Source organism: Hyperolius riggenbachi, chromosome 9 (assembly GCF_040937935.1).
Source record: "Hyperolius riggenbachi isolate aHypRig1 chromosome 9, aHypRig1.pri, whole genome shotgun sequence".
In the NCBI taxonomy this organism is placed as follows: domain Eukaryota; kingdom Metazoa; phylum Chordata; class Amphibia; order Anura; family Hyperoliidae; genus Hyperolius; species Hyperolius riggenbachi.
Genome location: NC_090654.1, coordinates 162,029,158 through 162,317,515, shown reverse-complemented (window position 1 = coordinate 162,317,515; position 288,358 = coordinate 162,029,158). Strand labels below are relative to the sequence as shown.

The 288,358-nt window shown below is 44.5% G+C and overlaps 2 protein-coding genes across 5 annotated transcripts; one reads left to right on the top strand and one right to left on the bottom strand.

Annotated features, from left to right (window-relative positions):
• The first annotated feature begins 23,617 nt into the window (after positions 1-23,617).
• Positions 23,618-124,048, top strand: CARD19 (caspase recruitment domain family member 19). Of its 4 annotated transcripts, XM_068253636.1 has the most exons (8): positions 29,387-29,485; positions 64,878-65,020; positions 72,781-72,934; positions 80,584-80,643; positions 85,792-85,863; positions 99,406-99,434; positions 119,505-119,663; positions 123,226-124,048. In XM_068253636.1, exons 1-7 carry the CDS (start codon positions 29,431-29,433, stop codon positions 119,652-119,654), a joined length of 663 nt encoding a protein of 220 aa, XP_068109737.1. In that variant the 5' UTR covers positions 29,387-29,430; the 3' UTR covers positions 119,655-119,663; positions 123,226-124,048. The 4 variants fall into 4 exon arrangements, with proteins under 4 accessions (XP_068109738.1, XP_068109737.1, XP_068109736.1 ...); XM_068253637.1 differs by lacking the exons at positions 29,387-29,485; positions 123,226-124,048 and adding an exon at positions 23,618-23,700 and having other exon boundaries at positions 119,505-121,952; XM_068253635.1 differs by lacking the exon at positions 123,226-124,048 and having other exon boundaries at positions 119,505-121,952.
• Positions 124,049-150,527: 26,479 nt separating this feature from the next.
• NINJ1 (ninjurin 1) lies at positions 150,528-258,836 on the bottom strand. Its single transcript, XM_068251729.1, has 4 exons — positions 258,635-258,836; positions 166,748-166,973; positions 153,480-153,644; positions 150,528-151,415 (listed from the first exon to the last, which is right to left on the bottom strand). The coding sequence occupies exons 1-3, from the start codon at positions 258,704-258,706 to the stop codon at positions 153,496-153,498; spliced, it is 447 nt and encodes a 148-aa protein (XP_068107830.1). The 5' UTR covers positions 258,707-258,836; the 3' UTR covers positions 150,528-151,415; positions 153,480-153,495.
• Positions 258,837-288,358: the final 29,522 nt, after the last annotated feature.

Genomic DNA, 288,358 nt, shown 5'->3' with positions numbered 1-288,358 from the left:
ATTATAGCATGGTTATGATTAACTCCCCTGGTAAGCTTTTATCAGAATTAATATTACTAACCTGCAGCTAGTACTGCAAGGGACCCTTAGGCCCCATTTGCACTTGGGTGCATTCAGCCCTCGTTTTATGCTTTGCTGTTTACCCATGATCAGCAAAGCGCTGCAGCACAACTAATTCCAAGGGATTAGTCACACTGTGGAAACTGCGCCGTGATTGCGATTTCCGCCATTCGCAATTACGCTCCATACAGCATTTTCCTGGTGATTGCGTTGCGATTTACATTCACTGGAATGAAAATCGCAAAACATAATCATGGAAAAATTGTGAAAAATAGCAATGCAAAATTGCAAGTGCTAGCCAATTGCCATTTGTGATTTCCAAGTGTGAACGGAAGCCTTGCCATAAGAATAGTGTACTTATTCCCAGTGATGCTCCTATTACATGGGATGGGACGAAAAGATCAAATGTCATTTTTTTTAGGGTCAGTTTCCTCTATTAGTCCTTAAAATTAATCTTTGTTATGATGACCTCAGGATCCCTCTCCGATATTAATTAGTAGGTTTGTGCTGATAAGGTGACACAGCTAGGCGGAACAGGTAATGTATTGCACCGCTATCGACGCACTCCCGACCCGCCGGCGATCGAGCGAAATCTTCCACACGGACAGGAACGACGGGAACAATCGATTTCAGTAGGAAATCGATCGTTCGGTCAACGTTTGCGCAACAATTTCACAGCAGATTCGATCACAGTGATCAAATGTGCTGTATATCGTCCGGAAAATCGTTAGGTGTATGGGCCCCTTAGGTTTTACACAGATCCCTGACTACAGTAGAGCTCTATATATGTCAATCTAGTGATGTCCTTCTGACCCCAGACTGGAACACAAGTAACAGTGGCTACAATACTGGGGGAGTGGTTGTTAGGGGGCACATTTGGCTACTATATTGGGGGGGGGGGGGGGGTCGTTGGGACCAAATCTGGCTAGAGAGGGCCAGGTCTAAATTCCGCATCAGGGCCCCGAGGTCGCGGGCTACTGTGTGGGTGTGTCCGTGCTAGAGCCGGGACAAGGTCCTTCAGCACCCAAGGTTAAGACAGCAAAGTGCGCCCCTTCATCCCTCCCACCCGTCACACACTAATTGCTATTAGACTAAGAGGCGCCCCAGGGCCCCCAACCTCCCCAACACCTTAATCTATCTGGCTTGCAGTCACTGCTATGTATGCCCTTTTCTTATTTCTTTGTGCTTCAAATACAATTGGGAATGACAGCTGAATGAATTGTGCGCCCCCTCCTACACTGCGCCCTGAGGCTGGAGCCTCTTCAGCCTCTGCCTTGACCCGGCCCTGGGATTCCGTGCAGCTCTCTCAAGCTTGCTTCCATGGCCAGGAGCTTTTTGCTGTCGCACAGTTTATCTTTGTGACATGCACAAGCACAGAATGGTCATGAGACCGCAGTAGCCACGACCAGTGCCATGCCCTGGAGGGCAGCGAAACTACCTGCAAGGAACCTGATAGACTACTAGGGGCTGGAAGAAGCCGCAGGTAAGTAAATCCAATCTTCCCTCAACCTCAGATATCCTTTAAGATATTTCTTTGACAGCATAGCACTTTGAGGTTCCAATACAGGTATTGTAACTATACTGTGGAGCTATCTTATACTGGGGGGGGAGGGGGATCAAGGGGAGAACACCTCTGGCTACTTAAAATGTGTGTGTGTCGGGGGCAGGCATCCAAAATTTTACTCTAGGGCCCCATAATTTCTAGCTATGCCCCTTTTACCATGACATCAGTTTACACTTGTTGATCAGTTTTGTCCATTCTGCTGACAACTTTGTAATTACGGACAGTTCAAGCTAGTACTGCAGAGTGAAAGCTACATGTTCTGTTCCAGTGTTTTACATTTACTTGCAGAAACTGTGTCCCATATTTGATACCTCAGTAAAGGACAACAGTACTTTCAGAACCAGCCATAGATACCCAGTTATTCCCATTCATTCTGGTTTTTCACAAAGCATTACATTTATAATACAAATTATTTAGGTAATTATGTTAAAACAGAACAGCACCTGTTGTTATGTCATATGATAAAATGGCCATAATTAAGCAGATGTGCGATCAGCTTTTAAATGTAATTTTGCAAAATGAACAATAATCTTTTGTACAGGAATAGGAAATAGGAATATCTTGTTAAATAAAAGGAAAGTAATTTAAATGTTTCATAGATCATGGTCGCCATCTAGTGTTTAAATTGTAAAAGACACTTATACCCAGGTTTTATCAATTTCTCCTTCGATAGCCTGTTATTATTTATATAGCAACAACCCAATCACCGAATGGGTACCAGGGAATAATAAATACAAAAACCAAAGGTTACAAGGACCAACCCTATGGGTACCAAAAAAAGCTGATAACTTTATTGTCAAAGAAATATAAATGTATATAACTGCTCAGAGAAGTAGATGTCATACACCTCTGATATTAAAATTCATATACCATGTCATGTTGGTTCACACTGCACAATTGAAGCATATATTAAGGGGTGTCTTTGCTGATCCCCCACCACTCCGAATGTAGCTGGAGTAGGGTGTAGCGAGCCCCTGATGGTATGTGCTACCAGTGTCCTCCTGCAACCCTCCAAATAGACTTGGGCTATTTGGAGGGTTGCAGGGGGACACTCTGTCCATTTGTAGAGCTGGTGGGGGATGTGTATATGTATATATGTATATATGTATATATGTATATATTTTGTAAATAGCACTTTGCACTATGTTATTTCTGAAGAAGCCTTGTTGGTGAAACCGGTCAAATCTATAGGAGCACTGTAAATATGTGTACAGCACCCATCTAGTTGTTATAGCTGTCCACCTTGCCTACCCCCTTTTTTGTCTCATTGGCAAACGCTGTGAATAAAAGTGATCCGCTGCTGGTAGCACATACCATCAGAAATCACAGCATTTACTTTAATACATTATTGGGGATTATATAGGTGCTAGCTACACCCTACTCCAGATACATTCGGAGTGGTGGGGGATCAGCAAAGACACCCCGTAATATACGCTTCAATTGCGCAGTGTAAACCAACACGCCATGGTATATGAATTTTATTATCAGAGGTGTACGACATCTACTTCTATGAGCAGTTATATACATTTATATTTCTTTGATAATAAAGTTATCAGCTTTTTTTTAGTACCCATAGGGCTGGTCCTTGTGACCTTTGGTTTTCGTATTATTTAAATAGCGCCAACATCTTCTGTAGCAATGTACATAGTACAAAACAAATATTGGGGAGCATAAATACATGAGATATTCAAAACTCTGTGCAATGAGAACATTAAGCAATACAAGTACAATTACTTACTTAGTTGATGTTTGGTTTGAGACATCAGCAATATTGGTTCATGTTGTTCATATGGTAAATTACATCAAAATAAGAAACACAAGGAGTAGGTACCTGCCCATACAAGCCTGTGAAAGACTATAATATTATTCTTGCTGTGTAAAGTCAACATGAAAATCTATCTATCTATCGATCGATCGATCGATCTATCTATCTATCTTCTTTCTCTTGAGGAAAAAAAAAGAAACTTCATTCATGGATTTATCTATTGTACTTTTTGCTCCAAATTATAATTTATTGTTCATTATTTTTTCTTGCATTCATATTCCTATAGTGTCAAATAAATGTACAGGTCTTTACAGAGTACACAGAATAAATCATACTTTATATACAATATTTTAGCTTTCATTTTTTTACTAAATAATTTTTTTAAATAGAATTTTTGATGTGGTAATAAAATGTATATTCCAGAGGTAAAAGTTTAGTAACAACATACAGGCCAAATATGGTATTTAGGAAAGTGGACATATAAGTTCAGTTTCACATATTAATGTGGTAGTAGAGGCTGAAGACTAGCTGGTCATGCCACCCCTGCTACCACATTCCTAAATGAAATGAAAGGTCTCCTTGTAGTATAGAGGAGATAGTGTAATTTGATTTAGTCCATGCTAGATTCGGCACTGCAGGTCTGGACATTTACTATGCCTTTAAATTTGGTAACTAGCTTTACCCTACAGTCCAGTTAACTAGCAGGAGCTGATTGGTGGTGAGTAAGCATTGCCTTTGCTTGTGTTTTTTGCATATTGCATACAGGATCTGGATAGGATGGCTATATGGGCACATACAATGTTGAAAAATGTAAAGTCATGCATTTTGGTCGTACCAATGGTCTAGCACCATACAAAATAAATGGGATACAGTTGGGGATATCAAACTTGGAGAAGGACTTAGGAGTACTACGACAACAAGTTAAATAATCGTATTCAATGCCAAACTGCTGCAGCTAAAGCTAATACAATTTTGGGATGCATTAAAAGGGAAATAAAAACTCAAGATGCCAGAATAATATTGTCCCTGTTTAACTCTCTAGTAAGGCCACATCTGGAATATGGAATTCAGTTCTGGGCACCACATTACAGGAAAGATATTGCAGTTTTAGAGCAGGTGCAGAGACGAGCAACAAAATTAATATGAGAGATGGAAGGTCTCACTTACTAAGAAAGGTTACATAAACTGGGTTTATTTAGTCTAGAGAAAAGACGCCTTAGAGGGGATCTAATTAACATGTATAAATACATCAGAGGGCAATATAAAAACTTGGCAGATAAGCTTTTTGCCCCTAGGCCTTCTCAAAGGACTAGAGTACATGATCTGTGCATGGAGGAAAAACGTTTTAGCCATTGATGTAGGACAGTAAGAGTGATTAAGATGTGGAATGCATTGCCACAGGAAGTAGTTATGGCAAATTCTATATCTGCATTAAAAGGGGGCTTAGATGCTTTCCTTGCGTTGAAAGACATCCATGGCTTGGGCAGCACGGTGGCGTAGTGGTTAGCTCTCTCGCCTTGCAGCGCTGGGTCCCTGGTTCGAATCCCAGCCAGGGCACTATCTGCAAAGAGTTTGTATGTTCTCTCCGTGTCTGCGTGGGTTTCCTCCGGGCACTCCGGTTTCCTCCCACATTCCAAAAACATACAGATAAGTTAATTGGCTCCCCCTAAAAAAAAAAAAAAAAAAAAAATTGGCCCTAGACTACAGTACTTACACTACATAATATAGACATATGGCAATGGTAGGGATTAGATTGTGAGCTCCTTTGAGGGACAGTTAGTGACAAGATATATATATACACTGTACAGCGCTGCGTAATATGTCGGCGCTATATAAATACTAAAATAATAATAAATAATAATGGCTACAATTACTAGGTAATGCCCAGCGATGTTGATCCTGGGATTTTATCTGATTGCCATCTGGAGTCGTTGGAGCTAGTTGGAGCTAATTGGACCATGCCTTGTAAGGGTTTTTTGCCTTCCTCTGCATTACCAGGGATATGTGAGGGAGCAGGCTGGTGTTGTACTTTGTTCTCTGGTTGAACTCAATGGACGTATGTCTTTTTTCAACCCAAATAACTATGTAACTATGTAATTTGGGAAGTACAGTAGTGGTGGGTGGCCTTGTGCTGTAGCGTGCGGTTGGTGGTCATGGGTGTTGACCGCACCAAGAATCCCACCTGTATTGCTCACTTCTGTTTGAAGCTTATAGCATCCCACAGGCAGGGCTGATCGGAACAGCTGAATTCCGATTTCGACGAAATTCCGTGTACCGCATGTGAAACCGAATTTCGTGTTCCGAATTTTCATGTTCCGAGTGCATTTCTATTGAATTAAATAGTGCCAATTTCTGTGGTTAATTGTTAAGCCCCTGTACATGCTATCATCACCAAATTTGGCATGTATATTAAAGTGGACCCAAATTAAAAATACAAGATTTCAGAAATAAAATCTATTTTCTAAATTATAATAATAAATAGCAGCCTTTTTTCAGCTGCATGAAGACAAATATAAAATATTTTACATTTATTGGAGGAACCCCTCCCTTCCTTTCAAATTGCCGGGACAAAATCCGGCAAACTGGTGGAGTAGGTGGTGTCCAGCAATCAAGGAATTGCTAATGGCTGCCCCCAGTATAACCCTAGTTATAAAAAGAGAAGGGTGAAAAGCATGCACTGAAATGATCATAGGTTTATCTTTGTATGTGTCAGAGGGGTGCAACTAAATATTTTTATTAAAAAAATGTTTGGTTTGGGTCCGCTTTAAGCAGATGAGTAGGAACATGATAAAAAAAAAAAATTGTGTAAAGACCTTCTAGTTTTTGAGCAAATTGATTTCAAAGTTTCATAGGAAAAATAGTTTTTAAACTGTATAATGGTACAGGTTACTGCATTCCGAGTTCTGTATACATATTGTATACATTTCATGAAAACAGACAGCGTGGGGTGTCCCCTCCTGAGCCTCCTTAACCCCATCCCCCATGCAGGCTGGGATAGGCAGAATGCGGAGCCCCGGCTGACTGGGGCTTCGCACCCTGAGCTATACCAGCCCGCATGGTCCATGGTATGGGGGGGCTTTGGGAGGGAGGGGCGACCAAGCCTTCCCCTCCCCCCGGAGCCCTTGTCCAATCCATGGGCAAGGGGCTCTTCCCCACCTCTGGGGGCCCCAGGAGGAGGTGGGGGCCGCCGTCATCCTGGGGGGTTCATGGTGCCATCCGGGGTTCCCCTTTAACTAGCGGACCCCGGAAGCCGCCTACTTCCCAGGAGAAATGAGTATAGGGGTACACGGTACCCCTTACCCATTTCAGCAGAGCTAAAAAAAGAAATAAAAACACGACAACGAAAAAAGTCCTTTATTGTTCTAAATTAACCAGGAATAATTACCTTGCAATAATCCCACGCCAGTATCCTCAGGAGTGGTCCCACGCCAGTATCCTCTTATAACATCCCACCTCCCTCCCACACCGACGAACTCCCACCACTGAATGGACACAGTCAACCTCTGCATCGGTATAGCAGAGGCTATGAACACGAAAATGTTGCCCTTGAAACAAGAAATTTCGGCAACCAGTGATGCAATCAAAATGGCCACTGGGAAATCCCGGAATGCTGGAGGCCACACTAGAGTGGCGAAACCAGCCATTTTTCACATAGATGGTGGGTCCAGGTGACCAGAGCAGGAGGTGCCCTGGTCCCCTGGACCTACCTATTTATGTGAAATAATGCTCAATCTGACACTCTGAGGTGGCCTCCGGGGAACGGGAATTCCCCAGCACCCATTTTGCTTGACACTGTTTGCCGAAAATTCTTGTTTTAGCAAACAATTTTCGTGTTTCTAGCTTATGCAATACAGATTGGGGGATTTTAGCACTTTTGCACACCCGTAACTTTGGTTTGCAGAGATGTAGGGAACCCAAAATTAGAGTGCAAGTACAACAATATGCCTCTACCTGCATGAGGCATGTCGTGAGAGTCAGACTTTGCTAACGGCCATGGCTGCGATTTATGTTTGTCAGAATCGCTACCATTAACATTGGCAAAATAAACAGGTTTTTGTGACCCTAAGCTATGACCTCTTTGGCCAAGGGGCCCGAAACTCACCAGTCATGAGCCCCCTAAGAGTCCCTATAATGCTAGAAAATGTGCCACTGCTGAGCCATCGTCCTTTGAAAAGATTTGGGATTTCTGAAAGTGAAATAGGGAGCCCAATAAAAGCCAATGGCAGAATTCAGCACTTTTGCACCCCTATAACTCTGCTTGGTTATCACCCACCGATTTTAGCAGTTAATAGCAAAGGCCCCTTACATCCTAGCAACAAACCTGCGCTTTTGTACCCTCAAAACCTAGGCCCCAATGAAACCCTATGGGGGATTTTAGCACTTTTGCACCCCCGTTACTTTGGTTTGCAGAGATGTAGGGAATCCAACATTGGAGTGCAAGTACAACAATATGCCTTCTACCTGCATGAGACATGTCGTGAGAGTCAGACTTTGCTAACGGCCATGGCTGCGATTTATGTTTGTCAGAATCGCCACCATTAACATTGGCAAAATAAACAGGTTTTTGTGACCCTAAGCTATGATCTCTTTGGCTAAGGGGCCCGAAACTCACCAGTCATGATCCCCCTAAGAGTCCCTACAATGCTAGAAAATGTGCCACTGCTGAGCCATCGCCCTTTGAACAAATGTGAGATTTTGGAAAGTGAAATAGGAGGCCCGAAGAAACCCGATCGGGGATTTTAGCACTTTTGCACCCTCGTAACTCTGGTTTGCAGAGATGTAGGGAACCAAACATTGCAGTGCAAGTACAACAATATGCCTTCTACCTGCATGAGACATGTCATGAGATTCAGACTTTGCTAATGGCCATGGCTGCGATTTATGTTCATCAAAATTGCCACCATTAACATTGCCAAAATAAACAGGTTTTTGTGACCCAGAGCCAGAGCTTTGCGGAAAGAAATGATGACATTGGGAACCGAGAATTGTTGGCTATAAAACTGGCTCTGGAGGAATGGAGACATTGGTTGGAAGGTGCAAAAAATCCTGTAACAATTTACATGGATCATAAGAATCTCGAGTATATTGAAAACGCCAAGTGGTTGAATTCATGGCAAGCCCGTTGGGCATTATTTTTCTCTAGGTTTAATTTCCACGTTACCTATAAACCTGGGTAAAAAAAAACATTAAGGCCGATGCCATGTCCAGATGTTTTTTGAAAGAAAGTAACAATATGGATCCTGACTCCATAATTCCCAAGAAATGTATCATTTCCGCTTGTAAATTGTCTCCTGACCTTTCCAACCAGTTGCTCAGAGTCCAAGATCAGGCACCCAAGAATAAACCTCCTGAGAAACTGTTTGTTCCTGATAAATTGCGTGAACAAGTATTCAAATGACGTCATGCACATAAGTCTGTGGGTCATCCTGGGGTTAAAAAAAAAAAACTATTGAGCTCCTCAGGCGAGAGTTTTTGTGGCCTTCTCTTAGTAAAGATGTGGAAACTTTTGTGAAATCATGTTCTGTCTGTGACGAAGTAAAGTGGCATGTACAGCTCCCCAGGGTACACTATTGCCCTTGCCTGTTCCTGAAATGCCTTGGTCTCATATATCCATGGATTTTGTGGTAGTCTTCCTGTTTCTCAGGGTAAAACAGTTATTTGGGTAGTGGTAGACAGATTTAGCAAAATATCACATTTTGTGCCTCTTCCTAAGCTACCCTCAGCTAAAGAATTGGCTCAGATTTTTAAAGAGAATATTTTCAGAATACATGGTGTACCTGAAAACATTGTCTCTGACAGAGGGGTACAATTTGTTTTCCAGTTTTGGCGTGTTTTTTTGTGAAAAATGGGGGGTTGCCTTGCCATTTCCTTCTGGGTTTCATCCTGAATCTAATGGACAAACTGAGAGAATGAATCAGTCATTGAAACAGTATTTGAGATGTTTTTTTCAGATTGTCAGGAAGAATGGGTTCAGTTTTTACCATTTGCTGAATTCGCCATGAACAATCAGGTTAACAGTTCCAGCAAGATGTCTCCTTTTCAGGATATTTATGGGTATAATCCTAAATTCAATGCACTTTCTGGTATTTCCAATTTTCCTTTGGAAGGGTGGAAGGGTGGTCCACGAGGTGTGATTAAATTTGGAAACGTGGAGGAAAATATCAGGAATGCTGTAAATACCCGGAAATTATTCTCTGATATGCATTAAACTGTTGAACAGGAATTTAGCCCTGGAGATTTAGTTTGGGTTTTTCTACCCATCACACCCAGTCATAGAAAAAATTAACCAGGTAACTTACAGGGTCAAATTGCCCAGATCCATTAGAGGGGTTAAGGACCCACCCCCTCCACCCATGGAAGTTGAAGGTGAGCAAGAATTTCAGGTTAAGAAAATGATTCTCACATTGTAAGAAATTCTTTGCAATTTTTAATTGACTGTAAAGGGTATGGACCAGATGATCTTGGGTTCCTGCTAAGCAGGTCCATGCTGATTTGGCTATAAGAGAGTTTTATGAGAAAAATCCTGAAAAACCCAGGTTGGAGTGTCCGGAGTCCACTCCTAAGGGAAGGGGTACTGTAAAATCTCGCCGCATATTGCAAAGCTCTGATGTCAGTGGAGCACATGGCGCTCTCTTCCTATTGGCCAAGCAGCGGACGAGTCCTCAGTACTCGCTCCGCCGCTGTAAACAATAGCAGCATGCGTACCACCGTGTCAGCTGACTTGCTGACATGCCGCAGAATGATTGGTTGTTTTGGATTCTGTTGTTTTTGATTGGTTAGTGCTAGTATAAGAGAAAGGTGAGCGCCCTCAGTCTTCGCCCGTGATAGCCTATGCTGGGCTTGTAGCTGAGATTGCGCTCACACCAAGTGCCTTGTCTTGCTGCAGATTTCTGTCTGTCTCTTTACCAAGCTTCTTGCAGATTTGATACCTGGTTGCCGACCCAGATTGTACCTGACTACGTTTCTTCTGATCACCTGTTATTGACCCGACTTGTACCTGACCTTGCATCTTACTGAATCTCCTGTTGCCAACCTCGGATTGTTTAAGGACCTTGCAAGAACGCTGCCTGCCCTGAACCCGGCCTTCTTTGACTACGGATCTGTATTGTAATTACACTTTTGTCTGGATTGCCTCAGTCCATAGGCCTCAGGTGACTGTTCAAGTATACTGTGTCTGCATTACTTGCTGTGTTTGGTGAATGCTATGTGCCAGGTTGTATGCTACATCTACCTGCATGGTTGTGTAGTTTGTTGTTAGGCAGGAGTGTACGCAGGTGTTAGGGCTGGGTTATAGGTCAGTCATATGAGCATACAGTCTGACCTATAGCAAGTAGCCAGACAAGCCTGGCAGTAGTAATGGAATATGTTTGGATAAAAGAGAAACCCAGGTAAAAAAAAATCAAATATTTACCTAAGAAGAAAGAAGCCTTTGGATCCTCCAGAGGCATCTGGCGCCATCCTCTGGATCTCTGCCACTGCCTGGAACCCTCATTCATATCGTAACCACGCTCCACTTCATGCAACGAGTGGCTCTGGCTTACTGCGTGGGTCGTGCTTGTGCAGGGGTAGTACTTCTGTGTGTTGATGCTGGAAGGGGAATGCAGTAGTAAGCTTAGAATACGACAAGAGCTTTTTGCAGTGGTGTAGCAGTAGGGGCTGCAGAGGTTGTGACTGCATCTGGGCCCTTGGGCCAGAGGGGCCCTGTAAGATCCTCCCTCAACTGCAGTTTTAGCTCTTTATTGGTCCTGTGCTGGTAATAATCTCTTCTATAGATGCTGTAAATAGCAGTAATCATGAACACACTTTTCCCCATCCCCTTCTTGCACCTCTGACACTGTGGTTGTCCTTGCCTCCTTGGCAGGTTTTAGTGGGTCGTAATAATTGTTATGTATAGAGTGCTTGGGGGGACCCCATGTAAAACTTGCACTGGGGTGCAGAGCTCCTTAGCTAAGCCAGTGCCTTTTTGGATTTCTATGGGTGGGGTCTATGGGGGACAATGGTGGAATGGAAGACAGCGTGGGAAGCCTCTACACTACAGGATCCAAATTCTTCCCTCTTCTTAGGTTAGTACTTTTGATCCGAGGTTTATCTTAAGCAAAGAGAGTCAGATGACTTAAATAACGATAATACCTTGATGAGCAAGCAGCTATAGAAAAATCTTGGAAAATGTTCATGGAAATGTGAACAGATCAGCAATGCTACATTTACAGTGGGTTGCAAAAGTATTTGGCCCCCTTGAAGTTTTCCCCATTTTGTCACATTACTGCCACAAACATGCATCAATTTTATTGGAATTCCACGTGAAAGACCAATACAAAGTGGTGTACGTGTGAGAAGTGGATCGAAAATCATACATCATTCCAAACATTTTTTACAAATCAATAACTGCAAAGTGGGGTGTGCGTAATTATTCGGCCCCCTGGGTCAATACTTAGTAGCAGAACAGGGACAAGGTCCTCCAGCACCCAAGGCTGAGACACCAAAGTGCGCCCCTCCATCCCTGCCACCCCAGCCGTCACACACTGATTGCTATTAGACCCCAGGGCCCCCAACCACCCCAACACCTTAATCTCCAGTTATCTGGCTTGCAGTCACTGCCATGTATCCCCTTTTCTTATTTCTTTCTGCTTCAAACACAATTAGGAATGACAGCTGAATGAATTGTGCGCCCCCTCCTACACTGCGCCCTGAGGCTGGAGCCTCTTCAGCCTATGCCTCGGCCCGGCCCTGCTTTGTAGAACCACCTTTTGCTGCAATTACAGCTGCCAGTCTTTTAGGGTATGTCTCTACCAGCTTTGCACATCTAGAGACTGAAATCCTTGCCCATTCTTCTCTGCAAAACAGCTCCAGCTCAGTCAGATTAGATTGACAGCGTTTGTGAACAGCAGTTTTCAGATCTTGCCACAGATTCTCGATTGGATTCAGATCTGGACTTTGACTGGGCCATTCTAACACATGGATATGTTTTGTTTTAAACCATTCCATTGTTGCCCTGGCTTTATGTTTAGGGTCGTTGTCCTGCTGGAAGGTAAACCTCCGCCCCAGTCTCAAGTCTTTTGCAGTCTCCAAGAGGTTTTCTTCCAAGTTTGCCCTGTATTTGGCTCCATCCATCTTCCCATCAACTCTGACCAGCTTCCCTGTCCCTGCTGAAGAGATGAACCCCCCGAGCATGATGCTGCCACCACCATATTTGACAGTCGGGATGGTGTGTTCAGAGTGATGTGCAGTGTTACATAGCGTTTTGCATTTTGGGCAAAAAGTTCCATTTTGGTCTCATCTGACCAGAGCACCTTCTTCCACATGGTTGCTGTGTTCCCCACATGGCTTGTGGCAAACTGCAAATGGGACTTCTTATGCTTTCTGTTAACAATGCCTTTCTTCTTGCCACTCTTCCATAAGAGCCAACTTTGTACAGTGCATAACTAATAGTTGTCCTATGGACAGAGTCTCCCACCTCAGCTGTAGATCTCTGCAGCTCGTCCAGAGTCATCATGGGCCTCTTCACTGCATTTCTGATCAGCGCTCTCCTTGTTTGGCCTATGAGTTTAGGTGGATGGCCTTGTCTTGGTAGGTTTAGAGTTGTGCCATACACCTTCGATTTCTGAATGATCGCTTGAACAGTGCTCCGTGGGATGTTCAAGGCTTTGGAAATCTTTTTGTAGCCTAAGCCTGCTTTAAATTTCTCAATAACTTGATCCCTGACCTGTCTTGTGTGTTCTTTGGACTTCACGGTGTTGTTGCTCCCAATATTTTCTTAGACCACCTCTGAGGCCCTCACAGAGCAGCTGTATTTGTACTGACATTAGATTACACACAGGTGCACTTTATTTAGTCATTAGCACCCATCAGGCAATGTCTATAGGCAACTGACTGCACTCAGACCAAAGCGGGCCGAATATTTATGCACACACCACTTTGCAGTTATTTGTTTGTAAAAAATGTTTGGAATCCTGTATGATTTTCATTCCACTTCTCATGTGTACACCACTTTGTGTTGGTCTTTCATGTGGAATTCCAATAAAATTGATGCATGTTTGTGGCAGTAATATGACAAAATGTGGAAAACTTCAAGGGGGCCGAATACTTTTGCAAGCCACTGTATATAAAAATGCATATGCCTAGCACAGGACTGTACCTCAAAGTCCAAGAATGGCCTAAGATCCACAAACCTTGCTAATTGCAATCCTCTTTATTATTATTACAACAGCAGCAGAGAATTGGCTAACATGTTTTGAGTTCAAATGCCCTTACTCATAACCTTAGTTAACCTCTTCAGTACTAGCAGGTGGGCTGAGGCGACGGGTGTGTGGCGTGGACAGCGGTAGTGGTGATTCACCGGTATGTGCTGGTTTTTGGCAAGCGGTCTCTGGTCCTTACTGGGCCAGAGACCGCTTGCCAAAAGCCAGCACATACCGGTGAATCACTGCTACCGCTGTCCACGCCACACACCCGTCGCCTCAGGCCACCTGCTCTGCCGTCTCTATGACGGCAGAGCTCTGTGAGCCAGTCAGGAGCCCATTAGATTGGCTCCTGACCCTGTCATCAATGTGAGCCAATGAGATTGGCTCACATTGATGACAGGGTCAGGAGCCAATGACTGACTCATGAAGCTCTGCTGTCCTACCGACAGCAGGGCGAGTGAGCTGCGGCGGGGAAAGAGTGGTGCAATCAGCGGGAGTGAAATCTACAGAGGAAGAACAGCCTCCAAACAGGGCATAGATTTCAATAAGTGTCTTCCGAAACAGGTTAAATAAAGTATTTAAGACCCATTTGTCCTGAGTTGTATCTGCCCAGATCCTCACAAAATTTGAAAGCCTGTTTCTAACTACCAGGAACCACTGGTGTCACTAGGGGGAGTGCGGGGGTGTGGAGGGCACCAGGTGATGGCAGCAGAGGGGCAGTGACTACCTGTATCTGTATACTTCTACAGTATATACAGACAGCAAAGGCAGCCAGGATAATAATTCAAGAATATGCATTTTAGCTTCCAAGAGATCACCTCCTGCCAGCATGTCACCATCCTTGCAGGTGTGTGCTCTGCTCTGCAGCAGTAATTCATATGCTTCCTGCTTTCCATCATGTTGCACTGCTGAGGCTTCATGAACCAGGTACAGCCAAAAGAGCTGCTGCGCAAAAATGGAGCGGGGTGATGCCGATAATGGCATCTTACTACTAAAGTTATTTACCGTTTCAGAAATGCCCTGAAACATGCAATAACTTTAGTAATAAGATGTCATTAGCGGCATCTTTGATACTTTACCTTAGTTTGCAAGAGTCCTGCAGCCAGCCAATCACCATGTGGGGACTGAAGCAGCATGGTGATTGGCTGGCTGCTGGACACATTCAAACTAACAAGAAAGTGAAGAGACGCGATCATATGGGACTGGTTAATGTATACAAACCTCCTGCCCGCTCTGCTCTCACATTGAACCCTCCCTCCCTCTGCCTAAACCTAACCCCTCCAGCCCCGCTGCATAGTCCCCTCTCTGTCTAATGCTACGTACACACATGCGACAACGATCGTTCGTTGTCAACGACGAACGAACTTTTAATTGACGAAAGAACGACCTAAGTAAAGTTAGTTGTAAAAGGTGTGTAACCATCACATCGTTAGAACGAACGTTACACAACGTAAAAGCACCTATTGCGCCTGCGCATAAAAATGAAAAGTTCCATGGAGAAATAGTGAAATGCGCATGTCAAGCCTAGTACGAACGATCGTTTCCAACGATGTACTACTTTTGCAAACGATCGTCGTTGGGAAAAATCCGCCAAGCTAGATCGTTCGTTTTGAACGATCTAGCTCATCCGTTGTTCGACTTCATGGTCGTTGGCTGCTCTTTTTCAAACGATCGTCGTTTGAAATGATCGGGGAACGATCGTTTCAAACGACTATAGTCGCATGTGTGTACGCACCTTAACACTAACCCCCTGACTCTACCTACTCCCTGCTGCCATAGGCGGCAATAGTAGAAGCCGCAATTTGCAGCAAGGAGATTAAATTATGGAGCTCGAATAAATAGCGGGCACTAGACGCCCGCTATTTATTGCATCCGCTATTTATCGGGCGGCATAATTTAACCTTCTTGCCGCTAATTATAGCTTGTACTCTCAAGAGGACTTAGTAGGGTCCTGGCAGCAGATCTGTACGTTCCTGTCTTCATGAGTCCACTTCCATACAATTTGATAATATATATAATTTAACTCACAAAATATATAAGGTTGTCTGTTTAGTAAGTTTCTTTACTTTAAGGCCTGGTGCACACCAAAAAACGCTAGCAGATCCGCAAAATGCTAGCAGATTTTGAAACGCTTTTTCTTATTTTTCTGCAGCGTTTCAGCTAGCGTTTTGCGGTTTTGTGTAGCGGTTTTGGTGTAGTAGATTTCATGTATTGTTACAGTAAAGCTGTTACTGAACAGCTACTGTAACAAAAAACGCCTGGCAAACCGCTCTGAAGTGCCGTTTTTCAGAGCGGTTTGCGGTTTTCCTATACTTAACATTGAGGCAGAAACGCCTCCGCAATCCAAAATCTGCAGCAGCCCGGGAGTATGCGTTTCTGCAAAACGCCTCCCGCACTGGTGTGCACCAGCCCATTGAAATACATTACCCTAGCAGATCCGCACCCACAAGCGGATCGCAAACTGCAGCCGAACCGCTCTGGTGTGCACTAGGCCTTAAAGTGGATCCGAGATAAACTTTTACTCATTGCATAATTGTGTTCCTTTCATATAGTTTATAGGGCATTCCTCAAGCTAAATACTTTTTTTGTTTTGTTTTAATACTCTAATTCCCTATAAACTAAATAAACCTCGCCCACAGCTTTTCACAGTGCCTTGGCATTTTCAGACAGTAGCAAGAGCTAAGAGGGGCTCAGTCTAGGCAGGGGGAGGGGGAGGTGTTACTAGCCACTGATTTCAGAGGCAGAGGGGAGGAGGAGAGGGAATTGAATTTACTCACAGGTAAGCTGATAGCATCTCCAGCTCTCAGCCTGTGACAATGTGACTAACAGAACATGGCTGCCCTCATTGTATCACAGGAATAAATATTCATACACTGTTGAAGCGGTTTGCAGATAGATTTGCTGTTTAAACTATCTAAACTTTAGATAACATATATAGACAAGTTACTTGTTATAGTTAGTTTTTCATCTCGGACCCGCTTTAAAGGTGTCTGACTTACTTGAGGGATGCCTTTCATTACTCTGTCTATGGTGTTATCCATTTATTTAGTAAATAGTTAAGACTTCACAAAAAATATTTTACACCAGTTTGGTTTGGAAGATGGATGTAACAGAGTAGAGAAAACTGAAGTTTCCATTTAGCCTTAGTTTGTACAACCACACTTTCACACAGAATTACATCTGCCTCCGAATTGCGACAACTCGGAGGGGGAATAGTATTTAATACCACCCCCGAGTTTAGTGGCAGCAGGGAGAGCCGTCATTCTGCTCTCCCTGCGCCTAACTGACTGGCGCCGAGACGCCATGTACTCTTGTTGATGGGTTATCGGGCACTACAACAACACAACGTTTGTAAAGTGAATTTCTCTCGTAGGACCCAAAGCGCATAAGCTTGTCTCAGATCAGTATATAGTGATGTGTACAGGGGAAACATTTATGCGATCATAAATGCCAGACTAAACAGGTGGCTTTTCAGTTTTGATTTAAAAGTGTCCAGGGTTGAAGCTGTCTTGATTTGGCAAGGCATTCCAAAGGGTAGGGGCAGTATGACAGAAGGTTCTGGCTCCAAAGGTTTTTAGTTTGACTCCAGGAATGGCCAAGTTATTGGATCCTTATGATCTGAGGTTGTGGGAGGTATGACATAGTTGCAACAAATCGTTCAGGTACCCAGGGCCTGGGTTGTGTTGGGATTTGAATGTTAGCATGCCAATTTTGAAAAGAATTCTCTATTTTATGGGTAACCAGTGTAGTGAGCAAAAAATTGGTGTTATGTGGCAATGGCAGGTTTGCTTGAATCAGCAATGTATACTAGCTGCAGGCGGTATAAGTCTTTATTTGAAAGGCCTGCATAGAGGGCATTGCAATAGTCTAGCCAGAGGGATGGATTTAGCACTAGGCACGAGCCTACAGGTGCCCTGTGCTCAAAGGTGGGCATGCAGTACTGTGGTGCTGTTCTGTACTCCCCTGGCCTCCGCGTATATTATGTAGAGTGGCAGCCGCCACCCCCTCCCCCAAGGCCCCCACCCACAGCCGACTCTGTTCTGGTGTCCCCCCGCTTCCGTATGTACAATGCAGAGCAAGGGCGCAGCATTAGCAGCGCTGAGTTGACTCACCCGGGGGGACCACAGAACAGCGTCGGCTGCCGGTGGGGGCCTTTAGGGGGGGTTGACTGTCACTCTACCTTCTATACACGAAGGCTGGAGGAGCACAGAACAGTGCCGTGGGGGAAGGGGGGAGAGCACAGAACAGAGAGTAAAAGGGGATTGCCATATTATTGCCATAGCATACTTTACATTGTATACGACAGATGCATGGATGTGCTTAAATCACAGTATAAATCACAGTATACACCCTGTATAAGGACTGAGAGTGGGTGGGTAGTTATGTACTGCCTCTACTACTCTGTAGTTAGAGGAAAGTGTAAAACAAAAACCCTGACTTTTGGGGGTTATACATTTTAGGTACATGGCAGACTAGCCATGATGTGATGAAGGCAATAGGGAATTTATCACTTGTAGGTCTGTCACTTGGGTACCTCAGCCTGTCTACCTGCCCTTTGAGGTTTATCACTGACCACTGGAAAAGGGAGTATATTACTGAGGGATTTTTCAGTGTGTGCATATGTGTGTGTGCGCACACCTGTGAGCATTTGTCACAGAGCACTGGGTAATGTGTTAAAGAGAATCTGTACTCTAAAATTCTTACAATAAAAAGCATACCATTATATTCCTTATGTTCTCCTGTGCCCCTCTGTGCTGTTTCTGCCACTCCCTGCTGCAATCCTGGTTTGTAATTAACAGTTTTAGGCAGTGTTTCCAAACAAAAGACTGGCTTCTAACCAGAGTATCATAGGCTGAGAACTAGCTTAAGGGGCCCATACACCTAACGATTTTGCCACCGATATACAGTCGTTTCGATCACAGTGATCGAAACGGCTGTGAAATCGCTGCGCACTCCGCTAACAGAACGATCGTTCCCGTCGATTCCCGTCGACCCATCCGTGCGGAAGATTTTTCTCAGTCGCTGGAGGGTCGGGAGTGCGTCGATAGCGGCGTTCGAATGCCCGACGACCGACGCAATGTAATGTATGCGGGGGAGCGGCGGCAGCACCACCACCTCCACAGATTGTCAACAGTTTCAGGCTGAAATCGGTTCACAATCTGTTTGCAGTAAAGGTGGCCATACGATCCCTCTCTGATCAGATTCAATCAGAGAGGGATCTATCTGTTGGTCGAATCTGATGGCAAATCGACCAGTGTATGGCCACCTTTACTGTGTGACTCATGCAGAGCTTGGGGGGGGGGGGGGGGTGTAAAGCTTCTGCTAATGACAAGCAGTGCTGCACATTCCACACATTCCAGCCTCAGCCGGACAGACAGGACAGAGGAAAGAAGATAAGATTTATTACAGAAACAGTGCAAGTAGGAAAGGCTGCAGTAAGACAGACCACATTAGAACAGTAAATGGAACTTATAGGACAGAAGAAATAAGGCTCAAAAATTTGTTACAGAGTCTCTTTAAGGCTGGTGCACACCAGGGCGGTTCGTGAGCGTTTTCGAAAATGCTAGCAGTTTGAAAACTGCTTGAGTAATGTATTTCAATGGGCTGGTGCACACCAGAGAGATTCGTTTTTTCCACAAACGCAAACTCAGGGGCTGCAGCATTTTTGAGATTTCTGAGGCGTTTCTGCCTCAATGTTAAGTATAGGAAAGTGGAAAACCACTCTGAAAAACTCTAGATCAGAGCAGTTTTCCAGGCGTTTTTGTTACAGAAGCTGTTCAGTAACAGCTTTACTGTAACATTATATGAAATCTGCTACACAAAAACGCTCCAAAAACCGCTAAGCATGTGTAGAAAATCTCTCTAAACATGCCTAGAATCGCTTGGAAAATCTGCTTCAAAAACCTTTAGCGTTTTGCGGATCTGCTAGAGGTTTTTGGTGTGCAATGGCCCTTACTTGGAGATTTGTCACTGGAGGCTTGTCAGTGAGAGTTTCAATCACTGATCACTCAGGGCCCTTTTCCACTAGCAATCACTAGCGTTCACGCTGAACGCTAGCGATTGTGATTCAGCAAAAGGAAAAAAATTCCCGGCGATTTCTCAACGATTGCGATTTTGCTATGCTATGCACTGCATAGCAAAATCGCGGCAAAAATCGTTCCGCGGAGCAATCGCGATTAAGTAAAAAATGAATCGCGGTAGTGGAAATTACCTACCGCGATTCCTATGTTAAAAAGCAAACCGTAGCGCTTTTAAAATCACTAGCAGTTTGCGGTATTGCGATTAAGCAATCGCAAACGTTGTAGTGGAAAAGGTCCCTCAGGGACCTGTCAAAAGGGTTCTGTCACTGAAAACTGAGAGTCCATCACTAGAAGGTCAGCCTGTTGGGATATGTCACTGAGCACTAGGAGTCTGTCATTGAGGGATCTGTCACTGGAGGGATTTCCACATAGGGGAGAGAGGTATGTCCCAAGAGGTGAGGTAGGGGTGTCTGCTAACAATGGTCTGTCACTGATAACTTTGAGGGATCCATTGTTATTAGAAACTACTGTACTGTTTCTAATACTAGCCTAGCCCTATTGCATTACACTTTGGCAACAAGAATTCTATATGCTTTACTGACAAGTATGATGCAGTAAGTGGGGCAGAGGGTTTTGATTAGTGTTGTCCGGATCATGAACGATTCGGATCTGAATCTATTTTGTGAGTCGAATCATCCGAATCATCAAAATGAGTGATTCGGATTGTAAAAGGGGCGGGGCCAGGAGTGACACGCCCCCTCTCAGCGGGCAGCGGGGTCCTGGAAGCAGAGCAGAGATGGATCGCTCTGTTGAAGGGGAGGCAGCCTTGCAGGGACAGCAGGTAGATGATAGTGATGGGAATTCCGGCTCTTCTCAGAGAATCGGCTCTTCTGAATCGGCTCCCATTAAAGAGCCGGCTCTTATGGCTCTCAATCGGCTCTTCATTAAATATCACTAGACACCACTCAGAATCGGAGTAAAAGCCCCGCCCCCATCTCCTTGACAACTCCAGACTGCTCCTCTGACTGGTGCAATCCCTCCTGCTACTGCTCTGCACCGCCCCATACACTCCTACAAGCTGCGAGAGGAGGACTACATCTCCCAGCATGCCTCAGCGCCAGTGGCGGCTCCAGGAAATTTTTTTAGGGGGTGCTATGCAGGTGCTGGACCAATTTCTGGGGGAGCTGACGACCTGCAGCAAAAAATGGGTGTGGCTACAGCCGCGGCGAAAAAATGGGCGTGGTCATGACCGGATGAGGGCGGGGCTAACTGTAATTTAAAGTGAACCCAGGGTGAGAGTGATATGGCGGTTGCCATATTTATTTCCTTTTAAACAATTCTAGTTGCCTGGCAGCCCTGCTGATCTATTTGGCTGTAGTAGTGAACTGAATTACACCAGAAACAAGCATGCAGCTAATCTTGTCAGTTCTGACAATATTGTCAGAAACCCCTGACCTGCTGCATGCTTGTTCAGGGTCTATGGTTGAAAGAATTAGAGGCAGAGGACCAACATGGCAGCCAGGCAGCTGGTATTACTTAAAAGGAGATAAATATGGCAGCCTCAATATTATTCTCACCTCGGGTTCCCTTTAAAAGTGCAACGCAAAGACAGAGGGCCCAAGTTTTGGTGACCCTTTCCCCAGAAAATTCACATAATTGTGCAGGTTTTCTAAAGAAAATACACGTAATGTGAGCAGATTTTAACAAAAAACACATCCAATGACCCCAATATGCACAATCGGTAGCAGATATGGCCCCAATATGCACAATCGGTAGCAGATATGGCCCCAATATGCACAATCGGTAGCAGATATGGCCCCAATATGCACAATCGGTAGCAGATATGACCCCAATATGCACAATCGGTAGCAGATATGACCCCAATATGCACAATCGGTAGCAGAAATGACCCCAATATGCACAATCGGTAGCAGAAATGACCCCAATATGCACAATCGGTAGCAGAAATGACCCCAATATGCACAATCGGTAGCAGAAATGACCCCAATATGCACAATCGGTAGCAGATATGACCCCAATATGCACAATCGGTAGCAGATATGACCCCAATATGCACAATCGGTAGCAGATATGACCCCAATATGCACAATCGGTAGCAGATATGACCCCAATATGCACAATCGGTAGCAGATATGACCCCAATATGCACAATCCGTAGCAGATATGACCCCAATAAGCACCACCTGAAAAAGAAAAGAAAAACCCATTTACTCACCTACAGCCGAAGACCTTCTTTCCCGACCTCCTGTCCCGACCTCCTTGGGGCGCGCAGCGCCCGCGCGCCCACGATCCTCTTCCCGACGTCACGACGAGACTTCCTGCCTGCATGCAGAGAGCAGGGCTACGGGAAAATGGCCGCCCGAAGTCTGCAGAGCAGGGCTCTGGGCGGCCATCTTACCGTAGCCCTGCCTGCTGCTCCGTGCTGCCGCTGTGTGAACTGACTTGGCGTCTTTTAGACGCCTGAAGTCAGTTCACTCCAGGGGGTGCTTTGGGGGTGCATGGACAATTCTAGGGGGTGCTCGAGCACCCCCTTGCACCCCCCTGGCGCCGTCCCTGCTCAGCGCCCTTTATTACAGACCAAAGCAGGGCTGTGTGGGGCGGCTGAGGCATCGGCTCTTTTGAAACTGAGAACCGGCTCTTGTTGTTCGCAGCAAAGAGCCGGCTCTTAGAGCCGGCTCGTTCGCGAACGACCCATCACTAGTAGATGAGAGAGAGGGGACATGTGTGCCACTGCCAGATATGTGTAGAGCACACATACTGGCTGAAATGTGCTGCTCATTATAGGCTGTCTGTTCTGTAGTTGTGCACAGTGAACACATTGGAAGCTTTTGGCTCAGCTCTGCACAGCTCAGTAACTTTGCAGGCACTGTGATTGCAGGGCAATATGATCCTCCCAGACTCAGAGTCGGGACAAGGTCCTCCAGCACCCAAGGCTGAGACACCAAAGTGCGCCCCTCCATCCCTGCCACCCCAGCCATCACACACTGATTGCTATTAGACTAAGAGGCGCCCCAGGGCCCACAACCTCCCCAACACCTTAATATGTAGTTATCTGGCTTGCAGTCACTGTCATGTATCCCCTTTTCTTATTTCTTTCTGCTTCAAACACAATTAGGAATGACAGCTGAATGAATTCTGCGCCCCCTCTTACACTGCGCCCTGAGGCTGGAGCCTCTCCAGCCTATGCCTCGGCCCTAAACAGCTGCGCTTCACTTCTGGGAATGCTTTCTTTCACTGTGCGACGTTTGCATTCAAAGTATACAGATGAACATATAGGTGAAATATATGTAAAGCATATGATTGCAACATGTGGGTATTGTGTGCAAACAAACATTTCTGCTCTCTGCTCGTCCCTTCTCTGTCCACTCCCTGCCCTCTGTCCATCTTCTCCCTTTCTCTGCGTGTCCACCCCCCTCCCCTTCTCTGCCCACTGCAGCGAAAGACCTGTCCTGCTATTCATTTCACCCCCTAATGCTTCCGTAGTAAAATGATCCGAGATTCGGTTCAAAGATCCGGATCTTTTCAATGATCCGATTTGAATCATCCGGATCATTGAAAAGAACCGAACTTCGCATCAGTTTTGATTGTGAAAAGGGATTGACTATCCTAGAGACAATACTATGGGAAGCAATAACCAGTTCTATTTCTGTGACGTTGATACACTAACATACATTTGCTTTAGAAATAAATCTAGCTCTATCCTAAATACTTCTCGTATATACTGCTGGCATTGGCTGTACGACGCTGCGTTTCATTACTTCATAATCACTCTGCGCAAGAACACATAATAAGATGTTACTGTTACATGAAAACTTCTTGGAAAAAGTGATTTATGTAGCCACGTGGTCAGAGACTGTGAAAAGAAGCAGCCCCGGATTCCAATCCACACAGGATTCCATACATGCCTGGCGCTATCCCTCCTAAGAGCCCTCTGCTGGACACAGTATGTATTACACACATCTTACTCTGACCTACGGAGGATAAGGTTTCACTTTACTCCTTGGATCAAATTTGGATTTGGTAATCCGATTCCGTAAAATGAGCTGATGTATATAGAGAAGAGAAGCATGCTCTCCAGATACCGCACATGTGAGTACATTTTATAGGAGGGTCACTGCAGCTGGAACATGGGGAGAAGGCTGGAATGCTACGAGGTACTGCAACATCCGTTTCGGGGTATAGGAAAGTTTAAAGGTGTCAGCCTTGAGCCTGAGTACTGCTTTTATTACACAGACGTGTTTGAAGTGATGCACTCAGCTGTGTGCTGCTTTTATGAAGCAGGGACAGATAACACGCACTGTTGGTTACAACGTTGCATGATGTGACTCAATATCATTGGTTTAAACTGACATTCATGGATTTTGGTCATTTGTTTCTGCTCAGAAGAACTAGTCAACTGTGTGCCTTTTTCCACTAAAAGCATTTTGGGATCCAATTTCCATCGAAAACTGAAACAGCGTTGCAATGTTTCCATTAGCATAGCTCCCAACTGTTCCTCTTTCAGAGGGAAAGTCCCTCTTTGGGAGCCCTGTCCCTCTGTCCCTCTTTCCTCCTCATGTGCCCCTCTTTCAGGACTTTGTCCCTCTTTCTATGTAAATATATGTATATTTCTCTACTAAAATATGTGTTTGTTTGACTCTAAACTTTATTCCCATCCTTTAAATTGATATATTACTAATTTTAAAATGTTAATATGAAGGAAAATGAACCAGGATAGAAAGGACCAGTGTGGTTTGAATTATAAAACAACATATTTTTCTTATGGAATCTTTTTGGTATGCGTGACTAGGGGTGTGATGGGGCGTGGTCAGGGGTTTGGCAGGGGCGTGGCTTAAATGTCCCTCTTTATCATCTCAAAAAGTTGGGAGGTATGCATTAGTACAGTCGGTTTGTGGTGCCTTTTTGTATCAAGCGCAGGGGCCTAACTAGAAATCACTGGGCCCCCCTGCTAAACTTTGGATGGGGCCTCCTCAGCTGTAGTTGCTGGAGAGGGGAGCGCTGATGGTAGCCCGAGGTGAGAGGGGGGGGGAGGGGTCTGGGCTCCTCCCGCTGCTGTTTGTGCCTGCTGCTTCCCCTTCCTGCGCTGTGCGCCCTTCTGCCCCTAAAAATGGCCCTGGAGGGCCTCAGAGCCAGGGGCCCCCCTCAGGCTTCTCCCCTAAGGACCCCCTGCAATGCATCCCTTGCAGGGGCTATTGTTACGCCCCTGATTAAGCGCAGACGCAGTCCTGTTGCATTTCTCGTGATAAAATCGCATAGGAATCATACCGCTGTTCTGCAATTAAAAATATTTTCAAGCTTGTTTTCTTTTCTCAATTCAAAAAGCATACACACAGCAATTGTACCGTTCACCTGACGGATCACAGTGGAATTGTTTTAGTAGAAAATATAAACAAACACAATTGAATCACATTTCATAAGTGGAAAAGCGCCATAGGATGTGTGTATTCATCTAATGTTATGTAAAGTCACGAATAATACAATCTTGATTGTACAAACTTACCACTTCTATGTAATATGAGGGACTACTCAAGTATCCATTCAAGGTATATTCACTCACTTAACCCTTCACTACATAGATTTGGTAAGATTGTACAATTAAAATACCTTCATATAAAACAGTAGCAGTTATGTGGCCTTTTACCACCAATGCACCTTGTAGTCCTTCAGTGACAGGTTTTCATTGCAACCATTAATGCACACGTAATGCTGTACGGCGCTGCATGCATCGCGTAATGGCATTTGGTTCTGTCGCACCACACTAACGCATTAATGTGAACGTGCCAGTACAATATAATTGCATCACATTAGCAATACGATTACATTGTCTGATGCAACACACTGCAGCACCCCACTGTGAACTTAGCCAAAAAGCTAAAGCATACGGATAAGTGCCCAGGGCCTTTGAGTTGGCTATGCTATTATTTAAAATATTTACTTGCATTAAACTTGCAGGACCACTGTCGCAAAAATATTAAAAATTAGAATATATGTAAACCTATACAGATAAGAAGTATTTTTCTTCCAGAGTAAAATGAGCCATAAATTACTTTTCTTTGGTTTAATAGAAGAAAAAACGTGCACCTTCCGTCCTTTGATGTGCGTGTTTATTTTCAGCAGTGACATTCCATCACATCGGATCTCTTACATAAGTCTTCTAATCACATGACCCATGCATAGCGGTGGTGGTGGAGGAGGTGGGTGGCGGGTGAGGATGGCGGAGAGCGACGGCAGTTTCGTGTCACAAAGACACTTAGTCACGCTGGTACGCAGCGTGACCAAGTGTCTTTGTGACACGAAACGGCCGTCGCTCTCCGCCATCCTCACCCGCCACTTACCTCCTCCACCACCACCGCTATGCATGGGTCATGTGATTAGAAGACTTATGTAAGAGATCCGATGTGATGGAATGTCACTGCTGAAAATGAACACGCACATCAAAGGACGGAAGGTGCACGTTTTTTCTTGTACTAATCCAAAAATTTACTTTTCCTTTCTCTGTGACATGACTGAGCACACGTCCTCAATGTTATTGACAGCAAGGATCAAGACAGAGGTGGTGAGAGTTTTTTGCTTTTCATTCCTTCCACTGCATATTTTGAATAGGAGTGCCGCACTATACTTTTTCTTTTTCCTCTGTGAACCATAAATTACTTTTCTCCTATGTTTTTGTCACTTACAGTAAGTAGTTGGTATCTGACAGAACAGACAGGTTTTGGACTAGCCCATTTGCTCATGGGGAATTCTCAGGGTTTTCTCTCTGTCCAACTGCCAAAAAAGTGTGCAGCAAGCAGGGAGGCTGTGTAACGATTGGTGTCAGCACACAGAGAGAATTTGATTGATGATGATCTGCAGAATCATCAACAATACAGATGTATACTTGATTATGGATGATCTGCAGAATCACCAATAATACAAGTATGACTAACCTCTGGACACCAAATGAGTAAAGTACTAGATGAACTGAAGGCTATCTCCCGAGGAGCGGGAGATATAAACGTCTCGGCCAAGAGCCACCTGAGGGGCAGGTGGCCCTGGGCAATGCAGAAACTATCTCCTAGATAGCGAGGACCTAGTAACCAGGGATCAGATGGTAAACTGTACTGCAGCCAGAGGAAGAGACCGCTGGCTGCTAACAGGCTGGACTCTCTGAGGAGCAGGAGTCCTGGATGCAGCTGACACCTGGTGGAATGGTGTTACTGCTAGTACAGATAGACTGAGCACTCAGGGAGAGTGACAGCTTGAGTGGTCGGGCAGGCCAGGTTGGCAACACACGAGCAGATTAGGTACAGAGAGAGAGACTGATTCGGTAACCAGGTACAGGCAGGGTCTGGCAACAGGTAGGCAGATATGCAGAGGTACCGGATCAGAAGGCAAGAGAAAGGTCGATAGAGCAAATGGTCATAACATATAAGTATAACAAAATCCTAGACTGGGGTGTGAGTTCCTTGGTCTTGAAACCCTGGAACTAGTCTAGAGTATAACACAGTAATGGCACAGTGTTCCTAAACTTCAGTGTGTGGTCCTTGGTCACAACACCCTGGAACTGGACTAAATGATAACACAGCAATGATACAGAATCCCTTAGCTTGGGTGTGAGGTCCTTGGTCACAACACCCTGGAACTGGTATAAAATATAACACAGCAATGACACAGTATCCCTAAGCTTGGGTGTGAGGTCCTTGGTCACAACACCCTGGAACTGGTCTAACATATAACATAAACGTAATCTGGCTAAGTGTGAATTCCCAGGTCCTCCTGGTTCTAACACACTGTGGGATCTGACTGGTCTGAGTGCTCACACGTTAGTATTCGCAACGGCAGACAACCAGCAACTGACAGGCAAGAAGTATTTATAGTGCAGTGCTCCTCAGCGCCGCCCAGCCCCACTCAGCCAATCACCCACTGCGCTGGAATCAGCTGATCGTCCTGATTAGCTGATCCCTCTCTTATTGGCATGAAGGTCCTGCCTCCCAGCGCGCGCAGCTCTCCATCTGTGTGCACTACTAGGCTCAGACAAACCAGACGCATGCTGCTGTGCGGAAACCGCCAGTCAGAACGCGGAGACAGCCGCCCCGCTGCCAGACCGCGCGGCGGTGTCTCCACAATCCATTACAGTCTGTCCAGCATTTTGGTATAAATCTTTTTCAAGGAATGTCTTTATAAAGAATAAAGGCCATGCTGAGAATCCCTTATGGAGAGATGGACTAGCCCAAAACCTGTCGGTAATGTCAGATTTCTACTACTTACTGTAAGTGACAGCAACATAGGAGAAAAGTAATTTATGGCTCATTTTACTGTGGAAGAAACATGCTTCTAATTTGTATGTGTTTACATATATTTTAAATTTTAAGATTTTCCTGACAGTGGTCTTTTAATGAGACACTGAAGCAATAAACATGTTTATGATATAATGAATTGTATGTGTAGTACAGCTAAGAAATAAAACATTAGGAACAATGACATACTGGTAAGTCTAATATTGTTTCCAGTACAGGAAGAGATAAAGGGACACTGTAAGTAGTTCGGGGGAAAATGAGTTGAACTTACTCGGGGCTTCTAACGGTCCCCCGCAGACATCCTGTGCCAGCGCAGCCACTCACCGATGCTCCGGCCCTGCCTCCGGTTCACTTCTGGAATTTCAGACTTTAAAGTCTGAAAACCACTGCGCCTGCGTTGACATGTCCTCAATCCTGCTGATGTCACCAGGAGCGTACTGCGCAGACAAAGACCATACTGGGCCTGCGCAGTATGCTCCTGGTGACATCAGCGGGATCGAGGACACGGCAACGCAGGCGCAGTGGTTTTCAGACTTTAAAGTCTGAAATTCCAGAAGTGAACCGGAGGCGGTTCCGGGGAATCAGTGAGTGGCTGCACGGGCACAGGATGTCTGCGGGGAACCATTACAAGCCCCGGGTAAGTTCAACTCATTTTCCCCCAACCCCCCCCCCCCCCCCCCCCCCCCCCACCTACAGTGTTGTCTCCTTGATGCTCTTTTCACACTGCCTCCGTTACGTTTTATTGGAATGGACAATATATATGCATCCCAATCTGATGCAATTATATTTCTATGGTAAAAGAGCGTTTACATTGGCAGTCAAGCAGGGACGGATCTAGGGGGGGGGGGGGGGGGGGGAAGCGGGTATCTTGCCCCAGGCGCAGTTTGTTGAATTCTTAAAAAGGCGGCAAAATGAATGGCAGTTTAGGCGCCAAAACCTGACCTTTAGGCGCCAAAACTTGACCTTGCCCCAGGCGCAACTTGGTCTTGATCCGTCCCTGCAGTCAAGCATACTTTGAATTTACTGTATGCTTCACTGTATGTGTATCATTGTGATTTCACGGCACTGTTGCGTTGTAGTGTTCACAACGCAACATGAATAGTGTGAAAGGACCCTATAACCTCATACGTGACCCGCTAGAATAAACTTGGCAAGAGTTGAGTGTCTGTTGCTGTACATTGCGGGACATTACAGTGATTTTTCCAAGAACATTATGAGCAAAGGATACAAGTAGTAAAAAAATTTAATTGCTGATATAACTTTTTGGATAATCCTGGATAAGTCATCAGTGATATCTGTCTAGGCAGCGAAGGGGTTAAGGTCTTCTGAGTTTGGCAGTTGTGGAAGGAAGTGGTGGCTATATTGGGCTCGATCAGAGCTGTAGATGTAGATCCAGTTCCACCTTAAATCTTCTAGGAAAGAGGCGGTGTTGTGGGCGTCACCAGAAGCAGGGAGGCTGCAGGGTTTCGTATTGACATTCGTTTCAGGCATGGGAGGGACAGACAGACAGCCAAACAAGGAAGTTCTCTCTCTGGCTCTGCTGATGACTGCCTTATCACCCGGAGAGGCTGCAGCACTTTCTAAACCCAGCATGTCAGGTCAGTGATTACCGTGTACTATGTGTATGGAGGACATGTGGTGCATAGTGACACTGACTTGTCATTGTAGACAAAGAAAGTGACATTGGCTAACTTTCCTCTGACTGTGTGCTCTATGGCAGGAGTACAGTAAATAATACTGGGCATGTGTGTTCAGAAATATTTTACTCTGTGTAACGTTACTGTGCTATATAACATACATAAGTATGCAATGTGCAGTTTTATGCTTGGACATTACACTAACTCAATATAAAAACCATTAATGTACAATTCTGTACAGTGTTGTTTAATGCCTTTTTTAAGGATGTTTGTTATTCATCTAAAAAGTCAACTGAGGACTTGAGTTACCAGTTATTATACATGTGGCTCGGAATCTCAGCATTGAATAGGGTTGCCAGGTCGGCTGATGGAGAAAACCGGACGGGGGGTGGAGTTAGGGGCGGAGTCAGAAGCGCACTTTTATGTAGAGTGGGGCTAAGCAATGGGCTTTTTAAAAAATGTTTTTTACAGTATTTATATCGCACTGACATCTTCTGCAGCACATTACAGAGTACATAGCCATGTCACTAACTGTCCTCACCAGTACATGCACATAAGAGACCACTTTTCACCAGTAAATGCACATAATAAGAGACCACTTTTCACCAGTAAATGCACATAATAAGAGACAGCTTTTCACCAGTAAATGCACATAATAAGAGACAGCTTTTCACCAGTAAATGCACATAATAAGAGACAGCTTTTCACCAGTAAATGCACATAATAAGAGACAGCTTTTCACCAGTAACTGCACATAATGACAAACAGCCAGTTGTCCCCAGTATATGTAGCCAGGGATATATGTGTCCAGTATATGTAGCCAGAGGTATATGTCCCCAGTATATGTAGGCAGGGGAATATGTCCCCAGTATATATAGCCAGCGGTATATGGGCTCAGTATATGTAGCCAGGGTGTATATGGGCCCAGTATATGTAGCCAGGGTGTATATGGGCCCAGTATATGTAGCCAGGGTGTATATGGGCCCAGTATATTTAGCCAGGGTGTATATGGGCCCAGTATATGTAGCCAGGGTGTATATGGGCCCAGTATATGTAGCCAGGGTGTATATGGGCCCAGTATATGTAGTCAGGGGGTATATATGCCCAGTATATGTAGCCAGGGTGTATATGGGCCCAGTATATGTAGCCAGGGTGTATATGGGCCCAGTATATTTAGCCAGGGTGTATATGGGCCCAGTATATATAGCCAGGGTGTATATGGGCCCAGTATATGTAGCCAGGGTGTATATGGGCCCAGTATATGTAGCCAGGGTGTATATGGGCCCAGTATATGTAGCCAGGGTGTATATGGGCCCAGTATATGTAGCCAGGGTGTATATGGGCCCAGTATATGTAGGCAGGTGTGTGTCCCCCCCCCCCCCCCAGGAGGGAAGCAGTCAGCGCAGAGAAGAGGGAGAGCGGTGAAGAAGGGGGCCATCTCCCCCCCTTCGCTCACCTTAGGGTCCTCTCCCTCCCTCGCGGTCTCCTCCGATCGGTGTGTGCGGTGGCTGGCAGAGGGGCGGAACTTACCTTCCGTGTCTCCTCCGTCTGGTGACTGGTCTCGTCGCAGGCGCCGCGCGGGATGAGTTGCCACTACTCTGGTCTGATGCAGACCAGAGCAGCGGCTGCGGCACCAGAACTTCCGGCCGGCGCATGGAGCGACACGGAAGGTAAGTCCCGCCCGCTGCCAAGCGCCACCGCCAGTCAGCCACACACAGATCGGAGGAGACAGCGAGGGACGGAAAGCATCTAAGGTGAGAGAAGGGGGGGGAGATGGCCCCCTTCTCCGCCGCTGCCCACCGCTTTCCCTCCACTGCGCTGCTCTCCTCCTGCTACAGGCGGCTGTCAATACTGACAGCCGCCGGAAAAGGCATAAAACCGGACATCTTAATTGTCCGGTTTAGCATGCCTTTTTGCACCGGACACAGCGGCCAAAAACCGGACTGTCCGGTCTAAAACCGGACACCTGGCAACCCTAGCATTGAATGTTTTTATATTCTGCATGGATCGTGACATTACTACTGACCTCCTTTAGGCATCTTGCACACTACAAGCGATTCCGATTTTTTTTTTTTTTTTTAAATACGTCCCGATTTTTGATTCCGAATAAAAAACATAGCAGCATGCAGTACGTTTTTTTAATCTGAATCAAAAATCGGATCAGATAAACGATCGGAATCGCATGCAGTGTGCAAGAGGCCTTAGGGCCCATTCACATCTGAGCGATTAGCGGGTGATTCCCACTAACTGCTAAAGCGCTAGCACTTTTTAAAGCGCTAGTGCTATATTAACCTATGGCAGTGTTCTCACTGCCGTGATTGGCGCCGATAGCAGGCGTTTTGCGATTAGCGTCAATTGCAAAACGTATTCCCTGCAGCATTTTGCTGCGATTCTGGAGCAAATGTGGTACAGTGCTTAATAAAGTGCTGAACACGATCGCTCTGAATTGCGGAAGTGTCCACTGAGTTTGCGCTCTAATCGCGGTAAAATCCCTTGCGCAAAACACTAATGGTACGCGCTAGTGTTTTGCTTTTTTTCAGATGTGAAAGGGGCCTAAGGCTTTGGGTTCTACTGTAGAAAAGCACTTTACAAATGCGTTGTTTAGTTAAGACTACGTTCACAGGGGTGCATTGCGGTGCAGCATAACGTCTGCTTTGTAAGGCGACTTGCTACATTGCAATTCACCACCTATGCGATGTTCATAGTTTCGCAGGTGCGTTGCGGTATAATGGAGTGCGGCATCGTAACGCACTGCATGTAGTGCGTTACTGCAAATCGCTTGCACTAGCATTAACAGTGAAACATATTTTTTATTGAGTGTGTGCTGCACTGTATGCGATGCAACACATGGATAATGTGCAGTACCGATTTCCTGTTCCATTGCGTTGCGTTTGTGCTGTTACAGGAAATACAACGCAGCGGCCCCTATCCACTTACTCTGAAACTTGTTCAAGGTTACTTACAGGAATCCTGTTTTGAGAGAAATATAGGGCAATTGCTGATTTATAATAATATAATAAGTATGCCACTTGATTGGTTGATCTGTCTTTTTTTGGCAGATCAAGTTTTTCAGAGTTGAAGAAACTTTTATTCACCTGATCTCTTTGGTGGATCTTGGTACCTGGGCTCCTCTTCCATGATTGACACCCGGCCTTTCTATTTTGCTACGCAGGCTGCCCCACTCTGTGTCCTGGGATCCTGGTTGTTGCTGTAGTATACCTTGGTGTCACTAGGAAAGTTTAGAAGGTTGCAGTTGTGCCATTGAAAACTAGCATTGCTTTCACAGAGAAAGTTGTAAGGTCTAGTTCACACTGGGAGCACAAATCGCAAATCGTGATCACAATTTTGCAGCACAAAATTTTGTGTTTTTACCATGATTTGTGATTACGTTGCAATTCTCGTTCTATTGAACGGGAATCGCCCCCATAATGCTGCATGCAGCAAGTTTGTGATTTGTGCAAATTTCAAACGCTGCAGTAATGGTGCCCATACATGGTACAATTTTTTTCATCCAATCTTACCATTTCTATGTAATATAATGCCTAAATGATCTTTTCAGTATAGTCACTTAATTTACCCCTATACTACATAGAAATGGTAAGATTGGATGAAAAAAATGATACCATGTATGGGCACCATAAGAATGATCCCATAGGGATACATTAGTATTAGAGCTCCAGGCAATCAGCAAAGCGCTGAAAAGCTCCCGAGTGTGACCCAGCCCTTAGAAAAGTATATCTTTTTTTCCCCCACAGATATTGCTTTTTTGTCAGCTTAAGGTACACTTTAATGCCATTTGATTTGAACTGCATTACGTCACAATAGGTTACCAATGCACTGCCACACAGTGAGGTGGCAGCTGCTAAGCAGCAGTGAACACTTGAAAACCTCGATAATACTGCAATCCTGGGCTGATTTTTTTTTTTTTTTTTTTTTTTAAATTAATTAGATAAAAGTTTGCAGGCTTCACCTGGGTCATATCAGAATTTACCTCTTCCCTATCCTGTGTCAGACTATGCTTGAAATTGGCACTTTTCAGTATAGGCCTAATGTAGGACAAAGGCGTCAGCTGCTCCAGAAACAAAAATGAAGTCAGGAAAATACCGCATTTGGTATATTAGACTTATGTGTACTAATTCATTATTTGGGTACCTGGAGTTGTAGTCAGAGTCGGTAGTTTCATAAACTGAGGAGTCGGAGTTGGAGTTGAATGATTTTTGTACCGACTCCACAGCCCTGACTCACAGTTGTGGTAGAAGTTTGGTAATTTACCGAAGCCCAGTTGTCGGTAACAGCAGAAGAGTGTGAGTTGTCTGTGTTGTTACATCTGTTCTCCGTGCAGAGACCGCATTACAGTAGTAAGAGGCATCCTGACATCCCTTTAGATGTACATGATTTGTTATATTGCCTCTGCTCTTTCTGAATCTCTCGCTTTTCTGAGCGCTTCTGATTGCTGAGCGCTTTTTAACCACTTAAAGAGAACCAGAGACGAAGCACCCTCATGTATTTTATTACATTTATCAGTGGGAACATGACAGTAAACACCTACCCTGCTTTTAGTTTCATTGTTATCTGCTTAATTAGTCTATTAGCAACTGTGATAAGAATCCACCGACTATTCAGTCGAGGTTTGACCTGGAATCATTCATTATAGCTGAGTCACTCTTCTGTGGAGTCTTTTCAAGCCCAAGCCTTCCCCCTCCTGGCTTAGATTTCCTGCTTTGCATACTGAGAGCTGTGATGACATGGGTGGGGCTGCTCCTGCTGAGAGAGTGTGGCTGCAATATGATCCCTGTGTGCACTCTGTCTGCATACTGTAGATACTGATGACTGCAGTTTCATTCCTATGAGAGACACTTCCTACAGGCAGCTGTACATCATACCAAAATGAAAGCACATAGATGAAAGGCTGCATTTAGCCTAGATAGCAGCATAGTCTTATATAGCCTAGACAGCACATCCAGAACAACTAACCCGGAAGGAGAAGGGATATGAGCCGGCGGCCATATTTGATTTTTCCTGGAGCAATAATGGATAAAAAACACTAAAAAAGGCCCACCAGAGTGGCAAAATTATCAGGTAGAGCATTTATTCTTTACAAGCTATCAACTGATATGTTTATTTTGTGTGAAACGTTCATCTCTGGTTCTCTTTAAGCCCACAGGCAGTGTTCTCCCCAGAGCCCTTTACCAGGGCGGGCCTCCCGGCTGGTCTCCCCCAAGCGCCTGGGTAAAATTACCCCATTCTGTGCGGCTTATTAGTGAGCAGCAGCGACTGTGTCATTACAGACAGCCGCTGTCAGTCAGGGACGCTGCCTCCGCCCTCCTCCTCAGTTCCTGGCAGTTGTATGGAGGGGCGGGGAATGAAGGAGACGTGTGACAAGCAGCTCAGTTGAACAGGAGACCGGAGAGGAAGCGTGGCTCAGTGTTCTCTATGGAATGTCCAGCCAGACGCTCTCCTCCTCCTCGCTGTATTTGTCTCACTACATGTTAGTGTGAATGCGAGTCTGGCTTCTGCTAATTAAGGAGGGGGGAATCTAACTCAGCTCCGCAAAGCTAGAACTTTACGATGCTTGACCCTTTGACCCCCATGATTGTCCAGTCCTGCCACTGCTTTCCTCAGCCCTAAATTGATGCCAGAAGCGACTGGTGAGAGGGAGCTGCAGCTTGAGGGGTAGAGAGGAGAGTGAGCCAGTGTGCAAATGCTCACAGACTCACCCAGGGCAATGGCAGACAGAGGCAGAGAGAGATTAGTGAGACACCCCCTGGCCCTTTTGACAACCACATAGCCAGCAATATCCCGTGTGACTGACTGTCACATTACAACCAGCAGCCAGGTGCAATCTGCAGATTTGAAAATGAAACCGCCAAGATTTTTCCTGTTTCCTATATATATGGGTGGTGTAAGAGAGGGGAAATCTGGTGCCAAAGCATGAGATTGATAAGCTGCCAGCTTATCAATATATCATGCTTGGGACCAGAAATCCTCTTTTCCACACTGCAACCACCCATGTATATAGGAAAAGCTGCTAGTTTCATTATCAAATCAGCAGAAAGCTAGTTAGAACTTTAAAAGGACATTTAAACTATAAAAAAAAAAATGACCAGCTTCTTACCTGGGGCTTCTTCCAGCCCCTAAAGTTGTTCTTGTCCCTTGCAGGGGGGTCCCGGGGCGGTGGCGGGTGAGATACCCCACCTAGTAGCACCCAGCGTGTCCATACCCACCCGGCTACTTTTTCATTCCACCCGGCTGGAAAAAAATTCTGGGGAGAACACTGCACAGGGTTGAATTTTTTTTGCATCTGAGCAACTTTCACCTCCCATTCATTTGCCAATAACTTTATCACTACTCATCACAATGAATTGATCTATATCTTGTTTTTTCCGCCACCAATTAGGCTTTCTGTGGATGGTACATTTTGCTGAGAATTAATTTATTCTAAATCCATTTTAACAGGAATATTAAGAAAGAAATGGAAAAAAATCATTATTTCTCAGCTTTTGGCCATTATAGTTTGAAATTCATATATGCTACCATAATTAAAGCCTATGTAGTTTATTTGCCAATTTGTCCCGCTTATTGCACCATTTAAATTATGTCCCTATCACAATGTATGGCGCCGATATTTTATTTGGAAATAAAGGTGCATTTTTTTTAATTTGCGTCCATCACTATTTACAAGCCCATAATTTTAAAAATATATATTAATATACTCCTAGGTAACGAGTTATGTTTTTTTTTTCTTTTTTATTGTTTTTTGTTTTTTTTTTTAATTAAAAATTGTGTGTGGGTAATTTTTGGTGTGGGAAGTAAACAGTTAATTTTTATTATACTAAAGTGTATCTGCGTAATGTAAAAATGTATGTGGTGTAGTTTTACTATTTGGCCACAAGATGGCCACAGTCAAAAAGTCCTGGGAGCGATCGATCTCGCTCCCAGGAAGAAGATTGAAGACGGGGAATTTTTTGAAGTCAGAAAAGCCGCAGCGTCTAAGGAGACGCTGTTGGCTTTTCTCCGGTGGGGTCCGATCAGTGAAAGGGATCTATAATCCCTTTCACTGATCGCTGGGTTAACGGCAAATAGTGGGAGCGCGCACGGGGAGGGGGGGGGGGAGGCGTTAGCGCGCGCAGCCTAACTGGACGAGATTTCTCGTCCAGTTAGGCTTAAGTGGTTAAAAATCACTCCCAATCACTTTCACTAAAATCGCGGTAAAATTCGCAGCGATTGCGCAAATTGCATATGCAGCTATTTTTACATGATTTTTACCATGATTTTAATGAAAGTGAGTGGGAGTGATTTTTAAAAAGTGCTCAGAAAGCGCTCAGCTATCACAAGTGCTTAGCAATCACAAGAGCTCAGCAAGCTGCTACCTACAAAAGGCTGCTGCCGCTCTCCTGCGCCCGCTCCCGTTAACCCGGAGTCCCCGATAGAAAGACCAACAATTTCTATGAGAAGATGCGATCTTTCTGTCGTTAAAAATAAAAATAAAAATCACGTCCTTCGTTACTTCCTGTAATCGCTCGCTTACAGGATGAAAAAAAAAAAAAGACTGAGGCCATCTTGTGGCCAAATAGCAAAACTACATCTACATACAACTTTTTAATAAACAGACATACAATTACATTTATAAATTAGCTGTGTACCTCTCACACTCTCCAAAAAATACCCAAATAAATTTTTTAATTAGCAAACAAAAAAAATACATAAATACCGGTAGTTACCTAAAGGTCTGAACTTTTTTAATATGCATGTCAAGGGGGTATATTACCATTATTTTTTTAAATTATAATCTTGTAAATAGTGAAAAAATGCACCTTTATTTCCAAATAAAATATTGGCGCCATACATTGTGATAGGGACATAAGTTAAATGGTGTAATAACCAGGACAAATGGGCAAATAAAATAGGTGGGTTTTAATTATGGTAGCATGTATTATTTTAAAGCTATAATGGCTGAAAACTGAGAAATAATGAATTTTTTAAATTTTCTCTTAATATTCCTGTTGAAATGCATTTAGAAAAAAATAATTCTTAGCAAAATGTTGGTGGCAAAGAAAACAAGATATAGATCAATTCATTGTTAAAAGTAGTGATAACGTTATTGGTGAATGAATGGGAGGTGGAAATTGCTCGAATGCATAAGGTGAAAAAACACTGAAGGCTGAAGTGATTAAACATGCCCTGATCAGGGGGCTAGTCTGCATCTTCAAACAGGAATCGAAAAGGTTAAACTGCCAAAGGGAGGCAGGGGAACTGTCTTTTGTTTTATCTCTTTCTGCCGCTGCCTGGGGGGTAGAAAAGCCGTACCTGCAGGAGAAGGCTTAGGGTACAATCAAAATCACTTGCAGGAGACAGGGGCTGTTCCTATTGGCTTCTGCTCCTGTGAGACATAGGGAATCGTCTCTGCTTCTGTGAGGTTTGTGAGTCTGCACTGATTCCGACAGAGGAGAACTGGCGGTAATCATCCAGGGCTTTACCGCATGCTGTAACCTTGATGAATTGACATTTACTGACATTTGTTGAGGTATTTACTGCACAAGTCGGTAAGTTACCTCACTGCTCGGTTATTTCAGCTTTCCATGCGATTACAGCCTTGATGAATTGACACGATCCTAAGTGCTCGGTAAAATCAGCTGTTTTCTGCATTACCGAATGCGATAATGCTTCGTGAATTGACGCCATAGTCTGACAAAGAATGGATGACTGCCGCTGCTGCGCCATGTATTATAAAGATTATGTGGGCGCATTTGGGTTGCCAAACTGTTGCTGTATCTAATCCGACATCGTGTGCGTGGATCAAATTGGTTCCTAGTGTTTGTAGCTTGCGCTACTTCCTAACTGGGAAGTAGAGGATGAGCTACAAAACACTAGCAGGAGAATGTGATGCAAAGGAAGACACAGAGAATCACAGTGCAGTGTGTCCGGTCCCGGATTAGGTAAGATGCTGTTCATACCACATCCACTGCCGTTATTCTGCAAGGGAACATGTGGGAAGGAGGGACCACTAGACATCAGGTACTCTGTATGGGAGAGGGAGGGGGACCACTAGACACCAGGTATGCTGAAGGGGGGGGGAGGCACTAAACACCAGGGAATGCTGCATGGAGAAGGGGGGGCACTAGACACCAGGTAATGCTGTATGGGTGGGAGGAAGGGGGTCCACAAGATACCAGGTACGCTGCATGGGGGAGGGAGGGGGGACCACTAGACACCAGTTAAGTGAACCTCCAGACTAAAAAGCGACTCAGCAGCACTGAAAAGGCTTGGTGTTTCTTTAACAGTTTCACAGCATCAGAACTTTGTTTCTCTTATACAAGCCTCATTTTTAGCTGCACAGAAGAAGGGGATAGGGAGCGGGAACCACTATACGCCAGGTACAGTACGCTGTGATGGATGACGCACATAACTTCTAGAAAAAGCTGACGTGCTTTCTCTGAGCTCATACATTTTCCCTAGAGGTAATGAGTCCCAGCTGTGCTGAGGTTTAGAGGCTGAGCCACATACTCTTAAACCAATAAAACAATAGCAGTATGTAACACTTGCGCCAAGCCAGAGGCTGCATCAGTATTGAGTGAGCATCATTATATGATGTTTGTTATCTTTTATAAACCTTGATAGACAACTAGACAACTAGCCTGCGCTTCAAGGGAGATGATGTCACCAGAAGGGGCGGGGCTTCACTCTGCTCTTATACCGGATGCCGCATCTCTCCACTTCAGTGGTACGCAGCGTGACCAAGCGTCGCATAGACGTGAAACGGCCATCGCTCCACCACCCGGTGCCGGACACCCACCTCCACACTGCTCAACCTACTTCTTGCCGAGGACTCGTAAGCAATGCTTGGCACAATACCCACACCATGGTGATTGACTGTTGTCATCTTATGGATGTCTGTACATGACATCTGATGAACCACTTTGCAAGTAAAATTTGAGACGGAAGGTGCACGTTGGTTTGCTGTTTCTTGTTTGGACTACACTATTTGTTTTCTGCATTGTGTATACGGAGCACACGCCTCTGTGGGGTTCATTATTTTGGACTGTGAGGTTTGCAGGAGAGCGGCAGGCAGATTACCTGCATTTAACCTTGGCTCACTAGTCACTTTATGTGGGAAGTGCCACACTATAATCCACTGTTTCTGCTGTGAGGTCTATAAACCTTGATATACCTGATCATAAATATCAACTGTGCATACATTGTGACAGCAGATGCTTTGAAATAAGAGTGACTCTGAAGAGTGTATATTGATCTTATGGTTCAAGTATACCTGGTCTATAGAAATTGTGCAACACAGGCTAATGTTGGCTGTGGAGTAACAATGGATACTTTCTGGAGTTTACTAGCCATGTTGAGTGGCTTCTGCCATCATTTAGTTTCTGTCAGTAACTTGATTGAGGTGATGAATAGCAGTGGCATACCTCCCATCCTTCTGAGATGAGAAAGAGGGATATGTTTTAGTGCAAACAGTCTTGACCCGACCACAACTCCCAAAAATTTGAATTTGCCATCTGATGTGATGATGTTGCATATGCCCGACACCAGGGGGCGCACACAGTATCATCAGAGGGATACAGCGGGGGACATGATTACCAAGGGACAGGAATCGGCAAATGCAGAAGAAGAGGAGATTGCTGCGGGAAATTGCAGCGAAAAAGACGGAACTACACTTGCAGAGAAGCTGCGAGGTGCTGACGAGGGATCCTACACGCCAGCGACGCTGCAGGTGAGCAAATGTAATTACTGGATGAGCCTAACTCGTCCTTACCGATGGTAGCCAATTTTTTTTTAGCATGAGTCAGGTGTGTCCATAATGCTAGGGAGGTTCATGTTTATAAAAAACAATTCCACTGACATCTCATCCAAGATAAAAGAAGCTCACAGTAATTTACTACACTGGCTCTCCCCCATTTGTAGGCCACTGGTGGGCTCTGCTATGAGCAGATACCCCATAGCTCCCGGTGGAGAACGTTCTGCTGCCATGCATACAGCCTTACCACTTATTTATACATGTTACGGACAGAACTGGCCACTTTGGGTTCTGGCCGGTCAGAATGCGAAGTGGCCGGCTCATGCGGCCAATGTGGGAAACGGGCTTCAATTTCGGACTTTGGCTGGCCAGAACGCGTTGTGACTTCACGTGGCCGGCCAAGTCCCGAAGCCCCGCTCACCGCCGCCAGGAAGCTCCGCTCACCTCTCCTCCCCCGCTGCCGCTACATATACTTAGTCAGACCTCCGATCATGGCGACCGTAGCAGGGAGGCAGAGACAGGCATAGCAGGCTGCCAGCTCACGCGAGACCCGCAGGACCCAAACACTTCAATGCAGAAGTGACGTGACGTCATTGAACACTTCTGCATATGAAGTGTATGGGTCCGGGCGGGTAGCGTGCGCGCTGCTCTGCCTTTCTCCGCCTCTCTGGTCACCCTGATCTGAGGTCTGAATAGCGCCTCCAGGAAAGCTCCCCCAGCCCAGCAGAGCACCCACAGCCATGCACAGCCCCCCCAGCAGAGCACCCACAGCCCCCCCAGCAAAGCACCCACAGCCATGCACAGCACCCCCCCAGCAAAGCACCCACAGCCATGCACAGCCCCCCCAGCAAAGACCCCACAGCCATACACAGCCCCCCCAGCAAAGCACCCACAGCCATGCACAGCCCCCCCAGCAAAGCACCCACAACCATGCACAGCCCCCCAGCAGAGCACCCACAGCCATGAACAGCCCCCCAGCAGAGCACCCACAGCCATGCAAAGCACCCAGCAAAGACCCCCCCCCCCCCAGCCATGCACAGCACCCCAGCATAGCACCCACAGCCATACACAGCCCCCCAGCAGAGCACCCACAGCCATACACAGTCCCCCAGCAGAGCACCCACAGCCATACACAGCCCCCCAGCAGAGCACCCACAGCCATGCACAGCCCCCCAGCAAAGCACCCACAGCCATGCACAGCCCCCAGCAGAGCACCCCCAGCCATGCATCCCCCCCCTCACCTGTGACTAATCGCCACTGTAATTTGATCTCTCCCCTGTGTCACCTGACTGCCACAGCAGAGCAGCAAATTTAAAAGCACAGGATGGTAACAATATGCCTGCTCCCAAGAAAGCAGGAAGTAGACACACTGCTGATTTATTGCAGGATTTGTATCAGCTGTAACTAAGAAATGCTTTTCTTTAAAAAAAGATTATGCTGAATCTTTCAGAGCAGAGAGGAAGTTCCGAGTGCCATTCATGGTGACCGGACAGGACCCGCGATGTTCTGGGATTTCTGCATTTTGGACTTTGGCCATTTCTAGAACTGGCCAGCCAATGTCAGAAATTCCCAGCATTTTGGACTTTGGCCGACGTAAATCCGGCCAGTTCTAGAAATGGCCGTCCAATTCTAGAATTGGCCGGTTTCTGGTTTTGGCCGTAACATACACATCTGCACATCAGGCCAATAAAAGGGTATGTAGAGGCAAAAAAAGGAACAGAAAATTTGCTTTGAAGTGGCAGTGGCAATATCAATTTTTTTTTTTCCACTGACCGCTTGATATGCAGTGTGACTATATGGAGATTAGTAGCCTACTGGACAGCAGCTGACGCCGTAGATTGACTAGTGTTCATGAAGGTTTTTAATCAAGCTGTTGTGCTTTGAATTCGAGTACGCAGGATAAATCTGCTCAAACATACCCCCGATCACATGCCAAGCACACTCACAGCAGAAGAGAAAGGAATCCACTCACCCAGGAGGACCCCACTGCTGACACAGAGACGTAAAAAACCAAGACTACAGTTTGCCAAAATCTACTTGAGTAAACCAAAATCCTTCTGGGAAAAGTCTTGTGTACAGATGAAACCAAGATAGAGCTTTTTGGTAAAGCACATCATTCTACTGTTTACCGAAAATGGAATGAGGCCTACAAAGCAAAGAACACAGTACCATATGGTGGAGCATCAATGATGTTTTGGGGTTGTTTTGCTGCCTCTGGCACTTGGTGCCTTGCATGTGTGCAAGGCATCATGAAATCTGAGGATTATCAAAGGATTTTGGGTTGCACTGTAGAGCCCAATGTCAAAAATCTGGGTTTGTGTCAAAGATCTTGGGTCTTCCAGCAGGACATGACCCCAAACATATGTCAAAAAGCACCCAGAAATGAATGGCAACAAAGCGCTGGAGAGTTCTGAAGTGGCCAGCAATGAGTCCAGATCTAAATCCCTTTGAACACCTGTGGAGAGATCCTAAAATTGCTGTTGGGAAACAGCGCCCTTCCAATAAGAGAGACCTGGAGCCGTTTGCAAAGGAAGAGTAGTCCAAAATTCTGGGTGAGAGGTGTAAAAAGCTTATTGATGGGTATAGGAAGCAACTGATTTCAGTTATTTTTTCCAAAGGGTGTGCAACCAAATATTAAATTAAGGGTGTCAATAATTTTGTCCAGACCATTTTTTTGGAGTTTTGTGTGACATTATGTCCAATATGCCTTTTTTCCTCCCATTTTTTGTTTTGTTCCAATACACACAAAGGGAATAAACGTGTATAGCAAAATGTGTTACTGCAATTGTTTTCTGTAAGAAATACTTGATTTTATGAAAAATTTCTGGGGTGCCAACCATTTTGGCCATGACTGTAACTTAACGTTACAGGTAAGCTTTTTGAGAACATACACATTTAATGCAGATAGTATTTCTAGCATTTAACCCAGGATCCCAGAGATGCAAAGGAGGTCATTACTGTACTGGTCTGTCATATTGCCCGTGGTAAATTGTCTTATGGATTACAAATCTTACACTTGTGTCACAGCCTACAAGTACAATCTTATGTGTAGACAAAATGTCTTTGGTAAGTAGAATTTTAAAGACCTTTGTGGATTGTTAATCCAGGCAGTTCTTTGGCTGTTTATCATATGTTTATTGAACTTCTTATAACATGAAAAATAATAATTTGCTGGCTACAAACAGGTTTGGAAAACGTTTCATCATGAGGCATACCTTGGCTAGGACTGTGTAGTTTAGGTAGAAATGCTGACTTTGGAAGTGACTTTGCAATGCTGGCATCTGCCAACACATGCTTCTGACTTGGCCTCACTAGGTCAAACTTCCATTTCAAGGTCTGCTTCTGAAAGAGAAGGTCCTGTCTGAGGTTACAAGCCTACAATTAACAATGGAATGTGGTGCTTCCTGTTCTTCTGGTGATGCAGTCATTCCATCCACTCATGGCTGTTTATTATATTACAATTCACAGCCACCAGCACTAATTATATTCATTACACTGAATGGGGCAGCACTGCATATTGCAAAATCTACTCACTTTAATGTATCCTACAAATGCATTGTGGCAAGTTCATATATAAGAATGGCTTCTTATAAAGCAGTGCAAAAATATTACAGTTACATCACAATGTAAATATTTAAGTATCTTTTTTTCAACCCTTACAGGAATTATACTTCAGTTAATGTATGATCTCTTCAGGAGAGAAGGTGCCCAGCCACCTTTCAGAGAAATGCAAGCTTGTTGGCTCTCCCCGCTACATACTATTGTTCCACTACTCCCCTCTCCCTTACATGACTGCTTCCACTCCTTCCCTTTGCCCTACATAACAGTGCTTCCACTCCTCTCATGTCTCATAATACCCTTCCACTTTTCCCCTACCCTTTACATAACACCCTTCCATTCCTTCCCTATTTCTTACATGACACCGCTTCTCCCCTCTGCTCCACATGACATTACTTCCACTCCCCTCTACATGACACTACTTCTGCGTCTCCCCTTTTCCCTAGGTGACAGTGCTTCCACACCTCCCATTTCCCCTACATCACACAGCTTCTACTCTACATACAGTATCTCACAAAAGTGAGTACACCTCTCATATTTGTGTAAATATTTTATTATATCTTTTCATGTGACAACACAGAATATATGACACTGATACAAAATAAAGTAGTCAGTGTGCAGCTTGTATAATGGTGTAAATTTGCTGTTCCATTAAAATCACTCAACACACACAGCAAATTATGTCTAAACCACTGGGGACAAAAGTGAGTACACCCTCCTTAACCACTTGAGGACTGCAGTGATAAACCCCCCTAAAGACCAGGCTCATTATTGCTAAATTGGCCACTGCAGCTTTAAGGCCAAGCTGCAGGGCCGCACAACACAGCACATGAGTGATTCCCCCCCGCCCTTCCCCCTCCCCCCCCCCCCACCAACAGAGAGCTCTCTGTTGGTGGGGTCTGATCGCTCCACAGTTGTTGTTGTTTTTTTTTTTTTTTTAACAAATTTATTTTATTTATTTTTTAATAAATTTTGATATTTTTTTTATTTACCCTCCCCTGCTCCCCCCCCCGCCAGCCAATCAGCGTGATCAGCTGTTATAGGCTTCAGCCTATGACAGCCGATCACTCCCCAGCCTTAGGAGGGGACAGCCGTGTCACACGGCTGTCCCCAGTACAGCGCTGCTGCCGATCGCATCGCTGTACATGTAAATAGACGGCGACTACGCCGTCTAACAGTCTCCCGAGCGGCGATTGCCGGTCGGAGACTGAAGAGGGGGCGGAGCTCCGCCCCCCGAGCAGGAGATGCGCGCGCAATGTGCGTGCGGTCTCATGCAAATCAGAGCCCCAGGACTTGATGCCAATTGGCGTTAGGCGGTCCTGGGGCTGCCGCCGTGTCCACGCCCATTGGCGTGTGGGGGTCTTTAGGTAGTTAAATGAAGTGTTAGGGAAAGTTCACATTGGTATTTTAAAACGGATCCGCTTCCTACGTCCTGCTAAACTGATCGGACGTTCCCGATCTGTACCATTTTCACGGAACTGACACGGACCTGAACGTATGCAATGTATCTCAATGGAGAACGGACAATACTGATCCCATTGGCTAGAAAACTTACCTGAATCGTACCAAAAGATCACTTCCTGTTTTGATTTTCTCTACTTCCGGGGCACAGATTGATGCACACCACACCAGACACAGCAGGTTCTAGGCTGTCTGCTGCATAGGCACACTGCAACATAGGCCCATTGCAAGCCACATCACCTATCCAGAACTACAACTCAATAAATAAAAACAACTACTGAAACCATCCCCCTCTACAACCCCACCCTGGCCAACCCCTTTCCCTTCCCCATTGTCTATTTTCCATACATTTTCGTTCATACTGTACCAGAACAGAACGTATGCGAAACGGTTGTAAAACGTGAACAACAGTATGAAAACTTATCTAACAGAACGGAGAACGGATCCGTTTTGTCGGATCCGTCCCGGATCAGGTACAATGTGAACCAGGCCTTAATATTTTGTGTGCAGAGCATTGTTTTCCAGCACTGCCTTGACTCTCTTGGGCTTCACTTGTTGTTGCTGAAATACTCTTCCATTCATTCATGACTGGTGGACTTTAAAAGACCTTGTGCTCCATCTTTTGTTTGAGGATGCGCCATAAACCCTAAATAGTGTTTAGGCCTGGAAACATGCTTAGCCAGTTCAATACTTTTACCCTCTTCCTTTAGCAAGGCAGTGGCCATCTTGTAGGTGTGTTTGGTGCCATTCTCATGTTGGAATAGTACCAATGGGAGGGGATCATGCTCTGCTTCAGTATGTCACAGTTAGCATTCATGGTTCCCTTAATGAACTTTAGCTCCTCAGTGCCGGCAGAACTCATGCAGCCCCTAACCATGACAATCCCACCACCATGTTTGACTGTGGGCAAAACACACTTGTCTTTGTACTCCTCACACTGTTGCTGCAGCACATGCTTGACATCATCTGAACCAAATAAATTAATCTTTGTCTAATCAGACCACAGGACATGGTTGCAGTAATCCATTCCCTTATGCTGGGGATTCACGGTACGTTTCTGTACAGTGTATCGACCAGCTGATCCGGCCAGCTGATAATATTCCGCTGGCCCGATCAAGCCGCTCGACCTGCGCCCGCTCGATTCCCGCCGGTGGACAATGGCAGGGAATCGAGCGGCTGATAAGGACCGCCGGCGGGGACGAGCGCGAATCGATCCGTGCGGATGAGAGGAGACGCGGTGGGGACACGGCTGGAGTCGATCCTGCCGCTAACCGGCCACCAGATCGACCCGTCTATGCCCAGCATAAGTCTTATCTTAAAGAGACTCCGTAACAAAAATTGCATCCTGTTTTTTATCATCCTACAAGTTCCAAAAGCTATTCTAATGTGTTGTGGCTTACTGCAGCACTTTCTGCTATCACTATCTCTGTAATAAATCAATGTATCTTTCCCCTGTCAGACTTGTCGGCCTGTGTCTGGAAGGCTGCCAAGTTCTTCAGTGTTGTGGTTCTGCTATAAACTTCCCCTTCTAGGCCCCTCTATGCACACTGTCTGTGTATTATTTAGATTAGAGCAGCTTCTCTCTTCTCTCTTATCTTTTACAAGCTGGATAAATCGTCCTCTGAGCTGGCTGGGCTTTCACATACTGAAGAATTACAGACAAGGGCAAAGCTGTTTGCAGGAGAAAAACAAGCAGCCTGAAACTTCAGTGCATGAGAACTGCAGGGGGAAAGAAACACACAATGATCTCTTGAGATTCAAAAGGAAGGGGTGTATACAGCCTGCTTGTGTATGAATGTATTTTCTATGTGTGGACATACTGTACATCAACCTACTTCCTGTTTTGGTGGCCATTTTGTTTGTTTATAAACAAACTTTTTAAAACTGTTTTTAACCACTTTTAATGCGGCGAGGAGTGGCGAAATTGTGACAGAGGGTAATAGGAGATGTCCCCTAACACACTGGTATGTTTACTTTTGTGTGATTTTAACAATACAGATTCTCTTTAAGAAAACTGTTTTCAGACTTTCTTGTGCATCATCTTTAGAAGAGGCTTCATTCTGGAATGACAGCCATACAGACTATTTTGATGCAGTGTAGACTATTTTGATGCAGTGTGCGGTGTAAGGTCTGAGCACTGACAGACTGACTGCCACCCCTTCAACCTCTGTAGTAATGCTATCAGCACTTATACATCTATTTGCTAAACACAACATCTGTATATGATGCTGAGCATGTACACTCAACCTCTTTAGTCAACCTTGATTAAGGTCTGTTTTGAGTGGAACCTGTTCTCTTAAACCGTTGTATGGTCTTTGCTATTGTGCTATTGCTCAGTTTCAGAGTGTTAGCAATCTTCGTATAGCTTAGATCAGGGGTGCCCACACTTTTTCGGCTCGCGAGCTACTTTAAAATTTGCCGAGGCCAGGAGATCTACCAACGTCCCAAATGCTAAGCACGCGTCCCCCCCCCCCCCCCCCGCCCGCGTTAGCCAGGTATATGTGCCTGCAGCATAGGTTACATGCCCTCAGTATAGGTTAGCCTGGTATTTGGGCCCTCAGTGTAGGTTAGCCAGGTATATGGGCCCTCAGTGTAGGTTAGCCAGGTATATGGGCCCTCAGTGTAGGTTAGCCAGGTATACGGGCCCTCAGTGTAGGTCAGCCAGGTATACGGGCCCTCAGTGTAGGTCAGCCAGGTATACGGGCCCTCAGTGTAGGTTAGCCAGGTATACGGGCCCTCAGTGTAGGTTAGCCAGGTATATGGGCCCTCAGTGTAGGTTAGCCAGGTATATGGGCCCTCAGTGTAGGTCAGCCAGGTATATGGGCCCTCAGTGTAGGTCAGCCAGGTATACAGGCCCTCAGTGTAGGTTAGCCAGGTAAACAGGCCCTCAGTGTAGGTTAGCCTGGTATATGGACCCTCAGTGTAGGTTAGCCGGGTATATGGGCCCCCAGTGTAGCTTAGCCAGGTATTGGTGCCCCCAGTGTAGCTTAGCCAGGTATTGGTGCCCCCAGTGTAGCTTAGCCAGGTATTGGTGCCCCCAGTGTAGCTTAGCCAGGTATTGGTGCCCCCAGTGTAGCTTAGCCAGGTATATGGGCCCCCAGTGTAGCTTAGCCAGGTATTGGTGCCCCCAGTGTAGCTTAGCCAGGTATTGGTGCCCCCAGTGTAGCTTAGCCAGGTATTGGTGCCCCCAGTGTAGCTTAGCCAGGCATATGGGCCCCCAGTGTAGCTTAGCCAGGTATATGGGCCCCCAGTGTAGGTTAGCCAGGTATTGGTGCCCCCAGTGTAGCTTAGCCAGGTATTGGTGCCCCCAGTGTAGCTTAGCCAGGTATTGGTGCCCCCAGTGTAGCTTAGCCAGGTATTGGTGCCCCCAGTGTAGCTTAGCCAGGTATAGGTACCTGTAGCGTAGGTTAGCCAGGGTCCTCTGGACTCCTGGAACCTCCGGCAGGCAGGCCGCTGGCCAATATGAATGGCGGGGAGAAGACGCGGCGAGGAGAGAGGCGGCGCGGCCGCTACGTCATGGCTGGGGGCAGCGCCGGGCATGTTACCAGCACGCACGTTGCAGGCTGCCCGGCGCCGCCCCCAGCCATGACGTAGCGGCCGCGCCGCCTCTCTCCTCCCTCTCTGCTCGCCGCGTCTTCTCTCCCCGTCTTCCGTGCATTCTTATTGGCCAGCAGCTAAACATGATGAGCTGCTGGCCGCAAAATTTAATGAGACGCGGCCATGAGGCCGCGATCTACCGAGGAGGCGGTCGCGATCTACCGGTAGATCGCGATCGACCTATTGGGCAGCCCTGGCTTAGATCATCTTAATGTATGGCAACAATTCTTACCAGTGACCAGTTTGTGAGAGTGATAACACCAAATGTAACATACCTGGGCCGATATGCAATTCACTTTTTTTTTCCTGAATTTTCTCCTAGGTGATATTTTCACACCTTGATATAAAATGCCCTTTAAACAACCAGCAAGCAAGAAAATAATCAAAATTATTTTGAGGGTACTTTTTCACCAACTTGTAAGTACTCTTTCAACTGTAAAATGCGTAGAAAATATTATAAAGGGAATATGAAAATTATCTCCTAGGAGATAACTCAGGAGAAAAAGTTAATTGCATATGGGCCCCTGCTCCCCATTCACACCTGAGACCTTGTAACACTCACAACTAACATAAGCCCGGGAGGGAAAATATTTGATTGGGCAGAATTTTGGCATATTCACCTTCCATCTGATTGATCCGTGGTTTATTAACTCACTGAATGGTCAGCATGCAAATTAGTGCAGAGCAATCGCCCATCTTCCACCTGTAATGCAGATGGGTGGTGGGCACTGATGAGACATGCGATGGCCGTTTTGCATCTTTCAGGATGGTTGGTCACGCTGCGTTCCACTATGAGCTTAAAGTGGAACGCAGCATGACCAAGCGTCCAGAAGAACGTTAATCTGCAGTTGCATGTCCCTTTAGTGCCCGCCACCCACATCTGCTCCCATAGCCACACATAGCACCTGCATTACAGGTGGAAGATGGGCAATTTCTCTGCACTAATTTGTATGCTGACCATTCAGTGAGTTAATAAACGACAGATCAATCAGACGGAAGGTGCACAAGCTTTTGTTCTTTTGCTGACATATTTTCCTACTTTCTTCCTTTCTCTACACATGGAGCACACGTCCTGTGGATCAGCATACTTGTTTAGCTTGGTGGTATATCCTCCACGGTCAGCACACAATGCGGAAGGAGGTACACACACTAGCACAAGGAACCAGGATATCCCCAGTTTAGTGGAGGAGAGGACTGACTCCAACAGGAGATGTGGCGCACAGAACAGATGTAGATCCGAACAGCCACAAACAATCCTTCCACTGTAGTGGCTCAGCACAAGGTAGCGCTGAGCGCATAAACCAGAACTCAGAAGATCAGGACAGGTAACAGAATGAACGTTTGCTTAACTAGTCACTGCTTAAGTGACAGCAAACGTCCAAGACAAGACAGACTGGAGTGAGGCAGCCAATGCGAATGCAGCGGTGGCGTGCCTCACAAGGACAGGACAGAATAGTCGGGAAAATAGTCAAAGAAGACAGACGTAATACACACAAATATACAATAGGTATGATTTCCTAGCGTATTACGATTACAGCTATCAATGAACTACAAACGACTAACTGACAAATGTATATATCGGCGATAAACCGATATATGACATAAGCAAGGAACACTGACTAAGAACTGGAGTAGGACTAGAAACAGGACTGAACTAGCTAAGCACGGGTGATCACGATACGCGCAACATATTAACCTGTCATTAACTTCAGAGCGACTGCAGATGGAATCAACGCTCAGTGTAAGCGCACGCAAAACTATGCGAGCAAATGCACGCAAAGAAATCAAAAACTGCTTGTCTTCAGTAAAACTGCAGCGAGCAGTACATGCTGCAGAAGTGATCATAACAATACTGTTGGATATCAGCGTTTGTGGTGAGATAGTTTTGTTTTTTGTATACTCAATCACTGAACACATTGATCGATAAAAGGGAGTGCCACACATCTGCATATCTGGTTATAATAAGAATTTTGGCTTTGTTCACTTGGGGAGTACTCACTTTTGCTTCCAGTAGTGTAGATGTTAATGGGTATGTGTTACTTATTTTGGTGGGACCGCAAATTTAGTATTATACAGTCTGTACACAGACTACTTTACATTACAGAATTCTGTACAGGTCAAGTGCTTGCGGGTCTCAGCGGTTTAAACCCAAAAAATCACTTTCCAAGCGGTTCTGTTCCCAACAATAAAACTGGTACATATTCACGTGTTTGGATGAAACCTGGAAGAGCAAAGTTTATTCGGTACTTATCCGTTAGCCGGGCGCATCCTCTAGGTGGCGACAAAACTCTACCAGAGTTACATCTTTCCCTACTATCCATGTCGGCCTGGAGGAGGAATAGTAATTGGCGCCACCTGCCGGATGCGCCCGGCTAACGGATAAGTACCGTTTATTCTCTCCACCATTTTCATATTTTGCAGCATCAGAGAATTTCCCTTTGATTTTCACTGAGACGAAACAGCAATTGTCTCCTCGACGAGATGCATGCTGCACTTTTCAGTTAAAGGACTTGCACATAGAGCTGCTAGATGACTTCTGTATGTTCAGCCCTATGGCACAGTTCACTTTTCTGTTATTTATGGATCTTCTTTAGTCTTGTCAGCAATGTGAATGGTATTTACAAGATGAGTGCGTCATTGCTCTGTTTTATTGAAAGTTCATTGTATATTATGACAGCAATTTAACATAAACCACTGGTATTTTATAATTCGCACTACCTTAAAGCTCAGACAAAAATGTAAATTGAGGTCTGGCTTTTTACCCTTTCCTAGTAAAGATCATAACTAGTACTCGTACTTACTTGAATGTCTGAACTTGCGCATCTAAGTACAGCCATTAGATTAAGACATCTCCCCACCACCAAAAGTGCATTAAGTTCAGTTATACCCCCTACCTCTGAAACCTCAATACAGAAAGCACAATTTTTAGTTGTATTCACAAATTCAAAAAGTTGTACTCTTAAAAGGGAACTTCAGCCTAAACAAACATACTGTCATTAAGTTACATTAGTTATGTTAATTAGAATAGATAGGTAATATAATCTCTTACCCACCCTGTTTTAAAAGAACATGCAAATGTTTGTGATTTATGGGGGCAGCCATCTTTGTCATGGGGGCAGCCATCTTTTTGGTTGAAAGGAGGTGACAAGGAGCAGGAGACACCGTTACAACTATCCTGTGTCCTGATCACCCCTCCCAGCTGCACACGCTAGGCTTCAAATGTCAAATTCAAACTGTAAAAAAAAAAATGCACCAAAACAGCAGAACGAGAACAAAAAAAATCAGAAATCCCATCATGCTTTGCACAGCATCAGGGGAAAAAAGCCCGGGCAGTTTTCTTCTGTGCAGCTAAAAATGAGGCTTGTATAAGAGAAACAAAGTTCTGATGCTGTGAAACTGTTAAAGACACACCAAGCCTTTTCAGTGCTGCTGAGTGGATTTTTAGTCCGGAGGTTCACTTTAACCTGCAAAGAATAAATTGTGTATAACGATGATCCAGAAAAAAAAACCCTGCCTTCTTTGGGCCCAGGCTCATTTAAAGGGAAAGGGCCGAGGTAATAAAAAACAAAAACAAAAAAAACGTACCCAGGGCTTCATCCAATCCCTGGCAGCAGATATGTCCCTTGCCGCAGCTCCAGTGTCCCAGAATGCGCAGAATGCTCGTGTGGCCTGGAGCATTCTGCGCCTGCGCAAAATGCTCCAGGCCACGTGAGCACGACCGCATGCTTGCACAGGTACAGAAGAGGCCGAGGTCAGCATCTCCAAGGGAGGGAATCCCGGCAGTGTTCTCCCCAGGCCCTTTTGGCCGGGTGCTCCACCCGGCTAGTTTTGGTAAGCACCCAGCTGTTATCAGCTCACCTCCTCCTATGCTGTAAGCATAGTTGCTCACAGATGCACCGGCCCTGCATTCTCTTATCTCACCCCACCTGTCTACTTTTTCATGCCACCCGGCTGTAAAACAGTTCTGGGCAGAACACTGCCCGCTACACCGGATCTGCGGCGAGGGACATATCGGCTGCCAGGGGCTGGATGAAACCCTGGGTAAGTAGATCTCTCTTTTTTAAATTTATTTAATTCCTCTGATGTGTCCTAAGATTGACTGAGCCAAAGTGATTTTTTTTTAAATCATAGATATTGTATTCTCAGGACTAAAGAGGCTAAAGACCATATGGCTTTTTATCAGTTCCAAGTTCATAAGCTAGCTTTTGTGAATGGTATGGGGTGGCAATAATGTATATTTTTAAGAAATATTTCTCAGTTTCAACATTTTGCTATGCTGCATTTGTTATTTTTAATTAAAGAGAATCTGTACTCTAAAATTCTTACAATAAAAAAAGCATACCATTCTATTCATTATTGCTGTTTCTGCCACTCCCTGCTGCAATCCCAGCTTGTAATTGCCAGTTTTAGGCAATGTTTACAAACAAAAAACATGGCTGCTAACCAGAATGTGATAGGCTGAGAGGAGCTCAGTCTGTGACTCATACAGAGCCTGGAGGGGGTGTGGAGAGGGTGTGTATAACCTCTACCTATCACATCAGAGCAGCACATTCCTGCCTGAGCTGACAAAGCTGACAAAGGAAAGAAGATTAGATTGTATAACAGAGATAATACAGCCACTGTGCAACTAGGAAAGGCTGCAGTAAGACAGACCACATTAGAACATTCCACATAGGAACTTATAGGATGGAAGAAATAAGACTGAAACTTTTGTTACATAGGCGTCAATTCACCAGAGAGGATTTACTAAGAGAAAAAAGGTAGGTAGTTTATCTCATGAGGTATTTTAACACTCTGTGGAGTCAATTCACCAGTGTGAGAGGACAGAGAGAAAAGTGTTAGATAGCAGGGGATAAGGGAAAGAGATATGCATGAGGAAAGTGTGAGAAAGCAGAGATTTAGGTAATCGGTAATGATTTACATGGGATACTTTTCCTCTCTGTAAGCTTGAAAGTGAAGCATTGTGGGTAGGAGGCGGAGTTTTACCACTACCTGACCAGAGTATTCCCGCCTTTTACTGCCGGATCGTATCATAAATCATATCACGAGTGAGTTTGAACTTCTTCACCACCTCTGTCTCAGTAAAATTATCAAGAACTGTTCTCTCACGAAAAATACGAGGGGCGATTAAACAGACCCTCCTCCTGCGCCTTCGGCTCCTCATAATAGAAGCAAGCTCTAAGGCCTAGTGCACACCAGAGCGGTTCGGCTGCGTTTTGCGATCCACTTGCGGCTGCGGATACGCTTGGGTAATGTATTTCAATGGGCTGGTGCACACCAGAGCGGGAGGCGTTTTGCAGAAACGCATACTCCCGGGCTGCTGCAGATTTTGGATTGCGGAGGCGTTTCTGCCTCAATGTTAAGTATAGGAAAAACGCAAACCGCTCTGAAAAACGGCACTTCAGAGCGGTTTGCCAGGCGTTTTTTGTTACAGTAGCTGTTCAGTAACAGCTTTACTGTAACAATACATGAAATCTACTACACTAAAAACGCTTCACAAAACCACAAAATGCTAGCTGAAACGCTACAGAAAAAGAAGAAAAAGCGTTTCAAAATCTGCTAGCATTTTGCTGATCTGCTAGCGGTTTTTGGTTTGCAGCAGGCCTAACAGAGTAAGCTCAAAAGGCTCCATCTTCCACAGCAGCAGCTGCTGTGTGAAAACCACAATATCTCCAGGTTCATTCAGGGGATAAAGAGATGAAAAAATAACGAATGACCACACCCCCTTTCTTCCCTGGTGAATTGTGATTTGGAGAAAAACTAACTACTAACTATCACTTATTTATCTCATACTTATCTCACATTTATCTCTTGCATTTCTCTCTGTCGATATTTTCCCCTATACTTCTGGAGAATTGCTATTTGGAGATATCACAGGAGGTAAATTACCTCCCAAGAGATAAATAGGTTGGTAACCTCTGGTGAATTGACGCCATAGTCTCTTTAAATGTATGGTTTAAATGATTTGCAAGTCATCATACTTTCTTTTTATTTACAGTATATTGCCATCTCATAGGGAGAGTTTGTTCTGATATGTAAACATCTGCTTTTAAGTCTGCTTTTACACTCTGCCTCCCCATGTTTTGTGGGGAGCATAACTCATGACATGCTCTGCCCTCATTGGTCGGCGCTCCAGCAGTCTTTTTAAAGCGATTGGAGCATAAAAATAGATGCAGTTCCCCATCAGGTCCTCCCCCAGATGGGAAGGCTTACATTTAGGAACCTAGCCTGATTGGCTGACGACAGGGCGTCCAGACCATTTTGATTGGCTCCCTAGTGGAGCAACTACTATTTAAAGCCGTTTGAAATTGTATGTACTCAGAGGGCTTGATAAAGAGAGGAGGCTCCTCTCGAAACGTCGCATAGACTCACCCTTTTTAATGCTTTTGATGCTTTAAAAATAAAGAGCTTGAAATACATTTGAAAATGGTGCTGGGTCTTTTCTCTTGGAAATTCTGCTTGCTGTTACTGGAGGCAGAGGGACAACTACCAAAAGCACATTGCATCTGGATGGTTGGTTGCTGCCTTCTACTACTTGTCTACTGTTATCCTGTCCATGTCATGTGCTGCAGAAGATGCTAGTGCAGTTTAAAGTGTACCAGAGAGAAATTATATTAAGACATTTATACATACCTGGGGCTTCCTCCAGCCCCATCCACACGGATTGCCGTCCTTAGTCTTCTGTACCGGGTCCCGTAACTTCAGCCAGTTGAAGCCAGTCTGCGCAAGCGCAATGCAGTCTCTCCAGCAGATAATAGTACTGGGCAGGTGCAGTACCATTCTCCACCAGAGAGAGTGCACTGTGCTTGCGCAGTGGTGTGGGAGCGATCCGTGCGGATGGGGCTGGAGGATGCCCCATGTATGTATAAATCTTTTAATATAATTACCTCTGGTTTTCTTTAAGTACATAGTCATGAATATATATTTGGGCATCTGTTGTTCTTTCTGCTTTGGATGTGACATGAGTGTAAGTGAATGACTTACCCATTAGCTGAATCCAGAGAGAAGAGGAAGCAGTGTGCACTTCACTGGCAGAACATTTGGCTTATAAAAATGTTATTCTGCCCACCACTTTGCTTCTAACCGATTTCACAGACAGATGTGTGGATATTGTCCTTAATAATTTTCTGGGACATTGCAGAATTCATGGTTTCTTCAATAATGGCATCTTATCTAGAAAAAAATTAATTCCTATAAATCTGATGGTGTACCCTTGTGTTTGCATAGTGGCTAATGGATTTCTGAGCACTCTCCTGAGAATTTTTGAAAGGATATTGATGAAATCTGATGTATTTGAGAGGAAAAAGTTGGTTCCCTTCCAGAAATATTGAATGAAGGCAAACAAATGCCTACCAATGCAATGAAAAATCCGTGGTTCAGAATAAACAAATAAATACGTATGCAGGAATGGTTCATAACTTTTGACAGGAATATAAGTGTAATTATAAAGGGGTTGGCAGGTATTATTTTAGGCCTGGTTCACATTAGCGCTAAAAAACGGTCCGTTCCCAGATCAGAAGGGAACGGATCGGAAGCGAATGGATCCAACGTTAACCTATGGATCTGTTCACATCCTTCCATTCAAACGGATCCGTTCCGTATGATCCACTGAAGGGGCCGCGAGTTTCCTGCTGCAGCAATTTTTTCAGACCGCTGAGCCCAACGGAACAGAAATGGAAGCTGAAGCACTGCATTGGGGGCAAGAGAAAACGGAACGTTTCTTCACACTAGTGAAGAAATAGACCATTCTATCCAGCGACATTAACTTTGCTGCTGTGGTCCTGCGGGGGATGGAGGGGGGGGGGGGGGGGGATATGGGGAACCGGAATGGAAGCAGCGGAATGCAAATGGAGTGAAAATGGATTAGATCGACCGGTAATCAGATCTATTTTCACAAATAAATTTGCCAGCATAACACCAGTGTGAACCGGGCTACATGTGTGAACGATTTAATAGAACAGCACGGATATATATATTCCCTTCAATTTTGTGCTAGAGTACAATGAATAGAAATGCAGGAAAAACCCGGAATGAAACATGCATTGTGCAATTATTATTTTTTTTGCCTTTTTTTTGAGCCTGTAAAAACTTGTTTCCCCTGTAGCCCTGGAAGAACGCCAAATGCATACACAAAAAGTAAAAAACACAAGAAAAACACACAGGAATGCTCTCCATGTGAATTGAGAAAAAACACAATGCGATCGCAGTGCATTTGCATTCTGACTTTTTTTTGTTGTGAAAAAGCTCTTAGGCTGGGGTCACACTTGTCCATGCAGAAAAACATCAGTTTTCTGCCATTAACTTTTCTGCGGGTTTTTCTGTGTTTGTGGTTTTTCAGGTGCATTTTGTGTGAGTTTTTTTCACGCGTTTCCATTCTGCATTTTTAAACTCAGCATTGTATGAGAATCTACACACACACACCACACACCACACACACCACACCACACACACCACACACACACACCACACCACACACACACCACACACACACCACACACGCACCACACACACCACACGCATACACACACACACACACACACACACACACACACACACACACACACACACACACACACACACCACACATACACCACACATACACCACACACCACACACACACCACACACACACCACACACACCACACACACCACACACACACACACACACCACACGCACACACACACACCACACGCACACACACACACACACACGCACACACACTATGATTTGGGGCATACATTGCTTGTAGGGTAGTTTTACAGGCCTCTCTCTGCCTTAACTACCGTAGCTTCTTTAGATCACCTCCTCCATTCAGATTAAGGCTAATTTCACACCAGGACGTTGCGTTAGAGGGGGCGTTAAGGTCGCATAACGTCCCCCTAACGGAACGCCTGGTGGTGCTGGATCTGGACGTCAGAGTGAGCCGCGTTGTGCAGCTCACTCTGGCGTCAGTGATGCCGTGATTCGCACTCTTCTGCGCATGCGGCATCACGTGGTCCCGCCGGCTAATCGCCGCACAGAGCGGCCGCTCCAGGAAGTAAACACTGCACGTCACAACGTGCAGTGCATATTAATTAGCCATGTGCCTGGCCGCTCTCCGCTCTTCCACAAGATTACTGAGCATGTGCAAGCAGTCTAACGCGGCTCTGCCGCTTACAAAGTACTGCATGCAGTACGTTGTCTTGTGACGCAGCGTTACAATGTAACGCAACGTGGGCACTGTGAACAGCCCCATTGATTTTTCATTACTGTGCGGTGGGCTGCGTTACAGGCTGCTCTAACGTGCGCTTGTAATGTCCCACTGTGAAACCAGCCTAAGAGTAGCAGCATGGTAGGCATAGTAGTAAATATTAGTATCACTGTTTTACACTATGGGAGATATTATGTTTTTTTCGGAGGTGAATGTGCATTAGAGGCTATTCTGAACAGAAGAAGTGATCTAAAGAAGCTGGTTAAGGCAGAGGGAGGCGTGTAAAAATATTCTACAAGCACCGTATGATCCATATCCTATAAGGCCTTCTATAATGGTAAGTTCTCCGCCGAAGGGGTGTGGTGGAGGTTCTCACAGAGTGTGTATCAGTATTGTCTACTGACCTACTGCTTAGAGTGAAGGATGGGACTGTGCAATTTTCTTGTTCAGAAGGATTTTTTTCGCTTAATATTTTGTTCAAGATTGTGCATGGACTGTGAAGTACTTTTTAATGCATTTAAATTTTAATTTGAACTTTTGATTTTATATATAAAGAAGAGCGCACCGCCAAGTAAACCTCGACTTAAGAGGTGTTTTTGTATTGTGTTTTCTGCATGCGTTTTTGCCTTAGGGCCCTTTTCCACTAGCTGCAATCCACTTCAACGTACATTAAATCTAATGGAATGTAGTTAAAACAACAGCTTTAGGGCCCGTTTCCACTATACCTAGGCAAATTCCTATAGAAAAAATGACTGGGGATTTGCATGCGGTCTTTTTTTCATGCAAATTTGCATGGGTAAGCAATTTTTTTTTTCATATTCCCATCATTATTCATCTCTATTGACCTTCGCATGAAAACGCCTACGTTTGAACGCGGAAAACGCCTAAACTACTCAGAAAATTGTTAGAGGCGGCCTTTTTTCCTCTCCAACTGCAGGGGGAAGTGAATTTCGCCTGTAATGGAAACAGTCCCGTTGAAATACATTGCATATGCACATTCGCATGCGGCTAATGCATGAAAATTTGCCATAGTGGAAACAGGCCCTTAGTGCAAGACACAGATGATTTATATAGGGTCCCTAACTGTGACTGTTGGCTGCAAATACAGGTAAACAGAAAGCTGTGTGGCTTACTTATGTCAGCTCTGAGGGGAGTATGCATATAGTGGACTTTGAATATTTGATGAAAAGGTCACCAGTATGATCCATGTTCCAACACTGCAGTAAAGGGCAGATGTTTTTACGGTTTAATAATGTGAAGTTTTATGTACTGTATATGGTGAATTTTTCAGGGACTGTTATGTGACTCATGAATAAAAATGAGTTGAGATATATATATGTATATATATATATATATATATATATATATATATATATACAGTATATATAGTGAATACTGCCCAGTATCAGGTAACCAGCATGGCAGAGATGAAGAACAGGGGTGACGTTTGTAAAGTAGCGTGCAGCAGAAGTGATTTACCGAAATTCCTGTAGCTCCTGCATGTATGTACAGGTACTGGCGTGTCATGTGTCCCGCTTTCAGTCACATGCCTGCTTTGGGAGCCGTACACGGAGGATGCAGGAAAGCTGCTTGGAGCTGCAGGAATTGTAGAAGACGGTGCCTGGAGGTTCAGTAAGTTGCTTCTGCTCAGGGCCGGAGCTACCATAGGAAAAAATGGGCAATTGCCCCAGGGCCCCAGAGCCTGTAGGGGCCCCCAAGGTTTCCCTCCCCCATCTTAACTGTTGCTCCCCAGGGCCTCTGCAGAGTCTTTGGCAGAGTAGCGTCTCATCTGTGCTGGTGGGCAGGTGAGACACTACACTGACATAGACTCTGCAGGACCCCAGGGAGCACAGTTAAGTTGGGAAGTGATTGGGGGAGGGTCAGCAGCCAGCTCAGGAGCCCAGGAAGGAAATTTGGCTGCAACAAAGGGCCCCTAATGACGATTTTGATCAGGGGGGGTGTCTGTTGGGGGGCCCCCAGGCTAATTTTGCCCTAGGGCCCAATTGTTACTTGAACCGGCCCTGCTTCTGCTGCATGCCACTGTCATTTTAGCCCCTGTTGCTTGACTTTTTAAGCAACCAGCAGGCACACCTATTTGGCATCTGGCAATCCCCGCCTGTGCCATATATTAGGGGGTCTTACCATATTAAGCTATTTATGATCTGGCCCTTCTGTGTAACTAGAGCAAGCAATCTGCCCTGTCCTGAGCCAAGTAGGGTGAAGTGCAGGTTGGCTGCTGTTAAAAAAAGAAACTGTATACCATGCTGGGATGTTATTTATTGCCAGATTTCTGTGTAGGATTTATTTTTGATGACACATTTTTTGAGCTAATGGTACCAATTCAATTGCTACACTGTTTAGATGTCTGGGAGTGTCGGTGAAAGACAAATGGAAAAGTAAAGGGATGAAAGTCGTGTTGTAGAAAAACAGTTAAAAAAAACAGTTAAAGTTAGAAAAACCGTTAAAGAGGAACTCCAGTGAAAATAATGCAATGAACAAAAGTGCTGAATTTTTACAATAGGTATGTATAAGGGTCCGTTTCCACTGGCGCGGTTACCTAGCTGAATCCAAAGAGTTTTCCCGCAGGCAAATCGCGCGGGAAAACTCTGCCATAGGGTACAATAACACCGCCAGCCGAATCGCTTGTGCTAGCGATTCGGCCAACATTCCCAATCCGTTTCAGTGCCGGAGGCTGGAAATCCCATATGCCATGCACGGCTGATTGGATTCCTCTGTGTATCCGCACACCAGGAAGTGACGCCGCGCGTCTTGCACATGCGTGCGGCACAAGTGGAAACGGGCCCTATATGATTGTCAGTGTTTGCCCATTGTAAAATCTTTCTTCTCCCTGATTTACCTTTACATACTGACATTTAACGCATGGTGACATTTTCACTGCTGGCAGGTGATGTCAGTGGAAGTACCTGCTGCTTTCTTTTTTGGCAGTTGGAAACAGCTGTTATTTCCCACAATGCAACAAGGCTCCCACAGTGTGAGGTCAGCACCATGGTCCTGACAACACACTGTGGGAGGGGTTTCACCACAATATCAGCCATACAGAGCCCCCTTATGATCCCTTTGAGAAAAGGAAAAGATTTATCATGGGAAAGGGGGTATCAGCTACTGATTGGAATGAAGTTCAATCCTTGGTCACGGTTTCTCTTTAACCTTTTGTGGACCGCCTCTATTAGATCCTACGCTGCACTTGTGGCCGTTCTAGCCTGATGTGGCGTAGGATCTATGCCGCCTGCCGTTACCGCTCCTGACGTTCGCACCGAGAGGGGAGATTAAGCTGTCATATGACAGCTGACATCTCTCCTCAGTGATCAGAAGCCATCGCGTATGGCTTCTGATCACGTAATCACTATAATCGCCGGCGGATCATAGTGATCACTGTGACAGCTGCGGCAGTGGGGGGGGGGGGGGGAGGATGGGAAGAAGAGGATCCACTCACCTCCTTGCCATTCCCCCGACAATCGGCACTGGAGCCTGGGAGGTGAGTAAATGCTGCAGCATACAGAAGGGACACCTGGCCACAAAGGGTACACACAACCCTGCTAGCCACAGAGGGGATCCGGCTGTCTGACCCCTCCCCCCCAAACGCGCCCCTCCCTCCCTGGATGCAAATTTGTCTGGTCCTTAAAGAGGAACTTCAGCCTAAACAAACATACTGTCATTAAAGTGAACCTCCAGACTAAAAATCTACTCAGCAGCACTGAAAAGGCTTGGTGTTTCTTTAACAGTTTCACAGCATGAGAACTTTGTTTTCCTTACCCAAGCCTCATTTTTAGCTGCACAGAAGAAAACTGCCCGGGCATTTTTCCCCTGATGCTGTGCAAAGCATGATGGGATTTCTGATGCTGTTGTTCTCCTTCTGCTGTTTTGGCGCAAATTTATTTTTTGAAATTTTGAATTTGAGAATTCTAGCCTAGCGCGTGCAGGTGGGAAGGGTGATCAGGACACAGGCTAGTTGGAACTGTGTCTCATGCTCCCTGTCGCTTGTTTTCAACAAAAAAGATGGCTGCCCCCATGAAAAAGATGGCTGCCTCCATGAAATCACAAACATTTGCCTGTTCTTTTAAAACAGGGTAGGTAAGAGATTATACGACCTATCTATTTTAATTAACTTACCTAATGCAACCTAATGACAGTATGTTTATTTAGGCTGAAGTTCCCCTTTAAGTTACATTAGTTATGTTAATTAAAATAGATTGTTAATATAATCTCTTACACACCCTGTTTTAAAAGAACAGGCAAATGTTTGATTTCATGAGGGCAGCCATCTTTTTGGTTGAAAGGAGGTGACAGGGAGCATGAGACACAGTTCCAACTGTCCTGTGTGCTGATCACCCCTCCCAGTTGCTAGGCAACGTGAATAACAACATAGGACATCCCATCATGCTTTGCACAGCATCAGGGAAAGCCCGGACAGTTTTCTTAGATGGGTAGAGCTTAGCTTAAAATGCAGCTAAAAATGATGCTTTGGTAAGAAAAACAAAGTTCTGATGCTGTGAAACTGTTAAAGAAACACCAAGCCTTTTCAGTTCTGCTGAGTAGATTTTTAGTCCAGAGGTTCACTTTAAGGGGAGGTTAGGCGGCCGGTCCCCAAAGGGTTAAGCTGTATGAGCAGCAGATCAGACAGTCAGACAGAGGGAATGTTTTGGGCCAGGCCTGGTGTGTGCAGAGATTAGGAAGGTTTTCAGTGTTAGATGATGGCCAAGTAAGAGCTCCCTCTTAAGTGAGACAGGTTTAAATTAAAACTCATGGAAAAGGAGCAGTCCATTTGCAGTTACGTTTGCCATCTTGTTAAATGCCTTGAAGTGCGATGCAAGGCATACAGTGAAGCTTTAGGCCCCATTCACACTTGCGTTTTGCCTTGCAAACGGACCGGATCCTGATCGGATCCTGATCGGATCAGGACCTGATCCTGATCGGAACCGTACGGTTCCGATTAGGATCCGGTCCGTTTGCATCAGGCATGCATCAGGCTGCCATCAGGATCCGTGGGCAAAAAATAGCGAAATTAAATAAAAAAATGTTGGGGTCAGCAGAAGGTGCACCTGGTGCACCTGTAGAATCAGGTTCCTCCGCTGTAGGCCTCACCTCCACCTCCGACATTCTGCCAAAACAGCTCCAGCACGTTAGTCACTGCTGCTCCACTCCAGACATGCTTGGCCCATGTGTCCCCATCCGAAATGGCCGCTTGGATACGCATAGGAAGTGGGGTAGAATGTCAGGTTTTTTTAGGCAGTGTGTTCTGTGCCTTCCGTTCCCCATTGATTTCTGTGTGCCTGATGGTGCTGTCAGGCTCCGGTCAGGATGCGTGGGCCGGAGATCCGGACCCAAAAAATAGCGCATGTTGGAAAAGAGTCCGGAGTCCGGATCCGATCCCGCTCCGGTACGTACGGAACGGACGCGTGTGAACGTCCGCATAGACATTACATTGCTATGCGGAACGTACGTTCCGTTTGTACAGTATGCGTTCCGGATCCGATCAGGAAAATCCTGATAGCGAACGCTAATGTGAACCGGGCCTAAGGCTTACAGACTGTCGTTCGGGTGATAAGACTGGTCTTGAGCGATCCGCCCGGCGGATTGCTCAAAATCAGTCTTATCACCCGAACGACAGTCTGTACACACGCCCGATTTGGAGTGCGAACGACTGAACGACGGGACGTTCAAACGACCCGTCGTTCGCAAAAGTCCGACGTGTGTATGGGCCTATAGGGTCCATAGAAGTTTGATTTGCTGCCACTGTAAATCCACACATTGTCTGGTAAACGCCCAGCATGCATCCACTGTCCATTGTGATGGAATGCAATGGATGCAGTGTGAAAGGAGCCTAAATCCTAGTGTAAGTAATGCCACTCCCCACCTTTATACACACACACACACACACACACACACACACACACACACACACACACACACACACACACACACACACACACACACACACACACACACACACACACACACACACACACACACACACACACACACGGCTTATCTTTATCTAAGGAAGGCAAGGTGAGCTCTGCATTGAGCACTAAATTGCTGTCAATGACAGTGTTATAATCTATTCTTGTTTGGATTTCTAATGAGTGGGACAACTATATAAAGGTAGCCATACACTGGTCGATTGCCATTAGATCGACCAACTGACAGATCCCTATCTGATCGAATCTGATCAGAGAGGGATCTTATGGCTGCCTTTACTGCAAACAGATTGTGAATCGATTTCAGCCTGAAACCGATCACAATCTGTTGAGCTGCTCCTGCCGCATGTCCCCCCGTATACATTACCTGAAGCTGGCTCTGGGTCCTCTTCTCCGCGCTGCACCGCATCCCAGCATCCCGCACCGCATCCCAGCATACACTGTGTCACTCCGTGACCAGGAAGTTCAAATAGAGCGCCCTCTATTTGAACTTCCTGGTCACTGGAGTGACACAGGAAGTTAATGTACGCTGGGATGGAGCAGGAACAGAGCGGTGCAGCGCGGAGAAGATGCCCGGGAGCCAGCGTCAGGTAATGTATACCTGTATCGGATCGGCCGCCGCTAGCGATCGACGGTAATTTCCCGCACGGCGCAATCGACGGACCGATCCGATTTCGGGAGGGTGCTTTTAGCGCGAACGATTGGCAGCAGATTCGATCCCAGTGATCGAATCTGCTGCCGAGCGGCGGCAAATCGGGCCAGTGTACTGATATTCTGCCACTTTTGGAGTGGATTGATTACTAGCATGTGTGGCTAGCTTAAGACTGATTAATATTAATTCATTACTTTAATATTTTCAGATCTCTCGTATTCCGACCGGTTACATCAGGACACAGCGTATTTAAAGAGCAGCCGAAAACTGACCGAGCAGATTTTGGACAGGATTGTATTGCAGCTAAATCGGGTTTATCCACAGGTTCTGTCAAATAAGGAAGCTGAAAAGGTACTGTATCACCTCATGATGAGTGTTTGTCAACCATTTCGCTACTTAACCATTTAAGCCGCCTGGAAGTGATTGTCATGTCCAGGCAGCTGCTGCTGTGCTGCTGCGGGCACCCGTGTCGACCCCCCCCCCCCCTTCAGCCCGGAGATCAATGAATGGGAACATAGTTCCCGTTCATTGATCTAAGTCCTCGGTAGAAAGACTGACGGCTTCTCATAAGAAGCTGCCGCTTTTCTGACAAAAAAAAAAAGTTTCCCGTCCTCCATATGCTTCCTGAAAGCGAGCACTTCGCTTCCAGGGTTAAAAAAAAAATCACTGTGGCCATCTTGTGGCCAAATAGTAAAACTACATCTACATACATTTTTTAATAAAATAAACTCACATTATTACATTTAAAATTAACTGTTTACCTCCCACACCAAAAATTACCCAAATCATTTGTTTAATAAAAAAATACAAGAATAATAAAGAAAATTATTAAAAAATAAAATAAAAAATAAGTAGTTACCTAAGGGTCTGAACTTTTTTAATATGCATGTGAAGATGGTATATTACGAACATTTTTTAAATTATAAGCTTGTAAATAGTGATGGACGCAAAATACATTGTGATAGGGACATAATTTAGTGGTGCACAGTGCAGGGCTGCAAGGAAGACAAGAAAGATCAGGCCACAGATACAGAGTGGGAAACTGACAAGGAGTCAGAAGAAGTCACAAATTCGTGCTCCCTCAAGGGATAGGCCCCTAAACCCACTAAAATGAAATTTTTATTGGTATGGATAAAATATAAAATTAATATCAAGCAAAAATACATGTACAGCATTTACATAGTAAGACCATATCTGTGTCAGTAGGTAGTGACACAGATACAGTATGAACCGTCTGACTCAAAGTTAGGAAATCTCAGTAATAAATCATATATATACAGCTTACAGTGGGGTTGCACTATAATGGAGTGATATAGCTCCCTGCATTACCGATTGTCTGTATAAAGTCTATGCTGTTCTGAGGACCTCACTTGGTTCACACATTAGCAAACAGTACTGAGGGTGCACAAACATCCTAGTGCCCTACACAAACTGGATATATTTCACCCGTAACGGGCTTTGTCAGGAGTGAATAGCAATTATATAGAGTGCAGGTGCAAGGAAAACAAAACATCAGACAAATCCCCACCCAACAAAACTGTCAGTATGTCAGCCCCAATGTTGAGAGCAAGACTGCTAATAAAGCATCAAAGCCTGTTAAGAGAGAAGAGCCTTCTTTAACTAGTTCCGGACCGACGTAGGTTGAATCTACGTCCAGCCACCACATGGCGCTGCAGCCCTGACTGGACGTAGGTTCAACGTCCCATCAACCGTGCGTCCCCGCCGTTGCCGCTGATCTCGTCACTTTGACCCAGCCGCAATTCACTCGCAATTCACTCACATATGATCTGCATGTTTGTTAAGGGTCTATGGGGTTGACTCATGCTAAAGCAGCGCAGCTTAACCACTTCAGCCTTCAGTGTTTTTTCACATTATGCATCATTTCAGCGCTCCTCTAATTTATTCACCAATAACTTTTATCAGTACGTATCACAACAAAATGATCTATATCTTTTTTTCCGCCACAATTTAGGCTTTCTTTGGGTGGTACATTTTGCTAAAAAGTTTTTTCTAAATGCATTTTAACCACTTGCCGACCGCCCGCTACCTATGGGCGCCGGCAAAGTGGCACCCCCAGGACCGCGCAATGTCGATTGGTGGCGGCACCTGGGGGACTAAATAACCCGGGGATCGCACGGCATTAGGCTCCGCCCACCCACGGCGACAACCCGCCGGCCATTTAGCAGCGCCAGCGGGTTGTTAACCCCCGATCTGCCGCATGTAATACGTATAATACACTTTGTAATGTATACAAAGTGTATTATACAGGCTGCCTCCTGCGCTGGTGGTCCCAGTGATCGAGGTACCACCAGGGGAGGTTGCAGCTGTGCATATAGTCACACACACACACACTGCTCCTGCCCCCCTGCCCCCTGATCGCCCACAGCACCCCTCAGACCCTCCCCTGATCACCCCCTTAGACCACTGTTTGCACCCAATCACCCCCCTTATCACCCATCAATCACCCCCTGTCACTATCTGTCAATGCTATAATTTAGATTCGGTCCTAAACTGCCCCCTGGGGGCTCCTGATCACCCCCTCCCACACACACACCCTCAGATCCACCCCAGACCCCTCCCCATGTACTGCATACATCTATTCTCCCCTGTAATCACCCACTGATCAACTGTCAATCACCCCCTGTTACTGCCACCCATCAGATCAGACCCTAACCTGCCCCTTGCGGGCACCTGATCACCCGTCCACACCCTCAGATCACCCGCACACCCACCCTCAGATCACCTCCTCAGTGCATTGTTTACATCTGTTCTCCCCTCTAATCAAGTAAATCCACACAATCTCCATAAGGATCTCAACCCTCTGCGGATGCTTATCCAACGATTACATTTATTGAAGTGTTACAACAAGTATACACAGCATATCACTACCAGCACAACGTTTCGGGCAAGGTGCCCTTTCTCAAGTGCTCGAAGTTTCTCACAGGAATAACACATTTATACAATCATTGTACCTGACCACACCTTATCTAAGGGGGTGGGACCCATACCTATTACATTTTAACCCTATGAACAGCTAATTCTATAAAAAACACCTGAGGCTGAAGTCCTCATTTAAGCCACCTGGCGACTGCGTCCCCAGCCTGTCCTTCCACCAGGCCTCCCTCCTCAAAAGTTCCTTAACCTGATCTCTGCCTTCATGTCTAGGGACCACCTCCAGAACCTGCCAGCGCAATTGACTCACACTGTGGCCCTGCTCCGAAAAATGCCTAGCAAGCGGTGGATCCTTTCTAGAATCCTCTTGCTCACCCCCTGTGACCTTTTTTGTTTTTTTGATATTACTTTTGTGCTCATTTAATCTGGTCTTGATGTCCCTTGTGGTCTGCCCCACATAGGCCAGACCACAGGGACACTTGATGAAATAAATAACACCTTTTGTGTCACAGGTGGCATAATCCCTAAGCAATATACCCTCACCTGACCGAGGGTGAGGGACCTTGGGCCCTTTAATTATGTTATTGCAGTGTTGGCAATGTAAACAAGGGAAAGTGCCCTTTTTAGGGGTACCCAGAAACATTTGTTTCGCCCCCTCTAATCACCCACTGATCACCCATCAATCACCACCTGTCACTGCTACCCATCAGATCAGACTCTAATCTGCCCCTTGCAGGCACCCAATTACCTGCCCACACCCTCAGATCGCCCTCAGACCCCCCTGATCACCTCGACAGTGCATTGCTTGCATCTATTCTCCCCTCTAATCACACCCTGAGACACCCATCAATCACCTCCTGTCACCCCCTAGCACACCTACCCATCAGATCAGGCCCTAATTTGCCCCATGTGGGCTCCTGATCACTCGGCCAATCCCTCAGATCCCCCTCAAAACCCCTTCCGATCACCTCCCCAGTGCATTGATTGCATCTATTCTCCCCTCTAATCACCCCTGAGACAATCATCAATCACCTCCTGTCACCACCTGTCACCCCCTAGCACTCCTACCCATCAGATCAGGCCCTAATCTTCCCCCTGCGGGCTTCTGATCACCTGGCCAAACCCTCAACTGTCCCACCGCAGTGACAGCATTTTTTTTGGTGGAAACCACTCCAAGTTTCCGAACTTAACATTTTTTGGGGCCTTCTACTTAACATGGGTCTAGTCAAAAAGAATGTATTGCGGTCTTATTGGTCTACGCACCCAATACATCACATGCCCATGTTCTCTGCTGCCATGTCCAGGTCACGATTTGAGAACACCCTGCGCTTCCTGCACTTCAGTGCCAATACAACCTGTCATTTAAGAGGCCACCTTGCTTATGACCGGTTCTACAAAATTCGGCCCCTCATTGACCACCTGTCATCAAAATTTGCAGTTGTTTATACCCCTGAACGGTCATTTTGAGGCATTTTGTTTCCAGACTACTCCTCACGGTTTTGGGCCCCTAAAATGCCAGGGCAGTATAGGAACCTTATAAGTGACCCCATTTTAGAAAGCAGACACCCCAAGTATTCCGTTAGGTGTATGATGAGTCCATAGAAGATTTTATTTTTTGTCACAAGTTAGTGGAAAATGACACTTTCTGATAAAAAAACAATAAAAATCAATTTCCGCAATCTTCTATGAACTCTCCATACTCCTAACGGAATACCTTGGGGTGTTGTCTTTCTAAAATGGGATCACTTGTGGGGTTCCTAAACTGCCCTGGCATTTTAGGGGCCCTAAACCGTGAGGAGTATTCTGGAAACCAAATGCCTCAAAATGACCTGTGAAATCCTAACGGTACTCCTAGGACTTTGGGCCCCTTCGCGCACCTAGGCTGCAAAAAAGTGTCACACATGTGGTATCGCCGTACTCAGGAGAAGTAGTATAATGTGTTTTGGGGTGTATTTTTACACATACCCATGCTGGGTGGGAGAAATATCTCTGTAAATGGACAATTGTGTGTAAAAAAATAAATAAATAAAATCTAACAGATATTTATTTCATAGTGGAACATCTTCACGATAAAATGCATACAGCTATAGTGAGGTTGGGGGATAACAACATGCTCTTGGATCCATTGTTGGACCAATTTCAGTCAAAATGAAGACCGGGTCTGTTGTCTCCCCTTGCTAGATTTCTGGAGGAACTGGGTTTGAAGGAAGCATAGCGCTCTTTGCACCCTGGAGAGAGGGCTTACATTTGCTTTAGCAAGTTGCATATGACTCTCTCTCGGATTGATCTGGCTGTATGTACATGACAATGCTCCCCTTATTTTACAAAAATCTTTTCAGATCATGCTTCCTTGAAGAGTGTAGTTCAGTGATTACCTCCTGGTTTTAGAGACCTGGTTTTAGAGACCTGGGTTGCTGTGGAAACTTAACCCACAATGGCCTCAATTCACTAAGCTTAACTCCTGTGTTTAATAACTCTTCTGAGTTGTTTAAGGGCCGGTTCACACGGGCGGCAGGCAGCGTTGGGACGGCCAGGAAGTCGCGTCATCCTGTGACGTCTCATTCAGTGGCGACAGTACGGAGATCGTCGCGATCGGCGTTTCTCTTCCCCGCGTTGCCGCATATCTACGCGTGCGGAATGCGGCAACGCGTATTTTTTTACGCGTTGCGGTCCGCAATAGCGCTAATTGCATTGGTGAATGCGTCCAATAATACGCATGGCGGCCGGCGACTGGTGAGTCGTCAAAAACGAAACTAAGTGACAGCGGGGGACCAGAGGATTCCAGAGCGGCGCCGAGGGCACAGGACTGCTGCAGGGGGCTGGTAATAGCCCCAGGTAAGTAAAACTCTATACCCCCGTTCAGTTAAGGTTCCCTTTAAGCTTAGTGAATTGAGGCCATTGGCTATCCCTGATTACCTCCCATTGGTGCATTCTGAAGGAGATTAGAAACGTCTTCTGGGATAATGAGCAATCCATCTCCCTGTTTTGCATCTGGGATGCCTTTAAGGCTATTTTACGAGGTATTTTTATTAGGGAGATTAATAAGATTAAATCACATACTAAGGAATTACAAAAGTCATTAGAAAGCTCACTCTGCTCTATGGAGGCCCTGTTCCTTACCGACCCATCTGAGGAAAATAAGAATAGAGAACTTGATCCTACTCCATTTAAATAAAATAATTAGAGGTTTTGTCTCTGGGGATCCTCTTGGTTGTTAGTAGGATAAAAGTGGATAAAACCTTTAAAATTTGCTTGGAGGAAGCGGTGGACTTACCTCCAGGAAGCAGACATGAAAGACTGTCTGAATACTCATAAACACATTTATTATATATAGTACGCCAAAGAGGCATCGCGTTTTGCATGCAACGCCCGCTTCATCAGGCAATAAGGTGGGGACAAACAGAAATTTCGTCAATAGCAAGTGAAGCCCCTCTTTCCATTATTGTCTTGGTTGTTAGTGGTTGTCACTATTTTTTTTCATGCTTGTGTGGGGTGTGCCGGATATATATTATTTATGTAAAAACAAATATTAGATCCCCCTATCATATTTATAGGTAGCAATCTTTTTTGCAGTAAATTGTAAAACAAAAGTTTGCCTTCTTAAAACAGAAGGTATTTGTGATTATTCAGATTGGAGTGAGCAAATGATGTCTCCCTCAATGCTTCACTGCTGAATATGCAAATCATCCTTTGTTGTCCCTGCAAGCTAAACACACCTCCAGAACTGCTGGAATGCAGTGATGTGTCAGCTTGTTAATTGTACAGAGTCACAATAATCCTACACTTATGAGAATCAACAAGCTGACACATCATTGCATTCCAGCAGTTCTGGAGGTGTGTTTAGTTTACATGCTCACTCAAATCTGAATAATCGCAAATACCTTTTGTTTTAAGAAGGCAAACTTTTGTTTTGCATAATATTTTAGTAAGAGGGCTTTTTGGTCATTTGTCGCCCCTTACACACTCCTAGGAGTTCTGAGCTTGCTGGGTAATCTATAATACTGCAGTAAATTGTGCGAGAATGGAACTCCCAACTTGGGCACGTCATGGATTGTGGAGTATTGGTTTTCGCCATCTGGGCGATTTCAGTCCACACTTTCTCTCCAAATTGTGTTTTTTTTGTTGGATATAGGGTATATGGGCATAGTATTGCAATATTTAGGTATGAGAGGGAAGTTTGGGATAGTGGGTGGTGCTGATGTATAAAATTCCATTGGGCTATGCTTAAAGGGAACCTGTACTGAGTACAATTATTTAAAATAAACACATGAGGTAACTTCAAATGAACATTAAATAGTTACCTTGCCATCAGTTCCTCTCAGAAGCTCACCATTTTCTTCTGACAATGATCCCTTCCAGTTCTGACAACATTTTGTCAGAACTGAAATATATCAGTTGCTGTCAGTTATATATCAGTTGCTGTCAGTTATAGCTGAGTGGACAACTGATGTGCCCGGTAATGCCCATGTTTTCCTATGGCTCAAGTAGGCGATGTTACAGTTTAACAGTGTGCTGACCAGAAAGCTGTTATGGGGTAATGGCCATTTTCAAAATGGAGGACAGAGCATTCCATCGATCACAGCAGACAAACAGGGCGCGGGAGAGGAGAAAGAGATTGAGGAGTAGACTACATGGGAGGCAATTTTCAGTTCAGGTTTTCTTTAAGATATAATAATATTGTATTTGTTGATAGCATCAACCATGTATTATTATGATTATTTTTATTATTGATTTATATAGCGCCAGCATCTTCGGCAGCGCTGTACAATAGCATACAGGGTATAACAAAACAAAGTATACAATACAAACAGTTGATACAAGACAAGAGAGTATAACAGGTAAAGCAGTGAGCAAATTAACAACATATTTTACACAGAGGTGGGAGGTATGTACACCCATTACACAGCATTGTGAGACGAAAAGAAAGAGGGGCCTGGCCAAAAGCCCTTACAGTCTAAACATTTAAGGTATAGGACAGTAGGTAAAGGGAAGCTGTGTATGGGGTGGTAGAAGTGGTGGTTAGTGGGCAGTGTCCTAGGTAGGACAGTATGCTTGCCTGAAGAGGTGAGTTGTATGTTTTACTACAATAAAGCAGACATCTTAAGCTGGCACTTTTGAATGTTATAAGTGTGACTTTAAAGCAGACCTAAAATTAGAGTTCAGGTATGTTTTAATTTGTGCTCTAATATCTCTGCTCCACTAAGCTTTCTTATTTACAGTTTAGGAGCCTGAAAACCCCTCTTCGCATTCGTCTGCCTGACCTGCTAAAGCATCTACAGAAAAAGGGGGAGCGAGAATGTCAGGAGTTCTACAGAGCTCTACAGAATAATGCAGATAATGTGTACTCCACACTGCCAAGCAGGAACAGCTTGAGTAAGTTCTTCAACTAAATTATGTCACATGGGTAACTAATGTGCACATGCAGCAATCAAGTCATCTGCTTGCTACAGTCCTTAAAACACAGTCCTTGTACCACAAAGTTGAATTATCAGTTTGACCTCCAGAGCCCTGCAGAAATGCCAGTGCCATTATCCACATCTCTCCATTGAGACCTGCTGGTTCCAGTTGCTGAGTATTGTTTGCAAGCAAATGCTTGGACACTTGGAACATGATGTGACCACTCTGTGGTTTAAGGGGAGATGGCTTTTTGCATGACCATCGTGTTGAAAGCCCTTCTCCCACACCTACAATAGATTGGCTGTATAGTCACACAGCAGCCATTCTTATGTTTCCAGTCACCAGGCAACAGGACAGGTGCATAAGGCTTTGTAAGGGAGTTAATGTCAAAAGCACATTCCAAAGAAGGAGTGCCACTGATATTTTTTTAAGGCTTTGCGGGTCAAAATGATACAAGTAGATCAGCATACCTATTATCAACCTCTATTAACCCCCTTGGCGGTACAATAAATCCGCCAGCGCAGCGCAACACGCGGTACAATAAATCCGCCAGCGCAACACTATAATTTGGGCTCCAGCAGTTGCTGGAAGCCGAATTATTTCATTCCCCACTATCCCCACGTCGACCTAGAGGGGGAAGAGTATTTAACGTCACCGGGAACTTGTGCAGCTGCAGGATAAGCCAATACCGGCTGCGAAGTCTAACGGCAGCGAATTCTCTCGTACGCCTCCACACTTCCTGAATATTAATTCCTGTAAACCCAGTGACCATTTGTGGCAAGTTCGAAAACCCTTTCATCAACAGTGTAGGAATGGCTGCAGTACAGATGACCCGACTTTGCCTGAGTATGTATTTGTTTTTTTTCATACAATTTATTGAAGAAGTAAGAATATTTCCAACTCGTATATCAATTCCCATACAACATATCATCATATTTTCTTCCTCAATTTTCAATTTTACAAATGCACAAAAAAAAACCTCATAAAGAAAAAGAAACTCATAAAGAAAAAGAAACTCATAAAGAAAAATAAAAAAAACACCCTCTACACCCCCCCCCCCCCCATCCTCAAATCCGTATCTCACAAAAATTTCCACATTATAAGAACTCTCTCTTAAAGATCCCCTCCCTCCATTACCCTCCAAAGTACTACAAAAAAAATTCTAAACACTACTTTCTTTTTCAAATTACAGAAAGCTCCTTCCCCTACATCTCCACCATATCTCCATATTCCTTAGTATCTTGAAATTCATTCCATTTTCTTCATTTAACATGCTTCCAATCTGTCCTGCTGCAAAGCAATCTGATTCTCTATACTCTTCACCATATTAACCCTCTCGACCCATTCTTTAAAGTGAACCTCCAGACTAAAAATCGACTCAGCAGCACTGAAAAGGCTTGGTGTTTCTTTAACAGTTTCACAGCATCAGAACTTTTTTTTTTATTATTATACAAGCCACATTTTTAGCTGCACAGAAGAAAACTGCCCGGGCTTTTTTACCCTGATGCTGTGCAAAGCATGATGGGATTTCTGATTTTGTTCTCGTTCTGCTGTTTTGGTGCAATTTTTTTTATTTTTTTTACATTTTGAATTTGACATTTGAAGCCTAGTGTGTGCAGCTGGGAGGGGTGATCAGCACACAGGACAGTTGGAACTGTGTCTTCTGCTCCTTGTTACCTCCTTTCAACCAAAAAGATGGCTGCCCCCATGACAAAGATGGCTGCCCCCATAAATCACAAACATTTGCATGTTCTTTTAAAACAGGGTGGGTAAGAGATTATATTACCTATCTATTCTAAATAAGTTAACTAATGTAACTTGATGACAGTATGTTTGTTTAGGTTGACGTTCCCCTTTAAGGGTTGGAGAACCCTGGCATCTCCACTTAACTGGGATTAAAATTTTAGACGCAATCAGGAGCTGAGGAATAAAAGATCTCTTATATTTACCAATAGACATATATGTTCCATGCAGCAATACCCTTACTGAGTCCCAATCTCCACAATCTACCCATAGTTTCGTAATACAATCCAACACACCCTTCCAAAAACCCTGTATTTGTTAATTGTTAATGCAGGAACAGAAAAGATTGGAATAGGCAGGAAAAAATTAAAGACTTCTTAGTCTATACGTTTGACCCACTGTAGGTAATACACCCGATTGGCATATCTATGTCACTTAGACCCACAAAAAAAACGATGTTTAGCCAGCCGACCAGTGTGAAAAAAACATATTTAATTGATTAATTGTAGGTTGAGCAGACAAAATGATGATCAATTGCATGTGAGTGACAAATTCTAATTAAAATAACAGCGCTGTTAAACCAAACACACCCACCAATCACACATGCCGGCCATTAATACCAATGGGCCCACCAAAGTCCAATGCAGTATACAGGAAACTTAATTCCTAAAGCTGCATCTAACCTAACTGAATTCCACTTGAGAGCAATCCCACAAGGTGTTAAAAGTTTTCCAACTTGGAAGTTTCAGTAGATGAGGTAGATTACACGTATAAGCAATAGCACAGCAGCACACGATGTTAGTCAGAAGCATGCAAGCAGCAATCTTCAAGCCACTCCAGAGATAATACAGCATATACATATAACAGATAGTAAGTAGGTGAGCTCTTCAGGCAGTGCTTGCTCTGTATATCACAGTCCACACAGTGGGTGTCCCCCATTTTTGTAAGGGCTCACCAGATGTTGCGGCCGTTAGGGCCCGTGTACGCTTCTGGGGTATTGGCCACCCCACATCTTCTCTGGCAATCCACTCCCGTCACCTCCGTGGCTGTGTACAATAAAAGAAACTCCTCATTGTGTAAAAGACTCATCATAGGCCCTTGATGAGTTGCTAGGGCAATTAAACATTGGGCGGAGTTATGGAGTGACATCACAGAGCGGAACATAGGTCGGACACGGCCATACTGTTACCGCGGGAGTTTTTGCTTTTTGCTACCAGCAGGCGATCGCACTTTGGGGTGACCAGGCTATCGCCGGCTTCCCGCATATGTTTGCTAAGTGAAGGTTTGCCCACTGCAATCCCCGTGCACGTGTTTTTAACGTTACTGTACATGTCATAGGACGGGAGATGCTGGTATGCTTTAACAATTGTATTACGGCTTTTTAATATATATTTTTTATGAATAAATCTTACACTTTTACGCGATGAGGAGTTTCTTTTACTGTACACAGCCATGGAGGTGACGAGAGTGGATTGCCAGATAGGCTGTGGGGTGGCCGATACCCCAGAAGCGTACACGGGCCCTAACGGCCGCAACATCTGGTGAGTCCTTACAAAAAGCGGGGGACACCAACTGTGTGGACTGTCATATATAGAGCAATCACTGCCTGAAGTGCTCACCTACAAACTATCTGTTATTTGTTTGATGGTGCATGCATCATGGAATAGCGCTCCACCTAGGACTATTAATGGACTGTGTTTGGTGTATGACACTGCTTGCTAGCCTAGTTTTTAGTACTGAATTCATTGATTCATTTTCTATGAGCATTTGTATGCTAAAATTCATTTATCCATTATATATGAGCGCTGTATCTGGATGCTTTTGTTTTAAAGCATATACATATACTCATGGACCAAATTGTCCCCAGGTCCTGTGCCTTGTATCTTCAGCAGTGCTCAAGGTTAACTGTTTGTGCAAAAATAGTCAGTGGGGAGCCCTTAAAGGGAACCTTAATTGAGAGGGGTATGGATGTTTCCTTTTAAACAATACCAGTTGCTTGTCTGTCCTGCTGATCTTTTTGGCTGTAGTAGTGGCTGAATCACACTCCTGAAACAAGCATGCAGCTAATCCAGTCTGACTTCGGTCAGAGCACCTGATCTGCATGCTTGTTGAGGGGCTGTTGCTAAAAGTTTTAGAGACACAGGTACAGCAGGAGAGTCAGGCAACTGGTATTATTTTAAAAGTAAAAATCCATATCATTCTCAGTTTAGGTTCCCTTTAAGTCAGCCCCTGCATCCAAAACAGACTCTTCCTCAATGTAAACAGATCCTATTACTGTGGCTGAGCAGCTGATTAGCATCCATGCTGCTTAGTTTACCTGTGTCCTTTCAAATCTGATCACATCAGCGCTGCTCACAGACTTCAGATAAGCCAAAGAGGGAGGGCTGTAAACATAGTCCTCAAGCCAGTGCAGGGAGGGAGAGCTCAGCCTCTACAACCGCAGCTGCCACTGTCAGCTCTTACCACTCGGCGGGAGAGACATTCCCCTCACTTCCTTTTCTTCCGGGTGGGGCAATGCGGAGGAGAGGCAGATGGAAGAGCGGCCGGCCACGTGGATGGTGAGGATGCGGCAAGAACATATTTGGTTGTTGCTGGCTCCGCCAACTTTTCCTAATTTTTATACCACAGTCACTCAATGACTAAGTTTATGAGCTTTGGTGTGCTTGGCATCAATAATTTGTATTTCCCCATTGGAATGAAAGAAATCTGATTGGCTGTTTGTGGCTCCACCCCTTTTCTGAATTTGTACCCCAGTCACCCAATGACCAACTGTACCAAGTTTGAGGCCTGTACCATTAACAGTACAAGAATGGCAGCAATTTAAATTTTCCTCTTGAAAATCAATAGGTGAATTTTTATTGGCTGTTATAGGCTGCACCCCCTTTCTGAATATTAATCCCAGTAACCAACTGTGCAAAGTTTGATAATCCTGCATGGCTGCAGTTTACATTTTCCCAGTAAAATTAGTTTTTGGCTCCGCCCACTTTTTGTAACCTTGATACACAGTCACTCAATTTCCAAGTTTGTGAGCTTTTGGGTTTCTGGCACCAAAAATGTTTGAATGGAAGCAATTTATCCAGCAAAGAAATCTGATTAGCTGTTTGTGGCTCCGCCCCCTTTAGTGATTTTGAATCCGCCACCCAATAACTAACTGTAGCAGGTTTGAGACCTATGCCATTAATAGTGTAAGAAGTTTAAATATTCCCCTTGAAAGTCAGTAGTTGAATTTTGATTGGCTGTTGTAGCCTCCACTCACTTTCCTGAATATTAATCCCAATCACCCAGTGATCAAGTGTGCCAAGTTTGAAAACCCTGCGATTAACAATGTAAGAATGGCTGCAGTTTACATTTTCCCATTGAAATTGAATTGGCTGTTTTATGCTCCGCACTTTCCCCATTTTTTTTTCACCTCGGTCACCAAGTGACCAACTGTGCCAAGTTTGGGGACTCTGGCATTATTACTGTGGGAATGGCAGCCTTTTACATTTTTTTTCTGTTGACATAATTGGGTGAAATCTGATTGGCTGTTTGTGGTTCCACCTAGATGTGCAGGGGGGACGCGAGACCTTCAAAACATATCTTCCCAGGTAGTAAGGGATCTGTATACCAAGTTTTGTTGAAATCCACTTCACCAACAAAATTGTCTCCATCCGCCAAGAAATATCCAATCTCCAATCTTCACCTCCCACCCCCTCCCAACCAGCTCCTCCTCCACCCTATCCTCCCCTCACAACCTTCACTCCTACTACCACCGAGGAAGTCAACCACCTACTGCAGACTTCCCATACCACTACTTCGCCCCTTGACCCCATCCCTTCTGATTTACTCCAGCCTCACTTCACGGAATTGGCCCCAGTCCTCACTACCCTGTTCAACCTCTCCCCTCCACAGGCACCTTCCCCTCAGACTTCAAGCAGGCCACTGTACTACCCCTGCTCAAGAAACCCTCCCTCGACCCCTCGCTACCCTCCAACTACCGTCCTATCTCCCTCCTCCCCTTTGCCTCAAAACTCCTGGAGCGTCTGGTTCACAAACGCCTGACCCAGTACCTCAATGCCAACTCAATCCTAGACCCACTGCAATCTGGATTTCGGCCTGCCCACTCAACCGAAACTGCTCTCACCAAAGTGGTCAATGACCTTGCCTTAGCTAAAGCTGAAGGTAAATACTCCATTCTCCTCCTCCTTGACCTTTCAGCAGCTTTTGACACAGTAGATCATCCCCTACTCCTCCAGTCCCTCCAGTCCTTGGGCATTCACGATCTCGCGCTGTCCTGTCTTTCATCCTACCTCTCCAACCGCTCCTTCACGACCGCCTTCAATGAGTCCTCGTCCACCCCCAACTACCTCTCGGTGGGAGTCCCCCAAGGTTCGGTCCTTGGCCCCCTACTGTTCACCCTATACACATCCTCCATTGGCAAGGTTATCTCCTCCATGGGTTTTAACTATCATCTGTATGCAGATGACACCCAGATCTACCTCCACACCCCTGACATATCCACCACTACCATGGACAAGGTCTCCTCCTGCCTATCAGCCATCTCCTCCTGGATGTCCGCTAGGTTTCTGAAACTAAATCTAGACAAAATGGAATTTATGATCTTCCCACCCCGGCCATCCATGAACCTCCCAGATGTGCATGTCACGGTTAACCACACTACCATTCTCCCTACCTCTCAAGCCCGTTGTCTGGGTGTCACCCTGGACTCCGCACTCTCCTTCACTTCCCACATCCAAATCCTCACAAAGTCCTGCAACTTCCACCTTCGTAACATCTGTAAGATTCGCCCTTTCCTGACCTCTGCCACCACCAAACTCCTCATCCATGCCCTCATAATTTCCCGCCTTGACTACTGCAATGCCCTGCTGTCTGGTCTCCCTATGACCCGAACAGCCCCACTGCAGTCCATCATGAATTCGGCAGCCAGAATTATCCACTGCTCCCATCGCTCCACCACGGCAGATCCCCTCCTAGAATCCCTCCACTGGCTTCCTATCCAGTCCAGAATCAAATTCAAGATATTGTGTCTGACCTACAAATCTGTCCACAAAACCTGTCCAACCTACATTTCCGATCTTACTCAGAGGTACACACCTAGCCGCTCACTCCGCTCTTCCAATGAACTTCGCCTAACCGCCCCCCGCATCACCCAGTCCCATGCACGCCTCCAGGACTTCTCAAGACCTGCTCCAACACTATGGAACTCCCTACCTCCACCCATTAGGGCAGCCCCCTCCTTCAACATCTTCAAGAAAGCCCTCAAAACTCACCTTTTCACTCTGGCCTACTACCCCTCACAAGTGCTCTAAACCCACAGCTGAACTCTGGTCCCCTACCATTCGTGTCCCTACCTCTCCCTCTAGATTGTAAGCCTTTGGGCAGGGTCCTCCTCCTTTTGTGTCCTACCTGATCATGCACCTCCATTACTGTAAACCCATGCTATGCATCTGAGTGAACCTAACTTGCCTAATCTCCATGCTCAATCCAGTGACTGACTAAGCATTACCTTGTACTCATACTGTGCTGTGTGATCTGGTTTTCTATTATTCCTGTATTGTCATATTGCTGTATGTCACCCCTAAATATTGTCTGTAACCTAAATTAATGTTCAGCGCTGCGTAATATGTTGGCGCTTTATAAATACAATAACTAATAATAATAATAATAAAATCGGTCAAGGCGTTTTCAAGTGATAGCGACACACATACATACACACACACACACACACACACACACACACACACACACACACACACACATACACATACATACATACACACACATACACACTCACGTCCAATTTTATCTCTCAATTTGTTAGGTGCCTTGTGACTTAAACGAATATCTCAGATCCCATTCTAAGTGTTTTGTGCATTTTACAGATATCTCAGATCCTGTAGAAATTTGTCCTGACCAGGAGAAAATTATTCTCAATGATCGAGGTAAGAAAATACAATGTTAATTCAGTAAAAACAAAATATTAAAAAAATCAATGGAAATATCTGCAATGTTGATCTGATAAAAAGAAACTGCCTGTTTCCATTGCTGAGTATTCACATACTCAGCATTTGCCCGCATTTGATTTGAACGGGGAAACGCAGCCTATTGAAATCAATAGGCTGCTGTCTGAATCACATGGGGGAGAAAATTCAGCACTAGTAATCAAAGCAAAAGGTGGCTAGTTTGAAGAACCTAGAATATGATATATTTTCAGTTGTTTCACACTTTTTGGTTATGTATTCAGGCCCGGCCCTAGACTTTTTGCCGCCTGAGGCAAGCTTTAAGCAAATCACCCCCCCCCAAGCCGTGGATGTGAGGGGCCGCCGGAGCTGGAGGGGATAGCGGGCAGGAAGGGGGTATTGGACCTAGCGGCGGGGAGGGGGGTCGGACACCCCCCTCCCTCGCCTGGGTCCCCCGTCCTCCGCTCCCCTCCAGCTTTAAAAAGTTGCGTGGCTGGCTGCAGCTGTAAGAGGAAACGGGCAGGGATCACTCACCTCTTCGTCGTTCCAGCCTAGCCTGCGCTCCACTGACGTCACTTCCTGCTACGCCGCAGTAAGTGATGTCAGTGGAGCGCACGCTGGAACGAGGAAGAGGTGAGTGATCCCCGCCCATTGCCTCTTACAGCTGCAGCCAGCCACGCAACTTTTTAAAGCTGGAGGGGAGCGGAGGACGGGGGACCCAGGCGAGGGAGGGGGGGTCCTACCCCCCTCCCCGCCGCTAGGCGCAATACCCCATTCCTGCCCGCTATCCCCTTCAGCTCGGGCGGCCCCTCACACCCACGGACGGGCGGGTGCCGCCCCCCCCAGAAATGCCGCCTGAGGCAAAAGTTTCACCCCGCCTCATGGGCAGGCCGGCCCTGTATGTACTATACTTCCACATGTGTTAATTCATACTTTGGATGCCTTCAGTGTGAATCTACAATGTTCATAGTCATGAAAATAACTTTTGATCTGTACTGTAGGTATGTTTCCTTTATCTCTGCCAGATGTCCAAACCATGCGAGTCCTCTCTCTCTGATATTTTAAATCGGTGTTCTAAACAGTATTTCACTGATCTTTTCCTTTTTCAAGATACCCTCAATATACTTGTGAACCAAGCATACATGCAAAAAGGGCCCTGGGGTAATTTGGGTGCCAGAAATCAAGTAGAATTTTGGTAAAATTACCGATATTTTATAATTAGGCAATAGTAATTCCAATAGTAAAATATCTGTAAATTTTACCAATATTTTATTAATACTGAACTTAACCTCTTTCCGGCTGCTCCACGACAATTAGGGTGAGCAGTGCGGCAGCCCCAGGACCGCTCCACGCTGATTGGCGTGAACGGCTGGAAATGGGCTTTGCAGGAGAGTGTGCAGGCATCTCCGCTCTGATGACGGAGCTCTGCCCTGCCTTCAGTCTCCCAGCCGCTCGGAGACTGTTAGACTGTGAAACTGCCATCTAATAACTTAGTACAGCGCTGCGATCTAAGGCAGTGCTGTCCTGGGGTCAGCTGTGTGACACGGCTGTCCCCCTGGGAGGCAAAATTGTGATCCGCTGTCATAGGCTGAAGCCTATGACTAAAAGATGTATAAAAATAAAATAAAATAAACACGGAGCGATCAGACCCCACCAGCAGAGAGCTCTGTTGGTGGGGAGAAAGGGGGGGAATCACTTGTGTGCAGAGTTGTGTGGCCCTGCAGCGAGGCCTTAAAGGAGTTGTCAGGCAAAAATTAATAAAATAAGCGCTACTTACCGAGGGCTTCCTCCAGCCCCAAGCTCCCAGCACGTCCCACGCCGCAGCTCTCCCCGCAGCCGTTTGCCGGAGCTCCGACCCGGTCCCTGGCAATGACCTCAGAGCGACCTGGAGGTCGCTCTGTACTCTGTACTGCGCCTGCGCGATCGGCACTGCCAATCACCGCCATGTGGGCTGGAGCGGACTGCGCAGGCGCAGTCACTCTGACGTCATCGCCGGGGACCGGGTCGGAGCTCCGGGGAACGGCTGAAGGGAGAGCTGCGGCGAGGGACGTGCTGGGAGCTTGGGGCTGGAGGAAGCCCCCGGTAAGTAGCGCTTATTTTATTAATTTTTGCCTGACAACTCCTTTAAGGCTGCAGTGGCCCAATTTTTGAAAAAAGGCCTGGTCACTAAGGGGTTTAACACCGCGGTCCTAAAGTGGTTAAAGGAACACGGTTGATTAACCACTTCAGCCTACAGTGTTGAAAATCGTATGCATCCGAGCAACGTTCACCTCCCATTCATTTGCCAATAACTTTATCACTACTCCTCAAAATGAATTGATCTATATCTTGTTTTTTCCACCACCAATAAATTATGTCCCTATCACAATGTATTGCGCCGATATTTTATTTGGAAATAAAGGTGCATTTTTTCAATTTGCGCCCATCACTATTTACAAGCCCATAATTTAAAAAAATATATTAATATACTCCTATATTTAAAAAGTTCAGGTAACTATGTTGTTGTTTTTTTTATTGTAATTTTTTTAATGAAAAATTTTATTTGAGTCATTTTCGGTGTGGGAGGTAAACAGCTAATTTTTAATGTAAAATAATGTATTTGTTTAATAAAAAATAGAAGTGGGTGTAGTTTTACTCTTTGGCCGCAAGATGGCCACAGTCAAAAAATCCTGGAAGCGTGATCTTACGTTTCTAGGAAGTATTAGGAGGATGGGAAACATTTTGTAACACAGAAAAACCAAAGCTTCTGATAAGAGGCTGTCGGCTTTTCTTCGGGGGGCTTCGATCAATGAATGGGATCTATGATAGTAGTCTTAATAGTATGTGTGGCCTCCATGTGCCTGTATGACCTCCCTACAATGCCTGGGCATGCTCCTGATGAATTTGTGTATGGTCTCCTGAGGGATCTCCTCCCTGACCTGGACTAAAGCATCCACCAACTTCTGGACAGTCTGTGGTGCAACGTGGCAGTGGTGGATGGAGAAAGACATGGGGCTCGATTCACAAAGCGGTGCTAACCCAGTTAGAGACTTTAGGCGTGATAACCATTGCACCACGCTGGTGAAAAGCCAGTTTAGGCGTGATAAGTTTAGGCATGATAAGTTTAGGCGTGATAAGTTTAGATAAGTTTAGATCGTCCCGCACGCAAAGCAGCGCTATTAAACTTAATGCGAAGTGCACCAGACTTTGCTAGTGCAAAGCTTTTGATCAGCTGTGCACTGCGGTGCTAACCCAGTTGGCGCTTAAACTTATCACACCTAAACTTATCACGCCTAAACTTATCACGCCTAAACTTATCATGCCTAAACTGAGTTTAGGCGTGATAAAGGGCTTTTCACCAGCGTGCTAACTGTTAGCACCGCTTTGTGAATCAGGCCCATGATGTCCCAGATGTGCTCAATTGGATTCAGGTCTAGGGAACAGCCGGGGCAGTCCATAGGATCAATGCCTTCATCTTGCAGGAACTGCTGACACACTCCTGCCACATGAGGTCTAGCATTGACTTGCATTAGGAGGAACCCAGGGCCAACCACACCAGCATATGGTCTCACAAGGGGTCTGAGGATCTTCTCGGTACCTAATGGCACTCAGGCTACCACGGGCAAGCACATGGAGGGCTGTACAGCCCCCTAAAGCAATGTCACCCCACACAATTACTGACCCACTGCCAAACCGGTCATGCTGAAGGATGTTGCAGGCAGCAGAACATTCTCCACGCTTCTCCGGACTCTGTTACATTGTCACATGTACTAAGTGTGAACCTGCTTTCATCTGTGAAGAGCACAGGGTGCCAGTGTCCAATTTGCCAATCTTGGTGTTCTCTGGCAAATGCCAAACGTCCTGCACGGTGTTGGGCTGCAAGATCAACCTCCACCTGTGGATGTTGGGCCCTCATACCACCTGCATGGAGTCTGTTTCTGACTGTCTGAGCAGACACATGCACATTTGTGGCCTGCTGGAGGTCATTTTGCAAGGCTCTTGTAGTGATCCTCTTTGCACAAAAGTGGATTTTGCGGTCCTGCTGTCGGGTTGTTGCGCTTCTACGGCCTCTTCCACTTCTGATGTACTGGCCTGTCTCCTGGTAGCGCCTCCATGCTCTGGACACTACACTGACAGACACAGCAAACATTCTTGCCACAGCTCGCATTGATATGCCGTCCTGGATGAGCTGCACTACCTGAGCCACTTGTGTGGGTTGTAGACTCTGTCTCATGCTACCATTAGAGTGAAAGCACCGTCAGCATTCAAAAGTGACCAAAACATCAGCCAGAAAGCATAGGAACTGCAGAACCATTCCTTTATTGGGGATGTCTTGCTCATTGCCTATAATTTCCACTTGCTGTCTATTCCATTTGCACAACAGCATGTGAAATTGATTGTCAGTTAGTGTTGCTACCTAAGTGGACAGTTTGATTTCACCAAAGTGTGATTGACTTGGAGTTACATTGTGTTGTTTAAAGGTCCGTACACACGCCGGACTGGAGGCAACGACGGGTCCGTCGTCACCTCCCGCTGGGTGGGCGTTCCAACGACAGTCCGGCGTGTGTACGCACTGTCGGCGGACTGATACGGCTGTTTCTGAGCAATCCGCCCGGCGGATCGCTCAGAAACAGTTGTATCAGTCCGCCGACAGTGCGTACACACGCCGGACTGAACGCCCACCCAGCGGGAGGTGACGACAGACCCGTCGTTGTCTCCAGTCCGGCGTGTGTACGGACCTTTAGTGTTCCCTTTATTTTTATTTTTTTGAGCCTTGTATTTCCCTTATGCAAACAGAGAGGGAAGCAGAAGAACAATGCGGGGTACTGTCTAAACACTTTAACAACTGAAAAGATGATTGGTTGCTTTGGGCAACTGCACTGCGTTGGCTCCATTTTTCTTTGCTTATCATTATACGTTAACCCCACATACGGGACAACTTCATCTAGACTAGTATAAGGACAATTAGCCAAACTAGTGTAAAAGTATAGCAAAGGGCCAGATAAAAGTTGATTGGTGGTTCTGAGCAACTGCTCCATTATTACACCAATTTTGCTCTAGTTTTCCTTGCACTAGCTTTGATACATCAACCCTACATTGCATGGAATATGTGCTGTATACTGTTAACCTGTTGCATGCTTCCCTTCATAGGTCCCATCTTCTTTCTGGCATGTTTCAGTGTTGCTGCAGGACTGGCATTTTTATTGTATTCCAATAACTCAGGTATGTGACATTGCTAACATTGCAGAATTGTATTTATATGTATGTTTATTATAAACATTTATTGTTGATGAGGAAGCCACTTAGGAAATGAGAGGAATGTGCAGCGTGCGGCAACTCAGAATACAGTATGCTTTTTGGTTTTCAAATCTCATTTTGATTACAAACTCTTTCAGTTCCTGTAAATGAGCTGTATAGAGTTGATGGTTTGTGAATGGATCCTAGGTCATGTGAATGATTTTTCCAAAGTGATTTTTTTCTGGAATGGTTGTAATTTGTGCAACTAATGGCATAGATACTACTTTAGCTTAAATGTAACCTCTGGGAGGGTGAACGAAGATCTTCTGTATTAAAATGGGAAAAGACTGCAGTACTGTAACCATAATTTATTCATATCCTTATTAAAATGCACTTAAACTGCAGTGATATTACACACTTTCTTGGAATATCACAGGATCTCAGCAGTGTGCACAATGTCCAACCTCTTCCTTATAATACGTTTCTGGGAAGGTCCTTAATGGTCGCCACACTATGGAGGGGAACGTCTTAGGCCTAGGGAACGGATGAGACCGGGAGCCCTTATGGTGTAGTATTGTTAGACTTGTGGGTTAGATAATAGTGTGGGTAATAAATACTCACAAAGGTGGGTTGCCCTGATGCAACCAATGACAATGACATGCGGAAAATACCCGTTTCCGCTCGGTGTACTGGAACACTCTGGTACCAGGCGATCGCTCTCCTCCTGTGGTCCTATATACTGGCGGATAATCTCCCCGGTGATATAGTGGCACCTCAAAGAGGTGAGGGATACGGAGGCAAATCGGTGGAGGCGCCCTTAATCTTATTAACAAGCCATTAGCGGAGAAATGAACTCAAGAATAAAATTTCAAATAAAAAGAGGTATCTTACCTCATCAGAAGACTCATATAGGTGGAAAAAGGAGTATTTTTATTAAAATATTGGGTAAACTGTAGACTTATAATGTGTGTCTTTTGTCGGAGCCCCATGGTAGAAGCCAGGAGCGCTTCTAGCCTTTGTCATTCCAGACAAGAAATCCTGTGGCGTACCCCCCCCCCCCCTCCCCTCCATACACACACACACACACACACACACACAATTAAAAAAAAAAAAAAATCACATACACTTTGCACATGATATAAGCCATCAGAAAAGGATTACTATGAAAAGGGGCCCTCGGCAAGGTAACACTTTTCACCCTCCACTGAAGGTCACCTGGCTTATTTAGTTAGATTTGGTGGGGGCTTGCATCCACCAGACCACTAGACTCTCCAGACCAGGGTTTCTCAACCAGGGCATTTTTCCCCCATCGTGAAGGTTGGAGAAGTATGATAGAGAGCACACTATAATAGGGGTTACTGTAAAAAGAACCATTACATTCAGAATAATAATGAGCACATTAATAAAAAGCACTACAATAAGGAGACAATATAATTAAGGGTGCTGTAATGGTGGTATTGACAAACAGCCACACCGGCTTTTAAAGATGATGACACCTGCAAAATACATTTAGGGATTCCTTGAGATCCAAAAATTACTTGCAGGGGTTCCTTGAGATCCAAAAAGTATGAGCAGGGTTCCTCCAGGGTAAAAAGGTTGAGAAAGGCTGCTCCAGACCCTAGGCAGCTGCCTAGGTTTGCCTTGTGGATGATCCAGCATTGTATGCCATACAGCACATGCTGCCACTATGCACCTCAAATTAAAACAGCACCCACACTACAAGTTCCAATGTCAGTCACATTGCAGGATCAGATTATTAAGCAAGACATTCTTCATTTTAGAATAATTTTTCACAAACATTATGAGATATGTAAATATGTTACCACCTATTAGGATACGACTTGAGTGGGTATATCATGACATTTAAGGGCTGACATGGTAAGATGGTTTAATAGTTTGATTCATAACCCATTCTGGAGATAAGCACAGTGTGTTTGTAGTGTGAGACCAGAGAAGAGAAGTAAAATGGAGGGAGGAAGGGACGTAATGGGTCAAAATTGATGACATAGATGAGCAGATATCTATGAGCAGAATAGAGTCCTAGGTTTGAACATTGGCCAGGGCAACATCTGCATGGATTTTCTGTCTTCAGACACTTCATAATCTCCTACATCCTAAAAACATACTAAGTCAAGTGGTTTACCCCAAAACAATCCTACATTGAAAATATTAGACTATAACTGTGGTAGGGATTAGATTGTGAGCTCCTCTGAGGACAGTCAGTGACATAATGTACTCTGTGTAGTGCTGCAGAAGATGTCGGTGCTTCATAAATACATAATAATAATAATAATATGGTGGGACATTACACTATGACTATGGAAGGGATTAGATTGTGAGCACAGTCAGTGACATGACTATGTACTCTGTAAAGTGCTGAAGATGTCAGTGCTACATAAATACATAATAACAGTTCCAAATGCTACTGGCTCCCCTGTAGTGTGCTCAGAGTAGTGTACATAGTTGTGCACATTCCCCAAGTACCAGGGATGGTCAGGGTGAACAGAGAAAGATAAGCTACATACTCACCACAGTGACTGCAACGACCCAGAAAGATGGATCCAGCGAGGTCTCCCTCATGACAAGCGTCCAGCAATTCATTTGCCTGCCAGTGGGTATGCGTGACATCACATAACATTATATGACAGGCGCGAACGAGCAGTCAAGCAATTGCGGTACTTTACTGGGTGTCGTCTGGGATCTTAAAGGAAAGGTTCAGGGAGGGTGGAGGAAAAATAAAAATCAATTTCCACTTACCTGGGGCTTCCTCCAGCCCGTGGCAGGCAGGAGGTGCCCTCACCGCCGCTCCGCAGGCTCCCGGTGGTCTCCGGTGGCCGACCCGACCTGGCCAGGCCGGCTGCCAGGTCGGGCTCTTCTGCGCTCCAAGTCCTGGTACTTCTGCGTCCCACGCCGGCGCGCTGACGTCATCGGACGTCCGCCGGGCTGTACTGCGCATGCGCAGAACTACTGCGCATGCGCAGTACAGCCCGGCGGACGTCCGATGACGTCAGAGCGCCGGAGTGGGACGCAGAAGTACCAGGACTTGGAGCGCAGAAGAGCCCGACCTGGCAGCCGGCCTGGCCAGGTCGGGTCGGCCACCGGAGACCACCGGGAGCCTGCGGAGCGGCGGCGAGGGCACCTCCTGCCTGCCACGGGCTGGAGGAAGCCCCAGGTAAGTGGAAATTGATTTTTATTTTTCCTCCACCCTCCCTGAACCTTCCCTTTAAAGATCCGTTCCACAGTGGCGGTCATTTATCACCACACAAAGCTAAGCAATGTTTATGTGATCATGCACCTGTACCCATGTCGCGATGTTGCGTAAATGACCACTTGTTGCTCAGAACAAAAATTGATGGACGTCGGGAAAATCGTTGGAAAAATCTTGAGGTGGGTACCTAGCATCAGAGAGAGGGCAAACAGCATTAATAAAAATACATTATTATGCCAGCCTCAAATATAAGTAGTGATGGATGTAAGTGCACACATTAGGTACATGTCCACTAGCATTGTTTGAGCTTTAGATGCTTTCCCTCCTATTCACTCACTCACAATGAAAGACAAAACCTGCATCCCCCACTGTGCCCATTTCGCCTTTCAAACACTGTCCTTGTGATTTCAGGTACAAGTGCAGCCTGTGTGTCCCAGAGAGGGGAGAGGATCAGATGATCCTACTGCTCCATAGCTTGTCATGGTGATCATCTTGACACCTAGGCATGCCTGACATTCTAGCAAAACACAGGGCTGTCTGCAAAGCTTACTGTTTGTCTCACTCTGCAGACTTCCACAGCATTTGGGGGTAGGGCACTGTACACTGAATAGTGAGGGACTATCTCAAATCTTTCTATGAATCCTTATCAGATGCATTCAATAGAACACTTGTGAGAGCAGAAAACTGTTTCTCTACATACCCTTAATTGTCAGTCACTCAGGCTCGGGTGGAGGGGCAGAGAACAGCTATAAACCAGACACCTTCTTCTTAGGGAGTGTCTATAAATCTGAACTCTGAATGATTCTTTATCAGAGACTAAGCAGATGGATTCATTCAAACAATTGTGAAGAGAGCAGAAGGCTATTTCTCTCCAGTCCCTTACAACAGTCTTTAAGGACATGAATTCTTGTTCCCCTTGGACTGACAGTAATTTATTGCGCCTTTCCCCATCAAAGCGCTCCAAGCCACCGCCTCGGTGGTCTATTGGTTAAAGCGCCTCTGGTAGAAGCATGCGTCAGTACACCCCTCCTCAGGCTTAGATCTATGCATATAGCAGTCTGCGCATAGATTTAACACCTATGGGCATGCTGTAATGAGATTATGCAGTACTTACTGTATGGAAATATATGCAGAGTAGCACCCAGCAACAGGTTAGGCCAGGCACTGTTCATTGCTGATGGTCAGTTAGACAGGAACTGTATACAATATTATGTTCTGTGGATTCATTTTGAAGGAAATTGGTGTCTAGTTATTTTTACACAAAGCGTAGAATATCACTACATTTTCCATGTGCTTTAGCCCTCTGTGTAGACAACTGGCACCAATGAGTACCTTTTGTAACAAATACACACCTTCCCACTGGAGGCAAAGACCCCTTTTCTCACCATAGTTACATAGTTATTTGGGTTGAAAAAAGACATACGTCCATCGAGTTCAACCAGAGAACAAAGTACAACACCAGCCAGCTCCCTCACATATCCTTGTTGATCCAGAGGAAGGCGAAAAACCCTTACAAGGCATGGTCCAATTAGCCCCAAAGTGGAAAAAATTCTTTCCCGACTCCAGATGGCAATCAGATAAAATCCCTGGATCAACATCACTAGGCATTACCTAGTAATTGTAGCCATGGATGTCTTTCAACGCAAGGAAGCATCTAAGCCCACTTTAAATGCAGATATAGATTTTCCCATAACTACTTCCTGTGGCAATGCATTCCACATCTTAATCACTCTTACTGTAAAGAACCCTTTCCTAAATAAATGACTAAAACGTTTTTCCTCCATGCACAGATCATGGGCCTGATTCACAAAGCGGTGCTAACCTAGTTAGCACGCCTAAAGACTTTAGGCGTGCTAACTAGGGTGCGAAGTAGTTAGCACGCACCAAGCTAAATCAGTTTGCGCGCTAAGTTTCGCGTTTGCGTGCTACGTTTAGCACTGCCTAGTGCGCGTGAAACAAACAGCGCACCCAATGGGCCCAAACCGGCGCATTGGATGCGCCCTAAACGTCGCATGGGTGCAATGTTTAGGGCGCATCCAGTGCGCCCGGGTGTGATGTTTTGCGTGCACCAGGTAGCGCTAAACTTAGCGCGTGAGTGCTAATTAACGTGCGCAAAATATGTTTAGGCGTGCTAAGTGGCTTTTCACAAGCGTGCTAACAGTTAGCACTGCTTTGTGAATCAAGCCTAATGTCCTCTAGTCCTTTGAGAAGGCCTAGGGACAAAAATCTGCCAAGCTTTTATATTGCCCTCTAATGTATTTATACATGTTAATTAGATCCCCTCTAAGACGTCTTTTCTCTAGACTAAATAAACCCAGTTTATTGGTAAGTGAGACCTTCCATCCCACATATCAATTTTGTTGCTCGTCACTGCACCTGCTCTAAAACTGCAATATCTTTCCTGTAATGTGGTGCCCAGAACTGAATTCCATATTCCTGATGTGGCCTCACTAGAGAGTTAAACAGGGGCAATATTATGCTAGCATCTCGAGTTTTTATTTCCCTTTTTAATGCATCCCAAAATTTTATTTGCTTTAGCTGCTTTGGCTTGGCATTTGTAACGATAGGTGTCAGCAACCAGAGAGAATCTGATTCTTGGCAATCTTCAGTATCCCCAAGAATACAGATATACCTGATTATTGAGGATCTGCAGAATCGCCAATAATCCAAGTATATAACTAACCTCTAGACACCTGAAGCGTGTAAGTGTTTGGTGCAACAGTAAGCATTGGACCACCGGGGTAGCAGGTGGTCCAATAAGTAGATAAAGATTCTACTGCAGTCAAGGGCTCCTGGATGGGGAGTCCCTGACTGATTTTGCAGCAGTGCCCCCTTTGCTGAGCAGGGGACCCCTGCAGGAGGACTGGGCACCCTATGGGTGGGTGACAGTCAGGAAGGTCGGGCAGGCCGGGTCGGCAACACACGGACAGACAAAGAACAAAGACAGAAGGCTGATTCGGTATCCAAGGCAAGCAGGGTTTGGCAACGGAATATCAGATATGCAAGGTACCGAATCGGAGATCAGAGGAGTAGTCAGGAAAGCAATAGGTCATAACAGATATCAAACAATGCCTAGTCTGGGTGTGAGGTCCGTGGTCTCTACACCCTGGAACTAGTCTGATGTATAACAAGTTCCCTAGTCTGGGTGTGAGGTCTGTGGTCTCTACACCCAGGAACTAGTCTAAGGAATTACACAGATGATATACAGTATTCCTAGTCTGGGGTGTGAGGTCCGTGGTCTCTACACCCTGGAACTGGTCTAAGGAATAACACAGATGATATACAGTATTCCTAGTCTGGGATGTGAGGTCCGTGGTCTCTACACCCTGAAACTATGCTTAGAGAATAACACAGATAATACACAGTATTCCTAGTCTGGGTGTGAGGTCCATGGTCTCTACACCCTGGAACTATGCTTAGAGAATAACACAGATGATACACAGTATTCCTAGCCTGAGGTGTGAGGTCCATGGTCTCTACACCCTGGAACTATGCTTAGAGAATAACACAGATAATACACAGTATTCATAGTCTGGGTATGAGGTCCATGGTCTCTACACCCTGGAACTATGCTTAGAGAATAACACAGATAATACACAGTAAACTGGCTAAGTGTGGATTCCCAGGTCCACTTGGTTCCACCACACTGAAGGATCTGACTGAGGTCTGAGTGCTAACACATAGGTATTCGCAACTCCAGACAACCAGCAACTGAACAGCAAGAGATATATATAGCAACGCGCTCCACAGCACCGCCCAGCTCCCATCAACCAATCACCTGCTGGGCTGGGATCAGCTGACCGCCTCGATCAGCTGACCCTTCTCCTATTGGCATAAAGAGCCTGTCTTGCGGCGCGCGCGTAGCTCTCCATCTGTGTGCACTACTAGGTTCAGACAAACCAGACGCATGTTGCTGCGGGGAAACCACCGCTCTGTGCGCGGACACCGCCGCCTCACTGTCAGAACACGTGGCGGTTTCTCCGCAATCCATCACAGTACTCCCCCCCCCCCCCCCCCCCCCCGAGGAGTGGACTCCGGACACTCTCCACCAGGCTTCCCAGGATGTAAGTCATGGAACTCTTTCTTTAATTCTTCCGCATGCATGCGACAATCTGGCACCCAAGATCTCTCCTCTATGCCATATCCCTTCCAGTGGACCAGATACTGCACAGAATTCTGCACCAGGCGAGAATCCAGAATATTTTCAATCTCATACTCTGGTTGGTCATCCACCAACACGGGGGAGGGGGGAGAGGAGTCCACCTGTACTGCCGGCTTTAACAGGGACACATGGAATGATCTCACACCTTTCATACTGGCTGGGAGATCAATAGCATACGTGACATTATTGATTTTCTTGGCCACTGGAAAAGGTCCTATAAACTTAGGACCCAGCTTGGGTGACAATTACTTTAACCTTCCTGGCGGCAAGCCCGAGCTGAGCTCGGGCTATGCCGCGCAGGAAGATATCTCAGCCCCTTGCTAGCCGCGCGTACAGCTTGATCGCCGCCGCTCTGCGGCGATCGCCCGCAGCGGCAGAAGAGGCCCCCCCGCCAGAGCCCTGCGCTGCCCGGACCAATGAGTTCCGGGCAGCGCTATGGGCTGGATCGGAGGCGTTTGACGTCAGGACGTCGGCTGACGTCCATGACGTCATTCCGATCGTCGCCATGGCGACAGGAGAAGCCAAACGGGAGCGCGTTATATACGCGTTCCCCTGTTTGCTATTGATCCCGGCGACGATCGCACTAGAGGGACACATGCGCCCTCTAGTGGTGTTTCATGTAGCTACCACTCTGGTAGCTTTACATGAAACAAAAAAAAATAAAAAAAAAGGATTTTTGCCTATTTGGCAAAAAAAATTAACCGCCAGGGAGGTTAAGGCCAAGTGACGAGTGGACACCCACACCAAATCTCCTGGAGAGAATCTCCACTCTACAGACCGATGTTTATCTGCCTGCTTCTTCTGGGTTTGGAAAGCTTTCCCTAGGTTCCTTTTAACCATTCCCCAAATCTCTTTCGAGGCCCTTTGCCAATCCTCCAGAGCTGGAAAAGGAGTAGATGCCACCGGCAAAGGAGCAAACTTAAGTGATCTCCCTGACACCACCTGGAATGGGGAGAACCCAGAAGAAGAGCTCTTCAGGTTGTTGTGCGCAAACTCTGCAAACGGCAAAAACTTTACCCAATCGGTTTGCACATCATCAACATAACACCTGAGGAACTGTTCCAGAGATTGGTTAACTCTCTCGGTCTGACTGTTGGTCTGTGGGTGATAGCCTGATGAGAACGCGAGTTCCATGTCTAATTGATGGCAAAAGGCCCTCCAAAATTTTTAAACAAATTGGACTCCCCGACCTGACACTACATTTTCCGGAATGCCATGCAGCCGGAAGATGTGCTGGATTAAGAGATCAGCCAATTCCTGGGCCGATGGGAGTCCTTTCAGAGGGACAAAGTGTGCCATCTTACTGAAACGGTCCACTACCACCCAAATGACCGACTTGCCTTCAGACCGAGGGAGTTCACCCACAAAATCCATGGAAATATGAGTCCAAGGTTCATTGGGGACTGGCAAGGACTGTAAAGTGCCAACGGGGGCCTGACGAGAGGGCTTACTCCTCACACATACCGCACACTCTCTTACAAATTCCTTACAATCTGTAGCTTAAGTAGGCCACCAGGCACATCTAGCTAATAGATCCTGAGTTCTGGTGGCTCCAGGATGACCAGCATTCTTGTGGGAATGAAAGAATTGCAGGATTTGTAAGCGGAAAGGCAGTGGCACAAACATGACCCCCTCAGGCTTCCCCTCTGGAACATCCTGTTGGTAGGGACTCAAAGTGGCTGTCTAATCTCTCCATGTCTCAGTGGCTGCCAAAACTACCTTTGGGGGTAGGATGGTCTCAGGGGCTGCAGGCTGCACTGACTCGGGCTCAAAACACCTGGAGAGGGCATCGGCCTTGATATTCTTATTTCCGGGAGTATACGTGATTACAAATCTAAATCTTGCAAAAAACAGGGACCACCGGGCCTGACGAGGGCTAAGTCTCTTAGCCCCCTCAATATACTCCAAATTCTTGTGATCTGTATAAACTGTGATAATGTGTTCTGCACCCTCTAACCAGTGTCGCCATTCCTCAAAAGCTAATTTGATGGCCAAGAGCTCCCGGTTGCCGATGTCATAGTTTTTCTCGGCGGGTGAAAATCTGCGAGAAAAGTAGGCACATGGGTGCAGCTTGCCCTGCAAGCCTGACCTCTGGGACAACACAGCTTCCACCCCCACCTCTGAGGCATCAACATCTACGATGAAGGGAAAGGCGACGTCAACATGCCTTAGTATCGGGGCAGAGCAAAACAGTTTCTTTAGAGTCGAAAAGGCCGCATGAGCCTCTGGTGACCAGTGATGAGTGTCAGCCCCTTTTCTGGTGAGACTGGTGAGAGGGGAGATGATAGTAGAGTACCCCTTAATGAACCTTCTGTAGTAATTGGCAAACCCCAGGAATCTCTGAAGTGCCTTCAGCCCCACAGGCTGAGGCCACTCCAGGACAGCAGAAACTTTCCCTGGGTCCATCGAGAGACCAGAAGTGGAGATAATGTACCCTAAGAAGGCTACTGACTCTCCCTCAAAGAGGCATTTCTCCAGTTTGGCATAAAGTTGATTCTGTCTTAACCTCTTTAATACCCATCTGACATGCTGGCGATGTTCAGATAGATTGGACGAAAAGATTAGTATATCATCCAAGTAGACCAGAACAAACTTGCCCAACACTTCCCTGAACACCTCATTAATTAACTCCTGGAAGACGGCCGGTGCGTTGCACAACCCGAAGGGCATCACCAGGTACTCGTAATGCCCGTCGGGTGTGTTGAAGGCCGTCTTCCATTCGTCACCATCCCTGATGCGGACTAGATTGTATGCACCTCTGAGATCTAGCTTGGAAAAAATCTTGGCGTTGGTCACCTGCGTGAACAAATCGTCAATCAATGGCAAAGGGTAGCGTTTTTTCACTGTGATCTTATTCAGGCCTCGATGATCAATACAAGGACGGAGGCCTCCGTCTTTTTTCTTTACAAAAAAGAAACCTGCCCCTGCTGGTGAACGAGAGGGACGGATGAACCCTTTCGCCAAGTTTTCCCTGATGTATTCCTGCATAGCTAGTTTCTCCGGCCCAGAGAGGTTATAAAGATGACCCCTGGGCGGCATACAACCAGATCTCAGATCGATGGGACAGTCGAAGGCACGATGGGGGGGGGAAGTTTGTCCGCTGACTTTGGACAGAAGACGTCAGCAAATTCTGCGTATTGTCTCGGTACACCTTCAACCTGAATGTTGGTATTACCCATGGTTACTTTCGCTAAACAATGATGATAACAATGGGATGACCAGCTCGTTAGCTGACCTGAAACCCAGTCTATCTGAGGCGAGTGAATTTGTAACCAGGGCATGCCAAGAATGATGGTAGAGGTTGCCATATGCAAAACCAGAAATTGCAGATTCTCCCCATGTAATACCCCCACCCTGAGTTGCAAACTTGGAGTACGGGATAAGGGGTGTCTACTCTGCAGAGGAGAGTCATCTACAGCAGTGACCAGGATCGGTTGATCCAAGGGGAGCATGGGTATTCCCAATTTTTTACCAAACTCGTAATCTATAAAATTAGCCGCTGAACCGGAATCAATGAAAGCTTCCGTGGAAACAGTCTGACTTTCCCATGTGACCGAACAGGGAAGTAGCAGGCGATTGTTATGCAGAGGTAAAGACTGCGCACCTAGGGTATTAACTCTAACTACTCCTAGGCGGCCGCGTTTCCCGACTTCTTGGGACAATTCTGCACTCTATGACCCTCCTCTGCACAGTATAAACAGAGCTGTTCTGTCTTCCTGCGATTCCTCTCTGACCGCGTCAATTTGGACTGACCAATTTGCATTGGCTCAGGTGGCGGTGAGGCAGGTGGAGGAGTGGCATAGGAGACATATCTGATCCTGTCCTTACCACGGGTTTGTTTTTGATGTCATAATCGACGATCTACCTGTACTGCCAAAGAGATTGCTTCCTCAATGGTTTTCGGTTCAGGGTATCCCAACATCAATCCAGAGACTGCGTCTGATAACCCTGATAGAAAACAATCCAGCAACGCAAAAGCCCCCCACCTAGCCGACACCGACCACTTCCTGAACTCAGCTGCATAAACCTCCACTGGATCCTTGCCTTGGCGCAAGGTCTTCAACTTCCGCTCAGCGGTAGAGGCAATGTCTGGATCATCATAAATTATGGCCATGGATTTAAAAAACTCCTCAACTGACCTGAGTGCTTCATGCCCAGATGCTAAATTATACGCCCAGGTCTGTGCATCCCCTGAGAGTAAGGTCTTAATAAAGATAATTCTCTGTGCCTTTGTTCCTGACAGATTAGGCCTCAATTCAAAATATGACATTACACGATTCTTAAAATTCTGAAAGTCAGATCTATGGCCAGAAAACTTTTCAGGTACAGACATTCTTAAGTCTGTAACTGGAGGGGATCGCACTAAATTCAGTCGTCTGAAGGACTTGTAGTGACCCAGATAAAGCAGAGATCTGGGCCTGCTGACCGTCCATCACTCTGATGAGATTTTCCACCGAGGTGGTGAGCGCGTCAAGACGACTGCTAAGTGCGTCCATATTGTTTTGGTCTGGCGTTCTGTAACGATAGGTGTCAGCAACCAGAGAGAATCTGATTCTTGGCGATCTGCAGTATCCCCAAGAATACAGATATACCTGATTATTGAGGATCTGCAGAATCGCCAATAATCCAAGTATATAACTAACCTCTAGACACCTGAAGCGTGTAAGTGTTTGGTGCAACAGTAAGCATTGGACCACCGGGGTAGCAGGTGGTCCAATAAGTAGAGAAAGACTCTACTGCAGTCAAGGGCTCCTGGATGGGGAGTCCCTGACGGATTTTGCAGCAGTGCCCCCTCAGCGGAGCAGGAGACCCCTGCAGGAGGACTGGGCACCCTATGGGTGGGTGACAGTCAGGAAGGTCGGGCAGGCCGGGTCGGCAACACACGGACAGACAAAGTACAAAGACAGAAGGCTGATTCGGTATCCAAGGCAAGCAGGGATTGGCAACGGAATATCAGATATGCAAGGTACCGAATCGGAGATCAGAGGAGTAGTCAGGAAAGCAATAGGTCATAACAGATATCAAACAATGCCTAGTCTGGGTGTGAGGTTCGTGGTCTCTACACCCTGGAACTAGTCTGATGTATAACAAGTTCCCTAGTCTGGGTGTGAGGTCCGTGGTCTCTACACCCAGGAACTGGTCTAAGGAATAACACAGATGATATACAGTATTCCTAGGCTGGGATGTGAGGTCCGTGGTCTCTACACCCTGGAACTATGCTTAGAGAATAACACAGATAATACACAGTATTCCTAGTCTGGGTGTGAGGTCCGTGGTCTCTACACCCTGGAACTATGCTTAGAGAATAACACAGATAATACACAGTAAACTGGCTAAGTGTGGATTCCCAGGTCCACCTGGTTCCACCACACTGAAGGATCTGACTAAGGTCTGAGTGCTAACACATAGGTATTCGCAACGCCAGACAACCAGCAACTGAACAGCAAGAGATATATATATAGCAAAGCGCTCCACAGCGCCGCCCAGCTCCCATCAACCAATCACCTGCTGGGCTGGGATCAGCTGAACGCCTTGATCAGCTGACCCTTCTCCTATTGGCATAAAGAGCCTGTCTTGCGGCGCGCATAGCTCTCCATCTGTGTGCACTACTAGGTCCAGACAAACCAGACGCATGTTGCTGCGGGGAAACCGCCGCTCTGTGCGCGGACACCGCCGCCTCACTGTCAGAACACGCGGCGGTTTCTCCGCAATCCATCACAGCATTGAATACGATTATTTAACTTGTTGTCAATGAGTACTTTTAAGTCCTTCTCCAAGTTTGATGTCCCCAACTGTATCCCATTTATTTTGTATGGTGCTAGACCATTGGTACGACCAAAATGCATGACTTTACATTTTTCAACATTGAATTTTATCTGCCATTTATGTGCCCATATAGCCATCCTCTCCAGATCCTGTTGCAATATGTCACTATCTTCCTGAGAGTTGGTGATTCTGCACAATTTTGTATCATCTGCAAAAATAGCAACATTGCTTTCTACTGCATCTAGTAGGTCATTAATAATTGTGGGGAACAGTGTCGAAGGAACCATGTAAAAGGATATATATTTATTGTATATGTAGAGTTTAGGTTCAATATACCTGTGAAGAGTTTTCATTTTGGAGATTGTGATAACTGACTTTTCTTTTATTTTAGAGATAAAGTCATCTGGTGCTGCCAAAAAGGTATTTGGATATTCTGCCCTTGGGTTTGGACGACAGATCAGAAATATCCTGATATCCTACCTGGAGGAGGCTGCAATTAGCTGTTGAATGCTGCAACATTTGTGTTACATACCGTACTTGAAATGCACTACATATTCCAAAGAATAGGGCCTTTTAAACTACAAACAGCCATGCGCAGTATCACACAGCAATAAATTACAAGCCAGCTATCCTTGAACGGAATACACTGAATTCTGAGATGTCATTTATAGCTGTGGATTACTGCACATCTTTGCTTTTTGGACTGTTCTTGAAGTGGATCTAAACTGTTCATGGGCAAGCCATTGAGTTTTTATTGGGCCGAGTGTTATACAGGAATAATTTTACAAAAATGTTTGCCCTTCAAAAGTTATCAGCTTCAAATGTTTTAAAGAGAACCTTAACTGTAAAGAATTACAAGAGTTTCACTTACCTGGGGCTTCTACCAGCCCCGTCCTGCGCCGGTCCTCAATGATCCTCCGTTCCCTCGCCGTGGTGCAGTTTCAGTTTTACTGCACCTGCGCAGCCCTTGCCACTCGTATACTCGTCTGCGTTCATGTCCGTGAACGCCTCCTGCACAGGCGCAGTAAGAGGGTTCTGTGATCTGACATGAACGCATATGGGGATACGCGTGAGAAGGGCCATGCAGGCGCAGTGGTCGGCAAAACCGAAAATGCACCGCGGCGGGGGAACAGAGGATTATTGAGGACCAGTGCCGGACAGAACGGCTACGGAGGGCTGGTAGAAGCCCCAGGTAAGTGAAACTCTTGTAATTTTTTTCAGTTCAGGTTCCCTTTAAGCACTGTCTCTAGTCAGCTGGCCATCTCACTGTTGTTAATGTGTGTGTCTGGAGATAGAAAAGCCATATTTTTAATGGGCAACTGTAATGTCAGGAATAAAGAGGATGCCATCTTTTTTTCCTTTTAAACAATACTAGTTGCCTGGCAGCCCTGCTGATCTATTTGGCTGCAGTAGTGTCTGAATCACACCGGAAACAAGCATGCAGCTAATCTTGTCAGATTTGACAATAATGTCAGAAACACCTGATCTGCTGCATGCTTGTTCAGTGTCTATGGCTTAAAGTATTAGAGGCAGAGGATCAGCAAGACAGTCAGGCAACTGGTATTGCTTAAAAGGTAATATATATGGTAGCCTCCGTATCACTCTCACTTCAGTTATCCTTTAAACTCAAAATGATTCATTAAAGAAGCAGAGAATCTGAAAAATCCCCAGTCTTCCAAAGCACACTATAAATAAGGGAAAATGGTGGGAAAACTATACTTTTATTGAAAGAGACACTGTTTGAGAAGTATGTGGAGGCTTCCATATTTATTTTCTTTTAAAGAATGCAATTTGCCTGGCAGTTTTTCCTGATCCTTTTGGCTGCAGTACTGTCTGAATCACACACATGAATCAAGAATGGGGCTAATATGGCCAGACATTAATCATAGCATCAGATGTGCATACTCACTCTGAGTCCATGGCTGAAAGTATTAAAGATACAGAATCAGCAGGACAGCTAGAAACTTGTCATAGATTATGAAGAAAAAACAAACAAACAAAAAAAACAAGCCTTCAGATCCATTTCACTACAGTGTGCCCTCAACACAGCCAGTCAGACTTTTTCTGGCTCATGGCTGACTTCAATGGGTCCTTCAATAATGCAGTTCGTTATTAAAACCGTTTGTGACTTTGTTAAAGTAAAATGTCACTCTTTGTCAAAGTCAAATTTTCACATTTGTCAAAGTTACATACCTGTTATTGCATTGAACAAATGTTTTGCAATGTTGGTAAAAAGTACACTGCTCAAAAAAAATATAAAGGGTACACAAAAATAAGACATCCTAGATCTGAATGATCGAAATATTCTTATTAAATACTTCATTCTATACATAGTTGAATGTGCTCACAACAAAATCACACAACAATTATCAATGGAAATCAAATTCATCAACCCATGGAGGCCTTGATTTGGAGTCGCACTCAAAATGAAAGTGGAAAAAAACACTACAGGCTGATGTAATCAGCTTAAAACAAGTCAAAATGAGGCTCAGTATTGTGTTTGGCCTCCATGTGCATGTATGACCTCCCTACAATGCCTGGCCATGCTCCTGATGAGGTTGCGGATGGTCTCCTGAGGGATTTCCTCCCAGACCTGAACTAAAGCACCCACCAACCCCTGGACAGTCTGTGGTGCAACATGGCTTTGGTGGATGGAGCGAGACATGATGTGCTCAATTGGATTCAGGTCTGGGGAATGGGCGGGCCAGTTCATAGTATCAATGTCTTTGTCTTGCAGGATCTGCTGACACACTCCAGCCACATGAGGTCTATCATTGTCTTGCATTTGGTGGAATCCAGAGCTAACCACACCAGCATATGGTCTCACAAATGGTCTGAGGATCTTATCTCAGTACAGTCAGGCTATCTCTTGTGAGCACATGGAGGGCTGTGCGGCCCCACAAAGAAATGCCACCCCACATCATTACTGACCTACTGCCAAACCGGTCATGCTGAAGGATGTTGCAGGAAGCAGAATGTTCTCCATGTCATCACCAGACTCTGTCACATCTGTCACATGTGCTACGTGTGAACCTGCTTTCAACTGTGAAGAGCACAGGGTGCCAGTGTTGAATATGCCAATCTTGGTGTTCTGTGGCAAATGCCAAACGTCCTGCACGGTGTTGGGCTGTAAGCACAACCCCCACCTATGGATGTCAGGCCCTCATACCACCCGCATGGAGTCTGTTTCTGACTGTTTGAGCAGACACATGCACATTTGTCATTATGCAGGGCTCTGGCAGTGCTCCTCCTTGCACAAAGGTGGAGTTGGCAGTCCTGGTGCTGGCTTGTTGCCCTCTTACGGCCTCCTCCACATTTCCTGGTAGAGCCTCCATGCTCTGGACACTACACTGACTGATACAGCAAACATTCTTGCCACAGCTCGCATTGATATGCCGTCCTGGATGAGCTGCACTACCTGAGCCACTTGTGTGGGTTGTAGACTCCGTCTCATGCTACCATTAGAGCGAAAGCACCGCCAGTATTCAAAAGTGACCAAAACATCAGCCAGAAAGCAAAGAAATTGAGATGTAGTCTGTTGTTACCACCTGCAGAACCACTCCTTTATTGGGGATGTCTTGCTTATTGGCTATAATTTCCATTTGCTGTCTATTCCATTTGCACAACAGCATGTGAAATTGATTGTCAATCAGTGTTGGTACCTATGTGGACAGTTTGATTTCACAGAAGTGTGATTGACTTGGAGTTACATTGTGATGTTTAAGTGTTCCCTTTATTTTTTTTGAGCAGTGTATATTGCAATTTGAAGCCACCTATCAATTTTTAAAACCGACTGTAGGCACAGACAGCATAAAGGAGTAAAGAAAAATCATGGTGAGGGCTTTAGAGCCCACAAGTAGTAATCAAATACAGTATTATAAAATTGCGCAAAAAAAGTGGGATCAGCGCATCACCAGGCCGCCTCCAAATGGCCTCAGCTCAGAGATGCGCTGAGCCCCCCCAGAGACTACAAACGCACCTTGAACCCAAACAGAGGCTCTGCATATACACCAAAGGAAAACTATTAAGTGGGAGCAGCTGACCAGAAATAAATCAATCAAACATAGCAAAGAAATGAACAGCGCTACTTAAAAACAGATGAGTGCTTACCTGCAAAAAAGTGCAAACCCCACTCATGGGATACAAATACACAATGAGCATACACATGACCTGTCTACCACTTGGAGGATGTTAGTTTCCACTAACAGCTTGCATGCAATTTGTTAGGTACTCGTCCCTCCCACTGTCGAAGAAGTCTTTCCTCCATGGGAGGGGACCTAACACTAACTAAATTCTACCTATGCATATGCATAGCCTGGGCGCGCTACCAGTAAAATTGAGAATTGCGCAAAAAACAGTACTATAAAATGTAGCTACTATTCATTAATAGACTAGTACAACAAATGCAATAAAAGTCCATATGTCACGTGATATTAACATTATAATGTAGTTCTACACACTGCCAGCTCACTCACACTACACCATCTCGATCTGCAGAATTGTTCTACAGCCACATACACTCCCGACGGCTACAAATACTCCTTTGTATGTACTTAAAAGGAACACCGGGGAGTGCCCAAATTTCAAAGACTGCACTTACCTGGGGCTTCCTCCAGCCCACCACAGGCCGAGAGGTCCCCCGGCGTCCTCCTGGCTCCTTTCCAAGCACCCCTGCCGGCGACACCCTGGCCAGGTGTCGGGCCGGCTCTACCTGGATCCTTACGGCGCTCGTCATCACGCCGGCCGGCATGACAGGTCTGCGCATGCGCGGTTACCGCGCATGCACAGTGCTGTTACGCCGGCCGCCGTGATGAGGCGTAGTGGGCGGCATGATGACGAGCGATGTAAGGATCCAGTAAGAGCCGGCCTGACACCCGGCCAGGGTGTCGCCGGTAACAGGGGCCGGCGGAGGCGCTTGGAATGGAGCCAGGAGGACGCCGGGGGACCTCTCGGCCTGCGGTGGGCTGGAGGAAGCCCCAGGTAAGTGCAGTCTTTGAAATGTGGGCACTCCCCAGTGTCCCTTTAAGCAGATTGTGTGCTTAGTAATCACTACTGAAGTGATACCACTTTATACCACTTTAACTATCGGTCACTATTACCATTTCAGCACTTGGCTAACCAGACGAGGAGGACGCCTGGAGCATCTGTGATATATCCATATATACACTAGATTCCATGTTTTTAAGTTGTTTTTTTAACTACCCTTGCCTAAATTATTAAAATTCCAATGCTGTGCCTCTGAAGAAGAGGCTTATCTAAAAGCTGTCAAACAAGCGTTAGGCCACTTATGTTAATATCACGTGACTAATCGACTTTTATTGCATTTGTTGTACCTGTCTGGTAATGAATATTGTAATTAAAAGCTATGTTTTATAGTATTTGATTTGTACTTGTGGCCCTAAAACCCATACCTTGATTTTTGTTTACTCCTTTATACAAACTAAATGTGTTTTCCAGTCTGATATTTCAATACAGACCAGGTATTTTCTTTTGCTGTATTAGTAATCAGCAACGCAAGCAGGAGGACTTCCATACATGTACACAAATACAATCTATTCAATCTATCTATCAATTTCTGGCTGTAACTAAGTATGCAGTGTGAAATAACTAAATCACTAAATGTATCTCATGAATTGCTTATTTGCCACCTCAACTAATCAGAAAATTCATGAGAATTACATAAGAAGAGCTGAATTATGAGATAAGGCAGACTTCTAAATTAAGTCACCTGACCCTTACTGTATTACCATTACTTCTAAATAAGTAGTACACAGTATCTTATTGGATTGCATATACGTTATCTCCTTGTGAAGAAGACCAAGGTTCTCCCCACCCAATCAAACCAGCATGCTCCATACAGGTGGAATAACACAATAGACTGGGGAAGGTATTAATATACCTATGGAGAAGGTAGTGGGGACTTTTATGAGAGTAACACTCACCTTTAGCAGTGTTCATTGGTTTAAAAAGGAGACCGTAGGTCATGTGATCACTATTGTGGGGTAAAGAGTAGTTGGACTTTTGGCGACTATGCATTACTTACCTTATTTTGCATAAAGGTAAATTTGTGCAAATTATTTTAAAAATTGTTCATACATGGTACTTGAAACAAGACTTCATATAATGCACTATTAAAGGGCTAATGTTAGACTGGCAATGTTTTACCCAGAGCAAAGCTGATCATATTTAAAGCTTGGAAAGCTCCCTTATCCAGCCACCTTCATGCAACCATGTTTGACATCAGTCAATTTAGAGTTTATGTCTAATGTAAATGTTAAGTTACATGAACAGCAAGGATAGTGGGATCTTGACCTCGGTATGTTACTTGCAGAATTTTAAGATAACCTGTCACAAACATTCTTGCGCTTGAATCTGGATGTTCATTATTGAAAAAACTGGAACCCTCATTTTATGTCTGCTTTGTCCAAGGATGATTTTGCAGTTGATGGTCAAAACTGAGTGGTCCATTTAGCTGCCTGATCTTATTCTGATAAATGACTCCTAGCTCTTGAGTATGCAGATCAAGATACAAGTAAATAATGCTAGGGCTCTGTTAGTTAAGCTGGCCATACTCTGGCCCGATTTGCCGCCGTTTCGACAGCAAATTCGATCACTGGGATCGAATCTGCTGCCAATCGTTCACGCTACACGCCGAATTTCGATCCATTCCGTCCGATCCCGTCGATCGCGCCGTGCGGAAAATAACCGTCGATCGACCGCGGGTAAAGAGCGCATCGCTAGCGGCGTTCGAGTGCCCGACGACCGACGCAATAGAGCCGCATACATTACCTGCTCCGCCGGCGCGACTCCCATGTCTCCGCTCTTCTTCTCCGTCTCCGCTCTGGTCTGGTCTCCGGCATGCTTCCCTTCTTCCTGTCCCAGCAGGAAGTTTAAACAGTAGAGGGCGCTCTACTGTTTAAACATCCCCCAGACAGGAAGAAGGGAAGCATGCCGGAGACCAGAGCAGACCAGAGCGGAGAAGAAGAGCGGAGACCCGGGAGTCGTGCCGGCGGAGCAGGTAATGTATGCAGGACGGGGGGAAGCGGCGGCAGCACCACCACCACCACAGATTGTGAACGGTTTCAGGCTGAAATCGGTTCACAATCTGTTTGCAGTAAAGGTAGCCATACGATCCCTCTCTGATCAGATTCGATCAGATAGGGATCTGTCTGTTGGTCGAATCTGATGGCAAATCGACCACTGTATGGCTACCTTTAATGTTACATACACTCAGGTGCCAGGAGAAGACACTTGGTAGCCATATGACCATGATTGCTGAAAGGGCTAACAAAATATTCCAAGCAAGTACTTGTAAATAGGGTGAAAATGATTAATATTTTAGGGTTAGACCTTTGAAGCTATGATGATTTGATCATGACTGTCCTTATTCTTGCACATCCCGTTTGTGATTGCAAGTTTTATTTTTAAAGCAGGATTGTCAGCCATAAAATCAAATTCCATTTACCCACTGTTCTGAGTTTATTATGCAGCCTGTATCCTGCCTCTGCATTGCAGGCACTGCAATCTAATCAGAAACGTGTCTACTGTAATACATTTTATTTGAGTCAGCATGGCTCATCTATTTGGTACATTGCAGATGAAAAGGAAGCTTGTCATCACCCCTCCCACATTACTGCTCCTCACTGATTGGCTGAGGGCAGTTAAGTGCGCTGCTGAAATACGATCTATGCTATGCTCACATACGTTTAAAAAGCAAGCTAGATATGAAAGTGCAGTTACTAGGAGAAAAAGAAGAGTAGAGGAGGAAATTACATCAGTATTGGGTTCAATCAGAGGGAACAAAAATAGAAAATGCCAGGAACAGTTTTCTCTTTATTTACTATATAAACTATTCACTGAAATCAAAATGTGGACAGTACAATAGGTATGTTATGCAAGTAGAACTAGTATTTATCTACTTATATGTGTGTTTTTGTCCTGGGAAAGTATGGCTGTTCCTCCTGCTTTAACCACTTCCCGACCGCCTAACGCACAGAGGCGGCCGGGAAGTGGAGCCCTTAAGGACCGGCTCACCCACAGAGGCGGCGGTCCATTTAAGGGCATGGGCGGAGCGATCGCGTCATCCGTGACGCGATCCTCCGCCGGCGCCTGTCACCGCTCGCCCGCCGCAACATCCCGCCGGCTATACGGAAGCGCCGGCGGGATGTTAACCCTGCGATCGCCGCATACAAAGTGTATAATACACTTTGTAATGTTTACAAAGTGTATTATACAGGCTGCCTCCTGCCCTGGTGGTCCCAGTGTCCGAGGGACCACCAGGGCAGGCTGCAGCCACCCTAGTCTGCACCCAAGCACACTGATTTCTCCCCCCCCCTGCCCCAGATCGCCCACAGCACCCCTCAGACCCCCCCTGCCCACCCCCCAGACCCCTGTTTGCACCCAATCACCCCCCTAATCACCCATCAATCACTCCCTGTCACTATCTGTCAACGCTATTTTTTTTTATCTCCCCCCCCCCCCTGCCCACTGCCCCCTCCTGATCACCCCCCCCACCCCTCAGATTCTCCCCAGACCCCCCCCCCCAGACCCCCCCCCCCCCTGTGTACTGTATGCATCTATCCCCCCTGATCACCTGTCAATCACCCATCAATCGCCCCCTGTCACTGCCACCCATCAATCAGCCCCTAACCTGCCCCTTGCGGGCAATCTGATCACCCACCCACACCAATAGATCGCCCGCAGATCCGACATCAGATCACCACCCAAGCGCAGTGTTTACATCTATTCTCTCCTCTAAACACCCACTAATTACCCATCAATCACCCCCTATCACCACCTGTCACTGTTACCCATCAGATCAGAGCCTAAGCTGCCCCTTGCGGGCACCCAATCACCCGCCTACACGCTCAGATTGCCCTCAGACCCCCCCTTATCAATTCGCCAGTGCATTAGTTACATCTGTTCTTCCCTGTAATAACCCACTGATCACCTGTCAATCACCTGTCAATCACCCATCAATCACCCCCTGTCACTGCCACCCATCAATCACCCCCTGTCACTGCCACCCATCAATCACCCCCTGTCACTGCCACTCATCAATCAGCCCCTAACCTGCCCCTTGCGGGCAATCTGATCACCCACCCACACCAATAGTTCGCCCGCAGATCCGACGTCAGATCACCTCCCAAGGGCAGTGTTTATATCTGTTCTCTACCCTAAACACCCACTAATTACCCATCAATCACCCCCTGTCACTGCTACCTATCAGATTAGACCCCTATCTGCCCCTAGGGCACTCAATCACCCGCCCACACCCTCAGAATGCCCTCAGGCCCCAGCCCTGATCACCTCGCCAGTGCATTGCTTGCATCTATTCCCCCCTCTAATCACACCTTGAGACACCCATCAATCACCTCCTGTCACCCCCTAGCACACCTACCCATCAGATCAGGCCCTAATTTGCCCCGTGTGGGCTCCTGATCACTCGGCCAAACCCTCAGATCCCCCTCAGACCCCCTTCCGATCACCTCCCCAGTGCATTGATTGCATCTATTTTCCCCTCTAACCACCCCCTGAGACACCCATCAATCACCTCCTGTCACCCCCCTAGCACTTCTATCCATCAGATCAGGCCCAATACAACCTGTCATCTAAAAGGCCACCCTGCATATGACCGGTTCCACAAAATTCGCCCCCTCATAGACCACCTGTCATCAAAATTTGCAGATGCTTATACCCCTGAACAGTCATTTTGAGACATTTGGTTTCCAGACTACTCACGGTTTTGGGCCCGTAAAATGCCAGGGCGGTATAGGAACCCCAGAAACGGACCCCATTTTAGAAAAAAGACACCCCAATGTATTCTGTTAGGTGTATGACGAGTTCATAGAAGATTTTATTTTTTGTCAAAAGTTAGCGGAAATTGATTTTTGTTTTTTTTTCACAAAGTGTCATTTTTCACTAACTTGTGACAAAAAATAAAATCTTCTATGAACTCGCCATACACCTAACGGAATACCTTGGGGTGTCTTCTTTCTAAAATGGGGTCACTTGTGGGGTTCCTATACTGCCCTGGCATTTTAGGGGCCCTAAACCGTGAGGAGTAGTCTAGAAAACAAATGCCTCAAAATGACCTGTGATTAGGACGTTGGGCCCCTTAGCGCACCTAGGCTGCAAAAAAGTGTCACACATGTGGTATCGCCGTACTCAGGAGAAGTAGTATAATGTGTTTTGGGGTGTATTTTTACACATACCCATGCTGGGTGGGAGAAATCTCTCTGTAAATGGACAATTGTGTGTAAAACAAATCAAACAATTGTCATTTACAGAGGTATTTCTCCCACCCAGCATGGGTATGTGTAAAAATACACCCCAAAACACATTATACTACATCTCCCGAGTACGGCGATACCACAGGATTGGCACTTTTTTGCAGCCTAACTGCGCTAAGGGGCCCAAAGTCCAATGAGTACCTTTAGGATTTCACAGGTCATTTTTGTTTCAAGACTACTCCTCACGGTTTAGGGCCCCTAAAATGCCAGGGCAGTATAGGAACCCCACAAATGACCCCATTCTAGAAAGAAGACACCCAAACGTATTCCGTTAGGAGTATGGTGAGTTCATAGAAGATTTTATTTTTTGTCACAAGTTAGCGGAAAATGACACTTTGTGAAAAAAAAACAATTAAAATCAATTTCCGCTAACTTGTGACAAAAAAATAAAAACTTCTATGAACTCACCATACTCCTAACGGAATACCTTGGGGTGTCTTCTTTCTAAAATGGGGTCATTAGTGGGGTTCCTATACTGCCCTGGCATTTTAGGGGCCCTAAACCGTGAGGAGTAGTCCTGAAACAAAAATGACCTGTGAAATCCTAAAGGTACTCATTGGACTTTGGGCCCCTTAGCGCAGTTAGGGTGCAAAAAAGTGCCACACATGTGGTATCGCCGTACTCGGGAGAAGTAGTACAATGTGTTTTGGGGTGTATTTTGACACATACCCATGCTGGGTGGGAGAAATACTACTGTAAATGGACAATTGTGTGTAAAAAAATCAAAAGATTGTCATTTACAGAGGTGTTGCTCCCACCCAGCATGGGTATGTGTAAAAATACACCCCAAAACACATTGTACTATTTCTCCCGAGTACGGCGATACCACATGTGTGGCACTTTTTTGCACCCTAACTGCGCTAAAGGGCCCAAAGTCCAATGAGTACCTTTAGGATTTCACAGGTCATTTTGAGAAATTTCGTTTCAAGACTACTCCACACGGTTTAGGGCCCCTAAAATGCCAGGGCAGTATAGGAACCCCACTAATGACCCCATTTTAGAAAGAAGACACCCCAAGGTATTCCGTTAGGAGTATGGTGAGTTCATAGAAGTTTTTATTTTTTTGTCACAAGTTAGCGGAAATTGATTTTAATTGTGTTTTTTCACAAAGTGTCATTTTCCGCTAACTTGTGACAAAGAATAAAATCTTCTATGAACTCACCATACTCCTAACGGAATACCTTGGGGTGTCTTCTTTCTAAAATGGGGTCATTTGTGGGGTGCCTATACTGCCCTGGCATTTTAGGGGCCCTAAACCGTGAGGAGTAGTCTTGAAACGAAATTTCTCAAAATGACCTGTGAAATCCTAAAGGTACTCATTGGACTTTGGGCCCTTTAGCGCAGTTAGGGTGCAAAAAAGTGCCACACATGTGGTATCGCCGTACTCAGGAGAAGTAGTATAATGTGTTTTGGGGTGTATTTTTACACATACCCATGCTGAGTGGGAGAAAGATCTCTGTAAATGGACAATTGTGTGTAAAAAAAAATTAACAAATTGTCATTTACAGAGATATTTCTCCCACCCAGCATGGGTATGTGTAAAAATACACCCTAAAACACATTATACTACTTCTCCTGAGTACGGTAATACCACATGTGTGGCACTTTTTTGCAGCCTAACTGCGCTTAGGGGTCCAAAGTCCAATGAGCACCTTTAGGCTTTACAGGGGTGCTTACAATTTAGCACCCCCCAAAATGTCAGGACAGTAAACACACCCCACAAATGACCCCATTTTGGAAAGTAGACCCTTCAAGGTATTCTGAGAGGGGCATGGTGAGTCCGTGGCAGATTTCATTTTTTTTGTCGCAAGTTAGAAGAAATGGAAACTTTTTTTTTTGTCAAAAAGTGTCATTTTCCGCTTACTTGTGACAAAAAATAATATCTTCTATGAACTCACTATGCCTCTCAGTTAATACTTTGGGATGTCTTCTTTCCAAAATGGGGTCATTTGGGGGGTATTTATACTATCCTGGAATTCTAGCCCCTCATGAAACATGACAGGGGGTCAGAAAAGTCATAGATGCTTGAACATGGGAAAATTCACTTTTTTCACCATAGTTTGTAAACGCTATAACTTTTACCCAAACCAATAAATATACACTGAATGGGTTTTTTTTAATCAAAAACATGTTTGTCCACATTTTTCGCGCTGCATGTATACAGAAATTTTACTTTATTTGAAAGATGTCAGCACAGAAAGTTAAAAAAATCATTTTTTTGCCAAAATTCATGTCTTTTTTGATGAATATAATAAAAAGTAAAAATCGCAGGAGCAATCAAATAGCACCAAAAGAAAGCTTTATTAGTGACAAGAAAAGGAGCCAAAATTCATTTAGGTGGTAGGTTGTATGAGCGAGCAATAAACCGTGAAAGCTGCAGTGGTCTGAATGGAAAAAAAGTGGCCGGTCCTTAAGGGGTAGAAAGCCCTAGGTCCTCAAGTGGTTAAAGGACCAAAGACCAATGCCTACTGTCAGTATGTACATTTAGGTAAACAGCATTATGTTTACAAATGAAGAATTATGAAAAAAATCTGCCAACATCTTAAAATGGGTCAAATCATGTTTAACGGTGTTGTACAGGTTAAAATTTTCTGGCTGTGATGGCTGGCATTAACAGCAGGAAATACTGTATCAGTAATGGGGAAAGAGTGCACAGCTGCCTACAGCAAGCTTTTTATCCATCTACTATTATACCAAAGCTTTATTCTGAAATGCTACAATAGTTTGTAACATCAGGTGGGAGAACTGTTTTGCTCTCACTGCTATTGACTGCTGTGTCTACCACACTTTTGTCTGCAATAGACTCCCGCACTGCTAAACCAGCACTCATACTCCCTGCCAGAGTTTTCATGCAACACTTCACAGTATTGTATTGTTTTAATACAGAAGGCAATTGTAGGTCATTGGCATAATGCATTACTGTAGTAAAGTGGGCAGAGCCTTGTAAAAAGAGTGCTTTGGCAGAAAATAAAACACGTGGTATTTGCCTTTACCAAGCTATTGACTGTGCTTTTGTTTTAATTGTACGTCCCCTTTGAATGATTCAATTGTATATTGGAAAATAAGTAGTCTTTTTGCCACAATTTATTTTCAGCTTTTGAAAACATGTCTGCAGCATTTTAATTGAGTTCATTATTTGGGACACTGGGTTTGATATAATTTGAGAAAAGGACATTTTCTGGGACTGTGGACTGATTTATTCAGAATGTTATTTTCTACTCTTTTCATTGTTGTAAATTCATGTTTGGTGGTTTTCATACTAAAGCGATGCATTGCTGTATCACAGTATTTTTGTAAGAGTCTAAATTCACAAGGTAGTTGGCTTTCTGTGTAGTTTTGTTTCAGGACAAGTAAAACTAACCACTGTTGACTTGCTTAGCAAGAAAACTGAGGAATATTGATGAACTGGGGCATGGTATTGCACCCCCCATTTCGGAATAAACATTTAACCATACTTATCTAATAGAAGCCACACAACACACACAAATGGCAAAAGGCCGCAGCCATTTATTGGGGTAACATAGCAAGAGAACCTGAATTACCGCATTCAGGTATAATATCACATTATGATGATAGAATTTTATTTTCTTTATTACCAATAATCAAAACCAAAATACCATAATGATACACATATTATTAACATAAGCAAATGTCCGCCCGCAGGGTGACATTACCCAAAAGCCAGTCCAGCTTAACTGGACTGGCCCCCCAACACCGCGGCCCTTTCAATCCCCAAATGCATGTTGCAGTTAAAAATGTCCAGGCCTATAGCAGACAGGTGTACCCCATCTCTTCTATAAAGGCCGGCAACGGCACCTTCAAGTTCCACATGGTGGATTGTAAGGCCACCCACACTCGACAACATTTTAACCATAAACCTGTTAATCCTTCGTCTTATTTTCTCCATAAATTTTAATTCAGCATTAAGCCAGGAAAGTTTCTGAATCAATTCTGAAAAAATAATTCTAGTATTAGGTAAATGTACAGCCAGCTGGCAAATATCTCTCTCCATCTTCCTAATTAGCTCAATGCACTACCTCGAAACTGCCGGTAAGCTTCATTTATTATGTCGAGATGTTGAAATAGGCCTGTGCATAACTCTGGTTTCTTCTCTCCTAAAACACTTGAATAAATGCGAAAGGCTTGCAGCCGTTTGCTAAAAGTGCGCAATATGGGACGCTTTCTATCCTCCTCTCCCTCCCTTTTCTCTACAAAATATCTACAAATTCATTAATCTATTCCAAATCTTTTTCTTTTATATTTCTGCTTAGGTGGAAACCCAGTGGGGAAAAAGAGCATGGCAGCGCCTCTTTATAATGCCTTTCAGACACCCCCACTCTCGGAACAGGGGGCTCGGTAGTAGGAGCAGCATTAAGGCTGCTTTCCCACCAGGACGTTGCGTTTTAGAGGATGTTATTGTCGCATAACGTGCCCCTAACGCAACGCCTGGTGGTGTTGCATGTGGACGCCAGAGTGAGCCGCGTTGTGCAGCTCACTCTGGCGTCCGTGATGCGTACTTTGTGACGCATGTGGCATCACGTGGTCCCGCCAGCCAATCACCGCACAAAGCGGTTGCTCCAGGAAGTAAACACTGCACGTCACAAAGTGCAGTGAATATTAATTAGCCATGTGCCTGGCCGCTCTCCCCTCCTCCCCAACATTACTGAGCATGTGCAAGAAGTATAACGCGGCTTAGCCGCCTATAACCTACTGCATGCAGTACTTTCTCTTGACGTCTAGCGTTACAATGTAACGCAACGTGGGCACTGTGAACAGCCCATTGATTTTTCATTACTGTGCGGTGGGCTGCGTTACAGGCTGCTCTAACGTGCGCCTGTAACGTCCCACTGTGAAAGCAGCCTTAGAGATGAAACTGGAGGTACGCACACTGGTGCAGGAGACACAGGCTCACTGACAATGGCAGGCTGCCCTGCCCTCTGTACCACAGCATTAGACATTTTTACAGCTTCAGCTAGAGAACTAAACATAGCAACTAACTCATTTAAATGAGAATTAATGGAAGAAACAGTATTAGAATCATGTAACTCACTGATCAGAACTTGCTCTCCTGTATGATTCTCCACTGCAGGTCCAGCTGCAGCTTGTTCCTGTGAAGGGGCTGTCCGAGGCACGGCTGGCTGGCCTCTGCTTCCCTTCGGTTTCTTCTTAGTTGCAGGGGGGTGAGGAGGGGGCGGTGAATACACTCTCCTTGCCTTCCTTGGGCGTTTACCCAGCCCAGCATGTCTGAAGGAATCATCTCCTGCTCCCTCCTCCAGGCTCCCTGCCCCCTCCTCTTGTTCACCCAGTCTCTCTGGCTTGCCTCCTCCTCTTCCTCCCTGCTGGAGCTCCGCCCTGTCACTGAGGCATGAGGAGAAGCTGCGGCAAAACAATCTACTGGACCGTGGAGTAATCTTCAGGTGGCGCCGATGGACCGGCCATCGCCACAGACTCACTGCTGTTCGGCTCAAGTAGGTCACGCAGCCATTCTTCTCCATCTTCCACCTTCGTTCTACGCAGCACCGTAGCAATTACAGCGTCTATGTCGGGGGGCTGATTTCCTTGTTTCAGCCGGCCGCCTGCGTCATGTGCCCGGGCCTTTATATAAGCAGCACTCTCTCCCCGTAGGCTGGGTAGCAGGCCCGCGAAATCCACCAGGCCAATCAGCGCTGCTCCTCTTGATCTTCCCCTGGCACCTGGGAAACGCACCTGCAATAATTCAGCACAGAGCCAGTACCTGTCTTTACCCCTTCAAGGGGAGGTTCTACCACGCATGTGCAGGCTAATTGCCTGCGCCTGTACATTCTCGTATACTTACTGTTGGATATGATTTCTATCCAGAACATTGGCATAGGACACATGGTGAAACCATCTCAAAATGCTTGCTGTGTTACAGAAACTAGATCAAAGAGACGTTCAGATCACTGCTATTATTACCCTTGGGAACAGAAACCATCAGAACTGGTCTACTGATTAAATGGCCAGTGAAACTGGTGTTATCCTATCTCAAAGAATGGGACCCTTGGATGATAAAGCCATAAGAACCGAGGGGACAATGGAAGTTCTAATGGGAACAGTCTTGTTAGCAGATGGACAATACCCCAACAGTTTCTGTATGCCTGAGACAATGAAGGGATGTTCACCTTTCAGGCATGAAACACCTGTGTGAGTGACTTTACAACCAACATCACAGGACCTCATGAGTGAGGTTACAGCGCCACCTAGAGGTCCAATGAAGACATAACTGGCAAGGACGGGGGCGGAATGATACCTGAGCTGGGGGTGGTCATGTGGGTGTGTTATGTGATGAATGGATTTCTTGGCTATTTAAGACAAAGGGACTCCATGAGAGAAATGCTATGACTTCCCAGAAGAAGCTTCCATGAGGCTCTAGAGATTCCACCAGCAGGAGCATAGAGAAACATCAGACTCCACCAAGCCTCCATTTTGATGTAAGATGTAACTATCTTGCTTAAGATATAGTACCTACCTTTATACGCAATTGGTCAGAGTAGATAGGACTAGAGGAGCTAACTTTAACTTGTAACTGTGATTCTACTTTGTTATACTTTCTTTAATCTGGAAAAAACAATAAATAGCGTTACTGCAACAAAAGACTGTTATTTACGAAAGTAGAACTAGGAAACCAAGTAGCAGATATATCACTTACCAGGCACGTGCACAGGGGGGTGCTCTGGGTGCCCAGGCACCCCCCTTTTAAAAATTTTCAAAAAAGGCCCCTCTCGCCGCGCAAAATAAGCTCCGCCCCCGATCGCGCTAAGCCCCGCCCACCCACGGGAAGCTCCGCCCCTGGGACACTTTCTAGTGAAGAGGACCAGACAGGAATCCTAGTGTGGCATACTGACCTCTCCCTCCACCTAAGACCCATACTGACATCTACCTCCCCCAGCACCCATAGTGACCTCTCCCTCCACCTAGTACCCACAGTGACCACTCCCTCCCCTAGCACTCACAGTGACCTCTCCCTCCACCTAGGACCCATACTGACCTCTCCCTACCCAGTACCCACAGTGACCTCTCCCTCCCCCAGCACCCACAGTGACCTCTCCCTCCACCTAGCACCCACAGTGACCTCTCCCTCCACCTAGCACCCACAGAGACCTCTCCCTCCACCTAGCACCCACAGTGACCTCTCTCTTACCCAGCACCCACAGTGACCTCTCTCTTACCCAGCACCCACAGTGACCTCTCCCTCCACCTAGCACCCACAGTGACCTCTCCCTCCACTAGGGACCCGGACCCACAGTGACCTCTCCCTCCCCAGCACCCACAGTGACTTCTCCCTGCCCCAGCACCCACAGTGACCTTTCCCTCCCCCAGCACCCACAGTGACCTCTCCCTCCCCAGCACCCACAGTGACTTCTCCCTCCCCCAGCACCCACAGTGACCTTTTCCTCCCCCAGCACCCACAGTGACCTCTCCCTCCACCTAGCACCCACAGTGATCTCTCCCTCCACCTAGGACCTATAGTGACCTCTCCCTCCCCCAGCACCCACAGTGACCTCTCCTTCCACCTAGCACCCACAGTGACCTCTCCCTCCCCAGCTCTAGCAGTGATCCTGCCTACCCCAGCACCCACACTGACCTATCCCTCCCCCAGCACCCACAGTGATTTTTCCCTCCCCCAGTGGCTACCCTCCTGTCCCCTGCAGCACCCACAGGGACCTCCCATCCCAAAAGCAGCACCTACAGTGACCTCTCCCATTGCCAGCGCCCACATTGTCTTCTCCCAACACCCAGCATCCACTCCCTCCTCCAGTAACCACACTGACTTCTCCCAGCACCCACAGTGGCCTACCCTTTCCCCAGCACCCACACTGACCTCTACCTCCTTTAGCAGCAACTATGCCATTCATAGCAGCACCCATAGTCACCTCCCACCCCCTGCACCCACAATGACCTCTACCTCCCGAGACCCACAGTGATCTCCCCCAAAGGACCCACAGTGACCTCCCTTTCCACCAGCACCCATACTGACCTCTACTTTCCACAGCACCCACAGTTCCTTCTCCCCCCCAGCACCCACAGTGACCTACCTTCCCACATCAACCACACTGACCTCGACCTCCCCACTTACATAACCAGTACTAGCACCCGATGTACCTGCACTCAGAACCCACGTGACACACAACACCCACCCAGAGCTAGCACCCAGTGCAGGCATGGCACCAAGTATTTGCACCTATGTGATACCCAGTACCTGCACCCAACACCCACATGTTTCATCTGCAGTAGTTCCAGTTGCACTAAGCCTCCACTTGGTGCCCAGCACCCACACCAAGCACTCACATATGACATGCAGTACTTGCACCCAGAACTCAAAAGGGACTGAGTACCTGCAATCAACACCTACATGATGGTTGATGCACACCCATACAGCCAGAATCCACATGACACCCTGTGCTAGCACCCAGAACCCACATGGCACCCAGCATCTGCCTTTAGCACCCACATGACAACAAATATCCCACTAGCCAGCTCCCATCACCCATATGTCACCATGTACTCACTCCCAGTACCCACTTGGCACTCAGTATTTGCACCTAAGACCCACATACCCCCATAATCAACACCCACATGGCACAGTACTCACACATCACCAAGTTCCAAAGTCATTATATGCACCTAGTACCCGTCCATGGCCAGCACCCAAATAGCACCCAGTACCCATCCTTGGTCCGAACCCATATGAGACGCAGTACTCTCCCATGGCACACATCCAGACCACACATGGCACTACCTACTCACTCATGTCCAACACTCACATGGCTCCCTGTACCAATTAGTACTTACATGGCACCCATTATCACCATCTGCTTTTCATTCAGCACCCAATACTGCATAGCACCCACTGCAAATAAACACCCAATACTAACTGGACCTTGGTACCCAAAGCAGCTTGACACAGACTTTACGTTGGCATCTCGGCACCCACTGCAACTTACCACAAAGTGAACCTTTGCGTCTTACCATCCACTGCATCTGGGCACCCACTGCACCTTGGCACTTACTGCAGTTTTGCATCTACTAATGCTTAGCAACCACTGCATATTGGTAACCACTTCTTTGCCTGAAAAGAGGCTTGGGTGCTGATCAAGAGGGACAGAGATCCCAGTAATGAAAGGTGAGTTTGTGCCTCTACAGTGGGCTCCACTGTGCCCACTCTAACCCACTAACGATGGGCACCTATCACTGCTGGTTTGAGGGTGGTAGCACCAAAAGAGTTGGAAGGAGACACACAGTCTGCCTGATACTGCTATAAAGGTGTGTGTGTTTGTGTGTGTGTGTGTGTGTGTGTGGGTGGGGGGGGGGATAAGACTGCCTTATGCTTTATGGAGAGGTGGTATTACATACACAACTTAGCACGCTTTATCAATTTCAAATTTGAGCACCACACCCTTGAGGATCCTCTGCAGCACCCACACTGCCCTCTACTTTTCCCATCAGCCACCCCTTCCCCTCATAGCTGGCACCCAGTACTCACACTCACATGACACCAAGTATCTGCACCCAGGCCTAAAATTGCACCCAGTACTCACACCTGCACACAGCTTCCACATGGCACCCACTATCTGCACCAAGTATCCACTTAACCCGTAACCGCACCCATGTGATGCCCAAAGCCCACCCATAGCCAGCACCCAGTACAGGCATGGCGCCAAGTATTCACACCCATGTCACACCCAGTACCAGCACCCACATGACATCCAGTACATGCACCCAGATCTTACATGGCACTAAGTTCTTGCAATCAACACCCGCATGACACTCGATACCCAACCATAGCCAGAACCCACATGACACTCAGTACTTACACCCAGAACCCACATGGCACCCATCATCTGCATTCAGCAGCATGACAATCAATACCCCCCTAGCCAGAAATGAGGAGCGGGGGGCATGCGAGGGAAGGCATTGCCAGGCCCTTTTTTTAAATTTGAGCACCCCCCTCTTAAGGACCCTCTGCACGGCCCTGTCACTTACCAATCTTCCTTTACCAATCAGATTGCAGTAAGCTGAACTCTAGTTTGCACAAGTCTCTGAACTCTGTGCATTATTGTTGCTTTGCCTTATATCTGTTTAAAAACACAAATTCAAAACAGAATTCAATATAGAAAGTTCCACCATTCTTTCTAATGTTATTTATGTAAAATAATAATAGCGTTCTATGCCTGGGCAGGATGCTTTTGCAGACGGGAAGGCGAAGAAGAACACGTGTGGCCAGGCCTGCGCAGGCGCAGTAAGAATGTCGTCCGAAAACAAAAGTAGCTGGCGGCGGGGGACAGTAGGATCCAAGAGTGACTGTGGGACAGCTGCAAGGGGCTGGTAGAAGCCCCAGGTGAGTAAAACTGATTTTTTTATCTTAGGCTTAACGGGAAGGTCCAGGATAAAAAAAGTAAAAAAAATCTTCTTACCTGGGGCTTCCTCCAGCCCCTTGCAGCCTTCCTGTGCCCTCGCCGCAGCTCCGGTGGCTCCCTGTCCGCTCCGATGCCACATACTTCACCATGCGACTCACTGAGTCGCACTGATGTTATCCGAACTGTATTGTATTGTATGTCCGGATGACGTTAGCGCAACTACGTGAGCTGCACGCTGGAACACAAGTAGGCCTCTGGTACTGGAGGGGACTCTGAGCCACTGGCAGGGAGCGGAGCTGCGGCGAGGGCACAGGACGGCTTCCAGGGGCTGAAAAAAAGCCTCAGGTAAGTGGATTTTTTTATTTTTAGGCTTCTAGATTATTAGAAGGGGGGAGGGGGTATGGTTTTTATAATCCACAGAATCCCCCTTTAAATCAGTAGGCCAGTACCCATTTCTCTTTGGCCACTGCATCTGAGTCCCTCTGCTAATATATAGAAATAAGAACTCTCCCTGGAAAATCTTAAAAATTTAAATGATTATATCACACAAAGGCTTCCAGTGTGGTCTTCTGCATGGAAGGGGGGCGTTTGCCCTTTTTCTGCTTTAGAGGGAGTTTTGTTTTTTGAAAGGGACACAGTCTTGGGAGATGTGGTGTAAAGGGTTATGCTTGGGGCTGACTGGACACTCCTTTCCAGTGGGAGGGAGGCATGGCTTGAAGGATGAAGAGGGCATTAAGACACTCTGACCCAAGGCTGATGAAAGGTGAAGGCAATGTTTACAGGTTGGGAGATTAATGTGACCCCCCCCCCCAAAGTTGAGAAACCCTGTAGGCGATAAGGAAAAAGGGGAGGAGGGGGACATTTTTAGAACTGGGCATTATCGCGTACAGTATGTTGTCCTGTGTGCCGGGCCTCTAAACCACTTTGTGAAACACCTATACATACACTAGGTTCTCTGTTTAGATGATACCAAACCCCTACCCTAACTTCCTTCTGGCATGTACACAAGGGCTTAAGATCTTATAGTAGCTACACACATGGAAAATTGACCACACTGATATAGAAAGGACAAAACTCCTAAATGTATTTAATGTAATTTAGGCTAAGTTCAAGGTGGGGCAATGTAGTGCGATTTAACCAAGGTATTTTACCACACAAAATGGTTGTAAATCCATGCAACGTTCAAAGTGCATCCTGGGTCATGCAAAGGACTACAGTCTCTAAACACACTGCATGCAATGAGTTACCGCATAACGCATGCGTTACCAGTGGCAGTGAAGCATACTTTTCATTCATGTGACGGAACATTTGCATAACATGCAATGTGACTTATCCCCTCTATTGCTTACCTGTTTTACAGTGAACGCAACGCAGCTCCCACTGTGAACGCTGCCTAAGGCTATGATCACATTATAAATCTCAAGAGCTGAGCGTTTTTGTGCGTGATTTTTTTTAAGCTATTCCTGGCGTTTTCTGAGCGTTGGGCAATTTTGTTTAAGAGCTTTTGTAGGTGCGTTTGAGATTTTCACTTTCTGACGTCTTTGACCTGGAAAAGAATAAATACAATGTATACAATGTATTTATTCTTAAAAGCGCTTGGGAAATTGCTATACAAAGCGCTTTTTCAAGTGCTTAGTTATTTCCCTATACCTCCCATTGAGCCAAAGCACTCAGAAAATGGTACAGGCAGCGCTTTTGGAAGCGGATTGTAATCGAACCGCCCATATGTGAACACTTGTTTCATGTGAAACGCGCACGTGATCGCGCGCAAACCTTCGCTTATCACGCGAAGTAACGTTGTGCGCGTGAAAACCTTTGCGTGCGGCAGATCGCGTGATGACTGCTGTGATAGCAGTTATTACGCTATAGTGAATCGAGCCCATAGTGTGAACAAGCCCTTGTGCATAGTGTGCACCGAGAGGTTGAAATAAATCTTAAGATCATTTTTTTTTAAATGTGCCTGAGATGAATTGCATTAAAGCATTTATACTTACCAGGGGTCGCTCGGCTCTTTCACTGGCCATCCTGGTACATTAGTTCAGACTTGCTTCATCGTGCATGCATGGGCCAGCCGTGCATCCCCTCCTGCTCTACTGGCTGGGAGCATTCTACTCCTGTGCAGTACTACTCTGCAGGCGCAAAAGGGCCATGGCTGGGCCACATATGCGCAATAGACCACAACTGAGCTGGCGAGGGAGCCCATGGGGAGGCAGCAAGGGAGCATATGGCATGAAGGTCTACTAAAACTAGGGCACATCCGATTAATGTTTAAAGGGGAACTGAAGAAAGCGGTATATGGAGGCTGTCATGTTTATTTCCTTTTAATCAATACCAGTTGCCTGGCAGCCCTGCTGGTCTATTTCTCTGCAGTAGTATCTGATTAAAACCAGAAACAAGCATGCAGCTAGTCTTGTCAGATCAGACTTATAAGTCTGAACCACTGAAACACCTGATCTGCTGCATGCTTGTTCAGGGGCTATGGCTAATAGTAATAGAGGCAGAGGATCAGCAGGGCTGCCAGGCAACTGGTATTGTCTAAAAGGAAATAAACATGACAGCCTCCATATACCTCTCTCTTCAGTTCCCCTTTAAATCTAATTATTGGTTGTGTAATGGTTGTGAAATGCCATTGTTTTCATATTGTGAGCCTTCTCCCCGCCATGGAGTCCATGAGGATGCGCGTTTAGCACGAAACAATTGTCTGGCTTATCTGTCTCTTTGGGTGTGCTGCAATGTCAGATTGGTAATGTATCGCTGTTTATCTGTAAGTTTGTCATCATATGCACAGCTGATGTAAAGTCTTTTTCACCTGGATAAAATCATTTGCTCGGAATCACTGGTGCCCACGCTTGTTTCTTCTATGTGATTGCATTGCATTGTTATCTATATCCGCGGAGGCACTGTGTTAGAGATATCTTTTGGGTGATCACAAGTATTGTCTCCACAATTGGCTTGAGTGTGAGGGGTACCTTTTTTCTTGTTGTTGCTTATTTTCATTTTTGATAGGTCACTTTCAATGCTGCAGGTTACTATATACTGTAATTTGCATCAACTCAGAATTGCTGGCATCTTATGGGACGTTCCTAATAGTTTACCTGATCTGAAGCCCACTTGATAGGGTGTGTTGGGATTCAGTAGAGTCCTCATACTACAAACATTTTGGTAAGATTTCCAAGAATTGTCAGAATGATGTGGCCAGCATAACATTGCTAGCAAAGACTGAACATGTTTTTCTTTTCAATACCAAAGTTGGCGTCTGTAGCGTAACGTCATGTGAAATCTCTCTCTCTGTAGACAGTGTGCTGCAGGGTTTTTGGAGTCGCAGATACTTGCTGATTGCTTTGATTGGTGGGTTACACAATAGGGAAAATGTGTGGCTATTTTTCACCTAAACATGCTTTATATTGAACAGGATTAAAGGAAATTCCACATATTCTAAAACAAAATTGCCATCAACTTTCATTGTTGCTTTACAAGTCATTTTTTATTAATTTTTTTTTGTATAATTTGTTTTTAAAATAAAATTTCCATTTCTATTTGCAGCTAGCTATGAATTTCAAAAACTGACAGTAAGGGTTGGTCCACACTTGTCAGGTTGCAGATCGGAATGCGTTTTAAAAGGATCAGTTTTTCTAAAAACTGATTCGTTTTTCAAAATGTTGTGCTTTTGCAGCATACCTTTCCAGTCCGTTTAAACATATGTCAAAAACGTGTCCTTCCTTCCTGTGTGTTTATTGGATAAAGAGGTCCGCAAAGATGATGCTGAGGGGAGGAGCAGGCAGTAGGCAATCTGCTTTGGCATCCGGTTTGTGTGCAAAAGTTCTCTGTGTAAAGGGAGATCTGTTTTTGTTATGCCTTTCTATGCCTCTGCCGGTATCCAGGCTCTGTGAATTTGTGGCAAATCTGGACTCTCCGCTTGGTTTTATAAAATGGAGCCCACGGATAAATTTTTTGAAGTGTGTGAAGACAGACGCTATTTTTAATATTGGTATCTGTGGCTCTGTTTTTGTCTATCAATTGTAGTAGGGGTGGATGAACACCCTGTAGAAAAAGTCACAGGAGACAAAAAACGGGAGCCCAGTAGTGCAATATGTCAATGACCACAATAAACAATAAAAGAAAATAAATTAAAAGCACTACTCACAAAGGGAGGTTGCTTGGGGCAACCAACCACCGGAAGCAGGTGGAGACAATAAACCCGACTCCACTCGGGGTGGTTCTAGCCAGAACCGGAAGAATAGTCGCTCTCTTAGTGGAAAAAAAGGGGACAGAGTCCTCTGTGGGGACTCCACTGGTGGTCTGCCACCTCCCCTCGGACAGGATGTGTTCGGGGGTATACTTAGCACGTAAAAGGGAAAGAGGCGCCCTGATGTAATAAAAGCATCTAAAATCAGCTTAAAATCGAAAAGTGATATGAGGTAGCTTACCTCAATGACGAAACATCTGTAGTTAATACAAGGGATTTTTATTAGCAGGCTCCCTATGCTAGATGATCTTTTCTGTTTGGCACTTTTACTGGCCTGATGAAGCGGGCTGAGACCCGCGAAACGCGTTGCCTGTGCTAATAAAAATCCCTTGTATTAACTACAGAGGTTTTGGCATTGAGGTAAGCTACCTCATATCACTTTTCGATTTTAAGCTGATTTAAGATGCTTTTATTACATCAGGGCGCCTCTTTCCCTTTTTCGTGCTGTTTTTGTGTAGGGCAAAAAAAATTGAGCCACAGATACGGTTTTTAAACAAATGTGAACTGACCCTAAGTTGAAATTGCCTTTGTTACAGCCATGGCAGATGTACTCTGGAGTATGGAATGGCTAGAAATTCCTATTTTGCTACAATAGTTATTCCAGCCAAAGCAGGAGCCCTGGTTATTCTTCTGTATGTCCACAAAATTTGAGTGACTGGTAGCAGTTTACTTTGTCAGGTTGTTTAAAAAAAAGTGTTATGGCTGTATTTATGAGTCAACTGGCTAAAACAATGTTTGCCTTTAATACAGAGCCTGAAGTGAGAGGGATATAGAGGCTGCCATGTTTATTTCCTTTTAAACAATATCAGTTGCCTGGCATCCTGCTTCTCTTTCATGCATCAGTAGTCTCTGAATAACATACCTGAAACAAGCCTGGTGCAAATCCAGTCACACTTTATGGCCCATACTCACGGGCTACAATTGTCGCCGCAACACGCGGCCCGCGCGTGTTGTGGCGACAGGTCGCCCGTGAGTTACATAGTTACATAGTTATTTTGGTTGAAAAAAGACATACGTCCATCGAGTTCAACCAGTACAAAGTAAAACTCCAGCCCGTCCCCCACATACCCCTGTTGATCCAGAGGAAGGCGAAAAACCCCCCACAAGGCATGGTCCAATTAGCCCCAAAAGGGAAAAATTCCTTACTGACTCCAGATGGCAATCAGATAAAATCCCTGGATCAACATCATTAGGCATAACCTAGTAATTGCAGCCATGGATGTCTTTCAACGCAAGGAAAGCATCTAAGCCCCCTTTAAATGCAGGTATAGAGTTTGCCATAACGACTTCCTGTGGCAATGCATTCCACATCTTAATCACTCTTACTGTAAAGAACCCTTTCCTAAATAAATGGCTAAAACGTTTTTCCTCCATGCGCAGATCATGTCCTCTACTCCTTTGAGAAGGCCTAGGGACAAAAAGCTCATCCGCCAAGCTATTATATTGCCCTCTGATGTATTTATACATGTTAATTAGATCCCCTCTAAGGCGTCTTTTCTCTAAACCTAGTTTATCTAACCTTTCTTGGTAAGTGAGACCTTCCATCCCACGTATCAATTTTGTAGCTCGTCTCTGCACCTGCTCTAAAACTGCAATATCTTTTTTGTAATGTGGTGCCCAGAACTGAATTCCATATTCCAGATGTGGCCTTACTAGAGAGTTAAACAGGTGCAATATTATGCTAGCATCTCGAGTTTTTATTTCCCTTTTAATGCATCCCAAAATTTTGTTCGCTTTAGCTGCAGCGGCTTGGCATTGAGTACGATTATTTAACTTGTTGTCGATGAGTACTCCTAAGTCCTTCTCCAAGTTCGATGTCCCCAACTGTATCCCATTTATTTTGTATGGTGCTAGACCATTGGTACGACCAAAATGCATGACTTTACATTTGTCAACATTGAACTTCATCTGCCATGTATGTGCCCATATAGCCATCCTATCCAGATCCTGTTGCAATATGACACTATCTTCCTGAAGGGGTTGATGATTCTGCACAATTTTTGTATCATCTGCAAAAATAGCAACATTGCTCACTACTGCATCTACTAGGTTATTAATAAATAAATTGAAGAGCACTGGACCCAGTACAGACCCCTGTGGGACCCCCACTGCTAACGGTCTCCCATTTTGAGTACGATCCATTGACCACAACTCTTTGTTTTCTGTCCATTAGCCAGTTCCCTATCCATGCACACAAACTCTTCCCCAGTCCTTGCATCCTCAACTTGTGCACCAGACTTCTGTGGGGAACAGTGTCGAAGGCCTTTGCAAAGTCCAAGTATATCACATCTACAGCATTACCAATATCCATATTAGCATTCACTACCTCATAAAAGCTGAGCATGTTAGTCAAACAGGACCTGTCTTTAGTAAATCCATGTTGATGTTGAGAAATAAGATTATTTTCTACTATGAAGTCATGTATAGTATCTCTTAGTAACCCCTCAAATAGTTTGCATACAACTGGTGTTAAGCTTACTGGTGTATAATTTCCTGGATCAGATTTTTTGCCCTTCTTAAATAATGGGAAAACGTGGGCTGTACGCCAATCCACTGGGACTCTGCCAGTTGCAAGAGAGCCACAAAAGATAAGATAAAGGGGCTTAGCTATAACTGAACTTAATTCCCTTAGGACCCGAGGATGCATGCCATCCGGGCCAGGTGCCTTGTCTATTTTTAATTTATTTAGTCTTGCCTTTACTACTTCCTGCGTTAAGTATTTAATATTACAGTTAGAAGATTGAGACTCTTCTGCCTCTGTAATTTGCAACAGTGCTGTTTCCTTTGTGAAGACAGAAGCAAAGAAAGCATTTAATAACTCTGCCTTACCTTGGTCATCCACCATTGAGTTCCCACCCTCATCCTTTAGGAGTCCTATACAGTCAACCTTTCTTTTTTTAGAGTTGATGTACTTGTAAAACTTTTTTAGGTTAGATTTGATATCCCTAGCGATTTGATTTTCAGCTTCGATCTTTGCCAGCCTTATTTCTTTTTTACAATTTTTATTGCACTCCTTATAATTGCTTAGTGCAGCCTCGGTCCCGTCCTGTTTTAGGACCTTATAGGCATTCCTTTTCCTCTTCATTTTATCCCTAACCTTTCTATTCATCCATAGAGGCCTTTTTTTATTCCTAGACATGTTGTTTCCATATGGGATATACATACTACAATATTGATTGAGAATAAGTTTAAAAGCTTGCCATTTCCCTTCAGTGTCCTCCCCTTGTAGTACATTATCCCAGTTCACGAAAATTAGTGCCTGCCTAATTTGATTGAACTTTGCTTTTATAAAATTCATAGTTTTAGTGGTCCCGCTGCCCCGTGGCCTATCAATCACCAGATCAAACGTTATCATGTTGTGATCACTATTTCCCAAATGTTCTTGAATCTGCACATTTGATACATTATCTGGTCTATTAGAAATGATCAGATCCAGTAACGCATTCCCCCTAGTTGGTTCCGTTACCATTTGAGTCAAGTTATTGTCCTGTAGTGCTGCCAGAAATCTGCTGCTTTTACCAGAATGGGTAGCCTCAATACTTCAGTCAATGTCTGGAAAGTTGAAGTCGCCCATAATTATGACCTCATTTTTACTTGCAGCTTTTTCAATCTGCTGTAGTAATCGCAGTTCTGCAGCTTCATTAATATGAGGTGGTCTGTAGCATACCCCAATAAGCAATTGGCAACTTTTATTTCCACCATGAATATTTACCCAAACGGACTCCACATCTTCGCAATCTTCTTCCATCTCATCGCTGAGGACAGCTGTAAAAGAATTCTTAACAAAGAGACAAACCCCTCCACCTTTTTTCCCTGTTCTATCCCTCCTAAACACATTGTATCCTTTTAAATTAGCTATCCAGTCATGGCTTTCATCCATCCATGTCTCGGTTATTCCCAGAATGTCATAGCCTTTGTCATTCAGAATGAACTCTAGTTCGTCTATTTTATTTGCAAGGCTCCGAGCATTGGTTACCATGCACTTTATATTTTTACCACCACATTTACCAATTTTGTTTACACGAAATGGGCTACTTGAAGTTTTACCAACCTCCTTAAAGAGGAACTGTAACGCCAAAACGGCCCCTGGGGGGTACTCACCTCGGGTGGGGGAAGCCTCAGGATCCTAATGAGGCTTCCCACGCCGTCCTGCGTCCCTCGGGGGTCTCGCTGTAGCCCTCCGTGCAGTCCGGGCAGCGGTGACGTCATTATTTACCTTCCTGGCTCCTGCGCAGGCGCTCTGATGCCTCTCGGCGCCGAAGTAGGCGGAAATACCCGATCGCCGTCGGGTCTGCTCTACTGCGCAGGCGCAAGTTTCCGGCGCCTGCGCAGTAGAGCGGACCCGACGGAGATCGGGTATTTCCGTCTATTTCCGTGCCGAAAGTCGCCACAGCGCCCCCGCTGGAGCCAGCAAAGGTAAATATTGAACTGACAGTCGGCACAGTCGCCGGCTGTTCGGAGGGCTGCGGCGAGACCCCCGTGGGACAGAGGACGGCGTGGGAAGCCTCATTAGGATCCGGAGGCTTCCCCCACCCGAGGTGAGTACCCCCCAGGGGAGGTTTTTGTTGTTACAGAGTCTCTTTAATCTTTACACTGTCCCCACCCCCCTCTCCACCCTCCATAATGTTAGGCTCCCACTGTCTTTTTACCTTATCTTGTCTTAAGACTTTATCCCCCCGCCTCCCCCCAGATCCTAGTTTAAAATCTCCTCCAACCGTGAGTATGAGGCGCAACACGGGCGCGCACCCCGAACCGTCGCTCGTCGCTGCTGTCGCCAGGCGATTGGCGCGGTCAATCTCCTGGCAACAGTTGCCACCGCAACTCTGCCGCAACTATCGCTAGTCCACGTGGGTATGCGGACTAGCGACAGCAACAAGCAGGGAATACCTTGAGCTTCCGGCGGGGGGAGGAACAACAGCGACAGCTTCTGCTGCATCAGTTGCCAGGTCCCTCTGCCGTGTGTATGCGGAGGGACTTGGCGACGAGCTGTCGACGGCCTGTCGCGCACTCGCTCCCGTGTGCTAGCGACAGGCCACAAATGTAGCCCGTGAGTATGGGCCATTAGTCAAACACTTGAACTGCATGCTTGTTAAGGGTTTATGGCAAAAAGTATTAAGAGTCAAAGAATCGCCAGGAAGCAGGGCAGCCAGGCAATTGACATGGTTTATAAGGAAATAAATTTAGCAGCTTTCATATCCCTCTCACTTCAATTGTTCTTTTAACCTTGGATGGAGCTTATGGATACACTATATGTGCGGAGCTATACCCAGAATAGAGTAATAATCAGAAAGTAAGGAGTTTGTGTTCGCAAAGTGATGGCTAACAATACAATCCACTATTAACCACTTGCCAACCGCGCACTCATAACGCGCGTCGGCAAAGTGGTAGCTGCAGGACCAGCGACGCACATCTGCGTCGCCGGCTGCAGGCTAATTAATCAGGAAACATCCTGTCAATTCACGGCGGGGGGCTCCGTGAATAGCCTGCGGGCTGCCGATCGCAGCTCGCAGGCTAAATGTAAACACAAGCGGAAATAATCCGCTTTGTTTACATTTGTACTACGCTGCTAATAGTAGCAGCGTTGTACTAGATCAGCAATCCCCGGCCAATCAGCGGCCGGGGATCGCTGTCACATGACAGGCAGGAGCCTGTTAGAGGCTGCACAGGACTAATCTGTTCCTGTGCAGCCTCCGATCTCCCGGGCAGGGAGGGAGGAGAGGGGGAATCCTGCAGTGGAGGGGGCTTTGAGGTGCCCCCCTCCCCCGCCAGCCACACGCAGGCAGGAGCGATCAGACCCCCCCAGCACATCATCCCCCTAGTGGGGGAAAAAGGAATGCGATCTGGTCGCTCTGCCTGGTATTTGATCTGTGCTGGGGGCTGTAGAGCCCACCCAGCACAGATCAGCGAAATCAGCGCTGGTCCTTGAGGGGGGGGGGGGGGGGGGTTAAAGGCTGAGTCCTGAAGTGGTTAATAGCATCCTGTATTCAAAACTGCAGTTGTGTGTAAAAAAGGAATCGAGCAGATGTGTGAAAGAAAACATTCCTGCTTACACATATACATGTGTTCATGGTGTCCTTTCATGGGATGACACTAAAACAAGACAACGTATTTATTACAAATTGCAGGAGAAAGTGAAGAGACCCCTTTTAATTGTACACATTTTATCACCACAGACATGCACAGCATTTTTCATGACTCTCTCAGTGGGAGTTTCCTTTGGCTGTACAAGGGTGGCTGTGGGTTTCTATTCTGGGAGCGGAAGTTGGTAGTCAGCACTTCAGTGTTGTAGGAAATGTTTTCATATGCCAAAGTTTTCTCAGAAGTGTGTAGAAATGTTTGTTTCATGCGTCTGGAAATTACTGCGTATTGATTTTTCTTAAACTGCATTTACATCCAACGCCCTATAAAATGGTTAATGTATTATTTTTATATATTAAATATTTTGCTTGTTAAAGTGTCTGGGTTTGTGTGTTTGTTTTTTTTATCAGTTCCTCATTATTTATACATTCATATTTAACTACTTAATGACAAGCAGACTTATAAAAACGTCCTGCTAGAGCCTCTTAACGGCTCCAGGACATTTTTATAAGTGCTGCTGCCGCTGTACTCGCTCTCGCGCGTGCACATGGGATTGAGGGGAAAAAAACACCATAGAAAAAAATACACCTTTATTTCCAAATAATATATTGTCACTATTCTTTTGCACTAGGGACATAATTAAAATCTCGTGATAACTAGGACAAGCAGGCAGATAAAATTTGTGGATTTTATGTACAGTAGCAGTGTTTATATTAAAACTATAGGGGATGAAATTGGTGTATTTTTTCCTTGTTTTTCCTTTTAACCACTTGAGGACCGCCCCCAGCCGATGGGCGGCGGCAAAGACCGGGCCCAAACGACCGCAATACGCCCATCGGCGGGGGCGGCTGCGGGAGTGGCTGTGCGGCGATCGCGTCATTCGTGACGCGATCAGCCGCCGGGGACTGGCTCCGCCCACCGCTCGTAGTAACCCGCCGTCCGTTCGGAAGCGCCGGCGGGTTACTAGCACCCGGATCGCCGCATGTAACAAGTATAATAGGCTTTGTAATGTATACAAAGCCTATTATACTGGCTGCCTCCTGCCCTGGTGGTCCCAGTGTCCGAGGGACCACCAGGGCAGGCTGCAGCCACCCTAGTCTGCACCCAAGCACACTGATTTCCCCCTCCCCTGCCCCCTGATCGCCCACAGCACCCCTCAGACCCCCCCCTGCCCACCCCCCAGACCACTGTTTGCACCCAGTCACCCCCCTAATCACCCATCAATCACTCCCTGTCACTATCTGTCAACGCTATTTTATTTTTAAGTCCCTAATCTGCCCCCTACTCCCTCCTGATCACCCCCCCACCCCTCAGATTCTCCCCAGACCCCCCCCCCCGTGTACTGTATGCATCTATCCCCCCTGATCACCTGTCAATCACCTGTCAATCACCCGTCAATCACCCCCTGTCACTGCCACCCATCAATCAGCCCCTAACCTGCCCCTTGCGGGCAATCTGATCACCCACCCACACCAATAGATCGCCCGCAGATCCGACATCAGATCACCTCCCAAATCCATTGTTTACATCTCTTATCTCCTCTAAACACCCACTAATTACCCATCAATCACCCCCTATCACCACCTGTCACTGTTACCCATCAGATTAGACCCTAATCTGCCCCTTGCGGGCACCCAATCACCCGCCCACACGCTCAGATTGCCCTCAGACCCCCCCTTATCAATTCGCCCGTGCAATATTTACATCTGTTATTCCCTGTAATAACCCACTGATCACCTGTCAATCACCCATCAATCACCCCCTGTCACTGCCACCCATCAATCACCCCCTGTCACTGCCACCCATCAAACAGCCCCTAACCTGCCCCTTGCGGGCAATCTGATCACCCACCCACACCAATAGATCGCCCGCAGATCCGACATCAGATCACCTCCCAAATCCATTGTTTACATCTCTTATCTCCTCTAAACACCCACTAATTACCCATCAATCACCCCCTATCACCACCTGTCACTGTTACCCATCAGATTAGACCCTAATCTGCCCCTTGCGGGCACCCAATCACCCGCCCACACGCTCAGATTGCCCTCAGACCCCCCCTTATCAATTCGCCCGTGCAATATTTACATCTGTTATTCCCTGTAATAACCCACTGATCACCTGTCAATCACCCATCAATCACCCCCTGTCACTGCCACCCATCAATCACCCCCTGTCACTGCCACCCATCAAACAGCCCCTAACCTGCCCCTTGCGGGCAATCTGATCACCCACCCACACCAATAGATCGCCCGCAGATCCGACATCAGATCACCTCCCAAATCCATTGTTTACATCTCTTATCTCCTCTAAACACCCACTAATTACCCATCAATCACCCCCTATCACCACCTGTCACTGTTACCCATCAGATTAGACCCTAATCTGCCCCTTGCGGGCACCCAATCACCCGCCCACACGCTCAGATTGCCCTCAGACCCCCCCTTATCAATTCGCCCGTGCAATATTTACATCTGTTATTCCCTGTAATAACCCACTGATCACCTGTCAATCACCCATCAATCACCCCCTGTCACTGCCACCCATCAATCACCCCCTGTCACTGCCACCCATCAAACAGCCCCTAACCTGCCCCTTGCGGGCAATCTGATCACCCACCCACACCAATAGATCGCCCGCAGATCTTCTCTCCTCTAAACACCCACTAATTACCCATCAATCACCCCCTATCACCACCTGTCACTGTTACCCATCAGATTAGACCCTAATCTGCCCCTTGCGGGCACCCAATCACCCGCCCACACCTCAGAACGCCCTCAGACCCCAGCCCTGATCACCTCGCCAGTGCATTGCTTGCATCTATTTCCCCCCTCTAATCACACCTTGAGACACCCATCAATCACCTCCTGTCACCCCCTAGCACACCTACCCATCAGATCAGGCCCTAATTTGCCCCGTGTGGGCTCCTGATCACTCGGCCAAACCCTCAGATCCCCCTCAGACCCCCTTCCGATCACGTCCCCAGTGCATTTATTGCATCTATTTTCCCCTCTAACCGCCCCCTGAGACACCCATCAATCACCTCCTGTCACCCCCCTAGCACTCCTATCCATCAGATCAGGCCCAATACATCCTGTCATCTAAGAGGCCACCCTGCTTATGACCGCTTCCACAAAATTTGCCCCCTCATAGACCACCTGTCATCAAAATTTGCAGATGCTTATACCCCTGAACAGTCATTTTGAGAAATTTGGTTTCCAGACTACTCACAGTTTTGGGCCCGTAAAATGCCAGGGCAGTATAGGAACCCCACAAGTGACCCCATTTTAGAAAGAAGACACCCCAAGGTATTCTGTTAGGTGTATGATGAGTTCATAGAATATTTTATTTTTTGTCAAAAGTTAGAGGAAATTGGATTTTTCATTTTTCACTAACTTGTGACAAAAAATAAAATCTTCTATGAACTCACCATACCCCTAACGAAATACCTTGGGGTGTCTTCTTTCTAAAATGGGGTCACTTGTGGGGTTCCTATACTGCCCTGGCATTTTAGGGGCCCTAAACCGTGAGGAGTAGTCTAGAATCCAAATGCCTCAAAATGACCTGTGAATAGGACGTTAGGCCCCTTAGCGCACCTAGGTTGCAAAAAAGTGTCACACATGTGGTATCGCCGTACTCAGAAGAAGTAGTATAATGTGTTTTGCGGTGTATTTTTATACATACCCATGCTGGGTGGGAGAAATCTCTCTGTAAATGGACAATTGTGTGTAAAAAAAATCAAATAATTGTCATTTACAGAGATATTTCTCCCACCCAGCATCTGTATGTGTAAAAATACACCCCAAAACACATTATACTACTTCTCCTGAGTACGGCGGTACCACATGTGTGGCACTTTTTTGCACCCTAAGTGCGCTAAGGGGCCCAAAGTCCAATGAGTACCTTTAGGATTTCACAGGTCATTTTGCGACATTTGGTTTCAAGACTACTCCTCACGGTTTAGGGCCCCTAAAATGCCAGGGCAGTATAGGAACCCCACAAATGACCCCATTTTAGAAAGAAGACACCCCAAGGTATTCCGTTAGGAGTATGGTGAGTTCATAGAAGATTTTATTTTTTGTCACAAGTTAGCGGAAAATGACACTTTGTGAAAAAAAACAATTAACATCAATTTCCGCTAACTTGTGACAAAAAAAAAAAATCTTCTATGAACTCACCATACTCCTAATGGAATACCTTAGGGTGTCTTCTTTCTAAAATGGGGTAATTTGTGGGGTTCCTATACTGTCCTGGCATTTTAGGGGCCCTAAACCGTGAGGAGTAGTCTTGAAACGAAATTTCTCAAAATGACCTGTGAAATCCTAAAGGTACTCATTGGACTTTGGGCCCCTTAGCGCAGTTAGGGTGCAAAAAAAGTGCCACACATGTGGTATCGCCGTACTCAGGAGAAGTAGTATAATGTGTTTTGGGGTGTATTTTTCCACATACCCATGCTGAGTGGGAGAAATATCTCTATAAATAGACAATTGTGTGTACAAAAAATAAAAAAATTGTCATTTACGGAGATATTTCTCCCACCCAGCATGGGTATGTGTAAAAATACACCCCAAAACACATTATACTACTTTTCCCGAGTACGGCAATACCACATGTGTGGCACTTTTTTGCAGCCTAACTGCGCTAAGGGGCCCAAAGTCCAATGAGCATCTTTAGGCTTTACAGGGGTGCTTACAATTAGGCACCCCCCAAAATGCCAGGACAGTGAACACACCCCACAAATGACCCCATTTTGGAAAGTAGACACTTCAAGGTATTCAGAGAGGAGCATAGTGAGTCCGTGGCAGATTTCATTTTTTTTTTTGTCGCAAGTTAGAAGAAATGGAAACTTTTTTTTTTTGTTGTTGTTGTCACAAAGTGTCATTTTCCGCTAACTTGTGACAAAAAATAAAATCTTCTATGAACTCACCATGCCTCTCACTGAATACTTTGGGATGTCTTCTTTCCAAAATGGGGTCATTTGGGGGGTATTTGTACTATCCTGGAATTTTAGCCCCTCATGAAACCTGACAGGTGCGCAGAAAAGTCAGAGATGCTTGAAAATGGGAAAATTCACTTTTGGCACCATAGTTTGTAAACGCTATAACTTTTACCCAATCCAATAAATATACACTGAATGGTTTTTTTTTTATCAAAGACATGTAGCAGAATAACTTTCGCGCTCAAATGTATAGGAAATTTTACTTTATTTGAAAAATGTCAGCACAGAAAGTTAAAAAAGTCATTTTTTTGACAAAATTCATGTCTTTTTTGATGAATATAATAAAAAGTAAAACTCGCAGCAGCAATCAAATAGCATCAAAAGAAAGCTGTATTAGTGACAAGAAAAGGAGGTAAAATTCATTTAGGTGGTAGGTTGTATGACCGAGCATTAAACCGTGAAAGCTGCAGTGGTCTGAATGGAGAAAAAGGCTCTGGTCCTTAAGGGGCGAAAAGACTGTGGTCCTGAAGTGGTTAAAATGCATTGAAAATAAAGTAATTACTAAAAACAAATATCAACCCCAAAAAGCCTAATAGGTGGTGAAAAAAACAAGATATAGATCATTTCATTGTGATTAGTAGTGATTAAGCTAATGACAAATAAAAAGGGATGAGCACTGAAAGGTGAAAATCGCTCTTGTCCGTTAGGGTAAAAACCGCTTTGGGGTGAAGTGGTTAAAGTAAACCTGTAGTCTCCCAAAGAAAAAAGTTAAATACTTACCTAGGAAGAGGATGAAGTCAGATAGTCCAGAGGCTTCCAATTTCTTTCTTCTTAATCATCTGAGGAAGGCAGGTGGGCGGCCGATACTAGTGATGGTGCGAGCAGGGAGGTGATGGCACATCCAGCGCCGCGTGGAGACAGGCTGAGAGAGCTTGGTGATCAGTGCTCAAAGAAAGTGGGGAGGAATAATTGCGCAAAGTGGACGGAGACACAGTGCAACGTTAATGGGAGAGGCCAGGAACGTTTAACAGGCCGGAAACCCATGGACTATGTGTGTGGGGTGGTAAGAGCCCTAGAGGCAAAACCTGCATAAGTGACAAGCTGACTGCTTTGCACTAACCTCAAGCGCTTACCTGCCACTAATTGATTTAATGCTTGAACAACTTGCTGAAACCTGAGCACTGTTATAGCGGTCATTAAATCCACTCACGTGCTAGAACTGTCTTGTGACCATCTGGAGCTCAATGTTGACACAACATGCAAAACAGCATGCTGTCGATTTGAATCTCCCGGGAGACAAAAGTCTGTATTGTGCATTAGAGTGGTGTGTTGTGTGCTGGTTTGAGTGACACAGCCGGCTGTGAACAGCTTAGGTTAGAACAACCAATACCTGCTGTTTTAAGGGGGCATAGGGGTGACAATATTTAGCAATTTGTTAATAAAGCTATACAGGATCTTCTCAAAAAATTTGCATATTGTGATAAAGTTCATTATTTTCTGTAATGTACTGATAAACATTAGACTTTCATATATTTTAGATTCAAATACACACAACTGAAGTAGTTCAAGCCTTTTATTGTTTTAATATTGATGATTTTGGCATACAGCTCATGAAAACCCAAATTTCCTATCTCAAAAAATTAGCATATTTCATCTGACAAATAAAAGAAAAGTGTTTTAAAACAAAAAAAGTCAACCTTCAAATAATTATGTTCAGTTATGCGCTCAATACTTGGTCGGGAATCCTTTTGCAGAAATGACTGCTTCAATGCGGAGTGGCATGGAGGCAATCAGCCTGTGGCACTGCTCAGGTGTTATGGAGCCCCAGGATGCTTCGATAGCGGCCTTAAGCTCATCCAGAGTGTTGGGTCTTGCGTCTCTCAACTTTCTCTTCACAATATCCCACAGATTCTCTATGGGGTTCAGGTCAGGAGCATGAAGTGCTCCAAAATCTCCTGATAGCTAGCTGCATTGACCCTGCCCTTGAGAAAACAGTGGACCAACACCAGCAGCTGACATGGCACCCCAGACCATCACTGACTCTGGGTACTTGACACTGGACTTCAGGCATTTTGGCATTTCCCTCTCCCCAGTCTTCCTCTAGACTGGCACCTTGATTTCCGAATGACATGCAAAAGTTGCTTTCATCCGACAAAAGTACTTTGGACCACTGAGCAACAGTCCAGTGCTGCTTCTCTGTAGCCCAGGTCAGGCGCTTCTGCCGCTGTTTCTGGTTGAAAAGTGGGTTCATGCTTCCATCTGCTGAAAAGCTTTATGGAGATGAAGATTTCATTTTTCAGCACGACCTGGCACCTGCTCACAGTGCCAAAACCACTGGTAAATGGTTTACTGACCATGGTATTACTGTGCTCAATTGGCCTGCCAACTCTCCTGACCTGAACCCCATAGATAATCTGTGGGATATTGTGAAGAGAAAGTTGAGAGACGCAAGACCCAACACTCTGGATGAGCTTAAGGCCACTATTGAAGCATCCTGGGGCTCCATAACACCTGAGCAGTGCCACAGGCTGATTGCCTCCATGCCACGCCGCATTTAAGCAGTCATTTCTGCAAAAGGATTCCCGACCAAGTATTGAGTGCATAACTGAACATAATTATTTGAAGGTTGACTTTTTTTGTTTTAAAAACACTTTTCTTTTATTGGTCAGATGAAATATGCTAATTTTTTGAGATAGGAAATTTGGGTTTTCATGAGCTGTATGCCAAAATCATCAATATTAAAACAATAAAAGGCTTGAACTACTTCAGTTGTGTGTATTTGAATCTAAAATATATGAAAGGCTAATGTTTATCAGTACATTACAGAAAATAATGAACTTTATCACAATATGCTAATTTTTTGAGAAGATCCTGTATTTTGATAAGTAGACGTGTGGTATTGTGCATATTTATGGTGGTAAATTGGTCACCACACATGGCTCTCCTGTATAAGGATACAATTAAGCAACATTGTTCTAGGCTAGTGATCTGCAAACTTGGCTCTCCAGCTGTTAAGGAACTACAAGTCCCACCTGACTTGTAGTTCCTTAACAGCTGGAGAGCCAAGTTTGCAGATCATTGATCTAGGCGCAGGACATTGTTGTATGTTATTGTATCCAGTTTTATTCACAACACCACCATCGCTGGCTGGGACCCTCTGACAGTTCACAGCTATGATCCCTTTCATAAACAAGCGCAGCTGCACTGTGTCAGCGCCACTGCAGTCGCACCTGCGTAGCAGTATGTCCTGCACAGGACTGGACTATAGTCCAGAGGCTTCCAGGGTCTACCACTTCACCTCTGACTAGGGCCATTTGACAGTTCATGGCCATGCTCCCTTTCGTGTTCAAGCACAGCTGAACTACATCTGCGCAATGGCTGCAACTGCGCAGCAGTATGGAGCCGCTAGTGGACAAGCAGGTTTGGCTCAATGCGCAGATGTGGCCATACTCGCGCAGGCACTCGTTCATGAAAGGCAGCCAGGAGAACATATCTAATAAGCCCTTTTTGGATACGTTCAGAGGATATGTGTGCAACATCAGTGGGGTCAAGGAGCAGGCAAAGAGCAGTGGTCAGAAACCATAACCAAGAGTGATTAATCGGTTCCTCTTACCAAGCTGATTTCATAGGTTTCATTGCTGCTTTTTATTCGCTACAGAATATCTGTAGCGTATAAGACGCCTATGGAGAAGGATGCTCTGGATCCTATAGAGCTTTCCCTGTGTTCTGTGTCCTGGTTCCATTGATATCCCCCATTCAAATTTGCTGCCTCCAGGAGCCCTTGAAAAGCTTCAGAAGCACTCGCATGAAAGCTTGCACATGTGCAGTACAGAGCCCTCTATCTTCGAAACAACTTGGTGACATGAGTGCTTCCAAAGTCTTCCGAGTGTCCTCAAAGGCGTATTCGACCAGTTGGTCGAATACCTGGAATGGAAGTGACAGAGCTGGAAGAAGGAACAGCGAGAGGACAGGGAAGGTCCTTTAGAATCCAGAGCCTTCCCTCTCCATAAGTATCTGTTTTTTTTTTTTCCTTAAATTATGTTTCAGCGTTACTTTAACAGTGACAATATAAAGTCTCTTTCCCATGGGAGCCTGAAGTCCAGCTGTCTTGCACTGGCCAAGTGCTTGAAGATGCCCCTGTCCCCCCACTCCCCATGGTAGCACATATAAGGTGTTGTGCTCAGACACAACATAGCACGGGTCTCTCCCACCAGGTAAAACTAACACCTGTCTACCACTGCTCCCAGATGGGGCTTGTGGCTAGCAAGCTGAACTGCATGACAAGCAAGAAGTTCAGTCCTCCTATGTGAAAGAGGCCTAAGTAAGATGTGCAGTACCCAAGTAAAAGACCCTGTATAATTATATGAATGTGATTACATCTTAGCATTGTAATGGATTACCAATGCCTCTGTCAACCTAATGCACTGGCTACAGTGCATTTCTAGATAATGTGTTAAACATGCACGTTACATTGCGATTGCTCACGCTATGAAAAAAAAGTTTAATACGAAGAGTGTGTGGGTATCATACATAAATTGGAGAATGGCATTGTCTGCCATCACACTGGTTATCACACATTATGGTTGGTTGTAATATTTCTAAGAGAAGAGAGCTAGCACCGTCTTCAAATGCATTTCAGGCTCTTTATTTTTAAAGCATCAATAGCATTAAAAAGGGCAAGTTTATGCGACATTTCGAGAGGAGCCTCCTCTCTTTATCAAGCCGACGGTGCTGGGTCTCTTCTCTTGGAAATTCTGCTTGCTGTTCCTGGAGGCAGAGGGACAACGACCAAAAGGACGTTGCATCTTGGATGGTTGGGTGCTGCTTTCTACTACTTGTCTACGGTTGGTTGTAATATTATTGAGCTGGCACATAGAACACAACAAAGTTCCAATAGAAAGAAAGAAAAAAACTTTAATAAAAAATATGTTTCCATCATAACTCATAAAATTGCATAAAATACAATAGTTTTTTTTTCTTATAACTTTTGTCATATAAAATAAAGTATCCACAAGTGCAGTAAGCATTGTTTTTTCCTATTCATCTATATTTTATGGTATTCCAAAATCCTGATATACTATAATAACCAGATAGATGTTTTATTACTACCTGAACATTAACCCTCGAAATAGCAACCTAAAGTTCACATGTGACTGTCTGAGATTTGCAGATCAGAATTAGAGATGATCAGTGATTTTTTTCCCCAAATTTGATGCCCATTACATGCATCTTGGAAAAGGGCCAATCAGATGCTGTTTCTGTAGATATGAGTTGGCTCAGTTTCAAGAAAGTTAGCATCTCACTGATCCTTTCAAATCAAATTAATTTTCTCCATTTCACTGGTGGCACATTACAAGTATATTAAAAAGGGATATAAAAGGGATTTCAAATAAAATGAACATAGTCCATGAGCTTGTAACTCTACCACATACAGCAGTAGCAGAGTAAAGGTGGCCACACATCATACAATTTTTTAAATATCTGTTCAATTTAAGAATTGCAATCAATTTTTCTGACTGATTGTAACATTTCAAAAATATGACCAATGTACCACACACCTATGTTCAATTTTTTCCTCAATTATGATAAAATGATTGGAAACTGAGAAAATTGCTAGGGTGTGTATATTAATAAATTAACAATCCAAAACACACCATGCAATCTTTAGTAAAAATTAAAGAGAAATATCTGGTATTCTGGATCGATTTAAATTGAAAAAAAAAACTGGGAAATCCGATCGGATTTTTCAGTCGAATGAAAAAAAAAGCTTTAGATTTTTTTTGAGAGATACGATCGTTTTTATCGAATTACTGTAAAATCGGATCATTTTATTGTATCGTGTGTGGCCACCTTAAGGGAGAGTGGATCCCACCCAACTGCTGTTACCATGCTTTAACATTTGCTAATGAAGAGTTCCTGCCACTAAACTACTGCACCAATATATTTCTGCTGCAATAACAGGTTTCAGTTGGTGAAATGTGGAACTGGGATGAGTAAGCAGCATAAAAACAGAAGCCAAATATGGGAACACATATAGGAGTTACATGTTTGTTGAAAATCCCTGAAAGGGCAACTGAGTGAGAGGAATATGGAGGCTGCCATAATTATTTTGTTAAACAATACCGGTTGCCTTGCAGCCCCACTGGTCTATTTAGTTGCAGCAGTGTCTGAATCACACCATAAACAAGCATGCAGCTAATCTTGTCAGATTTGACAATAATGTCAAACGCCTGATCTGCGTATGCTTGTTCAGGGTCTATTGCTACAAGTATTACAGGCAGAGGATCCGCAGGACACCCAGATAATGTGCACTGACTAAAAGGAAATAAATATGGCTGCCTTCATTTCCCTCTTGCTTCAGTTGCCATTTAAAGTTGGCCAGACATTTTCAGATCCACATGCTATTCAGTTACAACTGTTTTGGTGATTGGACGAACATACGGTACTGTGCATAAGGCATTTGTGAAAAAATACTGTGAAGTGAGGATGCTCTGAAGAAAAACCTCCCTTCAGGTTTGATACTTACTCTGAATAGTATGGAGCCTTCCTGTTCTTCCGAGTAATTTTGATGAGCTGTTCGGTCGAACAGCTTTACCAGCTGACAACGAAGGAACGTTTCACCATACAGAGAACGGGAAGGCGCTATACCATCAGATCAGAATCTAATAAGAGATTGATCTGCTTGATTAATCCATCCACACATTGTACATAGATGCTGAAATCTATTGAAAATCTGTGAAGCAGAATGTGCTTCTTTTCCCCCCAGGCCATGCAGAGTGTACATAGTGGAGCTTACATTAACCTGTCTGCCAGTTCGTATTCTCTACATCACTGACACTCCTCCCTGTCTCTTCTCTCCTGGGGTGCCTGTGTCCCATGACAAACACTAGAAGCCAAAGACTAGAGGCATGGTGTTATGTACCTTACGTGACCACATACATGCCGGGCTTCTAGTGTTCGTCCTCAAGCAGGGTCGGACTGGGCCACAGTAGTACAGTTTTTTCCCTCGGTGGGCCCCACCTCCAGGTCTCTGGTAGGCCCCCTCCCCCTCATCGTCTGACAGAGCTCCAATCTATGCAGCACAAAAATTCTCCTCTCAGTGCTGTAATCATTCATGCTGAGTGGCGTAGCTATCCTACCATATTATTATTATGTATTTATATAGCACTGACATCTTCTGCAGCACTGTACAGAGTACATAGTCATGTCACTGACTGTCCCCAGAGTAGCTCACAGTCTAATCAATGTCATATGTATGGTAACTAGGACATTACTTTATATTGAAGGAGGGGACTCTATGCAAAGTTTTGCTGGGCAGCAGTGTCTCTGAATTACAATGCTGCTAAGATCATGTACATTTGGCCCTGTCCATAATACATCATGACCACACCCACCTTCAGGTGCATGGTCACGCCCTTTTTTCACCGCAATCATGAGATGTGTGGGCCCCAGGTTGAAACTTCTTTGGTGGGCCCCTAGTGTCCCAGTCCGATCCTGTCCTCAAGAGTTTGTCTTCTGGCACAGGCCCCTCAGGAGAGAAGACACACGGAGGAGATACCAACTGTGAAGGCCTGTAACCAAATCAGGGTAAAGTCTCTGTGCTCCCAGTGCCATGAAGTGGTCCAGTAACAAATATGTACAGAGAGAATGGGTCATGTAAATGAAACCTTTAAAAAATCCAACAACAGCTACATAAACAACCGTGGTGGGTGATATGAAAAGGCCCTAGCATCCTGGCATAACTCACTGTAAGAAAATGAACTATTAAAGCATTCACTTGTACTTTACACAGCTCTGTCTGTCACCAGTTTAAAGACACTGTTAACTAACCTTTCCTTCATTTCATCCTACCTCTAACTTTACGCTTGGTGTTAAAGCAGACCTAAATTCTTGCAGCAGACAAGGACAGCAGCCTATTGATTTTACAGAGCAATGTAGATCAACTTTGACACAGCTGTTTTTGAATTCATCAGTGCAAGGTGCTGGTGTGGGTGGGCAGTGGGTAGGGAGGATAGTGGGAGCTGGCGTTGGCAGTGTCAGGGACAGGGCTAGCAGCTATACTAAGTATAGCTGTGAGCCTTAAAGCATATTTAAAAGTCACTCCAGGGTTCCCAATTTGTCTATTAACAGACCAAGGGCTCGATTCAGTAAACGGTGCTAACCCTGTTAGCAAGCCTAAAGGCTTTGGGCGTGCTAACTAGGGTGCTAAGTAGTTAGCACATACAAACTACTTAGCACCGTAGTTAGCACATGCAAACTTAGCACCGTAGTTAGCACATGCAAAGTACTTAGCACCGTAGTTAGGACATGCAAATTACTACTTAGCACCGTGCTAACTAGGGTGCTAAGCTCCATGGTTAGATACCCCTGGTCCTGCTAATTATGATCTTGTAAAAGAATATTTGGAAATTTAAATTCAATCTGAGCTCTATATATTATGTGACGATCATTATATTATTGTTAACAATACCTCTCATCTTCCACAGTGATAATTGATGCTGAAGCTACTGTTGGAAAAGTTAGGAGGTGCACTGCTACACTGCATATTCTGTCATATGTTCCTTTTCTTTGTTGAATAAACACTGATTTTTAAACAAAAACTATGGTGCTAAGTAGTTTACATGTGCTAACTACGGTGCTAAGTAGTTTACATGTGCTAACTACGGTGCTAAGTAGTTTGCATGTGCTAACTACGCACGTACAAAGCATGTTAGCACATGCAAAGTGGCTTTTCACTGACGTGCTTACACTTAGCACCCTTTTCTGAATCAAGCCCAAAAAACTGCTAATGAACCAATTGAAAACTGTAGGGTCTTTTAAAGATGCTTTGAGGCTCTTAGTTATACTTAGCATAGTTGAAAGCTGCACAGGGGAGCGCCGTGTGTCGGCGGGTGCGCAGAGATCTTCAATCAAGGTATCTTTGATCATTTATGAGGATACTGTCATGTGAGCATTAATTAAAAGTATTTTGGTTAATTAAGACTAATAAAGGACTTTTCTCGTTGCTTTTTTATTTCTTTTTTATCTCTTAGTGGAAATGGGTAAGGAGTACGTCAGTACCCCTATACTCTTTTTACCTGGGGAGAAGGCAGTCATCTGGGGTCCCCTTCTTAAAGGGGACCCCCAGATTACACAATGACACCCCACCCTCCAGGTGTTGATGGCCCTTACCCCTTCCTGGGCACCGGACGTGAGGCAGTGCAGGTCTCTGGGGGAGGTGGAGGCTTGGCTGCACTTTTTTCCAGAGCCACCCCATATCATAGACCACAGGAGGTGGTATAGCTCTGGGTTCGTAGCCCCATACAGTCCAGGCACCCCATTCTGGCTATCCCAGCCTGCATAGGGGACAACGTGTTTAACCACTTGCCGACCGCACGCTTATACCGTGCGTCGGCAAAGTGGCAGCTGCAGGCTGATTAATCAGGAAGCAGCCGCTCGCGCGAGCGGCTGCTTCCTGTCAATTCACGGCGGGGGGCTCCGTGAATAGCCTGCAGGCCGCCGATGGCGGCTCGCAGGCTAAATGTAAACACAAGCGGAAATAATCCGCTTTGTTTACATTGTACGGCGCTGCTGCGCAGCAGCGCCGTAAGGCAGATCGGCGATCCCTGGCCAATCAGCGGCCGGGGATCGCCGCCATGTGACAGGGGACGTCCTGTCACTGGCTGCACAGGACGGATAGCGTCCTGTGCAGCCCGGATCACTGGGCATGACAGGAGAGGGAGGGGGGGAATTTCGCCGCGGAGGGGGGCTTTGAGGTGCCCCCCCCCCCGCAACATGCCTGCAGGCAGGAGCGATCAGACCCCCCCTGCACATCATCCCCATAGGGGGGAAAAAAGGGGGGCGATCTGATCGCTCTGCGTGCCCGCTGATCTGTGCTGGGGGCTGCAGAGCCCACCCAGCACAGATCCCAACAAACAGGTCCTTAAGGGGGGGTAAAGGGTGGGTCCTCAAGTGGTTAAGAGGCTTGGGAGGAGGGACCACACATCATTATTTTTTAAATATGCACATTTGCCAGGGATCCATATCCAGCAATATTGTACCTGTACAGCGATCCCTAGCCAAAGTGTTGCTAGTTTCATGGGGTTTCCAGGTGGTCACTAAACACTGCGTACTGACCACCTGGAAACCCTGTCATGAAATTCACCGCTCTTTTTTAAAAAAAATATGTAAATTTACACTACGGATATTGATACATTTTCTGCCATTTAAAAAAAAAAAGAAAAGAAAATTTCCTACTGTTCTAAAACTACAAGGTAGTTCTGAAAACATGGTTTTTCTATTGTTCCACTGTTCTCTTTGACATACCCTGCAAATCTGGTGTTTCCGGATTGTATGGAGGCTTTTCTATTAACCACTAAAGTCAGCGGCCATTGACTTTAATGTTAAATGTGAACACATTTTGGCCACAAACTATTGGCAGTGGTTAATTCTGAAAGTAAAATATTGGTACTTTTTAATTATATTTTACTAATACCTAACCTAATCCACTGCTCACACGAGCCCTCCCTCTCCTGATGCCTAACCCTCTGCTGCAAAATCCACCGATATCTGTCACCAAACTTAATTCTCACACTAACCCTCTCTCTACCGAAACCTAACACTTAGTAACCCAACCGCAATCTCTGCTGATATAAGCGCTGCCTTCGCCACTTAAAAAAACTCCCTTTCTTCCCCCATTTTTATCAGACTAATTGCACTATTTATTTGATGCCAGTGCCGTGGTATAACTACAATAACATTGCGGTCTTTACAAACCTATTCTATCCAAGTACTCCTGGTGCCTGAATTAACTGCTTCCGTTTGGCTATATGACAGTTTCTTATATTTAAAGGGGACACAAGGTGAGAGGGATATGGAGGCTGCCATATTAATTTCCTTTTAAACAGTACCAGTTCCCTGGCAGTCCTCCGGATCCTGTGTCTGTAATACTTTTAACCATAGACCCTGAACAGGCATGCAGCAGATCAGGAACTGTGACTCAGCTTTTACTGATTAACCATATGCTTGTTCCAGGCGTTTTGACTCGCATACTACTTATGCCAGAAGATGAACAGGGCTGCCAGGCAACTGGCATGGTTTAGAAGGAAATAAATATGTTGGCCTCCATATCCCTCTCACCTTGGGTTCCCTTTAAGCTCACAAATCCCACAGTTCTATGTGTAAACTGAACAGAGGCTTTTACTTTTCTGCCTAGAGCTCTGTTCCTCCCTTTCCTATCATCCACTAACTAGTATTTGCTGATTTGTTATTTTTGTTTGCGGATATGACCAGCTGGGTTCAAGCTCAAAGTCAGAGTAGTAAGGCCTTTATCAGTGTTGGTCTGAGGTTGTGAGGCTCTGTAGTACAAAGTACATAATTTAAAGTGTAACAGACAGAAGTTTGTACAATTATAAAAGCTAAATTACTATTTTTCTTAAATCATACAGTTAAGATATGACTGCATGTGTGTATATACACGGCAAAACCCATAAAATATCCATTGATGGGACACAAAGACAGGTTTTGTAAACTGTAGAACAGTTCATTGATCTTTCCACTTTTTCTTTCAATTTTCTTTTACCCCATTAAAAAGATTGTGATCATCATGCCACAGTGGAGATATAAAAATATATATAACACAAAAAATTGTTAAGTACACAAAACCGACATAAACATTTTGAACCTATTGATTAAGTATGATCCATGAATGGAAATTTTGTATAATGGCAGATAGAAACAATAATTTATGAAATTATGGAATATTGTATAAAGGCAGATGGGTGTAACAATCTTACTCTTACCCCTTACATACAGTGGCTAAGGAGCTGTGGGCCCCGATGCAAGTTTTACAATGGGGTCCCCCAAGCACTCTATACATAACAATTGATACGGCGCACCAAAACCTGCCAATGGAAACTACAGTGTCAGAGGTGCAAGAAGGGGGTGGGGAACAGTTTGTTAATGATTACCACAATTCAAAGTATCTATAGAATTGATTATTATGAGCACAGGACCAATAGAGAGCTAATACTGTAGTTGAGGGAGGGCCCTTCGGGGCCCCTCTGGCCCAAGGGCCCCGATGCGGTCGCAACATCTGCAACCACTATTGCTACACCCCTGCTTACATATGGTGATGCAGTCATGTATTAGGCAAGATAAAGTTATAAAACTCCCATGGTTTTACACTGAAAATATTACAATGTAAATAATAAATATATAATAAATAATCCAATAATAATCCAAACATTTGTATAGCGCTTTCAAGAGCTGTAGCCACTGGGACATGCTCTAGTGGCCACTCTGCAGTGTTAGGGAGTCTTGCACTCATTACTGAATAGGTGCTGACCCTAGCCAAGATTAAAACCCTAGTCTCCCATGTCAAATATATAAAATAACTTCCACCATATCTATTCTGCTGAAGAACTTCACTCCTCTTCACGAATGCTTAAAAGCTGGCATAGTGTTGGAGTGAAGTGAGATTGGCTTGTGTCAAATTTTCTTCAACACACTGTACATGTCTACAAGTCAGAAATGGTCAGTGCAAATACATCTGTAAGCTAAGAAGATACTGACAGATATTGCTTTCATCTGCAGATGGTAATGCAGAAAGCACAAGTACCCTAACATCAACAGTGTCAACGGGTGTTGCATAATAAAGGTGCCCATTAACGGTACAATTTTTAGTAAACTATCGCATGTTTGATCAGATTTTACAGATTGTATTGTATAAAAACAGAGAAGCTGGTGGGCCCAATTAATCCTGAATGATCGCAATATCAATCATTGTCTTAAAGAACTGGTCAATTGCAAAAACGGATTTTCAGACATACGATCGAAAAAGGTTTCTGTGCTCTTTAATGATGTGACTGATTAATTACAATCTTTTCATTTGATCTGAATGATCTTATCGATAATCTGATAGCTCACTGAAAAATCACACTGTAGATATGTGACACATACCTTATATTAAGCTCAAGTGGAACAATGTTTCAGCCAACAAAGAGCATTTTTGCTGCGGATGGTTTTCTGAAAAGGCTGTCGTTGGCTGTTTCAGTACACCAATGTATGTTCATGGATACTTTAAAGAGACTCCGTAACAAAAATTGCATCCTGTTTTTTATCATCCTACAAGTTCCAAAAGCTATTCTAATGTGTTCTGGCTTACTGCAGCACTTTGTACTATCACAGTCTTTGTAATAAATCAATGTATCTTTCCCTTGTCAGACTTGTCAGCCTGTGTCTGGAAGGCTGCCAAGTTCTTCAGTGTTGTGGTTCTGCTATGCACTCCCCCCTCAGGGGGGAAAGAAACACACAAATGATCTCTTGAGATTCAAAAGGAAGGCTGTATACAGCCTGCTTGTGTGTGGATGTATTTTCTATGTGTGGACATACTGTACATCAACCTACTTCCTGTTTTGGTGGCCATTTTGTTTGTTTATAAACAAACTTTTTAAAACTGTTTTTAACCACTTTTAATGCGGCGGGGAGCGGCGAAATTGTGACAGAGGGGAATAGGAGATATCCCCTAACGCACTGGTATGTTTACTTTTGTGCGATTTTAACAATACAGATTCTCTTTAAGACCCAATACTTAGGACATAGAAATGTGGGCCCAATAATATCTACATGATAAGGTAACAATTTTATTAAGGGACTCCAATTTAAAGCACACCTGAAACGGATTAAAAAAAGTTAACTTTTACTTACCCGAGGCTGCTTCCAGCCCCCATAGTCTGAGGCCCCTCAGTGTCTTCTGGGTCCCCTCCGTTTTGTTGCCGTTAGCCCTCATAAAAATCTCAGAGCCAGCTGGGTCACAGCTAACAATCATGCGCAGCCCCTGTGGCGCCCCTCCTCAATCAAGCTGCCCTTACCGGAAGTGTTCTGTGCATGCGTGGTTAAAATCCTTTTACAAATCGCACATGCCCAGAATGCTCTTAGCTAAGGGAGTGCATTCAAGGAGGCGGGAGGCAGGAGCCATACATGTGCAGTAGCTATGACTCAGAAACAAAATTTTTATGTGGGGCAACAGCGACACAATGGAGGGAACCCAGAAGTCACTGAAAGGCCTAAAGACTAAGGGCTGGTGCACACCAGAGCGGTTCTGGAGCGTTTTTTAGAATCCTTGCAGGGGGAAAACCGCTTGGCTAATGAAAGTGAATGGGATGGTGCACACCAGAGCGGTTCATTTTTTCCACAAACGCAAACTCAAGGGCTGCAGCATTTTTCAGATTTCTGAGGCGTTTCTGCCTCAATGTTAAAGTATAGGAAAGTTGAAAACAGCTCTGAAAAACGCTAGATCAGAGCAGTTTTCCAGGCGTTTTTGTTACAGAAGCGGTTCAGTAACAGCTTTACTGTAACAATATTTGTAATCTGCTACACAAAAACACTCCAAAAAACGCTAGGCATGTTTATAAAACCTCTCTAAACATGCCTAGAATCGCTCTGAAAATCTGCTTCAGAAACCTCTAGCATTTTGCGGATCTGCTAGAGGTTTTTGGTGTGCAATGGCCCTTAGAGGGGCTGAAAGAATGGGTAAGTAAAAGTCAAGTTTTTCATCTAGTTCGTGTGTACTTTTATTGGAAAGTCCCATTACATTAAAACTTCTCATACAGGTCCACTTAAAGGGAAGGTCCAAGCAAAAAAAAAAATGAGATTCACTTACCTGGGGCTTCTACCAGCACCATGCAGCCATCCTGTGCCCTCGTAGTCACTCACTGCTGCTCCAGTCCCCCGCTGGCAGCTTTCTGACCTCGGAGGTCAGGGCCAAATTGCGTACATTTTTACACATTCCCGCTAGTGCAGGAACATTAACACATACATTTTTATGCGTTAGTGGTGAAACGCGTAAATTTTTGTTCCTGCACTAGCTGGAATGCGTATAAATGTATGCAATGTGGCCCTGACCTCCGAGGTCAGAAAGCTGCCAGCGGGGGACTGGAGCAGCAGTGAGTGACTACAAGGGCACAGGATGGCTACATGGGGCTGGTAGAAGCCCCAGGTAAGTGAATCTCATTTTTTTTTTTGCTTGAACCTTCCCTTTAAGGAATATCAAAATATTGGTATGCTCTTCCTTTTCATGTTTGGCAGAATAAAGATGCAATGAAAGCTTTTACCAGCAGGTGGTGCTACAGGAGTCCAAAAATGTAACTCTCAGTTAAAGCTAAGGCATACATAGTAAATCACACTGAGCAATATTGCTAGATGATGAATGACAGATGATGCTATAGACAGAGTCTGGCAGTGTGCCCAGTAAATGCCAAAACCATATAGGGCAAAACAATATTATCCGGGAGATCTTTTTAGCTCTGCTAACTTAGCATTATAAGAATATAGCCCTTAGTCTATTTTAATGATCGTCCTGCTCTACCATGCCAGTTCCTCAGTAAAATATGCCCAAATATATTTCTGCACGTTTTCATTTTGTCACCATGTGAAATGACTATGACCTTTTCATAACCCTACCCTAACTTTATCAGTTTAAATATGTCTTTAAAAAAGGCAGTAGTTGCACTTTTTTTTAACAGATGATACATAACCTTGCTTTTAAATAGGTACAGTATCAGGAGAAGTGCTACAGAATGACTGTAAACTGTGAAGACTCCATTGTTGTTTGCCCATAAGCACCAGAGACTGGGGCACATACGGGATATATTTAGCTTGGATTTTGAGGATCATGCTTAAGGAGGTCCAAAGAAAAATGCAAATGGGTGGTGGAAGACATTTGTTCATAACTCTTCACAGTGTTCACTGCTACACAGGTGGTAATATGGTTTCCAAAGGCAAAATGGGATCACGCATCCCAGAGTCTGCAAAGTGATATCTAAAGTCTTCCATTTTTTTGGTGTTGCATTGAGATTCCAGCATTCTTGAAGTGTTTGTAGAATGTATAAACTATGGTATTCACAGAGAGCGTTAAAACAAATCCCTGGGCAGACTAAACACCCCTCTGAGCCATTTCCCAGCATCTTTCCTCCATAATCTGTGATGACTCTGGTCTTTTCTCCAATGCAGCTTCTACAACTTGCACGCAGCAATACTTACTGCACAGTATATAACAATCTACTGCACCCAAACACTCCTGGAGGTTGATAAGGTGATACAGAAACACTCATTTTGTTTAGCAATTTGTATCTAATTTACTGGCTAAATTCTGTGGCACTAATATCCATCAGACATGGGTGGCATGGACATGTGGAGCAAGACTTGCAAAGGTGACTCATTTTTTTTATTTTTTTATCTCCAGTTGATTTTTTAAATTTTGCATGGAATCACACTTTAAGTAGATGCTGTTGTGTAGATATGTCTTGATTATTATTTTACAATTCTCTTCTTGAGCCAAGTTTGCCTGGGAAGAAGAGGTTTTTCAGTCCTTTTGCCAGTGGAATCACAAACAAGTATATGATCTGGGTGGTCCATGTTATCCCATACAATTTTGTATTGTGACATCGCTGGGGGCAGCACATAGGAAGATAAATAATTTGATCTTTAGTCCTTAAACAAAAAGAAATAAAAAAATAATAATTTAGTTAAAGCAGTTAAAACAAATACTAATGATTCAGTAAAATGTCTGCAGATTTTAGCCTTTTGCAGAAAGGAGTGGCTACTTATCTTGTAACCTCACAATACAACTTCAAAAGAACCCCGGTGAAGGCCATGTCCCTGTGCTGTCCGTGCTACAGTTGTCCCCAACAGGAGAAGAGGGCCCATTAGGCAAATGTAGGGAGAACTAGCAGTTTCTACAGAAAATGATGGATACTGAAGATATTTGGTGGACTGGAAAAGGAGCAGACCCCTTGGGCTTGGGCATGGGTAAAGATACTTTGATGGTTGTGCTATAAGTTGGGATACAAATGTATCAGGAGAATTTAGGCCCCTTTAGAGAGAAAACTTTAAAGGCTATAATTGCTGATCACTTGAAAGTAGTACTATCCTGGCTGTAAAACTGATTCTCTGATATTAATGTAATAAATATTTCTTCCAAGTGAATGGCATGAAAGCATTACATTTAAAGGATCAGCATTTTATGCAGGCATCTAGCATTTATTGCATAACTATGCAGGTTTAAAGAGGAGCTGTTAGGTATAGGGTCTCAGAGAAAAAAAACACATATATCAGTAGCTAAATATTGGCTGTACTTACATTACATATGCATTTCTCTGTCCACGTTTGGATTTCACAGAATTTGTATATAGTATTTGCAGAGAATGATGCCCCTGACAGCTCATGGCAGGTTCCATGTTTGTCTGTCTCCTATGAAGTCAATTGTGATCTTATGTCCTCCCTGCTTCCTGATGAATTCACTCACAAAAAAGATCCTAATGGTTCATGATCAGACAACACTACTGTGCAGTGAATATTAATTAGCCATGTGGCTAGGAACAATAGCAGACTCATGCAGTATACTCTAAGGGCCCTTTTCCACTAGCAGTCGCTAGCGTTCACGCTGAACGCTAGCGATTGCTGAATCTCAATTACCGGCGATTCCCCGACGTTTGCGGCCGCGATTTTGCTATGCTATGCACCGCATAGCAAAATCGCTGCAAATATCGCTCCGCCGCGCGTTCGCGTTCCCGTAAAAAACGAATCGCGGTAGTGGAAATGACCTACCGCAATTCCTATGTTAAAAAGCAAACCGTAGCGATTGTAAAATCGCTAGCGGTTTGCGTCTTTGCGATTCAGCCAGCACAAACGCGCTGGTGGAAAAGGGCCCTAAGAACTTGTGCCCTGTGATTTTTCAGTGCTGTGAGTTTAGGCTGCTGTAACATGAGCCTGTAACTTCTCACAGCCTTAGGGCGTGATAGGGAAATGAAGGGGAGGACCCAAGGTAGTGCACTAAGGAGAAGCAGCCCCAGAATGCTTTGCAGTATGTTATGCGGCCTGTCGTCCTCCTTACGAGCTTGGGAATAACAGCCTTGCTATTCAGCACACATCAAAAGTAAAAGAGATTTTAAACTTCAGTATTGCCTTTTTGGCTTCCTTCTAAACTGTTTAACACAGGAGAATAGAGGTTTAAATTAGCTTTTTCAGCCTGACAGTTACTCTTTAAAGGGCACATGAAGTGAGAGGGATATGGAGGATTCCTTTTAAACGATGCCTTATGCTTGGCTGTCCTGCTGATCCACTGCATCATACTTTTAGCCATAGAACCTGGACAAGCATGTAGATCAGATGTTCCCAACTGAAGTCTGACAAGTATAGCTGCATGCTTGTTTTAGGTGTGTGATAGACAATAATGATGCCTGAAATATCAGCAGGACTGCCAGGCACTGGTAGTGTTTGAAAGTAAATAAATATGGCAGCCTCCATATCCCTCTCACCTCAAATGTCCTTTAAGGCACATACACTCTTTCAATAAGTGTCACCTGTGTACATCTTTATAGTTGAGAACAGATAATGGGGACCATTATAGCATAACCAAGATGGGTAATTTGTTAAACTTATAAGCACCTCTGTTCTTTAAAAAGCAGTCTGAACTGGCATCTCATATCTGTATCATTATAATTCAACAAGCCAACTTTAAATAAAATGATCTTCTAAAGCAGACATTATACTCACCTCCTTACATTGCACTCTATGCTTTTGAAGGAGCCTCTACATTTTGCACCCCAAATGCAGTGATGAACACATTGACCACAACGATAATAAACACAAGTGCAGTGGCTGCATTGTTAAGTTTATCCAGCTTGGTGTGTTTGTTGGGATCATTGAGATCAAATTTTACTGGGAAGATAAAAAGAACGCGAACAGGCATTATTATAATATCTTCACGTTATTATAAAGCTACTCAGTGAATCAATATGCAGACCTAATTACACCTAGTAACACCTTTCTCTTTATAATTACTGAAATGAAACTTCAGATTAAAAAAGCAAAGCCTAACCAGATCAGCTACTGCACATTAAGCAACAAAGTTTCTGCAGAAAAAGTGGAATTTTATCTGGAACAAAAAGAAAATGTGCACAGTGTGTGACTTTATATATGCTCTAAAGCAAAGTACGCATGCCCTTTCTGGGATGATTGACCTCAGTGGCCTGTCCTTGTTGCCACAATTTAGACTGGCAGACTGGAAATTTAGACTTTCCAGCATAGTTTGGGTGGTTTTTACTGGTCAAATCTACTTTCCAGAGTCACATAGGTGTAAGCAGCACTTTCTAACCAAAAATAACCTGACCATTACTGCACCACTTGTATGAATACTGGTTTGTGATAGAATCCCAAGATCTCACCACACATTGCACATTGCTCTGAGCATGGTACATCCTTGTAAGCTGCATAATAGCACTTAGGTAAGGGATATGTACGTGTCTGTGTGTTTACATATATAAAGTCTGCTGAAAAGCTTTATGGAGATGAAGATTTCATTTTTCAGCACGACCTGGCACCTGCTCACAGTGCCAAAACTACTGGTAAATGGTTTACTGACCATGGTATTACTGTGCTCAATTGGCCTGCCAACTCTCCTGACCTGAACCCCATAGAGAATCTGTGAGATATTGTGAAGAGAAAGTTGAGAGAAGCAAGACCCAACACTCTGGATGAGCTTAAGGCCGCTATCGAAGCATCCTGGGCCTCCATAACACCTGAGCAGTGCCACAGGCTGATTGCCTCTATGCCACGCCGCATTGAAGCAGTCAGTTCTGCAAAAGGATTTCCGATCCAAGTATTGAGTGCATAACTGAACATAATTATTTGAAGGTTGACTTTTTTTCTTTTATTGGTCGGATGAAATATGCTATTTTTTTGAGATAGGAAATGTGGGTTTACATGAGCTGTATGCCAAAATCATCAATATTAAAACAATAAAAGGCTTGAACTACTTCAGTTGTGTGTATTTGAATCTAAAATATATGAAAGTCTAATGTTTATCAGTACATTACAGAAAATAATGAACTTTAACATAATATGCTAATTTTTTGAGAAGATCCTGTACAACCATCTACAAGTCCATGACAAGGATTGGATGTTAGCACTGGTAATTTACATCATCCGAATTTGTTTACGGTTTTGTCTAAACCAGCATTTCCTACTAGAGAAAATAAATGTGTTCAGTGTAATAAAGTGACATCCCACAGTAGCTTAAGACTGGCAGTAAACTGTTATCTTATGACTCTGTCACAAGAGCATAAACAGGCAGCTGTGTTTATACACCAACTAGACCTCTGATGTGTCTAGGCTAAATCTGTTTCAAATCAGTCTATAAAGGGATTGTCCGAGGAAGACCTAAAGAAAAAATCTACTTACCTGGGGCTTCCTCCCGCCCCTTGGCAAGTCAGGATCCACTGCGGCTGCGTGAGAGCCGCTTGTGGTGGTGCTGACGTCATCTGGATTGTACTGCGCTTGTGCAGTACACTATAGATGCCGTCAGCGCCACCGAAAGCAGCTCTCGCGCAGGCTCAGTGGATGACGAGTTGCCGAGGTCGGCATCTTGCACCGGAGTGGACCCCGGGCCACCGGCGGGAAGCGGAGCTGTGGTGAATGCACGGGATGACTGACAGGGGCTGAAAGTAGCCCCGGGTAAGTAGATTTTTTTTAATGTCTACCTTGGACATTCCCTTTAAAGGGGGACTCAAAAGAGTTCCAAATGATGGCTGTTTTGGGTGTAAATAAATAAAAAAAAAATATATATATATATATTATATATATATATATATATATGTATGTATTATCTATATAAATATATACATAAACAATCAATTATCCCATACCTCTGTACTCTTACAAGCATCATATTTAGCACTGCTCTGTATTACAATATTAGGGCACACTAGTATGATAATAAAATATGTTTATTCAGGCGACCATTAACATAGAAGTTCAGGTTGCCTTCTGACCTGGTAGTGTAGAACATCATTGATGCCATTGGCAGTATTTTAAAAGTTCTGAGCAGAGGCTAATATAACTTATAGTATCGTAATTACCAATCTCCCAACTATCTTTGTAAAGGGGCCCATACACCTAACGATTTTCCTGCCGATATACAGCAGATTCGATCACTGTGATCGAATCTGCTGTGAAATCATTGCGCAAACGCTGACAGAACGATCGATTTCTGTCCAAAATCAATCGTTCCCGTCGATTTTATCCGTGTGGAAGATTTTTCTCGATCGCCGGCGGGTCGGGAGTTTGCTGATAGTGGCGGTCGAATGCTCGACGACCGACGCAGTACAGCGCCAATACATTACCTGTTCCGGCCGGCGCGACTCCCCCAGTCCCCACTGTCGTCTTCTCAGCTCCGGGCTCCAGGGCTGCAGCTTCACTGAACTTCCTGCCCCAGCAGGAAGTTTAAACAGTAGAGAGCCCTCTACTGTTTAAACTTCCCCTGGACAGGAAGCCAGTCCGGAACCCAGCGCGGAGAAGAAGACAGCGGAGACCGGGGGAGTCGCGCCGGCCAGATCAGGTAATGTATAGCTGGCGGCGGCAGTTTCACAGATTGTGATCGGTTTCATGCTGAAATCGATTCACAATCTGTTTGCAGTAAAGGCAGCCATACGATCCCTCTCTGATCAGATTCGATCAGAGAGGGATCTATCTGTTGGTCGATCTGATGGCAAATCGACCAGTGTATAGCCACCTTAACAGTGGCTACAAGGAGTCCGTGAACGTGAACCAGTTGTCATCTGTTCAGTACCGTTTTTCACCACACACCCACCCACCTGGGCGCCATAGGATTGTGATTTATCCAATGTCTTTTATCTACAAACAACAATTAAAAGAAACGCAACACAGGATGGTGCTAGCCTCCAATACTCTTTACCAAACTTGCTGCCTCATTTTCATTTATTGCTGAGCACATCCTGTAGAGCTGAGTAGCTGGCAATAGATGTGGACTGATCCAAGGGTACCTATGACATCTCGTGACCCTTGCATTCACATATCCTCAGGTGCTGACACATTTCTTCAATTTCATTTCAATTATTTTTTGACAAATGAGATTATCAGGGAATATTTGAAGAATTGCCTTAGTTGGAACTACAGCTGCACAATAACTGCACATGCCCCACACAGACCACCCTGTTTTCTGACCAGTATAATTATCTTTATAGCAAAGTTCAGCTACAAGTGCAAAATGTAATGGTGATAAAGGGTAGCATGTCCAGTCCCTCTTGAAATCATGAAGGAGTTGGAGACATGCCAGTGGTTAGTAGTACTAGAGGTTAGCATTTAATACTTTTAGTGCATTAGAATGTAACTTTCAAACCACAGATCTACTAGCTACTCCTAACTTGTTTGATATACAGAGGGATGCCAAAGTTTGGGCAACCTTGTTAATCGTCATGATTTTCCTGTATAAATCGTTGGTTGTTACGATAAAAAATGTCAGTTAAATATATCATATAGGAGACACACACAGTAATATTTGAGAAGTGAAAATAAGTTTATTGGATTTACAGAAAGTGCACAATAATTGTTTAAAATTAGGTAGGTGCATAAATGTGGGCACTGTTGTCATTTTATTGATTCCAAAACCTTTAGAACTAATTATTGGAACTCAAATTGGCTTGGTAAGCTCAGTGACCCCTAACCTACATACACAGGTGAATCCAATTATGAGAAAGCGTATTTAAGGGGGTCAATTGTAAGTTTCCCTCCTCTTTTAATTTTCTCTGAAGATAGCAACATGGGGGTCTCAAAACAACTCTCAAATGACCTGAAGACAAAGATTGTTCACCATCATGGTTTAGGGTAAGGATACAGAAAGCTGTCTCCGATATTTCAGCTGTCTGTTTCCACAGTTAGGAACATATTGAGGAAATAGGAGGCCACAGGCTCAGTTCAAGTTAGGGCTCAAAGTGGCAGCCCAAGAAACATTTTGGATAAACAGAAGTGACAAATGGTGAGAACAGTCAGAGTCAACCCACAGACCAGCACCAAAGACCTACAACATTATCTTGCTGAAGATGGAGTCACTGTGCATCATTCAACCATTCGGCGCACTTTACACAAGGAGATGCTGTATGGAAGAGTGATGCAGAGGAAGCCTTTTCTCCATCCACAGCACAAACAGAGCAGCTTGAGGTATGCTAAAGCACATTTGGACAAGCCAGCTTCATTTTGGGATAAGGTGCTGTGGACTGATGAAACTAAAATTGAATTATTTGGGCATAACAAGGGGCGTTATGCATGGAAGAAAAACAACACATCATTTCAAGAAAAACACCTGCTACCTACAGTAAAATATGGTGGTGGTTCCATCATGCTGTGGGGCTATGTGGCCAGTGCAGGGACTGGGAATCTTGTCAAAGTTGAGGGACGCGTGGATTCCCCTCAGTATCAGCAGATTCTGGAGACCAATGTCCAGGAATCAGTGACAAAGCTGAAGCTGTGCTGGGGCTGGATCTTTTAACAAGACAACGACCCTAAACACTACTCAAAATCCACTAAGGCATTCATGCAGAGGAACAAGTACCACATTCTGGAATGGCTATCTCAGTCCCCAAACCTGAATATACTTGAAAAATTGTGGTGTGAGTTAAAGAGAGCTGTCCATGCTCGGAAGCCATCAAACCTGAATGACCTAGAGATGTTTTGTAAAGAGGAATGGTACAAAATACCTTCAACCAGAATCCAAACTCTCATTGGAACTTACAGGAAGCGTTTAGAGGCTGTAATTTCTGCAAAAGGAGGATCTACTATATATTGATTTCATTTATTTTTTGTGTTGCACATATTTATGCACCTACCTAATTTTATTTAAACAATTATTGCACACTTTCTGTAAATCCAATAAGCTTCATTTCACTTCTCAAATATCACAGTGTGTGTCTCCTATATGATATACAGTGATGTGAAAAACGAATTGCCCCCTTCCTGATTTCTTATTCTTTTGCATGTTTGTCACACTTAAATGTTTCTGCTCATCAAAAAACGTTAACTATTAGTCAAAGATAACATAATTGAACACAAAATGCAGTTTTAAATGATGGTTTTTATTATTTAGTGAGAAAAAAAACTCAAAACCTACATGGCCCTGTGTGAAAAAGAAATTGCCCCCTGAACCTAATAACTGGTTGGGCCACCCTTAGCAGCAATAACTGCAATCAAGCGTTTGCGAGAACTTGCAACAAGTCTTTTACAGCGCTCTGGAGGAATTTTGGCCCACTCATCTTTACAGAATTGTTGTAATTCAGCTTTATTAGAGGGTTTTCTAGCAAGAACCACCACATTGCAAAGATTAAACATCTGATTCCCCCAGAGGATCTTCAAACCCTAGTCCACGCCTTCATCACATCACGACTGGACTACTGCAATGCCCTTTATGCTGGCCTCCCCAAAAAAGACCTACGTCGCCTGCAATTAGTGCAGAATGCTGCTGCCAGATTGCTAACAAACCAGCCTCGCTACTGTCACATTACACCGATCCTTCGCTCACTGCACTGGCTACCAGTAGAATGGAGAATACTCTTCAAGATTGGACTGCTGACATTCAAATCCCTGCACAATCTGGGCCCTGGATACATGAAGGACTTGCTGAAGCTGCACCACACCTCTCACAACCTCAGATCAGCAAGTTCTATAAACTTGGTCACTCCCAGAGTGCACCTCAAAAAATCTGGAGACAGAGCCTTCTGTCATGCTGCCCCTACTCTTTGGAACTCCCTACCACACCCAGTAAAGACAGCACCATCCCTGGAGCTATTCAAATCCAGACTGAAAAGCCACCTGTTTAGCCTGGCATTTCCAGATTTATAAAATTCTTCCTCTGTACCACGATGGTCGGAGCCATGCTTATGCGCTTTGAGTCCCACGGGAGAAAAGCGCTTTACAAATGTTATTTGTTGTTGTTGTTGTTTTAAGGTCATGCCACAACATCTCAATAGGATTCAGGTCAGGACTTTGACTAGGCCACTCCAAAGTCTTCATTTTGTTTTTCTTCAGTCATTCAGAGGTGGATTTGCTGGTGTGTTTTGGGTCATTGTCCTGCTGCAGCACCCAAGATTGCTTCAGCTTGAGTTGACGAACAGATGGCCGGACATTCTCCTTCAGGATTTTTTAGTAGACAGTAGAATTCATGGTTCCATCTATCACAGCAAGCTTTCCAGGTCCTGAAGCAGCAAAACAACCCCAGACCATCACACTACCACCACCATATTTTACTGTTGGTATGATGTTCTTTTGCTGAAATGCTGTGTTACTTCTACGCCAGATGTTACGGGACACGCACCTTCCAAAAAGTTCAACTTTTGTCTCATCGGTCCACAAGGTATTTTCCCAAAAGTCTTGGCAATCATTGAGATTTTTTTTAGCAAAATTGAGACGAGGCTTAATGTTCTTTTTGCTTAAAAGTGGTTTGCGCCTTGGATATCTGCCATGCAGGCCATTTTTGCCCAGTCTCTTTCTTATGGTGGAGTCGTGAACACTGATATTTTAAGAAATATTTGTATTAAATCATATGGATAAAAAAGTTCAGTGGCAAAACATTCATAAACTTCTTTTTAGCAGAATGAGTATAGGTAGGCCTATTATATACAGTGGTGTGAAAAACTATTTGCCCCCTTCCTGATTTCTTATTCTTTTGCATGTTTGTCACACTTAAATGTTTCTGCTCATCAAAAACCGTTAACCATTAGTTAAAGATAACATAATTGAACACAAAATGCAGTTTTAAATGATGGCAATCATTGAGATGTTTTTTTTAGCAAAATTGAGACGAGCCTTAATGTTCTTTTTGCTTAAAAGTGGTTTGCGCCTTGGATATCTGCCATGCAGGCCGTTTTTGCCCAGTCTCTTTCTTATGGTGGAGTTGTGAACACTGACCTTAATTGAGGCAAGTGAGGCCTGCAGTTCTTTAGATGTTGTCCTGGGGTCTTTTGTGGCCTCTCGGATGAGTTTTCTCTGCGCTCTTGGGGTCATTTTGGTCGGCGGGCCACTCCTGGGAAGGTTCATCACTGTTCCATGTTTTTGCCATTTGTGGATAATGGCTCTCACTGTGGTTCGCTGGAGTCCGAAAGCTTTGGAAATGGCTTTATAACCTTTACCAGACTGATAGATCTCAATTACTTTTGTTCTCATTTGTCCCTGAATTTCTTTGGATCTTGGCATGATGTCTAGCTTTTGAGGTGCTGTTGGGCTACTTCTCTGTGTCAGATAGCTCCTATTTTAATGATTTCTTGATTGAAACAGGTGTGGCAGTAATCAGGCCTGGGGGTGACTACAGAAATTGAACTCAGGTGTGATAAACCACAGTTAAGTTATTTTTTAACAAGGGGGGGCAATCACTTTTTTCACACAGGGCCATGTAGATTTGGAGTTTTTTTTCTCACTAAATAATAAAAACCATCATTTAAAACTGCATTTTGTGTTCAATTATGTTATTTTTGACTAATAGGTAACGGTTTTTGATGAGCAGAAACATTTAAACATGCAAAAGAATAAGAAATCAGGAAGAGGGCAAATAGTTTTTTCACATCACTGTATTTAACTGACATTTTTATTGTAACAACCAATGATTTATACATGAAAATCATGACAATTAAAAAGATTGCCCAAACTTTCGTATCCCACTGTAGTTTCACTAGTGCTCATATGGTAAATAAGACTAAGTTAAAACTAGAAGATCATCCCATCACCACACTTCCTGTCACCACCTTCTTACTTTTAGACAAGAATCAGAGAGTATCACAGTTCAGAGAGAAGACCCAGATATATCCTAGTTACATGGCCAAGGCCTAATTTCTGCAAGACCTTAAAACAAACCTCCATACTAGCCATCCGCTCCTGCAAAACAGGAGGTAGGGATGTGTTTGAAAGGGGGCTAGAACGAGGACCTCTTTCAATTAGAAACCTACAGTTGTATATTTATTTTGCTCTCATTAATGTACACAATAGATGTAAATCTCATTCTATGCTGAATGTTGAATTAGCACAATTGTCTATATAAGTACTCTTTTTCAAACTATAACTTAATTTGCTAATGTCTGTTTACCATTTTGATGTTAATGTACATTGATATAAAACCCAATAAAAACCTTAATTTGGGAAAATGTAACTTTTATAGCAAAGATAAGGAGAATATGCAAAGATGAATTTCATGGAGCGTATACAATGCTTTGACTAAAGCAAGTGATAACAGAAAAGCTGGGGTATTTTATTTATAAACTTGGTAAATTATATTTAGAACCACCCTGAGGTTATCCAGACCTTATCTGCCATTCACAAATCCTGATGCAGGAATAATAACTTGTCACAACACTGATGTCTGTAGGCCATCATTTTGTTAAAGCAGACCTAAACTAAGAACATCCTCTCTGCTCTAAAATATATAAGGAATAGTATCATAGGGCCTGATTCATCAAGCTGCGCTATTTAGAAGCGCAGCTTAATGTCAAGGAGCGCCTTCACATTAAGCTGCGCTGTTAAGCAGCTCTAAATTCATTAATTTTGCTTCTAGTTCTTGGACTCTCAAGAAAGCTTTATCTGTCTGCTCCCTCTCAGCATTCTCAGCATCTGCCATTTTATTCATTCAAATTTCTATGCCCCCCCCCCCCCCCCCCATCTCTCAAATCTGCCTGAAGAGTTCTTCACAAATGATTTAACTACTGAACCAAAGTACCTTTCAGTTTCAGGGATCAGCTGAAATATGTCCACCTTGTCCTGCATGGAACTGAAGTAGTCGGCAACTTCTGTGCATCTACCATGCTTTCTCTGCCTCTATGATTGTGGTCTAAAGAAATATTGCACTTTTCCTGCTGACCTGTTTAGTTTCACTTTAATTAAGAGGCATTATTTAGTGCTCCATGGACCAAGGGTCCAGTTCATGGAGCTGTTGCAGACTACCGTAAGTGCCTACATGCAGGTTAAAACTAGTCCTCTAACATGGAGTCCACAAGTGTTCTGTAAATCAATTGTTAAAAACAAACATAAAACAAAAAACTGGAAACCAATGTTGGCCAGGAGATTATAAGGTGGCCGCACATGGCAAATTAATTTTTTCTTATTTATTTAATAAACTATGGATCATACAGAAACATTGTATCATTTTTTGACTGAAAACAAAAACAACCTTAATTCTCAAAATAGAAAAACATAAACATATATATATATATATATATATATATATATATATATATATATATCATAACACAGAGCAGCAGCAGTTACTTGCTATAGTTAGTCACAGCTGTACCAAAATGCTAAGCTGTTGCTAATAAAGTCATTCATGGCATACAATGCAGTTTCTCTGTGTCTCATATGACATAGCCCTTAAAGTAGAGTGACCAGATTTTTGTGGGTCCAACCTGGAACGAGGAGGGGGGCGGGGGGGGGGGGGCGGCGGCGCGCCGAAAAGTGGGGAGGACTGAGGAGCGCGCCGCGGAGAAAAATGGGCATGGCCATGACATTGTATGGGCGGAGCTAACGTAATGATGTAACAGCGAGGCATAAGAAAGCAGTGTTTACGCCATGATGTTGACAAACAAGACTTTGCATCATGGGTGTGCAGAAACTGTGTGATGCTAATAGTATACCGTAACCACAAAGCAGCAAACATAGCCATCTATGACCATCAAATAATAAATGCAGTAACGGTTACCCCGGGCACCAGAAAATAAACGCAATAGGCAACATGTCAGCACAAAATAACCGCAATGCGGGCAACATGTCAGTATAAAATAAATGCAATGCGGGCAAACATGTCAGTACAAAGTAAACGCAATGCGGGCAAACAAGTCAGTACAAAATAAACGCAATGCGGGCAAACATGTCAGTACAAAATAAACGCAATGCGGGCAAACATGTCAGTACAAAATAAACGCAATGCGGGCAACATGTCAGTACAAAAGAAACGCAATGCGGGCAAACATTTCACCAGAAAAGAAACGCAATGCGGGCAAACATTTCACCAGAAAAGAAACGCAATGCGGGCAAACATTTCACCAGAAAAGAAACGCACTGCGGGCAAACATTTCACCCGAAAAGAAACGCACTGCGGGCAAACATTTCACCGGAAAAGAAACAATGCGGGCAAACATTTCACCGGAAAAGAAACAATGCGGGCAAACATTTCACCGGAAAAGAAACAATGCGGGCAAACATTTCACCTGTAAAAGAAACAATGTGGGCAAACATTTCACCTGTAAAAGAAACAATGCGGGCAAACATTTCACCTGTAAAAGAAACAATGCGGGCAAACATTTCACCTGTAAAAGAAACAATGCGGGCAAACATTTCACCTGGAAAAGAAACAATGCGGGCAAACATTTCACCTGGAAAAGAAAGCATTGATTTACTCACCTGGCAGAAGTCTCCGGCCTCTGGCGCGCTGCTCCTGGGACCGTCTTACTTCTCCTGCAGTCTCCCGCGCTGACAGGGCTACGGCAAGATGGCGCCCGAAGCCCTGTACTGGAGACACAAATAGGTCTCCAGTACAGGGCTTCGGCAGCCATCTTGCCGTAGCCCTGCTCTGCCGGTGTCGGAACAGACACCGGAAGAGGAGGCTGGAGCAGGGCTGCAGGCAATAAACTGGCACGGCGTCTATAGACGCCGCTGCCAGTTCATTGAGGAGAGAGTGGCCAGAGTCCCGAGGCCGGGACGTCCCGCTGCTGAAAGCGGGACGTTTCCCGGGACCTCATTAAGCCTGGGACAGCGGACCCCGAATCCGGGACGCGTCCCGGGCAATCCGGGACGTCTGGTCACTCTACCTTAAAGGGAAGGTCCCAGCAAAAAAAAAATGAGTTTCACCTACCTGGGGCTTCTACCAGCCCCATGCAGCCATCCTGTGCCCTCGTAGTCACTCACTGCTGCTCCAGTCCCTCACCTCGGAGGTCGGCGGGTCGCATTGCATACATTTTTACGCATTCTCGCTAGTGCAGGAACATTAACATATACATTTTTACGCGTTAGTGGTTCAATGCGAAAAAATGTACGCATTGAACCACTAACGCGTAAAAATGTATGTGTTAATATTCCTGCACTAGTGGGAATTCGTAAAAATGTACGCAATGCGACCCGCCGACCTCCGAGGTCGGCATGCTGCCAGCGAGGGACTGGATCAGCAGTGAGTGACTACGAGGGCACAGGATGGCTGCATGGGGTTGGTAGAAGCCCCAGGTAAGTGAAACCACCTTTTTTTTTTTTTTTTGCTTGGACCTTCCCTTTAAAATAAATTTGCACCTTTCCTATTTTAAAATTGTCAACAAGTATCCTTCCATTCTAGTTTGCCGCTTGCTGAGCACATTTCCTAGAAACGCAAATAGTAATATTCTGCAACCATTAAATCTGTACTTTCTAATTCTCTGTGTAAAATACATACTGCCTAGTAACACCCTCTGAACACAGCTAACTACAATGCAGCTTCAGAGAATTACTCCAATACTAATATAAAACATGTTTTTTATGAACAGTTGAACATCACTTAAAAAAATACTTGTCAAAAACCTGGCCTAAATAGCATGGTTTCTCTTGCCCCAATAGTTAGTGGTGTATCTAGAAATAATAGCGCCTAGGGCAATCACTGGAACAGAAGTGAGGCATGGCCAGTAAGAATGAGGTGTAAGCAATAGGTGAGTTACTGTGACATGTAAATAGGCCAGCATATAAGCATTTTTCAAAAGGAAAAAAATAAAAAATATCAGGCAGCATATCCTTCTAATATTAACTAGACAGTATGTTCCCCAAACAATAAAAATAAAATATGCATTTCTCACAAATATACAGACACACCTCATGAAAGACCACCTATAAAAAAGCACCTCATGACAGGTCCTAGTAACCCCTGTAACAGACAGCACCCCATATACAGACTCCAGTAAGTCAGTCCTTCATTGCAGACTAGTGATGGGTCGTTCGCGAACGAGCCGGCTCTAAGAGCCGGCTCTAAGAGCCGGCTCTTTGCTGTGAACGACAAGAGCCGGCTCTCAGTTTTAAAAGAGCCGATGACTCAGCCGCCCCACACAGCTCTGATTTGCTATGTAATAAAGGGCGCTGAGGCATGCTGGGAGATGTAGTCCTCCTCGTGCAGCTTGTAGGAGTGTATGGGGCGGAGCAGAGCAGTAGCAGGAGGGATTGCCCCAGTCAGCGAAGCAGTCTGGAGTTGTCATGGAGACGGGGGCGGGGCTTTTACTCCGATTCTGAGTGGTGTGTAGTGATATTTAATAAAGAGCCGATTCAGAGCCGTAAGAGCCGGCTCTTTAATGGGAGCCGATTCTCAGAGAAGAGCCAGAATTCCCATCACTATTGCAGACCCCAGAAACAGGCGGATGCTATAACAGTTTCCAGTGTTGGGTGACAGCACTTATATGTCCAGACACTCTTTTTCTCAGCTTGTGTTAATGTCAGTCATGCTGTATCTCCCACCCTCCAATCATTTGTGTACAGCCCTAGTGACGGAATAAAGGGGGAGGTCACGTGGCGAAAGCCAGTAGAAGCCATACAGTGTGGATGAACACATGCTGGGCTGAAGTAACTAGGTAAGATTGCTGGGCACCATAAGTGTAGTCATCCTACTACACCAACTAGCCACTGCTCTGCTCTCCTACTCTTTCCTGATCTCTAGTTGCAGGCTGCACCATAACAGCTAACCTGTGGTAAGGCAGAGAATGGCTTGTGCTCTGCACCCCAAATCATTTGGAGTCCATGCCTAAAGCCTTGTTTGCCATACACCTCCGCCAACAGTGGCCGTTTGTATTACTTTTACCTATACACTCCCTTTGAATAGCATAAACATAATCATAAAGCAACCACAGTATTCTTATTTTATACTGTAGCATGGGTCAATAGACATATTAAGACTGACGGATTGTCCCTGTATCTCCAAATATCCTTCAACATCGATTGCCAGTTTAACCCCAGTGAAATATATAAAGATGGAAATCAACAGAGATACAAACCAATGAAGATTAGTAGAACTCCAACCACAATCTGGAGGATGAGGGATATGGAGATTAGGGTGATGAGGGGAATATAAAATGGCAATGAAGGTCCCTGATGTATGACAGCTTTCAGTTGTGAAGCATTGGCCATTAACAGAGCAATATCCAGCATGCTCTCTGCTGCACTCTTCTTATTGGCGTAATGGTTTATATTCAGATTCCTTCTGTTTCTTCGAATTATAACCTAGAATAGAGAGAGACAGACTGAGCATGAGAGGCATGTTCTAATCACATATGCTATTATCTGAACAACAGCAACGTCAGCAATCTACAAATATGTCTGATGCTTATTACTGTTGTGAATTGCGCTATTTACGTATCTCTTCAGCAGCTGAAATAAATCTTCATTGTGTCTACGTCCTGCTTTCATGGAAGCATAATTATTGTTAACATTCTGTGTTTTCAAATGCGCTTATCTGCCATGGCAGTCAGGTGACACAGGGGAGAGATCAAATTACAACTTGTGATTAGTCACAGATGAGGGAGAATTTGACAGGCTAACCTCTCTAAATACATACAGGGTGCATTTTTCTACATTTTCCTTCTGTCCTGTGCAAGAGTTCAGGTCCACTTTAAACGTTTGCATAGCATACAAGGAAAACACATTTTGTTGCTGAGAAATTCACTCTGTGCGTGTTTAGAGAGATCATCCTGTCTTATTTTCAGGAAGTAATCTGCAAGTGTAAATTAAGGCTATCAGCTGTGCCTGAGCTGTGGCATTGTTCTAATGTGCTAATATGTAAACCAGAGGTGCCCACATTTTTTCGGCTTGTGAGCTACTTTAAAAAAAATAGCATGTCAAAATGATCTACCTATGTACAATTTTAGTAGCACACTTGTATATACAGAATGGAAAATGTAGTGGGGTCGGATCTACCATGGGGTCAGGATCTACCATGAAGGCCTTCGCGATCTACCTAATGTAAACACTGAAGGTTAACCGTTTGTGTGCTCCCAGGAACGTAGTGCGTAGACTTGAGCCGACTGACGGCAGTGACGGGACCAGAGCCGCAAAGGTTTGAAGAAACGGGGGAGTAGGCATTCCCCGTTCTCCTCTATCCGCCTCCTTTCTTAACTAAAGCCAGCAGTCTCTTCTGCATTGCCGGAATCAAGCCTTAGTGCGCAGGCACTAGCCCAGATGTGGGCGTGCCTCAGCATGCGATCGCGGCCAGGAACGCTCTGCGTATGATGTCATTATTACATCATGTGCGTGCATGCATGCTGAGGGACGCGCGCAGCCGGGCTAGCACCTGCATACTGATGCCGACATCAAACCAACAAACGTGGATTCTGGTGATACCTTTAATGACTAACTGTACATGGTTTATTGCAAGCTTTCAAAACGTTGTTTCTTCTTCATGCATTATACAGAACTGTATCAGAACCGTACAATACGATACAGTTCTGTATAATGCCTGAGGAAGAAACTCAACGTTTCGAAAGCTTGCAATAAACCATGTACAGTTAGTCATTAAAGGTATCACTGGAATCAAGGTTTGTTGGTTTGATGTCTGCATTTCTGATCCTCGACTAACACCAGACCACACTTCACATACTGATGCCCAAAACCAACGACCCGGAAGAGGCTGCCAAGGACCTTTAGGTATGTAAGGAGGGGGACAGAGGAGAAAGTTTCTCCAAACCTTTTCGGCTCTGGTATCCTTTAACACTAACCCCCCTCCCCCCACCTAACACTAGATGATGTTGGGTTTGGTTGGTTAATAGCCAAACCCTGGGCTCCTGATTATGATAGCCGAACTCCGCATGCCACTGCTGCCACTATCTCCGCCGCTTGGCAACCTCCAATAACAAGTTGTTCTGTATAATAGGGGCCTCCACTGCACATATTATATAATCTGTGCCCCCATACCTGCAATTTACATTGTAGTCTATAGCAGTGCCCAATTTAACCTCCTGAGCGATAATCCCGAGCTGAGCTCGGGGTATGTCGCGCAGGAGGATTTCTCAGGCCCCGCTGGGCCGATTTGCATAATTTTTTTTTTGTTACACGCAGCTAGCACTTTGCTAGCTGCGTGTAACTTCCGATCGCGCCGCTCGCCGCCGATCCGCCGCTACCCGCCGTTCCGCGCAGCCCCCCCCCTCCCCAACCCCTTGCGCAGCCTGGCCAATCAGTGCCAGGCAGCGCTGAGGGGTGGATCGGAACTCCCTATGACGTCACGACGTCCATGACGTCGGTGACGTCATCCCGCCCCGTCGCCATGGCGACCAGGGAAGCCCAGCAGGAATTCCCGTTCTGAACGGGATTTCCTGCTTACTCTGATCGCCGAAGGCGATCGGAGTGGGTGGGGGGATGCCGCTGCGCTGCGGCTATCATGTAGCGAGCCCTGGGCTCGCTACATGATTTAAAAAATAAAAAAAATTAAAAAATAGTGCTGCGCCACCTCTTGGGCGATATAATTGTATCGCCCAGAGGGTTAACAACTAACGCCCAAACTAACAACTTCATATTTAAAGTGCCAAAGCAGATGAGACAAAGTTACACTGCTCAAAAAAATAATGAGAACACTTAAACAACACAATGTAACACCAAGTCAATCACACTTCTGTGAAATCAAACTGTCCAATTAGGTAGCAACACTGATTGACAATAAATTTCACATGCTGTTGTGCAAATGGAGTAGACAACAGGTGGCAATTAGCAATAAATCCGCAATAAAGAAGTGGTTCTGCAGGTGGTGGTGACCACACATCACTTCTCAGTTCCTATGTATTCTAGGTGATGTTTGGTCACTTAATATGCTGATGGTGCTTTCACTCTAGTGGTAGCATGAGACGGAGTCTACAACCCACGCAAGTGGCTCAGGTAGTGCAGCTCATCCAGGATAGTACATCAATGCGGCCCATGGCAAAAAGGTTTGCTGTGTCTGTCGGCGAAGTGTCCAGAGCATGGAGGCGCTACCAGGAGACAGGCCAGGACATCAGGAGAGGTGATGGAGGCCGTAGGAGGACAACAAGCCAGCAGCAGGACCGCTACCTCTGCCTTTGTGCAAGGAGGACAGGAGGAGCACTGCCAGAGCCCTGCAAAATGACCTTCAGCGGGTCACACTTTGTATGTGTCTGCTCAAACAGACTTGATGAGGGTGGTATGAGAGCCCGATGTTCACAGGTGGTGGTTGAGCTAACTTCTCAACACCATCAGGACTTTGGCATTTGCCAGAGAACACCAAGTTTGGCAAATTTGCCACTGGCTCACGATGCTCTTCACAGATGAAAGAAGGTTCTCACTGAGCACATTTGACAGAGTCTGGAGACGCCGTGGAGAACGTTCTGCTGCCTACAACATCCTCCAGCATGACCGGTTTGGCAGTGAGTCAGTAATGGTGTGGGGTTGCATTTCTTTGGGGGGGCTGCACAGCCCTTCATTTGCTTGCCAGATGTAGCCTGACTGCCATTAGATACCGAGATGAGATCCTCAGACCCCTTGTGAGACCATTTGCTGGTGCAGTTGGCACTGGGTTCCTCCTAATGCATGACAATGCTTGACCTCATGGAGCTGAAGTGTGTCAGCACCTCCTGCAAGATGAAGGCATTGATGCTATGGACTGGCCTGCCCATTCTCCAGACCTGAATCCAATTGAGCACATCTGGGACATCATGTCTCACTCCATCCACCAACGCCACGTTGCACCACAGACTGTCCAGCAGTTAATGGATGCTTTAGTTCAGGTCTGGGAGGAGATCCCTCAGACCATCCTCGACCTCATCAGGAGCATGCTCAGACTTTGTAGGGAGGTCATGCAGGCATGTGGAGGACACACACTACTAAGCTTATTGTGTCTTGTTTTAAGCACACTACACCAAAGTTGGATAAGCCTGTAGTATTTTTTTCCACTTTAATTTCAGTGTGACTCTAAATCCAAACCTCCATTGGTTGATAAATTTGATTTCCATTGATAATTTGTGTGATTTTGCTGTCAACACATTCAACTATGTAAAGAACGGAGTATTTAATAAGAATATTTAATTAATTCAGATCTAAGATGTCTTTTTTTGTGTTCTTTTCTTTTTTGAGTAGTGTATATAGAATAGCCTCTTATCTAGCACAGGCAGGTCCTCTTTACTTCTTACTGCTGCCGGCTGTTCTGCTGCATCCTCCATACAGCTCTGAATGCATGCACATGAACCAATGTAGCTGCCAGCTGTAGGAAATGAAGAGGCCCATTGTCTGTAGCTCTGGTAGGTGTTTTCCACTGTGAGCTGCTCTGCATTTGTGGGAGAAAGGCTTGCCCCCCTGTAGTTGCTGGTCACTTGAGAATGCCAGTTACCTGAGTTCCGCCGGTTTACTATATATATATATATATATATATATATATATATATATATATATATATATATATATATATATATATATATATATATATATATATATATATAGATAGACATAGATAGATATATATCTATACACACATACAGTATATATTTTTATTTACATTATTACATTATTTATATAGCACCAACATTTTCCGTAGCAGTGTACATAGCACAAAACAAATATTGGGGAACAAATGAGAAATTGAAGACACTGTATAGTCATGACATTCAATAGTAGACATACAAATACATACATAGTTAATATGTACTTTGAGATATCTCTAAATTTACATGTGCATATGGTAAATTACAGCAGTATGAGAAACACTAGAAGGAGGTCCCTGCCCTTGCAAGCTTACAATCTAGAGTGTAGTGGGGAGGAAACAATAGGGAAGGAGACACAGGGGTTAATGGGTGAGGCAGTGAATCTTTAGTGCTACCTATAACAAATTAGAGGCTTGTCTGAAAAGGTATGTTTTCAGAGTGCATTTGAAGGTTTCTAGGCTTGGAGCATAACACACAGCCTGTGTTAGAGAGTTCCAAAGGAGGAGGAAAGCTCGTGAGAAGTCCTGGATGTGAGAGTGAGAGGAGGCGACCAGGCTAGAGGACAAAAGGGTCTCCTGTGAGGAACAGAGGATCCGGGCAGGGAGGTATCTGGAGATTAATGAGGAAATGCATGGAGGTGACAGCTTGTGTATAGCTTTGTATGCAAGTGTGAGAAGTTTAAACTGGATTATTTGGGTAATAGGTAACCAATGGAGACATTGGCAGAGAGGGGCTGCCTCAGAGGATCTGAAAGAGAGGTGGATGAGACTGGCAGCAGAGTTTAGTAGGGACTGGAGAGGCGCCAGTCTGCTTTTTGGTAAGCCACAGAGTAGGGTGGTACAGTGGTCAAGATGGGAGAAGATTAAAGCATGTAAAAGCATTTTGGTTGCCTCTTGTGAAAGGGAAGGTACAGATCCTGGAAATGTTTTCAAGATGGAAGTAGCAGGAGGTAGTTAATGTGCTGATATGTGGTATAAATGAGAGTCCAGAATTACCCCCAGAAAGCGAGCTTTAGGGGTTGAGGTTATTGGGGTGTTATCTACACTGATTGTGACAATAGAAGGTGTAACAGAGAGCGAAGGAGGAAATATCACAATCTCCATTTCGCTTATGTTGAGTTTAAGGAAAAGGGATCACATGAATGTAGATACAGCGGATAGACAGATAGAAGTGTGGAGAGGTCTGGGGCAGAACAATACATTTGGGTATCATCAGCATAATGGTGATATTGAAAGCCAAAAGAGCTTATTATTTGTTCCAGGCCATGAGGATAAATGGAACAGAGGAGGGGTCCAAGGACAGAGTCTTGGGGTACTCCCACAGACAGTGGGCATGGAGAGGAGTTGGTATTGGCGTAGCAGACCATGAAGGAATGCCCAGACAGGTAAGATTTGATTCAGGAATGTGCTAGGCCCTCGATTCCCAGTGCAGAGAGAGACTGGAGAAGCAGGGTATGATCAAGTGTATATATATATATATATATATATATATATATATATATATATATATATATATATACACACACACACACACATCCTTCCTCCAGCCCCATCCGCACGGATCACTCCCATGCCATCATCCTCAGCCTTCTCCTGCTTCAATACCGGGTCCTGTAACTTCGGACAGTTATTTATTTAATTAATTTATTTATTTATTGTTATTGTAAAGCGCCAACATATTACGCAGCGGCCAGTCTGATGCAACAGAGGCGTATGAAAGTTTCATGTTGGTTGAGGGAGACAAAATGTTAAGACAATGGTACTAGCGCATAGGAAAGGTTATAAAGCCATAATTTATTTTACAGTATAAGGGCAACACTCGTTACCAGCATACTGTAATCTGAGTGTACTTAACCATCATACTGTAAGCTCAGTCAGTAACTTCAATCGTAAGGCACCAGATGATGGAGGTGAAATCAGGACACATGGCTGCAGGGTTTAAAAAGTAAGTGGAACATGTAATTTATATAAAGTGTGATGCTTGCTGTAAAAGTAAAATGCTATGTCATGTAACAGGCAGTCTGCTCTCTTTTTTTTTATAAGTGTATAAACCTGTATGCAACTGTTATGCATGTATGGAACGTTATGTGAATGTAAGGTTCATAATTGTATAGTGTATAGCTGTAAGGTATGTTTGGTCTATTCTGTGTGGAATCCAGTGCATGTGGTGAGCATTACAGATGAGTGTGCAGTATGAAATGATGTGTCATGCGTGACAGTGTATTTCTGATTCTGAACACATTTCGACTTGATCTAATATGTTGGGTGGAATTTTTCACAGGAGTGTGAGTAGACAGAGGCTATGGCTTCAATTCACAAAGATGCATTTGGTAAAAAATAAAAGATTGGTAAAATACCGCATTCAGTGTTTTGGACTTTTTTTCCCAAATGCAAGATTTTCCCACATGTGGAAATAGTTCAGTATTTTACTGAAAAGCTGCATGACAATTCACGATTTATTCAAGATTTTTACCCTATGCAGCATCTCTTTCAGGGCCCTTTCACACTGGCGCAGTGCGTGGCTGCATTTTACTGCACTTTACAGAAAGGGCAATGAAAGTCTATGGTTGATTTCACATTACCTGCGGTGTGCCGGGAGGAGTCAGTCTGACAAGCATTCAAAACTATGTTACTGCACAATTCTGTGTCAATGTGCGGCGGAACAGAAGCTATGAAAGTGGGAAATCCTGTTGCAGGTTTTACGTGTCGTGCATGCATGAAAGCGTGTTTTTTTGCAATACGCTTCCGCGCATGTGATCGCTTGGCTGGCAGAAAGTGAGTGTCACTTCCTGCTTGGCCAGATGCCAGAAGGCCTGTTTTTGGCGGTGCGGTGCGGCTTCCCAGCGCACCAATAATACGCAGTCTGAGCCGGTCTCAGTATTTTAAGGAATCATGTTAAAATGGTATTTGATTGATTATTGCAGTGCATGGTAAATGAATTAAAGATGTGATAAAATTAGCATTTTTTTTCTATTATTATACTGACAAGTAAAGTGCAAGTGCAAGGTGCATACAATTAACATAAAATTTGTATTAGCTCAAAACCATTAGCATTTCATTAACTATTTTTCATTACCAACCTAATTATTTTGAATTACTACCTAATAATATTGTGAAAAAAGAAAAATATTTTTTATCATTAACTTTATTTTCCTGAATAGTTTAATTAGTTATTGCCTTTGTCTTTGCGCAGTGGAGGAGAGCAGGCATAACAGAGTTACAACTCACCTTCCGCGATCCCTGCACGCGGGCAGCCTCTATCTTCTTCCTGTCCCAGGTGTCCGTCGCGTTGGTAACAGTGCACCCTGTGATGACGTAATCACATGGAAGTCGCATGGAATCACAGGAAGAAGATAGAGGCTGCGTGCATGCAGAGATCGAGGAAGGTGAGTTGTAACTCCGTTATGCCCACTCTCCCCCCGTCATTGCCTATGCTGGAGGCACCTACCTGTCTAACCTATATTGGAGACACCTGCCTATCTAACCTATAGTGTGGGCACCTACCTTTCTAACCTATACTGGAGGCACCGGCCTATCTAACCTATACTGGGGGCACCTACCTATCTAACTTATACCAGAGGCACCTATCTAACCTATACCAGAGGCACCTACCTATCTAACCTATACTGGAGACACTTACCTAGCTAACCTATACTGGGGGCAACCATACTGGCTATGTATACTGGAGGCACCTACCTAACCTACACTGGGGCACCTATCTATCTAACCTATACTGGGGGCAACTATGCTGGCTACCTATACTGTAGGCACCTACCTGACTAACCAATACTGGGGGCTCCCACCTATCTAACCTATACTGAGGCAACTATACTGGCTACCTACACTGGAGGCACCTACCTGGCTAACCTATACTGGGAGCAACTATACTGGCTACCTATACTGGGGGCACCTATGCCTGGCTACGCTACCTATACTGAGGGGGACCTATAGCTGGCTACCTATACTGAGGGCAACTAGACCTGGCTGACCTTTACTGCGTGCACCTATTCATGGCTTCACGCCCTGGGTGCAATTTAGCTTAGAAACTGTATAATTGGATGAATTAAGTAATACATGTGTAATATTTCTGTGCAGGTACCAGCACTGGTAAACAAGATTACATACAAAACCAAAGAGCACAAACCAGTATGGCTGCTCAAAAAACTGCACTTTATTAGACAATTTATATAGAAATGTACACATATAAAAAATTGTAAATATTGTCAAAAGTTCAAAAGACAATATAAATAATTGCTAATGCAATATAGCGTGCTGCAAACTGTTCTGGTCAGTAAAGAAAACCCATTAAGAATAGTATAAATCCCTGCGACATATGCCAACTAGATCAATATTGACCAGTATCTTTGGTGACGCCTATAATTAATCAATTGCGAGGAACCTGTGTGATACAAAAGTGCAATATAAGGTCATAACCACTTGCAGAGATCAGAGATAGGCGTAGTCAATCTTAACAGGTCATGCCCATAATGATTACAAAAACCACATAACCCAAGTCTACCAGTGATATCTTGATGATGCCTATAAAGTAATCCCTGCGAGGAGACCGTTACTTAGTATGTCAGAAAAAAGGTTCCTGTGAGGAACCCAATAAGTAGTATATATATATATACACACAGCCTCGGACAGGCCCACCGAACCACCGATGGTCCCATTGGTGGGCCCCGGCCGTCCCACCTCCTGGGGGCCCCAGTGCTAAAAAGGAGGGGGGCTAAGCGCAGGAAGGGGGGACATTGTGCACAGATCGGCGGGGAGGGGCGGAAGCCTCCCCCCCCTCCCTCACCTAGGGGCCCCCCTTCCGTGCTCCCCCCCCTCCCCGAATTGCAGCCAGCGGCAGCACCGGGGAAGAATCACTTAACGGCATGATGGAGATCCGTAGCTCTGCGTGCCGCTGGCTGGTCTGTCTCTGTCTCCTGAACTGACTGTCCAATCACGCTCTCGCAGGAAGTACTGCGAGAGCGTGATTGGACAGTCAGTTCAGGAGACAGAGAGACCAGCCAGCGGCACGCAGAGCAATGGATCTCCGTCATGCTGGTAAGTGATTCATCCCCGCTGCTGCCGCTGGCTGCAATTCTGGAGGGGGGGCCCCTAGGTGAGGGAGGGGCACTGGCGAACTGAGGGGGCTATTCCGGGTGTCTGGAACCTCCCCCCTGCACTGAGCTGTGTATTCAGCCAGGGAAGCCCGCATAATATAAACAGCCTCATTCTCCCTCCCTTCTTACTTCTGGTGCTTCCCTCCAGCTAATAGAATGAGAGAGGCAGCCCAGCTTCCCTCACAAGAAGATGCAGCCTGCAGTGAGAGAATGTTTATTATGGAGTCCTGGACTCTCCACAGCACAGAAGTGTCCGACATGATGAAATTAGAGTACAGGCAAGCTGGTAAATATACACAGCATGATGCAGAGCTTGCCTGGACTCAGGGTCTGTGGGCAAACATCGGTCTGGTCTCTCCCCATTGTTATAATGACTGCATGTGTGGGTAAGGTGTTTAACAAGCTGAAAAGTTTTTGACAGTCCCTAGACTCCAGGAGGGCTTCTTTCTGACTTGTGTGAGAGACTGACAGGGACAGGAGTCCGATTACAGGCAAGTAGCCTGTGTGATGTGGGATAAGGTCTCTGCTCCATCTCAGGCTATTCTCAATTTCTCCACTCCTCTCTCTGGGCTAGTGCACGCCAAAATGACAATAGCAATCGCTAGCAATTTGTGAGTGTGATTTTGTGAAGTGATTTTCAGAGCGATTTTTGAATGAATTGCTCAAAAACATGCTACATGCAGTATACCTGCGATTTTGAAAAAATCACAACGCTGCTATGGGAACACCCACATAGGGTAACATTAGCCAAGCGCTTTTCAAATCACTGTTGATTTGAAAAACGCTCAGAAGCACTCTTGGTGTGCACCAGCCCTCCTTCATTCACCTTTGTTTCCCTCTTCACCTAGAGCTGGCTGTGTGTTCTTGTCATAAAGGAAAGCTAAATAAAAGTGCAATCCTGGTGAGGCAAAATATTATTATTTAGTATTTATATAGCGCCGCCATCTTCCGCAGATGCATATATCCCTGCATCATATGGGTATCGCTTGCGCTATGTGACACTATGTAGCATATTCCACTGAATTGTCCAAACTAAGTCTATCTCCTGTTCCTCTCTTGGGGAGTTGTTCCAGCGCTGTACCCCGTTCTCATTTGCTGCTACCAGAAGCCCTCAGAAACACTTGTGTCCTTGAGTACTTCCAAAGATAGGCAGCTCCGTAATACGCCAGCGCACTTTTGTGCATGGGCAGTATGGAGCCACCTGTATTCAGAAGCACTCGGGGACATACGCGCTTCTGGATCTTTCAGGAACCCCCCCCTTAAAAATCCTGCGTTTGCCCCGCCGATCTTTGCCCGCTGCCATCCTGATTGCATTTTGAGGGGGGGGGGGGGGTATCTGCCACCAACCTGCCCACATTACGATTTTCAGGTGTCTGCTGCCCACATTGCGATTTTCAGGTGTCTGCTGCCCACATTATGATTTTCTGGTCACTGCTGCCCACATTGCGATTTTCTGGTGCCTGCTGCCCACATTGCGATTTTCTGGTGCCTGCTGCCCACATTGCGATTTTCTGGTGCCTGCTGCCCACATTGCGATTTTCTGGTGCCTGCTGCCCACATTGCGATTTTCAGGTGTCTGCTGCCCACATTGTGATTTTCTGGTAACTGCTGCCCACATTGCGATTTTCTGGTGTCTGCTGCACACATTGTGATTTTCTGGTCACTGCTGCCCACATTGCGATTTTCAGGTGTCTGCTGCCCACATTACGATTTTCTGGTCACTGCTGCCCACTTTTGGGGGGGGGGGAGGGGTATCTGCCACCAACCTGATTGCATTTTGGGGGGTATCTGCCGCCAATCTGATTGCATTTTGTGGGGGTATCTGCCGCCAACCTGATTGCATTTTGTGGGGGTATCTGCCGCCAACCTGATTGCATGTTGTGGGGGTATCTGCCGCCAACCTGATTGCATTTTGTCGGAAAATCTGCTGCGATTTGACTACTTGATGAATTATCATGAGGCATGTAACTACTTGAATATTTTATCTAAAATGTATCTGGTCGGACCTAATCTCTGTGAATAACACCGCTACTTAAGTTGTGTTTTTTTTTTTTTTAAGTCTGCCCATGACTCATCGTGATCACGCCGATGTTCCAGTGCGTGGTGACACGCACCCATTTACTTTTGCTGCGGCGCAGTGGACATATCCCTATTGGAGACTATCCTCAGAAGTGCTCACGATCTTTTCCCTACCATAAACTCATGCAAAATTTCTAGAGTACATGTGTATGTGAGCCCAAAATGGGGGGGAGGAGGGGATCGGGGGGGGGGGGGGGGGGGGAAGGCTGAAACTTCCTTGGTGGGCCCTTAGTGTCCCAGTCCGACCCTGCATATATATATATATATATAGATAGATAGATAGATAGATAGATAGATAGGGTTATTAACCACTCACAGAGGATAATATGTGTGACCAATATGATCAATAATATATACTATTCTTAAAATACATGGGAGCCAGCAAGAAGCCAAAAAAACGCTGTATAGTTAATAGTGCCACATGCATGTATTACACTAAAATAAATAGCCACCATATTATGGATTAGAGTCCAGCTATGTTGCAAAACACAATTATAAGCACCAGCAAGTCACTAAATTGGTGTCTGGCTGAAAATGTCTTCATAACAACATTATTAGATCCGGATCTATAGTATCAAAAATATTCATAGGAACAGTTTCAGTCCAGCACGCAACTGCAGCGCAAGAAGAGCTAGTTTCCTTCCAATATGTATAAATCTATAAGCACACAGTCTCAATCGCTATGGCTGGATCCACAACCGTATGTCAGATACAGAAAAAGAAATATTCAGGCTGGAGGTTGTTCCACACCAGTATATTAGAATATGTGTGATTGAATGTGAACAAGGAAATATCTGTTCATTCTGCTGCGCAGGCTATGATACAAGTTACTGATAGATGCCGTAATAGGTACACTGTCCATGCGCGTATGAAACCAGTTATTCCAACTTGTGTTGCTCCACAAAGGACAAGAGATGCTTATCCCCTTGGCTGTACAGTTCTATAATGCGCAAAGTTGCTGGATGTCGCAAAAAACAAACAACAAGTGGCACTTAATCCATGCTTTGATGTATATGCAGGCTATAAGATGCTACACCAGACTTGAAGGCACTTATCTTATTAGATGCGTAGTGTCACGGACGGTTGCGGGGCCGCAGGCGCGTCCTGTAACCGCCCGTGAAGAAAAGCGATCGCACTCGATTCTCTGCATCGATTGCGCTTCAAATCGATACAATCTGGGTTGAGTGTGTAGGGGCAGCTGAAGTCTTTTTTTTCCCAGCAGAGAGATAGCACCAGCCCAACTGCTGGATGGCCCTTTTGATATGCTAATGAGCCTGGGCCCTAGGCCTGAACGATTTTAGGAAAAGATTGAATTGCACGATTTCTGTCAGAAATTGCGATTTCGATTTGATTCACGATTTTCTTCAAATCAAGCTTTATCGCTAATTTCACAATGTACACCATAACATTTGCAAGCATACACTGACAGAAAATGACATCATACTATTAAACTAATGGTATGATGTCATTTTCGGTCATGTTTGTAATTCACAGGCAGCTCCCCACTATACCAGACAACAGCCATGCAGAATAGATTGCCACAAATTCAAAGTGCCCCACTGCAGCAGACAACAGCTTTGCAGAATAGGTCACCACAGTCAGTAACACCACAGCACAGTCAGACATTATCACGCTGACCCGCTGTGCAAAGGAGGTGGAGGCAACACAAACAATACCAATGTCACTGCAATACCATGTCTGAGAGCTCGTCGGATATGTTCCAGGCATTCTCATACTGCAGTGGTTTCCACTGTAAAAGTTTTTTTTTTTCTTTTAATCTTATTCTGTTTCAGGTACATGTTATTAAAGCCGGACAGGGCTCATTCACACTACAGAACGCATGCACAAACTCAATTTCGTGCATGCGTTCTTGACGTGTTGCTATGCGTTAAAGCAGAGATGTGGGCCGCTGCAACACAATAGAACCTGCAATAAAATATTTTCGAACACGTTACATCGCAACACGTGGGAACCCAAAGCCGTACTGTGAATGGTAACATAAAAGTCTATGGACTATCATGTTACCATATGGATTGCATATGTGCAGTTTGTCATAACACCATACCACATCGTATGAATAAGCCCTAATCTTTTACATCATACTAGCACTGCAAATAAATACCCTCCATTTAGTACCAAAACATTCATAAAACATTGTTATGCACAGGTAGTTCCTTTTTTGCAGCCCAGTAGCAGGATGTGCACTGTGGCTGTGTGAGATGGGGATGAGAGGGGCGCTGGGAGAGCCACTACTTCATGATGAAGAGTAAGAAAACACATCCTATAAGTAAAATTTACCTTTTAAAAGAAAAATGAACTGACCAGCTACCAAATTATCTTTCTTGCGCGATGCTGGCATTGTGAATGAGATGGTCAGTGCAGCTGTGACAGAGTGGGAGGAAATGTCGGCTGAATCCTCCACAAGTGATATACATTCCAGACTCTGCACGGCTCTCATTTTACTGATGTCTGGAAGGGAGGGAGCAGGTGAGGGCAATACCTCGGAAGCACCATGATAAGCAGCGTGCAGATCCACTGCCAGCTCCAGCATGCGCTGCTCTTCTTCCCGATACGGGGACGGGGCCTCTGCATAACAACATTCCTCAAAGCCTCTCCTAACCAACTGGCTACTATACTGCGAGCTGAGAGGGTGGGGAGGAGACAGGAGAGAGAAAAATCACCATGCTGTGGAAGCTGCATTTGAAATCAGATGGACTCGTGCTTCTCCAGGCACAGCCTAGTTTCTCTTCCTGGCGATCACCTCCTGACGTATCCGGGCGGGCTGCAGACATAAATCACTAGGGAGAACACTGGAGAGAGTGAGCCGTCGCGATTAACTCCCGCTAAGCCGCCGCTAGGGGGACTGCTACACTGCATGCAGAGGGGGATGAAATCGCCACTCTGACGATCACGGAATCGCCGTTTCCGTTATCGCGATTTCGATCCCAAAACGATTTATCGTTCAGGCCTACTGGGCCCAGAGAGTCCCTGGCTTCAAGCTGTGCTGATGGCCCATCCATCAGGTATAGACCATGACAGAAGCAATCTAGTTGGGAGAAAAGCCAGACCCTCTGGCTCCCTCCCAGCAGGGGAGCTGACACCTAGCTAGCTGCCCCAAACTTCAAAGAGCCTTTGCCTGGGAATGACCTGCTATCAATCCCAGGGGTATCTCATATTCCATAAACTGCTATATGTATCATATTTTCTGTGTTGCCAGGCTGGCAGACCCTCCAAACTAACAGAGCATGCTTGGCCCTATCTGGCGCTGGTTCTGAAGAAATTTCAGACCATTCTGAGGGAAAGACTGCCAGTTAGGCAGTTCGAAAGTGCCCTGCTGATACCACAAGGGTCCCACCCCTCATGTTTGGTATCAGGCTGCTGGGTACATCGAGGCAGACCTGAAAATATTAGTAAATCTGCCCTGACCTGTACGGTTCTGTGAGATAGAGCCCATATATGGTTATGGTATGATTTCTGGTTCCCAGGACAAGGGGAGGACTCATCTCATGTTCTAAGGGGGTGTGTGGGCCCGCCCTCACTCCCTCCTACTGAATCAGGGGCATAAGAATGGCAGAGGACCCAAACTCAGGGTCCTCCACCCTGAAAACATCTTGAACTCATCGGTGCCAGCTTGAGGATATGCTGGCATCCACCTGGTCTGAACTCTGAACTTTGATTGAAACCCAGAACTCTGATTTTTCCCACAAAAAGGACATCTTTCCAGGAACTAAGTATTTTTCTCCCTTCTTTTATTTTTTATACTGGCTATTACGGTTTTAATAATTGTTGATTTTAATAATTGTCTGTATATATCAATTATTTATATTGCGTGAATAAACGACTTTCTCCAAGTCATTTACTGTCCGCTACCCTGCTTATCAGCACACACAGAACTGATCCCGGGTCTCTGAAGATACGCTACTGTTTGTTTGTTGTTGGCTAGACAGAATACCGTGTGTTTAACCGTTTTATTCGCAGGACTAGTCAGTCAGTAAATCGGGTCCACTGGCCCATACCAGTGGTGGTGGCAGATACCGTGGAATCGTGTGTACGTTGTAATTACCCGTGTCTCACAGGCTCCCTGCTGGGTTGTCTGCGGCTAATTCTTAATAGTTCCGGCGCATTGACTGCGACCAGAGTTCGCACGATCTGTGCGCTGGCACCGTTTAGAAGGCTAAGTGCGGTCGACCACTAGGGCTTCCGCGAAAGGCGGCTAGTGGCGGCTGCTGCTGCGACATACAATGCTGGCTCCCGCATATGGCAATGGCGGCGGCTCTAAGTACAAACAGCGGCTCCCAGTATGCATTGAAGCGTAGTGTGACGTCTACGCGTTTTGCCCCGCCCACCGGAGATTCATCAGGACGTGCACGTAGCAATTGATGAATTGATTAATTATAGGCGTCACCAAAGATATTGGTCAATATTGATCTAGTTGGCATGTGTCGCAGGGATTTATACTATTCTTAATGGGTTTTCTCTACTGACCAGAACAGTTTGCAGCACGCTATATTGCATTAGCAATTATTTATATTGTCTTTTGAACTTTTGACAATATATACAATTTTTTATATGTGTAAATTTCTATATAAATTATCCAATAAAGTGCAGTTTTTTGAGCAGCTATACTGGTTTGTGCTCTTTGGTTTTGTATGTAGCTTAGAAACTGCCCTGGTAACCACACAGTAGAGGGCAGAGATCAACAAAGTGTGAGGATAAGTGGCCAAGTAAGTGAAAGCTGGACACATGGCTGGCCACATGGCAATAGACTGTCTAGGTAAAAGAACACACGGGGACAAACAGCTACAGTGATCATTGTAGGCTATGCTCACCACATTGTAATGCACTTTGATTTTGTTTTATGGAGATAAAATATATCAAACCTGTGTATTCTAATAAAAATTAATTTCTGCGGTATCTTTAAACTGTGAGCATAGCACTGCTTTTATAATAATCTAAATTCTGATGTGCACCAAATTTTCCACAGCTTTTGATTTTGCTTAATTTGACTTTGGAAAAGTACAGTTAAAGTTGACTTGAAACGAAACACCCTGTACTGAAGCCACAAAGTTGATATAAAAAACAGTGGAATAGACATGCACTCTGTCTTATATATTATGATTTGGGTTACTCCCTAAGTTTCCAGAACTTGCCCAGTTCTTCTTAACTGAAACTTTTATATTTAACCACAAATTCTGTACAGAATAATCTCATTTTCTGTTCATTGTCTTGCATTTTTAAGAATCGACTGGCTGCATTAACAAGAAGTTACAGTCTAGCATTAAATAAATGTAAACCCAATTGTGGTAAATGAAATGTAGTATGAAGTCCTAACTGATTACAGCTCTGTTTTACTGTACTGGAAGATTACTCTAAAGGTAGCCACTAACGATCCAATTTCTAGTGAAAAATTGTTCAAACGATCAGAAAATTCTGATCGGAAGAAAAATCGTTCACTACACCATCACTGAACCAATCTTTGCTTCCTATCTATCACAACCAACAAGAAAATCCAAATTTTGAAAATCCAATCGGACGACTATTTTTATAGTCATTTGTAATCGATTGTGCCCATCAACGGAGATTATTTACAACCAATCCGATCAGAATTTCTGATCATTAGAACGATTTTTCGCTAGAAATTGGATAGTTAGTGGCCACCTTAAGGCCTCTTCCCCACCTGAACAGAAAATGGAAGAGCCAAGGCAAATCACGGCACTTTTGATGCAATTTTTGTCAATGCAATTGCAATTCCTTCCACCACGGTGAATGGAAATAGCATTGAGCTTGCATATTTTCATCGGAAAATGTGCATTGCGATTCCGTGGTGAATCGCAACACATGCATGGAGACATCAGACAGTGCAATTTTTGCACTTCTGAGGTCTACGTGGATTACTGCGCATTGCGGCCTGGAAAATGCGGTTTAAATCACATTATATGGGTAAGAGGCCTAACTGATCTCTACTCAGTGTATGCTGAGGTCCTAATAAAAGATGTTGAGTGATGATGATGATGAGCAGTGCAAACGTACAATTTATAAAATGAAATACAGAAAGTGACATGGTAGAAACATATTAGTCATAAGGAATCAGCAAACACTGCAGCTGGTCTACTGTCAGTATAGGCAGAGGAATAATAGCTTATACTTTACAAAATGGGGTGACATACCAGTATTATAAAATGAGGCTAAAATCAGCCATACAAGTAGATTACATTACAGGTAGTCCCCCGACTTACGAACGGCATAGATTCAGTGTTTCTATGAGAACAATCCCAATTTTTTTTTTTAAATTGGACTTAGTAATTTTTGAGAAAATCAATTTTAGAAAATTCAAAGAAAAAAGGGCCTTTAAACTTGTATAAGCAGGCACAGAGGGCAGAGGTGACACAGAGGGGGACACTGGAGGGCACAGAGGAGGTACAGGGGACAGAGATAGCACATTGTTCTGACTTAAGAAAAGATTTAGGTTAAGAACGAACCTACAGTTCCTATCTCGTTCATTAACCGGGGACTACCTGTATTAATGAAAGCCTGATTAACATTATTTAAGCACACCTATGTGTGTACAGTCTACATATGCCATTCAATAGCTGGGTAAGCATAACATTAACAAAAATGTCAGGATACCCATTTTTACTTAAATTTTTCCAGTGGTGCTTAACCCTGTCTGTCCTCCCAGTGATTTTTAGCTAAAGCAGGTACACCTAAAGGGAACCTAAACTGAGAGGGATGTGGATGTTTCCTTTTATAACAATACCAGTTGCCTGGCAGCCCTGCTGATCTTTGGCTGCAGTGGTGGCTAAATCACAGACCTGAAACAAGTATGCAGCTAATCCAGTCTGACTTCAGTCAGAGCACCTGATCTGCATGCTTGTTCAGGGGCTGTGGCTGAAAGTATTAGAGACACAGGATCAGCAGGAGGGTCAGGCAACTGGTATAATTTTAAAAGGAAAAATCCATATCCTTCTCAGTTTAGGTTCCCTTTAACGGATTTGGGCACCTTCTGCACACTACCACACTGGCCATTCATCTGAATGTTGTCTCTATTCCAGATCAGCACTCCACCATAGACAGTATAGGCCGCACGGGGTGGAGCCCGTTCCTAAACTCCACAGGCTTACCATCTACCTGTAATATGTGAGTGGAACATTTTAATAAATATTTTGATATGATAAGATGCCTGCGCAATGATAGCGTTTGTTTACATTGAGGTATAAATTCAAGAAGAGGCAAGAGGTGATATCTGAGTAACATCTGACTGCCATAGGGTGTGGGGAGCCTGGAAAATACCCCAGAGGCGAGATAAGGCCACTGTAACCACTGGCCCACCTCATTTGGTGAGTGAGGATCCTTTAGGGTGTTCCTGGTGGTGGTGATCTTTTTATATTGTCTATGGTGGAGTGCTGATCTGGAATAGAGACAATATTTACAAGAAAGGATCAACTCAAGCCTTTTTTCCCAGAAGCGTACCCGTAGGACTGTGTGTAATATAGGAACTAACTATATCCACCTTGCAAACATACCAGATTGGTGTGAGATTACTATATAGAACATACTATATGTTGTGGATTATATGAATCATATTGATTGTATGCAATGCATCCTTGAACCATATTGGTTGTAGTAGGTACATACGTCTGAGCGCTGTTTCATTTTGTGATTAACATTAATCTGAATGGCTCACTCAGTATTCCATAGGTACAGACTAACCAGCAAGCTCATTATAAACCAGAACTCATTGGAGTGTGTACGGGGCTACAACGTCTGTATGCATATTGGATTATTATGGCTCTGTACAAATTAACAAGCTGACACATCATTGCATTCCAGCGGATCTGGAGGTGTGTTTAGCTTCTAAGGGCAACAATAGTTAATTTGCATATATTCAGCAGTGTTGCACTGGGAGACATCTCGGAACTCACTCCAACCTGAATTATCACAAATTCTTTCTGTTTTAAGAAAGCAAACTTTTGTTTTTCAGTAATCTATGTTGTTCTCGTTCTTTTGCTCTTTTCCTGCAATTTTAACTTTGACAGGTTTCTGCTTTTTCCCAATGCTAATGTATTTTGCCACATGTGGAAAATCGCTAATGAATGCAGTACATTGCATTGGACAATTACAATTACTTGACTCAAATGGTAACGGAACCAACTAGGGGGAATGCGTTACTGGATCTGATCATTTCTAATAGACCAGATAATGTATCAAATGTGCAGGTTCAAGAACATTTGGGAAATAGTGATCACAACATGATAACGTTTGATCTGGTGACTGATATGCCACGGGGCAGCGGGACCACTAAAACTATGAATTTTAGAAAAGCAAAGTTCAATCAAATTAGGCAGGCACTAAGTTTGGTGAACTGGGATAATGTACTACAAGGGGACGACACTGAAGGGAAATGGCAAGCTTTTAAACGTATTCTCAATCAATATTGTAGTATGTATATCCCATATGGAAACAAAATGTCTAGGAATAAAAAAAGGCCTCTATGGATGAATAGAAAGGTTAGGGATAAAATGAAGAGGAAAAAGAATGCCTATAAGGTCCTAAAACAGGAGGGGACTGAGGCTGCACTAAGCAATTATAAGGAGTGCAATAAAAATTGTAAAAAAGAAATTAGGCTGGCAAAGATCGAAGCTGAAAATCAAATCGCTAGGGATATCAAATCTAACCCAAAAAAGTTTTACAAGTACATCAACTCTAAAAAAAGAAAGGTTGACTGTATAGGAATCCTAAAGGATGAGGGTGGGAACTCGATGGTGGACGACCAAGGTAAGGCAGAGTTATTAAATGCTTTCTTTGCTTCAGTCTTCACAAAGGAAACAGCACTGTTGCAAATTACAGAGGCAGAAGAGTCTCAATCTTCTAACTGTAATATTAAATACTTAACGCAGGAAGAAGTAAAGGCAAGACTAAATAAATTAAAAATAGACAAGGCACCTGGCCCGGATGGCATGCATCCTCGGGTCCTAAGAGAATTAAGTTCAGTTATAGCTAAGCCCCTTTATCTTATCTTTTGTGACTCTCTTGCAACTAGCAGAGTCCCAGTGGATTGGCGTACAGCCCACGTTTTCCCATTATTTAAGAAGGGCAAAAAATCTGATCCAGGAAATTATAGACCTGTAAGCTTAACATCAGTTGTATGCAAACTATTTGAGGGGTTACTAAGAGATACTATACATGACTTCATAGTAGAAAATAATCTTATTTCTCAGCATCAACATGGGTTTACTAAAGACAGGTCCTGTTTGACTAACATGCTCAGCTTTTATGAGGTAGTAAATGCTAATATGGATATTGGGAATGCTGTAGATGTGATATACTTGGACTTTGCAAAGGCCTTCGACACTGTTCCCCACAGAAGTCTGGTGCAAAAGTTGAGGATGCAAGGACTGGGGAAGAGTTTGTGTGCATGGATAGGGAACTGGCTAATGGACAGAAAACAAAGAGTTGTGGTCAATGGATCGTACTCAAAATGGGAGACTGTTAGCAGTGGGGTCCCACAGGGGTCTGTACTGGGTCCAGTGCTCTTCAATTTATTTATTAATGACCTAGTAGATGCAGTAGTGAGCAATGTTGCTATTTTTGCAGATGATACAAAATTGTGCAGAATCATCAACTCTCAGGAAGATAGTGTCATATTGCAACAGGATCTGGATAGGATGGCTATATGGGCACATACATGGCAGATGAAATTCAATGTTGACAAATGTAAAGTCATGCATTTTGGTCGCACCAATGGTCTAGCACCATACAAAATAAATGGGATACAGTTGGGAACATCAAACTTGGAGAAGGACTTAGGAGTACTCATCGACAACAAGTTAAATAATCGTACTCAATGCCAAGCCGCTGCAGCTAAAGCGAACAAAATTTTGGGATGCATTAAAAGGGAAATAAAAACTCGAGATGCTAGCATAATATTGCCCCTGTTTAACTCTCTAGTAAGGCCACATCTGGAATATGGAATTCAGTTCTGGGCACCACATTACAAAAAAGATATTGCAGTTTTAGAGCAGGTGCAGAGACGAGCTACAAAATTGATACGTGGGATGGAAGGTCTCGCTTACCAAGAAAGGTTAGATAAACTGGGTTTATTTAGTCTAGAGAAAAGACGCCTTAGAGGAGATCTAATTAACATGTATAAATACATTAGAGGGCAATATAATAGCTTGGCGGATGAGCTTTTTGTCCCTAGGCCTTCTCAAAGGACTAGAGGACATGAGCTGCGCATGGAGGAAAAACGTTTTAGCCATTTATTTAGGAAAGGGTTCTTTACAGTAAGAGTGGTTAAGATGTGGAATGCATTGCCACAGGAAGTCGTTATGGCAAACTCTATACCTGCATTTAAAGGGGGCTTAGATGCTTTCCTTGCGTTGAAAGACATCCATGGCTACAATTACTAGGTTATGCCTAATGATGTTGATCCAGGGATTTTATCTGATTGCCATCTGGAGTCGGGAAGGAATTTTTCCCATTTGGGGCTAATTGGACCATGCCTGGTGGGTTTTTTTTCGCCTTCCTCTGGATCAACAGGGGTATGTGGGGGACGGGCTGGAGTTGTACTTTGTACTGGTTGAACTCGATGGACGTATGTCTTTTTTCAGCCAAAATAACTATGTAACTATGTAACTATGCATGCAGAAATCGCATAGCATTCACAGACAGAGGGACAAGTGTGATCCCTGCCCTAGGCTTGATGTCACGCAGACTTCTGAGCCAGAGCATGCAACCAACATTACTGCTTAGTACCCAGAAGGGAGAAAAAAAAATCACCCCAAAGTGATTCACCATGCCAGTAAGGATGCTGCCATCGATACATTTAAAAATGTAAATTAGGGTGGGATAAGATTCTACAATGACAACATTGTCTAAATAATGTGTAAATGATATGGTCGTTTTGTGCAAAATGAAGCTTCTGCAGCTAAAAAATAATAATTCTGTTTTAAAGATCTGGTTGCATAGCTTACAACAGCAGAACAAAATTAACATCGCTATTTGCGGGTATGATCACTGCTGCTACTTAGCTGTACATCATCTTGTTCAGAGTGCAGTGGGGTGAAACATGACTAGGTCTTGTCAGTATATTGCAGCTTGAACTTGTCCTGCACTTTGTGCAACAGGAAGAGGCAATGAAGGGAGCTTCCAGGTACTTATGCTGATATATTTGACATGTGCCATTGAAAGAGCTTCAACGCACACACAATCAACCTTTGTCGTTGAGCGCTTACACGGGATCAAGAAAATATTTAGGGAAGATTTAGTTGAGATTTAAATTATATATTTTTTTTAAACTAGAAAATAAGGCACCAGTTTATGGCTAAAAGAAAAAAAGTTTTCAATTTGTTTAGTCGAATACACCTGCCAACCTCAGGTGGTAGCAGCACTTTGCTTCGATGGGTCTACCATGACTCACTCTTTGCAGAGAGAGACGGAGAGTCAATAGAGGCATGTTGGGGATGGCAAAGTGGTATTCATATACAGTATGCTAAGGACAACCTACTTACCATTGCTCTGTCCCAGCAGGACCTGTGTACCAATTTGTGGGCTTGATCAAACCTGCTTGAAAATTGTCCTCTACAGCTGAATACAATAGGGGTTAGAGGAGAAAATATCCAACACAGCTGATCTATTTACCCCGACCATCTTTGCACATTAAATATCTGGTCGGTATGAAAGACCAACGGGCTGTTGGTCTTTCATACCCACCAGATATTTCATGTGCAAATTTAGTTGTTCTCCAATATTACGATTAATAGTAGAAACATGACCTTGAATATGTAGCTCTGCTGCCTTTCATTCTTTCAGGCTGTCAATGCTATCTAGAAGGCAGCAGTGAAGATAGTAAACAAAGTGGACTGCCTATGCTATGATCCAGTGGGATGCGATAGTTTGGGCAACCATGTTAATCATCATGATTTTACTGCATAAATCGTTGGTTGTTACGATAAAAAATGTCTGTTAAATATATCATATAGGAGACACACAGTGATATTTGAGAAATGAAAGAGTATTTAAGGAGGTCAATTGTAAGTTTCCCTCCTCTTTTAACTTTTTCTGAAGAGTAGCAACATGGGGGTCTCAAAACCACTCTCAAATGAACCACTCTCAAATGACCTGAAGACAAAGACTGTTCACTATCATGGTTTAGGGGAAGGATATAGAAAGCTGTCTCACAGATGTCAGCTGTCTTTTTCCACAGTTAGGAACATATTGAGGAAATGGAAGCCCTCAGGCTCAGTTCAAGTTAAGGCTCGAAGTGGCAGACCAAGAAAAATCTCAGATAAACAGAAGTGACGAATGGTGAGAACATACGTGTGCGTATTTAAAGGACTTACGAGGCCAAAATGGCTAAAAAAGCTAAGTTGCTAAGTACCTGCAAGATGTTTAAATGCACGGAGGACGCCGTCCGCGCCCTTCGTGCAGTTCCGCCGGGTCCCCTTCCTGAGATCACCCCCCGTGCCGAACGCGACCCCACAGGCCGGGTCGGGCTCTTGTGCCGCTCCCAATATGGCCGCTGGAGCTGGCCGCGGCTGTGCAGTCCGCATTGCCGCGAGTGCGGCTGCGCAGCTGCGCAGCTCTAGGGCCAACCCCCCGAACCACGCACTGTAGCTTTTTTAGCCATTTTGGCCTCATAAGTCCTTTAAAGAAAAGGGCTACAAAGAAGATCACATCAACTCTGCTATTATGGAATACAGGCATCCGCTCAATAAAACTTAAGAAATTAGACGTGACAAAAGGAGAGATTTGGGCCCTACATTCATAACCAAATATACTGATAGCTCCAGGAAAATTCAAGGGATAATTAGAAGGAACTGGCCAATTGTTCTCCTAGACCCATTCCTAAAAGGCATCATCCCCCAAAAGCCACAAGTCATCTTCAAAAAAGCAAGATCATTAAGGAACGAAATAGCTCCAAGTAATATAAGATCACATGCTCCAAAAACATGGCTGAAAAGTAATATAGTGGATAATTACAGGTGTGGGTCAAAGAAATGTGGCTGCTGTGACTTCATGCAACACAGAGCTAAAAAACACATCCATACTGATGGTCAAATCTTAAAACTAAAACATTTTATCAATTGTGCCACAAAGTATGTAGTATATTTGCTGAGGTGTACTTGCAATAAATATTTTGTCGGATACACCACCAGAGAGCTCCGAAGAAGATTGGGGGAGCATAAGTGTAATATATTAGCTGGATCAGATAAACACAGTATTCCAAGACACTTTGCGGAGTTCCATCAATCTAACCCTGAGAGCTTGAGTATCTTAGGGCTAGAAATCATTTCAAATTCTCTACCATCTGGTCAAAGCTATAAAAGACGTTGTGAATGCGAAATGTATTGGATATGTCGCCTGAATACACTATCTCCTGAAGGACTAAATGAAGATTTGGAAGTGTTGAGTTTCCTTACATAGTGACTTTTGAGCCGTTTCATCCATCAGTACAGTTCCATTCTGTCCCGATCCCCAGTCTCCTTATCCCACTGACCCTTACCCTTACCTATATCCTCCCATCACCCAATTCCTTTCCCTCCCTCCTTTCTTCCTCCCTCCCTTCCTCCCCCTCCCCACCTTACCTAACATTCATGGTTTATTTTATCCTAGGGTAAAATTAAATGTTTACCTATATATTTAACATATTAATTTAGCCTTTACACATAAATAAACATAACTAATATGTCCCACCTCTCCCTGGCCACATCAATTTTTCTCTTGCTGTGTATATACAATTAGCTTATCACATATAGGTTACAAGTCCCTGTATTTAATTGGGGGAGGAGCCCACCATATAACATAGGGGCAAGATATAATTATAGCCCATAGGGATCATATAGTTATGAGTAATATAAAATAATCTTACAGACATAATCCAGTTTTGTATATATTATTTAGTTTTTTACATAAGGAAACATTTATTTTCATTTCTTATAGGAAAAAGGATTATTGTAATTTTAATTGCATGTTAATAATTTTTATATATACTGTTTTTGTAACATCTATTTTTATAATCTTTGTACATAGAAGCTAAAGCACTTTATTTTATACAGCTCAAGACCTGGTTTTTATTGTAAATCAATGTACATATGTTTGTATTTATTGTGGCCAGCGAGCTCTCTATAGCTATCGCTCCCACACGTAATATTGCATCCATTAGTTACACGCTTTCTAGTAAGGAACGCCTATTGTAGGCATTCTACTAGAAGTAAGACCAGCCCAGATACACTATTTAATAGCAGCTGTCTAGCCGCCGCGTCACCTGAAGAAGGCGTGGCTAAGCGACGAAACGCGTTGTGACATCAGATGGCACACTAGGAGGAGGATCCGCCCGCAGTCCGCGTCTCCCCGATTACCATCGCTCCTGTCAGCTCTGGCCAAGCTGAGGAGCTGCAAGAAAGCTCGCTGGACGGCCTCCAAAAGCGATTGAAAACTTCAACAGTTTGTAAGTGCAAATTCACTTTTCGTGTTTTATTAATAAAAGTTTTAATGCACCATTGGAGCGCTCCCTCTCCCCTTGCTTTTTTGAATGATGAGAACAGTCAGAGTCAACCCACAGACCCAAGATCTACAACATCATCTTGCTGCAGATAGAGTCACTGTGCATCGTTCAACCATTAGGCGCACTTTACACAAGGAGATGCTGTATGCGAGAGTGATGCAAAGGAAGCCTTTTCTCTACCCACAGCACAAACAGAGCTGCTTGAGGTATGCTAAAGCACATTTGGACAAGCAAGCTTCATTTTGGGATAAGGTGCTGTGGACTGATGAAACTAAAATTGAGTTATTTGGGCATAACAAGGGGCATTATGCATGGAGGAAAAAGATCACAGCATTCCAAGAAAAACACCTGCTACCTACAGTAAAATATGGTGGTGGTTCCATCATGTTGTGGGGCTGTGTGGTCAGTGCAGGGACTGGGAATCTTGTCAAATTGAGGGACGCATGGATTCCACTCAGTATCAGCAGATTCTGGAGACCAATGTCCAGGAATCAGTGACAAAGCTAAAACTGCGCCGGGCTGGATCTGTTCAACAAGACAACAACCCTAAACACTGCTCAAAATCCACTAAGGCATTCATGCAGAGGAACAAGTACAACGCTCTGGAATGGCAATCTCGGTCCCCAGACCTGAATATACAATTTTTCGGACTATAAGATGCTCCTAACCATAAGTCGCACCTAGGTTTATAGGACAAAAACCAGGGGATATATATATATATATATATATATATACTAAACCTAGTGCAACCATGGTGAAAGGGCATCTTGTGGATTATGCCCCCTTTGTACCTCATGCCCCCTTGTACCTCTTGTGTCTCCCTGTATCTGCCTCTGTCCTCCTTGTGTCCTCCTCTATGCCCCCTTGTGTCCTCCTCTATGCCCCTTTGTGTCCCACTGTGTCCTCCGTTTGTCCCCCTAGATCCTCTGCATGGACACAGTACAGGAAGTCCCCAGACATTGCGGCGGTTTGGCGGTTCGTATTGGCAGGCGTTCACAAGTCAGGAATGCCCTGCATTTGGACAATAAGACGCAGTGACTTTTTCCCCCACTTTTGGGGGAGAAAAAGTGAGTCTTATATTCCAAATATTACAGTAATTTATGCATGTATTTTAAACGTTACAAGTTTTTGCAAATAGTGGTCCTTCAATGTTATTCTGAATTGACAGAGATATAGACACTTTTTATTTTTTTACATAGTGCCAGTTGCTGGCTGTCTTGATGATTGTCTTAGTATTTTGAGACAGTTTGCATATCAATACAATACAATATACAATACAATAACATTTCTATAGCGCTTTTCTCCCATAGGACTCAAAGCGCTTAGGCTCTCTCAGATTCAGTAATTAGTAGGATGAAGTATTCACACAACAAAAGTTATATTTCTGCAAATGCCAAACTGAACAGGTGGGTTTTCAGTCTGGATTTAAACACGTCCAGGGATGGAGCTGTCCTGATCTGTTGAGGTAAGGAGTTCCAAAACGTAGGGGCAGCATGACAGAAGGCTCTGGGACCAAACGTTTCCAAGTGGACTCTGGGTATGACTAGATTATTAGAACCTGTGGATCTGAGAATGCGGGGATTGCTACGTAGCTGCAACATATCTTTCATGTATCCAGGGCCTAGATTATTCAGGGATTTAAATGTCAGTAGGCCGATCTTGAATTGGACCCTCCATTCTATAGGTAGCCAGTGAAGGGAGTGCAGGACTGGCGTTATGTGGCAGTGACGGGGTTGGTTGGTTAGCAGTCTGGCAGCAGTATTCTGTATCAGCTGTAGACGGTACAAGGCCTTTTTTTGGAAGGCCAGTGTAGAGAGCATTGCAGTAGTCCAGTCGGGATGTGATGAAGGCGTGGACTAAGGTTGGCAGATCTTCTGGGGGGATGAGGTGCTTGATTTTTGCAATGTTCTTCAGGTGAAAATAGGATGATTTCACCACAGCAGAGATTTGAGTTCTGAAGTTTAAATCCCAATCAATTAGAACTCCCAGGCTACGCACATGATCAGAGCTGCGTAGATCCGTGCCTCCTATTCCCAGTGGTGAAGACTGCAAGTTAAGTTGTTTTGTTATCATGCTCTGCCCTCCAATCAGAAGGACTTCAGTTTTGTCTGCATTTAGTTTCAGCCAGTTGTCATTCATCCATTTCTGTAGTTCACGTAAGCAGGCGTTTATAGTTAGAGTTGGGTCTGTCACACCAGGCTTGAAGGAAAGATATAGTTGGGTGTCGTCTGCATAGCAGTGGTATGTCAGGCCATGTTTTTGGATTAGTTTTCCCAGCGGTAACATGTAAATAGTGAAAAGCAGTGGAGAGAGGATTGAGCCCTGGGGCACCCCATACTTAAGTGATACAGGGGTGGACAGGAAGGGCCCCATAGACACTTTGTGGGTTCTGCCACTCAAGAAGGATTGGAACCACTGAAGAACTATGCCATCAATGCCGCAGTATTCCTGTAGCCTGTTTATCAAGATGTCATGGTCAACTGTATCAAAGGCTGCAGAAAGGTCTAGCAGTATGAGGACCGAGCACTCTCCTCTGTCTCTTGCCATGAGCAGGTGGTTGCATATTTGGATGAGGGCAGTTTCAGTACTGTGGTGTTTCCTGAAGCCAGACTGGAATGGGTCATAACTGCTGTTTTGTAGGATTTTGGCTTCTAGCTGGAGGTAGACAGCTTTTTCAATTAGCTTGCCCAGAAAGGGGAGGTTAGAGACAGGTCTGTAGCTGGTCATTGCATCTGGGTCCAGGGAGGGTTTTTTGAGGAGAGGCCTGATGATTGCTTCCTTCAGTAAAGCAGGAAATATCCCTGATTTTAAGGAACAGTTAATAATTTTTAGGAATACCGGTACGAACAGGTCGGGGCAGTTCAACATGAACTGTGTTGGGCCAGGATCCAGGTCACAAGTAGTTAGGCGGACGTGAAGGAGGATGCTTGATGTGACTTCTTCATCAATTTCTTTGAAGTTTGACCAAGGTGTTACATTGTCTCTGCTAATATCAGGTTACCTGACTACATTTGGCCACACTGTCCATGCGCTAATTTAAAATGTGTGATTCAGCCACTACTGAAGCCAGAAATATCAGTAGAAAAGTCAGTCAGCCTCTATGTCCCTTTCACTGTAGGGCCACTTTAGTACATAATAGGCCACATGTGACTACACTGGGCTAGGAGTGATCACCTGTCCTGAACACAAACCATTGTCCAGTGGTCCACAAGGTGTGCCTACTTCTACAATAAGAGCTTATCAATCACTGAACCTCAGGCATGACTGCCAGAGGGCTCAAGAAGTGATCCCATTATCCAGAAATTGCCACGCTCTAGACTTACTGAGTAACTACTGTTACATTCAGACAGTGACCACTGGACCCATTTGTATGGGCGAGCGACGAACCACGCGATCGCCGACGGGCCGGGGGGGGGGGGGGGTTGCGATGAATTGCTGGAGCAGTGAGGGAGAGCGGGTATAACGGAGTTGTATCTCACCTTCCGCAATACCCGCATGCACGCAGCCTCTATCTTCTATATACAGTATGTCTATATCTCTGTCAATACAGAATAAGATGAAAGGACCACTATTTGTAAAAATTTGTAACGTTTAAAATATATGCATAAATTATGTAAATTTGTCCTAGAGGGAAAAGGGGGTATAGAAATAAGAGCTGCAGGGTACTAAGTATGAGATTTCAATGTTTTACTGTTGCCACAGTAACCTGATGGTTAGTATTTGCTGGGGCGTATCAACAACACTGGGCTGTATGCCGTTTAATAAGTAATTTCATATCTAACCAGCCCTTAACAAACAAAGCTATAGTGTGTAGTGGTCAAAGCTAAATAAAAATTATGCATCCTGAAAAGATTACAATTAGAAATACACCATTTACAAAAAAATAATTAATAGTGTAAAGAATATTGTAGAAATTTGTGAATGAAAGTAACAGATCATGACCTAAGAGGCATTCTAAATTACTGCAAAAAAATATAACAGCTTTATTGTTGTATCCTCAGCTTGGAACAATACTAAGCAATCACTCCTGTATCAGAAGCATAAATTCACAAGCATTATCTAGGCTTGTAGTGACTTAATACAGTTATGTTGGCAATCCCCTGAAAAAAGCCAGATTATACAAGTACTGACAGCACAAGTGGACCACTAAGAAGATCATGGAGAAGACCACGTTTGCAAGTGAGCATGTCTGTGTCCAATTGAAAGGCAGCACCACTACTGAGGAAAGGCAGCACCACTACTGAGGTAGTGCTCAGTGTGAATGCTGCTTCATCTATAATGATTTCCAAGCTGGCCGCTGTATGTGTGTCCTTTTCACCCGCACATTCCCTCTCCTACCCCACCCCACTCTCATTGGCCACAACGCTGTGTCCATCCCACACAAGCCTTATCCTGCCCCACCCCCTCTCTGATTGACCCACACAGCGCTGATGGGAAGGTGCCCTACCCCATGCACTTTAGCACACACCACCAGTTAATACAGGAGTAATATGGAGGCTACCAGATATCCAGGTATAGGGGTGGTCTACTACCTCTTACACATTCCTATACATGATCAAAAGAAGTAAAAAAAAATCAACTGAAAATGCCCTAACCCCTTGACGCAGCCTATAGAAATCTATGCCTTGTTTGTGACCTCCTATATCTGCCAGGGTGTAGATTTCTCTAGGCTGCATCCACGTGCTCCCGTGGTGATCCTGTGCACTTGACCCTGGAGATTCAGCTGATTTTTGATTGATTTTTAGTCACAGAAAAGACAGCTTCTGTCTTGTTGGTATCTTGTTTGGGTAATATAGAAAACCTCACTGATAAGCAAATTACAGCCATAAAGTTTTCCTGACTGAAGTTGTATAAAAGAAGAATATAACTTCAGCCAGGAAAATGGAGCAGGAGGTAAAATACATGAACTATTGACCGTTTTCTAACTCTGGGACACTTATTAGGCTGGTAATGAGCAAAGGCAACAAAACATTCAATCTAGTTTGGAAGTGTTTAACCATTTCAGCCCAGCCCGCAGGGAATTTTCACCTTGTGCAACAGAGCAATTTTCACCTCCCATTAATTCGCCAATAACTTTATCACTACTTATCATAAATAATTGAGCTTGTTTTTTCCACCACCAATTAGGCTTTCTTTGGGTGGTACATTTTGCTAAGAATATTTTTTTTCTAAATGCATTTTCACAGGAATATGAAGAAAAAAATTGAAATAATTTATTATTTCTCAGTTTTCGGCCATTACAGCTCTAAAATAATGTATGCTACCACAATTAAAACCTATGTATTTTATTTGCCCATTTGTCTCGGTTATTACACCATCTAAATGTTGTCCCTTTCACAATGTATTGCGCCAATATTTTATTTGGAAATAAAGGTAATTTTTTTCAGTTTTGCGTCCATCACTATTTACAAGCTTATAATTAAAAACATGTTCGTAATATACCCTCTTCACATGCATATTTAAAAACTTCAGACTCTTAGGTAATTATTGTATTTTTTTTTTTCCATTAAAAATTTCATTTGGGTAATTTTTGGTGTGGGAGATAAACAGTTAATTTTAAATGTATTAATGTGGGTTTATTTTATTAAAAAATGGATGTATTTGGCCACAGTGAGATTTTTTTTTTCTAGTCCTGGAAGCGAGAGCTCGCTTCCATGTAGAACTGGGACTGGAAACTTTTGTTTTTTTCAGAAAGACTGCGGCCTCTGATAAGAAGCCATCGGTTTTTCTGCCAGGGACTTAGATCGATGAATAGGAACTATATTCCCATTCATTGAACTCCGGGCCAACGGGGGGGGGGCGGCGTGGGGGCGCAATCGCGCATGGGAGTGCCCAGCAGCTGCTTCCTGGACGTGACAATCACATCCAGGCGGCAGGAATGGTTAAAGGACCTCTGTCACGAAAACCTTAAAAAATGTAAAGTACATGTTAACATATATGAATAAGAAGTATGTTTCTTCCAGAGTAAAAATGAGCCATAAATCACTTTTCTCCTATGTTGCTGTCACTTACAGTAGGTAGTAGAACTACCCATCTTCTCATAGGGGGTTCTCAGGGTTTTCTTTATTTTCAAAAGCACTCCAACAAAACTGTGTACGGTGAGCAGGGAAGCTGGCCAGCATCACTGTAAAAATCTTTTTCAGGTAATGTCTTTATAAAGAATAAAGGCCATGCTGAGAATCCCCTATGGAGAAATGGACTAACCCAAAATCTGATGGTAATGACAGATTTCTACTACCTACTGTAAGTGACAGCAACATAGGAGAGAAGTAATTTATGGCTCATGTACTTGCATTTTTATGTGTTTTAAATTTTAAGATTTTCGCGCCAGTTCCTCTTTAAATATAAAATAAAACCATGGGAAATTTAAAAAAAAGCCATTTTTAGGAGTAAAAACATAAATACAATTGTTTATTTCATCAGTTTATTTACACCTCGGGTTCACTTTAAATGGAATTTGAAAGTGGTTAAAAGTGGTCAGCAAGCACCTGATCGGAGCCTTAATAAATATGGCAATCATCATTAAAAAAAATCCTATTTTCTGCAAAATTTGTATTTACATCTGGCTATCTGTTACTACAATCATATACAGCAGAGAGGCCTCTAAGAACAAACCCTTATGCTGGGTACACACTATGAGATTTTCTGGCCGATTTACTGTCAGATCGATTATTTCCAACATGTCCGATTTACTTACCGATCGATATCTGAGCAATTTCCGATCGATTTCCTATTAAAGTGCATGGAAATCGATCGGAAAATGCTCAGAAATCGATCGGTAAGTAAATCGGACATGTTGGAAATAATCGATCTGACAGTAAATCGGCCAGAAAATCTCATAGTGTGTAACCAGCATGAGGCCCCTTTTACACTTAATCAGTTGCTCTCAGTTATAACTGAAAGAAAACTGATTTTTAAAGCAATGCCCATGTTTTCCTATGGCACCTTTCACACTTAACGCGTTTTTACTGAAATCTTTTTCACAATGCACTGCTATGGAAAAAACGCACACTTAGGGCTGGTTCACATTACAAAACGCGGACGGCCACGCATGCGGAACACAACGCATGGGAACGCACGCCATCCGCGTTTGTATGCGTTGCGTGGCTGATCCCATCACTGAAAAATGAATAGGACAGCCGCACGTTTTTGCAAAATCTGAGTGCAGCATGCGTTCCCGGACCGCACAGGTCCGGAACGCATGCAGTGTGAACATCAGACAGTGCAGTCTATGCACTGTCTGATGTTGTGCGTGTCTGCCTCCTGCACGCGTTTCCAAAACGCGGCTGGAAACGCGTGCAGTCTGAACGGGCCCTAACTGATTAAGTGTAAATGGGCCCTAAACCTTTGCAGCATAATCAGAATTTACCCAACGATATTGTAATATAAAAGTGATCAACAATAGAAAAGCCTAAGTTTTTACATGGAGTGGTGAAATGGGAAATCTTGTGTTCTGACACAGCTTGTGTTCTTACATGTAACAGAGAAAGTGTATATCTGTATGTGAGGGAACAGCTCAGCCTGCGTCCTGCATTCTGCTAAGTAAAATATTAACATGGTCTGTGCATGTCTACTTGTGGGTATTTATAGAATGTGAGGCTTCTGCTGTCACTATTCCACTACACATTGTTCTGACAAGCGAGGTCAGTTATGGCTAACGGTGGTCTAACTGCCAAGATACAAAGTACACGCTACAAGGATGAGGGACAGACAGGAGACAAGTCAGATAGCCTTTAATTCAATAATCAGATAAACATTTAACGTTTAACTAAATTGCAATACAGTATAGTCTTGTTTGTACAGCACTGGTGGGGATTGACTGATGCTGGGTAAGTGTGCTTTCTGCTTGCTTAACCTTCCTGGCGGTAAGCCCGAACTGAGTTCGGGCTATGCCGCCGGAAGGCACCGCTCAGGCCCCGCTGGGCCGATTTGCATAATTTTTTTTTTGCTGCACGCAGCTAGCACTTTGCTAGCTGCGTGCAGTGCCCGATCGCCGCCGCTACCCGCCGATCCGCCGCAATTCCTCTCGCCGCGGCCGCCCCCCCCCCCCCAGACCCCGTGCGCTGCCTGGCCAATCAGTGCCAGGCAGCGCTATGGGGCAGATCGGAGTCCCCTCTGACGTCACGACGTCGATGATGTCGGTGACGTCATCCCGCCCGTCGCCATGGCGACGGGGGAAGCCCTCCAGGAGATCCCGTTCTTTGAACGGGATCTCCGGATCTCCGATCGCCGGCGGCGATCGGAGGGGCTGGGGGGATGCCGCTGAGCAGCGGCTATCATGTAGCGAGACTTTGTCTCGCTACATGAAAAAAAAAAAAAAAAATTTTAAAAAAAAGATTTGCTGCCCCCTGGCGATTTTTTTGCAAACCGCCAGGAGGGTTAAAACTCGATGTTAAAAATTGACCTAGCTAATACAGGACTATACACCACTCTATATGCAGACCATGAACTCTGTATTAAATGTTAAAATAGAGAAATTGTAAGTATATTAACCTTGGGGAAGCCATGGAACCCAGTCATTTAACACAGAGGAGCCCCCAAACAGCCTAAGAAGTTCGCCTTCATCACTGAGTACTGCTGGCGATATGTGCTGGTTGGTTGAGACTGCTGGTTAGTTGTGTTTTGGATAAACGGGACTATACTGTACTTGTACTAAAGTTATAACCCAGAAGACACACAAGGTACTGCTGTAGGATGGTTTTAACATATAGCATATTTTGAGCAGTTACGCCACGAAAAAAGCATGTAAAAACATGCTATCTTTCAAGGCGTTTTTCTGTGCATTTGCTTTTTTTTCCCCACAAGGTCAGCTATTATTTGAATTAGACAACACGCATTATCTCACACAGTGCACTCTGGTGTGAATGTTTCCATGGAAAAATGCATGTAGTTAAGGTGCCCATACATTATTCAATTTTCCGTTGATTATGCAATCAAGCCATCTACTTTATTGGGCAATCAACAACAGTGTGGTAGATTGAAAGCCGATCGACTTGTGGTCCACACACTGCAAGCGAGATCCTATCTGATTCTCCTTTACTAATCGAGTTAAACAATGCTCTGAAAACAAAAATCGATTCTGTGTTGATCAAAATCATATAAACAGTAGCCGATTTCTTTATGATCGACCAATATTTTCCTTTCTGCCCAATCAAGTGAACTGGTCATTTCAACCACATATGGGCCAATTTCCATTGAACGGGCAGAATGGAACTGATTCTCCCCTGATCTGATCCTGCAACTCCTGTCAACACTAAACATCAGGAAAGCCCCTGGCCCTGACGGTGTGACTCCAGCCTGCCTGAAAACTTGCGCCAGGCAGCTTGCTCCCATCCTCTCCTCCGTTTTCACCAAGTCACTAAGGGAAGGAAAGGTCCCCGCCTGCTTCAAGAGGTCGACCATCATCCCGGTCCCTAAGAAACAGGGAGTTTCCGAGCTTAACAACTTCAGACCAGTGGCCCTCACGTCCGTCATAATGAAAACCTTGGAGCGAGCAGTTCTATCCAACCTCAAACTCTCCAACTTGCCCCTTTCTGGATCCCTATCAGTTCGCATATAGGGCAAACAGGTCCACTGACGACGCAGTAAACATCTGCCTTGAATCTATCTATGACCACCTGGATAGACCAGACACGTACGCAAGAATCCTACTCCTGGACTTCAGCTCGGCGTTCAACACCATCTGCCCACGCATTCTGCAGGAAAAACTAGCTGCACTGGGAGTGCACCCAAGCCTACGACTCTGGATCACAGACTTTCTCACCAACAGGACCCAAGTCGTCAGGCTGGGGGACATCAAATCACGAAGTATGACCACAAACACAGGTGCACCCCAAGGATGTGTCCTGTCTCCACTGCTGTTCTCCCTTTACACAAACAAATGCAGATCCAGGGCAGACTCAGTTAAGGTCATCAAGTTCGCCGATGATACTACTATCATTGGACTTGTCACCAAGAACAATATCCAGGAATACTGTCAGCAGGTGGAGAGAATCTCCCTCTGGTGCAAGGAGAACAGGCTGGTGCTAAACACTGCAAAAACCGTCAAGCTAATTGTCGACTTCAGAAGGTCCGCTTCCACCCCACCCCCAATTCACATCGATGGTACGGAGGTGGCAAGAGTACCCTGCGCTCGCCTCCTGGGAACCACAATCTCCCGTGACCTCACCTGGAGGCCCAACATCACCGCGATACAGAGAAAAGCCCAGCAGAGACTGTACTTCCTCCGCCAGTTGAGGAAGTTTGGCATGACCCAAGAGATTCTGACCAACTTCTACTCCGCTACCATTGAGTCGATCCTCTGCTCATCCATTCTGGTCTGGTACGCTGGCACAACCGCCAGCGACAGGCACTCACTTCAGAGGGTCATCAGGGCGGCGGAGAGGGTCATTGGGAGACCTCTCCCCTCACTTGCCCTCCTACACAACAAAAGACTGAGATCGAGGGCCCTGAAGATCGCTAACGACCCCTCTCACCCGGGCCACTGCTACTTTAGTCCGATGCCACTGGGACGAAGGCTTCGGGCCATCTCCACAAAGACGGCTAGGCATAGTAATTCCTTCTTTCCCTCAGCCGTCAGCCTCCTGAACTCCCTCAACATACTCCCCACCAGGGCACCCCCATGCAATATAGAACTGTCACGGACAGAGCCAACTGCTGCCCTAGTATGAAAACTGTTAACGCGAATGTAATGTACAATGTAAATACAAATGGAAAGCAAATGTAAACATCTGCTACTGACATGTGTAATTGTAACTGTAACCGTCTGCTACTGACATGTGTAAGTGTAAATTTTTTTTTCTGTTCCTCCCTTCTGAGCCAAATGTACTGTGCCAAACCCAATTCCGGGCATGACCCAGTCATGCTTGGCGAGATTCCTGATTCCTGATAAAATTATCGAATCAAATTGTAGACAGGACAATTGGGTAATGTATGGGCACCTTTACAGTTCCTTGCAGAATTATGTATTCTCTTTTCAATGTTGTCACTTTTGCAATTGTCCTTTTTTTAAGTTAAGTGTTTTTAAGTGTTTTATCTTGGTACAGAGTACATGATAATAACAGTTTTATTATTTTTTATTTAGTTTGTCACTAAAACAAATTCACGACATAGGCATCAACCCTAAAACACCCCAAATTCTATTTTATTGCTTGTCATAGTTAAAGGACATCAGAGGTAAAAATAAACTGTTGAGATAAGTAATTGTATCTATCCTCCTTCTCCTAAAAATGACTTTTTTAGCTACCCTACAGTTTTATCTTATATGTAAATCTAGTTTTTAAGTTTTTACTGTTTCATTGTCTCTGCTCAATTACACCTTCATTGAAGTATGTCATAGCTCAAATCTACAAACGATTGACCCTTGTTATCTATTTCCTGCTGTCAGCAGCCATTTTCTGCCAGGAAAGTGCTTTCGGGTTGTAATTCTTTATCAGTGAGGGTTATGCTATAGTCCCAGTCCCAACCTGGACAGAAACTGTAACTTGCATACCCTGAAGTTTAACTCTTTCAGGCAGAGAAAGAAAAAAAGGAGCACAGCATAGTCATTTGTGTGCTTTGCACTGTACATATACATGTCTCTCTCATCATGTCACATGTCACCTCAGTTGTCCTTTAAAATGATACCCCATATACATAATCTGAGAGCTATTTGGCACACAGCAGACTGTTAACCCCAAGTAGCACAAATGTTTTTTTCAAGGCCAGTTTTTTCACCAAAAGTAATTGTGCCATTCTTTCTTAGCAACGCCCCTGGAGCATCAGAATATTCAAGAAAAAACATAGTTGTCACTATTCTGAAAACTAGAGATCCAGGCCATACTGGTACTCGGATACTGGTACTTTGTACCATTTTGACTCATGTGGTGCTGCTGAAATCTGACCAAAACTTTGAAAAGTGTATTTTTTTTACAGTTTTTTTTCAGTATGTCATTAAATATTTTCAACGTGGCAGGGGCCTCGGCTTTGAAACACACCAAATGATATTCAATTATATTCTATTGCGTGTCATGTTTAAAATGATACACATACAAAAATGCCCACCTCAGGTTGTCTTTAACAGAGTTCAATGAAAATGATGCCCCTATATAGGGAATTGCTTTATTTTCTTTAGTCAAGTTGTGAGGCAAGTCAAGTCGAACAAAGGAAACCACCCTCCACAGTGCTGGATCCCAATAAGTTCAAACATCTAAAGTAGATCATACATAATGCAAAATTATCTACAGCTGGCCCTGACAATAAAATTAATGGAATTTTGTGGACAAATCCAGAAATACCATCAATTTAAGCTCACATGTACCAGGTATATAATAAGCCCTTATTCTTAGCTTCTATTACACAAATGAAAGAAAATTATAAAACCCCAAAACCCCAGCTATCCTGTAACTTGAAGTTATGACTAAGGGCTTATTGTATTCCCAAAATGCGTGTGCTGGAATTGCTGGGGTTTCTGGATTTTTCAGTAAAATAACATTGGCTTTAGCATTGCCAAACTGGTGCAGATCCTTAAACGGCCCATACACTGGTCGATTTCAGCCATTGATCGATTCTATAGAATCGATTGATCGGAAATCCCTCATTTGATCGATTTGCGGCCGATTTCGATCAATTTGATCTATCTGACAGGATGGAAAATCTAGATCGATCTGCTGCTGGCAGCAGTTCGATGGCCTATAGAGTTGCATTGGATCTAATGGTCCAATAATGCATTTAGATCGATTTCCAATAGATTGCATTCTGAAATCTATTGGAAATATGTTCCTAGTGTGTGCCACACATCAGATAGATTCCTGTCAGATTGGACTTGACAGGCATCTGCCAGAAATCTATCTGATGGTCGAATCTGCTGCAAATCTGTAAGTGTATGGCCACCTTTATTTGAAAGTGGAGATAAAGTCTAAAGAAGTTCATTTATTCACACAGGTAAAAGTTTGGTTACACTGCTAAGTCACTTATCCATAGCAACATGCCGTCTAGGCCCCTTCCCCACTTGAGCTCATCCGGAATCCAGATTATATTCACCTGATTAACAGTTTTGGGAGTTTATTGCATTCTATTTTTGGGAGATTTTTTGCATGCTATTCCAGGTTTGCTGGATCACTTCTGTTATCCACAATTTTAGCTCTTTCACCCCATTGCTTTGGCTAGGCATACATTTTATGCATGCCCAGCACTCTCATCACATATACATAAACTTAGTAGTAAGCTGGGATAGTACTACAGTATATAGTGCCTAGGTTCTCAACGTGTGGTAGGCGTACCTCAGGGGGTACTTCTGATGGTTCCAGGGGGTACTCGGGCTTGATATACTTAACCAATTAATTTAGAGTTTAGAAACTAAATGTAGAGTTTTTAAAAAATGATAAATCTTATTTAAACAACATCAGATTCGTATTTTAGCAATAGTAAATGCTTGGAAATTGTTTAGAACCAATTATGTACACGATTAAATAGATATCAATATGTCAAGGGGTACTTATGCTAATATGTACTATGCTAGGGGTACTTGGTGAGTACAGGGTTTTAAAAGGGGTACATACCAATAAAATGTTGAGAAACACTGATATACTGTATACAGTACATACATGGCTACAGGGATTTGGATGCATTGTCAGGAATTCGGAAGCAGTGCTCAAGATTTTTTTCACAAACACGAATTTCGAAAGCAGTCTATTGATTTCAATAGGCTGCGTTTACTGAATCATGTGTGTGAAATTGGGCAGAATCACTCCAGGTGAAAATGAGCCCAACTCATAGTACACCACATTTATTTTATCATTCAGATCAGTTAGCAGACAAGTTCTCACTGGCTGCTAGGAGTTGCTGCACTCTACATACATCACTGGTAACCTGCACTGAAACACTAAAGGCAAAACATAGTCTTGTTGGAATGTGTATTTAGCAACAACAGTCTATTATGTGTATATCTATGCATTATCAGCTATAACCACAGGGTTGCAGTGTTAAAGTAGCAAAGGTCTTTTATTACATCCTGTGTCTGTAAAGGACGCTGTGAAAATAAACTACATTATGGAGTAACATAAGAAGATAGTTTATAATAGATTTTTTAAAAAGTCTTGTCACTAGCATTCCCTTAGGCCTTGTCCACCAGGGCTGTGGAGTCGGAGTCGGAGTCGTGGAGTCGGAGTCGTGCAATTTTGGGTGCCTGGAGTCGGAGTCGGGAAAAAATGCACCGACTCCGACTCCTAATGAATTTGTAACTGTAATTAAAATAGAAAATATGATAAAATGTTCTATTTCTCAGATAATAGTCATTAAAAATAATGTATATATACAGTATATATACAGTAATAGCTGTGCTTAGTCCACAAAAATGAAATAAACCAATCAAAATTAGTTACTTGTGCTGCTTCAATAAAGCAGTCCCCGTATTTTTAAGGTCAGATATACATATGTGATTGTGACTGTATATATGATGTGTACACAGGAATCTCTTATATATACTAACTAACATCTATGCTGTAAGAATAAAGCCTGATGTGTAGCTATGTCACTAATAGAGATGGTCAACGAGATGGAAATAATTCTGCATTGATGCTGATTTATGCAAATGTATGCACTCCCTTTGCTGATGAAATAAAATAATTTGATATGTTATTAAAACTTGGTTTGGTGACTACAAATTAAAGGGTAACTGAGACGGATGAAAAGTAAAGTTTTATACATACCTGGGGCTTCCTCCAGCCCCCTTCAGGCTAATCAGTCCCTCACTGTCCTCCACCACCCGGATCTTCTGCTATGAGTCCTAGTAATTCAGCCAGTCAGCGCTGTCCGGCCGCACCCCGCTCCCACAGCCAGGAACACTCTGCACCTGCGCAATAGTGCTGCACAGGTGTAGTACACTCACGGCGGAGTGTGTTCATGCGCACTACGCTTGACTGACTCAAGTACCTGGACTCATAGCAGAAGATCCAGGTGGTGGAGGAGGACAACGAGGGACTGATTATCCTGAAGGCGGCTGGAGGAAGCCCCAGGTATGTATAAAACTTTAATTTCATCTGTCTCAGGTTTACTTTGTTACACAGTAGTACTATACATATGCACTCCCCACAGAGCTGCAGGGAATCCACTAAGAATGCTGTGCACATTGAACACAGAGGTGTTGTCTGTTTACAATCTCCTCATTCCCCTGCAGAGTACCTGCACATCATTCTTACATGCACCCACACTTGATAGATGTTCTTTGTTCCGGTTGTACCTTTTACAAGTACTCTTACCAAGGACTAGTTTTAGTCTAAAGGGAATAAATATAGTAGTCTACATATCCTTCTCACTTCAGTTGTCTTGTAAAATTCCTAAGCGTTGGCAGTTAGAGACGAATTTCATGTTACATACTTTCAATCAACAAAATTGTAATATGCAAATTAGAGGAGTCGGAGTCGTGGAGTCGGAGTCGGTGGAATCCTAAACTGAGGAGTCGGAGTCGGTGGATTTTTGGACCGACTCCACAGCCCTGTTGTCCACATTGGGCTTTTTTGAGGCGTCTTTTTTTTCCGATTCCCGGCTCGTGCTTAGCGGTTTTCTAAGCGTTTTTTCCAGAGCGGTTTTGTAATTCACTCCCTGACGCAAGTCAGGAAGTGAACTCTTTCACCCGGAAAATAATAAATACAGTGTATTTATTCTTAAAATCGCGAGCGCAATCGCCTTAATGCACGTTTTTATACGCGTTCACCGATTTTCCTATACCTTCCATTGAGGCAGAATCGCTCTGAAATTGGAACACGCACCTCTTTCCTAGACGCACCGCGCACGACCCGCGCTGATATGAACCTTCTCATAGACATTCATTGGCCATGCGGTCGGGGGGGGGGGGCGTTTTTAAAATCCGCAGCTGAAAAGCTGAAAATGCCTGCAGTGTGAACAAGTCCTTAAAGAGACTCTGTAACAACAAAAACCTCTTTCGGGTGGGGGAAGCCTCCGGATCCTAATGAGGCTTTCCACGCCGTCCTCTGTCCCACGGGGGTCTCGCTGCAGCCCTCCGAACAGCCGGCGACAGAGCCGACTGTAGCTTCAATATTTACCTTTGCTGGCTCCAGCGGGGGCGCTGTGGCGACTTTCGGCACGGAAATAGACGGAAATACCCGATCTCCGTCGGGTCCACTCTACTGCGCAGGCGCCGGAAACTTGCGCCTGCGCAGTAGAGCAGACCCGACGGCGATCGGGTATTTCCGCCTACTTCGGCGCCGACAGCCATCAGAGCGCCTGCGCAGGAGCCAGGAAGGTAAATATTGCGTCACGGCTGTACGGAGGGCTACAGCGAGACCCCCGAGGGACGCAGGACGGCGTGGGAAGCCTCATTAGGATCCTGAGGCTTCCCCCACCCGAGGTGAGTACCCCCCAGGGGCCGTTTTGTCGTTACAGTTCCTCTTTAAAGGGTTTAGCAATCTAGTCCATATCACAGTCTAAATGTACTCATGGATAACACAGTCTTGATCATACAATTTAACCAAATCTATGTAGCAGACATGTAAGCAGAGTAAATAGACAGGGAGAACATAAGGCTGCCATACACTGCTCGATTGCCACCAAATCGACCAACAGATAGATCCCTCTCTGATCGAATCTGATCATATTGGGATCTATTGATTGCCCATACACTGCACACAGATTTTGAATCGATTTAAGCATGAAATCGATTCACACCCTGTGGAACAGCCGCTGCCTCGCCACCCCCTGCCAGCAGCAATACATTACTTGTCCGCTGGTGCGAGTCCCCGCAGTCTCTTCTTTCAGAGTCCTCTTCCATCTTCACTTCCGGTCCCGTCCTGTGACAAGGAAGTTCAAACAGAGTGCCCTCTACTGTTTGAACTTCGCCTTCTGACACGGCGGGACAGGAAGTGAAGATGGAGAAGACGCTATAAGAAGTGAGAGACTGCGGGGACCCACGCCAGCAGACAGGTGATGTATTGCTGCGTCGGTTATCGCTGTATTGAACGCCACTAACGACACGCTTCTGACCCGCCGTCAATCGAGCAAAATGTTTTAATATAGATATAGTGCCGCGCTCAACATTCAACAGTGTTTTTTACATAATTTATAGGTCATGGCAGTCATAACAGGTGCAGGAGACGCGAAAGTACTAGCAGCGGCAGCGAGGGCGTCCAAGGATTTTTATATGCGCATTGTATCTTAAGAAATGTGAGTGCACTCTGTATTTATTTTAAACCTTATTAAACATTATTACGCTATGGCAATCTATGCTCTGAGTTTTTAAAGGAACAAGACGCTGGATATATCATATGGGAAAATCTTTGCAAGTGTGTTAGCTGGTTCCTTGAGATCAGCCTATACATCTGGTGAGCATATAACTTTTCTACCAAACACTGGGGAAGGTCACTGCACAGTGTGTTTAAAGAGTAACTGTCAGGCTGCAGAAGCTAATTTAAACCTCTATTCTCCTGTGTTAAACAGTTTAGAAGGAAGCCCAAAAGCCATTAGTGAAGATAAAAATCTCAGTTACCTTTGATGTGTGCTTATCAGCAAGGCTGTTAAAACCCAAGAGGACGCAAGCCGCATACTATACTGCAAAGCATTCTGGGGCTCTCCCCTCGGCTGCTAATGAGACGTTACAGCAGCTTGTAATCAGTCCAGCGCGTAGCACTGATAAATCTCCGGGCAGAGTACACTGCAGGAGTCAGCTATTGTTCCTAGCCACATGGCTCATTAATATTCACTGCACACTGTGTTGTTCAAGTACGAGCTTATCTGTGATCAGGAAGCAGGCAGGACATGACGACACATTTGACAGACAAACATGGAGCCTGCCATGAGCTGTCAGGAGCATCTATCTCTGCATATACTATATACAAATTCTGTGAAATCCAAACGTGGACAGTGAAATGCATATGTAATGTAAGTACAGCCAATCTTTAGCTACTGATATATGTGTTTATTTTCTCTGAGACCTTATACCTAACAGCTCCTCTTTAAGGTGATCAACGGTGGTGCACATTGTGAGGTGTAGTGAGGATGCGATCAAGTCTATGAAACGTGATTATGCTATGTATGCTCTCCTTTGTTTATATTTGAGTTGCTGTTAACAAGAAGGACAAGGAACGAGAGGAGCATTTTGTGACCATATGTGATTACCGCTGATCTTAACAAATCAGCTACAAGTTCGCATTGTATTATCTAAACTGAAGGCTGGAGAAGGAGAACATTTGGATTGTTTACAGTGGCTTGCAAAAGTATTCAGCCCCCTTGAAGTTTTCCACATTTTGTCATGTTACTGCCACAAACATTAATCAATTTTATTGGAATTTCACATGAAAGACCAATACAAAGTGCTGTACACGTGAGAAGTGGAATGAAAATCATACATGATTCCAAACATTTTTTACAAATAAATAACTGCAAAGTGGGGTGTGCGTAATTATTCAGCCCCCTTTGGTCTGAGTGCAGTCAGTTGCCCATAGACATTGCCTGATGAGTGCTAATGACTAAATAGAGTGCACCTGTGTGTAATCTAATGTCAGTACAAATACAGCTGCTCAGTGACGGCCTCAGAGGTTGTCTAAGAGAATATTGGGAGCAACAACACCATGAAGTCCAAAGAACACACCAGACAGGTCAGGGATAAGGTTATTGAGAAATTTAAAGTAGGCTTAGGCTACAAAAAGGTTTCCAAAGCCTTGAACATCCAACGGAGCACTGTTCAAGCGATCATTCAGAAATGGAAAGAGTATGGCACAACTGTAAACCTACCACGACAAGGCCATCCACCTAAACGCACAGGCCAAACAAGGAGAGCGCTGATCAGAAATGCAGTCAAGAGGCCCAGAGATCTACAGCTCAGGTGGGGGAATCTGTTCATAGGACAAGTATTAGTCGTGCACTGCACAAAGTTGACATTTATGGAAGAGTGGCAAGAAGAAAGCCATTGTTAACAGAAAAGCATAAGAAGTCCTGTTTGCAGTTTTCCGCACGCCATGTGGGGGACACAGCAAACATATGAAAGAAGGCTCTCTGGTCAGATGAGACCAAAATGGAATTTTTTGGCCAAAATGCAAAACGCTATGTGTGGTGGAAAACTAACACTGCATATCACTCTGACCACACCATCCCCACTGTCAAATTTGGTGGTGGCAGCATCATGCTCTGAGGGTGCTTCTCTTCAGCAGGGACAGGGAAGCTGGTCAGAGTTGATGGGAAGATGGATGGAGCCAAATACAGGGCAATCTTGGAAGAAAACCTCTTGGAGTCGGCAAAAGACTTGAGACTGGGGCGGAGGTTCACCTTCCAGCAGGACAACGACCCTAAACATAAAGCCAGGGCAACAATGGAATGGTTTAAAACAAAACATATCCATGTGTTAGAATGGCCCAGCCAAAGTCCAGATCTAAATCCAATCGAGAATCTGTGGCAAGATCTGAAAACTGCAGTTCACAAACGCTGTCCATCTAATCTGACTGAGCTGGAGCTGTTTTGCAAAGGAGAATGGGCAAGGATTTCGGTCTCTAGATGTGCAAAGCTGGTAGAGACATACCCTAAAGCAGGGCTTTTCAACCTGTGGTACGCGTACCACGAGTGGTACTTTGCTGTTGGCCAGGTGGTACACACCAATAATGGCAATCTGTAGACTAGCAATCTAATTTTAATCCTATTTCCCACCAAATTAACCTGTAAGAAAAGAAATGCCCTGGTGGGTTCTTACCTCAGGAGGGTGAAGTCTTTGCATCCTAAGGAGGCGTCCCCTTTTCTCTTCAGAGGGGATACAGCACTGGGACCCCCCTTCCCTAGACCCCCCACTAAGATACATGTGCGCACATGCACAGTATTGGCTCTCTGCTTGGACAGCCAAGCCTGATCGGGTCCACTCTACTGCGCAGGCACACTGGTGGTACTTGAAAATTTTAATGTGATGAAAGTGGTACAGTTTGTGAAGAAGGCTGAAAAACCCTGCCCTAAAGGACTGGCAGCTGTAATTGCAGAAAAAGGTGGTTCTACAAAGTATTGACTCAGGGGGCTGAATAATTATGCACACCCCACTTTGCAGTTATTTATTTGTAAAAAATGTTTGGAATAATGTATGATTTCGTTCCACTTCTCACGTGTACACCACTTTGTATTGGTCTTTCATGTGGAATTTCAATAAAGTTGATTCATGTTTGTGGAAGTAATTTGACAAAATAAGGAAAACTTCAAGGGGGTCGAATACTTTTGCAAGCCACTGTATATTGGACTATTGTTGATGTAATGGGACTTATGTAGTGGTTGTGACTGCCATGACCTATAAGTTATGTAAAAAACACTGTTGAATGTTGAGCGCGGCACTATATCTATATTATTACATATAGGGTGGTGATACCAACTCAGAGTGTGGCGAACCATTTTCAATAGTGTGCGAAATAAATTGTGGCGAACCATTTTCAATAGTGTGGGAAATAAATTGTATCAATTTGTTGCTTGCCTGAGAGGAGCGCACATACCACTAATCTTTACGAGCAAAATGTTCTGCCTGGACAGATTGACTGATTCAATCGATTTCGGGTGGAAATTGGTTGATCGGTTAACATTTGCGTAACGATTTCACAGTGATCTAATCTGCTGTATTTCAACGGGAAATCATTTTAGTGTATGGGTACCTATAAAAACTCCCAGCAGATAGTGTCTTGGCACAGAGTGGAACCTGGGGACCACTGCAAGGCATTCAACTCTGAACACATTGGGGAAGAGTTAGAGCTTTTATCAGGTTTGATTTACTGTCTGTCTCATGGTTAAAATTATTTCCTTTACTTCCTGTTACCAGATCCCATAGAAAGTTTGGGAAACCCTCCATTTACAATACAAAGGGTGATAAAAAAAAAACAACAACACTATTTCTTAAAGCATGTGGAGCACAGGCAGTAGCCTGGAAAGCTGCTGGTTATTTGTTCAATCTGCTCCAGTCCTCCAGGATAAGACACCCCTGCATAACAAGGAGGGGGTGGAGCCAGTTCCCCTGATCTCTGACTGCAACTGTTCAGTCTGCTGAACAGTTCCAAGTTTTATCAGCATTATCTAGGCTGCTCAATGGCCTCAATTCACTAAGCTTATCTCCTGTCTTTAATAACGTTTCTATAGTTATCACCATGGTGAGGAGGCATGTAGTATTCAGGAAACATTTTACCTCAGGCAAACCTAAAGTTAACTCTTCTGTCTTTAAGTTAACTCTTCGATCCTTAAAATAACATCAGAATTCTAAAGTGAAAGACAGGCTGTTAATTAACTGTGTGTGAAAATAACTACAGAGGAGGTAACTTAAGGAATGAAGAAATAAGATAACTCTCTCACATGTGGTGGTAAGTTTTCTCTTGCCTTATTATCTCCAGCATGATCTTAGTGAATTGAGGCCAATGACTAAATGTACAGCACAGACTTCTTCCAGACAGAACAAAAGCTCCAATGTCATAGCTAAAGAGAGCCTGAACTGCTGCAATGCTAAACAATACTTCAACAAAAGCTGATATTTGAGTCAGAGTTAGATCAGTTACGGCGAGCTTGTAAAAAAGGCACAGAGGAGTCTAACATTACTAGCACATGCAATTGATAAAGGTTGTACGATATAGGAAATAGAGCCTTATAAAGTAACCCAAACAAAAGTGTGTCTATAAGGGCTATACGATACATGGTCATGGCACTTTCTTGCCAGTCATGTAGTACAATATTACCAACATTTATTTATGGAAGAGACGGATGGAAAACTTCCCAAATTAGAACAGAGTAAACATTGAAAAACTTGTTTACTCGTTTCAAAACTTTTCTTTAAAGAAATTATACTTGTGCATTTTTAACCATCACTAGCTGCTGTTACATAGCTGACATTAAAGCCTTGCCAAATCCTAGGCGTGTATCAAAAAAGGGCGCGGGATATAGCCGAAAGTTGTAATGTAAAACAATATTTTTCGTTTATAGCTTATAAACGAAAATATAGTGCTAAATCGGTTCAATAAACGGAAATGAAATGGTAAAATACCGTCTATAACAACAAACGAATTCAGAAATAAAACGTCAAATTGCGTCTATAACAAAAAACGATATTTACACTTGTATTAAGCATAGTAATACAATGGTAGATTTTACAGGTATTTTACTGAAATTATACCTAACTGTAGGCTCACACAGATCTCTCCCTGTCCCTAGCCCCTAGACCCCCTCTTTGTTTAAATATACATAATTTAATAAATTGTATATATTACAAATATTGTACTGTAACTATACCTATCCCTACTCTCACACAGAACCCTCCCTGTACCTATCCCTAACCCCTAGACCCTCTTGGTGGTGCCTAACCCTAACCACTGCACTGGTGGTGTATATTTTACTGTAACTTTACCTATCCCTACTCACACACAGAACCCTCCCTGTACCTATCCCTAACCCCTAGACCCCCCCTGGTGGTGCCTAACCCTAACCACCCCCCCTGGTGGTGCCCAACCCTAAGACCCCCCTGGTGGTGCCTAACCCTAACCACCCCCCTGGAGGTGCCTAGCCCTAAGACCCCCCTGGTGGTGCCTAACCCTAAGACCCCCCTGGTGGTGCCAAATCCTAAGACCTCCCTGGTGGTGCCTAACCATAACCACCCCCCTGGTGGTGCCTAACCCTAACCACCCCCTGGTGGTGCCTAACCCTAATCACCCCCCTGGTGGTGCCTAACTCTAACCTTCCCCACTGCACAAACACCCTTACACACATATAAACAATAATATATTTAATCCTTAAAATACTTCACTATAAACAACATGAATAGAATAATTTATATATTTGTAATAGAATAAATAGCGTTAAAATCACGTACACATTAATAATATTATAAATAGAAAAAGTTATATATACAGTGGGTTGCAAAAGTATTCGGGCCCCCTTGAAGTTTTCCACATTTTGTCATATTACTGCCACAAACATGCATCAATTTTATTGGAATTCCACGTGAAAGACCAATACAAAGTGGTGTACATGTGAGAAGTGGATCGAAAATCATACATCATTCCAAACATTTTTACAAATAAATACCTGCAAAGTGGGGTGTGCATAATTATTCGGCCCCCTGAGTCAATACTTTGTAGAACCACCTTTTGTTGCAATTACAGCTGCTAGTCTTTTAGGGTATGTCTCTACCAGCTTTGCACATCTAGAGACTGAAATCCTTGCCCATTCTTCTTTGCAAAACAGCTCCAGCTCAGTCAGATTAGATGGACAGCATTTGTGAACAGCAGTTTTCAGATCTTGCCACAGATTCTCAATTGGATTTTGATCTGGACTTTGACTGGGCCATTCTAACACATAGATATGTTTTGTTTTAAACCATACCATTGTTGCCCTGGCTTTATGTTTAGGGTCACTGTCCTGCTGGAAGGTGAACCTCCGCCCCAGTCTCAAGTCTTTTGCAGTCTCCAAGAGGTTTTCCTCCAAGTTTGCCCTGTATTTGGCTCCATCTATCTTCCCATCAACTCTGACCAGCTTCCCTGTCCCTGCTTAAGAGATGCACCCCCGAGCATGATGCTGCCACCACCATATTTGACAGTGGGGATGGTGTGTTCGGAGTGATGTGCTGTGATAGTTTTCTGCCACACATAGTGTTTTGCATTTAGGCCAAAAAGTTCCATTTTGGTCTCATCTGACCAGAGCACCTTCTTCCACATGGTTGCTGTGTCCCCCACATGGCTTGTGGCAAACTGCAAACGGGACTTCTTATGCTTTCTGTTAACAATGCCTTTCTTCTTGCCACTCTTCCATAAAGGCCAACTTTGTACAGTGCAGGACTAATAGTTGTCCTATGGACAGAGTCTCCCACCTGAGCTGTAGATCTCTGCAGCTCGTTCAGAGTCACCATGGGCCTCTTGACTGCATTTCTGATCAGCGCTCTCCTTGTTCGGCCTGTGAGTTTAGGTGGATTGCCTTGTCTTGGTAGGTTTACAGTTGTGCCATACTCCTTCCATTTCTGAATGATCGCTTGAACAGTGCTCCGTGGGATGTTCAAAGCTTTGGAAATCTTTTTGTAGCCTAAGCCTGCTTTAAATTTCTCAATAACTTGATCCCTGACCTGTCTTGTGTGTTATTTGGACTTCACAGTGTTGTTGCTCCCAATATTCTCTTAGACAACCTCTGAGGCCCTCACAGAACAGCTGTATTTGCACTGACATTAGATTACACACAGGTGCACTCTATTTAGTCATTAGCACTCATCAGGCAATGGCTACAGGCAACTGACTGCACTCAGACCAAAGGGGGCTGAATAATTACGCACACCCCACTTTGCAGTTATTTATTTGTAATAAATGTTTGGAGTCATGTATGATTTTCGTTCCACTTCTCATGTGTACACAACTTTGTATTGGTCTTTCATGTGGAATTCCAATAAAATTGATTCATGTTTGTGGCAGTAATATGACAATATATATACATACATATATATATATATATATATATATATATATATATATACGAAAACTTACTTGTTACAGCCCTGAAAGCAAAATTTAAAAACGGAAAAATAAGTAAAAGCTCCTATAAGCGAAATTTAAAAATGAAAAAATAAGTAAACCACAAAGTTAAAACGAATTTGTAAACGATATTTGTAATAAACCTTAATTTGTAAACGAAAACTTTTGTTATCACGATCCCTGCAACCGCTATTTCTCAGGCACCCTTTTTTCCTGCCGGGCGCCCAATAGCCGATATTTTGCATTGCAGTCTATGGCAGCGCCCTTTTTGTCCATTAGCCATATATGCCCTTTTTCACTGGCCCGAATTCTAGGGTTCATTCTGCCCTAAGCATATGTGAAGAATGCTTCCTATTGTACAGGCCCCACCCTTATCTTTTCACAAAGAATCCCTTAACTTTGTCTTTACAAATTTTATCTTATTACTTCTGAGGGAATGAAAACTAAAATGTGCTCCTGATAGACTGCATAAATAACTTGCAGGGCAGTATACTAACTACCCTGTTACCAACTTCAGAGAAAGAGGAGAAGTTTACATGTTACATGATACAACAGCCAAAACATTATTTTGCTTTATATTATAGAATGTGGAAGGGTTAGATGTTTTGTCTAGCAGGTTTTTCCTGTCCCCATTGGAAAAGGTTTCTGACCCAGTGATTCCCAGGACATTGCTGTACGGTGAACATTTTATAATCCCTCTGAAATGTTTTTATGGGGATTCTAATATGGCTTATGACAATGTGAGTCCCTGAAGCTTCCCTGTATATCACCTGATGTGTGCAACTAATATACAGTATGTGCCTTCAATTGTTCAGAGACAGGTGTTTTTGCAGACTTGGTGGACATCAGAGGAGTTTCTTTTATTTTTTACACAACATGTAATCCCTGTTTAATTTCCAAGTAAACCCAGACATTAAAGAAAAAACGGACAGCAATCAGCCTAATTGGATACAAACAGTGTACATAAACAGTGGACAAAATACTGTTTTAAATTAGTTTAACTAAACTTGGTACCCAGTCTAGGAGTTGTTTATGTCAACACCACAGCAATTTCAGAGTTGTTACCACTATTCTTCATGATAAATGAAAAGCTCTGGATTATAAGTAAATAAAACAAAAATGTAAAGTTGTAAAAAATAACTGATGTGACTAAGCAGTGGTGGAAAGTCTGGCATTTCCTTCTTGGGGCTGCACTGGGGTTTTTTGCACTTTCCAGGGAACTTTCCAGATTGCTTAGGAAGAGGTCATATAAGTCCACTGATTTCCTAACAAGCAAGTTCCTTCACAAGTCACAAAACTGTTGATGAGGTCACTTAACTGGATGGGCCACAAAAAGAGAAGTAATAAAGTAATCAGCATTAGTACGTGCCAAACAAATTCTGTGGTGCTTGTATTATATATTTATTCCCATTAAGTTGGCAATGTTAAGATGTACATTATATTGTCCATTTATTATTTGATTTCAATGCTTAACCTTTTCTGGACACAAGTGATTGAAATCTACATGGTTCGCTGCCTCTTGTCCCTGCCAAAGTTTAGATTTCAGTCACTAATCTCTGCGCACTGCACTTCGCTCGCTCAAGTGTTTAATGATAAATAAGCTCCATACAAAGGTTAGAAGACAATTATCATTGGCTCCTGACCCTGTGGTCACTGTGAGCCAATCACAGTGTTCATAGTGTAACAATAGGGAAAAAACTGATCTGGACCTTAAAGTGTTTCAGAGATGAACATTATACATACTTGGGGCTTCCTCCAGCCCCCTCCGCATCGATCACTCCCACAACACTTTCTCCGCCTTCTCCTGGTCCCTGCAGAAGCCCCCGTAAGTTTGGCCAGTCGGGATCAGTTAGCACATGCGCTAGAAATTGGACTGTTAGTGGCCAGCTTAACCAATCATTGCTTCCTATCTATCACGACCACCAAGAAAAAATTTCACTCGTTCATAATCGATTGTGTCCACCAATGGAGATTATTTACAAACAATCCAATCAGAATTTCTGATCGCTCAAACGATTTTTCACTAGAAATTGGACCGTTAGTGGCCAGCTTAACATACGCAGAACATTGATTATCAATAGAATCCAGCAGGGAATAATTGTTAAACCGCAGCATTGCACTGTTTGATGTAGTGCAACGCTATGGGATATCGATCTACCACCGCTCCTGCCCCACCACTGATCAACCTAGATTTTCCAACTTTTTTATTTTGACCATGTTTTTCTTGAGAATACATTATTATTATTAATAATTTACAGTGGTGTGAAAAACTATTTGCCCCCTTCCTGATTTCTTATTCTTTTGCATGTTTGTCACACTTAAATGTTTCTGCTCATCAAAAAACGTTAACTATTAGTCAAAGATAACATAATTGAACACAAAATGCAGTTTTAAATGATGGTTTTTATTATTTAGTGAGAGAAAAAACTCAAAACCTACATGGCCCTGTGTGAAAAAGAAATTGCCCCCCTTGTTAAAAAATATCTTAACTGTGGTTTATCACACCTGAGTTAAATTTCTGTAGTCACCCCCAGGCCTGATTACTGACACAGACACACCTGTTTCAATCAAGAAATCACTTAAATAGGAGCTATCTGACACAGAGAAGTAGACCAAAAGCACCTCAAAAGCTAGACATCATGCCAATATCCAAAGAAATTCAGAAACAAATGAGAACAAAAGTACTGTAATTGAGATCTATCAGTCTGGTAAAGGTTATAAAGCCATTTCTAAAGCTTTGGGACTCCAGCGAACCACAGTGAGAGCCATTATCCACAAATGGCAAAAACATGGAACAGTGATGAACCTTCCCAGGAGTGGCCCGCCGACCAAAATGACCCCAAGAGCGCAGAGAAAACTCATCCGAGAGGCCACAAAAGACCCCAGAACAACATCTAAAGAACTGCAGGCCTCACTTGCCTCAATTAAGGTCAGTGTTCACGATTCCACCATAAGAAAGATACTGGGCAAAAACAAGCTGCATGACAGATATCCAAGGTGCAAACCACTTTTAAGCAAAAAGAACATCAAGGCTCGTCTCAATTTTGCTAAAAAACATCTCAATGATTGCCAAGACTTTTGGGGAAATACCTTATGGACCGACGAGACAAAAAGTTGAAGTTTTTGCAAGGTGCGTGTCCCGTTACATCTGATGTAGAAGTAACACAGCGTTTCAGCAAAAGAACATCATACCAACAGTAAAATATGGTGGTGGTAGTGTGATGGTCTGGGGTTGTTTTGCTGCTTCAGGACCTTGAAGGCTTGCTGTGATAGATGAAACCATGAATTCTACTGTCTACCAAAAAATCCTGAAGGAGAATGTCCGGCCATCTGTTTGTCAACTCAAGCTGAAGCGATCTTGGGTGCTGCAGCAGGACAATGACCCAAAACACACCAGCAAATCCACCTCTGAATGGCTGAAGAAAAACAAAATGAAGACTTTGGAGTGGCCTAGTCAAAGCCCTGACCTGAATCCTATTGAGATGTTGTGGCATGACCTTAAAAAGGCGATTCATGCTAGAAAACCCTCAAATAAAGCTGAATTACAACAATTCTGCAAAGATGAGTGGGCCAAAATTCCTCCAGAGCGCTGTAAAAGACTCGTTGCAAGTTATCGCAAACGCTTGATTGCAGTTATTGCTGCTAAGGGTGGCCCAACCAGTTATTAGGTTCAGGGGCCAATTTCTTTTTCACACAGGGCCATGTAGGTTTTGAGGTTTTTTTCTCACTAAATAATAAAAACCATCATTTAAAACTGCATTTTGTGTTCAATTATGTTATCTTTGACTAATAGTTAACGGTTTTTGATGAGCAGAAACATTTAAGTGTGACAAACATGCAAAAGAATAAGAAATCAGGAAGGGGGCAAATAGTTTTTCACACCACTGTATATAGTGCCAGCATCTTCCGTGGCCCTTAATTGACAACATACCTATACAAATACTGATAATAATGGAGTCAAATTGGCTATAGATATGGGCTGATAAACCTGCTCACTGCCCTTTACACTGCCTTATTCAGCAAGTTCATATCGGTTTCTGCAGCTTGTATGAGACAGTTCCTCTACCAAAAGGAAATGAATTGTTTTCCTTTACGTTTAGTAAAATTAGAGTAAGCTGTTTTCAAGTGTATATTTTGTGTGGTTTACTTGGAAGCATCTGTGTATCTTTTGGTGGTTTTGAACTCAATAGAGAAAGTCTATTGAGGCGTTTATTCTTCCACGTAAGCTACGAATCAGATAGTCCAGTAACGTAACAGGATACTCCCTTTTTGTTTAAAGGTCTGATGCGCAAATACAAACTATCTTCCTCATAGAAGTGTTATATGGACGAGCGGCCCTTTTAAAGTGCACATGCCCTAAAAGCTCCCAGATGTTCAAAACTATTAAGGAGTGCAGGCAAACAAAGAGCACAAAGTGGCACAGAGCTTGTGCTGATAGATTAGAGCTCTCCTTCTCTGGCTTCAGTTGGAGCCATGAACAGGGGGCAGAGCTGTAAAATGCAGGTGAGAACAATGAAATTGGGGAACACATAACAGATGCAGTTTCATGGTTATTTTTGGATATTTTGTGTCACTTCAGGTATCCTTTAATACTGGTTCCTATGTTATGCCCATCTTATTGTGGCTTTTATATCATGGTCCCCTTATAATGCCCACTATTAAGTTCTAATTTTTGGTTTTTCGTGTCTAGGAAGGTCCAGCCAAATTCCATTGCTATGTGTACTGGATGCAGCTGCAGTAGCAGTAGGGTATTGTACTGTGTTAGCCATCAGTAAAAGCAAGAAGTTTTAAATCCTGATTTAAAACTGGATGCAGCTGGAGGAAGTTGGCTAACGTACGGGGCCCAGAAATGCTGGGATCATTCCTGGAACAGGTGAGACAATACTGACCTCAAAATTGTTTCCCCCTCCCATACACTGCACTGGGGGGATTATGAGAACAAGTACAATGTCCCTGATGCTTAAATTAACTCTCAGAGGATGCAGATATACTATTCATTAAACTGAAGTAGTTAAAAAAAGGCTTGGGCTTGGTCCCCACTATATCGGATTTGTGCCATGCACATTAGTGGATGTGCTGGATCATCCACAGCACAGAACACTCCCAGAAGAATTTCCACTTGTGCTTGTTGCATAGGACATGTCATAGCATTGCTATTGTGACATATCCAACCTCTGTGAGGTGTCTGGGTAATATCATGCATGGCATAAGAGTACGTTCTGCTTGCTGCAGTGGATGCATTACAAACAGACAAGCATGCAGCGATCCTATACATAGCATAGGAACTATTAATATATCCATTTATTGCTACTTTCTGTTGCAGAAACTAGGCCATTTTTTAAACAAATAAGCCTTATTCTTCTTTAGAAAAGGTCCTGCGCCTTCTATCCTGAATATTGACAAGGTCTACTCACAGATTCCTGTGACTGTCCTCATAGATAGAGCTGTTAGCAAATGTTCCTTTGTTTGTATACATTTACCCAAATCCCATAAACTAACTAAAAATGTAGACATGGAGATTTAACTGTAGGCAAACTAATGTTTATGGGTTTCCATCAGGTTTGAACTAATGCCCAGTTCCAATAATTATTCTTCTAATTTAATCCCTTTGAACCCAAACAGACTAATGTGCTCTCCACTCCTCATACTTTATTAATGGAGGGATTTTAGGGTCAGTGGATTCCTGGGTTAGGAGCCATCAGGTGGGATGTATGACACTGGTGCAGCTTGTAGACTTCTCCTCGATATGTGTGTTTACATGTAACTTTTATACTTTTAATCGGTTATGCAATGATTGTACTCTATATCACTACAACTTTAAACCTTAATCTTTGTACAAACAGTTTCTTGTTTTTCCTTGTATTAACAAGCTGCCAAATTTCCACCCAAACATGACCTTAGGGTACATTTTGCCCCCAAAACAGATGTTTCACATCAACTTCTTTGTTAAGACAAGTATTGGAGTGTGTCCATTGTAGCCAGTCATCAAAAGGTCAGTTCTCCTACAGTATTATGAACATTTTACCTGTCTATACAGAAGCCACAACTGGCCACTCTCACAGAAAGGCAGACATGCTTAGAGTAGAAAAATAAATTCTTTTAATTATTAGAGAAGTCCTGGAAACAACAGGAAACCAAAATTGCAATGTAGTTGTGCAAGAATACAAAACAGGAACAATTAAAAGCCATGTTCGTTGTACTGATTTGTGTTTTACAGAAAGAACTCAGCATGGCATAACCCGATATTAAAAAAAAAATAAAAAATCTCCCAACTACTCTTTGCCTAAATAGTTAAACAACTCACCTACAGTGCCGCCCATAATTATTCATACCCTTGGCAAATTTTGACTTAAAGTTACTTTTATTCAACCAGCAAGTAATTTTTTTGACGGGAAATGACATAGGTGTCTCACAAAAAATAATAAGACAATGTACAAGAGGCATATTTGTGGTGAGAAAAAATAATTTCCCAGTTCTATACCCAACTGTAATGGTAACTTACTGGAGGAGGGGGCCGCGAGCAGGGGAAGGGAGCGGAGCAGGTAAATTCAAATGTGAGGGGGATCTGGAGGCTGCAGCACATATAAACTGGCTAACCTATAATGTGGCACATATACACAGCCTAACCTGTCCTGTGTCACATATATACTGCCTAACCTATACTGTGGCACCTATTTATTACCTAACCTGTCCTGCAGCACATATACACTGCCTAACCTGTCCTGTGGCACCTATACACTGCCTAACCTGTCCTGGGGCACATATATACTGGCTAACCTATACTGTGGCACATATACACTGCCTAACCTGTCCTGTGGCACCTATACACTGGCTAACCTGTCCTGTGGCACCTATACATTGCCTAACCTGTCCTGTGGCACCTATACACTAGCTAACCTATACTGTGGCACCTATACACTGGCTAACCTGTCTTATGGCACCTATACACTGGCTAACCTCTCCTGTGGCACCTATACACTGGCTAACCTACACTGTGGCAGATATACACTGGTTAACCTGTCCTATGGCACCTATACACTGGCTAACCTATACTGTGGCACCTATATACTGGTTAACCTGTCCTGTGGCACGTATAGCTGGCTAAACTATACTGGGGGCACCTATATGTGGCTACCTATACTGGAGGATCTCATACTCATACTCATCAGTGTGCTGATCCATCGTTGTGTATTGAAAATCGTGAATCGAATTGAAATTGCAATTTCTAACAGAAATCATGCAATTCAATATTTTCCTAAAATCGTTAAGACCTACCTGTGGCTGCGCATTGTGGCTGCTCACAAGTCAGGAAAGGGATACAAGGCCATTTCTAAATGTTTTCAAGTTCCAGTGGCTACAGTGCAAAGTATTATTAAAAAATACAAGACGTTCCGCACTGTGGAAAATCTCAGAGAACTTGGTCAGAAGCCAAAAGTAAAATCTGTGCTGGCCAGGAGGTTAGTGAAAGAGGTAAAAAAGAATCACCACCAAGGCCATCCTGTTGAATCTGGGCTCTGCTGGTGGCAATGTCTCAAGGCAGACAATCCAATGGACACTGCACACTGCTGGGTTCCACGGATGCAGACCAAGGAGGATGCCACTTCTCCAGATAAAGCACACAAAAGCTCGCTTGGCCTTTGCAAATGCTCATTTGGACAAAGAAGAAGACTTCTGATCTTCTGTGTTATGGTTAGATGAAAAAAAATTGAATGGTTTGGTCACAACGAGGTTTCCTTCATTTGGTGCAAAAAAAAGGAGTAGCCTTAACCCAAAAAACACCACCTGCATTGTTAAACATGGTGGTAGGAACCTAATGCTTTGGGGGGAGGAGTCCAGCCAATGGACCAAGGAACCTAATAACAGTAAACTGCACCATAAAAAAGAGCAATGCATGCAGATTTTCATCAGGTAGTCTGCAGAGAAACTTGGCCTTGGGCACCAGTGAACATTTCAGCATGACAATGGTTATCAGAAAACAGCATTAACATTTTGGGGTGGCCCAGCCAGAGCCCTGGCTTGAATCCGAACTGAGAATCTGTGGAGGAAGCTAAAGATCAGGGTGATGGCAAAAACCTGAAAAATTTGGAGCTCTTTGCTAAAGCTGAATGGGCAAAAATACCTGTAGAGACATGCAAAAAGATGGTCTGCAATTATAGGAATCATATGATTGCTGTAATAGGCAATAAAGGCTTTTCTATTGATTATTGAGAAGGGTATGAATAATTATGGAGTGAACACGTTTTGCTCAAATGTAAATAAAAGCTTTGAAATGTTTTTCTTTTCCCACAATAATGCCTCTTGTATATCGTCTTATATTTTGAGAGACACCTACATCATTTCCAGTCACAAAATGACTTGCTGGTTGAATAAAAGTAACTTTAAGTCAAAATTTGCCAGGGTTATGTATAATTATGGGCGGCACTGTATGTCCAAAAGTAATGCCATCTGTATGAAAATCAGGATTTCCCTCCTGGTTACAATCTGCATACTGGAAGCAGTCATCCTGCATGATAATGTAATACTAAATTAAAAATGATAGCCCTGCAGTTCGACAAAATATAGTACTAATTATAGTAGCATGAGTCTCTCTGATATAAATTAGGCTTTTACCTCTGGTGGTCAGAAATAAACAACTATCTCCAGAGCCCAGAGAACATCCAGTGGTTCAGTGAAGCACACTAATAAGGTTTCAAAGACAAAATAAAAGTAATCTATTAGCCCCTTCAAATACATTTTTGTAAAGCTTTTGCTCTATGTGTGTCTAATCTAATAGCTAATCTACTCTATAGTGTAACTAATCTTATTGAAGCAGGGGGAGAATGTTGACTATATTTACAAGCACTGTTAGGGCCCTTTAACACTTAAACAGTTGCTCTCAGTTAAAATTTAAAAAACAGATTTTCAAAGTATTGCCCATGTTTTCCTATGGCTCAGTTCCCACTGTACGTGTTTTAACTGAAAGCTTTTTCACAATGCACTGCTATGGAAAAAATAAAATGCATACTAACGCACACTAACGCACACCAAAGCATTAATGTAAAAGGGCCCTTACTGCCCCGCAGCTGGAGATCAACCACCATTCAATTGCTGAACATGCAACCAAATTATGACATCTACAAATATGAGTGGGGTTGGCAGTAGCAAGGCAGCTCAACTCTGCCACAAGTAATGTCTAGCAGTTGGTTGCTGGTTAAAAATATGGCTGGTTTTAGTACGGTGTAAGGTAAGTGCTCTGACACCAACAAATTCAGTTGCTCATGAATTCCTGCAAATACACAGAAGCAGATGGCACATGGCAGGTGATGGATTCCCTGTTGTCAGCCTTCAGCCTTAATGCTTTCTGAGTCATTGTCTAAGAACAACTATGGAGATCAGATGTTCTGACTCATGCTTTTCGCAGGTGTGACTAAGCAAGTACTACTAAAGCTAAAATATCAACAGTAACTTTTTATTTTAGGCTTCAGTCCACTACTTGCATTGATACCCAGGATTTCCAAGAGAATTAAAATAAATTTCAACCAAATGTGAAACACCATCATGTTACCTCGAATTCCAAAGGCAAAGTGGAGTTTACATCCTACAACAACTGGCGTGTCATCTCTTTCTTACAACAGCCCTCGTTCCATCATATGATACAGGAATTCAAGTTAGGGCTGTCAGTGACTTCAACAAGCATTAGCAATTATTAGGAGAGACAATCTGCATGTTGCCCATCTCTGTAGGCACACTTCAAGAATATAAAGCAAAGCATTACTAAAGATTATTTTGATCAGGCTTGCATGGACAAAAATAAGTATACCCAACCTGCCACTATAGTTATTTTTCATATTAGCTTTCTGACCAAAATCTAGCTAATAGGAAGCACTCTTAGGGAAGGACACCAAGCTCACTTTCGAATTAAGATTGCAGATAAATAAATAAGTTAACAGAAACTCTCACATGAGCATGTTTCCCCCTTAAACATTGTGGCTTCTTCAGAGGATAAAAGTGTTAAAGTGCACTATAGTGCATAGTGCAGAGGATAAATGTGTTATAGTCCCAGGTTTTTAGGACATTTCATGGCTCTGTCTGATAGGCCTGTTAGAGTGAGTTTTGTTTAGCTATCATTAGCTATGTTTAGTTCAGGGTATTTTTTTCTATATTTTCAGAGATTATTTTTAGGTGCAGATATGTCCCTTGTTGGATATTCATGCATATGTGCAATCTAAACCTTTGTATTTTCTCTCTCCTCCCCCCACCGCTTCTCTTGTACTGTTGATGTTTGGTATACATTAATTCATGCTCACATGGATGGTTTGAACGGGCAGCAGAGGAGTGGAGGCAAAAGTTGCACCTTCTTTTAAAGTGATGCATTAAAGAGAACCCGAGGTAGGTTTGAAGAATATTATCTGCATACAGAGGCTGGATCTGCCTATACAGCCCAGCCTCTGTTGCTATCCCAAACACCCCTAAGGTCCTCCTGCACTCTGCAATCCCTCATAAATCACAGCCACGCTTCTGACAAACAGCTTGTCAGAGCTGGCTGTGTTTATCTCTATAGTGTCAGTCTGCTGCTCTCCCCGCCTCCTGCAGAACTCCAGTCCCCGCCTGCATCCCTTCCCTCCCTGCTGATTGGAGGGAAGGGACGGGGGCAGGGACCGGAGCTATGCAGGAGGCGGGGAGCAGCTGAGACTGACACTACAGATGTAAACACAGCCTCACAGCGTGGCTGTGATTTATGAGGGATTGCAGAGTGCAGGGGGACCTTAGTGGGGTTTGGGATAGCAACAGAGGCTGGGCTGTATAGGCAGATCCAGCCTCTGTATGCAGATAACATTCTTTAAACACACCTCGGGTTCTCTTTAAAAGACATGAGACTGTGTGCTTGTAACTAACCACGCCCCCTTGAGGAAGTCCAATGACTTCCAGCGAAACATGACGGAGATCCTTTGGCGTGGGTTACTAACTATGCAGGCTAGCATCTCCCGCACATCCGCTGCGCCATCCACAGCATCGACCCACTCAGCAGAGTGACTCCACACTACTTTGTAATCCACTATGCTTCAATGAAGGTGACTTACAATCACTGTGTTATCTCAGCGCCCTGTCAGGTCTGAATAGTAGCCGCTTTGCTGATGTGATTCATACTCTATGGACCAATCAGCAAGATAATACCCATTGCTGCTGCTTCATGTGGCGACACAGACTTTACTACTAACTGAGTGATCATCACCACGATCACATTGCATTTGTGGAGGGTATCATACATATCCCATGCCTTTGCCTACAAATGTATGCATGACTCTTACTATTGGCTAAGCTTTGTTGCTTTCTTGCTGGGCTTGCTTTGGGGCTATTGACGTGCCTCTATGCTGTATATTTATGCCCTCTATTGCATGAACTACTTACTAATATTATTACTATTGGCTGCATGGACTGCTCACGAGCATCTCTACCATTATCAACTGCCTGTGGTCATATGAATATCCTTGGTGATCATTCCACCATGTGTGTGATCCTGAGTGGTGAGTTGTGTGGCGGTGCCGTGTGTGAGCCGGATGGCCAGCCTGCATTTTTAAATTAATGTGTGTTTATAGAGCTAATAAAATTTTGAAATATTTTTTATACCATTTATGGTTTTAAGTGTATTGACTTTTGACCTGTTTTTTTTCCATCTGTATATCCTAAAGTTTAACAAAGTACCAGGTACCTGAGGTTGTTAAGGTGTGTGTTAAACACTATATAGGCTCTGGTAAACAGACACTCCAGTCCAATTCCCAAGTAAAATGGGGACCAGAGTGAATTACAAACCTGATATAGAGGTAAAATTAGATATTTAAAAATGGATTTAGGAAGTAAGTTTGGTGTCCTTCCTTAAAGGGAACCAGAGAGGAATGGTAATTAAAAATAGAACAAGCTTTTATACATACATGGGGCTTCTTCCAGCCCCCATAAGCCTAGATCGCTCCCACGCCGCCATCCTCCGCTTCCTGTATCGGCGGTACCGGGTCCCGTCACTTCCGGCGGACGCGGCCAATTGTCCGCATCACAGGGGCTCCCTCCATACCCGTACGCATGAGGCTGCGCAGTAGGCAGCCTCATGTGTAAGTATAAGGAGGGAGCCCCATGTGATGCGGACAATTGGCCGCATCTGCCGGCCGACTCGCGACAATGACGGGACCCGGTACTGGCGGATCCAGGCAGCAGAGGACGGCGGCGTGGGAGCGATCCGTGCATATGGGGCTGGAGGAAGCACCAGGTATGCATAAAAGCTCCCCCCCAACGTCTCTGGTTCCCTTTAAAGAAAATCTGTGACTAAAAAAAGTTCCCCTGGGGGTACTCACCTCGGGTGGGGGAAGCCTCCGAATCCTATCGAGGCTTTCTCCGTCCTCCTGTGTCCCATGGCGGCAGCAATAAAGCTCCCGAAATGGCGGGAAAGTAACTATTTACCTTCCCGGCTCCAGCGCAGGTTCAGTATCGGCTCTCCGCTCGGAGATAGGCGGAAATAGCCGATCACTGTTGGTCCGCTGTACTGCGCAGGCGCAAGTCTCCTGCGCCTGCGTAGTAGAGCGGACCGGACAGAGATCGGCTACTTCCGCCTATTTCCGAGTGGAGAGATGCAACAGCGCCCCCGCTGAAGCCAGAATAGGTAAATATTGCACAGCCTGACAAATTGTCAGCTGTGCATTCCGTGGGCTGCAGCGAGACCGCCCTGGGACACAGGAGGATGGGGAAGCCTCGATAGGATCCAGAGGCTTCCCCATACCGAGGCGAGTATCCCCCAGGGAAACATTTATTTGTTACAGAGTCTCTTTAACAGAATAGTGTTGAACCTTTACTTTCATCCCACACACTATTTAGTCCACGGTCCATATGCAATTAACTTTTTCTCCTGAGTTTTTTCCTAGGAGATACATTTTTAATCTTCTATTTAAAATAACTTTGCAAATTAAAAAGTACCAAAAAGTAGGTGAAAAGGGTACTATCAAAATTATTTTAAGTATTTTATTGCTTGCTGGTGGTTTAAAAGGCATTTTATTGACAATTTTAAAAAATATCACCTAGGAGAAAACTAAGGAAAAAAAGTTAATTGCATATGAGCCCATGTTTCTCACTCTCGCATCCAAGACTTCTCACGGACTATCCCCTTCCTTTGGAACTCTCTCCCTCAGTTCGTCATGCCACGAGTCTGGAAACCTTCAAATGTACTCTGAAAACACACCTGTTCAGACAAGCCTATAATTGGCTATAGGCAGCACTGAAGGCACACTGGCTCACCCATTAATCCTTGTGTTTCCTTCCCTTTTGTTTCCTCCCCACTACCCTCTAGATTGTAAGCTTGCAAGGGCAGGGACCTCCTCCTAGTGTTTCTCATACTGCTGTAATTTTTACATATGTACATGTACCAACTACACATCAACTGCATGTATCTGTATTTATTCTATTCAATGTCATGACTGTACAGTGTCTTGTATTTCTTATGTATATTTGTTCCCCATTATTTGTTTGTACTATGTACAGCGCTATGGAAGATGTTGGTGCTATATAAATAAAAAAAAAAATAATAATAATAATGTTTGTGTTTAGGTGTTTGGGTCTTATGACATAAAATGTAAGTTTAAATGCGGCTGAAAATTGTCACGTTAAATTTTCTTTTTCAAGCAAGTACCATGACTATCAATAGCCATGGGCTCATATGCAATAACATTGTTCTCCTCAGTTTTCTCCTAGGAGATCATTTTTTTCATCTTCTATTTAAGGTAACTTTTCAGCACTTTGCAATTGAAAAAAGTATCACAAAGTAGGTGAAAAAGAACTGTCAAAATGGTTTTGAGCATTTTCTTGCTTGCTAGTGGTTTAAAGGGCACTTTGTTGACAAGTTTGAAAATATCAACCAGGAGAAAACTCAGGGGAAAAAATTAATTGCACACCGGCCAAGCTATATATATATATATATATATATATATATATATATATATATATATATATATATATATATATACAGTAAAACCTCGGATTGAAAGTAACTTTGTTTAAAAGCGCTTTGCAATACAAGCAAAAATGTTTGTGAAATTTTGACTTGCTATACAAGCAACGTCTTGATATACAAAGCAAAAAAAAGTATACATGCGTCACGCCATCACAACTGAGCTGATGGTTTGTACTTTGGAGCTGCAGGATTGTACTCAATTGTACTTAATCTGAGTGTAGAGACTGTGCAAAGTCACATTTCCATGAAATCGTCAAAAGTAGCGGTCATTGGATAAATTCCTTGTTATAGCCATACAAAAAAAAAAATAGTTGGGGCGAACCAACAGATGGCAATGATTCTGTTAGTTATAGTTAAAGTCTTGTTTACATTTTTTTATTTATACCATTTTACTATAACTGTTTATGGATTATGGAACAAATCAGCTGGGTTTCCATTAATTTTAATGGGGAAATTTGCTTTGATACAAGAGTGCTTTGTATTACAAGCATGCTTCTGGAACGAATTATGCTCACAAACCAAGGTTCCACTGTAGAGGGTTAACTAACCAATCAAAATTCTTACTTGAAAAATTCCCCAATAGCTACTTTGATGGACTTATGAAAAGCTATAGTAAGCACAAATATCACACTTAAGGTGGCCATACATGGTACAATTTTTCAATTAGATAATTTAGTTCGATTATTCCGTTAGATCGAATATAAAGATTTTTCCAGCATGTCCGATCATTTTTCCCGAAAAAACGGGATAATCGTTCGAATTTCTTGATCGAAAAAAAAAATTATTTTCAACTTTCATTCAATTCGATCATTTAGATCGAATAAACGGGAAAATTGAACGTTTTTATTGTACCGTGTATGGCCACCATTAGACTATCATGAATATATCATATATAGTACACATCAAATAGCACAGTTAGACTACCATCATAAGTGTCAAATAATGTCTTGCCTTCCTTGTGACCTCATGAGTCACTTCTCCCATCATCCTCCCTTTGGACCAATTAGACCTGATAGAGAGGTATTATTATTATTGATTGATATAGTGCCAGCATCTTCCGTGTTGTTTTACAAAAGAGTACAGGGTATAACAATACAAAATTAAAAAAATACAACAGTTAATAATATAAGACAATAGTGAGTTACAGCTGATGAAGTGAACAAATCAACTACAGATTTTTACACAGGGGTGTGAGGTATGCACACTCATTGCACAGCATTGTTAGACAAAAGAGGGAAAAAGCTCTGGCCAAAAGGACTTACAGTCTAAAGGCTTAAAGTGATCAGACAGTAGGTAAAGGGAAGCGGTGTATGAGGTGGTAGAAATGGTGGTCAGTGGCCAAAGTGTCCTAGGTAGGAGAGTATGCTTGTCTGAAGAGGAGTGTTTTCAGATTGCGCCCACAAAGGGTAAATGTGGGTGAGTGGCAGATGTGTTGAGGAAGGATGTTCCAAAAGAGTGGGGAGGATCAAGAGGAGTCCTGTAAACAGGAGTGAGAAGAGGTGACCAGAAGAAGACAGGAGAATAGTGTTAGTAGAGTGGAGATTGCGAGTAGGATGGTATCTGGAAATAATTTGATTTAGATAGGAAGGAGATAGGCTGTAGAGCTGTGTAGGCGAGTGTAAGGTTTTTAAATTGTATTCTCTGTGTAACTGGCAGCCGGTCAAGGGACTGACGGGGGGTATTGGGTGTGGTGATATATTGGGGTGCTGATAATGTTAAGGATAATAACAGAACATATTTCTGTCTTTTTTTCTGTCTACTGGGTAAAACCTCATATGTGTTGTGCTACAAAATGCGGGGTGTCATGTGGACACTCCATCAGCTGCAGGAGTAACCAGCGGCGCTCGCTGGGCTGCAGCAGGTGGACTGTCCACTGAAGGGGCAGATGGCACCAGGCCAGATCCTTCCCCTTCAGATGGTTTCAAGACCAAAGGTGATGTGGTTTATGATATGGGTCAGGTGGGCGCTCCCTCGGCTGCCGTGGTAACCCGCAGAGCTAGCGAGTCTACAGCAGAGGGACTGTCCACTAAAGTGACCAATGTTGCTGGGTCAGCAACATCCACTTCGGAACCTGGCTCTGAGGGCCCAGGAGCCTCTCCGTCTGCAGCCTTCCTAGAATGTGTGACAGGCAGCCCTGAGCTCTCTGGGGCCGTTCGATTTGACAGCAGCCTGGAAGATCTCAGGGGGCTAGCCAGCAGGTCACCAGCTGGGAGGGGCGGGCTGAGAGGGTTCTGGGAAGTTATTCCCTCGGAGCTGTCCGGAGTGGAGGAGGCAGCCCGGCAGAGAATCGTTCCCCAAAGGGACCGAGAGATAGCTCCTGCCACTATAGAGAAAGTGCGTGTAGCGATGGTTGGAACCCTCCCCCAGCTGCAGCACTGTCTCTATGGTCGCGAATTCACGGTCGTCACTGACCTACATTCCCCTGGTTGGTTACGTCAGGTTGCCAAGGGCAACGACACATTGCAGCAACCTGACCTAGCTTTCCAGTCGTGTAGCTTGGAGCTAACTGACAGGTGGGGAACCCTCCTGAGGATGCTAAAGGGTTACCCCACCCGGCCAGGCCGTCAATGTAGGCTGTGGCAGGATGATTCGTTAGAATCACCTGCCAGCGCTATCCAGAAGGGGAGCAATCATAGAATGCTGATGGGTTGTCCCGTCAAGCAGAACCAACAATGTAGGCGCAGGCAGGATAATCTGGGAAGATCATCTGCCTTGCACCATTCTAAAGAGGGGAGGTGTGGTGATATATTGGGGTGCTGATAATGTTAAGGATAATAACAGAACATATTTCTGTCTTTTTTCTGTCTACTGGGTAAAACCTCAGATGTGTATTGTGCTTGGTAGTAATTGGTCACCTGGCCAGAGTAAACTGAAGGATAATGTCCTCATTGTCCAGCCGGGGAAACTGTGTGTACTGCTAATTAGCGGCTAATTGAGGAAGAATAGGCTGGTCGGCATGGCTTTTGAACTGGAATCAGCCATTGTCCCATCATACAAAGCAAGCCTGCCAGAGTGTTGGGGATGGGAAGCTGACACCTGAAGGTTGGAAATTTACATGGAAGGGGTTGGAAATTTCTACAGACTTTAAAAACGGAAGTGAAATTGCTTTGAAATCTGTAAGTGTAAACAGGATTACAGGCAAACTGCTACCTGTAACCAAAATTCAATCTTTTCATGGATGTGTTAAAATACACTTTAACCAAGGAAATAATGTGGAGGAAGCTTTTTGATGTCTGCAGAGTTCAATGGGTGAGATTGTATCCTGCCAAACTTCAAGAAGCTAAAACAGGAACCCCCTTTGAAGTTTGCATATCACAAGAAAGATTATGACAAGCGTTCGGTGATGTCACAAACGGGGAAACTGCATTAGTTCCTGGGGGCTGGACATTAAATGCCCCAGGGGACACTTCGGACTATTTAAGCTGGCCCAGGACAGCCACCAGTATCTTCTCTCGGAGGTAGCGAATAGCTAGGGATGATCGCGACTCCTGGACGAAACGGCGTCCTCCCGTCAAACAACGTTCTAACCTAAGCTGGTAACGTTCCTTTTTTCCCTTGTTTATTTTTACACAAATATCCGTGTGTGTTATCTTTGTAACTTTATCTGGTAACTATTTTTACTTTGTTTTTTTGTAATCTTTTTGTATATATTAAGTTCTGCACTGTTCTATGTTTTTCTGGAATATTAAATTATTATTTAATAAGCTTGACTTCTGCCGTACTAAACTAACACTCATAGCCTAGAAGAGACTGAAGGTAACCGTGTATAAGTTTCATGCCTAATTGTACGCTTGAGCAACACTACCGTATGAAATTGTAATTGCATTGTGTGTGGGGGCGTTTGTCATACGTTGGCCTAAGCGTGCAGCTGACCCAACGTACGAACAACGCCAGTGCGAGTAGCAACAGCAGAGTGGCTAACAGTATCGTTCGGAACGACTGTTAGTGGGTCTTTGCTTCACGACAGTGTAAGATTGCAACTGTGTGTGGGGGTGCGTGGCGCTCTCGTATTTGGCCTAAGCGCAGAGCTGACCCAAATATGAAAACGCAGATTGCGTATTGAGCACTCGATGGCTGAGTGAACGTGTCTAGCAACGCTAGTGGTGGCAGTGAGAAGTGTTTGAGGGGTTCCAGCCTTGTTTGTAGCTTAAATAAGGCTGTTCCCCGCTTAATCTGGTCAAACCCGCAGTCGGGAACCGTATACGCAGGCGTGCCGCAGGCCGGTTCCTGACATTGGGCTGGAGAAGCGGGAGGAGAGGTGGATAAGTCACGCAGCAGAGTTCATGACGGATTGTAGTGGACTAAATAGTTAGAGGCAAGGTCGCAGAGCTGAGAGTTGCAATACTAGTCGTGAAATAATCCAGGCATGCCCCAGCAGTTTGGTAGTGTCCTGTTTGAGAAAAGGGCAAGCGGCATTGCTTTGTGAGGTGGGTAAATTACCATGTCTTGTCCATATTGAGTTTACAAAAAAACGGGAGGACATGACTGAGGAGGTACACAGGTTTTACCCTTCTATCCTCTTGTTTGTTTCATTACTGTATACTACCTTCAACTGTACACTCAATTAAATCAAATTTATACAATTTACCATACTGTACATTCTCTCCACAAGGCCTCCTTATTGGCGACGCTGAGATATTTCAATATTTACATGGTTTTAGATTTTGAATGTTAGGAATGTTATCCACAAATACAGATTATGAGGTTTATATTTACAGGAATATATCTCAAGGAGTCTATGATATCCTTCGCTCCCAGTGATAACGGAATTACACAAATGTTTGTGTGTAACATCAAGACAGACACCATAAAAAAAGTGTCTGTCCTAACATCAGATAATAGTTTGGTGAGAAAATTCACACAGTCTAAGCAGTATGCCAGTAAATCTGAGGAAGAAATTAAGTGACCTGGAATTCCCCCAGCCTGACTACTCTGGTCACACTGTTCACTATGATGCAATGCAGAGCAAACACTGTCACAAACTAGTAAATGCTGTCAGTCCATCCAAGGACATTGCCAGCTATTTTACATCAGCAGTCAGTCTCCCAGAGAGCTGTGGAAATTCCCATAAAACACAGGGGGGCACAGATGAAAGTGTAACTACTGTCATTATACTGAGTTTGTGGTATCCACCCATCGGAAATTACTGAACATTTTTAAAAGGGAGACTGTTAATTTTACACTGAGTACACATGAAATTTAAAAAAAAAGTTCTGCATATATTAGCAGCACTGCAAGAATATCTTAAAGCAGGATCAAACTCTCTTTATTAACCTCCCTGGCGGTAAGCCCGAGCTGAGCTCGGGCTATGCCGCGCAGGGGGAGATCTCAGCCCCTGGTGGGGCGATTTTCATTTTGTAAATTGCTGCGCGCGCAGCCAGCACTTTGCTAGCCGCGCGCACAGCTTGATCGCCGCCGCTCTGCGGCGATCGGCCGCACGCAGCGGCTGAAGAGGGCCCCCCCCCCCCCCGCCAGAGCCCTGCGCTGCCCGGAGTTCCGGGCAGCGCTATGGGCTGGATCGTGTGTCCCTGACGTCAGGACGTCGGCTGACGTCCATGACGTCATCCCGATCGTCGCCATGGCGACAGGAGAAGCCAAACAGGGGAACGCGTTGTATACGCGTTCCCCTGTTTGCTATTGTTGCCGGCGGCGATCGGACTAGAGGGCCACATGCGCCCTCTAGTGGTGTTTCATGTAGCTACCACTCTGGTAGCTTTACATGAAACTTTAAAAAAAAAATTGGAATTCTGCAATTTTTGCAGAAAAAATTAACCGCCAAGGAGGTTAAACAAAAAATAATTCCACATTGGTTAAAATGTATATAAATCATGCCCCCCCCCCCCCCCCCGTACCTGTTTGAACCTGCAGTCCCTTATCTCCAACGCCAAGAAAGAGGTTTGTCAGTGATTTTTGGAGCAAATACGATTTTTGGTAGCGATTGTGTCTTTCATGCAGAAGTGAGCTCAAGATGGATGCTCACCCACGATGAATATTATAAAGAGAAAAGTATTTACCATGTTGCCAGGCTTTGGACACAGGAAAATATATTACAAGTACAATACATTTATTGTGAGGGTGCCAAATAGTGTAGAGACACCAGTTCTTTAAGAAAGAACACAGTTCCTTTCAAAGGTTCATCCAATTTAGTTCACAGTTAATGCTTCCACTGCTAAATACACCAATGTCCATATTAATCGTTCTCTCCTCACTAGTTATAAAGCATCAAAGAATAGGACAGCAGCACATATAAACAATCCTTTGCCTATAAATTGATTCCACAAATTAATTAGTCACAAAAACAGATTTCCATACCATCTCAATAATTACACAAGTAAGCATTCCTGCATATATTACATATAACCCAGGAGGATAACATCCAGTCTGTAACTTACCGGAATATAACTTTTCGGACTATAAGACGCTCCTGCATATAAGATGCATCTAGGTTTAGGTGGCAAAAAAATCAAGAAAAAAACAAACTAAAACCTAGGTGTCAGGAATATATTGGGGTGCTGATGCTGTTAAGGATAATACAGTAATATATTTTCATTTTCCCATTTTTATATCTGCTGTGGTATGTCAAAGGTGTAGATATGCAGGCTAGATTCATGGACTGTTCATGTATTTGTGTGGGTGGGTCACTAGACCTACATTTGCATCTAAAGAGGTCTTCAGTGAATAAGACCAGTCGCCTTCAATAGGCAAGGAAGCAGCTCATTAGGCCACTAGCAGTCACTTTTGATCTGCTGTCCCAGGTGTGATTGTCTGCGTCTGTCTACAGGCAATTACAGGCAAACTGCTACCTGTAACCAAAAGGCAATCTTTTCATGTATGTGCTAAAATACACTTTAACCTAGGAAATAATGTTGAGGAAGCCTTTTGATGTCTGGTAGGATACAATCTTACCTATTGAATCTGCTAACTTCATAGGCTATCAGGAAACTCGGTAATTTACATAGCACAGCCTGATGCAATGTTGAAAAGCCTCACTACGATCTTTTGATGTATAGACTTTTTACCTGCGGGAATGTTGAGGAAGCGTTAATCAATTGTCACCTGCCGTGGGGGAAGTCCTTTTTGATGATCTGAAAACTGAGACAGGAAAGGATATGACGCGCGTTATGTAGGAAATTGAATTATTCCTGGATATGGACATGTGAGTGGCCTCAGGCCATCCAGGGGACTATATAATCCCAATTTGGGACTGTCACAAATCGTAGTTCTTGGAGGTAGCTCACACGGCTAGAACTAACCTGGTTCCTGACCAGAAGTGCGTACCCCCCGCAACAACGCCAGATCGATACGCTGGTACGTTTATTTCCCGTTTATTTTGGTAAGCAAAATCGCTTTTGTGTGTATCTTTGTAACTCTTAATTTTGTAACTTTTTTACTTTGTTTTTTGTAATCTTTGTATATATTCTGTTCTGCATTGTTCCACTTTTTCCTGGAATATTAAATTATTATTTAATAAGCTTGACTTCTGCTATACTAAACTAACCCTCATAGCCTAGAAGAGACTGCAGTGTAGCTGTGTATAAGTCCGTGCCTAATTGTATGCTTGAGCAACACTACCATATGAAGTTGTAATTGCATTGTGTGTGGGGGGGGGGCGTTTGTCATACGTTGGCCTAAAGCGCGCAGCTGACCCAACGTACGAAACGCCAGTGCGAGTAGCTAACAGTATCGTTCGGAACGACTGTTAGTGGTTGTGCTGCACGACAGTGTAACTTGCATTACAAGTCAGTGTCTGATTGTGCTGTGTTACTGTACAACTGTACTGTGTGTGTGGGTGCGTGGCGTTCTCGTATTTGGCTTAAGCGCAAAGCTGACCCAAATACGAAAACGCAGATTGCGTGCTTAGCCCTCGACAGCTGAGGGGACGTGTCTAGCAACGCTAGTGGTGGCAGTGGGAAGTGTTTGAGGGGTTCCAGCCTTGCTTGTAGCTTAAATAAGGCTGTTCCCCGCTTAATCTGGTCAAACCCGCAGTCGGTTTGACCAGATTAACTAGCCTACAGAAGTCTACTCAGTGCAGAATCTATATACGTTTTTTTTCTTTTTGTTCAAAGATACACACTTGGTATTTGCTTTCCCTTCCCCCCTTTTTTCTTTTTATTTTTTGCAACACGATGGCTCAGAAAGCACCCAGCTATGCAAGGCAAAACAAAGAGATACTACTCAACCTGTGTGAGCACAAAGGCATCGAGACGGTGAGCGGCCGGACTAAGGAGCAGTTAGTTCGTGCGCTCGAGGAGCATGATGAGGCAGAGCGAGCCCGTGCTTCAACGTCAGCGGATGCAGCTCACGACACGCCAGAGGAGTAATCGCTCCTGCCACAGAATGCGAATGGAGACGATGTCCTGGACGATCCGCCGAACACGGAGATGACATCTCTGGAAGCCGACCTACAACTATTAGGTTCGGCTGAGCCCGAACTGCGCCTAAAGCTGATCCTGGAACATCAGCAAGCAGAGAGGGAACAAGCTGCCCAGCGACTCCGGGCAGAGGAGGGAAGAGCTGAACGGCAACACCAGCTGGAGCTGGCTAAACTTCAGCAGCAGAACCGGTCTGCTGGACCCACAGAACGCGAAGGTGAGCGAGTCCACAGAATCCCCCTGGATAAGTTCCCCGCTATGGACAAGGACTCTGACATAGACACTTTCCTACAGGGGTTTGAAAGGACTTGTCGGCAGTATGGGGTGCCCCGTGAGCAGTGGGCAAGATACCTCACACCAGGGCTGAGAGGCAAGGCCCTGGAGGCGTTTGTGAGTCTCCCCCAGGAGGAAGAAACAGACTTTGAGGCGATTAAGAAAGCCATCATTGCGCGATATCACCTCACGCCGGAGGTGTATCGAAAACGTTTCAGGACAGTGCAGCGAGGTCCTAATGACAGCTACCTGGATCATGCTTGCAACCTGCGCACTGCCTTCCAGCAGTGGTTAAAAGGACTGTCAGTCAAAACCTTGGATGCCCTGCAGGAACTGATGATAAAAGACCAGTTCCTACACACCTGTCCTGTTGAGGTCCGGCTGTTTGTGCTGGATCGAGAACCAAAGACACTGGATGAGGCTGCGGAAATGGCCGATTCCTACACGGCCCATAGAGCACCCGAGTCCCGGAGGACTACTACGCCCAGCTGGAGAGGAGAACAGATTGCTAAACCTGTTTCACCCAGCACCCAGAGGAGGCAAGCACCGCTGTCTCCTGGATTCAGGCAACCAACCACTGACACTCGGAAATGCTTTGTATGTGACAGGGTGGGTCATATCAGCACGACTTGCCCAGAGAGGAAGAGGAAGGCCCCAAAATCCAGTGAGGCCTCAAACCCCAGTGAAGTCCCAACTGCTTTGTGTGCTACCAGGAATGCCACGGGCTATGCAGAGAATCTGCAGCTTGTCACGGTTGGGGGTACAGTTGCCACTGGGCTGAGAGACACTGGAGCAGAAGTGACTCTCATACATCCCCAGCTCGTGAACCCGGAGCAGTACATACCTGCGAAAATGATTGCTGTCAGAGGAATCGGGGGTGTCACCCCTGCAATACCCACCGCCTTGGTCCACCTGGATTGGGGGGCCGGCAGCGGATTGAAAGAAGTTGGGGTAACTGACAAAATCCCCACTAACGTTTTGCTGGGTACTGACCTGGGACGGTTAGTAGCCCGGTATGAGCCTAATCCAACCCCCGTGGAGCCTGCATCCCCAGCAGAAGTTCAGGACTCGTGCAAGGTAGTGTTTGATAATGCTGTGCACGTGGGGAGTGCTGGTAAGGCCCCAGGGGCTACGGACTGTGTACTAGGAGCCAGCCCTAGTGAGTCTCCAGTGCCCAGGCCTGGAGTGGGACATGTTGATACAAAGACTGCAGAAACTGATGGTGTCATTCATGACGCACGGACTATCGCGGTGATCGATGCAGGAACTGTTGAGGCTACTTGTGAAGTGCTGGGTAGCACTGGGTATAATGCGGCAGATAATAATGATGTGGAATGTAATGTTCTAAATGTCAATATGTGTAAGACGGATAATGCTGACGTCATATGTGTTACATAATGCTGTGTGTCAGGTGGACACTCCGTCGGCTGCAGGAGTAACCAGCCGGGCTCGCTGGGCTGCTGCAGATGGATTGCCCACTGAAGGGGCAGACAGCACCAGGCCAGGTCTTCCCCCTTCCGATGTTTTTAAGACCAAAGGTGATGTGGTTTATGATATGTGTAATGTGGGCGCTCCCTCAGCTGCCGTGGTAACCCGCAGCGCTAGCGGGTCTACAGCACAGGACTGTCCACCGAAGTGGCAAATGTTGCTGGGTCAGCCACATCCAATTCGGAACCTGACCCGGAGGGCCCAGGAGCCTCTCCGTCTGCAGCCTTCCTGGAATGTGTGACCGGCAGCACTGAGCTCTCTGGGGCTGTTCGATTTGACAGCAGCCTGGAAGAGCTCAGGGGGCTAGCCAGCAGGTCACCAGCTGGGAGGGGCGGGCTGAGAGGGTTCTGGGAAGTTATTCCCTCGGAGCTGTCCGGAGTGGAGGAGGCAGACCGTCAGATAATCGTTCCCCAAAGGGACCGAGAGATAGCTCCTGCCACTGTAGAGAAAGTGCGGGTAGCGACGGTTGGAACCCTTCCCCAGCTGCAGCACTGTCTCTATGGTCGCGAATTCACGGTTGTCACTGACTCGCATTTCCCTGGTTGGTTACGTCAGGTTGCCAGGGAAAACGACACATTGCAGCAACCTGACCTAGCTTTCCAGTCCTGTAGCTTGGAGCTAAGGAGTTACCCCCCCCCCCCCAGGCCCGGCCGTCAGTGTCGGCTTTGGCAGGACGATTCGTTAGAATCATCTGCCGGCGCCATCTAGAAGAGGGGGCGTGTCAGGAATATATTGGGGTGCTGATGCTGTTAAGGATAATACAGTAATATATTTTCATTTTCCCATTTTTATATCTGCTGTGGTATGTCAAAGGTGTAGATATGCAGGCTAGATTCATGGACTGTTCATGTATTTGTGTGGGTGGGTCACTAGACCTACATTTGCATCTAAAGAGGTCTTCAGTGAATAAGACCAGTCACCTTCAATAGGCAAGGAAGCAGCTCATTAGGCCACTAGCAGTCACTTTTGATCTGCTGTCCCAGGTGTAATTGTCTGCGTCTGTCTACAGGCAATTACAGGCAAACTGCTACCTGTAACCAAAAGGCAATCTTTTCATGTATGTGCTAAAATACACATTAACCTAGGAAATAATGTTGAGGAAGCCTTTTGATGTCTGGTAGGATACAATCTTACCTATTGAATCTGCCAACTTCATAGGCTATCAGGAAACTCGGTAATTTACATAGCACAGCCTGATGCAATGTTGAAAAGCCTCACTACGATCTTTTGATGTATAGACTTTTTACCTGTGGGAATGTTGAGGAAGCGTTAATCAATTGTCACCTGCCATGGGGGAAGTCCTTTATGATGATCTGAGAACTGAGACAAGAAAGGATATGACGCGCGTTATGTAGGAAATTGAATTATTCCTGGATATGGACATGTGAGTGGCCTCAGGCCATCCAGGGGACTATATAATCCCAGCTTGGGACTGTCACAAATCGTAGTTCTTGGAGGTAGCTCACACGGCTAGAACTAACCTGGTTCCTGACCAGAAGTGCGTACCCCCCGCAACAACGCCAGATCGATACGCTGGTACGTTTATTTCCCGTTTATTTTGGTAAGCAAAATCGCTTTTGTGTGTATCTTTGTAACTCTTAATTTTGTAACTTTTTTACTTTGTTTTTTGTAATCTTTGTATATATTCTGTTCTGCATTGTTCCACTTTTTCCTGGAATATTAAATTATTATTTAATAAGCTTGACTTCTGCTATACTAAACTAACCCTCATAGCCTAGAAGAGACTGCAGTGTAGCTGTGTATAAGTCCGTGCCTAATTGTATGCTTGAGCAACACTACCATATGAAGTTGTAATTGCATTGTGTGTGGGGGGGGCGTTTGTCATACGTTGGCCTAAAGCGCGCAGCTGACCCAACGTACGAAACGCCAGTGCGAGTAGCTAACAGTATCGTTCGGAACGACTGTTAGTGGTTGTGCTGCACGACAGTGTAACTTGCATTACAAGTCAGTGTCTGATTGTGCTGTGTTACTGTACAACTGTACTGTGTGTGTGGGTGCGTGGCGTTCTCGTATTCGGCCTAAGCGCAAAGCTGACCCAAATACGAAAATGCAGATTGCGTGTTTAGCCCTCGACAGCTGAGGGGACGTGTCTAGCAACGCTAGTGGTGGCAGTGGGAAGTGTTTGAGGGGTTCCAGCCTTGCTTGTAGCTTAAATAAGGCTGTTCCCCGCTTAATCTGGTCAAACCCGCAGTCGGGAACCGTATACGCAGGCGTGCCGCGGGCCGGTTCCTGACACTAGGTCCATCTATAGTGCAGGGGCATCTTATGGACCTTTCCTCCCTAAACTGTCACTATCTAAGCAACACTTATCATAAAATGGCTGCGCTCTAAGAACCTAGCAAAACACAGTTCATTCACTCAAGTGGAAATGGTTAAATTAATACGATACTCCTCTTTCATTTGACGGACAGATGATCCAGTGAGAGAAACCACCACCACACCCCAAGCAGTGGCCACTCACCGTTAATACATGACCCTCAGTCAGATGGGTCTTCAGCGCCTATGGGGTCATCTGGCCGCCCCCTGCCATATAAGGAATGCACGTCCTGAACTCCCAATCAAATGCTGGTTCTTTTCACCTCAAAGAAGACATACCAGAGCTCCCATAGTGTAAAAAATGTAAAAACACCTTAATAATAAAAAGGATGTACGCTTACAAACATTGCCGTATAAAATCGCTCAGAGTTTTTATGGGCTCCACCCTAAACGTTGGCCACTGCTTGGGGTGTGGTGGTGGTTTCTCTCACTGAAGTGGATCATCTGTCCCTCAACTAGAAGAGGACTACCATCTTAATTTAACCATTTCCACTTGAGTGAGTGAACTGTGTTTTGCTAGGTTCTTAGAACACAGCCATTTTATGATAATTGTGGACTGGTTGATAGGAGCACCAGGAATTTAATATCACCCATTTGTATATCAGCGCAGTACCGTATTTCGCGCCGTATAAGACGCTCCGGAATATAAGACGCACCCAGGTTTAGAGGGCAAGAAACAGAGAAAAAAAATAATAAACTAAACCTGGTGCATCCATATTTCAGGAGCATCTTGTACATGTCCTCCCCCAAATGGTGTCCTCCTGTGTACCTCATGTGTCCTTATCTCCCTCTGTCTACCCCGTGTCCTCTGGTCTCCTACCCTGTGTCCTGTGGACTCCCCCCTGTGCCCTCTGGTGTGCCCCCCTGTGTCCTCTGGTCTCCCCCCTTTGTCCTGTGATGTTCCCCCTGTGTCCTCTAGTCTTCCCCTGTGCCCTCTGGTCCCCTTTGTGCCTTGTGGTCTGCCCCCGTGTCCTCTGGTCTGCCCCCTCTGTATCCTCTGGTCTCCCCCCTTTGTCCTGTGATGTTCCCCCTGTGTCCTCTAGTCTTCCCCTGTGCCCTCTGGTCCCCTTTGTGCCTTGTGGTCTGCCCCCGTGTCCTCTGGTCTGCCCCCTCTGTATCCTCTGGTCTCCCCCCTTTGTCATGTGATGTTCCCCCTGTGTCCTCTAGTCTTCCCCTGTGCCCTCTGGTCCCCTTTGTGCCTTGTGGTCTGCCTCCGTGTCCTCTGGTCTGCCCCCTCTGTATCCTCTGGTCTCCCCCCTTTGTCCTGTGATGTTCCCCCTGTGTCCTCTAGTTTTCCCCTGTGCCCTCCGGTCCCCTTTGTGCCTTGTGGTCTGCCCCCGTGTCCTCTGGTCTGCCCCCTCTGGTCTCCCCCCTTTGTCCTGTGATGTTCCCCCTGTGTACTCTGGTCTGCCCCCCTGTGCCCTCTGGTCTGCCCCTCTGTGTCCTCTGGTCCCCTCTGTGTCCTCTGGTCTGCTCCCCTGCCTCTGGTCTGCCCCCCTGTGCCCTCTGGTCTGCCCCCCTGTGCCCTCTGGTCTGCCCCCTCTGTGCCCTCTGGTCTACCCCCTCTGTGTCCTCTGGTCTACCCCCTCTGTGTCCTCTGGTCTACCCCCTCTGTGTCCTCTGGTCTACCCCCTCTGTGTCCTCTGGTCTACCCCCTCTGTGTCCTCTGGTCCCCCGTGCCCTCTGGTCTGCCCCCTCTGGTGTCCTCTGTGCCTTGTCGCCCCCCATGTTTCTCCCCTGTGCCTGGCTCCCCGCTGTGTTTATCCTACCCCCAGCTTATGTCACCAGGTCCCCCGCCTATGTCGCCGGGTCCCCCCTGTGTATGCAGCGGCAGCGGGCAGCAGCTTACCTCCTCCATCTTGCCCGCGCCGATTGAAGACATCCGGCTCCTGTGTGCAGCTTCGTCTAGTGCCGGCTTCTAATGACGCCTAATTGATGACGCGTCATTAGAAGCCGTCACTAGAGGAAGCCGCACACAGGAGCCGGATGTCTTCAATCGGCGCGGGCAAGATGGAGGAGGTAAGCCTCTGCCACTGCATACACGGGGGACCCGGCGACATAGGCGGGGGACCTGGTGACATAAGCTGGGGGTAGGATAAACACAGCGGGGAGCCAGGCACAGGGGGAAACAGGCAGGGAATCCCCGACATAGCGGCGGTTCGTAGCGGCGGGCGTTCGGAAGTCGGGGATTCCCTGCCTTTGCCGTATAAGACGCAGGGACTTTTTCACCCCATTTTTGGGGGAGAAAAAGTGCGTCTTATACGGCGAAAAGTACGGTAATTAGATTTTTTTAATCTAAGCAACACTGCCCAGCTACACTAACCCCTGCTACACTACACTACACTACACTTACCCCTGCTGCCCCCACCAACTACACTACACTTCACTAACTAACCCCTGCTGCTGCCACCACCTACTACACTACACTAACCCCTTCTGCCACCACCTACTACACTACACTCGCTAACCCATGATGAAATATGTCACTTGATCCTGCCGCCACAATCCTCTCTTCCTCCATCTGTCTCTCTTCATCCAAGGGCGCCCCGTCATTCACAATGAAGGTCTTCAGGGTCCAAGCTGCCGTGTTCCTCTTCAGCTACAGTCTCCTCTCTTCATTCCAGGATGCCCTGTCATTCAAGATGAAGGTCTTCAGAGCCCCAGCTGCCTGCGCTCCTCTTCGCTGCAGTCTTCGTATAGACTGCAGCCTTCTGGTATACACGTGCTGCCACCGCCATCCTCCCTAGTTACACTTCCTCCTCCTTCAATGCACTTCCTAGTTGCAGTGCCTCTGACGTCAATTAGACAGGCTAAGCTCTCTAAATACATACAGGGTGCATTTCTCAATGTTTTCCTTCTGTCCTGTGCAAGAGTTCAGGTCTACTTTAAAAATGTACTATTCAAAATCCACATAATTTCAAATTTAGCCTTTTTCATCCAATTGGATTAATCCCAAAAATTGGATAAAATAGGCTAAATTTGAAATCATGAGGATTTTGAATTTTAAAAGTGGATGTGAACTCTTGCACAGGACAGAAGGAACATTGAGAAATTCACCCTGTATGTATTTAGATAGTTTAGCCTGCCTAATTCCCCTTCATGAGTGTCTAATCACCAATGTAATATGATCTCTCACCTGTGTCAGCACAGGAATCTGCTCTGCCACAACAAAGGAAGCATGTGCGGTGGCTAAAACCCACAGGGGAAAACTGAGACAAAGAGGAGCATGGCAGCTGGGATCCTGAAGGATGGCAGATGACCGGAGCTAGACAGAAGAAAGGATCATGGCAGCAGGATTAGGTGAGATGTTACAAAGTGGTTTAGTGTTGTGTAGTGTAGTGAATGCAGCTGGTGGGCATAAGGAGTTAGTGGAGGCTACAGTTTAAACATTTTAGATAATCTTTTGTGTTTATAAACTATCTCAGCTGTCTCATATACAGTGGCTTGCAAAACTATTCGGCCCCCTTGAAGTTTTCCACATTTTGTCACATTACTGCCACAAACATGAATCAATTTTATTGGAATTCCACGTGAAAGATCAATACAAAGTGGTGTACACGTGAGAAGTGGAACGAAAATCATACATTATTCCAAACATTTTTTACAAATACATAACTGCAAAGTGGGGTGTGCGTAATTATTCAGCCCCCTTTGGTCTGAGTGCAGTCAATTGCCCATAGACATTGCCTGATGAGTGCTAATGACTAAATAGAGTCCACCTGTGTGTAATCTAATGTCAGTACAAATACAGCTGCTCTGTGACAGCCTCAGAGGTTGTCTAAGAGAATATTGGGAGCAACAACATGATGAGGTCCAAAGAACACACCAGACAGGTCAGGGATAAAGTTATTAGGAAATTTAAAGCAGGCTTAGGCTACAAAAAGATTTCCAAAGCCTTCAACATCCCGCGAAGCACTGTTCAAGCGATCATTCAGAAATGGAAGGAGTATGGCACAACTGTAAACCTACAAGGCCGTCCACCTAAACTCACAGGCCGAACAAGGAGAGCGCTGATCAGAAATGCAGTCAAGAGGCCCCCATGGTGACTCTGGAGGAGCTGCAGAGATCTTCAGATCAGGTGGGGGAATCTGTCCATAGGACTACACCTGAAAGATAAATCGAATTTAAACCGAAATCGCGATCATCGGGATCACAATTTCAGAATCGTCAAAGCGGCGATTATCGCGATCACTTCATTTCCACATGGGGGAAATTTGAAGAAGCGGCTTCAAACTTCCCCAAAGTCCCGGCGCATGCGGCCCACAGCGTTGGACATACCTTCCGCATGATTCAAAACGCTGTCCGTCCTCTATCGCTGTCTGCTGGCTCTTGTGCTTGGCAAAACGTATACAGGAACTATTCCGTGCATTAGAGCCTGCAGGAGGCGAAGTGGATAGATGGGCATCACTGGACTCAAGCTTGAAGCTTTGTCCAGAACTGATGCAGCTTGGGGGACAGAGGAGGCACAGAGAGAGACAGAGTGGGCACAGAGACACAAAGAGAGCAAGAGAGACCCAGAGAAGGCATAAAGAGGCGAAGGGGGCACAAAGAGAGACAGGGGGACAAAGGGGGAACAAACAGGCACAGAGGGGGCACAAAGCTTGATTTGAAGAAACTCGTGAATTGAATCGAAATCGCAATTTCAGACAGAAATAGCTTGATTCAATTTTTTCCTAAAATCGTTCAGGCCTACATAGGACAACTATTAGCACAACTGCACAAAGTTGGCTCTTATGGAAGAGTGACAAGAAGAAAGCCATTGTTAACAGAAAAGCATAAGAAGTCCCGTTTGCAGTTTGCCACAAGCCATGTGGGGGACACAGCAAACATGTGGAAGAAGGTGCTCTGGTCAGATGAGACCAAAATGGAACTTTTTGGCCAAAATTCAAAACACTATGTGTGGCAGAAAACTAACACTGCACATCACTCAGAACACACCATCCCCACTGTCAAATATGGTGGTGGCAGCATCATGCTCTGGGGTTGCTCCTCTTCAGCAGGGATAGGGAAGCTGGTCAAAGTTGATGGGAAGATGGATGGAGCCAAATACAGGGCAATCTTGGAAGAAAACCTCTTGGAGTCTGCAAAAGACTTGAGACTGGGGCGGAGGTTCACCTTCCAGCAGGACAACGACCCTAAACATAAAGCCAGGGCAACAATGGAATGGTTTAAAACAAAACATATCCATGTGTTAGAATGGCCCAAAGTCCAAGTCCAGATCTAAATCAATCAAGAATATGTGGCAAGATCTGAAAACTGCTGTTCACAAACACTGTCCATCTAATCTAACTGAGCTGGAGCTGTTTTGCAAAGAAGAATGGGCAAGGATTTCAGTCTCTAGATGTGCAAAGCTGGTAGAGACATACCCTAAAAAACTGGTGTCAGAATCCGCTCTGCTGGCCTTGATTCCCTGGACAGCGCATACCACTAAGGCTGCGTCTGAAATGACCACCAGCTCAGTGTGCAGCACCTAAATAGATTTTCTGCACACTTCGCATTCAATTCAGATGCAAATCATATGCAAATCTGCTACTACTTATGATGCAAACAGGAAACTCAGGAGGAGGGGGTGGGAGCAGCTAACCTGACAGTTACATAGTGACAAAGTTAAGGAAAGGTGGGGGGAAAGGCTGTGCATCCCTAAACACACGTTGCAATTGAATGCTTAATCGCACAGGCATACAGATGCAGCCTTAGTGGTATGCGCTGGCGTTCTCCTTGATTCCCTGGACAGTTTGTTGGTTTCCTATGCAGGTTGCATAATTCAGTCCAGGGAAAAGAGGCCTTTTTGTCAGTTTGCAAGATTCGGGAGACTTGCTGCTGTAGTGACTGATTTGCATCCACTTATCTTGCAATCTGCTTGTCTGCTTCCTTTGAAGGTTTTCAGTATAAATGTCACTTCCTCCCAGAATTCCTTGACCGTCATAGTTTCTGTTTAGTGAGACTAACCTTAGAGCCTCAGCCTCTTGGTATCTGGTTGCTAAAAATATTCTAGCATAGTTAATTCTTGGGGAGTGCATTTTGCACTCCTACTAGTGCAGTCAGTTTTCTGTGTATTATTTGTACTGCCTAGTCTTGTCTTGTCTTGTCTTGTCCTGGCCTTGCGTTTGCACTATCTCCTGCGGTGGTTGATAGTGAATCGCTAAGTCCTGTTCCTAGATCGCATTCGCCCTACCTTTAGAGGTAGTGGATCTTTCTTGTCTGTGTCTTGGAGTATAACCTTGGCAGCGGTTGCTACTGGTTACTCCTTCAGTCTGTTTTGTCTGGAACGAACGCTTGCTGTTGTCTGGTGTTAGGCAACCGATTAGCAAGCGTTCCCGCTATCTGTTTGTCTTTGTTTTCCGTGTTCATTTGTTAGTCAGAGTTGGTACGTACTGTTGTGCTTCTTGTGCGGTGACCGTACAATTAACACACTTGTCACTATTGCGCATAACATGCGGTGACCGCGTTTAGTTAGTTCATTTGTTATTTTCCTTGGTGTTCGGATTATGGTTGTTTGCTGTGTCTTCTATTACTCTATTCATGCTCTGTCTTTTCTCAGTCTTGTGTTGCTGATAGCAATCGCCTCTCTTGCGATTGGCTCTCTCTGGTCTGTTCTGTTGTGATGTGTCTGCCGTCGCCGGGTGGCGACTAGATTGGTAGACATTCATATAGTCTGTCTCTGTTCTTGCTCTCTTTTGAGCTGCTACCTTGTTTATAATTCCCAGTGTTGCTTCATCGTGCAATTTCAAACTGGCATCTCTGGGTGTGCAGAGGACTTGTTCCTCTGTACTCCATAGCTCCACCTGCTGATTGGAATTCCCCTCTACTAATACATACTGGGTACTCTGCTTCTGTGATTGTGGGGATTTCCATCTGCTTCACAAAATCGCCTCCAGATCATTACAACTGGCAGCTGTAATTGCAGCAAAAGGTGGTTCTACAAAGTATTGACTTAAGGTGCTCAATAATTACTTACACCCCGCTTTGCAGTTATTGATTTGTAAAAAATGTTTGGAATAATGTATGATTTTCATTCCAGTTCTCACGTGTACACCACTTTGTATTGGTCTTTCACGTGGAATTCCAATAAAATTGATTAATGTTTGTGGCAGTAATGTGACAAAATGTGGAAAACTTCAAGGGGGCCGAATACTTTTGCAAGCAACTGTAGATGGCTCCTTTTGCACCGCTTTGCAACCCGTTTATGCCTTGATTGAAGGGAATCCCACAAAGCAGAGATGGATAATGCACTATACAGATGCTTTGTTTGTATACACCCGAGACAGATAAATGTTAAATTACCATTTATGATATATAATATCTAATGTATGAGCCTTCCAAGGATATTTATGTTGTATTATCCTATAATGCATGATATTAAGCTAATTGGCATGTTTTTGTATTATGTAACCACACATTTTATCAAGTACTCTTATATCTATAATGCAATTGTACTTGGTTGTTAAAAAATGTACAACAAAAAAAAACTATTGAAATAAAAAAAAAAAGTAACGTCCACACGTTTTTTTTAATCACACTATAATGTATCATTATATCATTAATTATTTTTTCTATGTACTGTTTACTGCACAATCTGCAGTCATAAAAAAAATGGTTTAGCAGTCACTTGTGGACCTAAAACTGGGTCTCCTATCAATATGTGCTACTGTCTCCGAATTATCATTTGTATTTTTCCAGTTTGCCTATTATAGTCTATAACAAATGCCAAAAGCCTTATCTCCTTCTTCCATTCCCTTTTCCCTTCACTCTAATCTCTCTTTTCTGCCTGCAAGTCACATTCTATCTTCTTTCTCAACACATCCTCTCAGTAGTTTTTCATAACAAACTTATACTTGGTGATCTGTGCCTGAGTAATGAAGTCACCATTCCCTCTATACGATTTCAACTTATCCTATACATCTATTCTTTAGATGATATAAAATAAAAAAATCATACATACCTGGGGATTCCTCCATCCCCCTTTGGCCTGATCCCTCCCTAGCCACCTTCCTCCGCCATCCTCTCAATACCTTTGTCAAGTCGGCGCAGGCGCAGTGCGGTAGCACACGCTCCCTCATTGTGCTCCAGTTGCCGGGTCCATCCTGCACCTGTGCAGTAGTACTGGGCAGGCACAGAACGCTCCCGGCAATGGGAGCATGACGGGGCATGCATGGCCGGGCCGAGCATGAGCAGTAAGTCCTGACTCCTGAGTTACTGGGAGCCATAGCGGAGGATCCAGAAGGCGGAGGACGCCGGGCAAAGGGGCGATCAGGCCGAAGGGGGCTGGAGAGAGCCCCAGGTTGTATGAAGCTTTCCTTTTATGTTATCTCAGGTTTACGTTAAGGGAATAATAACATAATGTTATTATTATTATTATAATCCTACACAAAACAGAAATTTGCCTTCTTAAAACAGAAGGTATTTGAAATTATTCAGGTTGGAGTGAGTATAGGAGGTGCCCCACAATGCACCACTGCTGAATATGCAAATCATCCCTTTGATGTCCCTGAAAGCTAACCACACCTCCAGAACCACTGGAATGCAAAAAGAAATCTGCGTTCTTTGGACATAGACTTTTTTTATCCATAAATAAACCTTTTCTTTTTAATTTCCCATCCTCCACAAAAATAATTTGCTCCAAAAAGATTACTCATTGTTAGCTCAACTGCAGATGAAAATACTAGGTTTTACTATTAGAACATATCGATCATCTGGAATAACTGTGACACGTAACAAACTGGTATAAATATAAAATAAATAATGGAACAGATTTCAGGAGAGAGAGAAGGTGAACCTTACAAAAAAGCAGTCCCAGCTCATACTGCAATTTTTAGGCAGAGAGCACACATAAGCACATGATAGAATTGAGCATGTTCACACACTTCCGCACTGGGCTTTGTAGTCAAAAGCCTGCTTGGGAATGGCACATCTTTAGCATTTTTGCCACGATTTGCAAACGCAAATACAGAGCAGGACAAATATAAAGTACTGCAAACTCCTGGAAATGCGTGTGAAATCACAGACACAATTGTACTCAAAGCCTTTGTAATGTCATGTTTTTCTGTACACAGTTATCTGCCTCTGCTTTGGGCACTACTAGACTTGCTGCTAGCACTGGTAATTTACTAATAGCTAGATAGACGTCTTTTTGTTGAAGTATGCAGATAAGTTGCTTTTATGGGAAAAGTGCACAGGTGACTGCCCGTGATATTTTATTATATATCTCTACAAACAACCAAAATGTACAAGTACATCCCCAAACTATAAATCCCCATCTACCAAGCTTTGTGCCTGGCTAAATGCAGTCAGGCATGTACCATTCACCTGATCTCGGGCAAACCCAGACACATCCATCGGATAACCAGACACGGCACGGCACAATCACGGCACAATAATGATTTATGTAGAACAGATGTCTCCACTGTTCTAGAGTCCAGAGGAATCATACTCTACACACCTGCATGCAACACTTTGCATTGCAGGTGTGTAGAGTAAGAAGTTCCATTTAGTTGATGTACAGTGGCTTGCAAAAGTATTCGGCCCCCTTGGCGTTTTCCACATTTTGTCACATTACTGCCACAAACATGAATCAATTTTATTGGAATTCCACATGAAAGACCAATACAAAGTGGTGTACACGTGAGAAGTGGAACGAAAATCATACATGATTCCAAACATTTTTTACAAATCAATAACTGCAAAGAGGGGTGTGCGTAATTATTCAGCCCCCTTTGGTCTGAGTGCAGTCAGTTGCCCATAGACATTGCCTGATGAGTGCTAATGACTAAATAGAGACCACCTGTGTGTAATCTAATGTCAGTACAAATACAGCTGCTCTGTGACGGCCTCACAGGTTGTCTAAGAGAATATTGGGAGCAACAACACCATGAAGTCCAAAGAACACACTAGACAGGTCAGGGATAAAGTTATTGAGAAATTTAAAGCAGGCTTAGGCTACAAAAAGATTTCCAAAGCCTTGAACATTCCACGGAGCACTTTTCAAGCGATCATTCAGAAATGGAAGGAGTATGGCACAACTGTAAACCTACCAAGACAAGGCCGTCCACCTAAACTCACAGGCCGAACAAGGAGAGCGCTGATCAGAAATGCAGTCAAGAGGCCCATGGTTACTCTGGACGAGCTGCAGAGATCTACAGCTCAGGTGGGGGAATCTGTTCATAGGACAACTATTAGTCGTGCAATGCACAAAGTTGGCCTTTATGGAAGAGTGGCAAGAAGAAAGCAATTGTTAACAGAAAAGCATAAGAAGTCCCATTTGCAGTTTGCCACAAGCCATGTGGGGGACACAGCAAACATGTGGAAGAAGGTACTCTGGTCGGATGAGACCAAAATGGAACTTTTTGGCCAAAATGCAAAACGCTATCTGTGGCGGAAAACTAACACTGCACATCACTCTGAACACACACTCCCCACTGTCAAATATGGTGGTGGCAGCATCATGCTCTATGGGTTCGTCTCTTCAGCAGGGACAGGGAAGCTGGTCAGAGTTGATAAGAAGATGGATGGAGCCAAATACAGGGCAAGACTTGAGACTGGGGCGGAGGTTCACCTTCCAGCAGGACAAGACAAGACAAATAACATTTATATCGCGCTTTTCTCCTGGCAGACTCAAAGCGCCACAGGACAACGACCCTAAACATAAAGTCAGGGCAACAATGGAATGGTTTAAAACAAAACATATCCATGTGTTAGAATGGCCCAGTCAAAGTCCAGATCTAAATCCAATTCAGAATCTGTGGCAAGGTCTGAAAAATGCTGTTCACAAACGCTATCCATCTAATCTGACTGAGCTGGAGCTGTTTTGCAAAGAAGAATGGACAAGGATTTCAGTCTCTAGATGTGCAAAGCTGGTAGAGACATACCCCAAAAGACTGGCAGCTGCAATTGCAGCAAAAGGTGTTTCTACAAAGTATTGACTCAGGGGGCTGAATAATTACGCACACCCCACTTTGCAGTTATTGATTTGTAAAAAATGTTTGGAATCATGTATGATTTTCGTTCCACTTCTCACGTGTACACCACTTTGTATTGGTCTTTCACGTGGCATTCCAATAAAATTGATTCATGTTTGTGGCAGTAATGTGACAAAATGTGGAAAACTTCAAGGGGGCCGAATACTTTTGCAAGCCACTGTATAATCAAGGAGTTTTGAATCAGGATGATACCATTTATTGGCTAACTTAGAGATGGATAAACAGCGAGCTTCCGCCTTATAAAAAGCCTTCGTCGGACTGGTTCCTGACAAATACTGAAAAACACTGCTTATATACACTGACATACAGAGGAGAAACATTCTTTAGCAACCATAACTGTAATTAGATGCCTCAACTGTTACTGAGGAGGCTTTCCCAGGCATCCTGGCTAAATTGATAAGATCAACAGTTCCCTCAACATGACATGAAGCAGACTCTGGTGATGGGGAGACATCGTAAAATCGGAGATCAAATTGTAACTGGGCTGGTTACATGCACCATTAATTCTAAGCTTAAGATAATTGTGGCATTTAAAACAAACCAGCACATGAAAGCAAATAAAATGGATAGTAATGGCCCATACTCACGGGCTACAATTGTGGCCTGTCGCTAGCACACGTGAGCGTGTGCGCGTCAGGCCAGCGACAGCTCCTCGCCAGGTCCCTCCGCGTACACACGCGGAAGAGGGATCAGCGGTGCGACGGAAGCTGTCGCCAACGTTCCTCCCCCCACCGCCGGAAGCGCCGTGTTCTGTATAGAGGTTGCTGTCGCTAGTCCGCATACACACACGGACTAGCGACAGTTGCGACGAAGTTGCGTCGGCAACTGTCGCCGGGCGATTGACCGCGCCAATCGCCTGGCGACAGCAGCGACGAGCGACGGTTCGGGGTGCGTGCCCGTGTTGTGCCTCATACTCACGGGCCGTGTGTTGCGGCGACAATTGTAGCCCATGAGTATGGGCCATGACAGTAAACACCATCTTACACAACATATGGCACACAAAATGAATGAAAAGATAGAAAAATTAAAAATTGTGGCATTTAAAACCCATCGTATTAGCACAAGAAGTTATAGTCCTTGTTTAAACCATCTTCTACAGTTTTGAACCAATGTATAAACTTTGTTTCTTGTGTTAGTCTCATGTGGGCAGCATGGTGGCGTAGTGGTTAGCTCTCTCGCCTTGCAGCGCTGGGTCCCTGGTTCGAATCCCAGCCAGGGCACTATCTGCAAAGAGTTTGTATGTTCTCTCCATGTCTGCGTGGGTTTCCTCCGGGCACTCCGGTTTCCTCCCACATTCCAAAAACATACGGATAAGTTAATTGGCTCCCCCAGAATTTTGGCCCTAGACTACAGTACTACATAATACAGACATTTGACAATGGTAGGGATTAGATTGTGAGCTCCTTTGAGGGACAGTTAGTGACAAGATATACACTGTACAGCGCTGCGTAATATGTCGGCGCTATATAAATACTAAATAATAATAATAATAATGTTTACCGATTTGAAGCCACCCGTTAATACAGTGACGCGAAAATCGCTTAAACTGTGTCCAGGTAAACAAAAGTGTGTTGGTATTGGTAGAGCAGTATATTTTGTAATATCCTTTTTTCTGTTGTTAATAGTGAATCTGTGGTGTGTCATGCGATCATGCAGTGGTTGACTTGTTTCTCCCACATAAACTCCTTTGGGGCATTTTGCACACATGATCAGGTATACCACATTAGATGAGTCGCAGGAAAAGGTGCCTTGTACTTTGTATTCCTGTTGTGTACCTGGTATTAGTATCCTGACAACTATCTATCTATCTATCTATCAATCATCTCCTGCACTCACAAGCTGTTCTCTACCAGGAGAGATTTATGGCTGTAATTCCTTATCGGTGAGGATGAAGATAAACTGTCACAAGACTGGTAGTCTTTTAGAATCCGTTTCGACTAGCCCGGCGCTTGGCTGGGAGACGTGTGGCGGTACTTCCTGGTCAACGAGTACGCCCATGAATCCCAGAAACTGTGCCATGCACGGCTATGGGATTCGCTGCCTTCCACACAAAAAAATGCTGCAATGTCGTCCCAATCGCTAAGGCAAGCTATTCGGACGGCGGCAGCATTATCCCCTATGGCAGAGTTTCCCCGCGTGATTTGCTTGGGGGGAAACTCTGTGGATTCTGCCCGCTTTACGCAGCAGTGGAAACGGGCCCTTAGTGTTCCAGAAGCTAAAATATGAACTATTGACATCTTTTATCCATCTCCTGCACTCAGAAGTTGTTTTCTACTAGGCAAGAGTTTTATGGCTTTCATTCCTTATCAGTGAGGATGAAGATAAACTTTCACTTGCATACCTGTATATTAAGTCTTTCAGGCAGAACAATAAGTAAATGAACACAGCTTAGTTATTTACTGTATATGCTTGGCCCTGCACATACACATCTATCTCATGTCATATGTCCCCTCTGGTACACTTTAAACGAATATTAAGCAAAAAGTAATGCACAAAGACCCAGTTATTGACCTGGGGCTTCTTCCAGCCCCCTGAATTATTCCTGTATTCTTGCCGTCATTCCGCTCTGCTCGGTTTCCCCAGTGTCATCCTCCAAGCGCTGCATGCGCGGCTCCATGCCTCCTCCATTGTGCTCCAGTGGCCAGGAGCATTCTGCACTTGCACAGTAAGTAAAAATTGCTAGCCATATGCGCAAAATGCCAAAGAGGCATGCAGCTGGCGTCACACAAGTGCAGTGGCCGATAACTCGCCAAATTTATGGAGGGGCACACTGGGTGAATGGCAGGGATGTAGCAATAGGGGTTGCAGAGGTTGCGACCGCATCGGGGCCCTTGGGCCAGAGGGGCCCCGAAGGGCCCTTCCTCAACTACAGTATTAGCTCTCTATTGGTCCTGTGCTCATAATAATCACTTCTATAGATACTTTGAATTGTGGTAATCATTAACAAACTGTTTTCCATTCCCTTCTTGCACCTCTGACACTGTAGTTGCCATTGGCAGGTTTTGGTGCGCCGTATCAATTGTTATGTATAGAGTGCTTGGAGGGCCCCATTGTAAAACTTACATTGGGGCCCACAGCTCCTTAGCTACGCCACTGGGAATGGCCAAGCAGCGCAGAATGACGGCGAGGGACCAGAAAGCGGCCGCACAAGTGCAGCCGTAGTCGACTTGTAATTCGGCCAAACGGAAAGTGAGCCACAGCAGGGGACTGGAGGATCCTTAAGAACCTGTGTGGGACGTCTGACATAGAAGCCCCATCTAAATGAAAATTAAAAAAAAAAAACCTTAGAGAACTCCTTAAAAATTAAATAAATATGGCAGCCTCCATATACACTTCAGGTTCCCTTTAACCATGTTAAACATAAAGTAAGCCTGAAATTTCAGTGCTAGCTTTTCTAAACATTGTGCTATTTTTAATGTAGCCTGCTTATGTCCAAAGTATAGCATCGCAAAAAAACTGGTGGAATATAAACGTTGTAACATTTGCTAAGGTATAATAAACAAGTGTACACACTTGTAATAGGAACAGACTCTGCTATCTCAGAACTTCATTTGGACAGACAGAACCATATGGATTTTAATGTTTGTCATTTGCACCAGTCATAAGCAAAGACAAGGTGTATAAACGATCATCAATCTCAAAACATTTTGCACAATCCAGATGCTGCTATCCAAGCTGATCTCCCTCCTGCACTGATGTTTACTACACATAGGCAAGGTGATGAGTTTACAAGAGACGAGAACTAAAAAGTTATCATTATTGTGCGTTCGGTGAAATAAAGTGGAAACAGTGTTGCAACAGAAGAGTACCAGAAGTTAGAGCAGCAAGTCTGCAGTCCGATCTATGCTGTAGATACCCTCAATCAGCCGTCAATCACCCTGCGGGTGCTTCAGGCTTCCCCTGTGCCAGCCCCCTAACCTCATCGTCATCAGGAAGGTGGCCTCCAGCTCCCACACCGTTCATCGCTATATCTTCAGAGTGAGTTCCCATGGTGCTTCGCCCAGCACAGAGCGGCTCCTAGATGTGGTTTGGGGCTACGAAGTGCCGGGCACGTTGCGGGCTCCGAATTGGCCACCCAAACACTGTGCAGTCTTCTTGTAGCTGAGCTGTGGGGAAGTGACTGCTGTGATGACGGTGTTGGTGGTGGAACAGCTCCGTCACTCTCCCTGGCGGCGAAGCCTGGAAGTGAAAGTAACATACAGCGCTGCTGCAGCAGCATCACACCATGCCACATACTATTACACAATGCCGTTATCTCTTCTTCATCTTCTGTGTAAGATGATAAAAGAGGAACTCCAGCAGGAATGGCCAACACAGAGGCTGGGGAAACTTTAGCCTCTAAATGCAGGTCAGGATGGGCACTGTGATGTATTAAACTAGTACAGGCAGTCCCTCTGCACTGTAAATTGTCTGGCACTCCAGGAAAAAAAAGTTTATTTTCCCTGTCCTAAGTGACTGACCGCTAAGGATGCGAGAGAAAAAACGTTTCCGCTCTCTGCACAATTGTTCTAATGGCGGCATCTGCTTAGCCACTGATAAGGAATCAAACAAGGATTTGTAGACAAAGATTTGTAGACAGTGCCTATTTCAGGGTGCAGCAGGGTCGTGTGTACAGCAGCATCCCTGCCCAGGGGCAAATCCAGGATTTTCAAAGGGGGGATTCCTGAAAGACAGAAGACCTCTGACTGACACGTCAACCAGTTACCAGGGCTGATTGCGGCTGAACGGCAGACCACAGGAGGACGGCGAGGGACTCAGACATGTTTATGGGTATCAATTCTTTGTATTCTAAAAGCCCTGGTTTGCTTTAAGCATCACAACAGTACATATCACTTGGTGAAGGGGGTAAGTATCGATTCTTTGTATTCTAAGGGCTCTTTCACACTACAGGCAGCGGTAAAAGGCTAAAACTTTTAGTTTTAAAGTCTTGGCTGCAGGCATTTTCAAGGCGTTTTCAAGGCGTTTTAACGCCAACACATTACATTACTATCAATTGTAAAGAGAAACGCCGCGGTCAGCCCTAAAAAAGCTCCTGGGAGCGATGAAACGCAACGCTCCAAAAGGCGGCGTTAGATGTGAAAGGTAAAATGAACGTCTATGGACTTTCATTTTACCTTGGAAAACGGCAACTTTGGCCGTGGCGTTAAAACGCCGAAAAAGCCCTCTAGTGTGAAAGGGCCCTAACAGTTCGAGGGGGTCAGGCAGCCGGATCCCAGCAGGGGCTTGCTGGCCATCGTGTTCCCTGTGTGGCCAGGTGTCCCCCCTGTATGTAGAAGCCTTTACTCACCTCCCAGGCTCCAGCGATGAGCCGCTGTGGACCCCTCTGCTCTCGCCGGCATCCTCGCCCGTACTGCCACTCAGTTCCGGGTCGCGGCTTGATGACGTCATCAAGCCGGGACTCGGCACTGACGTCACAGCGAGTGGTGATGCCGGCCAGAGCGGAGGGGAGCGCTGATCGACGTGGAAACGGCAGGGAGGTGAGTAGATCCTCTTCTTCCCCCCTACCTCTGCAGCTGTCACAGTGATAACTATGATCCGCCGGCGATCATAGTGATCACCTGATCAGAAGCCATACGCAATGGCTTCTGATAACTGGGGAGATTTCAGCTTTCATATGACAGCTTAATCTCCCCTCTTGGGTGCGCACAATCGGGTCGGGAGCGGAAACGGCAGGCGGCGTAGATCCTACGCAAGGGCGTTCCTAGGGTCCTTGGAGATTGGGAGCACCTGTGAGCACTAGGTGGGGGTAGCTGGGCATGGCCATGCAGAGTGGGCGTGGCCATGGGTGGAGCCACATGTACATGAACTTAGCAGCGGTGTAAGCTACAGATAACGGGCCTGCCCATCAAAATATTGGATGGAGCCCCCTGTCCTTTATTTAGATAATTTACAATCAGTATAGGCGTAGATCAAAGATGTATACACACATACAATTTTGATTGGTCAATCACTGACCAATTTTACCACGCCCATGCAGTAAGTGGGCCAACAGACAATTAATTTGATGAACAGAGCTAAAATTGGCTAATCAAAATTGTATGTGTGTACCAGGCTTTACAGCTAATACTGTACATACTGAAGTAGCAGGGATCAGCATACAATACAGCTGGTTTACGATCAGTAAAGGCACAGAGTAATGCTGGGCATACACAGAGTTTCTAGTCCTTATCAATCGAGCCGCTGATGGTTCGATTGATAATATCCGACAGGTCCGATGACCTGCCGGATAGATTCCCCGCTCGATCCCCGCCTCGCGGACGAGCGGGAATCGATCCACGAACACGCGCGGACGAGCGGGGATGCGCCGACATCGAGCCAGCGGCTCGATTCGGCGCATAATTGGATAAGTGTATGCCCAGTTTAACACCTTATACTGTACACACTGGAGGTAGATCAGCACACAGTGCAGAAACTAGAGAACAGCTTATACTGTACATACTGTATACTGTAAGCGGCAAGTAAAAATGAGGTCATAGTTATGGGCGACTTCAACTTTCCAGACATTGACTGGGGTATTGAGGCTACCCATTCTGGTAAAAGCAGCAGATTTCTGGCAGCACTACAGGACAATTACTTGACTCAAATGGTAACGGAACCAACTAGGGGGAATGCGTTACTGGATCTGATCATTTCGAATAGACCAGATAATGTATCAAATGTGCAGGTTCAAGAACATTTGGGAAATAGTGATCACAACATGATAACGTTTGATCTGGTGACTGATAGGCCACGGGGCAGCGGGACCACTAAAACTATGAATTTTAGAAAAGCAAAGTTCAATCAAATCAGGCAGGCACTAAGTTTGGTGAACTGGGATAATATACTACAAGGGGAGGACACTGAAGGGAAATGGCAAGCTTTTAAACGTATTCTCAATCAATATTGTAGTATGTATATCCCATATGGAAACAAAATGTCTAGGAATAAAAAAAGGCCTCTATGGATGAATAGAAAGGTTAAAGATAAAATGAAGAGGAAAAAGAATGCCTATAAGGTCCTAAAACAGGAGGGGACCGAGGCTGCACTAAGCAATTATAAGGAGTGCAATAAAAATTGTAAAAAAGAAATTAGGCTGGCAAAGATCGAAGCTGAAAATCAAATCGCTAGGGATATCAAATCTAACCCAAAAAAGTTTTACAAGTACATCAACTCTAAAAAAAGAAAGGTTGACTGTATAGGACTCCTAAAGGATGAGGGTGGGAACTCAATGGTGGATGACCAAGGTAAGGCAGAGTTATTAAATGCTTTCTTTGCTTCTGTCTTTACAAAGGAAACAGCACTGTTGCAAATTACAGAGGCGGAAGAGTCTCAATCTTCTAACTGTAATATTAAATACTTAACGCAGGAAGAAGTAAAGGCAAGACTAAATAAATTAAAAATAGACAAGGCACCTGGCCCGGATGGCATGCATCCTCGGGTCCTAAGGGAATTAAGTTCAGTTATAGATAAACCCCTTTATCTTATCTTTTGTGACTCTCTTGCAACTGGCAGAGTCCCAGTGGATTGGCGTACAGCCCACGTTTTCCCATTATTTAAGAAGGGCAAAAAATCAGATCCAGGAAATTATAGACCTGTAAGCTTAACATCAGTTGTATGCAAACTATTTGAGGGGTTACTAAGAGATACTATACATGACTTCATAGTAGAAAATAATCTTATTTCTCAGCATCAACATGGGTTTACTAAAGACAGGTCCTGTTTGACTAACATGCTCAGCTTTTATGAGGTAGTGAATGCTAATATGGATATTGGGAATGCTGTAGATGTGATATACTTAGACTTTGCTAAGGCATTCGACACTGTTCCCCACAAAAGTCTGGTGCAAAAGATGAGGATGCAAGGACTGGGGAAGAGTCTGTGTGCTTGGATAGGGAACTGGCTAATGGACAGAAAACAAAGAGTTGTGGTCAATGGATCATACTCAAAATGGGAGACTGTTAGCAGTGGGGTCCCACAGGGGTCTGTACTGGGTCCAGTGCTCTTCAATTTATTTATTAATGACCTAGTGGATACAGTAGTGAGCAATGTTGCTATTTTTGCAGATGATACAAAATTGTGCAGAATCATCAACTCTAAGGAAGATAGTGTTATATTGCAACAGGATCTGGATAGGATGGCTATATGGGCACATACATGGCAGATGAAATTCAATGTTGACAAATGTAAAGTCATGCATTTTGGTCGTACCAATGGTCTAACACCATACAAAATAAATGGGATACAGTTGGGGACATCAAACTTGGAGAAGGACTTAGGAGTACTCATCGACAACAAGTTAAATAATCGTACTCAATGCCAAGCCGCTGCAGCTAAAGCTAACAAAATTTTGGGATGCATTAAAAGGGAAATAAAAACTCGAGATGCTAGCATAATATTGCCCCTGTTTAACTCTCTAGTAAGGCCACATCTGGAATATGGAATTCAGTTCTGGGCACCACATTACAAAAAAGATATTGCAGTTTTAGAGCAGGTGCAGAGACGAGCAACAAAATTGATACGTGGGATGGAGGGTCTCACTTACCAAGAAAGGTTAGATAAACTGGGTTTATTTAGTCTAGAGAAAAGACGCCTTAGAGGAGATCTAATTAACATGTATAAATACATCAGAGGGCAATATAATAGCTTGGCGGATGAGCTTTTTGTCCCTAGGCCTTCTCAAAGGACTAGAGGACATGATCTGCGCATGGAGGAAAAACGTTTTAGCCATTTATTTAGGAAAGGGTTCTTTACAGTAAGAGTGATTAAGATGTGGAATGCATTGCCACAGGAAGTCGTTATGGCAAACTCTATACCTGCATTTAAAGGGGGCTTAGATGCTTTCCTTGCGTTGAATGACATCCATGGCTACAATTACTAGGTAATGCCAATGATGTTAATCCAGGGATTTTATGATCAACAGGGATATGTGAGGGAGCAGGCTGGAGTTGTACTTTGTACTGGTTGAACTCGATGGACGTATGTCTTTTTTCAACCAAAGTAACTATGTAACTATGTAACTATGTAACTATGTAGGCAGCAGAGATGAGCACACTGCAGCTAGCGGGCCGAAAAATATGAGGGTTACGTTGTGCGGCGCGCCAAAAAATGGGTGGGCCATGGACCAGAATGTTGGTGTGGTCACGGGTGGAGACAAAATTACATGAACTTAGCAATGGTGGGACATTAGATTAGGACAGTGGTGGCGAACCTTTTGGAGGCCGAGTGCCCAAACTGCAACTCAAAAGTCACTTATCTATTGCAAAGTGGCAACAGCAATTTAAAATAAATACTGTACAAACGTTTTAACTCATACATGAACATTATGAAAAATCCAAGTTGAAAATAAACTGTGAAGATAAACAATTTCATCCATCCTACTCCTGAAAAATTTATTCATTTTTTTTAGAACCTCCCAATTTTATTTTCTGTTTTAAAAAGCTAAAAAAGTAGGTTTAATGCTATTGTCTCATATGATGATGATTCAGCTTTTCCCATAGTCTCGCAGTTAGCAATCATGAGGCCCCCAACAAGACAAATTCAGCAATCATGAGGCCCCCAACATGACAAATTCAGCAATCGTGAGGCCCCAATGAGACAAATTCAGCAATCATGAGGTCCCCAAAAATCATGAGGCCCCCAACGAATCATGAGGCCCCCAACAAGAAAAATTCAGCAATCTTGAGGCCCACAACAAATCATGAGGACCCCAACAAGAGAAATTCAGCAATCATGAGGCCCCCAACAAGACAAATTCAGCAGTCATGAGGCACATAAATAGACAGCATTTCACATAAATAGGCAGAATGCCCCCTTAATATGGTAGACACCTCTCACCTGGCCTCTAAATTCTCCTCTACTGGCTGCTGTGCCACGGCAATACTGTTTTTGGCTGGATTGGGGATGATGTGTGGGCTGAAAGGCCTGGCAGTGATGCAGTGGCCTGGCTGGCGGTGATGCTGTGGCCTGGTTGGCTGGCGGCGATGCTGTGGCCGATGCTGTGGCTGGGTTGGCTGGCGGTGATGCTGTGACCTGGCTGGCGGTAATGCTGGGCTGTGCTTGGCTGGTTGAAGTAAATGCTGGCCTGACTGGTGGTGATGCTGTGGCCTTTTTGACAGTGATTCTGGGCTGGTTGACTGGTGGTGATGCTGGGCTGGCTGGCCTGGATAGTTTAGGTAGTGACAGCTGACCCCTAGTTAAGGTAGCACCAGGAGTCCCCCAGTTTAGGTAGTGACAGGAGCCCCCAGTTTAGGTAGTGACAGGCACTCCCCAGGTTAGGCAGAGAGTGACAAGGACTCCCAGGTTAGGTAGTGAGTGACAGGGACCCCCAGGTTAGGTAGTGAGTCACAGGGACCCTCAGGTTAGGTAGTAAGTGACAGGGACCCCCAGGTTAGCTTGTGAGTGACAGGCGCCCCCAGGTTAGGTAGTTAGTGACAGGCGCCCCCCAGGTTAGGTAGTGAGTGACAGGGACCCCCAGGTTAGGTAGTGAGTGACAGGCACCCCCCAGGTTAGGTAGTGAGTGACAGGGAGCCCCAGGTTAGGTAGTGAGTGACAGGTGCCCCCCAGGTTAGGTAGTGACAGGGACCCCCAGTTAGGCAGTGAGTGACAGGGACCCCAGGTTAGGTAGTGAGTGACAGGCGCCCCCAGGTTAGGTAGTGAGTGACAGAGACCCCCAGTTAGGTAGTGAGTGACAGGTGCCCCCCTCACCTGACAGCCAGCAGCGTCAGACCTCAGTATCAGCTGGTGACAAGTTAGAGTGGGCGCACGGACCCACCACACTGTATATGCGGAAGTGATGTCACTTCCACATATCAGTGCGGTGTCCACTAGGTCGTAGTGCCCGCACTAGTGGTCGCCGGCTGATCGGAGGTCTGAAGCTGGGCTGTCTGGCAGCGGGGACGGCCGGGGGGGAGACAGCGGGCAGCCGGGGGGGGGGGGGGGGCAGCGGGCACCCCTGTAAATAGATAAGGGGCACCCTAGGACATGTTGGAGGCACGGGCCCCCCTAAAATAGGGCTAGCGACGCCACTAATTTTACGCCACATCAGGCTAGAACAGCCACAAGTGTGGCATAGGATCCAATAGAGGCAGTCCCCAAAAGGTTAAAGCGATTCTGAAGCTAAAGCAACCAAGATACTTAGGGTCCTTTTACACTTAATGCGTTGGTATGCATTAGTGTGTGTTAGTATGCGTTAGTACGCGTAGGTATGTGTTTTTTCCATAGCAGTGTATTGGGAAAAAGCTTTTAGTTAAAACGCATATAGTGGGAACTGTGCCATAGGAAAACATAGGCATTTCTTTGAAAATCAGTTTTCTTTCAGTTAAAACTGAGAGCAGCTGATTAAGTGTAAAAGGACCCTTACCTAAGGAGAGGGAAGGCTCTGGGTCATATGGAGCCTTCCAGTTTCTCTCCTCATTCTCTCATTCCCCCACAGGCTCCTCCATTCAAATCTCTCGCAACGGGAGGCTTTTGAAGTCTTTGGGAGGCCTATTGCTCCCTAAGATTTCTGAAGCCCACCTGCAACGGAAGAGAGCAGTATCCGACCAATCGGTTGGAGACTGCAAACGGGAAAGCCAGCGCTGGAATGACGGAATGAGGAGAGGAACGTTAAGGCTCTATGGGATCCAGAGCCTTCCCCCTCCTTGGGTAAGTAATGGTATCTGGGCTTTTTTTCTTGGGGGGGGGGGGGGGGAATGATGGTTTCAGATTCCCTTTAAGAAGCTGTGGCTGGGAGCACACTTGCCTGTCAATTTTCTGTGTGCCTGCAGACGTTTTTCTGTATGCTTTTTCTGCACACCATGGGCTTGATTCACAAAAGAGTGCTAACTGTTAGCACGGGCGTTTTCGCACGAATTTTCGCATTGTATTTTCGCGCGAAACGATAATGTTTTCGCATGCAAAGTGAATTTTACCGCAAAAATTTGCGATCGCGCGCAATTTCGAAAATTCGCGCAAAAACACCCGTGCTAACAGTTAGCACTCTTTTGTGAATCAAGCCCCATGCGTTTCTGTATGTGTGAAAACATGCACGTTTTATCACAGAAGCTAATGTAATTGGTAGACAAAATGCGTGTAATGCGTGTCACTGCTGTCAGTTTTTATCTGCATAGAGAAAACACATTTAAGTGTGCATTAGGCTAGCTAATTAAATAACATTGGTTCTCCTTCCTGAGTAGAAAACATACAGACAAGTGTGCATCCAGCCTGAGGACAGGACAACATAGTGAGTTCAGGACCCAGGAGTAGCAGCTGGGAGAGACGCGAACACTGCTATTCCAGCGCAGAAGACTTGGGCGCAGCCAGCGCCACCATAGGCTGTAACAGGAATTACGGCTATAGCGGCGCACAGGAAGTAACTTCGGCGCCGTCAGAATACGGAGCTGAAGTTACTTTTAAAACACTATAATTCGGCCTCCAGCAATTGCTGGAAGCTGAATTATTTCATTCCCCACTATCCATGGCAACCTGGAGGGGGAATAGTATTTAACGCGGCCGGGAACTTGTGCAGCAGCAGGATCAGCCATATACCGCTGTATCCTGTACCCAAGTCTCCCGCGCTGATTCCTCTCGTACGCGGGAGAGACGTGCCCCAGCAGTGAGTCTCTGTTGTCTGCATAGTGAGCAGCAAGGAAAGGAGATTCCGCTACACCAATGGCTGGGTGAAGGAAAGACTCCATTTATTGTCACATCAGTGACTTGCTGTGAGTGTAGTGACGAAAGTACTTTCCGAAAATAGGTGCGCAAACGGGCCGCAAACAATACCGCTTCCTTTCGCTAATGCTGCCAACAATGGGCAGGCGAACTCTAACTGACTTCAATGGGTAGGCAAACGCTAACACCCATAGGGACTATTTCTGGCCGCATATCTTATTTCAAAGTTGTTTAAAGGGTCCTAACACCTGTACAGTGGCATGCCTGAGAGGGGATCATATGGCAAAATTTCCACACAAATCCATATTTTACGCAGAGTCATGTTTTAATTTCCTAACGACCGTGGTGGCTCACTAAGGACCGCCTAACAAGTCCTGGGGGGTTGTTTTGCAGGAGATCAGTCGCGCCGATGCGAGCGCATCTCCGCTTGAATGATGGAGCTCTGCTCCATCATCAGTCTCCCAGCGGCGATCGCCACATGTCAATGAAGTAGTTTTCATTGCATGCAAATTTTGTTATGTGATGCAACTCAGGAAAATTATGGATGGCATGCTGCAGATATCTTCCCCTTTGCACAATCAAACAGCTGCATCTGGGGGTTGATTCACTATAAAAAAAATAGCGTGCCTTATCAGAGTTAACACACCTTATCTGAGTTAACATACCTTATCAGAGTAGCAGAGCAAGCGATACGAACTTATGCCTGCTAATTCGCAATGACGAGAACTCCACTCATCCTGCCCTAAGCCCCTGCGGGTCCAATCTCTTTAAATGACATTATCCCAATCCCAATCACTTTAAATTGACAGGCAGCCAATTGGGCCAATCAAAGTGCGGGTATAATGTCCTTTAAAGTGATTGGACCCGCAGGGGCTCAGGGCAGGACGAGTGTAGCTCTCGTCATTGCCAATTAGCAGGCATAAGTTTGTAGCGCTTGTTATGATACTCTTATAAGGTGTATTAACTCCGATAAGGCATGTTAACTCTGATGAGGCACTCTATTTGTTATAGTGAATCAACCCCCTGGACTTCCAAAAGACAACCGGAAGTCACACATGGCTAGATGCGGAGCAATGCGATTCCTGGCAGTGGAAACAGGCCCTTACTCAGGTTACAGTTATGTTTATGCAATCTGCAACAATCACAAAAAAAAAGCCCTGCCAGTGAACTGCAGTGCCAGTGAGGTCTTTATGCAGGACAATGCTGGAAAGGTAACAGAAGTGGGCACTCAGGTGCTTTGGTAAAGTGAATAACACTTAACTCAGGTGGCATTTATGTTTTCCAAAGACCACAAATCAAAATGTATAGTTTTTATGCTGCACTGTGCTGGTGAACGTCACAGTCAGCAACAGCACTCAGCAGAAAAAGCACACAAAAAAATAGGATCCGTCCTAAAAAGGACTATGGGGTTCTATAGTTGGTGAACTACTAGTGGCAGAACACCTCTCCAACACAGCTAAAGAGCACACCGAACAGCAATCTACCTAAACAATACCAAGGAAAACAAGTAGGATCAGTCCTAAAAAGGACTATGGGGTTCTCTAGTTTGAGAACTACTAGTGGCAGAACACCTCTCTCCAACATGCCTCTCTCCAACAGTTAAATAACACTGGACACACACAACAGCAATCTACATAAGCTATCCCTCACTCAGCAGAGTTCTTTCCCTATGCAGCACGGTGGCGCAGTGGTTAGCGCTCTCGCCTTGCATCGCTGGGTCCCCGGTTTGAATCCCAGCCAGGGCACCATCTGCAAGAAGTTTGTATGTTCTCCCTGTGTCTGTGTGGGTTTCCTCCCACATCCCCAAAACATACAGATAAGTTAATTGGCTCATCCCTAAATTGGCCCTAGACTACAGTACTTACACTACATAATATAGACATATGATAATAGTAGAGACTAGATTGTGAGCTCCTTTGAGGGACAGTTAGTGACAAGACAATATATATATACTGTACAGTGCTGTGTAATATGTTGGCGCTCTATAAATACTAAATAATAATAATAATATGCTGCCTATTACAGCAGTCACAGGCAGAATGTAAAATGGATGCTGTGCTTGGGCTTTTATGGGGGGTCCACGAGGGAGAAATACTTCATTGGTTGGCATGTGTCTCCTGACTCTGGGATGAGGGTTCAACTTTTGGTTCTGTGTAATCGAATGGGGATGGATCAAACTTCACGATCTGTTCGACGGCCGCTGAACAGCTGATGATCACCCGAACCATTCGCCAGCGAACAGTCCTGGCCATCACTAGGTGAGTGTAGCATCAGGTCCGTGTTCTTATGAAGGCTCTGTCACTTGTGGAAGTCATCTTCTAAAGCTCTTAAGCTTTGTACCCACCCGACGATAACTGCGGCAATGTTACTTGACGTCAGGCAACATCGTTTAACATAATCATGTTAAATGATGCCTCCCCGGCAATCGCGCAGATCAGATCATTAAGATCCCTGACGACCCTGTGCAAAGTACCACAATCGCTTACTTCCCGATTGCGCTTGTCATGTAGTCACGTGAGGTGGTGAGCAGGAATAAGCGTCACTTAGCGACCGTCGTCAAGCGGAGGTTAGAGCCACTGAATCTTCTGTTGTTATTACCACATTTGTCTATTTACAGGGAGGCATATCTAGCTATCTAAAGGGGGGCCCATCTGGCTACCTGAAGGGGGCACGTCTGTTTATAGGGGAGCACATCTGGATAAATGTGGCCATTAGAAATGGTACAGGACGTGTGGAGTCCGTTTGGGTAAATATTCATGGTGGAAATAAAGGTTGGCAATTGCTTATTGGGGTATGCTACAGGCCACCACATATTCATGAAGCTGCAGAACTGCAATTACTACAGTAGACTGAAAAAGCTGCAAGTAAAAATGAGGTCATAGTTATGGGTGACTTCAACTTTCCAGACATTGACTGGAGTATTGAGGCTACTCATTCTGGTAAAAGCAGCAGATTTCTGGCATCATTACAGGACAGTTACCTGCAGGGGCGCCTCTAGCCTTCTTGCCACTCCAGGCAAGAAATCCTGTGGCGCCCCCCCCCCCCCCCCCCCCCCCCCATAAAAAATAAAACAAAAATCATATACATTATAGAACACTTCACACATGATATAAACCATCAGAGAGGGATAACTATGAAATGGGGCCCTAGGCAAGATAACACTTTGCCCTCCACTGATGGTCACCTGGCTTATTTAGTTAGATTTGGTGGGGGCTAGCAACCACCAGGCCCCAAAACTCTCTCTAGACCCTAGGCAGCTGCCTACGTTTGCCTTGTGGATGATCAGCATTGTATGCCATACAGCACATGCTGCCAGTATGCACCTCAAATAAATACAGCATCCACACTACAAGTTCCAATGGCAGTCACATTGCAAGATTGGATTATCAAGCAAGACATTCTTACTTTCAAAATAATTTTTCACAAACATTATGAGATATGCAAATATGTTACCACCTGTTAGGGTAGGACTAGAGTGGGTATATCATGACATTGAAGGGCTGATATGGTAAGGTGGTTTAAGGCCCAGTGCACACCGAGCGGTTTTAGCAGCGATCCGCCAACCGCATTTGTCAGTGAAAACGCTTGGTTAATGTATTTCCATGGGATGGTGCACACCAGCGGTTTGAGGTTTTTAGCAAACCGCAAACGTGCCTCCTGCTGCACATTTGCGGTTTGCAGAAGCGATTCTGCCTCAATGTAAAGTATAGGAAAAATGCAAACCGCTCTGAAAAACGCTAGATCAGAGCAGTTTTCCAGCGTACGTTAAAAAGGGGCGCTGGGAAAAAAGGGCGCAGGGTTTTAAACGATAAGCATGGATAACGTTTAAAAATGTATTGTACTGTATTTCGTTTAAAATTAATGTTTTATAAAGTTATAAATCATTAAATAGTGTGCATTAAATCGGCAATTGTAAAAACGTTAATCTTTCGTTTAAATAGTGAAACGTATAATAACGTTTAAAAAAAAATTACTAAGTAACCCTCCCTGTACCTACCCCTAACCCCTAGACCCCCCTGTTGATGCCTAAACCTAAGACCCCCCCTGTTGGTGCCTAAGTAACCCTCCCTGTACCTACCCCTAACCCCTAGACCCCCCTGTTAGTGCCTAAACCTAAGACCCCCCTGTTGGTGCCTAAACCTAAGACCCCCCTGTTGGTGCCTAAACCTAAGACCCCCCTGTTGGTGCCTAAACCTAAGACCCCCTGTTGGTGCCTAAACCTAAGACCCCCCTGGTGGTGCCTAAACCTAAGACCCCCCTGTTGGTGCCTAAACCTAAGACCCCCCAGTTGGTGCCTTAACCTAAGACCCCCCTGTTGGTGCCTAAACCTAAGACCCCCCTGTTGGTGCCTAAACCTAAGACCCCCCTGTGATAAGCATTAATAAAGTTTCAAAAACATATTGTGCGGTTTTTTCGTTTAAAAATAATGTATAAAAAAAAAAAAAAATTGTACTGTTTTTCGTTTAAAAATAATGTTTGAAAAAAATATTGTACTATTTTTCGTTTAAAAATAATATTAAAAAATGTATAAATCATTAAATAATGTGTAATCATGAGAAGCAGTAATAAAACATTAAGTCTCCGGGCGCCGCTTTTAAAACGTTATTTTTCTCCGGCGCCCTTTTTTCCTATCGGGCGCCCATTAAACGATATTTATTATGGGAGTGAATGGCGGCGCCCGATTTGTCCACTAGCCTCCTGCGCCCTTTTTTACTGTTACCAGTTTTCCAGGCGTATTTGTTACAGAAGCTGTTCAGTAACAGCTTTTACTGTACCAATATTTGTAATCTGCTTCACAAAAACGCTCGGCATGTTTAGAAAATGTCTCTAAACATGCCTAGAATCGCTCTGAAATCTGCTCCAAAACCGCTAGCGTTTTGAGGATCTGCTAGCGGTTTTGGTGTGCACTGGGCCTAACAGTTTGATTCATAATCCATTCTGGAGATAAGCACAGTGTGTTTGTAGTGTAAGTGATACAAGAGAAGAGAAGTAGAATGGAGGGAGGAAGGGTAGTAGAGGGTCAGAATTAATGACATGGATGAGCAGATATCTATGAGTAGAATAGAGGCTCAGTGGGTACCACTACTGCATTTTAGTGCTGAGTCCTAAGCTTGAACATTGGCCAGGGCAAAATCTGCATGGAGTTTCTGTCTTCAGACACTTCAGACATTTCCTGCATCCTAAAAAACATACTAATAAGTCAACTGGTTTACCCCAAAACAATCCTATATTGAAAATATTAGACTATAACTGTGGTAGGGATTAGACTGTGAGCTCCTCTGAGGACAGTCAGTGACATGGCTATGTACTCTGTAAAGTGCTTCAGGAGATGTCAGTGCTATATAAATAAACAATAATAATATGGTAGGACATTATACTATGACTATGGTAGGGTTAGATTGTGAGCTCCTCTGAGGACAGTCAGTGACATGACTATGTACTCTGTGAAGTTGTTCAGGAGATGTCAGTGCTATATAAATAAACAATAATAATATGGTAGGACATTAGACTATGACTATGGTAGGGTTAGATTGTGAGCTCCTCTGAGGACAGTCAGTGACATCACTATGTACTCTCTACAGTGCTGCAGAAGATGTCAGTGCTATATAAATACATAATAATAATATGGTAGGACATTAGACTATGACTATGGTAGGATTAGATTGTGAGCTCCTCTGAGGACAGTCAGTGACATGACTATGTACTCTGTAAAGTACTGCAGAAGATGTCAGTGCTATATAAAGTACTGCAGAAGATGTCAGTGCTATATAAATACATGATAATAATATGGTCGGACATTACAGTTTGACTATGGTAGGGATGAAATTGTAAGCTCCAGTGAGCAGTCAGTGACATGACTATGTACTCTGTAAAGTGCTGAAGATGTCAGTGCTACATAAATACACAATAATAGTTCCAAATGCTACTGGCTCCCCTGTAGTGTGCTCAGACTACTGTACATAGTTGTGCACATTGTTCCCCAAGTAGCAGTTGTTTGGTCAGAGAGACAGTGGGAGAGGGAGCATGAGCAGAGGGTGAGGGCAAGCAAAGTTAAGCTCCACACTCACCGCAGTGACTGCAACAACACAGAAAGATGGATCCAGCGAGGTGTCCCTCATGACAAGCGTCCAGCGATTCATCTTCCTGCCAGCGGGTATGTGAGATGTCACGTGACATTACAGGACGGGCGCGAACGAGAAGTCAAGCGACCTCAGTACTTTACTTGATCCTCAGTGACGGTCACTTTTCACCACACAACGCTAAGCGATGTCACGACATCGTGTAAATGACTACTTGTCGCTCAAAAAAAAAAATTGATGAACATCGGGAAAATCGTTGGAAAAATCGTGAGGTGGTACATAGCATTAGAGAGAGGGCAAACAGACAGCATTAATGGAAATACATTATTATGCCATCTTCAATTATAAGTAGTGATGGATGTAATTACACACATTGCTTACATGTCCATTATCATTGTTTGAGCTTTAGATGCTGCCCTCCTATTCACTCTCTCACAATGAAAGACAAAACCTGCAACCCCCACTGTGTCCATTACACACTTCAAACACTGTCCTGTTGAATTCAGGTAGAAGTGCAGGCTGTGTAGGGGAGAGGATCAGATGATCCATAGCTAGTCATGGCGATCCTCCTGACATCTAGACATGCAGACATTCTAGCAGAGCACACAGCTGTCTGCAGAGTTTACTGTTTGTTTGTTTGTTTGTCTCACTCCTTCTGCAGACTCAGTAACATTTGGGGGTAGGGCGCTGTCGCTGTCTCCTCTGTGGAGGGGCAGAGAACAGCTATAAGTCAGAGACACCGTCTTCTTAGGGAGTATCTATGATTCTGAACTCTGAATGATTCTTTAGTGACTTAGCAGAAGGCTATTTGTGAAAAGAGCAGAGTAACCAAGCAGCTCAGGGTGACCCAAGCTACTAGGAATGTATAGGGGGATAAAAGGAACCAAATGCCCTCCTACTAAAAAAGCAAAGCTTGGTGTAATTTGCCTTCTTAAAACAGAAGGAAATCTTTTTCTCTCCAGTCCCTTACAACGGTCTTTCAGGACAGGAATTTTTATTTCCCCTTGGACTGACAGTAATTTATTGTGCCTTCCCCATCAAAGCCGCTCCAAGCCGCTGCCTGGGTGGTCAGTAGGTAAAGGCGCCCCTGGTTACCTGACTCAAATGGGAATGCGTTACTGGATTTGATCCTTTCAAATAGACCAGATAATGTATCAAATGTGCAGGTTCAAGAACATTTGAGAAATAGTGATCACAAGATTATAACGTTTGATCTGGTGACTGATAGGCCGAGGGGCAACGGGACTACTAAAACTATGAATTTTAGAAAAGCTAAGTTTAATCAACTCAGGCAAGTACTAAGTTTGGTGAACTGGGATAATGTACTACAAGGGGAGAACACTGAAGGGAAATGGCAAACTTTTAAACTTATTCTTAACCACTTAACATCTAAGTCGTTTTCAGCTTATGCATCCGAGCAATGTTCACCTCCCATTCATTAGCCTATAACTTTATCACTACTTATCACAATGAACTGATCTATATCTTGTTTTTTCCGCCACCAATTAGGCTTTCTTTGGGGGGTACATTTTGCTAAGAGCCACTTTACTGTAAATGCATTTTAACAGGAAGAAAAAGAAAAAAAAAAGAAAAAATTCATTATTTGTCAGTTTTCGGCCATTATAGTTTTAAAATAATACATGCCTCCATAATTAAAACCCACGTATTGTAATTGCTCATTTGTCACGGTTATTTCACCATTTAAATCATATCCCTATCACAATGTATCGCGACAATATTTTATTTGGAAATAAAAGAGCATTTTTTCCGTTTTGCATACATCACTATTTACAAGCTTATAAAAAAAATAGAGAGAAATATTTCATCTTTACATAGATATTTAAAAAGTTTAGACCCTTAGGTAAATATTTATGTGTTTTTTTTTATAGTAATGTTTTTTTGTTTTTTTTTATTAAACATTTTATGTGGGCATTTTTGGGAGGGTGGGATATAAAAGTGTTTTATTTGGGGAAATATTTGTGTATTGTAATGTTTTTTTACATTTACTTGTAGTTTTACTTTTTGGCCACAAGATGGCAATCTCGAGTTTGTTTACATGACGTCACTCTAAGCGTACAATGTACGCTTAGAGGGACACAGCTTCAGAAAGAGCGAAGCTTCCGAGAGAAGCTGTCGCTTTTTCAGCGGGGGAGAGGAATCAGTGATCGGGCTCCATAGCCCGATACATTGATTCCGTGGCTACCGAATCTGCGGCCGGGAGTGCGCGTGCACGAGCACGATCGGCCGCGGGAGCGTGCAGGAGCGCGCCTGTCCTCCTTGACGTTTTTATACGTCAAGGAGGACAAAGTGGTTAATCAATATTGTATTAGGTATATCCCATATGGAAACAAAACATCTAGGAATAAAAAAGACCTCTATGAGTGAATAGAAAGGTTAGAGATAAAATGAAGGGGAAAAAGAATGCCTATAAGGTCCTAAAACAGGAGGGGACTGAGGCTGCATTAAAAAATTATAAGGAGTGCAATAAAAGTTGTAAAAAAGAAATTAAGCTGGCAAAGATTGAAGCTGAAAATCAAATCGCTAGGGGTATCAAATCTAATGCTGGGGATACACGGTACGACCCGTCAACAAATGCAGCAGCGCTGTATAGTACGCCCTTGAATGCTGTGGTTCCACCTCCAGAGATCCCAATGATAGATTCTTCCTCTCCTAAAGGTGCAACTCAGTGCACAAAAAAGGGAGATATGGATTCTCTCAGTGGAATTGCAAAAAAAAATGTTATTAGAATAAAATGGATGTTTAAAAACAGGTAAGATAAACTCACATCTAGAGGGTCCTACTCCAGTAGGAACCCTCCTGGCAACAAACGCTTCCCACTCCGTGTGGTACTACAAGTGTCAGCGATCAGTGTAGCATTGCCCGCTCTCGTCCCGACTAGTTTCGGCCTTCCGCCGTCATCAGGGGATACGAGAGCGGGCGGGCATGCCGCAAATATATACACTTAGATGACCATAATTACCTTTCTCCAAGTCAGCATGCTTGCAAATGGCATCCGCCGCTCGTAGCGGACACTTCCGGTTAACGCAGAAATTACTTCCGGTTCAAACAGGTGAACCAGGCCATCACTGGAGCGCATGCGCTCCACCATAATACAGGGCCGAACGCCAACAGGATACAATCGTCATTGAAGCGCCCTTGCGTTTCATCACAGTATGCGGCCAGCAGGCCGCGCATTATGACTCCGCACACATATGTTTGCATATAGTTGTACCATTCTATATGCAATAGTAAAATATGCTGACTTGTAAGAGAGGCATAATTAATTTAAAATATACAGCTTTTATCATAAAAAATGTTTTTAAAACATAAAGATAAAAAGTATTAAACTTTTAAGCAAGTATCTGAATACAAATTTGGAACATACATGCACATAATACATGTATCTTCACTATGACTCTCTGCAAAACTTTTCATACATAGTTCTATCCTACCACAACCTCTGTTTCCCACCTAATTCATATAGACACATGAAAGGACAGCACAACTAAAATGGTCCATAAAATATTGTAAAATTATATAATGTTGTCTCTTTATCATAATGTTTCAATATAAATGTTCATAAGACCCCTCTTATGGAGTATGTAGATCTTCTTTCCATAATGTCCAAGTTAAAACTATGAACATTTATATTGAAACATTATGATAAAGAGACAACATTATATAATTTTACAATATTTTATGGACCATTTTAGTTGTGCTGTCCTTTCATGTGTCTATATGAATTAGGTGGGAAACAGAGGTTGTGGTAGGATAGAACTATGTATGAAAAAGTTTTGCAGAGAGTCATAGTGAAGATACATGTATTATGTGCATGTATGTTCCAAATTTGTATTCAGATACTTGCTTAAAAGTTTTATACTTTTTATCTTTATGTTTTAAAAAAAAATTTAAGATAAAAGCTGTATATTTTAAATTAATTATGCCTCTCTTACAAGTCAGCATATTTTACTATTGCATATAGAATGGTACAACTATATGCAAACATATGTGTGCGGAGTCGTAATGCGCGGCCTGCTGGCCGCATACTGTGATGAAACGCAAGTGCGCTTCAATGACGATTGTATCCTGTTGGCGTTCGGCCCTGTATTATGGTGGAGCGCATGCGCTCCAGTGATGGCCTGGTTCACCTGTTTGAACCGGAAGTAATTTCTGCGTTAACCGGAAGTGTCCGCTACGAGCGGCGGATGCCATTTGCAAGCATGCTGACTTGGAGAAAGGTAATTATGGTCATCTAAGTGTATATATTTGCGGCATGCCCGCCCGCTCTTGTATCCCCTGATGACGGCGGAAGGCCGAAACTAGTCGGGACGAGAGCGGGCAATGCTACACTGATCGCTGACACTTGTAGTACCAGACGGAGTGGGAAGCGTTTGTTGCCAGGAGGGTTCCTACTGGAGTAGGACCCTCTAGATGTGAGTTTTTCTTACCTGTTTTTAAACATCCAATTTATTCTAATAAAATTTTTTTTGCAATTCCACTGAGAGAATCTATATCTCCCTTTTTTGTGCACTGAGTTGCACCTTTAGGAGAGGAAGAATCTATCATTGGGATCTCTGGAGGTGGAACCACAGCATTCAAGGGCGTACTATACAGCGCTGCTGCATTTGTTGACATATCTACTTTTCTGGAGGCTGAGGATTTACCTCTACAGTGGCTGCAGTGTGTACCCTTGTTTAAAGAATATTGGCTGATATTACATGAGGCGCCTCTACCATACTATTGACACGGTACGACCCGGCGGCTCGATTAGCCGCTGGATCGACTCCCGCCGCGTCCTTGCGCGTCCCCAACGCCATCCGGATCGATTCCCGCTCATCCCCGCGGACGCTTCCTTATCTTCCGCTCGACTCCCCACTATTGTCCGCCGGGCGGGGATCGAGCGGGGTCATCGGACCTGTCGGAAATGATCAATCAAGCCATCAGCGGCTCGATTGATAAGGGGATAAACGCACCGTGTATCCCGAGCATAACCCAAAGAAGTTTTACAAGTACATCAACTCTTAAAAAAAAAAGGTTGACTTGTATTGGACTCCTAAAGGATGAGGGTGGGAACTCAATGGTGGATGACCAAGGTAAATGCTTTCTTTTCTTCTGTCTTCACAAGGGAAACATCACTGTTGCAAATTACAGATGCAGAAGAGTCTCAATCCTCCAATTGTAATATTAAATACTTAACGCAGGAAGAAGTGAAGGCAAGATGTAACGGTTGTGTGTCGCAACTCAGATGTCTGATTATTTGGTGATCTGCAGAATCACCAATAATGCAGACGCTATACCCGATTATGTGTGATCTGCAGAATCACCAATAATACCAGTATAGCTTCAAGGAGGATATGAGTGATGTGTTTGGTGCAACCGTAACTTTAATAGTATCAAGGCCTTACCACCAGAGGGGCTGGTAAGGCACTATCAGTACCCGGACTGTACAACTATGAACAGACCCTCCCAGAGGGCTGGAGAAGGTACCAACAGAGAGAATGCCAAGATAGACTGACTAGTCCTTACCAGAGGAGCTGACAAGGAATTAGTTAAAGGGGAACTTCAGCCTAAACAAACATACTGTCATCAAGTTACATTAGTTATGTTAATTAGAATAGATAGATAATATATTCTCCTACCCACCCCCATCTTTTTGGTTGAAAGGAGGTGACAAGGAGCAGGAGACACAGTTCCAACTGTCCTGTGTCCTGATTACCTCTCCCAGCTGCACACGCTAGGCTTCAAATGTCAAATTCAAAATGTAAAAAAAAAAAAAAAATTCCACCAAAACAGCAGAACGAAAACAACAACATCAGAAATCCTATCATGCTTTGCACAGCATCAGGGGGGAAAAGCCCTGGCAGTTTTCTTCTGTGCAGCTAAAAATGAAGCTTGTATAAGAGAAACAAAGTTCTGATGCTGTGAAACTGTTAAAGAAACACCAAGCCTTTTCAGTGCTGCTGAGTCAATTTATAGTCCGGTGGTTCACTTTAATCAGGTAGCAAGAAAAGCTACGCTAGACCTTTCCAGTGGAGCTGGAAAGGTGATATAAGTGACTTGGATAGTTTTTGGCTAAACCTTCCAGAGGAGCTGCGAAGGTGCTATCAGTCACTAAGCAACACCTCACCAGTGGAGCTGGTGAGAATAATGAATAAAAAACGAGTGCGCATCAGTGGGGCTGATGAGCCTCAGAAACCAATCAGGCTGGGCCCCTTCAGAGGTGCTGGCTGGCACTAGCTGAAAATAATAAAGGCTAGGCCCCTTCAGAGGTGCTGGCTGGCACTAGCTACAAGGCACTACTAAATACAGCCAGACCTCTGGGGGTTCTGGGAACGTACTAACATATACGGTACTGTAAAGTTTGGCTAGACCTTCCCAGAGAAGCTGGCAAGGTACTATAATAGAGAACAGTAACTAATAGTTTGGCGAGACCTCACCAGAGGGGCTGGTGAGGTCCTATCAGTACATACAGAAGTACGAGCCCCAGCAAGCTGGGGGATGCAGATACTGAGGAGATGGAATCTCCCGAGGAGCGGGTGATTCAGACTGTACTGCAACCTAGAGGACACCTGAGGAGCAGGTGCCACAAACAATACTGCGAATACTGATCACCTGAGGAGCAGGCGATTAAGGCTGTACTGCAGCCTAGAGGACACCTGAGGAGCAGGTGCCACAAACAATACTGCAATTACTGATCACCTGAGGAGCAGGCGATTAAGGCTGTACTGCAGCCTAGCAGAACAACTTCACCAGAGGAGCTGGTGAAGCTAACACCTCACCAGTGGCGCGGGCCCACTGGTGAGTAGAATGGTCAGACAGGCAAGGGTTGGCAACAGAGAGGACAGTATCAAAGCAGAATCGTAAGGCAGAAGAGTAATCGGTAATCGGGCAGAGGTTCAGCAACTTTAGGCAGATAGGCAGAAATACAGAATCAGTAAGCGAGATCAGAGTCGGAGTATAGCCACAGTCAAAACACAGGTAATCAACAATATATAATCAATATCCTAGTCTAGGTGTGAAGTCCTTGGTTTCAACACCTGGGATCTAGTCTAAGGTCTGAGTGCTAACACATAAGGGGCCTGATTCACAAAGCGGTGATAACTCAGTTATCACGCCTAAAAGACTTTAGGCGTGATAACCTTTGCACTAGCAAAGTTATCACCGCTTTGTGCTCTAACTCGCGCGAAGCTATCGCGCGTTGAGCGCGCGGAAAATTCGCGCGAGTTTCTTCTTATCATGCCTAAACTGAGTTTAGGCCTGATAAAGGGGTTTTCACTCGCGTGCAAACACTTTGCACCGCTTTGTGAATCAGGCCCCATGTCTTCACTACAGCAGACAATTACTGAATGAAGCCCGGAGGCTTAAGAAGCAGAGGAGACCTCACTGGCATGCCCCCTGCTGCCAGCCAATCCAGGGTGCCGTGAGTCTCCTCTGACGTCAGCTGACGAGCCTCCTACTTGCATAAAGGTCCTGTCTGTGCATGCGCCCGCGCAAGACAGCGACCCTATGGGGACATAACACTTCCGTCCTCGGCGTGCTGAACGCCGAGACGGACGGAGCAGCCAGGGGCACGGAGGCAGCTGCGGCGGCGGCGCTGTTCGCCGCAGCTGCCTCTCGACTTGTTACACAAGACTAAATAAATTAAAAATAGACAAGGCACCTGGCCCGGATGGCATGCATCCTCGGGTCCTAAGAGAATTAAGTTCAGTTATAGACAAACCCCTTTATCTTATCTTGTGTGACTCTTTCAACTGGCAGAGTCGCAGTGGATTGGCGTACAGCCCACGTTTTCCCATTATTTAAGAAGGGCAAAAAATCTGATCCAGGAAATTATAGACCTGTAAGCTTAACATCAGTTGTATGCAAACTATTTGAAGGGTTACTAAGAGATACAATACATGACTTTATAGCATGGCCGGATTTCTGGCAAGGCCACATAGGCCATGGCCTAGGGCACCAGATAAACAAGGGGCGGCCTGCAGACAGTGGGCATTATTTGCAAGTGTCCAAACAAATGAAAGTGGTCAGGATAACTGCACTATTAGTACCAGCTGGCATCTGCCTGTGCTGTGCTACAGGCAGCTGCAGTCCGTTAACCAAACGTTTGTGAACAGTGTGTGACTAGCAAAAAGCCAGACCTTGTCCAATGACATAGCAGCAGCTGCAGGCAGTTACAGAAGGCCGGTTCTCACGTACTTGGTGTGGGGGATGAAAGGACCAGGGGCATCACCAGCAAATAGTACAGAATACAGAAGGCAGCGTCTCACAGTACTCATTTCTTAATTATTGATTGGCCAGCGCTGTTACCCTGGAGACAGCAGTGGGTACAGGACTCACTTTTACGTGTTGCTGACCCCACCCAATGTCCAATTGTGAGCCACTTTTGACTATGTGTGTGTGGTGGAAGGCTCCCAGCACGCCCATCACCTGTAGATCGCTTGATTGACCAGTTCCCCCGTGTGACGTGATTGATTCACTTCACGTTGCCATGGAGACCTCGGCACTAGCCACAATAGTGGACACCATTGGCCCAAAAAGTTTGGGTGTGTGTGGAGAGAGGTGGTAGGATACGGTTTCGGTTGGGGCGGCTGGTAATAGTCGGCCTTGGGCGGTAAGAAGTACAAATCCGGCCCTGCTTTATAGTAGAAAATAATCTTATTTCTCAGCATCAGCATGGGTTTACTAAAGACAGGTCCTGTTTGACTAACATGCTCAGCTTTTATGAGGTAGTGAACGCTAATGTGGATATTGGGAATGCTGTAGATGTGATATACTGTTCCCCACAAAAGTCTGGTGCAAAAGTTGACGATGCAAGGACTGGGGAAGATCATACTCAAAATGGGTGACTGTTAGCAGTGGGGTCCCACAGGGGTCTGTACTGGGTCCAGTGCTCTTCAAGTAGTAGATGAAGTAGAAAGCAATGTTGCTATTTTTGTAGATGATACAAGATGTGCAGATCATCAACTCTCAGGAAGATATGATCTGGATAGGATGGCTATATGGGCACATAAATGGCAGATGAAATGCAATGTTGAAAAATGTAAAGTCATGCATTTTGGTCGTACCAATGGCCTAGCACCATATAAAATAAATGGGATACAGTTGGGGACATCACATTTGGAAAAGGACTTAGGAGTACTCATCGACAGCAAGTTAAATAATCGTATTCAAGCCAAGCCGCTGCAGTTAAAGCGAATAACATTTTGGGATGCATTAAAAGGGAGATAAAAACTCGAGATGCTAGAATAATATTGCCGCTGTTTAACTTTCTAGTAAGGCCACATCTGGAATACGGAATTCACTTCTGGGCACCACATTACAGGAAAGATATTGCAGTTTTAGAGCAGGTGCAGAGACGTGAAACAAAATTGATACGTGGGATGGAAGGTCTCACTTACCAAGAAAGGTTAGATAAACTGGGTTTATTTAGTCTAGAGAAAAGACGCCTCAGAGGGATTCTAATTAACATGTATAAATACATCAGAGGGCAATATAAAAGCTTGGTGGATGAGCTTTTTGTCCCTAGGCCTTCTCAAAGGACTAGAGGGCATGATCTGTGCATGGAGGAAAAAACGTTTTAGGCGTTTATTTAGGAAAGGGTTCTTTATAGTAAGAGTGACTAAGATGTGGAATGCATTGCCACAGGAAGTAGTTATGGCAAATTCTATACCTGCATTTAAAGGGGGCTTAGATGCTTTCCTTGCGTTGAAAGACATCCATGGCTACAATTACTAGGTAATGCCCAGTGATGTTGATCCAGGGATTTTATCTGATTGCCATCTGGAGTCGAGAAGGATTTTTTTCCCTTTTGGGGCTAATTGGACCATGATGTTTAAGCGTTTTTTGTTCTCTGGTTGAACTCGATGGATGGATGTCTTTTTTCAACCCAAACTATGTAAGCCTTAAAGTACTCCTGACCTGGTAGGGATTTATTTTTAAATGATTTTATTACTGGTGCTGTGTGATTTTCACAGCACACAGCACCATCCTTCCCCCTCCAGCACCCCCCTATGGCCCATTCTAACAGCACATATTATCGGGTAGGAAGTGACAGTTCTTCCTCCCCGCTGTGCGTACATAACTCTGCCCCCTCCACCTGCCGATTTAGTTCCATATGTGTTTCACTGCATGCTGTGTGCAGGGGAGCTGTGCGGTGTGGGCTCATGTTAGTTAAGGTCGGAAGAATATCCGATCTCAATTATCACAAGTCCGCACACAGCACAGCTCCTAACGATCTAAAGCGGCAGGTGGAGGGGGCGGAGTTGTGTGCGCACAGCGGGGAGGAAGAACTGTCACTTCCTCCCCGATAATATCCAACGTTCTGCCTCAGTCGAAGAGGGTAAGGAGTACTTTAACTCTCCTACCCGGTGATGCCTTAGCGCCTGCTATTTTTAGCTGCAATTTGCTGTTATAGCAGGCGCCCTTTTAAACAAGACTTGCATTGCGCCCTTTTCAACTGTTTCTCTCTCTCTCCCCCAAAGCCTTTGTCCATACCATGGACAAGGGGCTCTTCCCCACCTTACCTATTTCCACAAAGAGTTAAAATAGAAATAAAAACACTACAGCGAGTAAGGTATTAAAATAGTCTTAATTAATCATTTAATTATACCACCCCAATTTCATTGGAAATATTTCAAGCCAATATCCTCTGGACCTGCCACTCCCGTCAGCACTTGCTATATTTTACTATTGCAAGCCCTGACACAACATCTTTAAATGTGCCATCGGGGCTTCTCATTGGTGTTTTAACAGATTCCATTTGAATTAAGTCCCTCCAAAAATAATTAGTTAGTGCCCACTTAATCAAAAATAGTCAGCTCTTTCCCCTACTTAGAGTGGGCAGAGTGTTATCCAAATTATTATTAGGAGAATTTGTGAAACTCTAAAGGCAAATTCTAAAGCAAAATAGGCGGCAATTATGCAAAAAAGTTCAATTAGTGAAAAACGGCCAGTAAAGAAGATCAGTGAGTGAAAATTTGGATAACACACTGCCTTATTATTTGGGGGACAAGCTGCCTAATGTTGATTTGTTGTGCACTCTACCTAATAAAGCTTTGGAAGATACACATTGTGTTCATGCATGTTGGAAGATATGCAGCCTAATTCTGTATAATGACACTTTGCATAATTATGTTATTCAGAGAGACATATTAATTATGTTATTTGGAGGAACGTGGAGCCTAATTATATTGTTTGGGGATATGATGCTTAATTATTTTGTTTGGAGTGACACTCTGCCTACATATGTTATTTGGGAGCATGTGCTGCATAGTTATGCTGTTTTGGGTGATATGTTGCTTATTTATGTTATTTGGGAGACATTCCTCGTAATTATGTTACTTGGGGACATATGCTCTTTAATTAAGTTGTTTTGAGGAAAATGCTGTCTATTATATGGCAGATATTCTTCCTTAATTATGATTCTAAGGGGCATACACACACAATTACCACCTGAGGAGCATTGGGACTTGATCCCCTGGGTGACAATTAGGGGTCTGAGTGCTGTAGAGACATTTCACTTTGCTATAGTTTCTATAGGGAAGGAAAGAAGGACAACAGAGCATCCTCTAGTGAGAAGGTTAAGAAGGGGGACAGTGTATTTGTGGTGGGCTGTTATTTAAAGATACAGTGTTCTGGTTCTTTAAACAAGCTTGAGGATGCCTAATACACACAAACTGCAGGCACCAACCCTATGTGGACAAGTGAATCATAATTGCAAACATCACATAGCACACTTACCACACGTCTGCATTGTGCAAACCATCCAGTAAATGGTTTATGAAGACATTTCTGGAGAACTCCAGGCATCTCCAATTATAGATAATAGCTTATACAGATGTCTTTAAAAGTGCTTGTAAAAAACTCAAAAAACAACATACTGCATTTGTATGAATTAATCTTGGCATTTTTAAAGACTACTGTTGATGACTAGACATTTGCACGTGTTAATGTATGTTTGAGCACATATTTATCCTTCCTCTCCTTGAAAAAGGCATTTCACACTGCAGATGTACAGTATGTGGTAGCTGGGGACACCACTGGCACAGCCATAATTTAGGACTCACAGCTACAACACACACACATCTCTAACAATATTACATCATACAGTTTATACCGGCGCTTCCGTTTATCGGAACTAAGTATGTCAATGGACATGCAAAGGGATCCTATGCAAGGCAGTAGGATCAGTTCACATATGTCCCTTTCAAATGGATCTATTTGTTTAATTCCAATTAGGGGAACTGAAGGTTGTACGGTATGCGAGAATTCTGTACGTAGTGGCAAAACATGAGCAACATGTGGCAACGGATGCTAGTGTGACAGCATATGCTGGGAACACACCATGGTGCATCCATCATAATGTGAACCCAGCCTTAGGGAGGGACAACACTTGCAGTTGCTTAAACGTGTAGGCGTTTTCCACGCGTTTGCGTTTTTATCTTAACTGTCTTAAAATCTGCTGTTAACTCTGTCTACACGGACAGGCATTTCCCAATGCAGTACCCCTATCATGTTGTGACGCTGGGTAATCACATTGCGAGTAAGATAATCGTAGTCAGATAGTCATCTGTGGTCATACATGTAATATCAGATAATCTGCGGTACAAAAGGACTAATGCAAAGCTAGGTCAAATAACAGGCTAGGTTCAAACACTAATAGTCAAATGGCTGAAGTACAATGGGCTGAGATGAAGGCTAAGTAGCTTAACAGGCTGAGGTCATACACGTAAGTTCAGATGGCTGAGGTACAAACAAGGATGAGACAGAGTCGTTAAGCTAGCCGAGGTCTATACCGGGTATCAGATGACAGTAGTACAGAGGGATGAGACTTTAATCAAAGTGGAGGGCACGCCGGGTCATACACAGAACATAGAATAACAATCAGGATAATATACAAATGACATTATATATATATATATATATATATATATATATATATATATATATATATATATATATATATATATATATATACAGTGGGGTGCAAAAGTATTCGGCCCCCTTGAAGTTTTCCACATTTTGTCATATTACTGCCACAAACATAAATCAATTTTATTGGAGTTCCACATGAAAGATCAACACAAAGTGGTGTACACATGAGAAGTGGAACGGAAATCATACATGATTCCAAACATTTTTTTACAAATAAATAACTGCAAAGTGGTGTGTGCATAATTATTCGGCCCCCTTTGATCTGAGTGCAGTCAGTTCTAATGTCAGTACAAATACAACTGCTCTGAAAGGGCCTCAGAGGTTGTCTAAGAGAATATTGTGAGCAATAACACCATGAAGTCCAAAGAACACACAAAACAGGTCAGGGATCAAGTTATTTAAAGCAGGCTTAGGCTACAAAAAGATTTCCAAAGCCTTGAACATCCCACGGAGCACTGTTCAAGTGATCATTCAGAAATGGAAGGAGTATGGCACAACTGTACACCTACCAAGACAAGGTCGTCCACCTAAACTCACAGGCCGAACAAGGAGAGCGCTGATCAGAAATGCAGTCAAGAGGCCCATGGTGACTCTGGATGAGCTGCAGAGATCTACAGCTCAGGTGGGAGACTCTGTCTATAGGACAACTATTAGTCATGCACTGTACAATGTTGGCCTTTATGGAAGAGTGACAAGAAGAAAGTCATTGTTAACAGAAAGCATAAGTCCCGTTTGCAGTTTGCCACAAGCCATGTGGGGGACGCAGCAAACATGTGGAAGAAGGTGCTCTGGTCAGATGAGACCAAAATGGAACTTTTTGGCCAAAATGCAAAACGCTATGTGTGGCAGAAAACTAACACTGCACATCACTCTGAACACACCCTCCCCACTGTCAAATATGGTGGTGGCAGCATCATGCTCGGGGGGTGCATCTCTTTAGCAGGGACAGGGAAGCTGGTCAGAGTTGATGGGAAGATGGGTGGAGCCACATACAGGGCAATCTTGGAAGAAAACCTCTTGGAGTCTGCAAAAGACTTGAGACTGGGGCGGAGGTTCACCTTCCAGCAGGACAACGACCCTAAACATAAAGCCAGGGCAACAACGGAATGGTTTAAATCAAAACATATCTATGTGTTAGAATGGCCCAGTCAAAGTCCAGATCAAAATCCAATCGAGAATATGCAGACACTGCCGATATATATATCGGCAGTGTCTGCATATGTACATATATATCGGCAGTGTCTGCGTATTAGCATATATATCGGCAGTGTCTGCATATATATATAGCTCTGAAAACTGACTAGCATATAAAGGCTGCCGTGAATTGTGCGTGCCTGCCTGAGGACACGGCAGCACAGAGGGATGAGACTTTAATCAAAGTGGAGGGCACGCCGGGTCATACACAGAACACAGAATAACAATCAGGATAATATACAAATGACATTATATATATATATATATATATATATATCTATATCTATCTATCTATCTATCTATCTATCTATCTATATATATATATATATATATATATATATATATATATATATATATATATATATATACACAGTGGGGTGCAAAAGTATTCGGCCCCCTTGAAGTTTTCCACATTTTGTCATATTACTGCCACAAACATGAATCAATTTTATTGGAATTCCACATGCAAGATCAACACAAAGTGGTGTACACGTGAGAAGTGGCTCGAAAATCATACATCATTCCAAACATTTTTTACAAATCAATAACTGCATAGTGGGGTGTGCGTAATTATTCGGCCCCCTGAGTCAATACTTTGTAAAACCACCTTTTGCTGCAATTACAGCTGCCAGTCTTTTAGGGTATGTCTCTACCAGCTTTGCACATCTAGAGACTAAAATCCTTGCCCATTCTTCTTTGCAAAACAGCTCCAGCTCAGTCAGATTAGATGGACAGCGTTTGTGAACAGCAGTTTTCAGATCTTGCCACAGATTCTCGATTGGATTTTGATCTGGACTTTGACTGGGCC

Bases quoted from the DNA above. Each gene is read 5' to 3' on its own strand.
- CARD19 (XM_068253636.1), top strand. From the start codon at position 29,431: ATGACTGCCTTATCACCCGGAGAGGCTGCAGCACTTTCTAAACCCAGC. The intron at 80,644-85,791 runs GTAAGAAAATAC...TTCCCTTCATAG, and splicing joins AATTATTCTCAATGATCGAG to GTCCCATCTTCTTTCTGGCA. The intron at 85,864-99,405 runs GTATGTGACATT...CTTTTATTTTAG, and splicing joins ATTGTATTCCAATAACTCAG to AGATAAAGTCATCTGGTGCT.
- NINJ1 (XM_068251729.1), bottom strand. From the start codon at position 258,706: ATGGGAACTCACTCTGAAGATATAGCGATGAACGGTGTGGGAGCTGGA. The intron at 166,974-258,634 runs GTTAGGGGGCTG...TCTCTATTCTAG, and splicing joins ACCTTCCTGATGACGATGAG to GTTATAATTCGAAGAAACAG. The intron at 153,645-166,747 runs GTTTGTATCTCT...TTATCTTCCCAG, and splicing joins AGTTCTACTAATCTTCATTG to TAAAATTTGATCTCAATGAT.